The sequence below is a fragment of the Bombyx mandarina genome, chromosome 03 (assembly GCF_030267445.1).
Source record: "Bombyx mandarina strain Sakado chromosome 03, ASM3026744v2".
NCBI lineage: Eukaryota > Metazoa > Arthropoda > Insecta > Lepidoptera > Bombycidae > Bombyx > Bombyx mandarina.
In genome coordinates, this window is record NC_143210.1 from 13539500 (window position 1) to 13802148 (window position 262649).

At 39.7% G+C, this 262649-nt stretch overlaps 3 protein-coding genes and 1 long non-coding RNA gene across 5 annotated transcripts in view; 2 read left to right on the top strand and 2 right to left on the bottom strand.

Moving 5' to 3' along the window:
* Positions 1 to 3423, top strand: part of LOC114242313 (serine protease inhibitor swm-1) — a 7113-nt gene extending 3690 nt beyond the window's left edge. Inside the window, exons 2-4 of the mRNA XM_028173425.2 lie at positions 696 to 872; positions 1548 to 1733; positions 2115 to 3423. Coding sequence (XP_028029226.2) covers positions 696 to 872; positions 1548 to 1733; positions 2115 to 2356 — 605 coding nt within the window. The 3' untranslated portion in view covers positions 2357 to 3423. The remainder of the gene's footprint in view (positions 1 to 695; positions 873 to 1547; positions 1734 to 2114) is intronic.
* Positions 3352 to 7310, bottom strand: LOC114242298 (uncharacterized). Of its 2 annotated transcripts, none has more exons than XM_028173398.2 (4): positions 7149 to 7310; positions 5132 to 5220; positions 3909 to 4094; positions 3352 to 3480 (listed from the first exon to the last, which is right to left on the bottom strand). In XM_028173398.2, the coding sequence occupies exons 1-4, from the start codon at positions 7249 to 7251 to the stop codon at positions 3367 to 3369; spliced, it is 492 nt and encodes a 163-aa protein (XP_028029199.2). In that variant the 5' UTR covers positions 7252 to 7310; the 3' UTR covers positions 3352 to 3366. The 2 variants fall into 2 exon arrangements, with proteins under 2 accessions (XP_028029199.2, XP_089594407.1); XM_089738281.1 differs by having other exon boundaries at positions 3354 to 3480; positions 3882 to 4094; positions 7149 to 7309.
* A 13659-nt stretch (positions 7311 to 20969) lies between these two features.
* On the top strand, positions 20970 to 238287 carry LOC114247074 (potassium voltage-gated channel protein Shaw). Its single transcript, XM_089738287.1, has 10 exons — positions 20970 to 21164; positions 42345 to 42494; positions 80876 to 81008; positions 132194 to 132373; positions 144634 to 144876; positions 175778 to 176092; positions 183406 to 183615; positions 236073 to 236223; positions 236784 to 236882; positions 237121 to 238287. The coding sequence occupies exons 1-10, from the start codon at positions 21121 to 21123 to the stop codon at positions 237522 to 237524; spliced, it is 1929 nt and encodes a 642-aa protein (XP_089594413.1). The 5' UTR covers positions 20970 to 21120; the 3' UTR covers positions 237525 to 238287.
* Positions 63490 to 65936, bottom strand: LOC149503336 (uncharacterized). The gene is made up of 2 exons (XR_016325741.1): positions 65846 to 65936; positions 63490 to 65660 (listed from the first exon to the last, which is right to left on the bottom strand). It is a non-coding gene; the product is annotated as an uncharacterized LOC149503336 (long non-coding RNA).
* Positions 238288 to 262649: the final 24362 nt, after the last annotated feature.

The following is a 262649-nucleotide window of genomic DNA, read 5'->3' on the forward strand; positions in this document are numbered from 1 at the left end:
TGCTTTTCCGTGACAAACAAAAGTGTATAGTGTAGTGAATATCTTCTTATATATATATATATATTGTTACGCGCTGGGGTTCGGGATAAATAAAAAAATCTGCCGAAGTAAAACTGTATTAGTAGTACGTAGAACACTTAAAACACTTCACAAATACTTTAAAATTCTCGATTCGCTTCTTCCGCTTCTCTTCAGGTGATCCGTTCGCTGTTTCGCTTCGTGTAGTTCCGATTACTGACTGACTGCGTGCCATCTCTGCAAGGCTTTTATAGTCGGGACGAAATCCCTAGAAACGTCGATAATATTCCACAAAAGTCGAATATTGTGTGTTTCCGCTATCTGACAATAGAAACTTCTCGAGCGTTCTAGATGCTATTAGATCCTTCGATATTCATTCGGCTATTCGGCGATAGATGGCGTTACTCTTGCCGGCGTAACCATAAATTTTAATCATGAAATGTATTTTTTCTTTATTTTTAATTTGGGTACTGCCTAAGAATTTTTTTTTATTGTTTTTTTTTATTTTGAGTCCCCAATAGCTCTACTATGAGGTGTTTCAGGATTATCCACTCTTTCTGGGACACCCTGTATATACCAAACGTACACATAAGTGCCAATGTCCCTGCAAAGCTAAAAGAAAGCTATAAGCTGATTTTGAACGACTTTAATAATTTTTTTCTCTATATTTTTATTAGACGAATGTCCTCCAAACGAAGAGTATCTGCTGTGCGGCTCTGCGTGTCCTTTCAACTGTAGCTCTCCCTCAGGCCCAGTGGTCTGTTCCGATGACTGCATCGAGGGCTGCTTCTGCAAGTCAGGGTTCCTGAGGAACGAGAACGGCACCTGTGTGGGAGCCGATCAGTGTATTGGCGGTCAGTATTTTTTTTCAATTGATAAAAATGCCTTCTAAGGGTCTGCGTTTGGGACGGCGGGATGGATGTAATGTGCTCTGCGTCAACCCTGTCCCGCCGTCTCAATAGCCCCGACTGGGCTCCGGCCCGGTCCGGGGTAGGGCGCCGGCTGTGAGCGGCAGGAGTTTTTAGTGAGGTTCAACTCCCACATATCCCACCTGATATATATATTTTTTATCTTTTTTTTTTCTCGCCGCGCTGGTGGGATTCCGGCGATTTTCTCCTGATAAATTCGGCAGTCGTACTATAGAACTGAGACTTAGAACTAATATCTCAAGGGAGGCGACAACATTGAAATTGTGAATGATATATATATGTATGTAAACCGTGTGTGTGTTTGTATATGTATGTAATTTTGTTACCAATTTGGTTATTTTCGCAATAAGTAATGCACCTGCCACAACTACCACAAAACTCTACACCACCCTTGGTTAACCGGTAGAGAATGCCTCAGGCATCAAATTGTACCTTTGTGCATGAAGTTGAATAATAAATATATAATAGTACTAGTAGTAGTAGTAGTAAATAGTAAGTAGTAATCCGCAAATATATATTAATGTGCAAGAAGCATAATATATAAAAAAATAACAAAAATTGCTGTTGTTATAACTAGTATTCGATCATCAATGATTCTAGACACGAATCCAGTCTGCGGTAACAATGAAGAGTTCTTATCATGTGGTACAACCTGTCCGCTGACCTGCAAGCAACCCGAAGCCCTGGTCTGTGGGCTGGCGTGCAGCATGGGCTGCTTCTGCAAATCAGGATACGTGAGGGATGAATCGTCAAATAATTGCGTTACTCTGGACAAGTGTCCTGTGGGTTAGTAACTGTACAGTTTTTTTTTATTCTCATGCAACTAACAAGTTCATTAGTTTATTTATTTATTTATTGCTTAGGTGGGTGGACGAGCTCACAGCCCACCTGGTGTTAAGTGGTTACTGGAGCCCAGAATAGTTACAACGGCTGCCCCACCATTCAAACCGAAACGCATTACTACTTCACGTCAGAAATAGTCAGGGTAGTGGTACCTACCCGTGCGGACTCATAAGACGTCCTACCACCAGTAAAGTTAGCAGGGGATTTTGAGTTCGTGCCTCGAGCTAAAAGGTTAGGTTCGAAGATGGATTCGCGTTGAAGTTTGACGTTTCCTGACATTTGACATCAACAATCGTGGCCATAAACCAAGCCTTTCTATTTCAGAGCAATGTCTAAACGAGAATGAAGTCTACGACATTTGTAACGCATCCTGCGAGCCGACTTGTGCTGATCCCGAACCGATCTGTACCAAAATCTGCGCCGGAGGCTGTATCTGTGCCGACGGACTCCTCAGAAACGACGCCGGCGATTGCGTCAGCATCGACAAGTGTCCCGGAGGAAACTCAACCGATCCGGGCTTCCTGAATAAATATTTGGAAGTTATTAACAAAATTTTGCAAGTGTGAGTTTTCTTGTGAATTTGGATTCTCAGGCGGACAGCGCGGCTGGTGTTAGGTAGTTTACGTCAAAAATTGATTGCAGCCGCGTGTGCTTGTAAAGGGATGCTCCATAGGACTTCGATTGTGAGAGGCCGCCATTGTCCATGGTACTCCATCGCTCGACAAGACCCGAGGGAGAGTACAGTTTCTGCTCAGACTTAAAATTTTACGGTTCAAGATAAGTAGCAGCTTTTACGTTTTGGTACCTATAGACTTTACGTACCATTTAGATTGCAGTCCAGATTGGATCTAGGTACTACTTGTACGATTTAGCTAATATGTACTGTAATTATTGTAATTTGTTTTGTAAATATAAAAAACAAAGACTATAGCTAAACTCTAAACATCAAGTCAGTTGTGAACTCGTACAGCCAAAACAATCCTTGCTGCGTCTCTCTTAAAGCATTTGGAAAAACTGTAAACATTTGTAGAAAACATATTCACGTAAAAAAAATGTGGAAAATTTTTGGCATGCTTAATGCGTTCGCAAACCGCTTATCCGACTGTGACGAAGCTTGGTATAGTTGATGGTGCTTCAGGAAACATTTCTGCTATGGTACCACGTGGCTTGAGTGGAACTTCCATAAAGGTGTGCTTAGTGTGAGTTTTTTAACGTTCTCGATAGCGTAAAAGTTAACTCAAATTTGTATGGAGTTGGAACGTTTGCTTATGTTTGCCGCTAGGGGCGCTGTTCAAACTGCATACAAAGCACACAGAAGGTGGCCAAGTTTCATTAGCTTAAGGTCTGTGTAAGCGTAAATATTACGAAAGGAAATCTAGGAGGTCAACATTTAATTTACAACATTTAAGTTATGACAATAAAATTGTAATAATTATTAAGGGTTTGTTTGAAAAAAATGGTTTGTCGCTAACGCCATCTAGTGGCCGCGTAAGGAAACAAAGAAAATGTATGAAATCAAAGTAGGTAATATAAACTTAGTTTTAATTAACATAATAATATTATATAGTTATACAATTTATTTTAATATAACATTGAGTAAATAAGTAACAATAAACATTGAAATCGCGAGCCAGTTTGGGTTGAGTTTAATTCCGTTGTTTGTCATTGGAAGAGAAATAATATTTTTGATCTGAAACAAAAAAATGTATTAAAAATTCGTCATTCAAAGTGCGTAACATTTTTTTCAAGTTTTTCCCAGCTTTCTCTGAAAAATTTTAAAAATATCCTGTATGTAATAGTTGTACAATTTTGAACACTAGATAAAGCTACGCATTAGCAATATTAGATAAAAAATGACTAATATTTTATTTAATGTAGAACATAATATTTATGGTATTGTCAAGCTTAATAAAGATTTTAGTTAGAATAATTAAAAAAAGTTAATTCAATGCATTTATCGCCATCTGTGATAAACTATACTAACCAAAATTATTGAATCAAAATTGGAAGTTTATAAAAAACCTAATAGATGGCGCTGGCATAAAGTTTTCAATGGTTAATTTCTCCTAAGCTCGAATCCCATTCACTGACCTAAGCCCCACTAGACACTTGCGTCACCTTTCTATACTCCTCCTCCCTGATGCCATACGTCAAGTAGGAGTACGCCAAGAAGTCCGAATGATTCGAGACCAGCTGGAACGCCACAGACTTTGACCCGCTTTGTCCTCTGATGAGGTTGAAATCCACTTCACCTAAAGCGTCTACTGTCGCTGTAACTTCTAAATATGAGATCACGAAGCCTCTCTGAAAATATTAATGAAGTAAATACAAAACTAGTTTAAATAACATATCACAAGCTTCTCTTTCGCAATGTTCATAGTGTTATATACTAGACAGAGACCATCACTACATAGTATAAAACAAAGTCGCTTTCTCTGTCCCTATACCTGTCTGTCCCTATGTATGCTTAAATCTTTAAAACTACGCAAACGGATTTTGATGCGGTTTTTTTTTAATAGATAGAGTGATTGAAGAGGAAGGTTTATCTGTATAATAACATCCATTAAATAGTGGAGAAATCAATAATAAATTACAGTTTCCGAAGCGAAGCGAGGGCGGGTCGCTAGTTATAAATAAATAAGTTTAGAAGAATTAAGTTATTCCAAGATCCCCTTTACTACAACACATTTCGCTTTGAGATGTGAGGTCGATGGTTCAGTTTTAATGTACAACGGCTACTTAAAGTAGTGACGAAAAACACACGAATAGTGATATTAGATGGACTAATATTGAACTCAGTATAAGGGCGAACGGACATCTGCCATTGCAATTGAGGTTCCCCCTTCAATTCTCACTATACGAATGGACTGCCAAACTATTTTGGGCAAGGACCCCTTTTCCGAAGTGAATTGATGACTTAGATTTCCATTCGCATTTCACTTTACAAATCCTATCTAACTTTGGGCTTGGTAAGTCCATCGTGCGTATAAATTGAATATCCCCTTGGTACCGCTTGGGAACCTTTTTTTTATTGCTTAAATGGTTGGACGAGCTCACAGCCCACCTGGTATTAAGTGGTTACTGGAGCCCATAGACATCTACGACGTAAATGCGCTACCCACCTTGAGATATAAGTTCTAAGGTCTCAGTATGATTATAACGGCTGCCCCACCCTTCAAACCGAAACGCATTACTGCTTCACGGCAGAAATAGGCGGGGTGGTGGTACCTACCCATGCTGACTCACAAGAGGTCCTACCACCAGTAAATCTTTGAAGAAGTGAATCTTTGAAGAAGCTGACCTAAAATCTAGGTGAGTTAATATGACCACAAAATTCTTACCTTGACTGTCGCGTTGACTGTGACGTAGAAAGGATCATAGTTGTTCCTGTGTCTGAACCTGTCAGATCCACCCGTCATCGGTAGCGAATCTGTAATTAGTTAATCATTGTTTATAATTTCAAACAGTAGACGTAAAGAAACAGTATACGTATGTCGTATCACTCTTGTCAGAGCGGTCGTGGTCGTTTTTTTTTTATTGCTTGGATAGGTGGACGTGCTCACAGTCCACCTGGTGTTGAGTGGTTACTGAAGCCCATAGACATCCACAATGCGCCACACACCTTGAGATATAAGTTCTAAGGTCTCAAGTATAGTTAGTTACAACGGCTGCCCCACCCTTCAAACCGAAACGCATTACTGCTTCACGGCAGAAATAGGCAGGGTGGTGGTATCCACACGCGCGGACTCACAAGAGGTCCTAACATCAGTAAAAAATCATCGTCGTCATACAGCATCATTGCTATGGGCAGATGTTATGCGCCCCACGAGCAATCGCCACTCCTCCCGCTTTGTCGTGAGCCTGGTACACTCATGCAAACAGACACCAACTGCCGAAATGATTTGGTCGGTCCATCGCATGGGCAACCTTCCACGTGGTCTGGTGCCTTCTACTTTGCCCTGAACAGTAGATGTAGTTATTACTTGTCTACCTATTCGCTGGTAGCTTAAGAGCCTATTCTAGCTACGTGCGGACAGGTGGGTGAGCTCACGGGTTCAGCTTGAGAGAATTTGCTAACACTAGCTCTAGCAAGAGCAGTGCTTCGCAGGATCTACCATCGGATCGGAATCGCGACCCACTGAGAAGACTCGGCGAGAAACTCAGTGGGCTTAAGTTATCGTGTATGTAACGAAGATACAACAGCCGATTCACCCTTCGACAATACTCACTACTTTTTAGCCAGTGGATATGTTAGTATCATATTAACACTATACGCTCGTTTAAGCGAATGAATTTGATTAATTAAAAATTTAACGAAATAAAAGATTAGGACAATAATGCCACATCGCCTTGACTTTAATAGTCGTTGATTCCGCCGAGCTATTCCCATCGAATTACTTCTAAAAGTGTAGACGAGATTGTAACTTTTGATTGACTGTGAAAATTTTCTTTTTTCCTTTTTGTAACTAATCATAGGATTGCTCCGAGCTTTCTAAGCTTGTGCTTCGAGAATGATTTAATATTAATAAGTTTCTATATTACAACATTACAGGCAGTAATCCTGTCGCAATTAACTTGCGAAGATTACTTTATGTTTTAAGGGGCTGATAGTTTTTTTATTTATTTCATTGCATATATGGGTGAACGAGCTCACGGCCCACCTAGTGTTAAGTGGTTAACGGAGCTCCTAGACCTCAACGACGTAAATGCCGCCCATTCACCTTCAGACATGAGTTGTAAAGCCTTAGCCTTAGCCTATATTTATATAGCCTATTTTTATAGGACAACGGCTGCTTCACCCTTCGAGCCGATACGTATTACTGCTCCATGGCTGAAATAGGCAGGGCGGTGGTGGTACTTACCCGTACTGGCTCACAAGACGTCCTACCACCAGTAAAATTTTCATCGTTATCAAGCATCAAAATAAAACTGTTTTAAATTCAAATGTAGGTATAGAAACGACTTTACCACTGATTCAAAAGACAGTTTTAACTGTGAGATCGATCGACAGGAAACCCTGGATTCACATATTGACATTGCGAGGTACTGGTGTGTATCGGTGTCAATAATCAAGTGACACCAGATGGGCTGTGCGTTTTGACGCCCTCATTTGAAGACCCCGGGCTTGGAGTTACCAACCATGCCAGTTACATGCCAGACTCCGAATACTAATGACGCTTAGCAAAGAAGGTAACTGAATTGGAATTGAGTCAGTCCTAAGGCCAGCAAAGAATTTGCGGGTTTGAGAAATGGAACTGTCCTATTGCTTTACAGCTCTGGGTCGTGTATCAAGATGGGCGGCAGACACGTAACACCAGGTCGGATTTGGGTCTTGAACAAAAAAGAAACATTACTCACTGTCATACTCTATTCCGATCTTGAACTTCTTCGTCTCGAACAGCTGGGGGAAGCTGACCACCCCGACGATCACCGTCCCCAGCAGAAGACAGCTCGCGTACATTATACGTGCGTATATCTGACTACTTCGGTAGGAAGCTGCGTTGCGAATGCGTCTTATCTCAACAGTTTTCACGTTCGATAACTTCATCCCGAGATTGTGATTGAGTCATTGGTACTTACTGCTTTTGATAAATTTTACTGTGGATGCTTTTGATATTTGTGAAAAAAACACTTTTTTTTATTGCTTATATGGGTGGACGATCTCACAGCCCACCTGGTGTTAAGTGGTTACTGGAGCCCATATACATCTACAACGTAAATGCGCCACCCACCTTGAGATATAAGTTCTAAGGTCTCAAGTATAGCTACAACGGCTGCCCCACCATTCAAACTGGAACGCATTATTGCTTCACGGCAGAAATAGACAGGGTTGTGGTGCCTACCCGCGCGGATTTACAAGAGGTCCTACCAACAGTTAGTAGTATAATTCTTAGTATATCACACACTAGTAAAATTCTTCGCTGTTTATAGCTATATGAAAAATATTTGTAAAGTATGAAAAATATCGATTTCTTGAAACTACTGGCGCTCCTACCTATTATTGATGTTGCTATTTGGGAAATGATTCTTGAGGTGTAAACTGCCATTGTACCAAGCATCATGATCTGATGAAAGATTTAGGAACGCGTTGAGGATAAACAATCATTCATAGGAACATTGATTTTTATTGATAAAGAAATATCTGTAGGCTATGTTTTCACTGTCGCCGAAAACAAAGATAGGTATTTTGTTATTTCTGAAATAAATACATTTAGAAAAACACATTAGGCATGTTTTAATTTGCTCTAATGCTTGTGTCATTACTAATTATGTACGCTAATATTGTTCTTTTTCGGTTAATTAGAGAAATGTTAGAAGTTATTGAACCAAAATAAAGACACCGCGCTGAATTTCATATCCACAAAGCCAGTCTCATCATCACAAGTTTCCTGACCTCTAGATGGGGCAGTGAGCGTTCACGATTTTTTCTTGTTTTAGATCTGGAACTTTCTAATGGTCTTCGCCGAACTTTACAGTCAGGGTTACCGAGTTAATGTAAGTCAACAAAGCAGAACAGAGAGATCTCTTAAACTGTGTTTTTATTAAGGAATTTTATCAATATTTCAAGATAAAATCCTCTTATCAGATGTAGCATTGAAAATGAAACGAAATGATTTCGTCATTCGTTCGATAAAACTATTATTATCTTTGCAACTGTTATTGCATGGTTCTTTTTATATATTTCGATTGTATTGTGTTGGATATTTTTTTGCTAAATTTATAAATAGGCTGGAGATTCTTGGTGAATGGTAAGGTCTCAAGTATAGTAACGACGGCTGCCCCACCCTTCGAACCGAAACGCATTACTGCCTCACGGCAGAAATAAGCAAGGTAGTGGTACCCACCCGCGCGGACTCACAAGAGGTCCTACCACCAGTAATTACGCAAATTATAATTATGCGGGTTTCATTTTTATTACACGATGTTATTCCTTCACCGTGGAAGTCAATCGTGAACATTTGCCGAGTACGTATTTCATTTGAAAAATTGGTACCCGCCTGTGGGATTCGAACACCGGTGCATCGCTTCAACACGAATGCACCGGACGTCTTATCCGTTAGGCCATGACGACTACTAAAAACATGTTAATTATGAGAGGTTTTATTGTCACTTACGAACATTTTAGCGAAATTTCTCTCAATTTTAATGTACAACAATTGCCCTAATCCTCAAACTTGAAGACATGACAACATAACCAATTAAAACATTAAGTGTGAAATATGATACGCGCAAAATTTTCGCGCGCTTTTCGCGTCTACCACAGATTATATTTGTGTGGTAGTGAACGATGGCTGTACCTTATGTAGGTATTTGTCTAAACATCACTGAATTAGCTTTGTTATTTTAGTTGTTTATTTAAACATACAGCTTAATTCAAGGCAAACCGACTTAATGAATACATTGCGAATATTATAATTAACAAACGCACGGCGCTTACTGTGTGTAGACATTGACAAGGGTTCTATTTCGAACTAAAGCATTCTACGTACATATGATATGCAAATTGGAAGTTCAATTAGAGGTATATGTTTATTAATGTTCGTCGCCGTGGTTTAGTGGTTAATTGCCCAGATTATTGTTCAATGAGGTACAGGTTCGATAACCGATCAGTCACAGCCCATCAGATTTTAAGTGTTTACTGGAGCCCATAGAGATCTACAATGCGCCACCCACCTTGAGATACAAGTTCTAAGGTCTCATGTATAGTTACAACGGCTGCCCCACTCTTCAAGCCAAAACGCATTACTGCTTTACGGCAGAAATAGGCAGGGTGGTGATACCTACCCGTGCGGACTCACAAGAGGTCCTACCATCAGTAATTACGCAAATTATAATTTTACGGATTTGATTTTTATTACACGATGCTATTTCCGCACCGTGGAAGTCAATCGTGAATATTTGTTGAGTACGTATTTCATAAGAAAAATTGGTACCCGCCTGCGGGTTTCGAACATCGTTTGCATCTCTAGATACGAATGCACCGGACGTCTTATCCTTTAGGGCACGACGATTCTACTGACATCTAGTATTCAAATCTGCGTTTTCTGGAAAATACCCAATGTTTTCCGTTAAAGGATTTTTTTAATTGCTTATTTACTTTTAGATGTGATGTCGAAGTCACATTTGTAATATATAGCGATTGTTTCGTCTTTAAAATCAGATCATACCAGCTTCGCGACAGAATTAGGTGGGATGGGAAGGAATTAGAACAGATTTTTAAAAAAAAATTATTGCTTTGATGGGTGAACGAGCTCACAGCCCACCTGGTGTTAAGTAGTTAATGGAGCCTATAGACATCTACAAGGTAAATGCGCCACCCACCTTGAGATATAAGTTCTAAGGTCTCAAGTATAATTACAACGGCTGCCCCACCCTTCAAACCGAAACGCATTACTGCTTCACGGTAGAAATAGAACGGACCTTTGTGGACTTACAAAACTAACTTTTTTATTTTATTTTATTGCATTCATCACTGAATAAGTTTAAAGCCCTCGTGGTATTGTTTTTGCTGAAGTCCATTGCGTGATTACCGTCACCTACCACGAGAAGTGAGCTCAATTTGGCTCAACAATAACAGCGAATGTTAGCATTAAATTCATTTCTGTTTATGAATTTTTAATTAACTCTTCAGAAACGACGACTTCTGTTATGCCGTTGGGAGTTTATTTGAATCATACGCTTCCAGTCAATTCGGTTGGCAGCCCTCAGTAGGTTAAAATAAAATAGAAGAGGAGGACTTTGGTCTTCCTCTTCTCCCTCTTCTTCTCTGGAGGCACCGGAGTCCGACATAACCCGGTCTATTACCCCTCTCGACCGGGTATCGGTAAATGGATTCCCCAGTGTTAAAAAAAAAAAAAAAGGTTAAAATAAAATACCTATATTAAATTTAAATCTTCTATCTATACTATCTATAGTATAGATATACTATCTATACTATCTATCTTTTATATTATCTATCTTCTATATCTTCTTCTCTTCTATATTATAAAGAGGAAAGATTTGTTTGTTTGTTTGTATTGAATAGACTCCGAAACTACTGAACCGATTTGAAAAATTCTTTCACTGTTTGGAAGCTACACTATTCCCGAGTGGCATAGGCTATAATCTTTTTGGAAAAAAATTAGGGGTCCTTACTAAAACTCCAATAATGTAACCCAAGGTGTAAAAAAATTACCTAAAATATTCTTTACTTCGCGTGCCTTGCGAAAACTATTGAATGATGGAATAAAATAATGTATTACGACTTTGTAGAACACATTATTATTTACAAAATGTATCGAACAGCATATGTCTTACTATTATAATTATGCCGCAATAAATGTTCTTTTATTTAAAAAAATAAATCAACGTCAAATATCGTTGAAATTTTTGTTCAAGACCCGAGCTGAGCCGGAGCGGGCCGCTAGTAATCAATATATGAAGCTGAAGAGTTTGTTTGAACGCGCTAATCTCAGGAACTACTGGTCCGATTTGAAAAATTCTTTCAGTGTTAGATAGCCCATTTATTTTCGAAGGTTATATATACAATATCACAGTAAGACCAATAAAAGTGGAACACCAATAAAGAATGTTTCAAAATATTTTCACCCTCTACGCAAATTAAGTGGGGGGTAAAATTTAGCGTTATGCCAAAGTAACTATTTCACGCGGACGGAGTCGCGAGCAAAAGCTAGTGAAATATATTTAAAAATATCATTAGACCTTTGTCGGTAGTTATTATCGTTATAAATGCGAATGAATGTTAGAAATCGGTAATGATGTAGAAACAGTGAACAAATCACCTACCTACCAAAATACATAATACATACATTTTTATATAAAAAAAATTATTGCTTAGATTGGTAGACGAGCTCACGACCCACCTAGTGTTAAATGGTTACCGGAGCCCATAGACATCTACAACGTAAATACCGCCACCCATCTTGGAACATGAGTTTTTTTAACAGTACAACAATACATATACATACAGCATTGTCAGTGGTAAACCAGAGTGCTTGTTATAAATTAATGTACATCTTTGGGTTTCCAAGTGTGACACTAAACACCTCAGATCCAAGTACTTGACGATTCACGTAGCTCAAACACAAAACACTTTCTCGTATATTTTGTTTTGAAGGGTGGGTACAGACCCACCCTTGCCGGGTACGTATCACGCCCGAAGGGTTCTTCGGAATTTACGTTAACGGTACGTAATTTTTCATTAAAGTGACGTGAGGGTAATGTAGAGTTTTTGGGTTCGAATAAGTAGAGAAACATTGGCTTAACAAATACGCGGTTTGGTTGATTTTGTCACATTGCTCAATCAGAATTGCATCGAAATGCGTGGGTAGAAGAGCTCACGGCCCACCTGGTGTTAAGTGGTTACCGGAGCCCATAGACATATACAAAATTCAAAAAAATTCAAAATACAACTACAACAATACTACAACGTAAATGCCGCCACCCACTTTGAAATAAGAGTTCTAAGATCTCAGTATAGTTACAACGGCTGCCCCACCATTCAAACCGAAACGCATTACTGATTCACGGCAGTAATAGGCAGGGTGATGGTACCTACCCGCGCGGGCTCTCAAGAGTTCCTACCACCAGTAAAAAGTATCACCGGAGCGCAATCGTTGCTTCTTTGAAGAAATCAGTAGGATGGCACGCAAATGAGTATTATGCCATATGATTGGCGAAGGAAACGCAGCGTGGAAAAGTTTATTTAATACACACCGAAAATACTCACAGCTCGTTTCTAACCTTCAGCGTATTGACTCACGGATTGTATTTTAGAAGATCTCAATTTAAAAAAAAACACAGCTTATATTAATTGACGCTGTTTTTTTGTTGTTGATGAATTGCATCGATGTTGCCGCGGTATTTATTGGTTGGATGTGAAATTTTAAATGGAACTTGCAATTTAGAACAGGAATACGTAGGACATGACGTCTACTATTTCATAAGGGGATTTACTTGAATCGTGTGCTTAGTGCGAGTTTTTTAACGTTCTCGATCAGGTAAAAGTTAACCACGTTTGGTAAAAGCTTGCCACGTACCATCTGGATATGGAATGAGATCCCCTCCGCGGTGTTTCCCGAGCGCTATGAGATGTCCTTCAAACGAGGCTTGTGGAGAGTATTAAGCGGTAGGCAGCGGCTTGGCTCTACCCCTGGCATTGGTGAAGTCCATGGGCGACGGTAACCACTCACTATCAGGTGGGCCGTATGCTCGACTGCCTACAAGGGCAATAAAAAATAAATAAATAAAAAGTTGTTTTGTATGGCCAAAGGTTCATCTAGTAATTTATAGCAATAACAAAAAACACACGCCGTCTATTCATGTCCTTGATATTTAAAAAAAAAAGCGAAAACATGGGCTCTTCTAGTATTCCCGGCAATAAAACAGACAACATCACGACAAAAGAAAATAAACACAGATCCGAGACTAACCAAGATTTAAGAAGTATTGACTGAATAAAACGCGCGCCGACGTCTTCCTTGTTCTGTTATGTAAATGTATGTAATCTATATATTAATACGTGAAGCAAAAACTTTGTACCCCTTTTTACAAAAATTGCGCGGACTGAGGAGTATGAAATTTCTCACACCTATATAGAATATAGAGAAGGAGTGCACAATGCTAATATTTTTTTTAAATAATGCATAAAAGATACTTTAAATCAATACAGAAAACATTACACACACGACCATCAATTTGACACAACACATACATAAAAAAAAAATCTTTGTTTACTGTCAATTGGGAAACTTTTGTTATTGTTTAAAGTCTGTGGTCCAATTGAAAATATATTAATTTTGTTTGTCTTTAATATTATTGATCTAAACTTTTTTTTTTAAACTTTTTTTTAAAATAAATAAATATTTACTAACAATCACGCCACGTTAACTGGTCCCGCGATAAGTTCGTAAAGAACTTGTGTTACAGGTACCAGAAAACGGATATAAATGTAAGATTTTTATTATACACATACATATATTTAATATACATCCATAACCCTGGAAAAGACATTTATATTTATCATACAAATATCTTCCCTTGGCGGGATTCGAACCCGCGACCCCCTTGTGTAGTGACCATATCACTTACCACTACACCAGACGGCCGTATTTATAAGTATAGTGCAGTTTTGGCGAATACTGTGCTTATATTATGTGCTTATATTTTTACTGGTGGTAGGACCTCTTGTGAGTCCGTGCGGGTGGGTACCACCACCCTGCTTATTTCTGCCGTGAAGCAGTAATGCGTTTCTGTTTGAAGGGTGGGGCAGCCGTTGTAACTATACTTGAGACCTTAGAACTTGTATCTCAAGGTGGGTGGCGCATTTACGTTGTGGATGTCTATGGGCTCCAGTAACCACTTAACACCAGGTGGGCTGTGAGCTCGTCCACCCAACTAAGCTATAAAAAAAAAAAATTATCGAAATATCATAGTGTTTGGCAATAGAACCATAATAATGTTTAAACTTATAATTTCAATTAATTATAGTCGAATCTCGACTACTGCGGGGCCACTAGTGTATCTTAAAATGCTTCGATAAGATCGATATGTGATACGGAGCCAGTTCTTTTTACATATGCAGGACGGTACAAAATCCTATTGTACCTTTTTGTGGTCCTTTAAATATTTAGGCAGCTTGAAATTTTACTTGTTTCTTTGCCTACCTATCTGCCAACACCCTCGAGGGGCTATTCTGGCTTCAGTTTGGTTGATAGAGAAAGTCTCGGGGCTCTACCTGAAAGAATTTGCTAACATCAGCCCTAGCAAGAGCAGTGCTTCGCTCAGAATTCGGGGAGAAACTCAGTGGATGGATTTGTTTATTGCAAAGACTACTGTACGAACTAACTGTTTACTTGTTGCTAAGCGGAGTCCGTACACATCAAGACGTGAACGATCAATGCGTTTCTGCTCGAAGGATGCGGCAGTCGTGAAATAATACCATTCAGATTCCGTTTCACGTTTCTTTTTACTGGTGGTAGGACCTCTTGTGAGTTCGCGCGGGTAGGTAGCACAACCCTGCCTATTTCTGCCGTGAAGCAGGAATGCGTTTCGGTTTGAAGGGTGGGGCACCCGTTGTAACTATACTGAGACCTTAGAACTTATATCTCAAGGTGGGTGGCGCATTTACGTTGTAGATGTCTATGGGCTCCAGTAACCACTTAAAACCAGATGGGCTGTGAGCTCGTCCATCCATCTAGCAATAAAAAAAAAAGATGTCTATGGGCTCCAGTAACCACTTAGCACCAGGTGGGCTGTGAGCTCGTCCACCTATCTATGCAATAAAAAAAAGATGTCTATGGGCTCCAGTAACCACTTAGCATCAGGTGGGCTGTGAGCTCGTCCACCTATCTATGCAATAAAAAAGGTAGGTTGCAGTCCAAGTCGTGATACTTATGGATTGTGGTAACTACTTAATCTTAGCTAGGCTGTATCTCCACCAAATTAGTGCTACAATAAACATCTCAGTAATTGTCGTACCAAGTTTCAAGTAGCTCGACTTATTGTCCCTTGAACGTACAAAGTGCGAACGCATACGTATTTACAAACACTAGAGGTCCCGCAGTAGTCGAAATTCGACTATAATTAATTGTAATTGTAAGTTTGTACACTATTATGATTGTATTTTATACGTTTATAATCACAAATTTCGCCAAGACTACACTATAAAAAATATTAACAAAGACAAACAATAATGAATCTATTCTCAATTTGACAACAGACGTCAAGAACAAAAGTTTGACAATAAATACACTGAAGTAATGAATAAATAATATGCATGCGTGTGTGCGTCAAATACATGGTATGTAGTGTGTGTAAGGTTTTCTTTATTGATTTAATGTATCTTTTATGCATTATTTAAAAAAATATTAGCATTGTGCACTTCTTCTCTATATTCTCTATAAGTGTGGAAAATTTCATACTCCTCCGTTCGCGCAATTTTCGTAAAAAGGGATACAAAGTTTTTGCTTCACGTATTAATATATAGATGCTACTGGATCGAGAGTATGGTAAAAAAAGAGTCACAAGTACGTTTAAGCGCTGATATTTCGGTCGTGGGTGTGATCTTGACAACCATTTATTTTTATAATAATGATTAATAATAATTAAATTAACCGGTAAAACAAATTAAAGAGCGGATGGTTAGCCTGGCAAGGACATGACGTGATGCGTAGAGAGAAGATGCATGTAATTAGGAGATGTACGGAAATGGATTAGGTAGAGGGGGAAGAGGACGAACGATGAAGACATGGATGGAGTGTGTGAATGACGATATGAAAGAGAGAGGAGTGAGTGTTGAGATGACGGCTGATAGAAGAGAATGGAAGAGAAAAATTAGCTGTGCCGACCCCACCTATTAGGATAAGGTGTAAAAAAAGAAGAAGATAATAATTAAATTATATTTATAATAGTTAAATAACACAACCGGTTGGTTACTCCTAGCGTTTATTTGCTACTGAACTTAAAAAGTTAAAATCAACGGAGCTTGCGAGCGCAGCCGCGTGTTATGACTACGCACAATTTTGTTTTCGTAACAACCTGGGTCCCTACAATTTATAATAAATGACGAGAAGTACATCGTTAATAGTTAATTGAAAAAAAAACTTGCACATCCAGGATTTGTTTGTAAATCTATTGATATAAGAGAAACGTGTTGGCAGTTCGGTTGTCAATTCAAGAACACAAACCGCCTTGTCAAAACTAAGTTACTCGGATAAATTACAGAAGTTCCTGGCTAATCTGAAACTATAACTTGTCTTGCAAACGTTGTTCGGATCGCTTCGAGCCTCTGGGTTTTGCACCGTGCTTTCCATGGTAAGTGCTCTAAGGAATTATTTAAGACCAGTTTTTGCCCGCGACTTCATCCGCGTTGAATAGTTACTTTGGTATAACGCAAAATTTTACCCACCTCTTCATTTACGTAGAAGTAAATGCTACGGTAGGCAGCGGCTTGGCTCTGCCCCTGGCATTGCTGAAGTCTATGGGCGACGGTAACCACTCACCATCAGGTGGGCCGTATGCTCGTCTGCCTACAAGGGCAATAAAAAAGAAAAAAAAGGAAGTGTGTTTTTGAATAATAGAATGTTAAGGAGCTATTTAAGGTACCAAAATCATGCTTTTTAGACGACTTCAAAAGAGGTGGTTATCAGCTCCGCTCGTATTGGTCTTAGCGTGATGTTATATTATAGCCTATAGCCTTCTTCAATAAATGGGCTATCTGACACTGAAAGAATTTTTCAAATCGGACTAGTAGTTCCTGAGATTAGCGCGCTCAAACAAACAAACTCTTCAGCTTTATAATATTAGTATAGATAATCCTGTCATATCCGTTTTCTTATCTCACCGCCCGCCGAGAGAGTAAAGTTTTTTTTGAAAAGTTTTTTTTCTCCGTGCTTTTCTAGATATAATTTCTGTGACGTACCATCTGATTCTGGAAAGAATTCTCCTCCACGGTTAGATGATGTTAAAGTGCTATGACATATCTTTCTTCAAATAACGTTCAATGACAGTCTATTTCAACGGAAAGTTAGTAGAATCTATCATGGCTGTACAAACATCAACTGGTTGCCTCAGTTTGAATATACTATTATATAATCACATGTTAGTCTTTCATAGTGTAGATTGTTGTTCTGATTAAATTTCTGTCAATTATCTTTATGAGATTCGAGTCATTGATTCCGCAGACAAACCATCGGGAGCGTTTTTAAAAGCTATTAATTTTATAAATTTACTAGCTGACCCGGCAAACGTTGTTTTGCCATATATAAGATTCCTAGAGAATTTCTAGTGTAGAAAAAAAATACTAACTTATTGTAAGTGTGTAAGGGTGTGGTAAATGAGTGAAAGAGGCAAGTAGCGCTGAGAATGATGAGGGAATATAAAAATAATAAAACCTCATTGAACCACATAATGCCTGATTATAACAAAAAAAAGAAAGTCCAAGAAATAAAAAATAAATGTTAGAGGTGGACAACCCTTATCACTTTGGGGTGTGAAAAATAGATAGTAGCCGATTCTCATACCTACTGAACATGCATATAAAATTTCATAAAAATCTGTCAAACCGTTTCAGAGGAGTATGGTAACTAACATCGTGACACAAAAATTTTATATATAAGATTAAATATTTATATTTACTAGAGGTCCCGCAGTAGTCGAAATTCGACTATAATTAATTGGAATTGTAAGTTTGTACACTATTAAGATTGTATTTTATACTTCTATAATCACAATTTTCGCCAAGACTACACTATAAAAAAATATTAATAAAGACAAACAATATTAAATCTATTCTTAATTTGACCACAGACGTCAAGAACAAAAGTTTGACAATAAATAGTATGCATGCGTGTGTGCATCAAATACATGGTATGTAGTGTGTGTAATGTTTTCTTTATTGATTTAATGTATCTTTTATGCATTATTTTAAAAAAGTATTAGCATTGTGCACTTCTTCTCTATATTCTCTATAAGTGTGGAAAATTTTATACTCCTCCGTCCGCGCAATTTTCGTAAAAAGGGATACAAAGTTTTGGCTTCACGTATTAATATATAGATATTATACGGAACCGGCATGATGTCGAAGTTCATTTATACTACTCAAGTTACTACACGATTTCCACAATCGTTAACCGCCAAAACAATCTCTTAAAACGTTTGGGAGAGAGCACAATTTTGACAAGAATCAACTAAAAAAAACCTACTAGTAGAGACGAAAGCTCCCGTTTTTTGTGATACAATATTTTTCAAATTTTCTCTGCTCTTATTTCTTTCGCAAACGGCTTCACAATATCTCCATACCAAGTTATAGTTCAGTCTCATTCTTTGTACGAGCTTTTACAGTCTGCTGGAATTCAAGTAACCCTCATGTAGCCTTCATCTCGATTCGCTAATAAAAACCCAATTAAGATAATGCAGTCATTTATTCCCTCGTTACATTCATTTGAAAAAAAGTATTGCCTTTGTCTTTTGTTGGAATGAAACAAAGGCTAATACAGAGTAGCGATAGTATGGCAGTGAATGTCAATATTAGATTAGTACGTGACCATCTAAAGCTGTGGTTTGGATCGTCACACCACGACTTTATGAGAACAGTGACTGCTTTCGGCACCAAATAAAGTTTCAATTTCGGACATTTATTATTTCGTATCGAAATGAGCATATAGGACTTGCTTGGTATTTTTGAAACCACATTCAATGCTATAATTTAATTAAATTAATTAAATTTAATTTCGAACGTAATAGGGGTGGGATTTGCTAACAACTGGCCGAGCGCCTCCGAAGGAAACCTAACAGTTCTCGGGTAGCTTATTCGGGTATACATCTACTTCTTCTTATCAGCCCACAGACGTCCACTGCTGAACTTAGGCGTCCCCCAAGCCTCGCCACAAAGACCGGTCCTGCACTGCCTGCATCCAGCGGATCCTCGCGCACCTCAATAGATCGTTGGTTCATTTTGTGGGAGGCCTACCCACGCTACGTCTTACTACATTTACTACCAGGTCGGAATTGCGACTCGCTAAGAAGATCCAGCGAGAAACTCAGCGGACTGATGTTTAGGTTACGCTTCTTTGCCGAGCTCGACGAGTACGGCTGAAAGCGTCTAATACTAAAATTATCGGATCTGATGGACCCGTAAAGACGTGTCTAGGTCGTTAATTCATATGTAGAGTTTTCAAGAGTAAGGCAGATGATTGTTTTTATTTTTATATCTATAGATGTGTTTTTCTCTCGGTACGCTTGGCTGATATTACAACGTGAATAAGGGCACTACCTCTGAATAAAATCGAGACATGAGTTCAAAGTTTCAATTTAATTTATAAAAGTTCTTCCCCCACCAATCAAATCAGAAGGCACGACTGCTTTGCCGCAAAAATAGGCCAGATGGGAAACAAATGCCTTCCTACCAGTATATCTTCATTCTTTATTCAAGTTGTTGAGATAGCCCTTTAGACATAGATTCTGAAATGTAATCAAAACAGTAAAACATATTAACAGAGTTGGTATGAAAAAGATCCATGTGATTTTTAAGCTGAAATATTTTCGTCTTTCGTTGCTTTCCTCAAAGTGCATTTTCGCATGACAAAGCTGTTGATCTTAACTATTAATTTTCAGTTGACTAGTTACAGTTTGTTGGACAACATTTAATTACATTAACAATAATTTCTGGAAGTATTTCAAGTAATGTTTTTAAGGATTAGGATTATTTTAAACTTTTGTTACTTGACTAGATGTAATCGTTGATGGTTTTAAGACTGTAAATTTTTATTGTTATCGATTTAAAAGTTTTCTCTCGAGAAAAATCTCTCGTTGTCAAGGTCGGGAGCGAGATCGTAAAATCGATTTTCTTTATCGATTTCAGCATCCCGAATTAGTTTCGTTACTATTTTTGTATGTTTCCGCGAGTATGTTTACTTGTATGTGGAAGGTTATGGAGTGTATGAATTCGATTTTGAAATGGTTGCTTTGGACACAAATTATATTCGTATTTTAGTTGCGAGTGAGCGAATGGTAGCTGGTGAATGTATTAAAAAAAAACGCGCTTCGATAGTTCTATAAACTAAATATTAAAATACTGTCCCGATAAGCGTAAATCGAAATATTATAATAAAATGATTGTACAGTCTTCGATGATTTCATACGTGTGAAAATTAAAAGAATGTAAACACAAGAACAAAAAAAAAAACAATATTTTTGTTTGTCTGTTTGTTACGGCGAATCTCCGAAGCCGCTGAGACTGAGATTAGAGATATTAAGCTGTAAATTGCTTGTAATTAAAGCAAAGACCACCATGTTCAAATTAATCCGATGCTTGAACCATAACAACTCAAGATTACATTTCCTTACGTTAAATCAGAAAGAAAAAACAAAGTTTTTTATTCTATTTTCGCTTTTAAAACGCTCGGATTGACAATGCTCACATCCAACGCTTTCATCAGTTGAATTCTCTAAAACGAACATTCGAAATACAAAATTTCTAACGGCCAGCAATTCCAATATTGAAAATTAAAAGCGGAAATTCATTCAATTTTGAATTCGAAATAAACTTCAAATTTGGAGCACAAGCGGTCCATCATAGTTCTGGAATTGGTTGAAAGGCGCAGGGAGGTCAACTGCAGTGCAGGCCACAGGTGGGGATGCTGATGCCAACCCCTCAGTATCGGAGTTCCAGTCTTCGGGGTCGGACGTGTCGACCGGGCGTAACTTTGTTACACGCGCGCCAAAATACGATACGATTATTTTTTTCAATTATTATTTTGTTCATCTGTGATTGTGCCAGTGCTGTGATTTACTCAAATGATTGTGTCGTAGTGATCGTTCATGAGCCGGTATGGATGGTGAAAACCGTATCATCTTGAATGTTGGCGGTATAAGGTGAACCTTAGAAAATTTTTGATGTATTATTAAAAGTAGCTTCTTTAAAAGTATTATTAAAACTTGCTTTTAATACCATTTATCCCTCTTGTTTCCTTATCTTATTTATTGTCAATGGTTTTGTTATTAGAATTATACTTATTGATAATCAAGCACGTGTGAACTTAAATAATACTTATAGTGTAAGATATTTAGTGAGGTCTCCTGAAATATTTTTAACCATCCTGAGTAATATATTAAACTAATGTTAAGTTTACGCGCTTAAAGTGATAAGTTAGCAGAGCATTTACTGCCACAAAATGTGTTTATTTCGTAATCTTCCAAATCCTACTCTAGTTTTGTATTTCACGTAAAGCACACAAGGGTAGAGCTCGCTCTACATTTTTCTCTATCTAATAATTATGTCCGATTTTCTACTCGTGATATAAGATTATTTTAATAGCGCACTCTATAGTTGTAGACGTAATTAATATTTCGGCTTAATCTCGCTTTTTTCTACTCTTATTTCACCAATGTGAGGTGAAAAAAATAAACTTTCAATAAAAGATGTGGTGACTGCTTATTTAATATCCGGAATCCTCTTTTCGAGAAAATGACATATGAAGACACGTTCATCTCTATTATTAGTGTAATATCAATAAATACGTTTTTATGTTTCAAACCTTTTAAAACATCGGAAATTATATTTAAAGAAGTGAATAGATTGTGATCACAATTTCAAGATTCAACTGTTAAATTAATGGTGATGATATACTGATTCTATACCTATCTTCTTCTTCTATATATATATAAATGAATTGCTGTTCGTTAGTCTCGCTAAAACTCGAGAACGGCTGGACCGATTTAGCTAATTTTGGTCTTGAATTATTTGTGGAAGGCCAGAGTAGGTTTAAAAGGTAGATAAATATGAAAATGCTCGGAAATAAATAAAAATAACAATTTTGTTTTCCCTTTGATGTGTCCCCCGTCGGACGGATTCCTTTTGTTTGTTTTAAGTTTATTTTATACAAAATTTTAGAGGTCTTTTATTTATCGATAGAGGCACTACGAAGTCTGCCGGGTCAGCTAGTATTGTATATTTCTTTCTATCATTATGAGTTGTAATATCCGAGAAAAGTTTTAACAATAAGCTAGTAAAGAAAAGCTGGCGGTGGTTAACTAATCAGCATGGTAGCTTTCTTGTTGTTTACTTTCGCTAACAAACCAGTAAACAGCTTACACGCGACGGTCGATCGTGCTCTTGACAATGTTAATTGTTGGCAGGTCATCAACTATCAGTGAGTGTGAATGAATTGATAAATTTTCATATCAGTCAATTGTGGTAGGGCATTTTCTATCTACAAATTCGCATTCTTTCACGAAGCTATGCAGTTTGAAGCACAGGACAAACATATTACAATATTTGAGATTTCATTCCCATCAAACTCAAGTACACAATTATTCTGATCCTATTGATTTCAGTGGCCCCTTAAAACCATATACGTGGTCGTGCGTTTATCGATTTCACTAACAATCGTTTCCACTCTTGTATTTTTCAGCCAAACAAATATTCAAATTGATGCATATGTCGGCAGCGAAAATAGTTCGAATTCACAATATACGGGCCGGCAGTCAGAATGTCAAGTCTCAAACTAGGTCGGAGCTAGCTAGTATTTGGGTTTTTAGATTTATTAATTGCTTTTGGCTTAATTAAATATAAATAATAACAAAAAATAAAGGGGTTGGTATAATTTATTCCTTCTATAACTTAAGCAATGGCCTTATAAGTCCAATTTTAGTATACCTATATAATGGCATAAATTGTGAGATCATTGTCAGAGATGCAGAAAACTTTAAGGATTGTAAAATCTTTGGTTTTAATTCAGTCAGTAGACGTGATCTGCATTTTTTTTTTGCTTATATGGTTGGACGAGCTCACAGCCCACCTGGTGTTAAGTGGTTACTGGAGCCCATAGACATCTACAACGTAAATGCGCCACCCACCTTGTGATATAAGTTCTAAATTCTATAGTTACAACGGCTGCCCTACCCTACAAACCGAAACGCATTACTGCTTCACGGCAGAAATAGGCAAGGTGGTGGTACCTACCCGTGCAGACTCACAAGAGGTCTTACCACTGCTATCTTTGCGATAATGTTCAATAACGAAACTGGAAAGGAATTGTTTTACGTAAATGAATTGAAGACTTGTTGTATGGTAGAATTTCGATTATTGAATACTAGTACTTAAAAATCTAAAATATGTTCAGTGGCGTGCAATTAGAGAGACCTATGTTCAATAGCTATAGGCTGATGTGTTTAAAAATCTGTTGAGATTTTTGGCTTTTTAATTGTTTCTTGGTCTAATGCGCATTCGTGAACCTTTCGATTCGTGATTTTCGAATTGATCAAATGGTAAGACCTCGGAGCCTAGGTTCTTTTACTTTTATTTTTTATTACTTAAATGGGTAGACGAGCTCAAAGCCCACCTGGTGTTAAGTGGTTACTGGAGTCCATAGACTTCTACAACGTAAATATAAATTCTAAATTCTATAGTTACAACGGCTGCCCTACCCTACAAGCCGAAACGCATTACTGCTTCACGGCTGAAATAGGCGGGGTGGTGGTACCTACCCGTGCGCACTCACAAGTGGTCCTACCGCCAGTAAAATCACGTAGGTATTTCTGCGTGTCCAGTTACTAGTCTGAAACTTTTTATAACTGTTTTGAGAGACCTTGAACCCGGTCGACGTCAGAACTAATGTTCAGTTTTCCTAACTAGTATCCATACGTTTCAGACTTTTCTCGAACAATTATTCCAGATCTTCTCTCGATATTCTATCTCGATCTTTGTGTTGTATAAGTTATTAGTCATCTGGACCAATGTATTTTGTTATGAGGGTTGATTTCATAGAGATATTTACTTGGATTTGTGTGTCCTATAACGCGGAAGTTGTTTATAGGTATAGGCTGTAAATAGGTAAATGACGCTATGTAAAAAGATTAAGTCTGGAAACATATAGTCCTTCTTTATTCTTTATTATATACATAATTAATATAATACAGTAATTGCGAAAAGTAATAAAATGACGAGCTTAACTCAACAATTGAGTTATCTACCAGCTAACCGTTCTTAAAGAAGGAAAGCTTTACATGAGTGGGTAGAAGAGTAAAATCTAATCAATTAACTTATTGATACAATACACAATAACAATAATAAAAATAAAAAACACTAATACATAATATATAAGGCTATATACATACACAATTACACACATAAATAACATATACATACACGTACATATATAATGAAATATACACGTACCTATGTAACGAAATACATATATAATGGAATTTTTTACTGGTGGTAGGACCTCTTGTGAGTCCGCACGTGTAGGTACCATCACCCTGCCTATTTCTGTCGTGAAGCAGTAATGCGTTTCGGTTTGAAGGGTGGGGTAGCCGTTGTAACTATACTGAGACTTTAGAACTTGTATCTCAAGGTGGGTGGCGCATTTACGTTGTGGATGTCTATGGGCTCCAGAAACCATTTAACATTAGGGGGGCTGTGAGCCCGTCCACTCATCTAAGCAATAAAAAAATAAAAAAATAGATACATAAGTCGCGAAGTGCTTACAGGCAAATTAAAACTTTTCTCTACCTATTCGCTAGTTATCTAAGGGACTAAGCTTCCAGCTTTGTGTGGAAGGCTAAATGGGCTTACGGGCCAACCTGAGAGAATTTGCTAACAATAACCCTAGCTAGAGCAGTACTACGTAGGATCTTTTTTTTTATTACTGAGATTGGTGGACGAGCTCACAGCCTGGTGTGAAGTGGTTACTGGAGCCCATGGACATCTATCATGTAAGTGCGCCACCCACCATGAGGTATAAGTTCTAAGGTCTCAGTATAGTTACAACGGCTACCCCACCCTTCAAACCGAAACGCATTACTGCTTCACGGCAGAAATAGGCGGGGTGGTGGTACCTGCCCGTGCGAACTCAAAAGAGGACCTACCACCAGTAAATCTACCGCCGGATCGTAATAGTGACCCACTGAGAAGATCCGGCGAGAAATCTAATTGGCTGTGTTTATGGGTTGATCCCTCGTCCAACTCTTCGTCTTAATCGATGAGTTTGACGAGGTCGGTGACCGGTGTTTCAAGAGCCTAAAAGCACCGAGAGTGAATACGGGGGATTCGATAAGACATGTTTCTAAAGACGGTGGCTTTTCGTTGCCCCGTCCGTCACCTGGGTCAGACTGGGATGAACTTACGTTATGATGTGTATGGGCTCAGATAGTAACGGAATTTTTTACTTGTATAAAAAAAAACCTACCTTAAGACATGAGGTTAAAGACCCAATTGCGTTGCATAATGGTTGTCACGCCAATAAAACTAGAACGCATCATTTCTCATTATGTATATATCTTAAAATATATGGATATGTGCTGACATGATTCTTCGCCTAAAATGCTGCCCTTTGAGATTTGGACGATACTACATATGGCCATTATTGCCATGATATTTGTCCTTGAAATTTATTTACGAGTTCGTCTCTGTATACATATTTTGTTTCCAAAATAAGAAGTTTTCCGTCTGTCTGTCTACAAAAACGACTACCAAAAATTTTCAGATTTGTTTTTCTCCCTCAAAAATAATGGTGGGTATTATTTATCATCGTGTAATCCCAAAGGCTTACTCCCACGTGTCCAGCTCGCAGTAGTATGATCCAGCGATTAAAACACCCCGTAAAATAAAGTATGCTACAACCAAATGAATAAATAAAAACCTAATTGCCAAAAATGTATTTCTTGTTTTATATTTTATTTCTATGTTGCACAGTTAAGAGAAACTGTGTGAGTAGCTAACGTAAAACTGTGGTTTCCCTTGAGTGCAATAAACTGGACGATTTGAGGCTATAATCAAACGTTATTTAAAGATCCTGACCTTTTAGAAGACCTTTAACCCTTTCTGGTAGTTCTATTGTCGGGACATCAATTTTTGTTTGCTTACGCTTCCTAGTTTTTCAGAAGAATTTTATGTGCCTTAGAAAGTTTGTCGAGCGCGCCCGAGAAATCTCCCAAAATAGGAAAATTGATAAGTCAAGATGGGCTCATAGATAAGACGCCCGGTGCATTCGTATCGAGCGATGCTATTGTGCTAGTAAATTCCGCTGCTAATTACCATTTTTTTAATTGAATTTTCTTCAACCGACATTCGCGAATGACTTCCGCGGCGAAGGAATAACAGCGTGTAATAAAAATGAAGCCCGCAAAAAATGTAATTTGCGTAATAACTGGTGGTAGAGCGTTTTGTGAGCCCACGCGGGTAGATACTGCCAAAGCCGGGAGCAGCCTTTGTTGCAGAACTAGGACTTAGAACTCTAGTTCAAGTTGGGTGGCGATATTTAAGTTGTTAATGTCTATGATTTCCGGTGATCATTTAACACCGGGTAAACCATTAGCTAGTCCATTCGTCTAAGAAAAAAAAGCCCATCAGTTTTATCAGCATTGTCAATAACAGATTACGCATTACGAAATTCTGTCTCCTCGAAGGCATTTAAAATATTCAATGTATCCGAGCCGCTAAATGCGAGGCTATAAATTAATTTACGTAGTTCTTGCCTTAGAGCTCACGTGTCGACATTTTATTACGTCCCCCGGGAGGTCGCCGTTTCCCGAGGATATAAAAGGACCTTCCCAGTCGAGAGACACCGCGCGAATCTATTTTAAGATTTTATATAAAAGAAAAATTATACACAACCCTTTGACTTTCGTGATTATTTTTAGTTCTAATACGGAATCGGACCATTGATACGGAAGTCCGGAGACGCGGTTACATAATGGTGAGCTCTGATTACCGCTAAACAAAAATACGGACAAACAAACAACTGGTACTGCCCCGATACCATAACGATTAACGCTGGCGTTTCACAGGGTTCGATGCTCTCCCCCACGATTCCCATCCATGACAGCATGGAGGATCCGTGATACATTGGCCATCAGAAACTCTCTCGGAGCGTGGTTCACGAGAGACAATCAAAATTTTTGTCTGAAGTGGAAAGCTCTCTGGGGCCAGTCTCTGAGTTTTTTATTTATTGCTTAGATGGGTGGACGAGCTCACAGGCCACCTGGTGTTAAGTGGTAACTGGAGCCCATGGACATTTACAACGTAAATGTGCCACCCATCATGTGATATAAGTTCTAAGGTCTCAGTATGACTACAACGGCTACCCCACCCTTCAAACCGAAACGCATTACTGCTTCACGGTGAAATTAGTTCAATTCAATCCGTTGAAGACACAGGTTTGCGCGTTCACTACTAAACAGAAGCAGGTGAAAATGACGAAAATCCATCCAACTATTTTATTTTTATTAGCATAGTAGCCTGACAGCCCACCTAATGGTGAGTGGTTACCGTCGCCCATGCACTTCAGCAATGCCTGGAGCAGAACCGAGCCGCAGCCTCCCGTTAAGTATTCTCCACAAGCCTCGTTTGAAGAAGGACATGTCAATAGCGCTCGGGAAACACCGTGGAGGGGAGCTCATTGATATGGCTTTGATAAGCCGGATGATACGTGGCAAAAAATATCTCTGGAAATGCACGGTCGATGAACGCAGTGGCTCCAGGTAGAATGGATGAATACTACTCTGGTGGCGAGCGGTGCAATGGTACAAATGAGATCATGGGAGCAATCAATCAAATTAAGGTTGAATTTTCCAAAAATCCATCTTAAGCGAATGCTTATAACATTAAGGAGCTTTGTAAAAAGAAGACGAATGTCCCGTTAACAATGAATATAATATGGGCTCGCAATTTAAAATCAATTACGATTAAAATCAATCTATCCTTTAAAAATAATTAAAAAAAATATCGATTTTCGAAATCTTTCCAATGAAACTCCTGTTCATCAATTGAAACGATAATAAAAAATCGATAATTGAAGTTTGCGTCAATGAGATTTTATTAGCATCTCGTTTCTTGGTCAACGTGGGGTTAAGGAAATCGAATTGGTGATCTTTCGATGGAAAAACGAACTTTGCGCTATTACTAGATAGTTTATTGTGGCATAAATGTCAGGAGTTACGGAGGAAATGTCGTGTGGTCTAACTGCTGAGCGACCAGCGTATGTGTTTTCAGTATTTTGTGGTGCTATATGATGATGCTAATTTTTGAATTTGGTCGACTTATTCGATTGGTAATTTCTTTTTGTACAGCTAATCTTACAATGACAAAAACAAGTTAAATAGAATAGAGTAGATGAAGAATGCAAACTCATGATACTCTTTGAGTGTCTATAACCAGAGTGTTCTTTTGTCTTTTGGATGAATGGACTATCTCATGGAGCATTTAGTGTTGAGCGGTTACCAGAGAAGATATATGTACATCAAAATTGTCAATGCCATCACTCACCTTGAGACATGAGGTCTATGGTCTACGTTTTTATAGTACAAAGGCTGCCCATCAGTCAAACCGAAACGCATTACTGCATCTTGGCAGAAATAATTTGTTACTTGGTTTTAAATCACACTCTAATATTAGGCATCTATAAAATGATTTATTACCCAATTATAAAAACCTACACATGAATGACAGAGATTTTTAGAAAAAAGTAGACCCGAACTAATATTCACCCGGTACAAAATTGAATATAAAAACTTAAAAAATCGAGGTTAATCGTTTTCGCGAAAGCTCAAAGCTAAAGCCTTCAAGGCCATTGTGCCCAAAAAATCTTGCTCGTCTTTGACGTCACCAAAGATTGATTGAACGTCGTGACTTTTAACGGCCCGAATCCACTACCATTACTGGATATTAGCTTTTTATGAGCTTAAGCCCACGACAATTGTATATTATAAAACATGGATTTTTTTAACAAATCGTATGAATCTAAGGATGCGCTTTTTTAGATTCTACTCACAAAATATTTCACTATTTTGTATGTATTTAAAAAAAATACTGATTTTGTAGAACTTTGAGTTTACATGATCCCCGATAGTGAGTGGTTGCCATAGCTTATGGACCTAAACAATTCCAGGTGCACAGCCAAATCGAAAACTACTAATTATTTCACAGATTAAACAGTTTAAGACATTCTTTAGGCTACAAGTCACCCCAGCTGATTGTAGTTAATGAATACCGAGAGAATATAAACAGATTTCAAGTAACAAATGTGTCAAACAAGATAGTGTTACGCGCTGGGGTTCGGGATAAATAAAATTCTACCGAAATGCAAATCAAAAATTGTATTCTACACTTAAAACACTTTAAAAACACTTTAAAATTCTCAATTCGCTTCTTCCGCTTCGCTTCAGGTGATCCGTGCGCTGTTTCGCTTCGAGTAGTTCCGATTACTAGCTGACTGCGTGCCATCTCTGTAACGTTTATACAGTTGAGACGAAATCCCTAGAATCGTAGAGAATAATCCACAAATCTAGTATTGTGTGTTTCCGCTATCTGACAATAGATGGCGTAGTACTTCTCGAACGTTCTAAATGCTACTAGATCCATCGATATTCTTTCGACTATTCGGCGATAGATGGCGTTACTCTTACCGGCGTAACAATAGTAACAAATATGTCGGTCTGAACCTGTATGCTTAGAACATTTTTTTCCCAAACAAAGCTTTAGATCCTTAACCTTTGACTGGCTCGGTAGTGTAGTAATTAGCGTCATTGACAGTTACGCCGATAGTCGTGGGTTCGATTCCCACATTGCGCAAACAATGCGTGATGAACAAGTTTGTTTGCTATTTGTCTGGCTGTTTATTATCTATATACGTATGCATTTAAACGCGTATAAGTATGTATCTTACTCTCTAGTATATATACCACAGGTAAATAAATTAAGGGCCGGATAACCGTGTGTGATTTGTTATCAGTTATTCTTTTTTTTGCCTATTCCTTGGCATTGATAATTCTCATAAAGAACGTGTACACTCACTCCAAGATAAGTATACTGGTATGCATTTACATACATTACACAATTACATTACACAATAAAAATTAGGTTTCATTTACTATTATTTTAATTTCAACTCTCATTTCTATTCCTCTATGTTCGTAACGTAGTAATCATTCGATTTCGACTGTTCAATAAATTCGCGTAGTAAAAATCAAAATCGCACTATTACAATTAGCGTAATTACTAGTGGTAAAGTGTTTTTTGATCGCGTATTGATAAGTACCTCCAGTCCGCCTATATCTACTGCTAAGTTTTAATGCGTTTCGGTGTTTAGCTTGCAAAAAAAAAGTTTGTAGCTGGTGGTAAGACCTCTTGTGAGTTCGCGCGGGTAGGTAGCACCAACCTGCCTATTTCTGCCGTGAAGCAGTAATGCGTTTCGGTTTGAAGGGTGAGGCAGCCGTTGCAACTATACTTGAGACCTTAGAACTTACATCTCAAGGTGGTTGGCGCACTTACGTTGTAGATGTCTATGGGCTCCAGTAACCATTTAACACCAGGTAGGCTGTGAGCTAATCCACCCATCTAAGCAATAACAATAAAAATAAAAGATATGTGGTGTCCTGGGACACCAGATAGGAACGAAGTTCCCTATTATATTTTTTTTTAAGTTCTGTTCGAGGTATAAAGAAAATAGTTATTTGGGTACTATGCTTTATTTATTGATAAAATACAAAAAAAAAACTACTTTACAAAGTTATCAACTTTATTTTATTCACAATGATTTATAAAAAAAATATAATAATAATATACAAAGACACAGCTGTAATAACCGTCATCACGTAGACTATACGTTAGACAATGTATAGCCATCATACTAAGACTGTACATAAATAATAAAAATCTTACGTTACGGACGTTTTTTCCCGGTTAGGGTACCCCTCCGCATCGTCCCATAAGAAACTTCGTTCCAAAAACTTGCGTAGCCTTATTAAGACGTCTTTGAACTATTTTTATATTCTTAATGACGTATAGAAGCGCGGAGATCTTCGAACACATGGAATTAAACGTGATATCAATTTTAATTTCGCCACATTGCGGCTGTATCGCTTCGCATTAGGCCGTCATCGGGTACATCAAACACATTGTTTGTTCTATTCAAGTTTATTTAAAGATTTCCTCCACTGAATGCTAGAATGTAGAGCGTTTTCCGCTGATTGCTGACGAGAGCAGAGCGTACCTGGTGTCACGTGTGTAGAGCCTTTGAGAAGCTGACTTGATGACTCAGTTTTGGTGAAAATAGGTAAGATTTTGAATTAAATTGCGGCTTAAACGTTTATAAGGTCATTGTCAAATTTGGTTGAAACATTTATCTTTTACAATTTCCAGTATTTTAAGCTTTAAGTGGTGTGGTTTAACTCTCACGTGTGTGTACCACCCTGCCCTTTTCTTCCATGAGCCATTATTCTGTAAAAACGGAGACTTAAAAATCATGTCTTAAGATGGGCGACGACATTTATGTGGTTGATGTCTATGGGCTCCGGTGACCACTTAACACTAGATATGCCATGTGCTCGTCCACTCATCTTAGCAGTAAATAAAAAATAGTAATTTGTAAGTTTTTATGACGGTTAACAGCGTTTTTTTTTTAAATTATAGAGTATTCGTGAAATTTTATCGCTTACCTAGGCTATGTGCACAGGCCGATTCGCTGCCAATTTGTGTTCAACCTAGGAATAACACAACCGAGAGTGGGCGATAAAATCAACCAACTTGTAAAAGTTTTTCTTGTTAATTTTTAATCAATACAACATAAACTTAGACAATTTAAAATTTTACTGTTTTCAATTACGAATACAACGTAAACTAGACAATTTAAAATTTACCTGTTTTTTTTTATTGTTTTTTTTTATTTTATTGCTTAGATGGGCGGACGAGCTCACAGCCCACCTGGTGTTAAGTGGTTACTAGAACCGGTAGACATCTACAACGTAATTGCGCCACCCACCTTGAGATATAAGTTCTAAGGTCTCAGTATAGTTAGAACGGCTGCCCCACCCTTCAAACCGAAACGCATTACTGTTTCACGGCAGAAATAGGCAGGGCGGTGGTACCTACCCGTGTGACTCACAAGAGGTCCTACCACCAGTACAGTTTTCAATTAAGAGGGTAGAGTTGTCGTTGAATACATTTAATATTGTGTTTTTAAATTATCTCTATATACTAATGTAGAATTGGGATCGTGGAGTATAAAATAAGACTATATATACCACGGTTGCATTTATATTGTTCTTTTCCAAAATCTTCATTATTTATCATAATTAAAAATTAACTGCCACTTTTTACGTCTTGCTTATTAAATCGTCTTCGCCATCTTGCTTTTCTCTGTAATTCTCTTTCCCTTTCTTATAGTTCTCTCTCTCACTCACATCTTAACTTTCCGTTCCACATAATTTTTATACGTTCCGTTCTCACCAATCATACACTAATAAGCTATATACGACATACTAGGCGTTCCCATTTTCCCAGTTCGCAGGGTTTCGCAAGCCCGTGTTTTTTCAAATTTTTAATTCAAATAAAATTAAATATATTAGATTCCTCCCGAGCTCTTTCTGTAACTCTTTGGTTTAGAAATAAATGTACCCTTTGCCTAGGTGACGTCGCTTACTGTTTTTTTAACGTTTTTTTAAATAACGAATCTAAATAAGGATTTATTCTTGCAACACTAAAGCGACAATAGCATGTCATATCAATATCAATCACGAACGTACTGACGTCAACGGTGGTTCTAAAAAGTTAACTCTTTGGCGCCTGGATCTGATTTAGGGACTCTGAATAGGAAGTAGCAGGCTCTATTAATGGAAACTTATTGACAGGGCGTATTATTTTTATTGTTATATTAATTTTTAGCGTAATTATTTTTATTACACGATTTTTTTCCTTCACCGTGGAAGTCATTACTGAAAAATTTGTAAGCTACGTACGTTATGTATTTCATCAGAAAAATCGATATTTGCCTTCAGGGCTCGAACACCGAACGACTACTTCCTTATAAGGGAGAATGTGTACGGTTCACCTAATGGAGACTAATTGCAATAGCTCGCAGATATGTATTAGCAATACCGAAATCATTAAGAAGAAAATAAAAAAAAAAACTACTCCAATTATCCAAACGTGGTTCGAATTGGAACGTGTCAGTGGCAAACCAAACATGTGGTCAATCTTCATTATTAAGGCTTAACCGCAAACGTTTTTGCAATTTAGAATTTCCAATTTCGTGTTTTCAATCGTGCGCACGAACCCAGCCAATTTAATAAAAAACTTCTTCTTTTTCTCCAGCTTATCTCACTAGGTGGGGTCGGCACAGCTAATTTTTCTCTTCGAACCCACGACCCTCGGCGCAACAGTAAGGAGCGCTAGCTACTACACCACCAAGTCAGACATTTAAACGACTGCGGATAATAACATGTACTTTTAGGTTAGGAATATTGTGTTCTTTTTTTTTATAATAAATAAATTTATGTATTAAAACATAATTATATTTAAACGACTTAACTCGTCCTAAAATTTAAACTAGTCTTTCGATATTGCTCTATTGCGCTTTCATAAAATATTACAATATCGCGGTCTGTATAATGTCCATCCGCCGAACCCACTTTTATGGTGGCTGATGGAATTCACATTGCGATATCTATGGGTTACGCTAACCACTTATAAAAGCGCGGGAAATCCATAAATCAAACTCCCAAATATACATTTTTTTTGTGCAAATTTGTGTTTCCCGAACAATCTCACTAAAAATGTAACACTCATTACTTCTAATGGAAGCTCATATAATTTGTGGTGCGTTTTATTTTTACAGCTACTGAATGCTAATTGTGTTACGTCAGTAGCTGTCTGGTATTTAGACCTTACCGAGTAGTTATTCATATGAGGTGTCAATGGATCGCTGTTAGTGCCTTTACCATATGTTGTGAAGATCTTACTGTTTGCTTTGAGAGAACTATTCTTTTGATTGGTCTTTTACCTTCTGCATTGACAGATATATTAGCCTTTACCTACGAAGTTGCCGTTTACTATACAGAAATCTAAGTATTTTTTTCAAAATATAGATGTATACTACTTTTGTCAATAAAGGTATGCACCCATGGGATCGACGGATCTCTGCAATCGCAGTTATAGTTTCTCAATGCTCTTTTTGAAAGGCACGTTGTACTGAGCTGTAGAAGTTTTCCAAACTTCGGAAAAAAAGTAATTTGTCGGTACAAGGTCTGGCGAGTACTGCGGATGACGCAAAACTTCAGACCCTAGCTCTTGTAGCCAGAACCCATTTGTTGTTCCATATGAGATCGAGCGTTCTCGTGTAAGAGCAGCAGGGGCGATTGACCAAGGCTGACCGGAGATTCGCAAGCTTCTCCATCATTGCGTCCAGTTCCTCACAATGCACATCAGGAATAGCGCTACTGCCACTTGGCAAGAAACTGTGATGAATTATAGCGGTAGTAGACCATAAAACAGTGACTATGATATTTTAAGGGGCAGTTTTTCGTTTGGGGCCTTACCTGGGTCCTGTGACCCAGCGTTCAACTAACATAATGACCGGTTACGATTATCAAAAAGAATCTTTTCTTATTGCAAGTGACAAATCGGTTCAAAATCCCTGCGATTCTGTGTTTGTTAAGCAATCCGAGGATTTTTTAATAGCTGTTTCCAACTGCGATAGATTGAGTATCGTCGGCTTCCACTATCGTATGTCAATCTTTGTTGTTGACTTTAGTTTTTGGGCGACCACAGGGCCATTTTTTAGATCAAAAGTTCCATGTCGGAAGCTTTCATTCGTTTGCAATTTTTACTTCACCCACGTCATTAATGTGAGCCGTTTGTGCGGTATTACTACCGCGACTGAACAAGTATTCAATACTTACTAGTCTTTTTATCGTGTCCATATTAATATCCGTGTAAATTTTTATAATTTACTAGTTTTACTAATTTATACCATATTCTAAGTATGTACACACGTAATTAGCCTTCATTCCCGCAAAGAACCAAAGGGAAACGGGGGTGACTGAAAATCAGCGCTGTTCGATTTATCAACCTTGAACAGCAATAGCTGAACCACCTCCTTTTGCCTTTTTCTCTTTTTTTTCTTTTCTTTTATTTGTATTTTATTTTATTTTCTGTGATGTGAAAGGCAATAAATGGTTTTTATTATTAATTATTATTATTATTATTATATTGATAAAAAAGATACAAGTGTAGTGATAACCAAAACATTTATTTATTCGGTACTTGAACCATTGTACCATGGTTCACTTGTGGACTAAATAATAATAATTGTATTTTTAATATCTTTTTTAAAATATATTATGTAATTAATAAGATTTTAAATAAATATAAATGAATAATAATAATAATGGTTGGTTCGAAGTAAGTATCAGTTGAATGGAATATTTGAAATGTATTCAACTGATAATTACTTTTAATAAATGTATCTTTTTTATTTGATTGGTTTTGTTAATTTTAAGTATGTTTCAATGACTGCATTTTTTTTTTATTACCTAGATATGTGGACGAGCTCAGAGCCCACCTGGTGTTAAGTGCATACCGGAACCCATAGACATCTACAACGTAAATGCGCCACACACCTTGAGATATAAGTTCTAAGGTCTCAGTATAGTTACAACGGCTGCCCCACCCTTCAAACCGAAACGCATTACTGCTAATTATAATAATTACAATTTACACATGTGGACTTGTTGTTGTCTGTAATAAAATAATTCATTCATTCATTCATTCATTCATTAATAAACAAATGACTGAATTGGAAAATATAGCTCCATATTTTTCAAAATAAAATTAATTTGAATTTAAAATTTATTGCCAGCCATACATAAATTACGTTTCAAATAATTCCGGTCACGGCCAGTATTCTGAAATGGCAATTTCATAGTAGTGAAGTAATACCACAAAAGAGTTCAGATTGTATAAGGCTTTACATATATCTAACATCATCACATGAAGCTCGCCCCATACTTTGAATAGTAAATAATTCTAAAAGGCGTCAATTTGATTTCCTTCTACTTCGCTGCGCTCATGAAAATAAATCGCGTCTCATTACTGAGAAAAGCCGTGTTACTTTTTTAACACTACTACGAATGAAGAATACAAAAAAATAAACATTCGCTTTATTAATATTAAATAAACGGGAATTCACACGAGATATTTGACTTTAAAAGTTCTGAAGAAGTGATACAAAAATATAAAACGGAGACGGCCAGGCCAAGGTCTTGAAGTTAGGGCTGCCGATGCAATTAAAATCTCAATGTTTTAAAATTAAAATCTTTTACTGGTGGTAGGACCTCTTGTGAATTCGTACGGGTAGGTACCACCGCCCTGCCTATTTCTGCCGTGAAGCAGTAATGCGTTTCGGTTTGAAGGTTGGGCAGTAGTTGTAACTATGCTGAGACCTTAGAACTTATATCCCAACGTGGGTGACGCATTTACGCTGTAGATGTCTATGGGCTCCACTTAACATGAGGTGGGCTGTAAGTTCGTCCACCCACAAATAAGCAACAAGCAACAAAAAAAAATTAAAAAAAAATATTGCCGACGAAGGCAGACAAAAATGCGGATAATCTAATGAAACTTTCGGAACACTATGCTAAGGGCACAGCTAAACATTTGTCTACAGATTTTTCTGAAGAGCCCATCTTAGCGACTGGTAATCGTAAGGTGAGACGCCGGGTGTACTCAAAACAAACGAAGCGATTATTCTGGTGTATACGTCACTCAAGCAGCTAATATTCTTTCTTAATAAATACACACGTATGAAAAAGACTTTTGCGACGTAGAAGTAACATTATTAATTTGATCCACACAGTCTAAAAAACATTATAACAATTATTATATAGCTTATTATTGGCAAGAAGCAGTAGTGATTTTTATGGATGGTCCCATCTTGCTTTGTAGACATTGTTCACTGTCACTTTGATCTCATGATAATATCTTAACATTTCAAGATATTGGAGTCATTCACGTTTATGGGTTCCTGGTAAAAATTCATCACGAGATCGATGGAGACCACTTGCTTTCCATCAAGAGAAAAAATAAGAGGTTGAAATGCTATCACAGCTGGAGTCATAGTAATAAAGATTTCTCGAAAACCGAGTAAAATTGAATAATATTTTTTCTCGTCAGAACCAACCCTGCGTCCGAATGTAAAGCGAAATACTTTTTTTTTAGACGAGCGAACTATGAGGTAAACGTGAACAAGAACTGAAAAGGATGACTCTTTTCAAAATATCCGTCTGTATTAATTTCATTTTTGAATTTTAATTTTAACATTTCGGTCTTTAGTGTTTCTCGACGTGCTCATCATCTCACTGCGCTTTTCATTCGTGGTTACTTAAATAGCTTTAGTTCTTCTTATTATTTGTATTCTCTTCCATTTAATGTGCCATAGAGGCATTTAGGGTTGTGTCGGGAAGAATACAGAAGCATGTTTGTGAAAAATTGCATTTTTGAACAATCTACCATTAGTCAATGAATAAGTAATCAAGGTTAAAAGCTAAGTTTATAAGTCAGCTCTAGTAGTAAAGCTTTGTCATCCAACAATCATTTCGTAGATAGAATTTCTATCCAAAACAAAAACTGAAGTCAAAATATTCCAACGTAGGTAAAATAACACAACTATCATACCCCAGAGACCTGAATAAGGCAGACGCCCTTATGAATCAAATAATAATGTATTTGACTTTGTCTAAAATAAATTAAAACATGCATCTGGTTTTAAATCTAATTCTTTTGCACGGATTTTTTCCCTTTTTTTATATGACGCGAGTAGCGCAGGGCTGGTCATTATGACGAACTTTGGAGGAGGCTTATGTCTAGCAGGAGCTGATGATGAGTATATTTAAAACAAATTACTGGTGGTAGGACTACTTGTGAGTCCGCGCGGTTAGGTACCACCACCCTGCCTATTTCTGCCGTGAACCAGTAATGCATTTCGGTTTGAAGGGTGGGGCAGCCGCTGTAACTATACTTGAGACCTTAGAACTTATATCTCAGGGTAGGTGGCCCATTTACGTTGTAGATGTCTGTGGGTTCCAGTAACCACTTAACACCAGGTGGGCTGTGAGCTCGTCCACCCATCTAAGTAATAAAAAAAAAACTAGTCGTAAATCGCCCTTACACTCGTTCCTTTTGAATCCACGTGAAATATTTATTATTTATGACTTTCATATTAGTTTTACAAAAAAAAAAAGTCAAATGAATTTAACGCTCTCATAATATAAGAATATTGAACTGAGTTCCAGACAGTACTTAGGATTCAGCTCACGAACAGAACCTTCAGAGGATAAGAAATACTATAATTCCGATTGATTTGCCAACGGTACGTCCTCAGAGTATTGACTAATTCAGAAAGGACAACTAAATATTCAAATTTATATAATTAACTATTATTGATGGTCGATATATTAAAATAATAAGATGATAATCACTACATAGTATGAAACAAAGTCGCTTTCTTTGTCCCTGTATCTGTCTGTCCCTGTGTATGCTTAAATCTTTAAAACTACGCAACGGATTTTGTTGCGGTTTTTTTAATAGATAGAGTGATTGAAGAGGAAGGTTTATATGTATAATAATATCCATTAAATAGTGGAGAAATCAATAATAAATTACAGTTTCCGAAGCGAAGCGAGGGCGGGTCGCTAGTTTTAAATAATGATTTAGGTAACCTTGTACTTTTGGTTGCTAATGATAATATCGATTCAGTGTCAATTATTTTTCACAAAGTCTAGAAAGTCTAGAGAGACCACATTTTTTAGTCTACTAGAAAATTTACAAGAAAAATAACTGCGTCTATAGTAGATATTGTCCTCGATAAGTTATAAATTCAGGTTTAGTGGCATTAAAAGTACACATGGTTTTTGGCCGACATTTTTAATATTACTGTTAAGTGTTTAAGAATTCGCAACTTCTCAGGGCTTTAATTAGTACAATGGTGAGAGATTTTTTGGAAAATTTGATTTAAAGTGATTTTTAAATTTTGAATTTTTCATCAACATGTAGGTTATTTGCTTCAAGCATAAACAAGAACTCCACATGACCACGACTGCTCTGCCAAGAGTAGCCGACTATAATGATGATGATCCTCCCATATCTTAAAAGCTAGTCACTCAAAATTAAACGGGTTAGTGTCGATAGAATCACTGCTTCAAGGCAAATATTTACGTTAGCTCTCTTCCTACGACACTAGTTTGATTCATGTCTACGGGTGTGAAGTAACCTTAACAGGCAATACCCACGCTCTGATGATAGTCGTCCTGGCCTAAAGGTAAGACGTCCGGTGCTTTCGTGTTGAAGCGATGCACCGGTGTTCGAATCCCGCAGGCGGGTACCAATTTTTCTAATGAAATACGTAGTCAACAATTTTTTATTTATTTTTTTATTGCCTTTGTAGGCAGACGGGCATACGGCCCACCTGATGGTGAGTGGCTAACGTCGCCCATGGACTTCAGCAATGCCAGGGGCAGAGCCAAGCCGCTGCCTACCGCTTAATACTCTCCACAAGCCTCGTTTGAAGAAGGACATGTCATAGCGCTCATAAATGTTCTCGATTGACTTCCACCGTGAAGGAATAACATCGTGTAATAAAAATCGAACCCGTAACATTATAAATTGCGTAATTACCACCACCCCGCCTATTTCTACCGTGAAGCAGTAATGCGTTTCGGTTTGAAGGGCGGGGCAGCCGTTGTAACTATACTTGAGACCTTAGAACTTATATCTCAAGGTGGGTGGCGCATTTACGTTGTAGATGTCTATGGGTTTCGGTAACCATTTAACACCAGGTGGGCTGTGAGCTCGTCCACACACCTAGGCAATAAAATAAAAAAATAATTGAGCTGTGTGTATATGGTTTGCTAGTGCGGGTGCATTAGTACCTGGAAGGGTAGCTGGTAAAGGTCCTTTCGAAGTCAAAGGTCAGGTCGAAATCAGTCGTCAGGGTGTTTCAAGTTATGATGAGATGAACTGGCATCAAACACCGCTCAACGCTAAGAAAATGACTAATTCAAAAGATCACAAAGTCGAAACTGCTTTCATTTTTACTCCGTTTTCAGTTTAAATTATTAATATTATGGGCTGCGGTAGTCCTTAAGCCACTTACTTATCTGAATGAGTAATGATTAATAAATGAGTGTAAATAAGTATTGGCATAACATAAACTTGCCAATGTCCATGATTACATAACATTCTCAATAGTTTACCGAAGTTAAGGTTCGTTGTTTTCTCGATGCTCTGATTTCCCTCGAGTACACCTGGAGATTCATTTGGTGTTACCAGTGTGATTTTTATTATGCTTTTTCTTATATATCATATTATTTCTGTAGAGGCTTCTTGTTGTTTGATCTTCCTGATAGAATTTGGTTAAGTGGACTAATTATGCTGGAGTTTGATTTTAAATAGTCTTAGACTGCTATTTACGTCCACCCAAATATTGCTGAAGTATCACCGTCGCTCTAGGTAGTTCACATGAGTGCTAAGTTGAGGTTTGAGGTCACACTTTGAAGTTGCACGTTCGCCACGTTCACTGGAGGTACATAGAAGTAACGTAAATTTTACATATGAAACATAGCAGAACTTGAGATAGGAATAAGGGTAGTCCCACGGGATTTGTTGACCATCATTGATTAAACATCACTATTTTAGACAAGTTTATTGTCCTGTTTTTTTATTTATTAAGGAAGGATTACTGGTGGCTCAAAGGTCTTTCCAGTTTCACCAGGACAGGTGGGCGAACAGAAGCTCAGCTAGGACGATCTATTCTCCTCATGTCATTGTTGACTAAAAATAAGAAAAGTTAATTCTGGTCAAACGATTGACGAAGCCGTATATGCCTAAAATAAATTAGAATCTCTTATCATAATTCAATCTGAAGCGTTTCCTGTAAAAACCTTAAGAGTACATCTCATTATCGAATTTAAGGAGAGCTTCCAAGTCTGTCAGTCTGCTCCGTTTGAAGGTTCCCAATAAAGTGGCTGCTACAAATTGAGGTGTATTTTCAAAAGCACTTACCAAAAACCGTTTGTACTAAGCTGACTTGAATAGACCACGCTCAAGGAATTTCTATGAATTGGCTTTTTAATAATGAGGGATTATCGGAAAAATGGAGGTCTGTGCGAGGAGTAGATTGGCGTTTCTCAGTGCGGGAAGGATACTTCATTAACTTATCATGATAGAAATAAATGGAAGTGTTACTAATAGCTTTACTTATGAGTCCGCACAGGTAGGTTCCACCACCCGTCTTAATTCAGCCGTGAAGCAGTAATGCGTTTCGTTTTGAAGGGTGGGGCAGCCGTTGAAACTATACTGAGACCCTAAAACTTTTATCTCAAGGTGGGTGGGGAATTTACGTTGTAGATGTCCATGGGATCCGGTAACCAATTTACATCAGGTGGGCCGTGAGCTCGTCCACTCATATAAGCAATAAAAAAAAACTTAATCTTTCACAATACCATAAATATCTCAGATGAAATTGTGTATAGCGTTCACTAATCAAAACAGGCTTTGACTTTACTATGGACTTGCTCTTGAACATTTATGAACGAATTCATAATAGGTAATCATGAACAAATTGACTTGATATTCAAACAATAATTAATCATTATATACCTAATCATCATTTAACTCAAAGAATCGTCTGTGATCTCGAAAATTGTAAGGTATTCGAAAAGTCATAAACAATTTAATAACAAAAAAAACGCGTGATTAAACTGTAAATAAAAGCAGTTTTAATTTTAGCAAATTCGAGATACCAGGTTCATCCAGATTCAGCTTCGATTTTTCGAGCAACCTTTTTCGGAGTGCTTCGTCGAGATACTCCTACCACTTTTCCGAGGTCCACCTGAAGTAATGAAACTCTCGACTCGTTTTCAACCGAATTATTCCACTACTAGCTGACCTGGCAGACTTCGTAGTGCCTCAATCGATAAATAAAACAAACTTAAGGAATCCGTCCGACGGGGGACACATCAGAGGAAAAACAAAATTGTTATTTTTATTTAATTCCGAGTATTTTCATATTTATCTACCTTTTAAACCTTCTCTGGACTTCCACAAATAATTCAAGACCAAAATTAGCCAAACCGATCCAGCCGTTCTCAAGTTTTAGCGAGACTAACGAACAGCAAATATTTTTTATATAATATAATATAGATTATTTGGATCAAGTACATACTGGTCTAAGGGCTTTTTGCATAGTCATAAGTTGAGCTGAAAGTAGATTTTGTTTTTAGATACGAGACTTACAAGGCGACCTTGAAGAAGATCCCCGCGACGCGGCTGTCCCGGCTGACGGAGGCGCTCGCCAACTACGACCCGGTGCTCAACGAGTATTTCTTCGACCGGCACCCAGGGGTCTTCGCGCAAGTCCTCAACTACTACAGGTAACGGTAATTTATCTAAGGAAAACCAGTTGCTACATTCTTAAATCTACTTCTTATTGACTCTAGTAGATCTTTTGACGTAACAACGTCTTATAATTCGATGGATCCGACTGCACGCACGAAAAAACATGACTCATGCGGCGTTACCTCGCTATGAGGCGTTCCATTTAAGACTTGAGGTGCAAGCGAGAGCGCGCAACGAGCGACAAAGAGGCACAATCGGCCTTCACTTTCAGCAGCGTTCGACATCTGTCTCTCTCCAACTTGAGTGAGCGATGCATCCGCGTGGACAGCTGCTATACAATAATACATTTACATGTTTTCGTCAAGTATGAAGTTCAGTGAAAAGTGAATGTGGTGTCAATTGTTTATAGCAACGATAATTGCGATAATTGAAAAATGAAACCATTCCATCAGTATTTTCTTATGACGTTGTCACGTTCAACTATTGTTAGTAAACCTACATTTTTTTTTTTATTGCTTAGATGGTTGGACGAGCTTACAGACCACCTGGTGTTAAGTGGTTACTGGAACCCATAGACATCTACGACATAAATGCGCCACGCACCTTGAGACATAAGTTCTAAGGTCTCAGTATAGTTATAACGGCTACCCCACCCTTCAAACCGAAACGCATTACTGGTTCACGGCAGAAATAGGTAGGGTGGTGGTACCTACCCGCGCGGACTCACAAGTGGTCCTACCACCAGTAAAACGATGAATGTGTGTAGGGACCACAAATGCCCCCATAGCAACTAATAATTATATTATGTATGTGTTAGCGATAATTACATTGCAGTGATGCTACGTCAGTCTCGGGATTGTCGGGCTGTCGATAGCACGTTAGGTTGTAATCCCAATATACGTTAGTCACTTAACTGAACACGTGTCTTATTAATCCTTGCCCGATATAGAGACTCAACATGTGTATGAAATGAGATTGCCATGGCCTTTATGAACAGAATACTTAGGTACGATTGGTGAAAACTCGATCATGGTCACTCACACGCTAACCATTCCTTAGACATAATGCTGAACCTTTGAATGGTCTATAACGGCTGTCTTATCTTTTTTAACGGGAATGAATGCTTCGCGGTAGAAATATGCAGGATAGTGGTACCCATTCGTGCAGGAGTACAATGCGCCCCATCTATATATTTAAAAATGGATTGCTGTTCGTTAGTCCCGCTAAAACTCTTTTTTATTTTTATTGCTTAGATGAGTGGACGAGCTCACAGACCACCTGATGTTAAGTGGTTACTGGAACCCATAGACATCTACGACATAAATGCGCCACGCACCTTGAGATATAAGTTCTAAGGTCTCAGTAGAGTTACAACGGCTGCCCCATCCTTCAAACCGAAACGCATTACTGCTTTACGGCTGAAATAGGCAGGGAGGTAGTACCTACCCGTGCGGACTCACACGAGGTCCTACCACTAGTAATTCCACCAGTAATTCGAGAACGACTGGACCGATTTGGCTAATTTTGGTCTTGAATTATTTATCGAAGTCCAGGGAAGGTTTAAAAGGTAGATAAAAATGAAAATTCTCGGAATTAAATAAAGTTTAGGTCTTTTATTTATCGATTGAGGCACTACGAAGTCTGCCAGGTCAGCTAGTCACCAATAAATACACCTTGCCTATTTCTGCCGTCAAGCAGTAATGCATTTCGGTTTGAAGGGGGGAAAGAAGCCGTTGTACTGTAAAAACTGAGACCTTAGAACTCATGTCTCAAGGTGAGTGGCGGCACTTAAGTTGCAGATGTCTTTGGGTTTTTAACCACTTAAAATCAGGTGGGCCGTGAGCTCGTCCACCCATTTAAGCACAAAAAAATCGCTTCTGCTCATCCCCCGATGAATTCCTTGTCGCCTTTTACGACACCCGGGATAAGAGATGAGGTGATGATATTTTATAACTTGCATCACTAAGTGTGAATCGGAAATGTGTCAAGTGTGTTATGAAGCTACCAAAAATACACTAATTTAAACAGTATTCCGGACGATAGTATTCTAATAATACTTTTACATCAGTTTACTCACGGAACTAATGGAAAAATGTACGTTGTCTTGCTCAAGAGATGATCTAAACAAGCATTCGTTCGCCTGTCATCACGATACAACGTATTGTGAAATAAAAATAGTATATTTATTCTAGAGAGAGAGAGAGAGAGAGAGAGAGCGAGAGAGAGAACAAACTTTATTGCACACCAAAACACATAAAATCAGAAAACAGTCAACAAGCAGATACGTTTGTGGAATAGGCGGTCTTATCGCTAAAAGCGATCTCTTCCAGACAACCGTTTATTTTTTTTATTTTTTTATTCAAAAGAGGCTTATTGAGAGTATTAAGCGGTAGACAGCGGCTTGGCTCTGCCCTTGGTATTACTGAAGTCCATGGGCGACAGTAACCACTCACCATCAGATGGGTCGTATCCTCGTCTGCCTACAAGGGCAATTAAAAAAAACTCGAAATTCTGGACAGATAAAGGTACAGCAGGTATATTGCGGTGTACTATTAACAACACATTATTAAAGAAAATATATACATACAATAAATATATATATACCGTTCTAGCACATTGATGTGGCTTCAGATTTATCACGAACGTGGATGGGAACGTGATCCAGTAGCAACGAATATTGCGACAAAATTGCAATACGTGGAGCCCTAGACTTTGTTCTGTTAAAATATAATTATTTCCATTACTCACCGTGCAACTGTTATCAATATCGGCACATAAAACATTGTGTCGTCGTGGCCTAAAGGATTAGACGTCCGGTGCATTCGTGTTGAGCGATGCACCGGTGTTCGAATCCCGCAGGCGGGTACCAATTTTTCTAATGAAATACGTACTCAGCAAATGTTCACGATTGACTTCCACGGTGAAGGAATAACATCGTGTAATCAAAATCAAACCCGCAAAATTTTTAATTCGCGAAATTACTGGTGGTAGGACCTGAGTCCGCACGGCTAGATACCACCACCATGCCTATTTCTGCCGTGAATTAATAATGCGTTTCGGTCTGAAGGGCGGGGCAGCCGTTGTAACTATACTTGAGACCTTAGAACTTATATCTCAAGGTGGGTGGCGCATTTACGTTGTAGATATCTATGGGCTCCAGTAACCACTTAACACCAGGTGGGCTGTGAGCTCGTCCACCCATCTAAGCAATAAAAAATACAAAATTCGATGCTACGCTGGTGTTGAAATCATTCCTTCGGGCAAACGTCTGACATATGAACCTCGATTTGTTGGAAATAGCGAATGAATTGTTTCGGTAATCAGTGCGTAACTCAAAAACCGCGGCATCAATCAACGCTGTAGATATTATTAAGCTCTATGGATTTTATGAGATCGTTTTAGTTTCTGTTTGTATTTTGAGTGAGTATTGATCGGTTGACGACATTAGAAAAGTTGCTGGACCACACTGGATTTATGTGGCCAGAGACAAAACAAAATGGCAATCTTTGGAGGAGTCCCTTACCTGAGAGGGGTTCAGGCATATAACTTAATTATACTTTAAAAAAAAGGGTGCGTGTACTTACGTACGCGCGTAAGAAGTTATACTTTATTTATATTTTTTATTTCTTATTTTTAATTTAAATTTTAATCAATTTGAAAAAAATCGATTAAACAACATCCTCAAACACGCACATTGGACATCCCTTTCTTGACATCGTATAAATTCGGTAATTCTCGGTACGGTTCGGAAAGTTCACCTGCGGCTATATTTAGACTCGCCAAGTTACGTCGGTCGTATTGTAATGAGCGATTTAGTGGGCAACTTCATTCTGTTAATTTTGTGTCACGGTGCGCGCGCATCGTAAAATTTCACTCTCATCAATCTTTCATAACGCGCCTAAAGAAGTATAACTTCAAAAAAATGTAATTGCATGGAATAAAGAGCTTTTTTTATTATTGACAGGTTGAGGTAAAAAGTTGTTTGATGGAGAGCACAAAGAGTACCGAGAGATCCTCTGAAGTCGAAACCGGAGTTTTTGCTGACGTAGCGCGCTAGGAAAGAAATATTGGTTTACAAATCTAAGTGTAAATACTATTTATTTTAATAACTTCGAATCTCGTGTTTATTTACGATGGAATCGAAGGTAGTTGATACCTTCAGCGCGTTTCCTCGAGAGGTTCTTGACCCCGTCACTTCAACTTAAGCTTCAACTTAAACGGCCGTCTGGTGTAGTGGTAAGTGACATGGTCACTACACAAGGGGGTTGCGGGTTCGAATACCGCCAAGAGAAGATATTTGTATGATAAATATAAACGTCTTTTCCAGGGTATTCAGCACAATATTAGCTTATAATTTCATCTGTTTCACTTAGGTATTCTATTGTCTTATATCTTATATTGACAAAAAAGAACGCGAGATTATAATTGGGACCGAATCACGTCACGGACATCCGGCCTCAAATTAGGATTTCCTGTGTTATGTACTAGAGACTGACATACATACTTATATACGTTTAAATATATAGATATGTCGGAGACTGTCATTAATTTGGTAGCTAAACGAAACGCAGCACGATTCCCGAGAGATGGCAGCACGATTGCGGTATCGTCGGAGCTCGGCTAACTTCGTGCTACGACAGAGCCTAGCCGATGGAGGCGCGTAGACGCCATCACACTTACCAACCAGTCTTCTTGAAGAGCGGTGTCTCCGTCCTAAGAACTGTCATCCGTTTTCGTTAGCTAACGTCAAAAGAAGATTGCTAAATCGTTCTAAGACAACAAACCTGATTGGTGTACTCAATATTTCTCTTAGCTCGATCACCCTATTCGCCCATATGATATCTGACGATGGTGTTAATAACTGTGGCTTCTCCGACATATATCTATGAAAATGTTAAGACACTGGCAGCACTGAGTATATCAGATGAATATTAGAAATCACGCCGCTTGGTGATATTACATAACAATGTTTGGTAAACCAAGGAGGACTGATCTTACACCGGGCGGGTGAAATTGCTGGGTAGATCGACAGTCTGAACTTGTATATGTGCGAGCTTATCTTGAAAATTTCGTTACCGAGATTCAAGCATCTGTCAAATATCTTGTGTTGTATGATGGCTACCTCGATCACCCGATCGATGGTGTTAATAATTGTGGTTTCTCAGACATATAGATAATACACACCCACACAAAGAGAAAACAGACCCGTGTCGTCAAAGAATGCTTCCCTGATGTGGGAATCGAACCCACGACCCTCAGCGCAACATTCACGGCGCTATCTACTGCACCACTAATTCAGTCAAAAGAATAATTAAGAGATTAAACCTCAGAAGTGGGTTTAATTGTGTTTATGATTCGCTAAAACCGAAGAAAATTCCTATTAAGATCTTTAAGATTATTAACTACATATTAGTTACCTAATAACACACATAAGTAATGTTAACATTGTTACACAATTAACATTGTAAATCGAACACCAGTAACATTGTTACAGGTGGTAGGACCTCTTGTGAGTCCGGACGGGTAGGTACCACCGCCTTGCCTATTTCTGCCGTAACGCAGTAATGCGTTTCGGTTTGAAGGGTGGAGCAGCCGCTGTAACTATACTGAGACCTTAGAACTTATATCTCAAGGTGGGTAGCGCATTTACGTTGTAGATGTCTACGAGCTCCAGTAACCACTTAACATCAGGTGGGCTGTGAGCTCGTCCACCAATCTAAGCAATAAAAAAAAAAGAATTTAAATGATTGATTGAACTTGACTTGTACATCAGTCGGAATTACGTTCACAACTGAACCTTCTATTGAACTTCACATCCGATTGGCATAATTCAGTTATTGAAAATTCCTGTGGAGACCAATCGAAAGAATATTGAAGAACTCTACCGGACGAAAATCTAATATTCGACTCTAAACCAAACGCTATACGAACGAGAATCATTTAAATATTTTTTGCAGAATTGAACTCTGAATAAACTGAAGGGAAGTTGAGCTTTTGTACTGAAGACTAAGCTCTTTTGTGTTCTATAATGATTCGAGATCCCATTTCTACTGAATTATCTGGTCAGAAATATTCTTTAGTGGCTGCATCGTCTATTAAAGAAACTACATTATTTTCTAAAGTATGATTTTGTTTAACTCACAAACGCTAAAATTACCATATTATTACGTGAATTACTCGTAGTTTTCATTTTTGTTACGTGAAGCTATTGGTTTATCGCGGAAATTGCTCATTGTCACGTCTTAGGATATTGTCTATATATTAATACGTGAAGGAAAAACTTTGTATCCCTTTTTACGAAAATTGCGCGGACGCAGGAGTATGAAATTTCCCACACTTATGGAGAATATAGAGAAGGAGTGCCGAATGCTAATATTTTTTTTAATTGTGCCTAAAAAATACATTAAATCAATAAAAAAAAAATTATACACATTACCATGTATTTGACGCACACACGCATGCATAATATTTATTTATTGTCAAACTTATGTTCTTGACGTCTGTGGTCAAATTGAGAATAGATTAAATATTGTTTGTCTTTATTAATATTTTTCTATAGTGTAGCCTTGGCGAAATTTGTAATTATAGAAGTAAAATAGTCTTTGAAAATAGAATAATGATAGTGTACGAACTTATAATTTCAATTAATTATAGTCGAATTTCGATTACCGGGCGACCATAATATTTAAAAATCGTAGTACATAATGTTTCAGTTTAAAATTAACTTAGTCATTTATCGAGGTTTTTATGTTAAGCAATTAACGAACTCCAGAGACGCAGTTAGGTGATGAAATATTTTTGTCCAAAAAAATTCCTTAAAATTGTTATAAATTGCAAATACTTATTTACTGCACGGGCCATTATTTTGACATTGTTAATGTCGCGCCCTTTTATAAACGAGACGAGTGAAATAGGATTATATATTTTCTCCCTAGTAATGGTTCGCTGTCAACTAAACTCGTAAATGAGATAAGCTCACCTTTGTACGATGCGATATTCTTTTAAATATGCACATCGTAAAGTACGATAAAATATTCATCGCATTAGAACAAATATAAATGGGCATTTTTTTTTTCAAATTGTTATTAAATATCTTATATTAATTAATAAATATTAGTTTAAAAAACTAACAAAATACGCTTTTATAGCAAATCCAACTGAAAAATTGAAAATAAATTTTAATTAATTAATTTGATTAAAAAATAGTGTAAGAAAAAATGATTGTATTGTAAAAAAGTGTGGGGTGCTTTTCAGGATATTATCAAAATAAGCCTTCTACTCATTTTTGTTCATAAAATATTTACCATGCACCTCACGCTTTTTTACAATAAAATCATTTTTTCTTACACTATTATTAATTCAAATTTTTTAAAATTTATTTTCTATTTTTTAGTAGATTTTTTTATAAAAGCGTATTTTGTTCGTTTTTTTAAACTATTATTTATTTTTAATTTTTTAATTGAATTTCAATTTTTTCAATATATTTTTTTATATTGAATTGTCATCGGTCCTTAATAAGTGCACCAAATTTCGAGTTAATCCGACGTTTTAAAGGGGTTCAAAATCATGTTCAAAGATTCCGTTACATACTAACATACATACGTCTGAAGCGAATAAAAGCGTATTAAAATACGTTATATCGATGAATGTGCTTCTGCCCTGTCTGGACTTGAACGATTATCGGAATCCATGGTCTCAATCTTTGAATCCTATTGTGTAACTATCTATCTAACTAAGTATCAATGCTGCCTCTCACAGAAGATGTAGCAGCAGGAGTCCTAATCTGCCCAAGCGTCTACTAGAACTCGTTTCTTGAACTATCCAATTTCTTAATTTAGCGTACCTTCATCAGAAGAAAGAATCCACGATGCATTCGAAAATTCTGTTGAAAAGTTTGTTTATACATTACAAATTTATATTACAGACAAACAGACACGTAAACATATTTAACGGTAGCAAACATACCACGCCAAGCAGTACATGTAAATGAAACGCATACAAGTAAATAAAGCGGGTTGTTTCAGTAAACCTTTAATAGGTTTAACGCACGAATCATACGAACCTAAGGAAATGAAGACAATTTTTTTTTAAGCTGTGGCATTGATTTTATCGCGGGCTTTGAGCGCGGCGACCGAATCAAGAAATTCCGTAACGAAAATAAAACCTAACACTCCTACTGCACCTACCATGTGGCGTTCAACACATTGACACGTTGCGCTTGTGTAGTTTTAGTGAATAAGCGCGCGGCGTGACGTCACACTGCATGCGCATCATGAAAAGTCTGCCCATCTCTCTCTCGCGCGGTCTAGCTTATGAGTGTGAAGGGGACAGTTAATGTTTTGATAATGTTTATAAATATAGTGTGGTCTTATTTTATTATTGTTATATTATTAAATTATTATTGTCAAAATTATAATTGCATAAGTTGATAAAAAATGCTATGCAATAGCTTTACCACGGCAGTCCCCGAGTGCCATACGTTTTTTTTATACCTGTTTCATCGTGACGAATTTGTTTTACTTTTTTTTCCTATTTATGCTGATAGCCTTGAGAGGTTATATCAGCGTTACCCTGCGGTGTAGGTGAGCTCTCGGGGCTCAAACCGGAGGTGTTGCTAAAACTGGCCTTAGGAAGAGCAGTGCTTCGCAGAATCTACCACCGGATCGAAAACGCGACCCACTGGGAAGATCCGGCAAGAAACTCAGTGGGCTGTGTCTATGGGTTAATTTACTCGTCGAGTCCTTCCTCGCAAGCGACGGGTTCGGCGAGGAAGTTTTACTGATGATGGGGCGTATTGTGAGCGTCCATGGGTGGTTACAATCATTCTGTTTTTTCTGCAATCACGCGTTCCGGTTTAAGGAGTAGAATAATCATTATTCAATCTAATTAATCCTTGGACTCCATGTCCCAAAATGCATGACGGTAATAATACGTTTTGTTATCTATTCGGATCCGATGATAACATAATACCAGGTGCGCTGTGAGCTTGTCCACTCTAATAGATCAGCCAGCACAAAATAAGATAAGCAATGTTTCCACATTAAGACTTAACACTAGCTGAACCTCCTCCTCGCATCGTTTCCTCACTGCTGAGGGTCGTGACCATTATATGTCGACAGGCTTTTGCTCCTTGTAATGTCCCGCCAGCGCCTCCGATCATTGGCCGCATGAAGGGCGTCGTGGAATGGGATCTCTAGTGTGGTGTGGATTTGGTCGAACCACCTGGTCGGTATAGCTGAACCATGTTTCCCAAATAATGACCCAAAAATAGCCCAAGTTCACATTTTACGTACCACGAATTCTATGTAACAAGCTTTTTAATGTGTAGATTCGGTCACAAGACGTGTAAATATTATCGCCAATAAAACCGTATCGTCGGTTGGTTTTATGCTCTGTTTAATCTGTATCGTTTTTATTACGTCTACTGTTTACCTTCATTATTGGATTTAAGGTTAATTAGAAATACGCGAACGACTTGCCTTCGTCTTGTTAACTATAAAGCACTTTTGTTTTGTTTTTTTGCTACTTAAAAAAGGCAAGACAAAATCTTTTCTCGTTTGCTATATTCTACTAAATATAATATGGGCTATATTTTTATATTGTTCGATCCAGCTAGCTATGGAAGATGAACTAGGGGAAAGATTAGGTAGGTATATGGATTAAAAAAATACACAAATGATTTAGTTGGAGCATCAGTAAGGGTGGGTAGGTAAATGGATTAAAAATTCGATAAATGATTCAGTTGGAGGATCAGTAAGTTTCAGTAGATAAATGGATTAAAATTTTGATAAATGTTTTAGTTAGAGCATCAGTAAGGTTTAGTAGGTAAATGGATAAAAAATTAGACAAATGATTGAGTTGGAGCATCAGTAAGGCTAGGTACCGATTTTGAAACATTCTTTATTGGTGCTCTTATCTTAGCGCGACTTTATATATCCTATCCTGCCCCAATAAATGGGCTATCTAACACTGAAAATATTTCAGATCCGACCAGTAGTTCCTGAGATTAGCGCGTTCAAACAAACCAACTCTTCAGCTTTATAATATTAGTATAGATTGGTTTGAAGTTGATGGAAAGTGTTAAGTCGAGTTTGTCGGTGTTGAAGCTTTTGTTCTTATGCAACCGCATTATCAGAGCTTAGTTCGTCCGTAGCATCTAGAATCACGGGTATAGCTTACTTTCCTCCTCCTCGCGTCGTTTTCCTCATTACTGAGGGTCGTGATTCCCCCGCTGCATCAGTTTCTCCCGTACGATTTCCCTCCATCTGCTGCGATCCTTAGCTTCATAAAGGGCATTAGCTTAGCATAGCTTACTTTAAGAGATCGTTTATGCTCTGCACGATCAAGCTCTGAAATAAAATTAACTCCAAATCGGTGTGTTTGACATGTTGTTTTTTCCAACCAAATTCAAAGAGCGATTTCAGCAGTAGAGAGCTGCTTGGCTGTTCTTTTGGCATTACCAATGTCTATAAACGATAACGATCACTCAATTCCATCATCATGCACACCTTCATGCGTGATGAAAAAAAAAACAGATCTTGTATATACTTTATTTACCCTGAAACTATTTGTAACACGATTCAATAGGTTCATTTTTTTATTGCTTAGATGGGTGGACGAGCTCACAGCCCACCTGGTTGGTTACTGGAGCCCATAGACTTCTACGACGAAAATGCGCCACCCAGCTTGAGATATAAGTTCTAAGGTCTCAAGTATAGTTACAACGGCTGCCCCGCCCTTCAAACCGAAACGCATTACTGCTTCACGGCAGAAATAGGCAAGGTGTATTTATTGGTGACTAGCTGACCTGGCAGACTTCGTAGTGCCTCAATCGATAAATAAAAGACCTAAACTTTATTTAACTCCGAGAATTTTCATATTTATCTACCTTTTAAACCTTCCCTGGACTTCGATAAATAATTCAAGACCAAAATTAGCCAAATCGGTCCAGTCGTTCTCGAATTACTGGTGGAATTACTAGTGGTAGGACCTCTTATGAGTGAGTACCTAGCCGTGCGGACTCACAAGAGGTCCGACCACCAGTAATTACACAAATTATAATTTTGCAGGTTTGATTTTTATTACACAATGTTATTCCTTCACCGTGAAAATCAATCGTGAACATTTTTTGAGTACCTACGTATTTCATTAGAAAAGTTGGTACCCACCTGGGATTCGAACACCGGTGTATCGCTCAACACGAATGCACCGGACGTCTTATCCTTTAGGCCACGACAATTTCTTCGTACAGTTCAGATGCGGCTATGATCTCAGTCGTAATTTTCTGCGTTTATTTTGCAAATAAATTCTGTCTCGGATTAGTCGCCAGCTCACGTCATAGTTGTTCCTAAAGATGGCTGCCATTTAAATTGCGAATCCGCTTCACCGAGTATTTAATGTATAATTCATAAGGGGAACAAATGTTCGGACATAACACGGGTACGTTATGTCAAGAAGCAAATTTCTTTTGATGATCTTAAACGTAAATGCCATGCTATGTTTTAATTTAAAAAGAATAATATGGATATGGATGGATGGATAGTAAGACATTTTGTGTACTTGGATAGTGTAACGAGTATATAGAGGTAACGGCAGGCAGTGAAACTACAAAAAAAAATTTATGAAGACCTTTTTTTAATTATTTTATTGATTAGTGGACGAGATCACGACCTACCAGGTGTTAAGTTGTTACTGGAACCCATAGACATTGACAACGTAAATGCCGCTACCCATCTTGAGATATGAGTTCTATCCGACTTTGGAGCTGTCCTTTATTATAACATAACATATGAAGACGATAGATTCCGCATGTTAGTTTTATTATTTATATTTAATTTTACGTTGTGATATTTACGACTATATGTAAGGAAGAAGCAGTCAAAAACAGCTTTTGATAATGGAAATGGTTTTACGACGTCAACAATGATTAGATGGCGGGTTTTATTAATTATCTTCGAAGGTTTTTTTAAATGATTCTACAAATTTTTAAACTTCAAAATCTTAATATACCTTATATGAATACACCTTGGGCCTGATGATTTTAATCAAATCAACACAAGCTTGTATTAATGTAAAATAATTGGGACCGCGCCGAAATCACGTCCCAATGTATATTGTAAGCGAAATTTAAACGAGAAAAACACTTAAGTAAAATTTTACGCATATTTCATTCCGCAAGAACGTAAGTAAATTAGAGCTGTTTGTTGCTGACGCAAAAACTCAAGCTGAGCCTTCATTGTACAAAATACTGTATATTTTTCTTTCAATTCTGTAAATTTTATTCAGTGTTTCCCACAGACACAGCCCACTGAGTTACTCGCCGGATCTTCACAGTGGGTCGCGTTTCCGATCCGGTGGTAGATTCTGCGAAGCACTGCTCTTGCTAGGGCCAGTGTAAGCGTCACTCCGGTTTGAGCCCCGTGAGCTTACCTACTAGTTAAGGTTACGCTGAAATAGCCTCTCAAGAGTATCAGCTTAGGTAGGAAAAAAATATAAGTATTTATTTATTGTACTCTGTAGGGTGGGATTGGTTGGACATGTGTCACCTGTTGATCTAGCACCTGGTGGTATTAGGCAAGGTCCCACCCAGGTCGCGTGGCAGATCTCCCTAAAGGTAGACTAACCAAGCCACGGCTGCAATAGAATTGCCTACACGTAAGTACCAGACGTGTAACCAAAAGGGAGAAGTGGCACCGGGTTGTCAAACTCGTTACTGAACGGTGGTTTACTGGTGGTAGGACCTCTTGTGAGTCCGCACGGGTAGGTACCACCACCCTGCCTATTTCTGCCGTGAAGCAGTAATGCTTTTCGGTTTGAAGGGTGGGGCAGCCATTGTAACTATACTGAGACCTTTGAACTCTTATTTCAAGGTGGGAGGCGCATTTACGTTGTAGATGTCTATGGGCTCCAGTAACCACTTACCACCAGGTGGGCTGTGAGCTCGTCCACCCATCTAAGATATAAAAAAAATCTCTACAAGTTCTTTCTATACTTATTTTATTCAATAGAGGCAGGGATCAGAAGAATAATGTTAGATCGATAAAGATAGAGGTATAGAAATGAGAAAAAAACCTGAACACGTTTGGCGAGATAGAACGAGACATAAAAATATTTCATCATGAACTAGCCTTGTGATTTTTGCACATAAAATAACTTTACAGCCCCCGAAACCCACAGATTGAGGTCTGTGGCAGTAAAAGTTATAAATCAGACCGTCTCAACAATTCCCACGAGGGTTCATTCCTGCTAGGGTGACCATCAATCTAAGCTAATTTATAAAGAAACACGTTATCTCCTATTACCAAGAAATTCGATTGGTGGTAAAGTACTATAACTATATATTGGTGAAGATTTGTAGAAAGATCTATAAAAAATGTGTGACAAATATGTATTATAATTCATATAGCATCTCGTATTGGGTATGTAGCTCGCAAATATTTATTTCATTTTATCTTAAATAACATTAATTTCTTTTAAATAACTAATAATTACTTATGGAGAAAAAGTTATATAATATTTATCAAGCAATGGAATATTCAAGTTTTGTGAACTCGCAATTCAAATATTATCGGTGGTCGCCCATGCGACACGAGACTTCGCCGCCGCGTTTTGGTTAAATTTTAATTGTTACACTGCAGTGCATAAAGCATGTGTAATTTTGGATTGGTATTTTGATATGCTACCTTAGAAAATACTAGCTACTGGGTCGTTTTCAATTTTGCGGCCAAAAAAGTAACGATTTCATGATTTTAAACTTACTCTAATTTTCCATTTTTTGTTTTGTTTTTAGGCATGTTCTGAAAAAAAAATGCTTCATCACAGAGTATTAAGCGGTAGGTAGCAGCTTGGCTCTGCCCCTGGCATTGCTGAAGTCTATGGGCGACGGTAACCACTCAACATCAGGTGGGCCGTATGCTCGTCTGCCTACAAGGGCAATAAAAAAAAATCACAATGAAGTCAATCACTCATTTATTGATAATATTATTGATGTTCATTAATATTTTTCATTTTACACATTTGATAACGCCAACACGGATGACAACGGACAGACGGAATAGTCACTTTTTTAAAGTTTAGAAATCGTACTTCTTTTGTTTTTAATAATGTTCTAATATCCAGTTAGTTTTCCTTCATTATTGCATTATATACTAATTGGATTTGCCGAATTTCAAACCGCATTACTGGAAAAATAGCAAACAAGTTAGAATTTGAATTTCGAACCAGTGATACGAATGAGATTTGGGGTAGTTATTAATGTAGGTATAAGTCCAAATTTAGCAGTATTTACGAATATATAGTTATAGTTATAGGACCACGTGCCTGTTGTCATGACAACAAATTTACTGTACTTATACTAACGGTAACATTAAGGATATGAGAATTAAATTAAATAACTCACTTTTGGCCCCAAATTTTAAAACGACCCTACTAGAGAAGTGTCGTAACCGTCATACTAAGTGTAAAGGTATAAAGGTGTAAAGGTGGTGTAGTGGTAAGTGACATGGTCACTACATAAGGGGGTCGCGGGTTCGAATCCCGCCAAGGGAAGATATTTGTATGATAAATATAAATGTCTTTTCCAGGGTTATGGATGTATATTAAATATATGTATATATGTATGTGTATAATAAAAATATTACATTTATATCCGTTATCTGGTACCTGTAACACAAGTTCTTTACGAACTTATCACGGGACCAGTTAACGTGGCGTGATTGTTAGAAAAAAAAAAAAGTTTTGTATGTAAGGATATGTAAAAAAAATGTCTGTTTTATACGATTACATCCAAAATGAAGCTAAATGTTTTCAGTTTTTCTGTATGAATTTGAATTTCCTTCTCCACTTTAACTTTTACTAGACGGTGACCGAGCTTTGCTCGTTTTTTTTGTTTGATAACGCCATCTTGTTGTGTCTTTAAAGCAGTTAGTTGCTCTCAATTAAGAAAAATATTATTATTATTCGCCAATAGATGTCGAGAAGAGTCATAAAGTTCATTATCGATAAAGCGAACAAAACAACATTTTCTGAAAATAAATCGTATCTAGATCGATTTATCGCCCCCGAAATCCCCAGTATACTAAATTTTATGAAAATCGTTGGAGTCGTTTCCGAGATTCAGATTATATATATATATATATATACAAGAATTACTCGTTTAAAGGTATAAGATGAACACACAAACACGTCATGTTCGAACACAAACAGATTGGAGTTAATGAATAATTGTTACATTCCAAGTCTAATTATTGCAGAATCAGTTTTAAGTTAAATCTATTATAATTATTTAATCCTTCAATCTAATGTAGCTTTAAATTAGAATACCTTGAAGTTTTAATTAAAGTACTCATTAAAATTTTGAACTTTAAGTTTTGATCAGAACTTTAAAAGTTTGCCACTTCATAAATTCTCAATTTTAACTTTCTTATTAATCTTATAATAGTCTACGTGGAGTTTTTCTGTCGAATAATTCTTTGAATTTAAAAAAATGTATTAAGTTTCATAAAGTTTTTTGTAATAGCTTGCAACATTGGATTATTAATTGTTTTTTCATCGAATTTAAGATTTTTTACAGAATCTACATGGTGTTTGTATTACGTGGTTTGAATTCTGTGGTCCATGGTATTTCATTTATGATGTTTAGACATAGTACCCGAATTTTTTTGTCACAAAATAAAAAAAAACACAGTGTTGTTTATTTTTTGTTTCCTAGATAGGTGGACGAGCTCACGGTGCACCTGGTGTTAAGTGGTTACCACAGCCCATAGACATACACAACGTAAATGCCGTCACCCACCTTGAGATATAATGGCTGCCCCACCCTTCAAACCGAAACGCATTACTGCTTCACGGCAGAAATAGGCAGGGTCCTACCACCAGTAATTATGCAAATAATAATTTTGCGGGTTTGATTTTTATTAGATTATGTTATTCCTTCACAGTGGAAGTCAATTGTACCTATATATCTTTGTTAAGTCATTACAAAAATTGGTACCTTGCTTGCGGGATTCGAACACCGATGCATCGCTCGATACGAACGCACCGGACGTCTTATCCATTAGGCCACGACGACTTCAAATGCACATTAATGTCCGGTTTACTTCTATGTCGCCACGTAGACATTTTTTTTTATAAGCATCCCTAAGCTACTAGTCCGTGGACGTATTTATTTCTACACGTACGTCGGCACGAGAGCAATACCAATATTAAAAGAAGAAAATAATTCTAAGAGGGTCCACGAAAAACGTTGTTACACCACCAGACCCCGATACAGAAAATGGGCTCTGTCTAAATAAATTTAGAATTTACGTCACCCGAACAAGCCAGCTCCACTTAGGACCTTTTCGATTTACGACGCGAAACCGAAATTATGGCCGTTATGTTGGTACGAGGTTTTTGTTCTTTTTGTAAACGAATTGTGCAGTGTGCCAAATTTCGAAATTCGAAAATATAGGGAATGAGGCGTTCGCTCCTGGCTTTTTCACTTTTCATTATTATTAAAAAAAAATTAATTGTATTTTTGGAATGAAGTTCCTTACGGCAGGCTTGGAGGAGATAGGGATTTTGCTGCGCGATCGAACTGAAAAAAATGTGATAGTAAAAACCGTAAGAAAAAGTCCGTGGAATAAGGCCTTGTTTTCTGCACAGCGATATTTCAGAGCGCGATTTTTTTCTCGTAATTCTTTTTTTTTTTTATACATGGAACTTCGTTCCTATCCGGTGTCCCACGACACTACACATCTTTTTTTGACTTGTTTTTTCATTTATTGTAACTTTTTTTACTTATTTAAAAAAATATATTGTAAATATTTTTACTTATTTAAAAAAAAACAAATTGAGAAAAAACAATAAAAAAAGCCCGCTGAGTTTGTTTCGCCGGTTCTTCTCAGGACTGTAGCTTTTTTTGGAACCGGTGGCAGAGTTAACATTGTTATTTATATTTTGACATTCAACAAGTGCGTTATACTGACATCTAAGTTGAAATAAATGATTTTGAATTTGAATTTGAATTTGAATTTGAATATAATATGTCGGGTTAAGACTCAGACATCAGGAATGTAACCGAGATATAGCACATAGGAATTTATTACTAATAAATGAGGCTGTCAACGCTAAAACGGTCTAACCCACAATTTTTCATAATCATGCTTATATTATGTATATTGCAATTTATTTAAATTATAATAAATTTTGGTGCAAAACCGGCCTATCCATAGTTTCACCCATAGATGACGGATGACTTTGTAAAAATTAATTTTGCTTGCGCGTATTGCTTTTTTGCTACTCAATTTAAAATCATGAAAACTTAAACCTCATTGCTCCGTAATAACTATGGTAAGCTTAGGCCATTTTTGCGTTGACGGCCTCAAATGATCATTGATCTTAACCCAGTAATTTAAATTAACTACAAAAGTGGAGATTGATCTAATTAAATGACAATCGTGAGTGATCGTGAGTCTTACTTTGTTGGGTGGACGAGCTCACAGCCCACCTGGTTTTAAGTGGTTACTGGAGCCCATAGACATCTACAACGTAAATGCGCCACACGCCTTGAGATATAAGTTCTAAGATCTCAGTATAGTTACAACGGCTGCCCTACCCTTCAAACTCATTACTGCTTCACGGCAGAAATAGGCAGGGCGGTGGTACCTACCCGCGCGGACTCACAAGAGGTCCTACCACCAGTATAATTATAGTCCATAGTCAATTTCAGCTACATTGAGACCACTAGTTAGCATAAAAGCCTATCTTAAAATAAGTGAATATGACTTCAAAGCCATATTTATTCATACTACGGTTCATCGGCGGATCCAGGAGGGGTCATGGGGGTCATGACCCCCCCCCCCCTGAGCTAGTTCCAGGACTTGAACTAACTTGGACTAATTGAGGAACATCATGATTTATTTATTATCTATTGTTATCAAAATTAAATTATAAGTTCTTAACTTGCCCACGACTATGTGACCCCCTCCTGGCGCCAAAGCTGGATCCGCCCTTGCTACGGTTAAATACAACAATACTGTGAGGTTTCCAAAAATAACATTGGGATCTATTGAACGAATCTATAGATTATTTGTATTTGTACAAAGCCATTTGTGTACAATAGATAGAGAAGGTCAAGCGACAGGGAGATTACAAGTTCGAATCTAATATTAATATTATAAAAAAAAAAACTTCATTAAAACAAATTTTACGGTTTAATCTCGCATTTTTTAAATTGTCATTGTTTCCGACGTTTCGGATACTTTACATTTTTCATGATCACGGATGATTAAGGTGTTATAATATATGTCGACATATGAATATTGTACTAGCTGTCGTCTATAACAATAATTATATTAAAACAAATTTTCTTTTCATTTCATTCTTCTTCTTAGTCGAATACTTCATTACTGAGGGTCGTGGTCATGGCCTTGAAACAGTTTGTTTTTTATAATGCACCACCATCTGTTCCTATCTGCAGCTGAGTGCAGAGCATCGTGCACTGTGGTATCAAAGGCTGCACGAATCTGGTCCGTCCAACGGGTTAGGCTCCTGCCTCTTGGTCGCTTGCCCTCGACCTTTCCAGTGACCACCAATTTCTCCAAGTTAGAGAAATAGGCGGGGTGGTGGTACTTACCCGTGTGGACTCACAAGACGTCCTACCACCAGTAAAAGTATCGCGCAGGTTCATGCTTTCAAGTTCAAGCTTGGGTAGCATAAGGCAAAAATGAACTGTGGACCTGTGATGCGTTTATTACATACGTACATACATCAATATGTGTACTGTATTATACATAAATAAGCTTCTGGCATAGCCTAAAGTAATTATAGGCGTGAATAAGTCTTTTTTTTAGAAAACCTTAAAAACGTGTCTCGAACGCGCTACCCTCATTAACACAGTCAAAAAGTCACCGAGAGCTTTCAAAGCTCCAATAATTTAGTACAAATGAAACGAACCGGAACTTTGCGAGTCTCAAGAGTCGCGTGAAAGTACAAGAAAGAAAAGCTTTTTAATGTTGAACTTTAAGACTTTAATTCCGGTTACAAATGACAATGAGGCTTTGATGATTGTTGGAAAGTTTGCTGTCTTATTGATTGTTAAAAGCCTGTTAATATTGTTGACAATGCAACGAGCATGAGGGAAAGGTTGTTTTAGGATTGTACTGGTGATAGGCCGTCTTACACTACAAATTGCAATAGATGGAGATAGATCATAACGGCTGCAGTATCTATATATTAATACGTGACCGACGCAAGGAGGAAGAGGAGGAGGGCTGTGAGCTCACCCAATTATCCTGGCAGCTTCAAAATGGCTTGAGAGGTAGAATATCCCTTATATATCGAGGTTGCGACCTTTTGACTCACAGTGGGTGCTATCATTCAAGTTCTAATATCTTTGAGCTCCACTAACTACTTAATACCAAATGGGTTTTTTATTATTATTAAATTCTTTATTTCAGATTATCATCCATATAAATGTTAGTAACAGTGATTCCTTAAAAATAAGTTATTAAGGACACAGTTGAAGTCGTCGTGGCCTAAAGGATAAGACGTCCGGTGCATTCGTATATGCATTCGTATGCAACGGTGTTCGAATCCCGCAGGCGGGTACCAATTTTTCTAATGAAATACGTACTCAACAATTGTTCACGATTGACTTCCACGGTGAAGGAATAGCATCGTGTAATAAAAATCAAACCCGGAAAATTATAATTTGTGTAATTACTGGTGGTAGGACCTCTTGTGAGTCCGCACGGGTAGGTACCACCACCCCACCTATTTCTGCCGTGCAGCAGTAATGCGTTTCGGTTTGAAGGGTGGGGCAGCCGTTGTAACTATACTGAGACCTTAGAACTTATATCTCAAGGTGTGTGGCGCATTTACGTTGTAGGTGTCTATGGGTTCCAGTAACCACTTAACACCAGGTGGGCTGTGAGCTCGTCCACATAGCTAGGCAAAAAATAAAAATAAAAAACAGTAATAAAAGAAAACAACTACATACATACTAAGTACCATTGCAATAGCTTAGTTTTGACCTGGCATGCTCATCTACACAAATGAAAATTATAATTTGAAACAACCTAATTAAGAGCTCTCATAGTTTCTTTATAATAGCAAATTCTCCTCAAAACCATTTAATCAAACATGAATTCCTGTAAGCTGTCGTGTGGCCGTCTGGTGTAGTGGTAAGTGACATGGTCACTACACAAGGGGGTCGCGGGTTCGAATCCCGCCAAGGGAAGATATTTGTATGATAAATATAAATGTCTTTTCCAGGATTATGGATGTATATTAAATATATGTATGTGTAAAATAAAAATCTTACATTTATTTCCGTTATCTGGTACCTGTAGCACAAGTTCTTTACGAACTTATCACGGGACCAGTTAACGTGGCGTGATCGTTAGTAAATTATTATTATTATTATTATATGTAAGATTAACTTGAATTTTCTCAAATATAACTGAGCTACCAAATCGGAATCAGCTACGGATACCGAGAATTCAATTAGCAACCGTCAAAACTTTAGTAAAAGGCGATAAACGGTTTATCTCGCCCCCGGTCAAACTGACGAACGACTAACTTTAATTCAGAATGCCGACTCCATTGACAATAACAAGGCTTGACAACGTTAGAGAAATCAGCGTCTTGTGTTCCCGCACGGATAGGTACCACCACCCCGCCTGTTTCTACCGTGAAACAGTAAAATGTTTTGGTTTGAAAGTGGCACAGCTGTTGTACCTGTATTGTTGATGTACTATATTGTTGATCTATAATAATAATAAACATTTAATCTAAACATAACACAACCAATCATTATGTGAGCTTAGAATAACAACAATAACTGCAATAACAACAATAACAACAATGGAATACATATGACGGCGTTAACAATATTTCTAATAAACATCACGTGCAACAGGCGTGACTCACACAAGCCGGGTGCGCCGGCCGTGTCGTTCCACTCGTGCAACAGAAGTGACTCATAAGCCAGCTGCGCCGGCTAGTATAAAAAGGCGGTGCGTGCCTTGCGAGAAACCGATCCACTAACGGTGCTTTTAGGTAATTCAAGCACCGGTCACCGTTCTCGTCGAACCCGTCGCTTGCGACGAAGGGCTCGACGAGTAAATTAACTCCCAGACACAGCCCACTGAGTTTCTCGCCGGATCTTCTCAGTGGGTCGCGTTTCCGATCCGGTGGTAGATTCTGCGAAGCACGACTCTTGCTAGGGTTCGTGTTAGCAACATCGTCAGGTTTGAGCCCCGTGAGCTCACCTACTAAAGTTAGGGTTACGCTGATATAGCCTCTCAAGGCTCTCAGCTTAGGTAGGAAAAAAAAAAAAAAAAAAAAAAAAAAAAAAAAAAAAAATGCGAGAAACATTCGTTGGACTGCGTTTGCCTGGTGCACTTACTATATCCTTGTTATGTTGTGTGATTCAGTGACTGTTGTACGTACTGGTTAAAGTTGGACAAGTGTTAAAGTGAATTGTTAAGTTAACATATTGTTGATTAAATCAGGAATCAAAAAGTGACATCGTTTTACTTGGTATTCAACAAGATAATATCTACCCTCAAGCTTACATCAGAAGTGAGATCAGGACTCTACTCTCACTGGCGTGACGTGTTTGAACATGTTCGAAGTACAGCAAAAAAAACATGATGCAGATCAGAATACTAGTAGTGGTACGCCACAAGAGCGTGAATGCAGCATACGTAAGTCGTGTAATAACGTCTCTGTTACCTCGATGGAAAATCTGAGCCACGAAGAAATCGTCACACCTTACGTTCTGGCTCATGTTGCCCAGTTTGACTGTCGACTTCATCACATGGCATTTACTAACGGAAATACAACACGTAACAAGCTATTGCAAGAAATTAAGGCAAGTGCAAATCTCAAGTGAAACTTCGATCGCAATAATGGATCTGTCATGACGAGTGGGTAGTTCCGACACGAATCGTTTTTAAGCCAATGACTACTGCTAGAGTTACATGGCACTAGTACAGTAAACCAGGACATGAGACTGTGAATTGTCGCTGAAATTTTAGAATCTACTCGATTCAATACCAATAACACTACACGTTCGATGACTTCGGGCTCCAGCAAGCAAGCAAACAAAAAAGCAAGCAAGTTTCCGTGGGGAAGAAAAATTGACACATCTGAAGTCGTCGTGACCTGTAAGATAAGACGTCCGGTGTGTTCGTGTCTGGCGATGCGGCTGTGTTCGGGTTCCGCTGGCGGATGCAGGTTTTTCCGGTGAAGTGCGTGCTTGTGCGTGCTTGACAAGTGTTCGCGGTTGGCTTCCTCAGTGTGGGAGTAACATCGTGTAGCCGGAGGTGAGACTTCCGCGGTCGCGGCCCACCCAGTCCGCGAGAACCGGGCAGATCGCCTCGACGGTACGGAGGCCGGCTGACGGGTCCGCCAAACGACGAGACCACGCCTCCAGCACGGACTGCCGATATTGGAGCCCCCGCGCTCCGGCTGCACTTGCGCTAGGGCGCGCCGCCTCGTATGAGACTGTGAGGTATCATTGAATAACTGCGATCGCGCGCTGCCGGCGTCGCAGCGCGGCGACGTTCTCGTGGGTAAGGACGTGGCACCAGACGGGTGCTCCGTATAGTGCCATCGACCGCACGGGTACCATCACCCTGCCTATTTCTGCCGTGAAGCAGTGGTGTATTTTGGTTTGAAGGGTGGGGCAGCGGTTGTAACTATACTGAGACCTTAGAACTTCTATCTCAAGGTGTGTGGTGCGTTTACGCTGTGGATGTCTATGGGTTCCAGTAACCACTTAACACAAGGTGGGCTGTGAGCTCGTCCACACATTAATACGAAGAGCATAATCAAACGAAATTAGATACGAAGTTTAAAGGGCCGTTTAAAGTAGTTGAAGTATTGGATGGTGTCGATTTAATTTTGACTCTCACACATTCGCTTAAGGCTCGAGCTACTACTTGCCTCACAAAAATACAGCCTGCAAAACCTGAACAACCTCCTCATCCGTGGGCGCCCGGCTCTCGCCTGCAAGTCGGCTGTTACGTGTGCGGTGATGCGAGCCATGTAGCTTCTGGGTGTTCCATGCGCTACAAGAAGAAAAACGACACTGCTCCAGGTGCTGTGGCAGGTCCAACCAGAGACGTCAACGTGTGTTCCAGAGCTTCAGTGTGTTACAGATAAGTGGTTTTGGCTTCCCCTTTATGTTCCATTCAAGGTCAGAATGTAGTCTCAAAAAAAAAAAAAAAAAACATAGTAATTTATTCAATGGTAAGCGGTTTCATGAACAAGTCACTCTTTGATCTGAAAGTAACTCGGACCAATCATGGCAAGAGCAGTTAGGGGATATTCAACTCGCCCTTAATAGTACACGTTGTCGAGTAACAGGGTTTACTCCAATAGAATAGATGTTTACCGTTCAGGGTAGTTCACTTGAAATATCTAAGTTTCAACAGAGTGATAATCCCTCTAGATTAGATCTTGATTTAGCACGGTCGAAGGCCTGCGAAAACAAAAAAAAAAAAAACAAAAATGGGCACAAACAGAAGCTTGGTTTAGTCGAGGCAAAGCTAAAGTCAAACTCTTTTCCGCTGGGGGTTTTGTTTTCGTAAATTAGACCGAAAATATAAAGGTCCCTTCAACATTACTGCACCCCGAATCCTGATCACGCAGGAGCAAGTCACCGTCGTCGCCCTAGACACGTCCTTACGGATCCACCAGATCCAATAACTCTTGCATTAGATACCTTCAGCTCTAACACTAGGAGCAGGCTGAGGAACCCCGGTAACCGTACTCATCGAACTCTACAAAGAGGTCGACGTGCAACCTAACCCATGCATCAGCCCACTGAGTTTCTCGCCGGATCTTCTCAGTGGGTCACGATTCCGATCCGGTAGTAGATTCATTCGCGAAGCAATTGCTCTTGAGTTGTTAGGTCTCCTTTGGAGGCACTCGGGCAGTTGTTAGCAAATCCCACCCCTCTTGGCTGAGCCTTTGCTCGCCCACCCGTCCCGGTGAAGCGGGAAAGGCCTCCGGACCACCAGTAATCTTTCAATCATCTGCAGTTTTGGAAAACGATAGGTATAAGTTGAGACATGTAAATGGTTCTAGTGTACAAAGTTTCCCATGAAAACTTACGCGAAGTACCTCGAGGCCCGTCAGGCCTACTAGAAATTTCTGAAAATTATAGTGACGATGACGTGACGGCGTACACAGATGGGTTAAGTAATCTTGTTCATGAAACTGATCTTAATGATGACGACTCTATCACTGACAATAGAAGCGACATTTTTGTCCGCAAATAGCGATACAGCAAACATAGTCTGCGGGTAGTGATACAATGTCTGTAAGCTCAGGCACCTCAGGTGCAGGTGTTGGAAATGTAGAAAACGATGGTCGGGCTCGCACTATTTCTGAAGAAATTCCGTATAAATGTTCTGGTTTAAGAGATGTTTTAACAAACGCTACCGTACACGCAGATTAAAAAAAAAAAAAAAAAGAGAATTGTATGTGGCTAGAGAGATGTTAATCAGGACTAGCAAAAAAAAAAAAAAGAGAAAAAAAAAAAAAAAAGAAATTGTAAGTCATTGAAGGGTGTATCCGGTCCAATGACTTGGCTAAAGGGATGTTGATCCGGACTAGCAAAGAATAAAAAAAAAAAAAAAAAGAGAAAAAAAAAAAAAAAGAAAAAAAAAAGTGTGAAGTCATTGAAGGGTCTGTCCGGTCCAATGGCTTGGCTATAGGGATTTTCATCCGGACTAGCCACAACAATTAGCTACAGGGATTGCGATCCGGTCTAGCATTATCCGGTCCAGTTCGAAAAACTGAAGGGATAACAATTCCGATTTAAGTTAAAAGGGACATACTTACATACCTGAAGAGATTTAAATGAACTGGCCCAGGTATGTAAGCAGTCAGTATTTATAGCCAGTATAGGATTTTCTGAAGAATTATGCGAACCGAACCGTATTAGATTGTTAATATCATAGACCACGTTTTAAGTTGCATCCGTTAATGTCAGGATGAACGAATACGCTTATTGTCTACAGAACAACCATAAAAAGGCGCACGAGGACGAGCGCATGTCAGTATGGCCGTGACGGCGTTAACAATATTTCTAATAAACATCACGTGCAACAGGCGTGACTCACACAAGCCGGGTGCGCCGGCCGTGTCGTTCCACTCGTGCAACAGAAGTGACTCATAAGCCAGCTGCGCCGGCTAGTATAAAAAGGCGGTGCGTGCCTTGCGAGAAACATTCGTTGGACTGCGTTTGCCTGGTGCACTTACTATATCCTTGTTACGTTGTGTGATTCAGTGACTGTTGTACGTACTGGTTAAAGTTGGACAAGTGTTAAAGTGAATTGTTAAGTTAACATATTGTTGATTAAATCAGGAATCAAAAAGTGACATCGTTTTACTTGGTATTCAACAAGATAATATCTACCCTCAAGCTTACACATATATTAAATTATAAAAAAATACAATTGCAATGCACAATTACAACACGGAATAGTTCAAATTGATATTTTCGAAATTAATTTGCATATTCAGAAGATATACTTTTAAATTTTTATATTTGCTTTAAAATAACTTAGTGTTCTCTGGATAGGTGGTGGAATATATTTTTCCAAGATTTAGAAGCCAAATCTTGTATTATATTGTTGATGTCTAAGAGCTCCGGCCTAGTAGCCGGAGAGTTCTTTGGTCTATCTAAGCTATAAATTAAAAAAAAACATTATAATAGTTCACGAACAGGAAGATTAGAAACATATCTAACTTATAAATAATAGTAAGCGGTCATCGATGGCTTAGAAATGTCTGAGGCATACATAATTCGCTAAGACAGGACAGTTTTCAAAATTAGTTTAAAGATTTCACAGCACTTGAAGAATACTTTTTTTTTTTTTTTTTTTTATGATTGACGGTTTACTGGTGGCCCGGAGGCCTTTCCAGTTTCACCAGGACAGGTGGGCGAGCAAAGGCTCAGCCAGGAGGGGCGGGATTTGCTAACAGCTACCCGAGCGCCTCCGAAGGAGACCTAACAACTCAAGAGTAGCTGCTTCGCGAATGAATCTACTACCGGATCGGAATCGCGACCCGCTGAGAAGATCCGGCGAGAAACTCAGCGAGCTGATTCATGGGTTAGGTTGCACGGCGAACTCTTTGTCGAGTTCGACGAGTACGGTTACCGAGGTCCCTAAGCCTGCTCCTAGAGCTGAAGGCGTCTAGTGCAAACGTTATTGGATCTGAGGGATCCGTAAGGACGTGTCTAGGGCGTCGACGGTTCTGGACTGGCTCCTGCATGATCAGGATTCGGGGAGTAGTCAGCGGCGGCTACGATAAGGCGATTATCATGACGCATAGCCTTATCGAAGTACCGTTCCGACGCTGACTTCATGTATTTCTGGATAGATTCGAGGCCCAGGTCGTCGTGTAGGTCAACGTTCCTCACGAACCACGGAGCTCCGACGGCTAACCTGCAAAAGCGGGATTGTAGAGATTGAAGGGTGTCTATGTGTGTGCGGGCCGCGTGAGCGAACACCACACTCGCGTAAGTCATGACGGGCCTTATGCAAGTTTTGTAAAGTGTCACCTTGTTCCGAAGGGACATTTTACTCCGCTTACAGATCATGGGGTAGAGTCTACCGAGAATAAACGCGGCACGGTCACGGACTGATTTTATATGCGGGCGGAATGTCATCGATGCATCCAGGGTAACGCCCAGGTACTTGACCTTCCTGGCCCAGGGTATGGATTGACTAAAGAGAGTAATCGGGGGTGTGAGATTCCTCCTCCTAATACGGGAGGAAATCCGTGTGGAGCTTCCCCTCTGAAATAGCACCGCAGTACTTTTCGCTGGGTTGATGTCTATGCGCCATTTTCGGAACCACTGTCCTAGGGCTAGGGCTGCGCTCTGAAGCTTCTTCGCGATTAGGGACTTGTTTCTACTGGAATAGTAAACAGTCGTGTCGTCGGCGAATAAAGCTAAATGGGTCGGCGGCGACCGGGGAATATCGTTAACGAATAAGCTAAATAGGAGGGGTGAGAGGACAGAGCCTTGCGGGACTCCAGCTGTGAGAGGTCGTGGGGAGGAGCGGGTTCCCTCGACTCGATATCGAAAAGAGCGGTTCGACAAGAAGTCCCGTATGATGAGCACGAGACTATCCGGCACGCCCATGTTGAATAGTTTGAAAATCAAACCGTTGTGCCAGACTTTGTCGAACGCTTTTGCGACGTCGAAGAAGAGAGCTCCCGTGTATAACGGTTTTGGTCGATTAAGCCCCACAAGAATGTGCTCCGTGAGGCGGTGCACCTGTTGAACGCATGAGTGATTTGTACGGAATCCGAATTGTTCATCGATGAGAATGCCCTTGGATGAGACGAAGTCTCTGAGGCGTTTGTAGAGCAGACGTTCATACAGTTTGCCTAGAGACATGAGGAGGCTAATCGGGCGGTAGCTCGTCGGATGATTTTTTGGTTTACCGGGTTTATGTATGCCGATAACGTCCGCTTCTTTCCACACCGCGGGAAAGATACAGTTCGCCATAGCGGCATTGAAAATAGATGCCAACATCACGATGAGTTGGACGGGTAGAAGTTTAATAACGCGGTTGGATATACCGTCGGAACCGGGAGCCTTGCGAGGACGTAGGTCTTTGATCAAGTCTTTAACTTCCATCGGGGTGACGGGTGGTAACGCGTCCGAGGGTGGCAAGGAGACTCTGCGTTCTACCTCACTGTCTACTAATTCTACATGAACAGGGTCCACGGATTGAGTGCTGGGCGTGCACTGGGTTTGCAATGTATCGGCCAGCAGCTCTGCTTTTTCATCATCATCGAACGCCGCGATTCGGCCTGAGGGGCCTACGAGGGGGGGCATAGTTACTAACGTATCCGATTTGAGAGTACGAGCTAAGCGGTAGTAAGACCTTTGAGAGGGCGCGAGTCTTTCTAAGAAATCAGACCATCTGGCATCTCGGACTTCGGCGATGCGAGACTTTACGTCGCGTTGTAGGGCACGCATTCGAATTCGATTTTCCGCGGTAGGATACCTGTCGTAGGCGCGTATCGAGGCGTTCTTAGCTCTAAGGAGTTCCCTAATATCGTCGGACAATTTGAAGCGGTGAAGGAAGTCCTCCGCTACAACTTGTTTCGATGACCTATCTAATGTCGAGGTGATGTGTGACGTTAAGATGTCTATGGCTTCAGCGGTATCCTGAGGAGACGGGGTAGAGTCCGGGCTAAACGGGAGCGATGGTGGATCAGATTCAGCCAGGTTGATGCCCAGCGTGTGCCAATCCACCACAGTCCTCGTGACGGGAACGGAATCGGGAGCGCGACCGAGCTTCATAACGACGGGACGGTGGTCTGAATCTAACTCTGAAACTACTTCGATCGAGTGTAAGCGCAGAGTTACGTTTTTTAATAACGCTATGTCGAGTATATCCGGGCGATGCGCGATATTTAGCGGGTAGTGAGTCGGGGTTAGCGGAGCGACGATATCGAAGGCGAGATCATCGACTAACGCATCAAGCCACCTGCCATTCGGGGTTGTAGTGTGTGAGTTCCACCTGATGTGTTTACAATTTAGGTCGCCCGCCAGAATGACAGAGCTCCCCATGCCGAGCAGCGCCTCGATATCACTGCTTAGAACGATCTTATCCGGTGGAAGATAAACGGACGCGATAACGATCGGCGCGTTTCCCGTCAGTGAGATTCGGCACACTGATGCTTCGATATTAGCGAGCGCGGGAGGATCGAGCGGGACGCAATGCAGGGCTCTTCTATAGTAAATGACGGTACCACCACCACGAGCAGAGAGCCTGTCGTTCCTGACCATGTTATAGTTCGCGATTTTAGGGTCACGGCGCGCGGGCTTAAGTAGGGTCTCCTGCACTAAAAAGATATCAATTTGATGGTCACGCAAAAAGTCAGAAACCTGATCACGTTGATTTGCGAGACCGTAAGCGTTAAAAAATCCTATCGTTACGGATAGGGGCTTTATTCTACTTATATACGCCATTGATTACCGGCGGAGTGAGGGGAGGACGTACGTATTTAATGACGCGTATACGTCGGCGTATTCTTGCACAACGGCGATAAAGTGTTGTGCAGTGGAGGCAGCGCGAATGGCGTCGCCCAAAGCGTTAACGCGCTCAAAGTTGATCGACTGAAAGAAGTCGATCGCTAAAGCGAGATTGTCGGACGCGGTCGGAGGGCAAGTCGCGGGAGAGGGACGAGTCGCGGGGGCGGGACGAATCGCGGAGGAGGGAGTTGTAGCCGTGTTCGTGTACGGCAGCGGTTTCGCCCAGGCCGAGACACTGGGCACCGGCGCCGGAACGAACGCTGGCTTAGCCTGCGACACAGAGGGTGCCGAGGCTTTGATGTCTGGGCCGGAAGCTCGGAGGCGGTTTTGACGGGCGACGCGTCGATTTATTTTAGGGGCTCGGGGGCATCCGCGGTAATTTGCGGGGTGACCCTGTGTTCGACACAGGACGCAGCTAGGCGGTTCCGTCGCGGTTTTTTGATCGCGAGTGCATAGGGCCGTGGCGTGATCGCCTAAGCACTTGACGCATCGGGGGCGCGCGTGACAGTTACGGGAAGAATGCCCGTATAATTGGCAGTTATGGCACTGGCTAGGTGTGCCTTTCTTGTGTGGGGTTTCGACTGCGATTCCGGAAAGGCTACAGACCGTTCGGATGTTGAATATTTGCTTACCCTCGGGGGTAGGCTGCAGGGCGACGAGAACCATATTATATGGCTCCCTTCCGCGGCCTGTATGCATGCGGTGTACGGAGTTAACCGGTAGGCCTTGTTCGAGAAGGTCGGCCTTAACGAGCTCGGCATCCAACTCTTTAGGGATGCCACGTATAACGGCACGGAGTTCGCGCTCCTCCTGGAGCGTATACGTGTGGAAACTTATACGCTCCTTACGGAGGTAAGAAGAGAGGGCCCTATGGTCGTCGGGTGTTCGAACCTTAATTTGAATGCCGTTCGCGAGGTTACGGGCATTCGTGAAATTGATATTTTTGGCCTTAAGGGCCAGGGAAACTCGTTCCCAAGCTGCCTTCTCTTGAAGGATTACCGGGGGAGGGGTCTGGGTTTTATTTTGTGCCACCGGACGCGGCGACGGAGTGGCACGGGCTGGAGGCGCAACGGGAGTCTGAGGGCGGGGGCGCGACGCGTTCGCGGCTTTGCTAATTTTAGCGGCCGCGGGAGCTCGAGACTCCGCGGCACGCTTCTTACCCTTTTGCACCAGGGTGAATCCATCCGTCGATGAGGCGGGGGCGAGGTCGACCTCCATCTCCGAGTCAGAGTCGGAGGACGAGGAGGCGGGCGCAGGTGACCTACGAGTAGGTGTTTTGAAGGGCGCGACGGAGGCCGCGGATGATCGCGCTGCTGGAACGGTGACCACGGCGGACGACGCAGCAGTTTTACTCGCCAGTATAGGCGACGCGGGAACGGCAGGCACGACGGAGGCTGCGGTGCTCGATGCCGAAGCTTTGCACGCAGGTACAGGCGACGCAGGAGCAGCGAGCTCGGCGGAGTCCACGAGAGGGCTCGCGGTGTGATCGGCCTTGAAGGCCTGAAACTCGGAAGTGAGCTTTGGGTAGCGAAGCCGGAGAAATTCCGCAAATACAGCGTCCATGATGGCTACGTGCCCAGGTGGGGCTACCCTGGGTCTTAGAAAACACTCGCCTTACGGCGAGGCCCCAACTTCTCGGACCTGAGCGGTTCTATTGAACACAGGTGGCGATGCGGCACGATTACTACAGGACAAAGAAAAACACAACAAAACCGAAATAACAAAAAGAAACAAAACAATTAAACACTTCCAGGAAGACAGTTTGTCGGCAGATGTACCACGAACACAGAAATAACAAAAGGAAACAAAACAAATAAAAACTTCCAGGAAAAACACTTGGTCGGCAGATGTACCACGAACACAAGCCGCGCGAACAATGGCCGGGCTAACAAAAGCCGGGCGAACAAAGGCCGGGCAATCGAGCGGTCGATGAGCACGTCCGCACGTGACGGGTGCCTCTATCGGAATGATTGAAGAATACTGTGAAGGTGGGTTAATTGCAGACTTAGGTGGTCATCATCATCATGTCAGCCTGACCACTGTCCATTGTTGAACATGAGCCTATCCAAGTATGGAGGTATTTAGCCTACTGTACCACGCTGGTTAGACGGGTTGGTACAGGGTTTAATTTCGTGTTTTCCTTCTTTTGCACTGATGTCTTGTGCATATTCCCTTAGTCGGTTCTTACGACTCCCTGCGATAGTATAGGGGTGGTGACAGATTGTATTCTTACTCCGTTACCACACGGCCACGATTTAGGTGGTATGTCGGAAAAACTATAACTTCAAACCCAGTACTTCCAAATGATAGGGATGAATTCTGCTATCAAGATGGATTATGAGATTGTACACATAAAAGAAGATTATGGTACTACATATCCATCAATCCAACAAAACCATAATCAACAAACGCACTTTGTAAGTCTTAATGAAAAGGTTACGAATAAAAATAATAAACAGGAGATTCTTCATGAAGAGATCTCAATATTGAAAATACCGATATTTTAATTAATTGAGATTTGTTTTTATTTGTGAATATTGAAGAGAAATTCACAGAAAACTGTTCATATTATACATGAAAATCTAATCTGATTGCTTCGTCCCAATCATTTTATATCTTCCGGGTCAGCTAGTACTTTTTAGTACTAGCTGACCCGGCAGACTTCGTAGTGTAGTGATCAATAGATAAATAAAAAACCTAAACTTTTGTATAAAATAAACTTATAACAAACAAAAGGAAAGGAAAAACAAAATTGTTTTTTTTTGTTTAATTCCGAGCATTTTCATATTTATCTACCTTTTAAACCTTCTCTGGACTTCCACAAATAATTCAAGACCAAAATTAGCCAAATCGGTCCAGCCGTTCTCGAGTTTTAGTGAGACTAACGAACAGCAATTTATTTTTATATATTTAGATTGCATTGGAGTTTATTTAGTGTTTCAAGAGACACCGGAAGGAATGCCAATGCCAATTTTCATTACCACCAGTAAATGCTAATAGAGCATAAGATAATGTTGTCGAATGTGCGGAAAATCTATCGCCTCCCTTTGGCGACACCCACGGAAAATGATGGGGTGGTGTTATTCTAAGTCAAAACACATCGTTCTATTATTTTTGTCTTTATGGAACCTGAAATATAATAATAATTTCATTAACTTTTTATTATTTTATAAGCGAAGATTGAGTTGTATCAAACAAGAGACTACATCGTGAATTTCATAATCGAGGGATGACAAATCGTATTGTGAGTCAAATTTAACAAGATTATATTTATTTCACGAGTGGATAGAATTTCATTTATTTGAGTCACTTGTATTTTCTTAGTTCATTTGAATAAGTGAATGTATTCAATTTCAGATATAATCTAGAGAGATTAGCATTAAATAAACAATTTATGTAGAGACATAAATAGTTTATTTAATGCTGTGAAAGAACGGAAGAGCTCATTGCCACTTGGTGTTAAGTAGGTACCCGAGTCCAAAGACTAAATTGGAATTATGGCAGTCATTATTTAATATATTACAAATGAGACTCACATTGCAATATCTATGGCGGTGATAATCACGATAATGCTCGAAGGATCATCCATTATATCCACCTGAAACCCAACGGCTAATTTCAGGTAGTCAGTGTACCGAAACGTGGTATAAATATCAGTTGACATTCACAGCTGGATTGCGGAGATAGCAAAAAATCACAAAATTAAATTTATTGGGAGAGTCAATAAAAAGTTATTTACGTCGGTCGTTGTTAATTATTGAGGTTGGCTGCGGGATATGCAACTGATACAAAAGGGGACGTACTCAGGAGATATTGCTGCAGATGCTCATTCTGTACCTTGGTCTATCAGACGTCATATACGCCTAATACTGGTGGTAGGACCTCTTGTGTGTCCGCACGGGTAGGTACCACCACCCCGCCTATTTCTGCCGTGAAGCAGTAATGCGTTTTGGTTTGAAGGGTGGGGTAGCCGTTGTAACTATACTGAGACCTTAGAACTTATATCTCAAGACATTTACGTTGTAGATGTCTATGGGCTCCAGTAACCACTTAACACCAGGTGGGCTGTGTACTCGTCCACCCATCTAAGTAATAAAAAAAATATTTAAAAATGAGTTTGCCAGAAGAATCCTCTATTTTCTTTTGTAGCACATAGCTGCTTTACGCCAAACTAAATAGTTTACACTGAATACTCGGTAAATATTATCTATAAGTCTTATTTGGAGCTCAAGGAAATTTTAAACGTCAGGAATCTTTATGTTTTTCATGACAAAGTTATTCCAATTAAGCAACCTGGAATCCAACACTGCAATTTAAATAACTTTTATTCGACCAAGCGGAAAAGTTGGGTTCATAGCCAGATGAGAGGGGCGTTAGGGGTCACATCAGGTTCAGGGGATATTAATTCCTTAAAATGGGATTAAATATTGGAAATTTTAAAATGCAATATTTAAAAGAAAGCTAAGGAATTTATTCGGTGTATGAATGTATTGAATGAATTCTTCAAGTGTCCATTAAAAACTAAGACTTGGTCGAACTAGAACAATTAATTTTATTAAGATTGTACCAGAATACGCAAATTTATTAGTGAATAATTTGCGTTATACGTAGCGAAATTCTTGAAAAAAGGATTTCTCTGATGAATACTAGGTACTCGTATGATGCAATCAAGAGTGAAGACTTTCATTCACAAAATCATGAAACTAAGAAATGTAAGTAAGACATGAATCATTCAGAGAGAGCCAGTATATTTTTGGTACTGAATAAATTGATTTTGCGACAGACGATTCACGGACGGGGATATGCAAGAGATGATAAGTATATTAATTTTTTTTTATACAAATCATTGAGTTATTGATATAGATAGCTTATTATTAAGCTAGTCAGAGCTCGGATCCTGATTAGCCCGAAATTATTTTTTCAGTTTATTTTCGCATTTAAAAGCCAGATGTTTGATATTATTCACGTAATTTAATCGGTTCGATCGGTATTACAATGTATATTACTTCAGACTTTGCCTGTCTTTTGCATTTTTAAAATTGGAAGTTGTGTTTGTTTCATGACAAACATAGGTAGAACAGTGTTAAATATCCATTTAGCTAAATAGGCCTTATAAATACTAATTAAGTAGGTCTTAAAGAATATTTTTTATTCCTTCAGAATAAAAGTTTTTTTGTGTATACTTATTTCTTGGGAAACATTTGTTACTTGTTTGCTAGGTTTCAATTTCAGCATAGTTTTATTGAGCCGTGTGCTCTTTAAACCACGAATGTTTCAAATCCTTTACCATGAAATTAACGTTCATATAAAACTCTAGGCATGTTCACAGTGCTCACGATTGGAAGACTCTTGGTATAGGTAACACAATCTCATTTTACAGAGATAGATAGAATATAAGTTAAGCCAAATTTCCAGAAAACTCAACTACGTCATAAAGAACTGGTCAAGAAACTATATATACCCTTTTCTTGATTTACGTTGATTGAGCCACTCTTGCATACCCCTATCCATATTTCCTCGGCGACGAGCCTGATCGAATTTACGGAATACGAACTGATAGTTATGTTCACGACAAAAGCGAATATTGTTTATTTATTGAGCTTGTTACAAAATATTTGTCCTTGCTTTACCTATGCCCAAATCTTTGATAGGTCATGTTTTACTTGGTGCAAAGAGGATAATAATAATAATAAAGCGTTCTTTATTCCACACAAAAATACTTAAATACAAACAAATTGAAGATATCTTTTAGAAAAGATCTTTTAGAAAACACAAATACCACTATTAGATTCAGAACACTGTTAAAGTCATATAACCTCCCAAACTTATTTTTAGAGCCTACTAGGACAACGACCACATCGGCAACAGTTTAGATAACATATGTTTAGATAACATATTTACAAATGTAACACCGACTAACAAAAAAAATATTAATCAGTTAACATCAGACCATAGTGGACAATTTGTGTCTTTTGAATCTAATATGAATTCTAAAGATAAAAATACTCTTGTAATTGTTCCTATTAATAAAAAACGAATTGAGAAGTTTAGAAATAATATTAAGCAAGAACATTCAGAAATTATTTATAAAAAAAACCCAAATTTGTCATACCAGAATATGTTTGAGAGAATTAATTTGGTCTTTACTGATATATTTATACCTAAAACTGTAACATTAAAAAACAAAACAGTGTTCAGCGAGTGGGCCACCACCGGAGTGTACAGAAGTAGAAAAAAGTTATATGATCTGTACTCTGAAAAAGCTTATAATAATGATGAAACATTTCATCAATATGTCAGGAACTATTCAAAACTATTTAGAAAAGTTTGTTTAGCGGCAAAATCTTTACATTTAAGTGATTTAATAAAAAATTCCCCTGACAAGATAAAGATGACTTGGAACATCATTGGTAGAGAAAGTGGAAAAGTTAGAAATAGCCACCAAGAATTCTCATTAAAAATAGATGATAAATTGGTAACTAGTCATGAAGATGTGGCTAATGCTTTTGAAAAGTTTTTCTCTGACATTCCAGTTTCAACTACCACTTCTCTAAATTCATCCCCCACAGCAGCTGAAATATTATTGCATAAACATGTCAGCAAATGTAATGAAATTTTTAAATTTAAGGAAATTAATTCAAGCAGTATAATAAAAAGTTTTAATAGCCTTAATGTAAAAAATACAGCTGACTTGTGGGGAATATCAGTAAAGATTTTGAAGTCTGTAATAGACATTATTGCTCCTCATCTTGTTAGTATTTTTAATGATTGTATTAGGTGTGGTGTATTTCCTGACTTAATGAAACATAGTAAAGTGATTCCTCTTTTTAAATCTGGTAGTACTGATGACCCCTCTAACTATAGACCTATTTCAGTACTCCCTACGTTGAGTAAAATTTTTGAAAAAATTATTTTGACACAACTTTTAGAACACTTTAATTCAAATAACCTGCTTCATAATAAACAATTCGGGTTTACCAGGGGTCGCTCTACAACTGATGCAGGTGCTTATCTAGTCAAAAATATTTTTAAATCTTGGGAGGAATCGCATGATTGTCTTGGAATTTTCTGTGACTTATCCAAAGCATTTGACTGTGTTGAACATGAAACATTGGTGAGGAAACTACATCACTATGGTATTAGGGATGGTGCATTGGAACTTATTACTTCCTATTTATCAGGACGGATACAAACAGTAGATGTGAAAGGTAATAGATCTTCAGGCACCTTGTTGAAAATGGGTGTACGTCAGGGTTCCATTTTGGGTCCTTTTTTATTTCTAATATATATAAACGATTTACCTAGTTTTATTGAGTCCCGACACGAGGTCGTATTATTCGCAGATGATACATCTTTATTATTTAAAATTAAACGACAATTACAAGTCTATGACGAAGTGAATGATGCGATTTCGTGTGTGGTTCATTGGTTCCGTATCAATAACCTATTATTGAATAGTAAGAAAACTAAATGTATTAAATTTACTTTAAAATGTATTAAACCATCTTTAAATGTGAGACAAGTGGATAGTGATTTAATTGTTTCTGAGGAATCATTGGAGCTTGTTGAGTCAACCGTATTTCTTGGTATAACAGTGGACTCCAAACTGTAGTGGGGACCTCATATTCATAAATTGGCGAGTAAGCTCAGCTCTGCAGCATACGCAGTAAAAAAAATTAGAATGTTAACAAACGCGGACACGGCTCGTTTAGTTTACTTTAGTTACTTCCACAGTGTCATGTCCTATGGCATTTTGCTATGGGGCAATGCGGCCGATGTAGAAATGATATTTATTCTGCAGAAAAGAGCTATACGTGCTATTTATAACATGCACTCAAGGGAATCCCTGAGGGAGAAATTTAAAGAAATTAAAGTTCTCACTATGCCATCCCAGTACATTTTTGAAAATTTGATGTATGTTCGTAAACATATTGAGGAGTTTCCTAAACAGTCAGACATACATAATAGAAATACTAGGAACAAACACAAGCTTGTTGTGCCGATGAGTAGGTTACATAAGATACGAAATTCATTCGGGTGTTTGTCTGTGCGCCTGTACAACAAAATCCCACATGATGTTCAGAACCTACATATACATAGGTTTAAGAAAACTATTAAAGAACATCTGTGCAATAAAGCTTACTATAAAGTCAATGATTATCTAGAAGATTGCACAAAGTGGGAATGAGTTGCTCGCTCCGGGCATTTCAATATTGTAGTAATTGTTACGTTATAATACTCAGTGTAAAAAATTCATATTTAAAAAAAATCTAATATTAAAAAATAAATAAATAATAATTTTATATGTAAAAAAAAAAGACATGCCCGCTGAGTTTCTTGCCAATTCTTCTCAGGACGGAGGCTAGTTCTTGTGAATTGGCGGTAGCTCTTTTGACGTTCAACAAGTATGTACTTTCATTTATGTTGAATAAAAATTTTTTGATTTGATTTGATTTGATTTGATACATTAATGTTTTATTTTATTTTATGATTATTAATTTTAATATTATTTACATTATTTCTGTATGGACCCCCTTCAGGTAAAAGCCTCCTTTAAGGTACACCACTTCTTCTAGTCTAGTCTAGGCGGTGTTCAGCCAATCTTTACCAGCCACTGTTATAATTTCGTCTACCCACCGCCGTAAAGAGGATACCAGCTTATATGTGTACACTTAAGTGATCCTCCCATTATGAGACCGGAGGCCTCTGTGTATTGTTTGACGGTTGTTCAATTGTGTAAACTAAAATATTTGACCCGGTACTTACACTACACTGTGGTTGTATAATACGCTTCGATACGTCTATTGACGATTCGCTGTTTCTTTGTTTAGTAGTAGAACAAACACACAAACAGAGCTTCGCATTTTAGTATAATATATTGTTACGCACTGGGGTTCGGGATAAATAATTATTCCACCAAAGTTTTAAGTTGTAAAACTATATTTATCACTACGAACACATACAGAAGACTTTAAAATTCTTAATTCACTTCTTCCGCTTCGCTTCAGGTGGTTCGCTGTTTCGCTTTGAGAAGTTCCGATTAATAACTGACTCGTGCCATGTCTGCAACGCTTTTATAGTCGATACGACATCCCTAGAATTATCGAGAATATTCCAGACAAGTCGAGTATGGTGTGTTTCAGCTATCTGACAATAGATGGCGTTCTACTTCTCGATCTTTCTTGACCTTACGAGTTCCTTTGATATTCGTTTCGGCTATTCGGCAATAGATCGCGTTACTCTTGCCGGCGTAACAATATCAAAACTGAAATTTGTCGTGCCTTTCATAGACCCTACAAACGTTTCATTAGAGGTCATTCATGATAACCCTAAACCCAAGACTCTCTCTTGTTTCAGAACGGGAAAGCTACATTATCCCACGAATGTGTGTGGTCCACTCTTTGAAGAGGAGCTGGAGTTCTGGGGGCTGGACTCCAACCAGGTGGAGCCATGCTGCTGGTCTACTTACAGCATACACAGGGATACGCAGGTAAGTCCCCGTGTCGTTACTATACACAGGCAGACAGGATCACGTGTCTTTCTGCGTTGGTAGATTGCTTAATCCATACAAAGTCAGTTTAGGTTACGCTCAACAAAATATGATCTGTGAATTCGTTTGCTCATGGATGCTAAAAGCTAAATTTAAGCGTATTTATTTATTAAGTGAATTTGTTAATATATTCCTTTGAATTTGTATATGTATTTGTGTATATATGATGTATATATATATATTTATAGCTACGTATGTTATCTATCTATAGTACATATAAATAAAATTAGAGTATCTGTTTGTAACATTAAAATAACCGCTTTTTACTACATGCACATGAATTATATACGGTACACACACCAAAATAACATTTTTTACAATTTTTGTCTGTCTGTCTGTCTGTTTGTTCCGGCTAATCTCTGGAACGGCTGGACCGATTTTGATGAGACTTTCACTAATAGGTAGTTGATGATATAAGGAGTAACTTAGGCTACTTTTTTTAGACTAGCTTCACCCCGCGGTGTCACCCGCAGTTATTACCGTACCGTGCGCAACATGGCGGGACTCGCCTATCAATAATAAAATTTATTATTTCCGAAGCGAAGCGAGGGCGGGTCGCTAGTATTATATATATTTGTGTGTACGTACTTGTAATCTATACTAATATTATAAAGAGGAAAGATTTGTTTGTTTGTTTGTATTGAATAGGTTCCGAAACTACTGAACCGATTTGAAAAATTCTTTCACTGTTTGGAAGCTACACTATTCCCGAGTGACATAGACTATAATCTTTTTTGAAAAAATTAGGGATCCTTACTAAAACTCCAATAATATAACCCAAGGTGTAAAAAAATTACCTAAAATATTCTTTACATCGCGTGCCCTGCGAAAACTATTGATGATAGAATAAAAGAATGTACTACGACTTTGTAGAACACATTATTATTTACAAAAAGTGTCGGGACAGCATATTATGTCTAACTATTATAGTTATGCCGCAATAAGTGTTCGTTTATTTTAAAAAATAAAACAACGTCAAATATCGTTGAAATTTTTGTTAAAGACCCGAGCGGAGCCGGAGCGGGCCGCTAGTTTAATATAAATTTCAAATGAACGAATTTGAAATAAATTAAATACTTTTACTTATTTAAATACTTTTACTTTTTACTTGAAAGAGAGATCGCAAACTCAGTGATTATTAAGCATTATACATTTTCATAATATTTTATAAATATGTCGGAGACGGTCATTAGTTTGATAGCTAAACGAAACGCAGAACGATTCCCGAGAGATGGCAGCACGATTGCGGTATCGTCGGAACTCGCCTAACTTCGTGCTACGACAGAGCCTAGCCGATGGAGGCACGTAGACGCCATCACACTTACCAACCAGCCTTCTTGAAGAGCGGTGCCTCCGTCCTAAGAACTGTCATTCGTTTTCGTTTGCTAACGTCAAGAGAAGATTTCTAAATTGTTCTAAGACAACAAAAGTGTTGTTGTACTCAATTTTCTCTTAGCTCGATCACCTTATTCACCTCTACGATGTCTGACGATGGTGTTAATAATTGTGGCCTCTCCGACAAATATATTATCGTTTCCGCTTATTCTATAGCCCGTCTTCTGTATCAGCTGGAACAACCTCATGATCGTAATGTTGATATGCATAACTTCCATCTCAGCGATTCGACATTTACACTTATCTGCTGCGATGACGTCATAATCTACACAGGCGAGCTCTGTAGGATTTCGTTAATGACAGTAAGGCGCAGTCATTCCGTGACCGTGATCACCATATAACATCAGCTTCAAAGAAATTTTTTGAGTTCTCGTGTTTATTTTTACGTATTTTTTATTTTCATTTTATACTTATTTAGTATTCAAGTATTATATTTGTGCTTTTTTATTGGTTAGACAGGTGAACGAGCACTTGGTGTTGAGTGGTTATTGGAGTCCGTAGACATCAACAGCGTAAATCCGATCTAAATCAAACCGGAACGCGTAACTGCTGAGAAATAGACGGGGTGACACCCACCCGTGCCAATAAGCTTTTTTTTCTATCCTACCTATGCTGATAGCCTTGAGAAGCTATTTCAGCTTTGCTTTGACGTGTAGGTGAGCTTACGGGGCTCGAACCGGAAGTGTTGCTAAAACTGGCCCTAGCAAGAGCAGTGCTTCGCAGAATCTACCGCCGGATCGGAAACGCGACCCACTGAGAATATCCGGCGAGAAACTCAGTGGGCTGTGTCTGTTGGTTAATTTACTCGCCGAACCCTTCGCTTGCGAGGATGGTGACCAGTGCTTTAGGTACCTAAAAGCACCGTTAATGGATCGGGAGGATCCGTAATGACGTGTTTAGGGCGACGTCGACTGTTTACCATTCGGTCCACAGGATCGGGCAAAAGTTTTATATGTTTACGTGTTTGTATCGATTTTTTGAAATTTCTGTGACTTTAATTAAATAGATGTACCTATCATTTGTAAGCCTTTTACAAGAATTCATCACTTTCGATTTTATTCTGATATTCCTCTCACGAGTCTGCTGGAAGAGATTTCATGTATATAATAAATAAATCGGTTCTACACACATACATTTTTATTAAAATTTTACTTGAAAAAATTATCCATTAATGCATATTAGATATAATATGTATTTGGGCCACTTTAAGATCCTGTTGTCGAGACATATAACTAATATCTCATTTGATATTGGTTTAGAAATTTTATTTCATACTAGCTGACCGGGCAGACTTCGTAGTGCCTCAATCGGGAAATAAAATACCTAAATTTTTGCATAAAAAAAACTTAAAAAAAAAAACAAAAGGGAACCGTCCGACAGGGGACACATCAAAGAAAAAACAAAATTGTTTGTTTTTATATAATTCCGAGCATTTTCATATTTATTCACCTTTTAAACCTTCTCTGGACTTCCACGAATAATTCAAGACCAAAATTAGCCAAATCGGTCCAGCCGTTCTCGAGTTTTAACGAGACTAACAAACTAACAGACAGCAATTCATTTTTATATATAGAGATTAAATTTTTAATCTATAACGCATTTGTGCCGTCAAAGCTGATGTTCTTCTGAGTTGTAATTCTGTAATTTCGACGACACATATTAGATTTAACTGTGGCATTTATGTCTTATAATAAAATTACACATCATTACGTAATAAAATGTCTACTTGCAATATATATTTTTTATTGCCCTTGTAAGCAGACGAGCATACGGCCCACCCGATGGTGAGTGGTTACCGTTAATTGGTGGTTAATATAATATTATATCATATCTTCAATCCGTCTTCATGGTAAGATATTTGTAGCGATTGCGGCAAACGTTCATAATACGGTGTCACCATTTACCAGTTACCATTTACTGCTATATAGATAAACTAGTATGTAATAAAATAAAATAAAGTTGTCTGTAATGTCGATTTACGGAATATAGTTTTACGTGATAGCGTCAGTAGCAGAACTATTCGATTTGCTAACTCTGACGTCACGCAAGAAGAGAGATAAATGTGTCACAAGCCAACACTTGGGTCTATTGTGCCTTTCTATCGCTTGTTCCTCGCTCTCGCTTGCACGCTCAGGCTCAGGCGTAACGTGACACTTTTTCGTGCATATAGCCGGTATGCATCTATTTAAAAGACGTTATCATGTAAAAACAGGGACAATTTTCTTTATTTAAAATTGTCCAGGTAGCACAGCTAATGTTCTCGAAAGCTATTGATTGACTATAAATTAACATTATATAATGTATAATGGATAACATTATATATTATTATATATGGATGAAATGGCGGCAGGTCACGGGCACCTTATGTGACTCGCACATCGCTCTTCCCCTAAATGGGAAGATATATAAAACCTTAATAAGGCCTGCCGTCTTGTATGGATCAGCTTGTTGGACAACAAAAGTGGCGGATGAAAGGCGATTGCATGCAGCAGAGATGCGAATGTTGCGATGGATGTGTGGAGTAACGAGAATGGATAGAATACGGAATGAATATGTTAGAGGAAGTCTGAAAGTGGCAGAGAAGCTGAGGAGTGCGCGTTTGGGATGGTATGGACATGTGATGAGACGAAATGAAAATGAGGTTGTTAAGAGAGTGTTAACTATAAATGTGGAAGGATTTAGAGGAAGAGGTAGACCTAAGAAGAAATGGATGGATTGTGTGAAAGACGATATGGGTAGGAGGGGAGTGAGCGAAGAAATGGTATATGATAGAAGAGTATGGAAGGAGCAAACATGTTGCGCCGACCCCAGGTGACTGGGAGCAGGGCAGGATAATAATGATGAATGATGAATGGTGTGGTGAGTCTATAAATAAAAAGGGTGGTTGACGTGGTTACTTACACTAAAATTTCCAAAATAAGGGATTAAAAAAATACAAGTTTAAGCTACATAAACTTAGAAATTTACCCAATTCCAATTTCCCGCTATTTTAGGGGCCATACAACTAAAATAAACCATAATAGACAAATGCTTCCGTTGTAACCGCGCTCGTAACTCGCTCCGCTTGTGATGTTACGAGCTGTCGCGTTTTTATTGTCCTTTTATCTAGCTCGCTGTACTGTTTTATAGCGTTTAGCGTTCGTCACGCTTATGAAATTATTTTTTATAGACTGAACAGGTTGTGGTTACAACGAGGGCACGATAACATAAGTGAAGAGATAAAAAAAAAACAATTACCTTCAATATTTTTTATTAACTGTGTAAGTCTTTGGAGACTTTATAATTGCTTTACGATTTAATTTCACTGCCACTTTTTGGGGTAGACGAAGTTTGTATGAATATTGAGCCTCACAGAAAAATAAATTCAAAATCAGAGAAGATTAAAATGATATAACTTATATAACCTTCAAAGTACGAAAGGGGTACTTATAAATCGGTGTCACATATTCCCATACAAAATCTATATATCGAGAGGTCAAAAGCTATTTGTTTTAAGCGACATTTTTGCAACTTTACAGATTTATTAAAGTTTAAAATTTGGAAAAATATTTATAACAAAAAAAAATTCTTCAGCTATTTTAATGTGGTATTTTTTTTTTTATTTTGTTTATTGCCCTTGTAGGCAGACGAGCATACGGCCCACCTGATGGTGAGTGGTTACCGTCGCCCATGGATTTCAGCAATGCCAGGGGCAGAGCCAAGCCGCTGCCTACCGCAAATCTTAATTGCAGTTGATCTCTTGCCTTCCACCCGGCCTTGGACTACCGGTCTCTATTTATTGTTGTTACTTCGTCCTAATATCATGAGCAGAAAAAGCAGGATGATCAATAATCAATTATTAGTTCAGGTTGTAGATTCAGAGTTTTTATGTTTTTCTAATCTACTAGAGGTCCCGCAGTAGTCGAAATTCGACTATAATTTATTGGAATTGTAAGTTTGTACACTACTATGATTGTATTTTATACTTCTATAATTACAAATTTCGCCACGGCTACTCTATAAAAAAATATTGATAAAGAAAAACAATATTTAATCAAATTTCAATTTGACCACAGACGTCAAGAACAAAAGTTTGACAATAAATAGTATACATGCGTGTGTGCGTCAAATACATGGTATGTAGTGTGTGTAATGTTTTATTTATTGATTTAACGTATCTTTTAGGCATTATTTAAAAAAAATATAAGCATTGTGCACTTCTTCTCTATATTCTCTATAAGTGTGGAAAATTTCATACTCCTCCGTCCGCGCAATTTTCGTAAAAAGGGATACAAAGTTTTTGCTTCACGTATTAATATATCTAATCTGTAGTAACTTATTTTATTTGTTTTAATGACAAGCTCACGTATCATTTGATGTCAAACGGTAGCCGGAGTACGCGGAGGTCACTAATTGAAAAGTAAGATACAATCCCACTGATACAATACGCTGATACTTCCTAAGCACAGAGATTCTCTTTCCAGTCACGTCACAACGGAGCAACTCTTCATGTATTTTATCATGCAGTAAAAAACATGTCTACTTTATTAGAGTTAAATAATTAATCGGACGAATCCACGAGGTACGTCTAGTTAATTTTGAAATTGAGTGAGTATTTTTCGCCGCCAAAATATTTCAGTTTGTTTAGCTTAAAACCTGAACGGTATCCATAGTCACGAAATAATCTCAACCGTAAGGCTAGAGCATAAAGTTGAAATTAGATTGGCAAGACGATGAAAGCAATGTTTTTCATTATGTGCGATTTACATAATGCATTAGGGATTGTCACTCGATTATCAGCTCTAATGAATTTCAGATTAAGATTGCATTCGCTTGGTATTATGTTGATGGACTTACTGAATATTTATCACTATTTATTTAATCAGATGCTTTCTTAATACATTATACCTGGAAAAACGGAAAAATATTTGTCAAATTTGTCGAAAATATCTTCTGTGAGTGAGAAGTGTCATTAATGCTTGGGAGTAATTAGTTTCAGTTTTTTTTATGCCTTTCTCAAAGTGGGCGATGACGCCCCCCTGTGGGCGCTGCAGGCTTAAAAGGGGGCGGTAAGAGACCCAGAAAAAAAAGGGTGCGTTGTGTAGAGGCTTCGAAGGCGATTTGTAATTTCATTTAGGAGGACTCATAGACACCGACTGAGCTTTCGCTAGAGTGGGTTTTGAGTAGGTGAGAAAATTGGGGCGCTAAAAAATAATTTATTCTCAAAGTGGGCAGTAGACAAAATAAGTTTGGGAGCCCCTGCTCTATAGTATACAATTGGTAAAACGAGCTCACAGTCCACACACAGTACACACACCGTCCACACAGAGTCCACTTCGATATCGAAGCTTAAATTGGTAGTCCGCGTTTCTATCCTTCAAACTAGATCACATAAGTGCTCCATAGCAATAAGCTGGATACTGAAACCATCTTACTGGTGGTAGAACGTGTTGTGAGTCCGCACGGGTAGGTACCACCACCCTGCCTATTTCTGCCGTGAAGCGTTTCGGCTTGAAGGGTGGGGCAGTCGTTGTACTGTAAAAACGGAGACCTTAGAGCCCATATCTCAAGCTGGGTAGCGGCATTTGCATAATAGATGTCTATGGGTTCCGGTGACCACTTAACATCAAGTGGGCCGTGAACTTGTCTACCCACCTAAGCAATACAATAATAGTTTAAAAAAACTAAAAAACACGCTTTATATAAAATTCAACTAGAAAATAGGAAATAAATTTATATTGAAAATAGTGTAAAAAAAATGTATTTCATTGTAAAAAAAGCGTAGGGTGTTTTTAAGATATTATTGAAATAATAATTCTTCTACTCTTAATTTTCAGAAAAATATTTATAACTCATAACATCATGCACCCTCTCGAGTCTGTTAATATAATAATGGAACGTTTTTATGCAAATATAATAATGTGGAGTTTGCCAAATAAAAAACCTGATTCGATGGATCACGAGGTTGTGAATTTCAACGCGTTGAAATAACTGAAATACGTAGGTAGACCTGCGAAAGCTCTAAGATATTTGAGTTACTGCTACGATATCTTAGCAGAACAAAAAACGCTTAACCTACTCACCTACCCAAGGAAAATAATAGTACCATAACATATGTACTAATAATAAGTAGTAATATTAGTAGTACCTAATATCTATAATAAGTAGTAATAATAAGGTATCCGCGGTGTATTCGTTATCATCTCGCACGTGTTTTTTCTATATCCATAACACGAGAGAATAATCTGAACGTGTATTGGCCCAATATGGAAGGTTTTTTTCTTTATACATTTTAATATACTAGCTTTATTTCATTTTCCCCTCCGTGGATTACATTTTGTATCGCATGAGCGAAAATAACTTCTTGTTTTAATTAATTTATTTATTTGGAAGTTTTTATTTATTTTTTTGAGAGTTCGACACGCGAGGTTGCCCATGGCCACAACACACTGAGTTTCTCACCGGAATCTTCTCAGTGGGTCGCGATTCCGATACGGTGGTAGGTTCTGCGAAGCACTGCTCTTGCTGTGATTACTGTTAGTAAATTATCTTAGCGAATACGTTTAAAAGAAATAGAGCTACTTTCGTATTTCAAATAAGGACGATTATGGAACATCATTCCTTATACCGCCACACAGCTTGACACAGAAAATGAAAAACAATCAAGATATATACGGAATTACAATACGCTGAACCACAAGTCAAAATCGCCAAATGTATCGCCACACATCACTTAGTCGTAATATACAAACTTATTGATTAATTTGTCATCCTTTTATAAGATTACTAGCGACCCGCCCTCGCTTCACTTCGGAAACATTAAAACACACATGAAACCAAAAAAAAATAATAAAAAAAAGTAGCCTATGTTCATCAGGGACAATGTCGGCTTCTAATGGAAAAATAATTTTTCAAATCGGTCCAGTAGTTTCGGAGCCTATTCGAAACAAACAAACAAACAAATCTTTCCTCTTTATAATATTAGTATAGATATATGAAAATCATAATTCTTAATCATTGTTATTAGTCACTTAGTCAATTAGTCACTTACTCATGGACAATGGTCCATACGAACCATTAAAAAACAATAAGTCCATTCAGCGCCATGAAGCATTAAAACTGTACCCAACTATTCGGGCTAAGTATCCAAAAAGCACCGAACTTGAGTGTTATCGCCAAAGTTAAATTAATATGGCCTAAATCTTAAGTACTGGGTGAAGCTACGATCAAGGTTCATGGCTTAAATCCATTTAGGGAACCGATTTAAAGTGAAGGACTTAATAACCCTTAAAGTTTTTTTTTGCTTAAATGGGTAGATTAGTTCACGGCCAATCTAGTTCAAAGTCTCAGTACAGCTGTTGTACAGCTGCCTCTCCCTTCAAACCTAATCGCATTACTACTTCACGGCAGAAATAGGCAGGGTAGTGCTACCCACCCATGCGGACTCACCAGACGGCCACCACCAATAATTACGCAAATTATAATTTTGCGGGTTTGATTTTTATCACACGATGTTATTCCTTCATCGTAAAAGTCAATCGTGCACATTTGTTAAGTACGTATTTCATTGGAAAATTTGTTACCCGCCGGATTCGAACATTGGCGCATCGCAAGATAGAACGCACCGGACGTCTTATCCTTTAGGCCACGACGACTTCGAGTGGAAACGTCATATTTCTTGCTACCTGATGCTATGTTGCACGAAACATAAGATAAAAGACTCGTTTTTGTTGTATATTTGCATGTACCAACATTCCTATCTCGAAGTATGATTATCTCATAATACAATTTCAGAGAGAGCATTCAATCTCCATAAAAATATAGGGAAAGGCATTGTTAGATTTTCAATTAGCTGACACTGCTGAATTAATAAGCAACCTAATGGGAACACTAGCTAGATACAATAAACGCGTTCCCAAAATTAGCACTTGCAATCACGTCCATAACTAGAATCTGTACGGAATATAGAAAAATTGGAACTTGCTCCAAGACCAAACCACGAAATAGTCAAGTAAGAAGGCACGTATGATACTACCGGGCCACGAATATAAGCATTTCATTATCCTTTCTACATGAGAACTGAGAGGGTATAGGAAGCGCAATATTGCGACATGTATTTTAAAAAAAATCAAACACATTTCTATAATCAAATCCTATGATATGTAAACCGAATTTTCGTCTTGGCTTAATGGATAATAACTTATGTTCCATACGAATCAAGCGATGCTATTATCCCGGTATTTAAATCCCGCAAGCTGATACCGATCTTTATGATCGAATACGTACTTAGAAAATATTCACTAATGACTTTCACGATGAAGGAATGACATCGTGTAATTAAAATAATCCTGCAAAAATATAATTTGCGTAATAACGGATTCGGTGGTTTTATATATCATTGCCAATTTTTACCGTGAAGCAGTAACGCTTTCCGGTTTGTAGGGCCCTTGTAATGTAGAATTGAGACTTAGAATTAATGTTTCAAGGTGGGTAGCGGCATGTACGTTGTTGTTGTCTACGTCTTAACAGTAGGTAGGTCGTGGACTCTTTCAGTCGTTTAAGAAATAAAAAAATATTTCAAAATCAAACTTCAAACGAATTTATTTGGGAAACTATATAGAAGTATAGTATAAGAGGTCTCGACCAAATCGAATAATTTGCAGCACGAAATAATTTACCGAAACACGAACGAAGGATGTTTAATCATATCCTCAAATATTACGTTATGAGTGTAGCAATAAAACACCACTCAAATATGGAGGTAATAATACTCTTCGGCCTTTCGAAGGGAATTATGTTTTTCTGAAAGTACCCAGTTTTATTTACCAATAAGTACAGGGAGGTAACAGAGTAATTTCGCTATGGGATAAGAAAATGTTTGCTTTTAAAAGGTGTTTTTCCTTTAGAGACGAATAGTCGAGTTGCAAGCTGAGGATATCTAAAATAATAACAAACGTGTGGCACTCGGGAGCTGCCGCGGTAAAGCTATTGCATAGTATTTTTTATCAACTTATGCAATTATAATTAGACAATGATAATTTAATAATAAAACAAGACCACGCTATATTAAAAATTGATAAAAGCAAAACCTTAACTGTCCCCTTCACACTCGTAAGCTAGACCGCGCGAGAGAGAGATGGGCAGACTTTTCATGATGCGCATGCAGTGTGACGTCACGCCACGCGCTTATTCACAAACACTACACAAGCGCAACGTGTGAATGTGTTGAACGCGAGCTACATGGTAAGCGGAGTGAGGGGTGTAAGGTTTTTTTCGTTACGGAATTTCATGATTCGGTCGATTTATCGCGCTCAAGGCCCGCGATAAAAGCTATGCAATAGCTTAAAAATTTTGCTTTTAAAATCTGGTCTCATTGGTTTAGAGACGAATAGTCGAGTTGCAAGCTGAGGATATCTAAAATAATAATAGTTTTTTGTAAATCAGAAGATTCGGGTTATGCGATATTCAAAATCACGCAAGCGTGTGCCAAATTTTTATGAAATACATTTTTAATGCGTATTTTACGAACGAATTCTACGATGAAACAATAAGATTGTGTTATCAAAAGTAAACCACATTATATTCTGCGTCGCTTATTATATTTAAGCGTTACTAATAAGATTGCAATTAGCATGATTCGTAGCTCAGTTTTTTACCTTTAATTAAGATTTTTAAGAAGAATGATCTAGTAGGCTGTGAAACTGTTTTGAATTTATGATAATTTCATTCTATCCCAATGTCAGATTTGATTTCAAACGCACATCAGCACCGAAATAGATCAAAGCCAACACGAATGTATCAGAACTGAATACTCAGTTGTCGTGTTTATACTATTTTCCAGCTTTAGACACTGGACGGGTAAGTGACGGGCGTGCTTTCGCTTGAAAGATGCGTAATCTTTCTTGGGAATCCAAGGCAGAATAATAATATACAGATGTGAAATAAATGGAAACAAAGAAAAGTCGTTTATCGAAACCATAATATCGTGTTCCATGATGATGGTGATTTTTGAGTCATTCACTATCAAGGATCATCCGGGCTATCGTTTCCCCAGGATCATCCTTGAATTATGAGCTGGAAGGCTTTGAATGCCTACTTTAATAAAAGCTTTTTGATTTTGCAGACAAACTACAGTAGCTAGTTCTCAAGGTTATTATATTTATGAGCTTTGATGTGAACTCTCCTTCTTCTTGCTTCGGTTTCCTCAGTGCTGAGGGTCGTGACCACCTCCTCGCAACAAGAGCTTATTGTGGATCACTCTGTGTCACTTATTCCTATCGGCCGCCAAGTGTAAAGCATCGTGAACTGTGATGTCGAGAGTAGTGCGGATCTGGTCAGTCCAACGTGGTGGGTCTCTACTTCGAAGTGTTTTTCCGTCCATTTTAATCTATATATATAAAAATGAATTGCTGTTCGTTAGTCTTGCTAAAACTCGAGAACGGCTGAACTGATTTGGCTAATTTTGGTCTTGAATTATTTGTGGAAGTCCAGAGAAGGTTTAAAAGGTAGATAAATATGAAAACGTTCGGAATCAAATAAAAATAACAAATTCGTTTTTCCTTTAACGTGTCCCCCGTCGGACGGATTCCTTTTGTTTGTTTTAAGTTTAGTTTTATACAAAAGTTAAGGTCTTTTATTTATCGATTGAGGCACTACGAAGTCTGCCGGGTCAGCTAGTAAGATAATAATTATCAGTAAGCAATAATACAGCCGATATAACAGACACAAATATATAATCCACTAACAGACGAATAAATCAACGTTTATTTACGAACAATAAAGATTCTACACCCAACTTCTGGGCGTCTAAAAACAGTGTATAGTGTTTACAGACAAAATTTATAACAAACGTTCGATAAAGCAATTCTTAAACATTCAATTAATCAAATGAAATGCATCGTTCGTATTTATGATTGTTGAATATGGAGCATTAATCACGTCTATACTGCGCGCGGGGGAAATAAAATTCATGGATTCAGACATTTTTATATTTTCGTTGCAGTCAATTTAATATTAGGTAAATAGCTGTATTTTTGAATTTATGAATACACTTGAAGTTAGCAAAACGAAATGAGAACGTGCAGTAAATTCGAAGTTTCTATTCACATATGAATTGATCATCAATTTTAAAAGAGCATTGAATTTGAAAATATATTCTTTTAAAGCTTTAAAGATAAACAAAAGTAAGACAATAAATAAAATTATACAGCCCTTCAAGGCAACTTTGTTGCAGTTTTATTTTCGAGCTTAAAAATATGTGTAAAATTACTCCGAGTATAAGCTGGTATATTATTCATACATTGTGTTACCTTATGAATAAATAACTTACTGTAGCATTAGTCTCTGTTTCTAGGATTGATCATACAATTGAGTCTTCAACCTCAGCACCAATGTGAGTGGTGGTATTCTTAATACCTCCGTTTATTATAACAATTGAAAAGAGCTTTTAGTTCATTTCTAATGGAGCATGTTTAGAAAAACGACACCATCGCAGCGATATACAAAGTTTTATTTATTTATTCATATGTGGTCTAAGGTCTAATCTACTTGGTGGTATATTGTCACCGCTCAGAGACATCAGCATTGTCAGCCCAGCCAAACCGACACCTCACGCTGTAGCCTCTTCTCAAAAAATGTCCACTGGGAACGCACTTCTAATAACTTTTTTTTTTTTTTTTTATAACAACTAATAGGCAAACGAGCAAGACGGGTCACCTGATGGTAAGTGATTCACCGCCGCCCACGGTCACCAGCGTTTACGCCTGTGCGTTGCCTACCCTTCAGATAAGAATATGCTCTTTTCTTGAATAACCCAATGTCGCAGTTGTTGGGGAAGACCGCTGATGGCAACGAATTCCAGAGATTTACTGTGCGTGGCAGAAAACTGTTTTTAAAACGCATTGTAGTGGAACGCCAACCATCCAGATGGTGCGGATGATAGTTCCGGCGAGACGATCGGTTGCGAAAATCAGCGGCTTCTATTAAATTGAACAACTCCTCGGAACACTCCCCATTGTAAATTTTGTAAAGTATGTATAGGGAAGATAGATCCCTACGCAGTGCCAAAGGATCTAGCCGATCGGCAAGTACAGGATCGTCGACAATCCGAGATGCCCTACGTTGGATTCGGTCAAAGGGAGATAGCTGATAACCCGGAGCCCCGGCCCAAAGGTGGCAACAATACTCCATGTGAGGCCGCACCTGCGCCTTATACAGCTTAAGGCGGTGAGCCGGCTTGAAGTACTGTTTGGCCCTGTTGAGTACTCCGAGTTTTTTGGAGGCCATTTTAGCCTTGCTCTCCAAATGACCGCCAAACTGGACAACACTCGAAATGTCTACGCCCAGAATGCCCATGTTCGGCTTGGCACAAAGGTGAGTGTTTCCGAAGAGTGGCGATGCGACAAAGGGGGCTTTTTTAGCGGTGAACGCGCAAACTTGAGTCTTAGAAGGGTTAAACTGGACTAGATTTAGTCCCCCCCAATCGGAAATCTTCACAAGGGATGATTCGATTTCAGACACAAGTTTGTTCCGACACTCATCGACGTGATCCCGAGAGATATTGCTGCGGCCGAAATACAGTGCATCCACGGTACTGTCATCCGCATAGCAATGAATGCCACTGGTATGCAACAAATCATTGATATGCAGAATGAACAATGTCGGGGATAACACGCAGCCTTGGGGAACACCAGCATTTACGGTCCGGGGGTCCGAGCATGAGCCGTCTACGACGACTTTAACTCTCCGTTCCGCAAGGAAACTGCCGATCCACCTACAAAGTCTCTCAGGAAGCCCATAGGAAGGAAGCTTCGATAGTAAGGCTTTATGCCAAACCCGATCGAAGGCTTTCGCAATGTCCAAACTAACGCCTAGTGCCTCACCCCTACTCTCAACCGCCTGCGCCCAACGGTGAGTTAGTAAAGCCAAAAGATCACCAGCTGATCGGCCTTTGCGGAAGCCATATTGGCGGTCGCTGATCAGCTGGTGCTCTTCCAGGTAGCCCATGAGCTGGCGGTTGATTATGGATTCCATAATTTTGGAGAGTAAGGAGGTGATAGCGATAGGCCTGTAGTTGGACGGATCTGAGCGGTCGCCTTTTTTAGGGATCGGGTGTACTAGAGCCGTCTTCCATGAATGTGGGACAACGCCGAGGACATAAGAGTGTCTGAATAAGCGCGTTAAAACCGGTGCCAGCTCTGGAGCACACACCTTCAGCACAATAGGAGATATTCCATCGGGCCCACTCGACTTGTTGACATCCAGGGAAAATAGTGCTTTCCGCACAGCACACTGTGTGAAGCGGACGTCCGCCATTGTGGTTTCACACCTCGGGATGGTAGGAGGAGTGTTCCCCCAGTCGTCAAGAGTCGAGTTTTCCACAAAGATAGAGCCAAGAAGATCGGCTTTCTCCCTTGCGGAATAGGCCAATGAACCATCCTCCCCGCGCAAAGGTGGAAGCGTCGACCGAGAGAAATTACCCTGGACAGCCTTGGCGAGAGACCAGAACGCACGAGAGCCAGATGGCAGGCGCGCCAGTCTCTCGCCAATTCTCCCAACGTAATTTGATTTTGCCAATGCAATTTGCTTCTTAAAGAACCTGGAAGCAGAGTTGTACTTCTTCTTGAGTGAGTCAGAGTTTACATCCTTAGCGGCCTTTGCCCTAGCCCAAGCCTGGTAGCATTCCCGCTTGCGACGATGTGCGTCACGGCAGGACCCACCAAACCAGGGCCGAGACCTGCCACCGACAGGCACCGATGAGCTAGGAACAAACAATTCCATGCCCTGCAGCATGACGCCGGCAACCGAGTCGGCGCAGGTGCTAGGATCCTCTGACTTGAAGCAAATCTGCCCCCATGGGTAGGATGCAAAGAAAGAGCGCATCCCGTTCCAGTCTGCTAACCTGTAGTGCCAAACACGTCGTCTACCAGATGGAAGTGGTTGTGACGAGACGGTGAGAGGCACCACGCTCCGAACTAGGCAATGGTCCGATGACCCGAGAGGAGCATCGACCCATACCCGAATGGGTTCGGGGCGAGAGGTCAGCAGAAGGTCCAATAAGGAAGGCGAATGGTCTTCCACATCCGGCACACGTGTGGGAGAAGGTACCATCTGCGTCAGACCATTGGCAATGGCAAAATCGTGAGCAGACCTTCCCGCATGGTCAGTACGTGTTGACCCAAGCCAGTCAGAGTGGTGGGCATTAAAGTCGCCCAAAACCACAATTTCTGCGGTAGGAATCTGCTCAAGTATTCTGTCAGTGGACACCTGCAGGTGCTCGAAGAGCCGGTCAATTTCCGAATTTCCGCTATGAGACCTGTAAAGGCACGCGTAGATGCGAATGTGATCCTCACAATCGACGCGCACCCAAAGGGTCGACAGGTCTCTGCCTTCAAGACTGCTGAGCCTACGGTAACAAATTCCCTCCCTGATGTACACACACACGCCGGCGCGTGGCACAAAAATGTGCTCCAGGCTATAGGCCGGGTACTTTAGGTATGAAGTGTCAGTTGGGGAGGAAATCTGCGTCTCCGTCAGGAAAAGCAAATCTGGCCTTTCCGTCTCGAGATGGTGGTGGACGGCATTTAAGTTCGAGTGAAGTCCCCTGATGTTAGAAAAATCCACTGCTAAAGTGGAGGGGGACTTCCTCGTTATTGGGCTCAGTTTGCACCCAGCAGCTGTGATAAACGACGCTTGATGTGCCCCCCCAGAATACGATGGGCAGCCTGAGCCAGAGCGAGAGGATAGCATCTCTCGCTCTCGCTCAGAGAGGGATTCTCCAGTCTCGAAGAGACTGGTACCCTCCTGGGGTATTTTATTTGTATCACTCGTCGCCATCACAAAAATCAAAAATAGCATAAGGGGTGGGGAAGGAAAGGGAAGGAGAAGGGTCACAGAGGGTGAGGAATTGTGGGACAGGGAATAAAAAGACAGGAAGGGGCCAACTGATACTCATTCCCACACGCAACGCAACAGTCCCTAGAAAATCTGTTGCGATACGTGTAGTATAATGAAAGTGCCAGTTGCTATTTGGGCCCCGAGGTAGAGGGATAAGGGCGCCGGGACTCTCACTCACCAGTCGAAACGCGGTGGCCTCTAGGAGGCCCCCACTTCACGCTGATTTTCTGTGAGAGGGTAGTGTTTCACCGGCCGATCCTGCCCACCTACGTGCTACAGCGAACTGCAGACTTGGATCTACTACTGCTAAACTGCCATGGGTCCAGGTATTTTTTTGTTCCTACCTAAGCTGAGAGCCTTGAGAGGCTATATCAGCGTAGCCTTAACTAGTAGGTGAGCTCACGGGGCTCAAACCTGACGACGTTGCTAAGACGAACCCTAGCAAGACCCGTGCTTCGCAGAATCTACCACCCGATCGCATACGCGACCCACTGAGAAGATCTGGCGAGAAACTCAATAGGCTGTGTCTGAGGGTTAATTTACTCGTCGAGCGCAAGCGACGAGTTTGACGAGAACGATGACCGGACCAGGTAATAAGGAACAAGGTCTGTGATCGTGCGATATTAAAAGCAGATTCCAGAAACAGATTCCACGCGCCATTAAACTGAACAATGATGAGTGGCAGCACTTATATAATAATAATTATGTATGTTCTCTCGTTGTGTGGTGTACCTACGCGTACTGTGGTCGTTTACTTTGTTCAGCAAACAAAACAACTCGAACATTCAAACACAAACAAAGTTTTTCATCTAACATTTGGGACAGTAATTAAATTTGCATTTGTTATGAAATGGAAATTTTCACGTTTATTATTATTAAAGCAAATGGACTGACAAGTTCACGGTCTACACAGCTATAGCATACACCACCAGGGAATCGGACAGCCAAACATGATTGTCGTAAAAGACAAATAAATGGATATGGAGGAATCTGTCTCAAGCAATCCACAGTGCTTCTGATTTCTAAGCCGTAGATTTTAGGTAGATTTTTGTCACTGGCTCAACAGTTTTAAAAATACTTTTAACACAAAGTTAACAGGCATGCATTTATCTGTCTTGTTTAGTTAGTGACATTGGAACGAATTTGACACGACACTTCTTTTTTTTTTTTTTTTTCGGGTTGAGGGCCGAACCTCCTACGAGGTCCCCGCGCAAAAGGGGTCCGCGGGGTATGTGAGACTCAACGGTCTGCATGGTGTTGTGAGCAGACCGCGGGCCCAAGGATTTTAGAACCCACCCACTAAACGACTCCCCTGCACTCTTACACCCGACGTCCGATACCCTCCGAGGTCAGAACCCGGATGAGGTAGGGGGGCTACCGCGGTCAACACTACAACCAGACGGCGCATCTCACCCCAAGGACGCCCAGCCGACGGAGCCTTCGAGGCGAATCGAAGGCTCTGAAACGTCGGCCGTCTCGGTACGGCAGCCCGTCGGGCCGCCCAGACGGTGCCGCTGGTGTCACGGAATACCCCGCTGGACCAGAACCAGCCTGCCGGGTCGGACGCGATACACCGTCGACCGGTCGCTCTATTCACTCCACGGCAGCGCGCTAGAGTGCTGGTAGCGCGCCGCGTGGCCTTACCCCCTCAGGTCGCCCCTTGACCTTCACCGGGGGGAGGCCGCTACCTACAGGGACACGACACTCCTATTTCAGGATTTTTTTTGTCACAGGTATTGCTGTGAAATGAATTTCCATGTAGAAGTGTTCCCAGAATATCCTAAAATAGAATCTTCTACGGTAGTTAGTAATGAATCCGCATGGGAACGCGACTTGTCACCATCAGGGGAGATGTAGGGCCATCTGCTTTTGGAGAAATAAAAATTAATATAAGAGGTAGTTAGTGTTAACCGACAAAGTGTTCTAACCTTAACCGATATAATATGTACTTAATTAATTCTTGATACTCCAATAAACTCAATTATTGGGATTGGTATAGGCAATATCAGAATCATAGAAATAGTTAGGTATGTAGGTTAGTTACAGAATAAATAATGCGCCAATGGATAGTAATAATTTGGGTCATATCCGAGAATAATCTCGGCAGGTTAGGAGTCTGTTAGCTTGGCTGTCACCGTGTGAATTTTGAACAGGGCTAATGGATTCCTAAATTGAATAAGAGGTAGTTTCCATTTTAGATTTTAATTGAAATAGACTGATTTATTGCACGGCAGGCATAGACACAGCGCATGGCAAAGTATTTATTGGATATTTAGTTACTCGTTTTTGTTGAAAAGTTGCTTTGCTAAAGGTTTGCAGGTGCTTTTAAAGTTGCAATTGCTCATGAAGATTTTAAAAGTTGGTTAATTTTCATTGTTTAAAAGGAGCCGATGAGCTCTTGGCCAACCTGATGATAAACGGTTACTAAAAGTTGTCTTTGGACAATTTTTTTTTCCTAACTGAGCTGATGGTCTTTAGAGCCCATGTCAGCGTAACCGTAGGTGAGCTCACGGAATTCAAAGCTGACGATGTTGCTAACACCAAGAGCAATGGTTTGTAGAATCTACCACCGGATCGGAAACGCGACCCACTGAGAAGATCCGGCGAGAAACTCAGTGGGCTGTATCTGTGGGTGGACATTGTTATTGTTCTCTAAGCCATCGTACGAAAATGATTTGTGGAACAAATAGTAAATATTGCATCGGTCCGCTTAGTATAAATATTTGCTTGACCATGAGAAAAATTGTCCTTGTTGGGGGGTACATAATCTAAATGACAACTAACTATATTGAGACTTTAGCACTCATATGTCAAGGTGGGTGGCGGAATTTAGGTTGTAGGTGTCTATGGGCTCCGGCAAACACTTAACACCAGGTGAGCTGTGAGCTCGTCCACCTATCTATGCAATAAAAATAAATAATTGTAAATATACATGCTTTAGCAAAAAACGACTTTAAATAGAAAAAAAATTATCCAAAGCAAATTAATATACACTCATCGAAATCGGTTGGCGGGATATTCAGTTATTGAGTTATTCATTTATTTGTCGCGCACGTATTTAATGCAAATTTAAGACTTATATGGTTTTCTCAATGATACCATTATTAGAACTGGACTTAATTGATATGGGACCACACGGGAAGCGTCAGTTTTCTAATAAAAAAAAGAATCATCAAAATTAATTCACCCAGTCAAAAGCTATGAGGTAACAAACATAAAAAAAAACAGTCGAATTGAGAACCACCTCCTTTTTTGAAGTCGGTAAAAAAAAACTATCTGGCTATTAATCACAATACACGATAATATGCTTTATGTACTCAAACGCAGAACTTGGGGGTGCTTATTGTGTGTGCGAAATTCGCTGTGTATCTATTTGTTAACTATTCCCTTCGAGCCCGGAGCGATTTTGACCCTCTACACTTACATTGTTTCAGTTTGAAGATTGCCTAAATCAATATAAGCTTATTGTTTAGCTTGAATTGGTCTTGTCTGGGAATGAATATTGTGTGTAATAATTGAATTTATTAATATTGAATCACATATTATTTTATTAAGTTATTAATCGTATGTGTCTTCTGTTATAGTTTCTATTATAGAGATCAGAGGAATAGGTAGTATAAAATTCATTTAGTAGTAAAAAATGAACGATGTTTTAAAGTTCACAACAAGTATAACCGTTCTAACTAGTTATTCACGAGTCGTACGCGCTAGGGTTCGGGATAAATAAAATTCTACCGCATTACAAATTAACACTGTATTTATCACTTAGAAGTTTAGAACACACACAGAACACTTTAAAATTCTCAGTTCGCTTCTTCCGCTTCGCTTCAGTTGATCCGTTCGTTGTTTCGCTTCGAGTAGTTCCGATTACTAACTGACTGCGTGCCATCTCTGCAACGCTTTTATAGCCGAGACAAAATGCTTAGAGTCGTCGAGAATATTCCACACAAGTCGAGTATTGTGTTTTCGATATCTGACAATAGATGGCGTTGTACTTCCCGAGCGTTCTAGATGCTACTAGATCCTTCGATATACGTTCGGCTATTCGGCGATAGATGGTGTTACTGTTACCGGCGTAACAATATTATAAGAATGAAATGGCTTTAAAAAAATTGTGGTTTTAATGCAGTTTATGATTTCCACCGTTTCAAATATTCTCACACATGAACACACAGAAGCTTGCATTATGCGAACCATCGTTTAACTCTAAATATGTTTTAAGGCGTTTATTTTTCTTAACACAGAACTAATAGTGTCTTGAAGTCTGTATGTCTGACCCTCACTTGCGTCATGTCTGATGACAAGTTTTGATGTTTGAAATATCCTTCTTACTGGTGGTAGGATGCCTTGTGAATCCGCACGAGTAGTGACCATCGCCCTGCCTATTTCTGCCGTGAAGCAGTAATGCGTTTCGGTTTGAAAGGTAAGGCAGCCGTTGTACTGTTAAAAATGAGACTTTATAACTAATGTCTCACGTTGTAAATGTCTATGGGCTCCGTAACTACTTAACATCAGGTAAACCGTAAGCTCGTCCAACCATTTGTAATAAAAAAAAACAAAAAAAAACACTGTCTCTTCCTGCGCTTGTTGTAAAAGCTTATAAGGTATTCAGGGGGACATGAGCAGAAATCTTCTCTCTATTATATCTGTATACCGTATCACATTTAATTTTACTGGTAGGAAGGGCATGTAGATACGGCCGTCCTTTATTTCTACCGTGAGATATTCATGCGTTCCATAGTTAAGTGTGGTACAATCACAATAGAGCTTCAATTTATACCTCATGTCACGTTGTGATATTTATGAGCTCTGTGACCGTTGCCGAATTAAGCCAAAAGAAAAATCTCAAGCACATTGTATGCGGACACAATCGCTTCGAATCAGGCCGTCGTGGAGTCGAGATTTTGATTTGATATTGGGTGGAATATTAGATGGTATCAGGAAGGAAATGGATGCGGTTATCGTGTAAAAGAACAATTTGTTTTCAAAAATAATAGTTATAAAAAGTTTTTATGTAAAATAGAATTTTATGAATACTAGTGGTCCCGCAGTAGTCGGAATTCGACTATAATTAATTAAAATTATAATTTTAAACATTATTATGGTCCTATTGTTACAGATTTCACCAAGACTACACTATAGACAAATACTCGTAATATTGAAGATAAACAATACTAACATATTTTCAATTTGACTACTGGCTTTGAGCTAACTTTAAGCAATAACAAAAGTTTGATAATAAACAAAGAGTATATATATGTGTGTGTGTGTTAAATACATGGTAGTGTGTGTAATGTTTTCTTTATTGATGTAATGTATTTTTAATCCATAAGTTAAATTGTTTTTAGCATTCTGCACTTCTTCTCTATATTCTCTATAAGTGTGGAAAATTTCATACTCCTCCGTCCACCTATTAATATATAGATTGTTCCTTAAGACAAATGTAATGGACTGGGCGAATTGCAACCGAGGACTCTTTAATTGTCGTTATTAAGCATCACATCTGCGATGTTTAGCTCGCGAGTGTTCCCGGGCGTGTGAGAGGCAGCTCTCTCTCCACAAACTTGTCACCTTTGATCCAATCAGAAAAGAACCCGTCTACATTAAGTATTTCGAAGCCTTTAAGTATATCAGCTTGAGGACCGCCGAGGGTGGCACAGGAAAACTACGTATATGTTATTACGATGCGTATTTTTCCCGTCAAACCCCTCGACGAAGGGCTCGGCGAGTAAATTAACTCACAGACACAGCCCGCTGGTTTTCTCGCTGGATCTTCTCAGTGGGTCGCGTTCCGGTGGTAGATTCCTTCACCGTGGAAGTCAATCGTGAACATTTGTTGAGTACCTACTTAGTTCATTAGAAAAATTGGTACCCGCCTGGGATTCGAACACCGGTGCATCGCTCAACACGAATGCACCGGACGACTTATTCCTTAGGCCACGACGACTTCAATGATTAAAGGTATTTAAATTATATTTTAATTAACTTCGATCTCATGTTCATAGTGAAGAGTAATATTTATTTATTTTTTGCTTCTGATTAACTCCGTTAGGGCCGTTCGGATTGTCGATAATCCCATTCTCACGGATCGTTTGGAACCTCTGGGTCTGCGGAGGGACTTCGGTTCCCTCTGTAGTTTGTACCGCATGTTCCATGGGGAGTGCTCTGAGGAATTGTTCGAGATGATACCGGCCTTTTTTTTTTTTTTTCGGGCCGGGGGCCGAACCTCCTACGAGGTCCCCGCGCCTAGGGGGCGCGCGGGGTATGTGAGACTCAACGTTCTGCAGGTGTTGAGAGCAGATCGCGGGCCCAAGGATTTTAGGGCCCACCGACTAAACGACTCCCCTGCACTCTTACACCCGACGTCCGATCTCCGTCCGGGGTCAGAACCCGTTCAGAGTAGGGGGGTTCCCGCGGTCAACACTACAACCAGACACGCGGCGCCACCCCGAGGACGCCCGACCGACGGGTCGTCGAGGCGATAGTCGACGACCAACGACGTCGGTCTCCGCGGTACGGCGGCCCTACCAGGCCGCCCGGGCGGTGCCGCTGGTGTTCCGGGATACCCCGCTGGGCCAGAACCAGCCTGCCGGGTCGGAACGCGATACACCGCCGACCGGGTTGCTCTTCAACAGTATGTTCGGCGACGACAGCGACGACGAAAATGCGGACCGCATCGCAGTCCGCAGCCGCCGACGCGCCGTCCCGTCCTCCTGGTGCCAGCGCGCTAGAGTGACGGTAGCGTGCGGCGCAGCCTCAACCCCCTTAGGTCGCCCCGTGACCATCACCGGGAGGAGACTGCCTCCTCATAGGGGCTGGAGCTGGACAAACGCCCTCCTCCGAACCCCGGCTCGACGGCGGCGGCACGGCGCCGAGAGGGAAGAAGAACTCTCCCTCTCCCGTTCCGCCGCCTCCTTCTGCGAGATGGTGGACTCGCAGAAGTCGAGCATCGCCTGCCAGGACTCGTCGCTGCCAAGCATCGTAGCCACGACGGTCGGAAGCGACAAGTCCGGTCCTATTTTTGCAACGAGGACGCGGCGCTGCTCCGCGAAAGCGGTGCAGTACGCGAGCGTGTGCTCCGCCGTGTCCTCGTTGCAGCCACTGCAGTGGTGGCACTTCGGCGTCGGCTCCCTCCGGGCGACGAGGTGCAAGTAGCGATCGAAACAGCCGTGTCCCGTGAGCACCTGCGTCGCTCGGAAGGTGAGACGTCTTCGGTCGCGATTCACCCAGTCCGAGAGGACCGGGCGGATCGCCTCGACAGTCCGTCGCCCGTAGGCGGGGTCCGCCAGGCGGCGAGACCACGCCTCGAGCACGGCACGCCGAGATTGAAGTTTCCGCGCTCGAACTTCCGCCGCGCCGGGACGCGGCTCCCGCCTGGAGCGGAGATCGCATCGCCACGCGTAATCCGCAGCGAGCGCCTCCGCTTCTAGGTCCCAGGGAGGCGTCCCAGCTAGCACGCACGCCGCCTCAAACGAGACGGTGCGGTATCCACGAACCGCCCTGACCGTAAACGCGCGCTGCGGACGTCGCAACGCCGCAACGTTGTCACGGGTCAGGGCGTGGCACCACACGGGAGCCCCGTACAGTGCCATCGACCGCACCACCCCCGTGTAGAGGCGGCGCACTACCACGTCAGGCCTCCCGACGTTCGGCAACAGCCGACTCAGCGAGCCGGCAGCCGCCATCAGTCGGGGACCTAATCTTTCAAAGTGAGCGCGGAAGCTCCAACGACCGTCCAGTACGAGACCGAGGTACCGCAACCCGGTTGCCTCGATTTCGACGCGAACGCCTACGATCACGAGGTGGGCCCCCTGAGGCGGTGCTCTCCGGGCCCCGTGAAACAACAGGGCCTGGGATTTATCAAGCGCCACCTCCAGACCCAACCGTCGGATCCTGCCGATGACGAAGGCCACCCCCGCGCAGGAAAGACGGGCAGACTCTCGCAAGTCCCTCCCCCGGGCCACGACCAAAGTGTCGTCCGCGTAACAAACTATGCTTAGACCCGGGAGAGGAGCGCTAAGGGCGCTCCGCAGGACCCAATCATAGCCGATGTTCCACAAGAGAGGGCCAAGGACCGACCCCTGTGGAACACCGCGCTCAACGGGGAAGCGGAGCACCGTCCCACCGAGATGATACCGGCCATTTTTTTTTTTTTTTTTTTTTTTCTCGGGCCGGGGCCGAACCTCCTACGAGGTCCCCGCGCCTAGGGGGCGCGCGGGGTATGTGAGACTCAACGATCTGCAGGTGTTGAGAGCAGATCGCGGGCCCAAGGAGATTTTAGGGCCCACCCACTAAACGACTCCCCTGCACTCTTACACCCGACGTCCGATCTCCGTCCGGGGTCAGAACCCGTTCAGAGTAGGGGGGTTCCCGCGGTCAACACTACAACCAGACACGCGGCGCCACCCCGAGGACGCCCGACCGACGGGTCGTCGAGGCGATAGTCGACGACCAACGACGTCGGTCTCCGCGGTACGGCGGCCCTACCAGGCCGCCCGGGCGGTGCCGCTGGTGTTCCGGGATACCCCGCTGGGCCAGAACCAGCCTGCTGGGTCGGAACGCGATACACCGCCGACCGGGTTGCTCTTCAACAGTATGTTCGGCGACGACAGCGACGACGAAAATGCGGACCGCATCGCAGTCCGCAGCCGCCGACGCGCCGTCCCGTCCTCCTGGTGCCAGCGCGCTAGAGTGACGGTAGCGTGCGGCGCAGCCTCAACCCCCTTAGGTCGCCCCGTGACCATCACCGGGAGGAGACTGCCTCCTCATAGGGGCTGGAGCTGGACAAACGCCCTCCTCCGACCCCCGGCCCGATGGCGGCGGCACGGCGCCGAGAGGGAAGAAGAGCTCTCCCTCTCCCGTTCCGCCGCCTCCTTCTGCGAGATGGTGGACTCGCAGAAGTCGAGCATCGCCTGCCAGGACTCGTCGCTGCCGAGCATCGTAGCCACGACGGTCGGAAGCGACAAGTCCGGTCCTATTTTTGCAACGAGGACGCGGCGCTGCTCCGCGAAAGCGGGGCAGTACGCGAGCGTGTGCTCCGCCGTGTCCTCGTTGCAGCCACTGCAGTGGTGGCACTTCGGCGTCGGCTCCCTCCGGGCGACGAGGTGCAGGTAGCGACCGAAACAGCCGTGTCCCGTGAGCACCTGCGTCGCTCGGAAGGTGAGACGTCCTCGGTCGCGATTCACCCAGTCCGAGAGGACCGGGCGGATCGCCTCGACGGTCCGTCGCCCGTAGGCGGGGTCCGCCAGGCGGCGAGACCACGCCTCGAGCACGGCACGCCGAGATTGAAGCTTCCGCGCTCGAACTTCCACCGCGCCAGGACGCGGCTCCCCCCTGGAGTGGAGATCGCATCGCCACGCGTAATCCGCAGCGAGCGCCTCCGCTTCCAGGTCCCAGGGAGGCGTCCCAGCTAGCACGCACGCCGCCTCGAACGAGACGGTGCGGTATCCACGAACCGCCCTGACCGCAATCGCGCGCTGCGGACGTCGCAACGCCGCAACGTTGTCGCGGGTCAGGGCGTGGCACCACACGGGAGCCCCGTACAGTGCCATCGACCGCACCACCCCCGTGTAGAGGCGGCGCACCACCACGTCAGGCCCCCCGACGTTCGGCAACAGCCGACTCAGCGAGCCGGCGGCCGCCATCAATCGGGGACCTAATCTCTCAAAGTGAGTGCGGAAGCTCCAACGACCGTCCAGTACGAGACCGAGGTACCGTAATCCGGTCGCCTCGATCTCGACGCGAACGCCTCCGATCACAAGGTGGGCCCCCTGAGGCGGCGCTCTCCGGGCCCCGTGAAACAACAGGGCCTGGGATTTATCGAGCGCCACCTCCAGACCCAGCCTTCGGATCCTGCCGATGACGAAGGCCACCCCCGCGCAGGAAAGACGGGCAGACTCTCGCAAGTCCCTCCCCCGGGCCACGACCAAAGTGTCGTCCGCGTAACAAACTACGCTCAGACCCGGAAGAGGAGCACTTAGGGCGCTACGCAGGACCCAGTCGTAGCCGATGTTCCACAAGAGAGGGCCAAGGACCGACCCCTGTGGAACACCGCGCTGGACGGGGAAGCGGAGCACCGCCCCACCGTGCCCGGTGCACACGACCGACCTGTCCTCGAGGTAGGACCCGATCAGCCGACGGAGGTACGCAGGGACGCCGTGATACTACAGCGCCCCTGCGATCACCGACCAGGGCAAGGTGTTGAACGCGTTGGCGATGTCAAGGGACACCGCCAGTGCAACCCCGCCCCGGCCGACAGCCTCATCAGAGAGGGCACGCACGCGCATCACCGCGTCGATGGTCGAGCGGCCCTCCCTGAATCCGAACTGCTCCGCTGACAGATCGGGACCCACCCCCGTCAGATGCTGGACGATGCGGGCGGCCACCACCCGCTCGAGCAATTTTCCCGCCTCGTCCAGCAGCACGATGGGACGATATCCCGCAGGTGAGTCCGCGGGGCGTCCCTCCTTCCTTAGCAGAACAAGTCTTCCCGTCTTCCACTGCTTCGGAAAACGTCCCGACTCGAGGCAGGCTTCATAGAGCCGCACGAGTCGGTCCCCAAGGGCACCGAAGGCCAAATCCCAGACCCGGCCGTGAACACCGTCAGGGCCGGGGGCCGCGTCCTTCCTCCGCATCCTCGACACGGCCGCACGAATCTCCTCCTCCGAGATGCTCGGAGGGACCATCTCAGCAGGGGCATCACCGCTCACGCTACTGCGTGGTGGCGCGCCCATGGAAGGGGGCTCGAAGCCCCTCTCCATCCGCGGGAACAGCCCGGAGACAATCCCCCGCAGCTGCTGAGGCTGGAGACGTTCCGTCACCGGGAGCGTCCACGGCCGCATTTTCTTGCGGACCGTTTGGTACGGGCGCCCCCAAGGATCTTGGTCAAGCGTCTCCAGGAGCGTTTTCATGCTCTGAGACTTGGCCTCGCCGATGGCCCGCCGCAGTGCCTCCTGCTTCTGACGGCAGTCGGCATGCAGGCGGGTCGCCACCTCCGCGAAGTCCGCATCGCGAAGGCGGCGACGGCGGTGGCGGGCGCTTCGGCGGCGCGCCCGCGCGCACTCCTCTCGGAGGAGCGCGATCTCGGGCGTCCACCAATACGCACCGCCACGCGGAGCGCGACCGCTGACCCGGGGCATCGCAGCATCGCAGACGCGACGCATCGTACCCCGGAACCATTCGGCCTCCAACTCCACGTCCACTAGACGCGCGGGCATCGGCGCCCACGCGGCCACTGTGGCCGCCTCCACCGCAAGCACCTTGTTCAGGCGCTTCAGTGCCCATCGCGGGAATGATCGGAGAGCACTACGCGGGAGCTCCTCCTCACCGCGGGCGTCTTCGTCCGGCGCGTTCAACAAGGTGGAAACGGAGAGCTCAAATCGGACGAACCGATGGTCCGAGAGCGTCTCCGCCCCCTCGAGAACACGCCAGCCACGGACACGGCGTGCGGTGGACGGAGACGCGAACGACACGTCCACGTGTGATTCCCCGTTCCACCGCACGCAGGTCGCGACCGAACCTCTGTTCAGAAGATAGAGGCCGGTTGCGAAAGCCCACTCCGACAGGAACTCGCCGCGCGAGTCCGTGCGGGGAGAACCCCACGCCGTACATTTAGCGTTGAGGTCCCCCGCCAGTATCACCGGGCGAGACTCGAAGCGATGAACCAACGCCTCGAGCCCGCCCAGGAACCGCTCGAACTCAGCGAGACTCCTGTTCGGAGAGAAGTACACCCCGATCACGACGGTTTCGTTGACCCTAACGACGACGTACCCGGATCCCCTGGCCACCATTCCAAGGGGGGGTAACGCCGCAGACTGTCGCATCACGATCGCCACGGAGCCATCAACATCCCCGGCCCAGGAATCCTCCCGGTCGGGAGGTACGAAGTATGGCTCCGCAACGATCGCGATGTCGATGAACCACTCCGCCATGGTGTGGACGAGGAGATCTTGCGCCCTGGCGGAGTGGTTCACGTTCGCTTGAAGGAAGCGATGGACGTGATCCATTATTGAGGTGTCACGTCCATCGCTCCCTCGTCTTCCGTCCCGCCTTGCGGCCCGACGGCCGCGGCGGGAACTGACCGGCCGGCTGTATCACAGGCAGCCGGCCCTTCCTCTATATTTTTCTTCTTTTTTCCGCCACGCCTCCTCTTTGTGGAGGAGGGTGCGGAAAGACAGGACGGGCCCCCGGCCCGATGATCGGCCCGCCGCTTCGCCGCGTCGCATAGCACGCAGTGCGGTGCGGCGGCTGTGCAGGAGCCCGCCTTGTGACCGGGTTGGCCGCAGCGGAAACAAAGACCGCTGCGGTCCACAGCCGACGGGCACCTGGCGAGGCCGTGCCCGGTGCCGAAACACCGGAGGCATCGCCAGGGGCGGGCCTTCTGTAGCTGCACGTGGGCTATCACCCAGCCTACGCGTAGCCTCCCTGGTGAGTCGGCGGGCCGACCTTGTGGTGGCGTAGCCAGGAGTGTGGCTGCCTGCATAGGGCAACGCGCCCACACAGTGAAGGCTCCAGAGTAAGAGCTTCGCAGCTCTCCTACCTTCACCTGCGTAAGGGCGCAATTGCCCTGCGATGCAATGGCGGCGGCCACTTCCTCCTTAGTGGCGCATTCATCCAGGCCCGTCACTTTGACTTCCGCCATCTTGACGGGCCTGTCAATACGCACCACTTCTGGGTCCGGCAGGATTTTGCGGAGCCGGGCTGCTAGCTTGTCAGCGACCGCGCTGGTATTGGCAGCAGGACACTCCAGCAGCCGGGCTCCGTTGGCGGTGTGCCGGACTCGGAGGCCACCCTCCACGCCTATGGCATCCACGTCGACGTTAGCGCGCGCCCGGGCCATCACCTCCCCATAGGTGAGGCCCTTTTCTTTGGCAGCCGGCAGCAGCTCCAATACGACAGCTGCCGACCGCGGTGCGCGCGGTTTTCTTGCCTTGCCCTTTCTCTTTCCCTCAGTCGCTGCTCGACCCACCACCTGGGGAGCGTTGACCGTCGGGACGGGACGGGGGCTAGGCACGTCCTGCGCCTTCTTTCGACCTCGCTTCACTACCGTCGTCCATGCTGCGTCCATGTTGGATGAGGCAGGAGGTAGTGGACGGGCCTGTGGGCGTTGTGTCGGCTGGGCGGCATTCACACACCCCTTTGGATTTTTGCGGCTTCTACCAGGCCCAGCCTTCGCAGGCTGGGGCGGGGCAGAAGCAGCAGCCTGGGGCCTCGTGGGCTGAACCGGCATTCGCCGTCCAAAGGGCTTGTTCGACGCGGCCATTTTGGTCGACGCGCGTGCCGAAGGTGCCACACCCACCCTGGTACTTGCAGCCCTTGTGGGTGCCAGTGCAGCTAAGGCATCGCACGGTGACGGCGCAGACGCCTGGCGCTCGTGCGCCAACGGAGGCCTCGCGCGTTCAACCTTGGAAGCGCGGGCCTCGAGGATCGCAATTCGTTTCTTCAGATCCTCTATTTCTTTGTCCTTCTCGCTTTCCCCACAATCAGTTCTTTTGTTTGATGGGGACGGGGGCGGCGGAGAGGCCAATCTACCCTGCTGTCCCAAGAAGCCGTCAAGGGCTGCACGCAGTTCGGCCATCTCCTCCCGCATCCGCACGCCCTCCGCTCGAAGCTCTGAATTTTCTGTCAGCAGTCGTTCCAATTGCGACCGCAGACAGGTAACTTCCTCCGTGCTAGTGCGCTGTAGAAATCCGTCCAATAGCTTCTCCACGGCGGCGGCCACGCACTTCAGTGCCCGCACGTATGTGCCCTTCAAGGAGCCTGATTTGGCCGCCACCATGGAAACAATTTCCAACGAAATTTCGAATGCCTTCCGCGGGTCCGTTGAATCCACTTCTGTGAGGGAGCGGGTCAGTCGCTCAACCTCACCTTCCCTCACTAGACCAGCTGCTTTACGGCAGAAGGCCCCGGTCCGCACCGAGGTGGTGACGGCCGGTTCTCCGTAGGTCACCGTAAGGTCTTCTCGATCGCGTTCTTTGGCAGATGACGCTGTAGCGTCCGCTGAACCATCCTCAACTGCCAAAAATTTAGCAGGCGCGGGCTCAATCTCCGAGGAGTCGGAAGGAGCGGGAGCCGCTGGTCGTTTGACCGTCTTCCGCTTCCTCCGAGTCCTCGGATCAGCCTGATTCCGGCTCACAAATCGTCCGGTACTGTCCCGAGCAAACACTGGTGACTCTCGACCACTCGAAACGCAGCCCCTTGCAGAGTTTCGCGCTGAGCGCAGTGAGAGCGCACTGTCGCAGCGTTCGGGGTGCACGAATGGGACCCTCTCCCTTTCGCGGCTCGTGCTACCGCCCTCTTCTTCGTGGCAGTTGTTGCCCCCCCCAGAATACGAGGGGCAGCGTGCCTCTGATTGCTCAGAGGCACGGAGGGATTCTCCTCCCGCCAAGCGGGAGGTACCCTCCTGGGGTACTATCTCTTGACAACTGTCCATTTCATATTTTTCCTTTATTATTTAACCAGGGGTGAGGTCCCCTGGGATCGGGTGATGCCCTTGGGACTGGACTCCCTCCAGCCATTCATCCCCTCACCGGGCATCAGAGCTTGGGATTGGGGTATTTTTTATAGAGGTTTGCGTCCTCGCGGCCCCGTGCCTTGGGGCAGCGGCCACCGTCCCCCACATAGTGGGGATTACGGGTTGGCCGGCAGTCTACCGAGTGCACAGGGCAACTCAGCAGACAGCCGCCCGACGCTCGATACGAGCTACCACGGAGCCACGCCGGTGAACCGGTACCCCCCATATCTGAGGGGCGCTCCCCTGTAGCCGAAGCCGGGGACATGGCAACCAGCGGCCAGCAGTCGCAGAAATGCAACGCCGGCTCACTTCCACGACAACGGGGCACAGGGTGCCACCGCTCACGGCATGCCGGCAAACCGGTGCCATCGGAAGCTGCACTCTCCAGAAGGAGCACTCTTCACTTAGTGAAGAGTGTGGAGGGCGCCGATCTTCCGCTCCTCCTAGTGCTGATTTGGTCCGCGTCATCCGATCTCTTTCGTTGCAAAGCCTAACTAAACTATCCTAATCCTAAACCTTAACCTAATCCTAAACCTAGGACCTTAACCTACATCTTAAACATAATCCTAAGCCTAGGACCTAAACCTAAGAATCCTTGCAACGAAAAAGATCGGACGATACCTCTGGGAATATCGCCCAGAGGATCCCGTGATCCGCCACCTACGGACGCGCCCGGTGGAAGTCCAGCATCTCCCTCGCAGACGAGACCCGCAGCACGCAATGATTGCGTGCTGCGGGTCCCGTCCAGATCCCGGGGAGATGATACCGGCCTACCTTAACCTTTTATGTTGGCTCTCTCTTGTTCAAAACTATCCTTGTTTATATTAGGAAGAATAAATACGGTTTTCGCTCGATTCGATTTGATTATAAATCACGTGTCTTGATTTCGTTTATTGTTTAACGGATGTTGAAGTTGTCGAAGGTCTGTTCTAAAATAAATCACGGCTATGAGAAGAATTAGGGGAACTAGTTTACATACAGCGGAACCCGGGCCCAGGGATGGTATTTAGGGACCTACCCACTAAACGATTCCCTTGCACTTTCACCCAAGAGTCCGATCCTTCGAGGTCAGAACCCGGCGAAGGTAAGTTGCTTACCGTGGTTAACACTGCAATCCGACGCACGGCACACCCTAAGGATGCCCGGCCGATGGAGCCTTCATTTCATCTCGAATCTTGGTACGGTGAATCGTCAGGCCACCCAACCTGTGCTGCTGGTATCTCGGAATACCCCTCTGGTCAGAAACGAGCCTGCCAGGCGATACATGGCTAACCAGTTGCTCTTAATCCTTGGCGGCGCCCTTGAGTACAGGTAGCGCGCCGCGTGGTCTCGCCCCCCTCAGACCGACCAGAGGATTTTTTTTTAATGCTTAGGTAGGTGGACGAGCTCACAGCCCACCTGGTGTTAAGTGGTTACTGGAGCCCATAGACATCCACAACGTAAATGCGCCACCCACCTTGAGATATAAGTTCTAAGGTCTCAAGTATAGTTACAACGGCTGCCCCACCCTTTCAAACCGAAACGCATTACTGCTTCACGGCAGAAATAGGCAGAGTAGTGGTACCCAGGATCGATTATATCATCGACAAATAAACTGAAAAAAAACCACGATATGAATATGTATAAGATTATCTAACGAAACTGTAGTGGGTAGCTATCATAGAACATAAGATATTTGACATACACATAAAATATACTTGAATCTCGCTAAAGATATTTTAACGATAATTTCCGAACAACAGAATTAAAACCGTCGCGGCGTCGGTTTCCCGAGCAATTTTAATTGCTCCGTGGAAGATCTTTCCTTTGTCAGTAACCCCAAAACACCATACACTTTACTGTGTTTCGCACATAATTTTTTGTCATCTCTCAGATATATGTAGGATTGGTAAGAACGGAACGTATGAAAAGAGTATGGAACGGAGTGTCAAGATATGAGTGAGAGAAAACGGTAAGAAAGGGAAAAGAGAATGACAGTTGGAATGTCAGAGAAAAAAGGATGGCGAATATGGTTGAATCATCGAACTATATAGTTATAGTTAGGTTTCATACTTCAGTGGGTTGAACAAACAAGGCGTAAAAGGTGTTAGTTGATTTTTAACTATTATGATAAAGAAGATTTTAGAAAAGAAGAATAAAAGTGTGGTCAGCAGTGGAATAATTTTGTTTTATGTGCTAAGATCCCAATTCTACACATTATATGTATGAAGTGTCAGCCCTAGCTATTTTATCTTTGTTCTGGTGTCATATTGTGTAGAAGATTAAAAATGGCATCTGCCCTGAATTCGATTGGTCTAAAATTCGATATTCTCCGAGCACAATGACCGAGAAAATTAATGAAATTTTAAGGATTCCACTTAATGTCATTTGGATGCGTAAGAGAAAAAAAACCATTTCGAGTTTCTTACGCCTATTCATTTCTTGACAGCGGCTTTTTTAGGAACTAATGATAGAACGTAGAATGAACGTAATGACTCATTCCTTTTTTATTTATTACTTAGATGGGTGGACGAGCTCACAGCCCACCTGGTGTTAAGTGGTTACTGGAACCCATAGACATCTACAACGTAGACGCGCCACCCACCTTGATATACAAGTTCTAAAGTCTCAGTATAGTTACAACGACTGCCCCACCCTTCAAACCGAAACGCATTACTGCTTCACGGCAGAAACAGGCAGGGCGGTGGTACCTATCCGTGCGGACTCATAAGTGGTCCTACCACCAGTACTTTGCCAGTTATAAAATGTTTCTTCTTCTTCTTCTTCCAGTGCCTCTTCAATCCTGAAGGTTGGCCGTTAGCTTTCTATATTCATTTTTATCAGCAGCCAGCCGGAACAGCTGTTCGACGGAGGCAATACCGGTCCACTCCCGGAAAAATACTATTAAATTTTTTTTTTTTATTAGTTTAATAATTCGTATTCGTATGTCGTATCACTCTTGTCAGAGCGGTCGTGGTCGTCATCCAGCATCATTGCTGTGGGCAGATGTTATGCGCCTCACGAGCAATCGCCACTCCTCCCGGTTTTTGGTGAGCCTGGTACACTCATGCAAACAGCCACCAACAGCCGACTTGATCTGATCGGTCCATCTCATGGGCGACCTACCACGCGGTCTGGTGCCTTCTACTTTGCCCTGAACGACAAGACGCTCTATGGAGTTATTTATTATTTAAGAATACATTAATGATTACTTCATCGGCGTTGTTACCGTCCAACGTTGACAGTGACCAAGTTCAGAACCAAACACCATACAGCTAAGGTATTGTGTCCAAATTGTTTAAAAAGTGGCGTCTCAAAGCAATGGTTTATGTAAAGAAAGGGAGGTTTATTGTAGAGAACTTATCAATTGAAATTGTTAATTGTATTTAAAGACGGATTTCGAAGTAATCAAAATTGGGTGTTACGTTACGCGCTTCTTAATTAGTGACCCGATCGTTTTTCTTACGTAAAGATACCAGGGGCTTTGTATAAATTGGTTTCCATGTTAATTAACACCGCTTATGATGGTAAAACCTGTGAACTTTGTTCGAATGTTACTTAATATTTTGATTGCATAATTTGGACGGACGAACTGATGGTTGGACCTCTTGAGAGTCCACACGGGTAGGTACCAGCACCTCGCCTATTTCTGCCGTGAAGCAATAATGCCTTTCGGTTTGAAGGGTGAGGCAGCCGTTGTAACTATACTGAGGCCTTAGAACTTATTTCTCAAGGTGGGTGGCGCATTTACGTTGTAGATGCATATGGGCTCTAGTAACCACTTAACACCAGGTGGGCTGTGAGCTCGTCCACTCTACAAAACAATAAAAAAAAGCCTCTTGTCCTTAGAGAGAAAAAAGTTAAACTATTGGTCAATAAGCTTACTGAGTGTATCCGAGTCCAATTATGAATCAAAAATCTCTTCGCACACTAACAAACGAAACAAAACCACATTCCTCTTCTTAAGCATGCGCTAACGAACAATAAAAGGGACCAGAATCGAACCGAACGCCATCTGCTAATGGAAGACGTTGATTTACAAACGGAACGAGCCCTTCGGACCTTTGTTCACGGTCAGCTGAATTTGACCCTCCGACACGGAAAACCTTAAGGCCCATACACATAGAAATATTTTCTTGAAGCCACGCCTATATTGGAAAGTAACGATCGAAAGAACTCAAGCGATCATCGTGAAAGCGTACAGAAAAAAAGACATAGGCTACCATTCAAAAATACTATATACTTACTTATACTTTTCATTCCATAAAAACACGAGCGAAGCCTTGTGTAAAGGCTCATATACCTAGTTATAATAACTGGGAGAAAATATTGATAAATGATAATCTTAGAAGCTGTTATTGGTTTTATGTGCTATTCCAGCTACTGGTGGACGGATAGGTGAACTCACGGGCTCAACCTGAGATAATTTACTAACACTAGCCCTAGCAAGAGCAGTGATTCGCAGAGTCTACCAGCGGATCGGAATCGTGACCCACCGAGAAGATTTGGCGAGAAACTCAGTGGATTAATATAGAGACACAGATGCAACAGATGATAAGAGAACAGTCTTCAAACGAGACGCTATCTTCAGAGATGAAAATGACGACTTGGAAGAATAAGAAGAATAGTGCAACGTTAACGTCGGAGTCTTAGTTCTGTTGTGTGATGGCTTTCTAGTCTTTCAAACCACAATACGTGGTTTATTTGTGGCAAATAACGTGTAGAACAGTGGTACTTACCTATACTACATCATTTACTACTAGTAAATCGCTATATGGTGGTATAATATAATAAATACCTGAAGTCGTCGTGGCCTAAAGGATAAGACGTCCGGTGCATTCGTGTGTAGCGATGCACCGGTGTTCGAATCCCGCAGGCGGGTACCAATTTTTCTAATGGAATACGTACTCAACAAATGTTCACGATTGACTTCCACGGTGAAGGAATAACATCGTGTAATAAAAATCAAACCCGCAAAATTATAATTTGCGTAATCACTGGTGGTAGGACCTCTTGGGAGTCCGCACGGGTAGGTATCACCACCCCGCCTATTTCCGCCGTGAAGCAGCAATGCGTTTCGGTTCGAAGGGTGGGGTAGCCGTTGTAACTATACTTGAGACCTTAGAACTTGTATCTCGAGGTGGGTGGCGCATTTACGTTGTAGATATCTATGGGCTCCAGTAACCACTTAACACCAGGTGGGCTGTGAGCTCGTCCACCCATATAAGCAATAAAAAAAAAAACTTTTCTTTCCACAAAAACACGAGCGAAGCCATGTGTAAAGGCTCGTATATAATAACTGGGAGCAAATATTGATAAATGATAATCTTAAAAGCTGTTATTGTGTTTATGTGATACTCTACCTACTGGTGGACGGATAGGTGAGCTCACGGGCTAAGCCTGAGATAATTTACTAACACTAATATAATTTACTAGCAAGAACAGTGTTTCGCAAAATCTACCACCGGATCGGAATCGTGACCCACTGAGAAGATCCGGCGAGAAACTCAGTGGATTAATATAGAGACACGTAGAATTGTGCAACAGATGATAAGAGAAAAGTCTTCAAATGAGACGCGATCTTCAGAAATGAAGATGACGACTTGGAAGAATAAGAAGAATAGTGCAACGTTAACGTCAGAGTCTTAGTTCTGGTGTGTGATGGCTTTCTTGTCTTTCAAACCACAATACGTGGTTTATTTGTGGCAAATAACGTGTAGAACAGTGATACTTACCTATACTACATCATTTTCTACTAGTAAATCACTATATGGTAGTATAATATAATAAATACCTGAAGAACGTAGTTGGCTGGTCATTTACGAAACCGACACGAAAAGATAAGCCTTAAAGTGTAAAATAACATTACATGCTACGCAACTGGAAAGCCAATTATCGTATCTTGATATCTCTTGACTCATCCGAGGCTAAAGGTAATAATCTGATTTGAGTGCTCGTGTACCAAATCCCAGCCAGTATTTTTGGCCGCATCGTTTTAGGGCCTGGTTGTGTAAGCCTGCCTTTATATTTGAGAAAAATATTAGTCAGGTGCCCCCAGTCAGGGATACAATACAAGATTTAGGTCCTCGGAGAGCATTTTTATGGGTTTTCTTGGGAAAGACGAAAACAAAGCCGTTTTTACATTAAGATATGCCATTAGAATAAGCTTATAAAATATGAGCGACTAGCCGACTCATCAAATTATAAGTTTTTGTTGTTTGTTTGCATTGAAAAGCATGACCGGATTCTAAAAGGATTTTATATTTACCTAAACTTACAAAAGCTTAAAAACTGCCGTTACGTTTCAGAAGTTGTTGACTAAGCGCAGCGTGATTGCAGTAGTGTGTTGAAATCCATGCCATGAACATTAACACTGCACAGAAATACTGTTTACCACCACAGCATATGCCGTCTTCTGCTGCCATGGGCACTCTGATATCGCTAAAAGTAACGCACTTTCAACCCATTTGAGTGGATAGATATTAATAATTATTCACTTATGTAATTATCGGTAGTGCGTATTATGACCTAGAGAATGGTACCAGTATTCCGTCTTTTTCTATAACATGGAAATACAGTAGTGATGACGGCATCTAGGTTGATATTGACCCATGTATGCCATATGGCAATAAAGAAACCTTGTCAGAACGCTTATTACGCAGTACATTGAAGCGAACAGAAAACGATTTTCCATTCGATTAGGCCTAACAAAATATTACCATAAATCATCAAAGCAGGCCTTTACTATTTCAATAATTTGAAAGTCAACCAACCTTTTAGATTACAAACGAACGGAACCACGCTTTTGCAACCCGGTCCTTTGCTAATTGGGCGATTTTTGAACGAACATAATAATTTTTGCCGTCGACAATCAAAGTGACAAGTACACCAATGTGAAATGCCTCAGAAATACCCCAAAGAAGCAGCCGTCTTAGCTAATTGTTTTAGGGTTTCTCAAAATTCAAAATTTTTAGACTGGTTTTAATTCGGTAGGCAGTGGCTTGGCTCTGCCCCTGGTATTGCTAAAGCCCATGGGCGACAGTAACCACTCACCATCAGGTGGGCCGCATTCTCGTCTGCCTACAAGGACAATAAAAAAAATTTTTTTTTGCTTTTAACGCTCTGATGATATTAAATAATCGCACGTTTTTTACTACTTTCGTATTAAATGATATTGTTTCTGCAATATGGTAGAAAATGCGACCTTGATTATTAATAGCATGTTTTGATTTAACTTAAAGGGTTTTTCTAGCATAGCGCTAGATATTACTAAAAGAGATTCATCCGTTTTTTGATCCTATTTATAATGGTTTTCGGGATATGTCACTTGTTTTGGTAATTACCGGTATTGCTATGGCATAGGCGTTTGGGGAACAAGCAAAGTCTGTTATTAATACTGGTCCATCCATTTATGGAGACTTTACGATGACTAGTCGAGGTATCACTGTAATGTTGTTTGGTCATTACTTTGTTCTCTGGTTAAATGTACCTTGTGTTGTTTCTTCATCTACTCCGGTTGGTAAGGCTCCTGGAAAACTAGAGTTTGTGGACTAACTGTGTTCAGTTGCGCTACCATTTAGTCTCAAAAACTTGAATTTAGGACAATGTCTAGCAGTGGTTGTGTATGGGCTGAAATATAGATAAAACTTGTCTATATAATTATAAAGTCAGTCGCATTTATTACCATTATTACATGTCAGATCACATTTAAAAAGTCTATTATTGATATTAACTGCGACAGCGTTTGTCTTCATTAAATCAATACCTATCACAGTCCTCGTTGACATTTTAGAAAATGAGACATTTCAAATGACTAGAGTTATGTCATTTAATTTTATATTGTCATTTTAATAATTTGTATGTTTTGTAATACTAGTGGTCCCCCGGTAATCGAAATTCGTCTATAATTAATTGAAATTATAAGTTTGTACACTATTATGATTTTGTTGTGGAAGCCTATCTATACTAATATTATAAAGAGGAAAGATTTGTTTGTTTGTTTGTTTGTTTCGAATAGGCTCCGAAACTACTGGACCGATTTGAAAAATTCTTTTTCCATTAGAAGCCGACATTGTCCCTGATGAACATAGGCTACTTTTTTTTTTTTTTTATTTTTTTTTTTGTTTCATGTGTGTTTTAATGTTTCCGAAGCGAAGCGAGGGCGGGTCGCTAGTTATACTACTATAATCGTTAATCACAGATTTCGCCAACACTACACTTTATACAAACATTAATAAAGACAAACAATATTTAATCTATTTTCAATTTGATCACAGACTATAAGCATTAAGAAAAGTTTGACGATAAATAAATAGTATGCACGCGTGTATGTGTGTGAAATACGTGGTAGTGTGTGTAATGTTTTATTTATTGATTTAATGTATTTGTTATTCATAATTTTTAAAAATATTAACATTCTCCACTACTTCTCTATATTCTCCATATTAAGTGTGGTTAATTTAATACTTCTTCGTTCGCGTAATTATCGTTAAAAGGGGTTTTTTGTTTTTTTCGGTCAGTAGGAAAACGCCGGACTTCCGCCCTCCACTGGGGATGGAGGGCGGGGCATATCAGAGTCGAACTGACTAAAACCTCCTGTCGCTCAACAACCAACGTCCAAACCTCGCATGAGATAGAACTCATGAAGAGGCAGAGGGGGGAAAGTGAAGCGTTTAGTGCGGAGCACATCTCTCCCATCACCCTCCCCCATCGTTAAAAGGGGTACAAAGTTTTTGCTTCACTTATTAATATATACAATATATATACATAGATAGTTATTGTTGGCATTAAAATGTTCGACAAGTAGCACACCAGTCATTTCAACAAATTAGTTTTCGTAAAAGTGAATTTCATTCCATGGCATGTCATGATTCTACAAGTATCCAATAAAAGCATTCCACTATAGCTTTATACTCTCAACTATAAAACCCATAATATCCTTTAACGCAGGGCAAAACATTTTATTTCCTGCAATAAAAAAACTATAATGGTATCGCATGAAATATCCATCAAAGCTGCTCCACCAAAGAATAGGACAAGTAGTTTTTAAGAAAAATCCTCACATGGCTTAGCATTCCATTGTAGGGTTGGTACTTGATAACTTTGTTAGAAATTTTGCAAGTTGTTGTGGCCTAAAAGATAAGACGTCCGGTACATTCGTGTTGAGCGATGCACCGGTGTTCGAATCCCAGGCGGGTACCAATTTTTCTAATGAAATACATACTCAGCAAATGTTCACGATTGACTTCCACGGTGAAGGAATAATCACCACCACCCTGCCTATTTCTGCCGTGAAGCGTTTTCACCCAATCAAGCGATAAAAAAAAATAGATTTAAAAAAACAGTACCAGATATTTTTTTATTGGCTTTCTGGCAGATGAATAACTTAAAGACAAACGTCGCTGTATTAGTATTTTAATATATTGGCATCAAACAGGGTTAACAACTATGATGAAAGAGTCAAAGATCACGTTGGAGCCCTAACTTTGTTTTCCCGAATCTTCTAAGAAGCTTGTCCTTAATTTCCATGAATTCGTCTACCTTAGCGCGAAACCTTAAGTGTCTTCTTCTCGTCTTTATTTACACCGGAGCTTTCGAGGTTTGCTTTTATGCTGATAGCGTCGATAGTTTTTGAAGAAATTTTATTCAGTTGGGTATCTAGTGGATAGCCTCATTTGTTGTTATTATATGGGCCTGACTACTAAACAACAGTTTTTGACCTTAATTCCCAGTGAGAAGGAACAATTTGTGTTAAAAATGGCGTCTGTTTTTTTTGGTAAGGGCTTTACCGATAGCATATAAATAAATAAAATCCTGGTTTGAGGTTACTGAACGTGGCACGATCGTAGACCTCATGTCTGAAGGCAGTTGGCGCTTCTAATATCTATGAGCTCCGGTAATTAATTAACATCAGATTGACGGCATGCTTGACTGCAACTCTAAGCCTTAGAAAATGTATTTAAGACGTCACCAACAATACTTAGTTATATCTCGGAATACGGTCTCAACAAAATAAAATTCACATCAAAATGAACGATATATTAATACGTGAAGCAAAAACTTTGTATCCCTTTTTACGAAAATTGCGCGGACGGAGGAGTATGAAATTTTCCACACTTATAGAGAATATAGAGAAGAAGTGCACAATGCTAATATTTTTTTTTAATAATGCATAAAAGATACATTAAATCAATAAAGAAAACAACACACACACCACATACCATGTATTTGACGCACACTCGCATGCTTAATATTTATTGTCAAACTTTTGTTCTTGACGTCTGTGGTCAAATTGAGAATAGATTAAATATTGTTTGTCTTTATTAATATTTTTTATAGTGTACCTTGGCGAAATTTGTGATTATAGAAGTATAAAATACAATCATAATAGTGTACAAACTTACAATTGCAATTAATTATAGTCGAATTTCGACTACTGCGGGCTCTCTAGTTTATACGAATTACGCTTATTAAAAATAGAAATGAAAAACGCTATAAAATAGAAACAAAATGTAGAGGACTTGGACGTCAAATTTAATGTGTGAACAAAGAATTTTTTGAATAAAACATCAGCACCCAAAATAATATTTGTCCCGAATCATATGTATAATAATGTAAGGATTTCGCGTAAACCGCCCAAACGCCATCCCCAATAATGTTGGAGCAAGCTTCGAATATCACCCTAGCGGTCGAACTTATGTTCTGATATATGAAACCCGAATATGTTACGAATTCAAATGAGTTTCAAAATCTCTGTGTTTATTGTGACGTCCTATTCAAATGAGATGAAAATTCAAGAATATTTATTTGTAGCTAAAATCGCAATAAAGACAAAAACAGGCTAAATAATCGAGGCAAACTTTCTCCGTTTTAATTGTAAATGTACCTTCCATATGTTGCTTTTTGTTTCATAAAACATTTGGTAAATAAATCGGAATTCATGAAGAACAAAACGATCTGGACCAAATAGGTAAACATACATTTTGGTGTATAACTGCGAACATATTATTCATAGATAGATTTGTTTAAGTCTATGTCGTCTGTACACTCTTAATAAATCCAAGTAGAAATTGAAGGGTGTGGCAGCCGTTGTAACTGTACTGAGACCTTAGAACTTATATATCTCAAGGTGGGTGGCGCATTTACGTTGTAGATGTCTATGGGCTCCAGTAATCAGTTAACACCAGGTGGGCTGTGAGCTCGTCCACTCACCTAAGCAATAGAAAAAAATATTTGCTGTAATCTTAATGTTTAGACACATTCATATTTTTTCTTACCTAAATGTTGGTAGACAAAGGGGCTATTTTAACTACGCATGAACCGTTAGCTCACGGGTTCAATCTGAGACAATTGCTAACACTTACCCCAGCAAAAGCAGCGATTCGTTGAATCTACCACCAAATCGCAACGCATTCAAAGCTCCTCACAAAGATTTATTTATTCCGTATTTTATGCATCCACAGGAAATCCAAGAATAGATAATTATTATGAATTTGTTACTGGTACTTACTTATATTACGTTAGTTTAAAACTATGGGGAATCCATTGATATCTTGACAACATTATGAACATTACATTTTCAACTTAGTTACAATTTAAGTTTTTGGCAGCCATTTTGTAACCGATTTAAACAAAAATCCACAAGAGAAATGAGGCTCATCTGCCAGCCAGCAATTGACACTTAATACCACGGCTGACTGTGCATTTCAATGGACACATCAACTTGATTTATTTTTTGCTTAATTATCTGCCAGCCCCTTCGAGAGGCTATTCTGGCTTAAGGAGTTATTATGGACTAAGAAGTTTGTTAACATGCTGCCCTAGCAATAAAACTGGTGGTAGGACCTCTTGTGAGTCCGCACGGGTTGGTATCACCGCCCTGCCTATTTCTGCCGTGAAGCAGTAATGTGTTTCGGTTTAAAGGGTGGGGCAGCCGTTGTAACTATACTGAGACCTTAGAACTTATATCTCAAGGTGAGTGGCGCATTTACGTTGTAGTTGTCTATGGGCTCCTGTAACCACTTAGCACTAGGTGGGCTGTGAGCTCGACCGCCCATCCAAGCAATAAATAAAAAAGCAGTGCTCCGCTGAATCTACCCCCAGATCGGAGTCGTGACCCACTGAGAACATCCAGATGGATACTCACTGGGTTAATTACCTAATGTTAAATAATTACCTGAGTTCACACACAACGAATCATTTTCCAAAAAAAGAACAGATTTTCTCACATTCGCAACGAAAAGCGTTATTATACAATTGTGAACAAAAAATAATTCGAAACGAAGGATCTTTGTCACAATCCCTTTGTCATGTAGGCTAGAATGGAAATAATGTCACAGGATAAAAATATAATAGACGTTTAATTTTTTTTTACTATATTATTTGATAATTTTTTTTTTTAGAAAACTTAAAAATACCATATCTATTTACACAGATAAATTAAATTCTATTGAGAACATACAAGAAGTCGTAACTTAATAGTCGGCATCACTGGGCTAATGAGGCTGTAAAGTAATTATTTTAGTCTCCTTTCACTCCACCTTATCCCACTTAGTGGGGTCGGCACAGCGAATTTTTCTATTCAATTCTTCTCTATCAGCCGTCATCTCAACACTCACTCCTGTTTCTCTCATATCTTCATTCACACACTCCATCCATGTCTTGTTCGGTCGACCTCTTCCCCCTCTACCTTGCACTACCATTTCCATACATCTCCTAGTCACATGCATCTCCTCTCTGTGAATCACATGTCTGTACCACGCTAAAATTTATTGAGAAATAAACGTTTTAAGAATTTATTTATGAAGAACTTACTTGTAATACCTTCGTGGATTAGTTTTAGTCACGCTAAACGACTGAGTATTATATGTCGAGAAAGAGAATAGTACGGTATTGTCTTGGGGGACATGTGATCACGTAAATAGCTCAGAGGGTTGACCTCCTCCGTCGGCTGCTATTCTTGGATACGACCTAAATGAACCTGACTCGGTATTGCAAATTTTTATCAACACCTAAATATTACGTACGCTATAATGATACCAACAATAAACTGCGTCATTCTGTGCGTGTCATAATCCGTGTCCTTGGCAATTCATTGTTAGCTATTTGATTAGTATAGTTAGAAATTCATTTAATGAGCAACCGTTGCCAATACTCAGGCGTATGTAGGAGAAAAACGTGTAAAGAGAACTTTCAAGAGAACCTTCAAGCGTGTAACAAAAGTTCATGAAGCTTGGTTCAATGACCAATAGCGATAAGGAAACTGAAGTCTTGCGTTGTTTTTTGGCTACATTATCAGCGATGTGTCCGATCGGTAGCTCTTGAAATGAATATGGACCAAGTAAGGGTAAGAATGAACAGAAATGAGTGGCACCAAAACAATATCACAACGATATCATAGTCTTAGAGATGCTTAGAAACTCCATTGTTCAAAATCTTTACATTTCGATCAAATGGTTATAAATATTTAGTTATAAAAGGTCAAATGAAATCAATGTTAAAATAGATGCGATAAAAATGAAATATAATAAATAACTAAAAAAAAAAAATTGCCAGTAAACATTACGACTTATATATCCATTAATAAAAGCGAGCAACTACAAAATCAATTAATTAATTAACAAAATACAATTTTCCTCAAACAACACCCCCATGCGACTGGTGTTACTATTACTGGTGGTAGGACCTCTAATGAGTCCGCACGGTTAGGTTAGGTGCCACCACCCTGCCTATGTTTGCCGTAATGCGTTTCGATTTGAAGGGTGAGGCAGCCGTTGTAAATATACTGAGACCTTAGAACTCGTATCTCAAGGTAGGTGGCAGCATTTACGTTGTAGATGTCTATGGAATCCGGTAACCATTTAACACCAGGTGGGCAATGAGCTCGTCCGCCCATCTATGAAAAAAAAATACGAATATCTGTCCGAACCTCTATCTCTTCTATATTTAGAACCATAGCAATTTAAATTGGAGCATACCGTATGAAAACATAAGACATCGTAACCGCTTGCTTAGTTCGTCAACCGCTCACCTAACTCATAACCTAAACAGCTAGAAATCACTTCGGGAGAGATCCACTTAAAATAGCTACAGTCGCGACACTAACCTACCCGTTATTCCTCGATGTATTGATGACTTGACATTTCGATAGAGTTAATTCAATCACAACCGTGTTCGGCTAATGGTTTTGTGTCTGTTTTAGTAAAAGACTGAATTGCTTGTTTAATACTTAACGTCGCTTATCAGACTGCATACTACGGAGGAATATTTTTTAGAGGATTTTTATATCTCTCCCCCCGTCCAAGTGCTATCTGAATCTATTGACATTATTGAATCCCATTTGAATTGGATGACATCATATTGTGAATACCACTTTGAAACGATTTTTAATCTATAAAACAGCTAATCCACCCTTCAAACCAAAATTAATTACGTGTTCGCAGACTAGTGGTAGGACCTCTTGTACTGGTTGTAGGACCTCTTGTGAGTCCGCACGGGTAGGTATCACCACCCTGCCTATTTCTGCCGTGAAGCAGTAATGCGTTTCGGCTTGAGGGGGGGGGGGGGGGCAGCCGTTGTAACTATACTTGAGACCTTAGAACTTATATCTCAAGGTAGGTGGCGCATTTAAGTCGTAGATGCCTATGGGCTCCAGTAACCACTTAACCAGTACAGTACACGTGTGGGCTCTACTACAGCACGTAACTTATTTTCTCTTCATTCCTACATCATCGGAAAACATTAATGAACACGTTTACAAAATTTACACACTAGCGAACCACAAATTAGCGAATCACAAGTCACCCTCACAAATTAATTAGCTCATAAAAGTAGATGTAACTAAACAAACAAGTTTGAAATTTATATTTCAAGCTTAGCGTTTTCAGTGAGTAGACCTATAAGTAACGTTTGACAGCAATTCTTTTTGTAAGAAAATATCTAGTTGACCTACTGACTCTTTTTTCGACTGTCATTTTGGACCTTAAACATGTGCTTGAGTTTTGCGATAAGATACTACAGGCTCGTCGATATCGTTTAAAAAGGCTGTTTTATCTCTAATTTATCGATGGCTTTGAGATGTATCACTGCAATTTAGCGTAAAGTAATATGAATGTGTAGGGCTACTTATCGTCAAGGGATGGTATCGAAATGACTGAATTCTGAGATGAAATATGATTGGGAAGAAGCTATTAAGATTTGGTTGAAGTTTTTTTTATTTTTTATTTCCCTTGTAAGCAGACGAGCACACGGCCCACCTGATGGTGAGTGGTTACCGTCGCCCATGGACTTCAGCAATGCCAGGGGCAGAGCCGAGCCGCTGCCTACCGCATAATACTCTCCCCAAGCCTCGTATGAAGAAGGACATGTCATAGCACTCGGGAAACACCGTGGAAATGTTTGGAGTCATGTTTGGCGAAATGTTTGCAGTAGATCTGTAAAAGGGGTCGAGTGAATTTAGTTCATGAGGTCCAAGGACGAGCTCGCACTCGAACTCCGTAAAGAGGCTTGTTGGGCAGGATATGGTGTAAGGGAGCTATTTAGTCGAGAGAGTCTACTGTTCATACGATTCCTAAAAACACAATAAATGACAAAAAATAATTCCGACCTCGAAGACACAGAATTTTGGGCATTAGTTGTGATGCTACCTACGTACTGTGCAGGCCGATAAAAATAGTTCTACCAAGGTATCAATTGAGCCCTGATCCCGAAAATCAGCCTGGAAAAAATAGCCATTTAGATTTAAAAAAAAGCCCAATGGCTATTATTTTAACCCCGTCATAATAACATTCATATCGATTCCTTTATGACTAGGTATGACGTCAAAACTTACCCCATTTTATTCTCACCACAGTTATTTTATTTATGTTTAAAGAAATCTACTGAAAATTCTTGTCTTTTTTTACGTTTCAGGCGGAAATTTGATTAGCAGAAGCTTACTCTCGAAAAATTATAAGGCTCTTTATTAGAATTTTTTTTCTTTTAATTCAACTTCAATGTGAATTTATGAATCAAATAAACTGACGCTTAATGTAATAAAGTTCTCAAAGCCCCGGAAGCGCTCACTGTCAAACGTAATTTAATCATAAAATTATTTTTCTACTTTGCATATTTTTATCAGTACATTTTATTTTGATGACTAACTTTTTATAAATTATCTTCCGTATTATTATTTATAATCTAATATAATATCATACTGCCGTCATTCTTTTGTTCCCTTGTAATTACAGCTGTTGTATCGTTTCAAATTAACCTGGAACTAGGAGTCAAATTATTATTAATTAGCAGAAATAAATTTGCAGACTGTGTGGCTAATATTCTGACTGTACAAGACCTATTTGTTAGATATAATATACTACTTCTCCATCTTTCGTGTATAATAATAGTCATATTTTTGTTGCTGATTCTAGTTAATGATATCTTTTTGTTGAGTTTATTTGGTGTGTTTAAGTGTATAAAAATAACTTAAGAGAAAATCCAAACTTAAGGACGTTGAATGTTGATATAATTGTATCTCATTTAAAGCTATCGAATATTGCTAGTAAGATATCCTAGTCCCAATAAAAAAATTGGGTTCTATTCCAGAAGAATGTAAAACACTGGAACGCGTGTAGTTTCAAGAAATCTATGGATTTGATACATTTAGGGACAGCGGTGCATGACCGGATCATAGTAGACTCACGTCCTTGCGGATCCATCAGATCCAATAACCTTTGCATTAGACGCCTTTTTTTTTTTTTTTTTATTGCTTAGCTGTGTGGACGAGCTCACAGCCCATCTGATGTTAAGTGGTTACTGGAGCCCATAGACATCTACAACGTAAATGCGCCACACACCTCGAGATATAGTTCTAAGGTCTCAGTATAGTCACAACGGCTGCCCCACCCTTCAAACCGAAACGCATTACTGCTTCACGGCAGAAATAGGCGGGGCGGTGGTACCTACCCGTGCGGACTCACAAGAGGTCCTACCACCAGTAATTACGCAAATTATAATTTTGCGGGTTTCATTTTTATTACACGATGTTATTCCTTCACCGTGGAAGTCAATCGTGAACATTTGTTGAGTACGTATTTCATTAGAAAAATTGGTACCCGCCTGCGGGATTCGAACACCGGTGCATCGCTTCAACACGAATACACCGGACGTCTTATCCTTTAGGCCACGACGACCACAAAAGCTTCTTCAGCTCTAGCACTAGGAGCAGGCTTAGAGACCCCGGAAACCGTACTCGTCGAACTCGTCAGCCCGATGAGTTTCTCGCCGGATCTTCTCAGCGGGTCACGATTCCAATCCGGTAGTAGATTCATTCGCGAAACAGCTACTCTTGAGTCGTTAGGTCTCCTTTGGAGACACTCGGGGAGCTGTTAGCACCCCTCCTGGCTGAGCCTTTGCTCGCCCACGTACCCTGGTAAAACTAGAAATGCCTCCGGGCCACGAGTAACTTCTCAAACACAAAAAAAAATCTAGTAGACTGGATTCTAGACTAGTATCACATTAACCTTATTAGAACTTGGTGTTTAGAGGCAATCTTGTAACGATATCCATTAAAATAATCAAGCTTTTAGAAGGCAGAGTTTTTTTGCCAATATACTCGAAAAGCCAGCCCTTAAAATAAAATAGCAAAATATAAATATACACAAAGAGAAACGCGGGAGGTTAACCAAAAGTGGTCAAGATTTTAAGGTATCTTCCTGAGGGAACGAAGTAGACAAGTTGGAATGAAACACGAGTACTTTCGTCAACTTTTTTTTTTTGTTCAAACAAAACATATTTAATAAGTCCACTGCACGTTTTTGTTTACGAAAGTTTTATTTTACGGGTACATTGGGAAGGTATTTAAGGAAAATTCCTTATTAAAATACTTTTGTAGATTCAACTGCTTAATCGATTAGTGATTTGCGGAATTTTCAGTTTAGTAAGGCAGGAGTTGTAAAGCCTCAAGAGTCGGTTCCCTAGGGCACCAAGAGCCAAGGCCCAAACCCGGCCATGGACGCCGTCCGGGCCGGGTGCAGTGTCCTTCGCGCACATTTTGCGCACGGCCACACGGAGCTCTACCCCCGTTATATGGGGCACCTCAGCAGGGGCTTCGCCGTCGTATTCCGGTGGCGCGTCCATAGCGGGAGCGACAAACCCCTCCCGCTCCTGCGGGAACAGCGCCGAGACGATGTCCCGCAGCTGCTGAGTGTGGAGACGCTCCGTGATCCGGGGTGCCCATAAGCGCATTTTATTGCGCCCCATATGATAGGGTCGCCCCCACGGATCCTCATCCAACGTCTCCAAGAGATCCTCCATGTCTTGGTTCTTGGCTCTTCTGATGGCCAGCTACAATGCTCTCTGCACGACGCGAAATGCGCCGTGCAGCCGGGTCTCTGCCGCCGCGAGCGCTACCGGATCGTTGCGCCGCGGCAGGCAGCGGCGGCGATGCCTGACGCACTCGCGCCTCGCCCGAACGCACTCCACGCAGAGTTGCGCAATTTCGGGCGATCAGCAGTACGCCTGGCGATTAGGAAGTCGAGAGCCGATTCCGGGCATCGACACATCACAGATGCGACGCATCGTGTCCCGGAACCACCCTGCCTCGCCCTCGACCTCGACTGGGTGTGGACGCATGGGCGCCCACGCCGCCACCGTAGAGGCTTCCATCAGGAGCTCCTTATTCAGGCGCTTCAGTGCCCACTTGGGGAATGACCGGGGCGCACCACGTGGGTGGTCCCCGTGGACATCCGCGACTGATCCATACTATCTAGAATCACTGCGTTCATCCAAAGTGCGTTTCCTGATATACTTTTTGCCACGTACCATATATAGTTTTGACATGAGCTCCCCTCTACTACGTTTCCCGAGCGCTATGACATGCCCTTCTTCAAACGAGGTTTGTGGAGAGTACTTAGCGGTAGGCAGCGGCTTAGCTCTGCCCTGTTATTACTAACGTCCATGAGCAACGGTAGCCACTCACCATTAGATGAGCCGTATGGTCGTCTGCCTACAAGGGCAATCAAAAAAATACAATATTTCTTGTAGCGTTCTAAACAAATTTTGAATACCCAAAGTTAACAGATACAAGAATTATGTAAAGCTTATGAAAATTTGTAACTCTGGCGTTACGATTAATTATTAACAATTTCAACTTCAAGTTGAGTTACGTTGAGAACTCGGTTGATTAGGAACGGAGATACCAATCATAATTATCACTTGAAATTACAGAATATTCATTAAGCTTATTGTGGAAAAACGAAATGGCTTTTTCCCGGAAACCTTTTTTTTTAGATTAAAGGATAATGATCATAGCACATCCAAGACGTGAGGCCCTGGCTTCGGTTATTGCATCCCGCCATCTTTTTGTAATATCTTACTCCATAGGATCCAAATTCCGGGTGGTAAAAATACAGGCACGTCGAAAACCCTCACGGGTGATTAGCACCCTCCTTCTTATACCCCCGCCATGCAGTCATGCGTTCTAGTGTGAAGGGTAGGCCAGACAAAGGAAATTACAAATTGAGAATTTATTTATGTATCAAACAGGAGATAAACGTCTATGTTTCTTATTGGTAGGTGGTAAGGTTGCGTACCCACACTGGTAAGGTCTGTCGTGAAGCAATAACGCATTTCGGTCTGAACTCATATCTGACAATTAGAGCTCATGTCTCAAGGAGGGTGGCGGCGTTTAGGTTGTTGATGTCTAAAGGCTCTGGTAACCATCTAAAATCAGGTGGGACGTGAGCTTATCCACCTATAGCAATGAAACAAAAAACTTTTTGTGTCTAACAATCATACCAAAACAGTAATTAGTTAATCATTTTTTTTAGTGAAGAGTTACTAATAGCACTATTGGTAGCTTGATTGTTAATATACATAGGTCGTCTACTATATTAAGCGAAAATAATCTACTTCAAGTTGAATGAATATGGAAGAACATTACAGAACAAAAGCTGATCTAACCTTTAATTAGATCTATTCGGGTAAATAGGTCTGATTTTTTTCCAAGCTGAACAGAAACTCTCAAGTACAGAGACAGAGAATGTTAAATCGACAAAAAATTCTGTTCATTAAATACAATGAAAAACAAATGTAAATAAAAATTCAAACAAAAAAACACAAATCGCTTCATGCTGTAACTTTTTCGACGAAGTAGAAAAGCTCGATATACATTTCCCGCTTTGGCTCGTTAAAACTTGTGGGGAACCTTTTGTTCAGCCTTCGTACTCAACTTATTTTGAACTGAAGATTTGTTTTAAGATACAGGTTCCACTTGAAGGACAAACGTTGTCAAAGCTTTGACGTTAGGCCTTATAATTGTAAGGTGGAGAAGAGCACGTGACCCGGATTGTCTTTTAATTGAAAATTAAGAGGTATCTCTTGTCTGCAGAATACCCTGGCCATTTTGGACAAGCTGGACATCGACAGCGAGAAGCCTTCAGAAGAAGAAATCGCCAGGCTTTTTGGCTACGAAGAGGCTTACTTTTCTGGAGAACTTGGATTCTGGCAACGACTCAAGCCAAAAGTCTGGGCGTTGTTTGATGAACCTTCAAGTTCACCAGCTGCAAAGGTAAACTTACGGAAAATTCATGTATCTCTCGATTTGGCATCATTCATGGCACTTTAATTTTTTTTATTGCTTAGATGGGTAGACGAGCTCACAACCCACCTGGTTTTAAGTGGTTACTAGAGCCCATAGACATCTACAACGTAAATGCGCCACCCACCTTGAGATATAAGTCTTAAGATCTCAGTATAGTTACAACGGCTGCGCTACCCTTCAGACCGAAACGCATTACGGCAGAAATAGGCAGGGCGGTCATACATAATCACAATTGATTATACATATGCTTCATTTGATATTTTATTTTTATATTTTTATTTGGGCCGACGACCTATTAAGGTTCGCGGGGATCCGCTGGATGCAGGCAGCGCAGGACCGGTCTTTGTGGCGAGGCTTGGGGGAGGCCTATGTCCAGCAGTGGACGTCCATGGGCTGATAGATAGATAGATAGATAGATTTGATATTTAATTAAATAATTGCAGTATACTGAAATAACTAGTAAATCTCTCACCAATGGTTAAATGTATCCAAAAATTCTATAGTATGGGGCATCAATGAATCTATAATTATGCACAAATGAAAAAACCTAGTTAAACGAGTTAAATTCTATAGCAATTATCTTTCCTTTTAATATTCTAGTGAAACAAAGAAAACACTTAAATTTAATAGCAAAATAGTGAGAATATTTACTATTTATTCATCACAAATTCATTCAATTTATTTTTATAATTTCCAATAGGTACATTGCTGGAATGTGTGAATAAATTTTCTTTGTGATTCGCTATATTTATGTACAATACAAAACACAAAAACAGACTCCCTAATAAATACCAGAGAGTATGTTTTTATTATCTTAACGGAGCATACAATAATCAACCGTCTCATTAATGTGGAAAAATGAAATGGCCGTATTAAATGTAAATACAGCGACTTATAAACAAATTTCTGTTTCATTTTAAAATGAATAGTTTACGAGATGGTATAAGATCATTAAATATATGCATTTTAATGTAGATTCCTTTCCCAGACTAATGATGTAAGATTTTTTTTCAAAGGGGTTGGTGCTATTTTAATAGCTGAATTTTCGACATTACAGGCGCATATTGCGTTTCAGTAGTTTAAACTTTTCAAAATGGGTAGTTTTTACCAGAACAACTAATATAGTAAGCGGATAACCATATTCTTGTTAATTAGGTCTTAAGGTCGAGATATAGTTTGGGCAACTTAGGTATTTCTATGCTGCAAATTTCTGGGAAGAAAATGGAGTAGCCGCTAAACCATCCCATTGATAGGAGATCAGGATTTTTATCTCATGTCTCAAGTCGTCGTGGCCTAAAGGATAAGACGTCCGGTGCACTCGTATCTAGCGATGCACCGGCGTTCGAATCCCGCAGGCGGGTACCAATTTTTATAATGAAATATGTACTTAACAAAAGTTCACGATTGACTTCCACGGTGAAGGAATAACATCGTGTAATAAAAATCAAACCCGCAAAATTATAATTTGCGTAATTACTGTTGGTAGGACCTCTTGTGAGTCCGCACGGGTAGGTACCACAGCCCCGTCTATTTCTGCCGTGAAGCAGTAATGCGTTTCGGTTTGAAGGGTAGGGCAGCCATTGTAGCTATACTGAGACCTTACAACTTATATCTCAAGGTGGGTGGCGCATTTACGTTGTAGATTTCTATGGGCTCCAGTAACCACTTAACACCAGGTGGGCTGTGAGCTCGTCCAGCCAACTAAGCAACAAAAAAAAAAAAAAAAGGTCGGGATTTCGATCTCATGTCTCAAGATTATTTTCAATGGGCCGCTTCTAATTATTTAAAGAAAGAAATGCTGTAAGCTCGGCTGCTTAGAGCATTCTAAACTTACAATAATAAGAAAACCTAAACTTATTACTAAAAGCAATTAAATTAAAATGCACGAACCGAACTTTCGCAAAATACATTTCAGCGAAACTACCCTGCAGAATCTCATAGTAATTCAAATTTACCTGAAAGCTGAATCCTAATTGTGAAATATGAGACGTCTGAGCTAATTGAATAACGATTCTGCAGTGAATCATTAAAATTATGAAATTAAGAGAGGACAGACATTAGAAAGACGTGTATATTTAATTTGTTATTTAGTTTTATGGAAATTAATTGGCTCACATAAAACAGTATCCTGTTAGTGCAGACTATAAAGAGAAATTAATGCATATATTTGGAGATGCTTAACGACAAAGGGAAGATCTTCCACCGAGCGATATTTGCTCGGTAGATCGACGGTCCGAATGTTTTTTTTTTTTTTTTCCCTACCTAAGCTGATAGCCTTGAGAGGCTATGTCAGCGTAACCCTAACTTTAGTAGGTGAGCTCACGGGGCTCAACCTGACGATGTTGCTAACACGAACCCTAGCAAGAGCCGTGCTTCGCAGAATCTACCACCGGATCGGAAACGCGACCCACTGAGAAGATCCGGCGAGAAACTCAGTGGGCTGTGTCTGAGAGTTAATTTACTCGTCGAGCCCTTCGTCGCAAGCGACGGGTTCGACGAGAACGGTAACCGGTGCTTGAAGTACCTAAAAGCACCGTTAGTGGATCGGGAGAATCCGAGATGACGTGTTTTGGGCGACGTCGACTGCTTTCCATTCTGTCCGCAGGATCGGGAATGTAGTTACCGGCGGCCACGATGAGAGGGTTCTCGTGTCGTGCCGCTTTATCGAAGTGGCGCATGGACGCCGACTGTAGATACTTACTGATGGACTCTAAGTCCAGGTCGTCATGGAGGTCGACGTTCCTGACGAACCACGGGGCTCCAACGGCTATCCTGCAAAAACGGGATTGAATGATTTGGAAGGATTTTAAGTGTATGCGGGCCGCGTGAGCGAACACTACACTTGCATAGGTCATGACGGGGCGTATGCAAGTTTTGTAGAGTGTCACCTTATTTCTAAGGGACATTTTACTTCGCCTACATATCATCGGGTAGAGACGTCCTAGAATGAAGGCGGCACGGTCGCGTACCGTCTTAATGTGGGGGCGGAATGTCATCCTACTGTCGAGGGTGACGCCTAAGTATTTGACCTTCGGGGCCCACGGTATGGGCTGGTCGAACATCGTGATCGGGCGAACGGCGGGGGCGGGGGTATTGACGCGCCTAGTCGGGAGGGGGATGCTCAGCGTGGTGTTCGGAGGGCGACCCCTTTTGAAGAGCACCGCTGTGCTTTTCGTGGGGTTGATGTCGATGCGCCACTTCCGGAACCACTGTCCCATGGTGGTAGCTGCGGTCTGAAGTCGTCGATGAAGCAACGCCTTCTTCCTACACGAGTAGTAGATGGCGGTGTCATCGGCGAAGAGCGCCAGATGGGTCTCCGGAGACCGGGGTATATCATTGATATACAAACTAAATAGTAACGGGGAGAGTGCGGAGCCTTGCGGGACTCCGGCTGTGACGTGACGGGGCCGGGAACGCGTTCCCTCGACTCGATATCGGAACGAACGGTTCGACAAGTAGTCTCGTATGATGAGCACGAGTCTGTCTGGCACTCCCATGTTATACAGTTTGTATATCAAACCGTTGTGCCAGACTTTGTCGAACGCCTTCGCTATATCGAAGAAGAGGGCTCCTGTCGGAATGGGGTCCGAATGTTGTTGCTTGGAACTTGTATATATGCGAGCTTATCTTGAAAATGTCGTAAGCGAGATTCAGGCATCTGTCAAATATCTTGCGTTGTATGATGGCTACCGCCACATATACATACCATAACCGATATAACGCATTCTTTACTGCGATTGCCGATTCCAAAAAAAAAAAAAATTACACTTGAGATTGAGGACTGTCAAATCCTTTAATCGTGCAGTATGTGCTTGATTACCTTTTAAATAAAACGTAGTAGGTATATAGTTTTTATAAAAAGGTGCCTATGGTATAATTTGAATCACTACATCATAGAACGTCTTACAGATTATGCCCAAAAAAATGGGCGCTTTCTGAAAATACTTAATGACACACAACTTTTTTATTAATTTATTGATTAGACGGTTGGACGAGCTCACCTGGTGAGTGGTTACCGTAAATGTCGCCAGCCCCATTGAAACATGAGTTGTAAGGTCTCATTTTTAGCAGTACGACGGTTGCCCCACCCTTCAAATCGAAACGCATTACTGCTCTACGGCAGAAATAGGCAGGGTGGTGGTACCTACCCGTGCGGACTCACAAGACGTCCTACCACAAGTAAAATTTTGTCCACTCGTCTACTTAACGTATAATTGATACGTATTCCCAGTTTAGCGGTGGAATACACATATAAGCAACATCTTATTGTTTCTAACATCTCTAATTTGTTTTGCGAAAAGTTAAAACTACATAGGTTTTTTTTTATTCTGTTAACTGAAAATTTGTAACTGTTTTTTTATGTAGTGTTTTCGTGTGCAATTAAGTATATTCTCTCTTTCTCTCTCTCTCTCTCGTTCTCTCTCTCTCTCTCTCTCTCTCTCTCGTTCTCTCTCTCTCTCTCTCTCTCTGAATGTTTTTTTTATTTTATTATTTTAGTAATTCTTTACAGTAAGCTGTCGTCAGACATTCAACCGTAGTTCTGAGAAAAACAATTTCTTAGGCGGTGCATGCACAATGTTAATTGACATGTCCATATCAATTAATCTACAGTAGATCTAGTAGATATTGAGGCACTTTTCTTCTGAGTCTTCTTGTAGTCATTTGGTTGTCCATTAAATGCTTAGCAAGGTAATTATAATAATATAATATATAAAATAATTGTCTCTGAAAATTTGTAACTAATATTAACATTAGTAGATGATGACCGAGCTTTGTTCGTTTTTTTTTGATAACGCCATCTTGTTGTGCCTTTAAAGCGGTTAGTTGCCCTCAATTAAGAAAAATAGTATTATTATTTGCCAATATATGTCGAGGAGAGTTGATTATTGAAAACACGAATAAAACAACATTTTCTGAAAATAAATAGTAGCTAGATCGATTTATCGAGCCCGAAATCCCCTGTATACTAAATATTATGAAAATCGTTGGAGCCGTTTTCGAGATCCAGATTATATACATATATATTAATATACAAGAATTGCTCGTTTAAAGGTATAAGAATCCTGTCATGGCCGACAGCTGTACCGTTCAAGTCATCAATTCTACGTTTACAACTGTGAAATTCTACATTCCATTCCATTTTTGTCAACGTTAGTAATAATCTCATAAAAAATCGTTAATCATTTACACCCTACGATTCTACGGCATTATGAAATTTTTTAATGAAAAAAATCCCCCCTCTAATGGTCCTTCGTCGCCAAGCGGTTTTGTTCTGAGGCTGATATATTGCGGTTCTGGAGACTTTCAGAATGTGTGAAGCTAAAATGGCGCTTAGTGAATTGTTGGGGTTGGTAATGTCGTAAAAGATTTTTTTTTTCCTTAATTAAATATGAGTTCCGAGTCTCAGTTTTATAGTTCAACGGTTATAAGGCCCCTTCAAAATGAAACGCATTACTGCTTCACAGTAGATGTAACTAGGGTAGTTGTTCTTACCCGCGCGGGATCACAATACAACATTATTTTTCATTAATTTACTGGTGGTAGGACCTCTTGTGAGTCCGCACGGGTAGGTACCACTACCCTACCTATTTCTGCCGTGAAGCAGTAATGCGTTTCTGTTTGAAGGGTGGGGCAGCCGTTGTAACTATACTGAGACCTTAGAACTCATATCTCAAGTTAGGTGGCGGCAATTACGTTGTAGATATCAGTGGGCTCCGGTAACCATTTAACACCAGGTAAGCTGTGAGCTCGTCTACACATCTATGAAATAAAAAAAAATTAAAAAAACAACATATCACCACTAAAGTCAAATTTTAATTAGAAATGTTTATTTGGATGTACCTGCGCTAAATTAAAGACGCAAATCTTGATATGCCACGAACTGACATAAAAGAAATATCTTAAAACAATTAGAAGCAATACAAGCAAATACATTAGAAATAATTTTAGACTGAACTGAAATCGATCTCCAGTAGATATTACTATCTTTTAGTCATATTAAATGGACAAAAAACACCGAAAGAAGGTTGTTTTCATTTTATGTTTTTATGACAATATAAATTTAGTGTTAGGATTATTAATTATTTTAAATTTTATACTTATATTTAAGTTTATATTACCTGTATTATATGTAATTTAGTCAATAAATTATCTTTTACAATAGTGGAATAACGGAAAATAAATTATAAAAAAACTATGTAAAAAACGAATTTAAAAGTAAGCAGCATTTTAGCGGTCTCAACCTGGCGTGAGGGAGTAACTTGATTAATCTTTCTCACATTTGCTCGCCCGGTCACACGTTTAGGGGATTAAAATTATTTGAACGTACGTAACGTGTTAAGACACATCAGGAAATTACTTTTATAAGAAATAACGTTTCCATTAGAGATAAATAAAATGAAATAAAATACGAATTGAAATAAGAAGACTTTAAGAAAAAGAAGAAGAAGAATAAGAAGATATATTATGTTAGAGGAACTCTGAAAGTGGCACCTGTGACAGAGACATTGAGAAGTGCGCGTTTGGGATGGTATGGACATGTGATGAGACGAAATGAAAATAAGGTGGGTAAGAGAGTGTTAACTATGAATGTGAAAGGATATAGAGGAAATGGTAGACTTAGGAAGAAAGGCAAAAATTGCGTGAAAGACGATTTGTGTAAAAGGAGCGTTAGCGAAGAAACGCTATATGATAGAGAAGTATGGAAGGAGAAAACATGTTGCGCTGGCCCCAGGTGATTGAGAAAAGGGCAGGGGAATGATGATGAAATAAGAAGATTTTTGATTCTAAAATATTAGAAAAAAGAACGATAAATTAATAAATTTATCGTTCTTTTTTGTATGCGTAATAATAAATTGAAACGGAAACGTGGACGGCTCTATATATTTTTTTATTAATCAAAAAAGAGACGTTGAATTTGGATATCATTATATGATTATTTGATCTCATAATTACGTTCTAGGACCCGATAAAACTTAGGCAATGATGGTGGTAAGCCCAGGTAAAAATCAGTTTTTTTTTTATTTATTTTTTATTGCTTAGATGGTTGGACGAGCTCACAGCCCACCTGGTGTTAAGTGGTTACTGGAGCCCATAGACATCCACAACGTAAATGCGCCACCCACCTTGAGATATAAGTTCTAAGGGTCTCAGTATAGTTACAACGGCTGCCCCACCCTTCAAACCGAAACGCATTACTGCTTCACGGCAGAAATAGGCAGGGCGGTGGTACCTACCCGCGCGGACTCACAAGAAGTCCTACCATCAGTAATTACGCAAATTATAATTTTGCGGGTTTGATTTTTATTACACGATGTTATTCCTTCACCGTGGAAGTCAATCGTGAACATTTGTTAAGTACGTATTTCATTTGAAAAATTGGTACCCGCCCGCGGGATTCGAACACCGTTGCATCGCTATATACGAATGCACCGGACGTCTTATCCTTTAGGCCACGACGACTTCCTTAGTTGCCATACGTATTTGCACACTGATTTTTAATTCCTGATATTTTGGCTTTAATGGGCCTGAAAAAAAAACAGGTTGTAAGGTATGGGATAAATCAGTCTATAACTCAAAACTTCTGTAGCCATTTATTTGCTATTCGAAGCTACATATTTGTGAGCGGTTGCGGTTTCCGTGAATTTATCACCGGAGTCACTGTCCCCGACTCGCAATCGCAAACTTAGTTTGCGCTGATGAACCAAAATTTGGGAAACATAGATTTGAATTGAATTTTTTTTCCCCTAAAACTTTGTCTTGCGTTTTAACTGCGAAAACATCAGATACATACATTTTTTCTTTTACAAATGTTAGAAGCTTGTTTATCTACTATTATTAGTTACTATTATTATAAAAAAAAAATTTGATTTTGATTTTGATTTTTTTGATTAATCATAATATACTCGTACATAAACGATTTGAACTATTTTGACGTTGCCTTTACATTAGATAATGTATTGGCTACATAACATTGCTTTAGAAATAAAACTCGCCATCTGACATATTCGAAGGATTTCAGCACAAAACCCTTATATCAATTTCAAAAATATATCCAAAACAGTCATCGCATTTACAGTTTAACCCAAATATTACGTCCCAATGGAAGCTGTGAGTATAAAAATGCAAATCACTGACAGTAACGAGCGAGATACTTTTACAAGTACGCCATAAGAAGCAAGATGAGTAATGTTTTTGTTTATGTTGATGACATTATTATAGCGGTAATTTTTATAATGGATATTTATACTTTTACGAAAATAACTTACACTAAAATAATTTTTAAAAGTAACGACACTACTTTCCAACACCAAACATCAAGATTGTACTGGGTATAGAGTATAGAGAGAGTAGGGTAGAGACGTGTAGAGTATATGCATTACGCATTGAAAAATATAAACATTTTCGTTTTCTTTTTACGCAATTTTTTTTAGCTGAGCTCATTGCATATCCTGTTTTCTGATAGACAAATAAAATAAACAAATTAATTTAATCATAATATGTATAAAGTGAAAATTTATACTTGAGTAACACGAGTTAAAGTTAAGCTCTAAAATTCATTTATTCTGACACAAGAATAATCCAGAAAGTCTTATTTGAAACATCATGACTTTCTTACAAATCGAAACGTATTCATGTTAGTGCAAACAGATGAAGAGTTTACTGAAGGTAGTCGACTGCCAACGATGGTCGTTTGAACAGCCATTGAACAATTGTTTGCTGACACACACTCGAGATCCGCTTAGAATACGGAGAAAAGTGTGCTCCGAGAGAATTGTGCTCGGAAACCAATGGAGAGGGAATGTAGCTGTGTGTTTATTGAGTCTCGAAATGAAATTAATTAGCTCATTGTGTGTGATGTGCACTACTAAAGATGTTTGTCTCCAAGGTATTCAGTAGTCAATCAATCTTACTAAGAAAGTTTAAAAAGAAGCATATAGAAAATAATTAATTAAATTAAAAAACGACCACACAGCACTTTTTGCGTCCAACGAAGAAGGAATGTGCATCCTGCTGGGCAAATTGGAACAAACCAGCAGAGAAATTGGGCTTTTCATAAACAGAGCAAAGACCAAAGTTAATATGGTAGTCCATCGCAGCCATTCGTTCACTATGATCAATAAGCTAAACCTGGAAGTTCGTAGAGAATTTCATTTATATGGGCTCCGTCATAGCTAGTAATGGATCCTCCGAAAAAGACATCAGAAGGCGGATCAGTATGATAAAGAAAGCTATGTCCCAATTGGACCGTGTATGGGCGGACAGAAACATTTTGAGGAATACCAAGAAGCAGCTCATCACCTCCTTCATCTTCTCCATTTTTCTCTACAACGCGTGTAGGATGTAGTGCTGGAGGAAAATGCTGGACTCTGCTGAACATTAGACAGAACACAGAACCAACGAATCCATTTTTAGCGAGCTCAAGATTCCGATGCGTCTCAGTACTATATGCGCGCAGAGGAGTTTCGAGTTCTTTGGAAACATCGCCAGAAAGAGAGGTGACAATTTGGAAAAGCTGCTGGTAACAGGCAAGGTATGCGAAAGAAGGCCGAGAAGAAGAAGGCCTAAGCGTTGGTCGGACCAGATACGCTCCACTCTCAATACTTCAGTCCACGTTGCTATCTACACAGCCGAGGATATGCAGGAATGGCGCAGGATAATACAGGAGAAAGTGGTTAGAGGAGGCCACGACCCTCAGCATTGAGGATTATCGATGCAAGGAGGAGGAAATTAAGAAAATTTGTAATCCGAATAGTGCAAGCAGCTTTTCATAATCTTCAAAATATTGAGGAATCTAGTTCGGTGAGTTGAGATATTGATTTACATTTAGAAAATGTAGGAAAATTTCCACTAATCTGTGAAATGAGTTCGTCGATATTTGACTAATGTGATATTCAGAGCAATTTTAATTATGTTTGTTTTTGATTTAAAACAGTGAGAAGATGATAATAAATATCAGAGAACTGCAAAAACCAGCTTCAATAGCCACGTCAGCTAGCTATAATAGACCTCTGATAATGTTTACACATCGCAGTTCGGTGACAAATTATTCCTATGAAAGCTGTCCTAATTCACAAGAAACAGCGTACAATAAACCCTTCAACCGACATGTAAATGAAATCAACGAAACTCTATTAATTAAATAATAAGCAGTATCTCTCAGCGACTGGGAAATATTGCGAACACCTAAACCGGACCATTGGTTCCAAGTAGTATCACTGAGACCTTCAGTGTACCGGGATTTTTTTGGCTTACCTAAGTACCAATAGTCTCGAAGGTCTATCATGGTTTCACTTTGATTATTAAGCGAGCTCACGACGCTCAGCCGAGAGAATTTTGCTAATATCGACACTAGCAAGGGCAGTGTGTCGCAAAGACTACCACCGGATCGGAATCGCGACCAGCTGATGACATGCGAGGAGAATCTCAGTGGGTTAAGTACCGTGTAATAATCCGCTCGGTAAAAGAGCATCAAAAAACTGGTTAAAGATATAGCTGGTTTTAATATAGTTAGTCGGTGATTTCTTCTCATATCTTTCTATTCTTTTTTTTTCAAAGTAAAATATAAAATTTTCGCATGATAAGCATTTTACGGTTTTTTTTCAGTCATCACATCACATCACCAAACATCTCTGATTCCTAAATTCCAACCTCTGATCACGAAGTAAGTTTTTATTACCTGTATTGGAGTCATGCTATCCTAACAATCGGGATGGATTTGACTTCATTGTGGGAAAATGTAGGACGGTTATAAGAATATATTATATTTAGGTAATAGGATTTAGGACAAAAGCTTTTAAAATAGGTAGATAAACAACGTGACGATGCTATGGCATCCATGCTATGCTATATATCGGATCAAATCTTAGCAAAAATAGTTTTGTTAAGAGCAAAAAATTTTTGTGAATTTTTACGGTGCAGATTTCGATCTTTAAGGTGACTTTTGAATTAATTATTTAAAAAAGCTTGATCTAAAATTATGTATGACCACAATATGCTTAAGGAAATTAATTATAAAAAGGTAAACTAGAAAAATTGTTTAGAATGATAATTCGGCCTTTTGGCTAAGACACACTTAGCTGGTCTGTATGTAACTTTCGTTCGTGTTAAATTTCCATTTCTAGATTAGTGTAATACTTGTCATCATTTCGGAAAAAAAATGCTTAAGTATGTCATTACCTGAGTTATAATAATACTTGGTAATAATTCATGTCGCTTCATAGTTTCGTTATGGCAAAAAATGTAGGTCGCACACAAAAGTACATTTTCTTATTGTAACATTGGTATATTTCGAGGTTGCCTAAATTTTGAGCTAGCTAATACAGTTCAGTTTCCAAATGTGACAGGATAAACATGGGAATAAATCTTAGATACAATAAAACCACTATTCTGCTATCATCTCACAACTTACTGGCCTGACCGGTAACTGTCAAATCTCAATATAACATCATGATGGATGGCACTGCGTAACTTTTTGCACGGAAAACCTGGATTTTGACGCCAAAACTGCTATGAAAGAAATGGATTTCCTTTGTCGGGTAAATGATGAGCGTTTTTTTGTTTAAGTGATGAAAGATAATATAGTGGAAGTGAAAAATGAATGTTTACAAATTTACGGTATAACGTAGTAGATATTTTTCTTTTTGTGTACATTTTTGCCCGGAATAAATCATAAATTTGTTATTAATTACACTCCTATTTTCACACAGATTGTAAAAACAAATTCGATATTTAAGCCTATTTTGCGGACTTTTTTTTGTTATTTTTTTGGTTGCCAAACCCCACGGATATTACAACATAAAAATATTTTCGGCCATCTGAAAACAACTTTTCAATGGCAATAGGCAGTATTATTCTACATCCCATGCAGACTAACATTCATTTAACTTTCACGGTTTTATCATTTAATTTTCATCTCTAAGATTATTTCTTTTTAATGGAAGTCATTCACAAAGAACATACCATTCACTTATTTTAACTTTATTTATTTATTGCTTAGGTGGGTGGACGAGACCTTAGAACTTATATCTCAAGGTGGGTGTCGCATTTACGTCGTAGATGTCTATGGGCTCCAGTAACCACTTAACACCAGGTGGGCTGTGAGCTCGTCCCCAAATAAGCAATAAAAGTTTCTACGTTGGGTACTGAGTAAATCGAAAGGTGTCTCTTATGGGGTGTATATAATAATGGATGTGGGAAGTTAATTTCATTGGTTTCTATTGTTTCAGGTGATATCTGTCATATCGGTCTTCTTCATCTGCATATCAGTGCTCTGCTTCTGCTTGAAGACCCATCCTGATCTTCGAGTGACGATGCCTACGATAGCGCCACCAGAAAGTAAACCCTTAGACAATTCTACAATACTAGAGACTCTCCTTTGGCTCGATAACGGAAAGCCACATATAGCTTTCTTCTACATCGAGTTAGTCTGCAACGTGTGGTTCACAATCGAACTACTCATCAGATCTGTGGTGAGTTGTATTGTGCATTATTGTCTAGAGAATAGAGATTATTATTAGAAATATTTAGAATACCTTTCAAATATAGAATTTATTTAGTTTTATTTGATATTAAGTTTTCACTAACCTAATGGTAATAAATTATTGTTTTTTATTATAGTGATACTAATACACACTAGATATCATTTTGTGCGTTGGAAAACAAAAAACTTTTATATATTACTATCTGGCCCGGCAAACGTTGTTTTGCCATATAAAATATTTCTAGGAAAGATAAATAACCTAGATACCGTCTGCAGCGCCATCTGCCGGGCTAAATTGTAAATCTAAACAATTCTCGAATCCACCTGAAGGTACACAGAAAATTTCATTAAAATCGGTCCAGCCGCTTAGGAGGAGTTCAGTGACAAACACACGCACAGAAGAAATATATATATAAAGATATTTATATTGATATTAAAATCGTAGTGAAGATATTTGTTTATTAAATCCACGCTGTCCTTGCCGCAACAGTAAAGAATAACTAACCTATGGCTTCCTTAACCACTTAATACAAGGTTACTCGTCTCTATAAAACAAAGAATAAACCTAAAATAAAGATAATTAAAGTCCTGTATCGCTACTGGCACGCGTTAGTTACTTTCCCGAAATTATGTCCTTTATATTGCACTACACCAAGGTAGTGAAATCAAATTTTCATTCAATTTTTATACCGTGAGAAGGTGCAGTGTATTAAGAAGATATTTTGCCGCGAAGATACTCCCTCTAGATGCATCAACTGGTTTTTATTAGTGTTTAAATTCAAATAATATTATTATTCTATGTTTAAAAATTAATGCCATCTGTATGACAGGGCATCACTTGAAAATGACTCGATTGATTTTTTTCTGGTATTCATGATTAGCAGGACAAGTTGTAAGGAATATGCAAGGTTTTTTGGGAAAATTCACTGAAATATATTCCCAAAGCGGATCGTGTCCAAAATATACTAGTAAAATATATATTTTAAAATTCAGCACTTGTACAAAACTAGCATCCATTTTGTCTCTCGAAAAGGGTATCATCTTCACCATGTGAATATTATACGTCACGTTTCATTTACTTCTGAGACTTTTAAGAGACGAAATTGAGAAAATATTTTCAGCAAAACCATATCAGAAAAGAGCTTTTAGCTTGAATATTACGAAAACAATGTCAATGTTTCAGAAGACGAATTTAATGGAGCTCTGGAGTTAAAAACGTGCTGCAGCAAGCTGTCATAAAATTGAAGCGGAACAAATTGAATTAGAAGTTATTGGTGAAAGGTTTTGATATACTCGTGGGGTTTCTACACGGTTTTTGCCCACTGAGTTTCTCGCCGGATCTTCTCAGTGGGTCGCGTTTCCGATCCGGTGGTAGATTTTGAGAAGCACTGCTTTTGCTAGGGCTAGTGTTAGCAACGTCCTCAGGTTAGAGCTCCGTGAGCTCACCTACTCATTCGGTTACGCTGGCATAACCTAAAAAGGCTAAAAGCATAGGCAGGAAAAAATATATGTAAAAAAAGCTTTGCGAGTGTGTGTTTCGTGTGCGTTAGAATTAATGTGTGTTAGAGTCAACTAAATCATGTTATATGTAAAAAATACCAAATTAATTTTATCACACAATAAGCCATAAAATATGACTACATTTATGTGTACAAGGAAAGTGCACGCCCTAGTGAACGCTTCCATTAGCCGCTAATATACAATCCTATCCACTTATACCGTGTACATTGCACATAACAATGTAATGGACCATAAATTTTCTTGTAACGAGACTAGTTATAATATTGCAGCGCTGAAAGCATACGTCGGAAAATGTTGGCCTTTAACTTAATATTAAGATGAAGAGTTATTAAGAAGAATTGATTTGCAGCTGAAACTGTCAGGTCGGTGAATGCTATCCAGGCGTACTAAAAATTCTCCAAACACCGCAGCATTTCTATACATATAAATAAAATTGGAGTGTTTGTTTGTAATATTGAAATAACCGCTTTTTACTACATGCATATGAATATATATACGGTACATACACCAAAATAACATTTTTTACAATTTTTGTCTGTCTGTCTGTCTGTCTGCCTGTTTTGTTCCGGCTAATCTCTGGAACGGCTGTACCAATTTTGACGAGACTTTCACTGATAGGTAGCTGATGATATAACGAGTAACTTAGGCTACTTTTTTTAAGACTAGCTTCGCCCCGCTGCGTCACCCGCGGTACGACAATAACCGCGGGTAACATCGCGGGACTCAGCTATCATAATAAAATTTAATGTTTCTGAAGCGAAGCGAGGGCGGGTCGCTAGTATTTGTCGTCGTCGTGGCCTTAAGGATAAGACGTCCGGTGCATTCGTTGTTGCGATGCACCGCTGTTCGGATCCCGCAGGCGGGTACCAATTTTTCTAATGAAATACGTACTTAACAAATGTTCACGATTGACTTCCACGGTGAAGGAATAACATCGTGTAATAAAAGTCAAACCCGCAAAATTATAATTTGCGTAATAACTGGTGGTAGGACCTCTTGTGAATCCGCACGGGTAGGTACCACCGCCCTGCCTATTTCTGCCGTGAAGCAGTAATGCGTTTCGGTTTGAAAGGTGGGGTAGCCGTTGTAACTATACTGAGACCTTAGAACTTATATCTCAAGATGGGTGGCGCATTTACGTTGTAGATGTCTATGGGCTCCAGTAACCACTTAACACCAGGTGGGCTGTGAGCTCGTCCACACATCTAGGCAATAAAAAAAAGAATTCACTAAAATCAGAAGACAAGATTCTGATTTCGCGCAACCACAATCCCCAGATAGGTCAGCATTGGTGCTCGCAGTGAATCGAGTCGAAGCGAACGATTTATTCGTTCATAATTAATTTTAATTGCTTCGTCGCCATCAATAGCTAACCCTCTATTGTGTAAAAGATGAATGGTTGGTTTCCGACGACACGAACAGAGTCGGTTCGATTATTGTACTGTATGATGTTTTGTAACAAATATTTGATGATCAGTGAGAGAACTTTAGTTATTTGGTAAAAGTAAATAATTTTTTTTTATTGTTAATAATTATCATTTCCAAAAAAAGAACTATGGCAGTTATGTTTTTATTTATATACCTCTGATGGGTAAGAAAAGCTTGCGACCCACTTGGTATTAAGTGATATCTTACGTAGATATGTTAAATATACCCCATAGACATCAAAATGCGATTACCGTGAACTGGGTAAGATTGAGGAATTGGTTGTTATTACATTCTTATTGCTTATGAATGAGCTCACGGCCCACCGGCAGTTAAATTTTTACCGGAGTCCGTAGACGTCGAAATTGTAAAGGCCGCCACCTACCTTGAGACATGAGTCACATAGTTCAATAGTAGTGGTGTTAGGACCACTTGTGAGTCCGCGCGGGTAGGTACCAGCACCCTGTCTATTTCTGCCGTGAAGCAGTAATGCGTTTCGGTTTGAAGGGTGGGGCAGCCGTTGTAACTATACTGAGACCTTAGAACTTATATCTCAAGGTGGGTGGCGCATTTGCGTTGTAGATGTCCATGGGCTCCAGTAACCACTTAACACCAAGTGGGCTGTGAGCTCGTCCACCCCTCTAAACAATAAAAAAAGACATGAGTGACACAGTTCAATAGTAGAATGACTGCCCTTCAAAAATGTTACCTGCTTGCGGGATTCGAACATCGGTTCAATCGCATCCTTCGATACGGACCGAGCGTCTTATCTTTTAGGCCACGATGACTTCAAAATAGCTGTGCCACATAACAGCTATGTCGCCGTTCCAATAGGAAACTGCTTAACAATAGAAATAGACTGGATGACTACCTATAAATACCATCAATTACCCTACCACTGAATTTACACAGCCTTCCAATTCCTGTGTTCCATTTGAGAACACACTTTGTATGTATAATTAAAACTGCTTTTTTTATTACTATCATTGTAATATTTAATCATCAGTGACCACGAAAACTGTAGTTTTTCAAACGTCGGAAATAATATATTGGTAAACACAAGGTTAAACGGTAAAAGTAATTTTAATTAGGTTTCCTATTTGCGATAACCTAATAATACTAGACTTTTTATGACTACAAATCGACATTTTTGGGTTGGGAATAAAGATTTTTTTACTCTAAGACACTCGGTTTTCTGATAATTATACTACACGAACAAATGTTTTTTGGTCTTAATTATGAGAAAAAACTTCTGAAAATAAATTCCGTGTAGTTAAATAATAAAGAGAAAGTAAATTTACAAGGAAGACCTCTCAGTGTAAACAAATACCCATAATTTGAAATGGTATTTTTTTTTCGTTTCTACAAAGGGCTTGAGCCTCGGGTGTAGTTTTAATATTACATCAAAATGTATTTAGGTTACTTTAAGAAAATGATTTCTTTCATTCTGTCTAAAAACGAAGTATCATTATTGAAAAAAATACTACATAATGAGAATTTGTAGTTTTTATTTTATTTAGAACGCGATTGATACATAGGTTTTTCATCGATTAATTAAGACTATTTGAAATGTTTATTTTTTAATGTACAGATGTTCAAGTAGCCGATTCTAGCCTATTTTATGTCTACTAGATGATGACCGGTTTTTTTTTTATAACGCCATCTTGTTTCTTTAAAGCGGTTAGTTGCCCTCAATTAAGAAAAATAGTATTATTATTCGCCAATTGATGTCGGTAAGAGTTGATTATTGAAAACACGAATAAAACAACATTTTCTGAAAATAAATCGTAGCTAAATAAATAAATAAAATAAATCGTAGCTAAAATAAATCGATTTATCGCCCCCGAAATCCCCTGTATACTAAATTTTATGAAAATCGTTGGAGCCGTTTCCCAGATTCAGATTATATATATACAAGAATTGCTCGTTTAAAGGTATAAGATAAATGCGAACTAAGCTGCTGATTCGAGTCGTTGGAGTCAATGTCAAAAACAATGGTAACAAAGACAGGCGCTCAATTTGTTCCGATAGAATTTATAAGCACAACACTAGTTCCTAGTAGAGGGGGAAGAGGTCGACCGACGAAGACATGGATGGAGTGTGTGAAAGACGATATGAGAGAGAGAGAGGGAGTGAGTGTTTAGATGACGGCTGATGCAAAAGAATGGAAGAGAAAAATTAGCTGTGCCGACCCCACCTAGTGGGATAAGGTGGAGAAAAAGAAGAACACTAGTTCCTTCAGGAAGTTATTTATAGTTAGCTGCCTTGAGCTGCTAGGAATTTCAAGCAACCCCGGTGATCCCAGGTGTGAAGCCCGATCGTTGACTAATTTTGTACACTGCAGCAGCACACGACTGTCTGTCTCCTCACCATCCATACATAGCTTGCAAAGAAAAAAAATCGACATTATAGGCAAGGGTTAAACAGCGATTTAAACTTCTGAATTTCCATTTTTACTTTTGGTAGGTCGTATTTGTGAGCCCACACGGGTAGGTAACATCGTCTCACGTATTTCTGCCATTAAGTGCAAGATATGACTATCCTTAAAGAGTTTCATTCAAACAAACAGACAGAATTGAAAAGATTGATATAATCAAGAAGGCTGCTTCGTATATTCAACGAACAAACGTCTCAGTGCTTTCATAATTTTATTATAGTTATAAAACAGAAAAGAATAGATAGATTATGAATCATACTCGGAAATTCTGTAACAAGACATGCATAATAGAAAAACGAATAAAGGTCACGTTTGACAAATTGTAAGGAAATCGTCATGTGACAGGGGAGATTCGGGTGAAAAGGGTACGCTTGTCCGTACAAAACTCTTTTTTTATCCCGTTAATATTTACTGCAAAGAACTCCAAGGCGATTTTTATGTATACCCCTCGATTTTTCAACAAAACGTTTGAGATCTACCGGCTTTTTGCGCACGCGAGAGCTCTCTTTGATTTGGCGTCGTCAAAACTATGATAACGTCATTCAAATTTTGATAATTTCTTTATCTACTGAGCTGGAAACTGATGCGCTTGAATTAAACTCATTGGACCATCTGTTAGAAAACGTAAAAAAAATGTACACATAAAAGTAATAATTAGACCTTATTTAAAAATGATTAACTTGTCAAAATGATTCATTCATTAGCTCGTTTGAACAGCGGAACGGAAAAAAAAGATACTTCCCTCGGTAAATAAGAAATATTAAACAAAGCGAAAATCCCTTTGCTACGGAAATTAAAAATGAGTAAAATTAATTTAAAAAGAGAGAAAGAACTCAGTTGTTTTACGAGCGCCTCATTAATATCCTGTGGCGAATAGGAAACTCAACGTGTGTTGATGTGTACAGGAAATTTCCTGTGAAATTTCCCAAAATTTGACTATTGTCAATTGACCATAGTCACTTTTGGGAAAACAATGACGCTTAGTCTCTCGAGGCTGTCGATGATAACTAAATGAAAAATAAATAATTGGGAAACAATCCGGTCCTAAATTAGGATTCCCTGTGTTATGTTTAACAGAGACTGACATAATATATATATTTACGTTCAAATATATATGTACATTTGTAGATAATAAACACCCAGCCATAGAGAAAAAAAAACCAGTTCATGATAATAATATGAATGTTTGCCCGATGTGAGAATCGAATCCACAACCCTTGGTGCAACAGTCAGGGCTGCTAACTACCACACCACCGAGTCTGATGATAGAAGACACGGTTCATATTTATGATTTTACTAGTAGAAAAATCATCGGTATCTGCTTCATTTAAAAATGAGCATAAATATTAGTAGATAATAATAATAGAAAATTCTAGTAGTAATATTGTATTGCTGTACATTGGCAGATGAGTTCACGGTCTACCTCCTGGTCATTTGTACCCATAAACCACGTAACCCAAATGCTGCTAGTGACAGCCTTTGTCCTATCTTGGCCATCAGGTCGAGCTCCTGTTTTATAAACAGACTTCCTACCTTTCAAACTGAAAAGTATGACTACTCCACGAGTGGCCGCATTCTCGATTTTTTTTATTTATTGCTCAAATGGATGGATGGACGAGTTCACAGCCCACTTGGTGCTAAGTGGTTACTGGAGCCCTTAGACATCTACAACGCAAATGACGTCACCCACCTTGAGATAAGAGTTCTAAGGACTCAGTATAGTGTGAAGATCCCTTAAACTACTAGCTTAGCGCCGCTGTAGCAATGGGAAAAACTCCATATTATACACACCAGCCCAACGATCCTGCAGGATTCATTACTAAGACGGAAGGATCCGCCCCAAAAAAAAATTATGGGCTATACCCAGGACAGATATAGTGGTTTCGTAGTTATTGGCAATGTAAATAGCGTGGACAACGAAACATAATTATATTATGTGTCTTTATTTTACACATATTCTTTAATTTCACAAATTCAGGACAACTAATTTTCTTTGATAAAAAAGCCAAAAAATATCGAATGAATAATTACCAAAAAAATCATCTAATGAAAATTTGTTAATCTACTTTCTAATCTATTGAGGGAGGCGCTAATTAACGAGCCCTCTCCAAATTGAGGCACTTAATCTTTGAGCTCCCTTCCTCTGGGTGCTCTAAGTCCTGTTACAACTTTTAAGTTCTGTCTCGTTATCTTGACTAAAGTTTTTGGAGATAGTTATTTTTTTGGGGATAGTTTAGATTAAGAAAAATGTTGTTTTTTATTTCTTTTCTTTCAACGCGTTAACGATTTGACTGCCCGCCTGACGTTAAATGGTCACCGGAGTCCATAGACATCAACAACGTAAATATAGCAATGTACCTTGAGACAAAAGTTCTAAGTCCTCAGTTCATTAGTACAACGGTTGCCTCACCCGTTTTTTGTTTGAGCAATATAAAATTCACAAAAAAATATATTATGATCATCACATTTAAAAAATGATTTATTAATTCATATCATATAACAACAACGTTTATAATTTTTTACTTTAATTTTTAATTCAACCACTTCATTGTCGAGATGTTCGCGTTATCAAACCTTTTCAAGTTAGGCTTACTATCTTATATGACGTCAGAAGCTAGAAAATTTCTTCACAAAGGAAGCGGTTTAGTCAATGATATTTGATATGTAAAAAGAAGCAGATATGTTTCAAGCGCACGTCAAGTGAAGACTCGAAAACAGGCCGATTGGGACGTTTCGTCTTTAGTCGCATCTAAACAAATGCAATAATAATATAACAAGTGGAATCGTTCCAATTATTGCTATCTTTTTTACTCGCGCGCTTATCCCATCTTTTGCACTTTTCATTAATGCTACTTGTCAACATGTGTGTGTGTACTATATCGGTAGGTATGTAGATATATATGGCGCGATCAGATTTGAAGAGTCAGTTACTATGAAGATAACATATCTGTTGTATAAAAAATCGTTGGGTTTAGTGGTCTTGTTAGTCGTTTAAATTTTACAATCATTCTTATTGTATTATGTGTTTAATTAAAATTAATTATTACAAATTGTCATATTAAAAATCACAACCTGATCTACAGCGAGCGATAATAAATGTTTTTCCATATAATGGTCTAATTCCTATGACCATATTACTTAATTAATTATTAGTTGATATATTAATCGAATAAAACAAGACTGGCTTACGTTCATCAGTAATGCGAGAATTCGTAATGTAAAGCCACTACTTAAAGCCGAGGACTGTTCAAACTTAAATAGATCAAGGGAATGTTTTAGCACCGTGTGAGACCGTGAAAGAGTTTATTTAAGTGTTAGTTCTCAAGAGTAGGTCAGCCTTATGTCACAGTGTTGGGCACGGTATTGAAGTTAAGGTCTGGTAACATTATATTATCGAGAGCTATAAATGTAACTCTAAAATTCTCTGGCCTAAGCCTAAGCTTGCCGGAAGGGATAGTTACAAATCGTTGGTTGTTTTATGCGTATAATATGCATAAAATACGTATGCATACGCGTAATAATCATAATGCGTGTATCGGCGTGACTTTAATTATTTCGATCTTGGGTCTGGGAGCTCAAAATTAAACGGCAGCGTGTTAATGAACAGTGTTGTAATAATGAAAAACAATTAAATCCTAATATAATAAAAACTAAAATGTTGCCACTTTATGAACAATGAGTGAATGATTGTTAAATAAGGCCGGTGCTAGACACGACAATGCGTACAATACCAAGTTGACTTTTTGGCGGGAACGCGAGGAGTGAAGTTGTGTGATTGGTTTCATTTTGTCTATTTAGTGTTTCATCAGGTTTAAATGTGTGTTGTAAAAAAAAAAAAAAAAAGGTTTAAATGTGTAATAACGGTGGTTTATTAACTGTTTAATATCTGTGAAAGTGCACAAATGTGGGAAAATGAAACAAAGCCGCTGGACGCAACTTCTCGGGATCCTCCAAAAAGGCCACTGAAAAAATCTTAGTAAATGACCACCATTTTACTGAGATTATATTTCATTCCATATCATCTCATTTCATTTAATTTCATCCCAGTTGATTAATGTCTCAAATTAATCATTTTCATTTCATTTCACTCCATATTATCATTTTTCATAAATATAAGAATATAAATTAAAATAAGACACGACTTAAAGGTCTTAGTTACCAGGTCATAAAATCACTTAAAAAAACAATACCAAGTTTGATTCCCATACATTGTTAAGTTATAGTGTATTTGTCTTATCCGACCGGGACGGGGCAACGTAAGGCCACTGTCACCCGAAACATGCCTTGTCGGATCCCCTGGATTCACTCTCGGTGCTTTTAGGCCTCTCAAGCCCGAACGACGTTTTCGACGAATGTTCGATGAGCGAACTAAACCATAGACACAGCCCACTGAGTTCCTCGCCGGATCTTCTCAGTCGATTTCGATCCGGTGGTAGACTCTGCGAAGCACTGCTCTTGCTAGGGCTAGTGTTAGCAAATTCTCTCAGGTTGAGCCCGTGAGCTCACCTACTCGTCCGGGCGTAGCTGGAATAGCCCCTTAAACTAACAGCCAATAGGTAGGGGAAAAAGTATATTTGTTCGTCATGTCTTGTTTCTGTTTTGTATGTTCGTATAGGAAAATGTATATATGTTTGGGAGGCTTACGACGAAAGGGAAGGTCTTCCACCGAGCGGGTGATATTGCTCGGTAGACCGACGGTCCTTAATGCGCTGATGATGAATCAGAAGGTTGCGATTGTTCCGTCGCAGGTCACCAGTTGTAGGAGGCTTAAACGACGGAGGGAAGATCTTCCACCGAGCGGGTGATATTGCTCGGTAGACCGACGGTCCGAATGTTGTTGTTCGGAACTTGTATATATGCAAGCTTGTCCCGAAAATGTCGTAAGCGAGATTCAGGCATCTGTCAATTATCTTGCGTTGTATGATGGTTACCCGCCACATATGTAAATTTTATTGCCTAAATACGAGAAAGGGGGAAGCCCGTTCTCGTATTACTCGTGATTGTGATTGTGAAAATGATTACGGGAGCCCGTAGACATCAGCATGCAGCTACCTAACTTGTAGCGTGTGGTCGAAGTATCAATTGTATTTAATTACGGCTGTTTCGCGGTAGGGATAGGTAGTATGGTAGTACCTGCTTAGACTGACAGCAGTGAATGTCGATTGATGAGCGCATATTCTTGTATCGTAGAGAACCTTACCCCTCTTATTTTGTCACCCACGGGAAAAGACAGGGTGTATAAACAAACACAGCCAAACCCATACACCGCATAGCTATAGTTTTATTAATGACAAGCGGCCCGGTCCGGCTCCGCTCGGGTCTTTAACACAAATTTCAACGATATTTGACGTTGTTTTATTTTTTTAAATAAAATAACACTTATTGCGGCATAACTATAATAGTTAGACATATGCTGACGCGACACTTATTGTAAATTATAATGTGTTCTACAAAGTCGTAGTACATTATTTTATTTTATTCTATCATCAATAGTTTTCGCAGGGCACGCGATGTAAAGAATATTTTTGGTAGTTTTTTTACACCTTGGGTTACATTATTGAAGTTTTAGTAAGGAACTCTAATTTTTTTCAAAAAGATAATTATAACTTATGTCACTCGGAAATAATGTAGATTCCAAACAGTGAAAGAATTTTTCAAATCGGTTCAGTAGTTTCGGAGCCTATTCAATACAAACAAACAAACAAATCTTTCCTCTTTATAATATTAAATATTAGTTTAGATTAGTATTACTATAGAAAACATTTAGTATAATATTTATTATTTAAACAAAGCTCTCCTGTTAAAGCTGTAATCAATGATTACGAACGGCAAGTAAGGTTGAAGCGTATCTCATAATAAATTTCGTAATATCGTATTAGGTATATGTATAATATATTTATGAGATTTCTGAAGAGATTATGTTTTATACGTTGCTCATGTTTATTCATTCGTGTTATTACGAAAGTAATAATGTATATTATATTATCCAACGTAATCGCGCTCACCATTTAGTAAAATACGATGTGCGTAAATTAATTGTGATTATTTTAATTAAGCTTCTCATAAAAGCTTTGATCGTATAGTTTTACAACTCTACAGAAAGTGGGCAAACATAAGCTAGCCACACGCTACTAACGGTAGGCAGCGGCTTGGCCCTGCGCCTGGTATTGCTGACGTCCATGGGCGACGGTAACCACTCACCATCAGGTGGGCTGTATGCTCGTCTGCTTTCTTCTTCTTCTGAGTCGGTCTCTTCATTGCTGAAGGTCGTGTCAAGCTTGAAGCGTCACTAGATGCCCCATTGTTCGCCCACGTCTCACTGTCTATGTTTCTTATTTGCAATCGTATGATGAGCCTAAAAAGAAAACGCTAGGTAATTGGTATCACTCACATTGAGATATGTGCTAGAAATCTGGAATACTGCGGCAAACTGGTCGTTTCACCCCTAAGCCGAAACAGATTACTAATTTGCGGCATAAATGGGAGGTCGGGGGTATCTACAATGGCCTCACCATTAGTAAAAGCATCTGCTGCGAAACAATGGTGTGTTCCAGTTAGTAGTGAAAAAGCTCCTTTTTTCTACCTATTCTGGTAACATCGAGGGGTTATACCAGATTCACAGATTAAGTAGGTGAGCTCACGGGGCTCTAACCTGACAACGCTGCTAATACTAGCCCTACTAAGAGCAGTGCTTCGCAGAATCCACCACCGGATGGGAAACTCGACCCACTGAGAAGATCTCGCGAGAAATTCAGTGGGGTGAAAAATCTTCATGAGACCATCTCATGACCATAATTTATTCACAGATCCCGCTAACCACTTAACGCGATGTAATTAAAAAAAGAGAATGAACCAATTTAACTTTCGAATAACTAATTTTACGTTTTGGGAGCCCAGCTGAAAACCTCCGATACAAGTGTCCTTACAATTTTGCACTTAACACGAAATTCATAAACTTTCAGAGTGCTCAGTGTATATTTAAGGAGATCTCATGAAACTGTAAATATGTTGTGAAAATTTCCAAGTCTTCTTCGCGCCTTCCGTTTCCTTAAGCCGGAAACGAGTGGTCCAAGTGAGGAGCTTTAAATATGACACTTAAAGGAAGCAACAGGAAGGCCTTTGTGATATTGTATATACGACTAACACTCAACCTAGTCTTTTGATGTTAAGATTACTTTATCACGTTCTTAATTAACAGAAATTCTGGAAAAGATAAATTTACAGCAGGTATGTTGCGCTGTATTATTAATAACACATTATTAAAGAAAATACATACATACAATAAAGGGATCATCATTCTCCTGCCTTCTCCCAGTCGCCTAGGGTCGGCGCAATATGTTTTCTCCTTCCTCTATCATATACTACTTATTCGCTCACTCCCTTCTTTTTTTTTTATTGCCCTTGTAGGCATACGAGCATACGGCCCACCTGATGGTGAGTGGTTACCGTCGCCCATGGACTTCAGTAATGCCAGGGGCAGAGCCAAGCCGCTGCCTACCGTTACATATCGTCTTTCACGTCATCCATCCATTTCTTCTTAGGTCTACCTCTTCCTCTATATCCTTCCACATTCATAGTTAACACTCTCTTACCAACCTCATTTTCATTTCGTCTCATCATATTATTATGTCCACATCATCCTAAACGCGCACTTCTCAACTTCTCTGTCACAGGTGCCACTCAGACTTCCTCTAATAATATAAAATAAATAGATATATACCGTTAAATATAATATGAAATCACTATTTGATTTATATTCCAATATACTTACAGACACATAAGAGATCAACAGTATGGATAAAGCATAAACAAGCAAACAACAATAGCCGGATAAGTAATGTTCCTTAACCGTTCTTTTAAAGCAGTTTAAGCAGTTTTCATATATCTTAGATTAATATTCTTTAGTTACAACTTGTGTAAAATTTATATTAGATTAATGTTTTTTTGATATTTCTATTATGTAACTCCAATTCGATTACCAAAAACTAATTATTTTGTGGGCAAAATTCAGGCTTTGTTAATTAATAGATTAATTATTATAATATTTTAAATATATTATAATTATTAGCCTTAGATAGCTTAAGATTAAAACTACTAATAAATGCCGCTACCGTCCTTGTATCAAGAGTTTGAAGACTTCGTTGTAATTACTACTATTCTCCCTTTCATACGAACGCGCACTTCGCGGCATAATTAGCCGAAGCGGTGTTACATCCTCCTACCAAGGGAATTAATAATTATAAAAAAAAGTTGTGCGTTTAATTTTCTTACAAGTCCTTGTTCCTTTAACGCATATTTAAGGATCGCGATGGATGGGAATTACGCATGACGACAAGCCTTTAGTTATGTTACGCTCTGGGGTTCGGGATAAATAAAATTCCACCGAAGTATAAATTAAAACTGTATTCAACACTTAGAGCACTTAAAACACTTCACAACTTTAAAATTGGTCGTCGTGGCCTAACGGATAAGACGTCCGGTGCATTCGTGTTGAAGCGATGCACCGGTGTTCGAATCCCGCAGGCGGGTACCAATTTTTCTAATGAAATACGTACTCAACAAATGTTCACGATTGACTTCCACGGTGAAGGAATAACATCGTGTAATAAAAATGAAACCCGCAAAATTATAATTTGCGTAATTACTGGTGATAGGACCTCTTGTGAGTCCGCACGGGTAGGTACCACCGCCCCGCCTATTTCTGCCGTGAAGCAGTAATGCGTTTCGGTTTGAAGGGTGGGGCAGCCGTTGTGACTATACTGAGACCTTAGAACTATATCTCAAGGTGTGTGGCGCATTTACGTTGTAGATGTCTATGGGCTCCAGTAACCACTTAACATCAGGTGGGCTGTGAGCTCGTCCACACAGCTAAGCAATAAAAAAAAAAAAAAAAAAAAAAAAAAAAAAAAAAAAAAAAAAAAAAAAAAAAAAAAAAAAAAAAAAAAAAAAAAAAAAAAAAAAAAATTTGTCAATTCACTTCTTCACTGACTGCGTGCCAGCTCTGCAACACTTTATAGCCATATCTCTAAAATTATCGAGAATGTTCCACACATCTCTAGCATTGTGTTTCCGATATCTGACAATAGATGGCGTTGTACTTCTCGAGTGCTCTACGTGCTACTAGATCCTTCGATATTCGTTCGACTATTCGGCGATAGATGGCGTTACCCTTAACGGCGTAACAGTTACTTGTAAACAAGATTACAGCCCACCTGATAGCAATTCGTTAAGGTCGTTCATGGACAATAGTAATGCCTCTCAAATCTCATGTTAAGAGGGGCATTCCGAAGCCCTGTATTTACCGATTGCAACTGCATCGATCACAACTTTTAACCCAAGCCTCGGAACACTAGTGACGTGACCACGAATCGATTCTTATACATGTACCAAACGCGAACCCGGAACCGCCCGCTAATATAATTATTAGCTCTGGTAGCGCCAATGTTCCAACATATGAAAATTCTAAAGCTCGCTCCAAAGAAACTTAATCTTTAATTTCTCTTCTGAATTTGTATTACGTTTATCTTGAATAGCATATTGCAGAGGAAATTGTGCCACGGAATTCCCATCTCTATTTTGATGAAATGATTTTTTTTACTGTTATTTAAATTCGATAAAATCATAATAACTATACAAATTATTTCAAAGATTTCTTAGTGGCGTATCTGATCGCCACCGCATCGATGCCTTCGAGATGTGGTGCTGTAGGATGATGCTACGAATCCTGTGGACAGTACATCGGACTAACACATCCATATTAAGACAGCTCAATATCAAAACCAGGCTATCTACCATCTGTCTCAAGAGGACATTTGAGTTCTTCGGTCACATTGCCAGAAAGAGCGGTGACAATCATGAAAAGTTGATAGTAACTGGCAAGATTGCAGGCAAAAGATCTCGAGGCCGCAATTCAATGCGCTGGTCCAACCAAATCCGCACAACTCTGGATACCAGTCTACGATGCCATACAAACCGCCGAAAATAGAGGAAGATGGCGAAACATCATCCAGAAAAGGATAATGGGAGGAGATGGTCACGACCCTCAGACATGAGGAATGTGACTCAGGGAGAAGGAGGAAGCTGACGTATTTTTTTTTCTAAAACATGTACTTTGTAGTCTACTGAGTTGTTACTACTACTGAGTTGTTAACATATCGTGGTCACATCGTGTCAGGAATACGGAGGTTTTAAGAGGAGCCGGTATTGGCGGTATAGAGGCTTATTTAATGCGGCGTCAGTTGCGCTGGTGCGGCCATGTGATGAGGATGTCCGGCGAGAGGATAACAAAGCGCATCTTCTACTCTGAACTCCAGACTGGAAAGCGAAAAAGTGGCGGTCAATTCTTAAGGTATAAGGATGTTCAGAAGAGGCATATGAAGAAATGTAACATTGACCCCTCTCTTTGGGAGGCCCAAGCACAGAATCGTTTGGAGTGGAGACGCTTGGTACAGCGGGGCGTGCATGTCTTTGAAAACGACAGGAGGCGGGAACTGGACGACAGACGAAATAAATTGAAAAATAGACCGCCTTCCACCATTTTTTACAACTTCGTGGGTGGTGTTCTTACGTGTAGCTTCTGTTTGCGCACGTTTAAGAACAAGATAGGCTACCATAGCCATATTAGAGCGCATGAGAGGCGCGGACATTAGCTTTTAAGTTATTGAACTGAAAATTTTGGTCGCCGTTGCCGAAACCGGCTTGGAACCATGATGATGACTAAGTAAATACAGGTTTTCCAAAACGTATATATAAACAATTGTTTTGACATTAACTGAGAATGAAGGTCAATTCCCAATAGGTCAATGATCGCTTATACTGTTTCAAAACTTTTAGACATATAGACCTTCATCGAATACGCTCTAGTTAGTAAAAACGTTCTTCCCGGAGTTATTTAGTTCGTCTGCATCCTGATGAAACTGTGAAGGCCTTTGGGACCTAACACATAGAAATCCCTTCAAACCGGATTGCAATTTTTATTATTATTTATATTTTATATGGTTTATTCTGTTATATTAGAAATGCAATTTTATAATAAAACTAGCTTTTGCCCGCGACTCCGTCCGCGTGATATAGTTACTTTGGCATAATACTAAATTTTACCCCCACTTCATTTACGTAGAAAGTGAAAATATTTACGAATTATAGAATGTTAAGGAGCTATTTAAACACCTATTTTGAAACATTCTTTATTGGTGCTCCACTTGCTTACACTGTAGATGTCTATGGGCTCCAGTAACTACTTTACACCAGGTGCACTGTGAGCTCGTTCACTAATCTAAGAATAAAAAAAAATAAAAAAAAACCTATGTGTGCTGGCCCACAAGACGACTTAGCACTAGATCGGCCACCATTTCCGAAAATTTCAGTTATAGAATCTAGTACTGCACAGCATAGGCAATTTTCATAACTAAAATACAACCAACTTAATGCAGATTATCCTGAAAGCTATAAAGCTTTGAGCATTGCTCGGAGTGTATGTACTATATCCTTCAAGGTAAATCGTATTTCCTCTACACAAGCCGGTTAAGTGTGAGTCTTGAACGAATTTAGTCGGAATATTACAGTACATATATATTAGACTATATATTAGACTGTAAACTGTAGCTCCAATTTTTATCCTAATTTTTTATTTATCTCATTTCAAACGCCCTGTTGCGACGTATTTCAAAGCCTTCAAACCTCCATCTCTATACTTAGGTAGAGTTTTACAATTATTTTCTCGTACGAATATTCACGCTCTGTGGTCCAAAAGGATTCAGTTACACGAAAAGGGTGTCCTAATTGCCAGGTTTGTTTACTTCGTTACACAATGTTAGGCCACGAAACGAGCGAGGAGGAAATTGAAAGGAGAGATTAAGAAAGAAATAAGGCATTTAATGATAGTGGCTAAAATCGGTGGTCTACCAGCCTTCTATTTTAATAAGCTGCAGTAACCATTTGTGATTAAACAGGGGTTGGGCAAGACCGTCATTGATCGAAAGTTAAAATAAAGCGATTGGGAAAAAAATGCATATTTAGTACACAAAAATAATTTTGCGTATTTAATGGTGGTAGGACGTCTTGTGAGTCCGCACGGGTAGGTACCACCACCCTGCCTACTTCTGCCGTGAATCAGTAATGCGTTTCGGTTTGAAGAGGCAGCTGTTATACTATACTGAGACCTTAGAACTCATATCTTTTTTTTTTATGGCTTAGGTGGGTGGACGAGCTCATAGCCCACCTGGTGTTAAGTGGTTACTGGAGCTCATGGACATCTACAACGTAAATGCGCCACCCACCTTGAGATATAAGTTCTAAGATCTCAATATAGTTACAACGGCTGTCCCACCCTTCAAACCGAAACGCATTACTGCTTCACGGCAGAAATAGGCAGGGCGGTGGTACCTACCCGCGCGGACACACAAGAGGTCCTACCACCAATATCTCACAGAAGATGGCAGCATTTTCGTTGTAGATGTCAACGGGCTCCGGTAACTATTTAATATCATGTAGGCCGTGAGCTCGTCCACCGATCTAAGGAATAAAAAAAATAACAATATTTCTCTCAGAATTGCTCATTATACTTTTTCATGAGAACTTCTAAACTTCTTAATGCTGTTTCAGCACTTTTAACCACAAGCGACATTCCAATTGTTGACTTTAATTTATTAAAAAATTATATTCAAGAATAATATAAATAAATTTCGTGGCCAAACACTAATCGCTTTACGCCTTAAAGCTGACAGTACTGAAAAGCAAAATTTCGTGTTAGCCTACATTAGTTATTGATCCATAAGAATAATAATTAGCATTCGTGAATTTACTGGTGGTAGGACCTTCTGTGAGTCCGCGCGGGTGGGTATCACCGCCCTGTCTATTTCCGCCGTGAAGCAGTATTGCGTTTCGGTTCGAAGGGTGGGGTAGCCGTTGTAACTATACTGAGACCTTAGAACTTATATCTCGAGGTGGGTGGCGCATTTACGTTGTAGATGTCTATGGGCTCCAGTAACCACTTAACACCAGGTGGGCTGTGAGCTCGTCCATCCATCTATGCAATAAAAAAAATATTTGTCTAAGCCGAGATTTTGACGGTCGCCGATCCGACGTAAACTCCAGCTTCACTCGTTTCCTACGACTGTAATTGTTCATTGTCTGCTATATTCTAGATCTTCTATTATTATTTATGTACATTAATTTGTGAAAATGTCGACGGTGTAAATAAATTTGTCAAATCGTCATATTATTAAACAGGGGTGAGAAATCTTTTTAATAAATGAGCCAATTTAAATTTAAATTTTTTTTGGCGGGCCGCGCGTATTTTATCTCTTAATTTAATCATTTACGAAACTTTATTTATATTAAATATGAGAATAAAAAAAAAATATACATAACTAAAAAAAAAGTTAAGATTTCATATACACATTTTAATGTAAGATACAAACAAGAAAAGAACAGAAACGAGAAAGTCGATAAAATAAATTCAATATTAGAAATGCTTGGCTTAAAGGATGCGATACCCAAAATACTATTAAGCGATGAGACTATGCCGGGGTTCAAATTCCGCAGCCTCCAACCTAATAACAACAAAATTTAATAACAACAAAAATTCAGTTTTGATTCAAGCTAGGTGACGGTATCCCGTTTTGAAGTCTATGGGTTGTAATTACTTAACACTAGGTAAGCCATGAGCAATAGAAAAAGAGAGTAAAACACTTCAACTCCTGTAAAATAGTGCAACTAAAAACGCATGTCACGAAAATACAAAATTATGAATAAGCTTAAAAAGCTTCATTCGAAACCGGAACCGGAATTCGATAAAATTACTATGCACTATGTTCAGAGCTTATGCAATAGTTCCCGAATTTGGGGATTAGCCAAACAGAGGCTTTCTTCTTTCTTCCGAATACAATAGGAGAGCTTAAGGTAGAGTGACTATGATAATTAAAAGTAAATAATTTTAAGGTTTTTTTTATTGCTTAGATGAGTGGACGAGCTCTCAGCCCACCTGGTGTTAAGTGCTTACTGGAGCCCATTGACATCTACAACGTAAATGCGCCATCCAGCTTGAGATATAAGTTCTAAGGTCTCAGTATAGTTACAAAGGCTGCCCCACCATTCAAACCGAAACGCATTACTGCTTCTCGGCAGAAATAGGCAGGGTGGTGATACCTACCCGTGCGGACTCACAAGCGGTTCAATTACCACCAGTAAAAGTTTTAAAGAAAAGAAATTAAATTAAATAAGACTTGGGGTTGGAAGCGATATGTAACATGGGGCTTGTTAAAATACAGCCTTAGTTCGTAAACAGGAATTACGTGTGTAAATTTAATGTAATTTTTGAATTAGCATAAAATGTCGAAGTATTTTATTCATATTTTCCCTTTTTCGATACACCAACATTGAGACTACCCAAAGGTTGAAAATTAAAATCACATTGTGATTTTATGGGTCCTAGGAACCGCTTAACCCCAGCTAAACTGTGAGCTCGGCTAACCGCCAAGAGTGATACAAAAACAGAAAAACGATGTCCATATTTAATATAACGGGGTGACACACTATTGTTGGCTCAGAGCTCCCTGGCTTTAACATTTTAATCTTTCAGCTAAGTGTTGCATGCCATTTGTGTTGAGCGATTGTAATTGTGTAACAGTTTGAATGTTTCTTGAATATTGAAATAGAATAGATCTGTCATTTAACGAAATGTATACAATAGTTATTTTAGTAATGATGTGCACTGCATATTATGGCCTGTCGCCGCAAGATATAATATGTTTACTAGAAGCGAATAAATTAGTGTTCATACTAAGATAAATACTGTAATAGGGCTATTATGGGAAATTATTTACCATTGTTTTTCTCAGTCGTTACATTCTTGCCAAAGAGAGAGAGAGAGAGAGAGAGAGAGAGAGAGAGAGAGAGAGAGAGAGAGAGAGAGAGAGAGAGAGAGAGAGAGAGAGGGCATTCTTTATTGTACACAAAATGAATAAGCAATGCGAAACATTAAATACAAAAACAGAGTGCAATTGGCGGTAAGAGCGATCTCTCCCAGACAACCAGACCAGATATAGTGATCGTCATCCTTACTGATGGTTGTAGATTTGATGCCTCTCTTCTCTGTTCGAGGCTAGCCACTACATTCATGGGACGCCCCACTATAGACTTCCTGTTGGTCTCCCGTAAGGGTGACCTTCTGCTTGGTCTTGTACCGTCCACCATTTTGTGAACGGAACGGGGTCGTACTAAGGACTGGTTATCTCATCGTAAAATGTGGCCAAATACCTCCCAAGATTGTTTAAAACGCAGACGCTGCTTGATGTCAAGTCCTGTTGATGTCAAGTTTTACTGGTGGGAGGACCTCTTGTGAGTCCGCGCGGGCAGGTACCACCCTGCCTATTTTCTGCCGTGAAGCAGTAATGTAAAAGGGTAAGGCAGCCGTTGTAACTATACTGAGACCTTAGAACTTATATCTCAAGGTGGGTGGTGCATTTACGTTGTAGATATCTATGGCTCCAGTAACCACTTAACACCAGGTGGGCTGTGAGCTCGTCCACACATCTAAACAATAAAATAAAATAAATGTGTCGGAAGACAGTGACCACCCAAGATTGTGTAAAACGCAGACGCTGCTTGATATCAAGTCCTTTAATTAATATTTCACTATTTTGAATAACAAAAATATCGTAATCGATTGACAGTGAGACTATAGAGACGTTCACAAATGTTAAGGACGTGTGTAAATTTTACTATCTGAAATTAGTGAATCCGAGAAATAAGAGTCTAGTTTTAATTGCGACTTCAGTGCATATTATGATTCTCTTTTCAAACCCTCATCAAAGTCTATGCCCATGCATCGCCATGCATTCCCTTTGTGCAGACTCGCGAGTTATTACTGCACCCGAGTACTTTCACAGGGACGCATTAAGAAGTGTTTAAAAGGGAATAAATTAATAATTTTAGTTTCTTTTCAAATGGCAATAATGCTTTTTACATAACAAATATTTATACTTGTTTTTTTTTTTTTTTTTTTTTTTTCTCTTATGTTTTAATGTCTCGTAGCAATCTGTTTTTCTCTAGTTAACAATGAGCTATTCCTCTGGCTGAATTTATTCTTAATAGATATATAAACAGAATCAGATGTCCAGTAACACCTTCATCTTTTATTGTTAGATTTAATTTCTGTTCTGTAAGGTAGGTATACTGTGCCTCCTTAATCTAGTAAACTGCACTGCTCCTGTGCCTCCTAGGTCCGACGCCAATTTATTGACGTGTGTCGATAACCTGGCTTGGTATTTTTTGCTGTAAGCTACTATTTCCTCTTTTACTGTGGGAATATTTAGATCCATTTGTATGATCTTGTTGCTTATGTAATGCGGTATTCTTAGCATTGTTCTGAAAGTTTTATTTTGAAACCTTTCCAGGATCTCGACGTTGCTATTGCTGGCAGTTCCCCAAAGCTGTATGCCATATGTCCATATTGGCTTTAAGATGGTTTTGTAAATTAAAATTTTACTTGTTGGCGAAAGCTGGGATTTCCCTCCAGTCAACCAGTACATATTTCTTAGCCTTATGTCTAATTGTTTTCGCTTAGACCAGATGTGCTTTTGCCATGTCAGTCTTCGATCCAGATGTATGCCAAGATATTTTGCATCTTCTGCTTGCGGTATGTTTTCGTTATGTAAACTTACAGGAGGACAGGTTTGTTTCCTGAGGCTGAATGTAACGTGGGATGATTTGCTTTGGTTTACTTTAACGCGCCACATATTAAACCATTTCTGAAGGTCATCTAGATGTGATTGTAAGTTTTCAGAAGCTGTTGTAGGGTCGTCATGAACAGACATTATAGCTGTATCATCTGCGTATGTTGCAATGATAGTGTTTCTGTTGGTTGGTAAGTCTGCTGTATAGATGAGGTACAGGACAGGGCCGAGTATGCTGCCTTGTGGCACACCAGAAGTAATCTCATGCATCTGTGATGATTCTTGGTTATGTTTAATCTCAAAGCATCGTCTATTAAGATATGACTTAATAATAGCGTAATAGCTGTGTGGCAACATTTTTTTCAATTTGAATAACAGTCCATCGTGCCACACCTTGTCAAATGCCTGCCCGATATCGAGAAAGGCAGCTGAGCAGTACTGTTTATTTTCAAGTGTTCCACTTATGACATCCACAAGGCGATGAATCTGTTCAATTGTTCCGTGCTTTTCACGAAAGCCAAATTGATGTGCGGGAAGGACACTCGGCAGATGTTTCTTCATCCTGTTAAGAATGACCCTTTCGAAAATTTTACCAATGACTGGAAGGAGGCTTATTGGCCTATAAGAACCTGCATCGTGAGGTGGTTTTCCAGGCTTTGGCACCATCACCACTTGGGCTATTTTCCATTGACTAGGAAAGCACTCCAGTCTAATGCATGCATTAAAGATGATAGTCATGAATGTTATGCCTTTTTTGGGAAGATGTTTAAGCATAGTTGCATCGACTTCATCATAACCTGGCGATTTTCCTTCTTTCAGGTTCTTAATTTCATTAGTTACTTCCGTCGGACTTGTGTACATTAGCGGTAGGCACATCTGCAGTGGAGAATTCAGATAGTTCAAAACTTCATCGTCGTGCGTTAAGTTTAATCCCGGGAAAGGCTTAAATACTAATTTGAGGTGCTCTGCGAAAGTTGAGGCCTTCTCAAAATCAGATCTGGCCCAGCTTCCAGTAGGAACTCTAATAGGTGGTACATGCATTTTCGGTCTTTTCATTTTCCTAGTAGCCTTCCATAGAGAATAGTTGGTGTCTGGACTTGGCTTTAAATTTCTTAAGAACGATTGTAGCTCGTCTTCTTTCATTGCTTTAGTTAGGTATTTTAATTCCTCAGAAGCTTTATTAAAAGCTCTCTTATCAGCAGGATAGCCAGTGTTATGCCATATTTTGCGCAGATTCCGCCTCCCAGATACCATATCCTTGATATGTTTGGGGTAATGGTGCAAAACTACAGATGGGAATTTTCTTAGCGGCGTAGATCTGCCTAGTGCCTCGTGAATAAGTTGATTTAGATTTTCTACAGCATTCTCAACATCTCCAGTGGATTTCAAAGGGATGTTTAAATTCAGATTATTGTTGATGTACTTTTGGTAGGTTTCCCAATTGGTATTCTTGTTATATGGTTTAGGTGGATAATCATTTAACAAGATAGTAGAGTTTATGTTAAGAATCACTGGAGTGTGATCGGAGGATAGATCAGTACAAGATTTGACGCTTAGCTGCGTTTGGGGCACGTTCTTGGTGATAAAGAAGTCAAGTAAATCCGGCGTTTTCTTTCGATCAGTCGGCCAGTAGGTTGGCTCACCTTGAGATAAGCAATATAAAGAAAGTTCTACAGTCGTCTGGAATAGCTGCCTGCCTCGTGGTAGAGTCAACCTTGAGCCCCAGTAGGTGTGTTTAGCGTTCCAATCGCCGCCACAGACAAATCTACTCCCCAGACTTAAGAAGTAATCCTTGAAGTCATCAGCATTAATATTGTGTCTTGGAGGACAGTATATAGCAGATAGAGTTGTTTCAGTATTTTTGCCTTGTATTCTGATAGATGTAGCCTGTATTTTTTCAGTACTGTATTCTTCTAGCGGGTGGTGTTTAATGCTTTTTTTAATTATAACTGCTGTTCCACCGTGGGAGTTGCCAGAGGGGTGATTTGTAGAATGAACAACATAATCTTTTATTCTAATGTGAGTTCTATGAGTAAATCTCGTTTCAGAAATAAGTGCTACATCTATTTTTTCTGTCCTTAGGAAGATTTCTAATTCTAGGCATCTGTCTGACAACCCATTGGCATTCCAAGTAACTACACGTAAATTATTGATCATTTGGGCACTAGGCGGGATATTAATTGAATCATCCGATTCATCATGCTGTCTATCATGTTAGTCATGATGGTTTGAAATTTGTTAAACATGCTGTCTATGAGCTTATTCAATTCCCTGCTGTCAATCAAGTGGGATTCAGTCTGTTGTTTATTATTATTGGAGTTCACTGCATCTGCATAAGTTTTAAATATGTTTTTGGTATATTCTGCTTTGCTGGGATTTTTCTTATTTGGTTGCGAGGCTGGGGTATCTTTGATTACATTTTTGGGATTAATTTTAAAAATTTGTTGTTTATATTGTTTGTATTTGATACAGCCTTTGTAACTTGCAGGATGTTTCTCTTGGCAGTTAACGCATGTTGCTTCAGTATCTGGTGTCTTTTTACAGCTTACAGTGGGATGATCTTCTCCACACTTAACACATCTATGTGGTCTATAACATTGATTTTTGCTATGACCAAACCTCTGACATCTCTTACACTGTAGAATCTCTGTTGTTTTGTAAGGAGCTTCAAAAGATACTTTCATATTGTTTAATCTGTTTACCTTAAATACCTCTTTGTTATTATGTTTAGGTTCAAGGTCAATATAGAACAACGGCAAGTCTTGTTTAGTAGTTTTATGTCGTACATTAACAATATTTCTGACTTCATGGCCTAGATCTCTTAATTCAGATTTGATAGCTTCCATGTCCTCAGTTGAGTGAAGCCCACGGAGAACGACTCTGTAAGCCCTTTCGCTTTTGAGCTTATAAAATATGTATAATGACTGATGTTGTTTGTAATAAAATTGTCTCTGATCTTCTTGTACATTTCTATATCTCTTGGTAAGATTTTTACTACATGTCCTGACCTCAAAGTGGTCATAGTATATGTCATTGGGTCGTCATTCGTAATTTTGTTCAGTATGTCCTTGAGGGTTTTTATGTATGCCACACCCGTAACAAATATAGGTTCGGGCTTAGGTATTTTTGGTTTAGGATCGCTTCCGTCTTCATCGAGTATCTCTAATGTTTCAAATTGATTATGGGTAGGTATCGGGTATGTGGTTTTCTGTAACTTATTACTGTTTCCTTTTAAATCTGAGTGCGATTCAGTTCTCTTCCTTTTTATTAGAGGAACCTGGTCACTCTGCCATGTACTATGTTCAAGGTCTTTAGTTGTGGTTAGGAATAGCGTAGGTTCTTGTTCTTTATTTATGGCACTTAGTGAGTTACTTCGTGTTCTTTCAAACATGCTGCGGTGAAAAGTTTGTTGTACCATATTAGGTAATTTTGTTTTATTCATAGGGTTGATTCCATATCCATCAGATCGCAAAGTTGTGCCCCCCCAGAATACGAGGGGCTGCCTGAGTTAGACTCAGGGAGGGATTCTCCGGTATTACCGGTACCCTCCTGGGGTAGTTTGTTTTTCAAATTTGCATTCATTTGGTTTCTTTTTTCTTCCTACTACTCTAGACGTTTTAGAGATTATGTAGATCCCCAGGCTTGCTATAGCCTCTTCCAACCAATTGCTTGGCAGGTTGTATGGTTATACCGCCATTGCTCGGTCGCCATTGCCTCGTTTGTTATCTAGCAGGGAGTACCACGGAAACCGATTGGTTTCCGCCGCCATCCGGCGCGCGCAGGTGAGGTTGACTGTAGGGTCGGTGGAGGTGTTGTTACCGTTCTCCCCTAACTCCCCCTTTATACTTGTTAAAAATATTTTCATTTTTTTATGTAACTAGCTGACCCGGCAGACTTCGTAGTGCCTTAATCGAGAAATAAAAGACCTAAACTTTTGTATAAAATAAACTTAAAACAAACAAAAGGAATCCGTCCGACGGGGGACACATCAAAGTAAAAACAAACTTGTTATTTTTATTTAATTCCGAGCTTTTTCATATTTATCTACCTTTTAAACCTTCTCTGGACCTCCACAAATAATTCAAGACCAAAATTAGTCAAATCGGTCCAGCCGTTCTCGAGTTCTAGCGAGACTAACAAACAGCAATTAATTTTTATATATATACAAGTATAATAAAAGCGTATTAAAAAAAAAGCCCCAACGTCAAGCCTCCGTCTTAGTTTAAATTTTCTAATCATTGTAGGTTATAGTCAAAGAGTTTGCACTCCATGACGTAAAGTTAAATGAAACTCGTTATATTCACTGGTGTTTTTTTTTTAATTCAAACTCGTGAAATTATTCGTATCAAACTTAACAATAACTTTAGCGCTGCTGACGTCACAAAGTTTCAAAACAACCTAACCCATCTGCCGGAAAATACTTAACTCCATCTCTGAAGGTTCGCATGTCGACTCCGTTAATATCGCGCAGAGAGCAGGTGTAAACAGAGAATATGTAATGAATCGTCGAGAACAACTCTATTGTGCTTTTGTGGGGCTACGCTACTGAGCTTTTGGTAGAGCCAAAGTGCACTGTTTAAGTTCTCGTCGTGGAATTTTAAAGTGAAATTCTCGTAGTATGAAAAAGTACAATTGGAGCTAAATTATTAATACTAGAGGTCCCGCAGTAGTCGAAATTCGACTATAATTGGAATTGTAAGTTTGTACACTATTATGATTGTATTTTATACTTCTATAATCACAAATTTCGCCAAGACTACACTATAAAAAAATATTAATAAAGACAAACAATATTTAATCTATTCTCAATTTGACCACAGACGTCAAGAACAAAAGTTTGACAATAAATAGTATGCATGCGTGTGTGCGTCAAATACATGGTATGTAGTGTGTGTAATGTTTTATTTATTGATTTAATGTATCTTTTATGCATTATTTAAAAAAAATATTAGCATTGTGCACTTCTTCTCTATATTCTCTATAAGTGTGGAAAATTTCATACTCCTCCGTCCGCGCAATTTTCGTAAAAAGGGATACAAAGTTTTTGCTTCACGTATTAATATATAGATGTAGAAACAGAAAAACGTCAAAATGGTTTCCGGAGTGTTTCTTTTGTACTTTTTATGACTAGCGAGTGACACGCCAAGCCACGCAGTCATGAAAATTCGGTTCGTCAAATTCTGATCTGAAGACTTAAATGAGCATGATGCCAGAACTTGTTGAACATTGAACATCTTACCGTTTTGTTTCATTTCCTACAGACAAAGGTACCAACATTTTCTTTTGTAAATAAATTATTTTTGTTACTGGAATCAGCAAAAATACATACCTCATATGTGGTTATGTATATCGGACGTCCATTGTTTTTGATCACAGTTTTAAATTTTTATATTTTACTAGTGGACCCGGCGAACTTTGTTCCGCCACACGGCTTGTTTCAAACACATCAATCGGTCAACTTCAAAATTCTACTATAAATTAACCATAGAATATATTACGTTTAGCTGTCAGTTGCGTTTTGTTATTCCATATCAGTTGCGTTTTGTTATACCACGTTTTATGTCACGTCCCACGGGAACGTGATAAAAAGTATCCTATGTCCTTCTCCTGATTCTAAGCTACCACCTCACGCATTTTCAGCCAAATCAGTTCAGCCGTTCTTGAGTTATAAATAGTGGAACTAACCTTTTTTTTTTCCTACCTATGCCGATAGCCTTGAGAAAACACGACTTTCTTTTATATATATAGATTTTCTTAGCCTTTCCGCGTATTTAATATTTATTTTCTACTCGAAGTACTGAAAACTGTAACTGTATTACTAAAAACCTTATTAATTCATTTGAAAGCGGATATTAATATATTATATTCCGAAATAACGTAATGTTCGCCGAAAATTAATGAGGCGTGTTTCGTATTTCGAACGCAATTGAAGATGTAAATTAATTAATACCAATTAATTTATCTTCGCGGACGTGTTTGTCGAATGATTTGCGCGGTATTGAGAAAGTTTTGTTTGCTTTGTCCTTAATAAAAACAAGCGGTTTTCTGCTGGACGTATGCTAAAAACTTATATCGTTTCTCATACTTAGCGATTGCGTTTGTTTAGCTGTAAATATCACTCCGAAAGACTACAGATATAAACGACGCTTGAAAGGCAAACGTGACTAAGCGACAATAACTTCTTTGTACATAAATGATAAGTCGTTGTGGCCTAAAGGATAAGACGTCCGGTGCATTCGTATCGAGCGATGCACCGGTGTTCGAATCTCGCTGGCGGGTACCAATTTTTCTAATGAAATACGTACTCAACAAATGTTCACGATTGACTTCCACGGTGTAGGAATAACATCGTGCAGTAAAAATCAAACCCGCAAAATTATAATTTGCGTAATTACTGGTGGTAGGACCTCTTGTGAGTCCGCACGGGTAGGTACCACCGCCCCGCCTATTTCGGCCGTGAAGCAGTAATGCGTTTCGGTTTGAAGGGTGGGGCAGCCGTTGTGACTATACTGAGACCTTAGAACTATATCTCAAGGTGTGTGGCGCATTTACGTTGTAGATGTATATGGGCTCCAGTAACCACTTAACACCAGGTGGGCTGTGAGCTCGTCCACACATCTAAGCAATAAAAAAAAAAAAAAAGGCAATAACCATATTCGATACGCAAAAAAATATATTTCTAGGTCTATTAAAATCATTTCAATTCCTTCAGCTACTAGCTAGATTCTACTGCAGCTAGATTCGTTAAAATAAATTTTGTTTTCAGGTATTTCAACTTTAAATTAGTCTACTGTAAAGTTCACGCATTGTCGCTTAGTCACCTTTGCCTTTCAAGCTTCGAATTATTATTCCGATGCATTCGGGTCTAATTGTATATCAAGATTGGTGGCGGTGGTTAATAATGGTTACAAATCAGCTTAAGTTTCTTTATGAGCCATGGATTCGGTTTTTTTTTTAGGGTGGGGTGGGCGTAGGTGGGTAGGGTGGACGAGCTCACAGCCCACCTGGTGTTAAGTAGTTATGGGACTCATGCTCATGGTCGCGTAAATGCGCCACCCACCTTGAGATATAAGTTCTAAGGTCTCAAGTATAGTTACAGCGGCTGGCCCCATCCTTCAAACCGAAACGCATTACTACTTCACGACAGAAATAGGCAGGGTGGTGGTACCTACCCGCGCGGACTCACAAGAGGTCCTACCACCAGTAAAAAATATTAATAATTAATAAATAAACTATCATACGACATCACACTCATGGAAACGCAACGAAACAAGGTGTTTTTTATATTGCTATTGGTTTTTTTTATTTTTTTTATTGTTTAGATGGGTGGACGAGCTCACAGCCCACCTGGTGTTAAGTGGTTACTGGAGCCCATAGACATCCACAACGTAAATGCGCCACCCACCTTGAGATACAAGTTCTAAGGTCTCAAGTATAGTTACAACGGCTGCCCCACCCTTCAAACCGAAACGCATTACTACTTCACGGCAGAAATAGGCAGGGTGGTGGTACCCACCCGCGCGGACTCACAAGAGGTCCTACCACCAGTAATTACGCAAATTATAATTTTGCGGGTTTCATTTTTATTACACGATGTTATTCCTTCACCGTGGAAGTCAATCGTGAACATTTGTTGAGTACGTATTTCATTAGAAAAATTGGTACCCGCCTGCGGGATTCGAACACCGGTGCATCGCTTCAACACGAATGCACCGGACGTCTTATCCGTTAGGCCACGACGACTGCAAAACTGGTTTAAATAGATATATAGCTTTCTACACCTTAAATAACAAAATTGTTGATGGTAACTACATGTTTTGTTTTAGAAACACAACCGTATCTACTATCACTACTCATAGATTGGAATTATTGAAGCCTATACACCTAAACTTCAATGCACCACTTACCCTAACAGTTTTTTTTTTTTTATTGCTTAGATGGGTGGACGAGCTCACAGCCCACCTGGTGTTAAGTGGTTACTGGATCCCATAGACATCTACAACGTAGACGCGCCACCCACCTTGAGATACAAGTTCTAAAGTCTCAGTACAACGGCTGCCCCACCCTTCAAACCGAAACGCATTACTGCTTCACGGCAGAAATAGGTAGGGCGGTGGTACCTATCCGCGCGGACTCACAAGAGGTCCTACCACCAGTAACAATATTATTTATTTATTTATTTATTTAATGGATCACCAACAAATGAAACACTGGCTTAAACATAGGGTACAAAAATATCAAAACATGACATGTGCTCACTTAATTATAGATAATCACGGCTAACATCTAGTTCTAGTACCAAATGATTATAAAATTAATTAAATCTGAAAGAAAAAACAAAAAATAAAAGGAACAAAAAGAAATCAGATAAAAAAATTTAAAAAGAAAAAATCCATCAGTAAACTACATGAGAACAATTAACATATTATTATTAATTAATAAATAAACTATCATACGACATCACAGTCATAGAAACGCAACGATAGGTAAATAAGGTGATTTTTATGTTGCTAAGGTTTAAATAGATATAGCTTTCTTCACCTTAAATAACAAAAAAAATGTTTGTGGTATTGTTGATGGTAACTACATGTTTTGTTTTAGAAACATAGACGAATCTCACTACTGGATTGGAATTATTGGAGCCTCATATTGGAGCCTATATACCTAAATTTCAATGCACCACTTACCCTAACAGTTATGATTTGAGATCGAAGTGCCTATTGCCTTGTAAAACGTCAAACCCCCTTCAAACTGAAACGCTTGACTCACAACACGCCCTCCCATCAGTCAAGTATAACTTCAAGCTTTAAACTATCTTTCTATTGTTACAGGTAGCACCGAACATAATAGAATTCGTGAAGTCTCCAGTAAATATCATAGATTTTATAGCGACGTTGAGTTTTTACATGGATGTCGTGGTAGAGCTAACAATAGTTAGACAGTACGTTGATAAAGCAGAGATTTTGGAGTTTATCTCTATCATCAAGATCCTGAGGCTGTTCAAGCTGACCAGACACAGTCCAGGGCTGAAGATCTTGGTGCACACCTTCAAGGCGTCAGCAAAGGAACTGACGCTGTTAGTGTTTTTTCTGGTCCTCGGAATCGTGATCTTCGCGAGCTTGGTGTACTACGCTGAGAAATCGCAGGTAATAAACATAATTAACTTAGTAGTGGAATAAGTATTTGAAATTTTAAATTAAAGAACTAGTTTGTTTTTCTAATTAGACTTTGTATTTAAATACTTGTCTGAACATTACATTCATAAAACTAAAGACGATATTTTTTAAATTGTTTGATTTAGCATAATTCAATGAATATCGTGAGATAGGCTTCGCATGTAGATAAAAAAACCGACGGTAGGTCGAGAATCATTCTTGAAACATGGCGGAAAGCTCAGCGTGAGATGTAATCCCGTCAAATGAACAAGCAGGGTCCATATTAGTATACTAAGAGTAATTACCGTTAATACACACATACATATTATATATAAATTATTTATTTGTTATTTTATGATATATGTTTTAATAAAGCTATACACTTATCTCCGGATTTGGAATGAACTACCCTCCGTGCTATTTTCAGACTATGACATCTCTTTCTTCAAACGAGGTTTTTGGAGATTACTTAGCGGTAGGCAGCAGCTTAGCTGTGATCCTGGAATTGCTTATGTCGTGTTAGCAACGTCGTCAGGTTTGAGCCCCGTGAGCTCAGATGCTCCCCGGTCAACCTAGTACGAAACCTCGAGGTCCCTAAAATAGAAAAAAAAAACACCTTGATTAGTCTCTATTAATTTATCGATGAGAGATAGGCAAGATAGTAGTATACACATTGAGGAGCTTGGAAATATACAACTACTTTAACTCGCGGATACTGAAACTACAATTAATGAATTTAGATCCTCTTGTAAAGCCTGGTACAAATTTATTTATTTTGTAAAATGACGCCACACAAATAGAAAATTGAGTAAAATATGTATGTCACGTCACTAAAGCATCAAAAATATAATTGTGATATTGAAATTACAATCCGACATTTTATTTGAAATGTGACCATAAAATTTAAAGGAGATCTTATTCTATATCTCTGCGAATGATTTCCATTTACATCGAACGCGCTTCCATGTGACGCTGTAAAGTACCCTATACGAATTCATTTGGGTGGTAGTTGATATACAAGCAGAGGTATAGTTTTGCTTTGATTTATAATATGGGTATATAGTTATAGTAAAATATGTACCTTACAGTAAGCATGTAAAGAATAATCTTTATTATTTTTTTGTTTTTGTTTTTAAAAAGGATTTTTCTTTAATGTCATTCAGTGAAGTCTGTCATTCTGAAACAAGAAAGTTCAGATTTGTTTATTACATCAATACTGATTAAAATATTAATTTTAAAAGAGATTAAGGGCTTTAAGTGTTGTTTTCTTATTATACATATTTTATAACAGAAAACGCAATTAAGTATTTTATTGTTAATTCATTTTGAAGTATTCCCGGTAATTATAAATATAGATTTTAATTTGTTTGTTACAGCTAGAGCATGTATTGATAAACTTGAAATATCTTTAAAAATAACGTCAACCCGGTTCCATGTTAACTAAAATTGATTTTTTTTGAAATAACATTAAAAACAGATTTTATGTTTAGTTAATTTAATACCAAGCCAATACACGAAACCTTAAAACCACAGTAATAATATAATAATAATGATAATTTATTTATTTACTACATAAACTCTTAACTAATGACCTAGAATACTATTTACATATTTAAAAAATTGAGAGATTAAGCAGATTATCAACAATATAATATTAACCAATGATCCTCACACTAGGCTATGTATCGTGAGGACCAAAATGCGATTTACTATGTATATAATCGACCTCAAAACGATTTCACTATTATTAATAATTATTACGCTCAAAAACATTTGATATATACAGTCAAAACCGTTTACTGCGACATCGTTTAGAACAACATGCCGGTTATAATAACCTAGAACAAAGGTCCCGGCTGAATGCTATATGAGCGCCTTATTAAAAATATTGCTTTCTACGACATTGCTTATAACGACATACCTCATAAAACGACCACATTTAACTAATATTTCGGAGAACTAGATCTGTTAGAACGACCGGCTAAGCTGTATTGTAAACAATTTGAATAGGTATCCACATTTGTCTTCAATGGCTATTAAAATTAGGAAAGAAAACAATAGGATTTAGTTTAGTGTAGGGTCTTTTCTAATTCTTAGAAACAAAACGCGTGCATGCGGTAGAGTCAAAGCCCGCTTCTTCATATCTCTTCAGTTTGTTTGTTACTTATCTATACACAAGACGCACCAAAACTTTGTGGAGTTATTCGTGAACCTTTCAAAATGTCGCAAAGAAAAAGAAAACAAATTAATATTGAAGAAAAATCGCGTATAATGTAAATATATTTTTCCAATAATTCCCTATCGATTTGTTTGTACTTGCACGATACACATTAAACATCACCGGTTGTTACGACTATCGGTTTTTACGACTGAATATGAGCAGTCCCTTCGATGTCGTTATAACAGATTTTGACTGTAGTATAATAAAAAAAATGAGTAATATAAATAGCACATCAAATAATTACACATATGTATGTGCGTACGTATTATGAGCATTTTTGTTTTTAATTTTTTTTATTGCCCTTGTAGGCAGACGAGCATACGGCCCACCTGATGGTGAGTGGTTACCGTCGCCCATTTACTTCAGCAATGCCAGGGGCAGAGCCAAGCCGCTGCCTAAGCGTAGACATAAACAAATATAAAATAAATTAATATGAAAAAAAAAGAACAGTAAATAAAAAACAGGGAATTTCTCTCCGGACGTTCGCTCTTTGAAATAATAAAAAGCGCGTCTCAATGGTCTCAACGAAATGTCAGCCAATTAAACCCTGATCGGTTGACTTATTGAACTCACCCGACTGGCTAACGAAGTCGGATATTCATAACACGGCTGTAATGAAACTCGCTTGGTTAGTTACTCGTTTGAAGCCGTTCACTGTTTTGTTTGGTAGATCCATACGTTAAAATAGGTCTGTGGATTAGGGAGATTTTTGGCTAACGTAAATTTCGTGAAGTCTTATAGGCGTCAACTTTCAGATGTAAAGTTAGTCCGACCCTAAGAAGTTATATTATTTTATTTGCTAGATAAATAAGTAGGACAGTAGTATTGTTTATATCTGTGTAAAACACATTCTATTTTGTGAAATTCGGTTTCTATAGTCGACCGCTTTTACACAGTCGTCGTGGCCTAAAGGATAAGACGTCCGGTGCATTCGTGTTGAGCGATGCACCGGTGTTCGAATCCAGCAGGCGGGTGCCAATTTTTCTAATGAAATACGTTACTTAACAATTGTTCACGATTGACTTCCACGGTGAAGGAATAACATCGTGTAATAAAAATCAAACCCGCAAAATGATAATTTGCGTAATTACTGGTGGTAGGACCTCTTGTGAGTCCGCGCGGGTGGGTACCACCACCCTGCCTATTTCTGCCGTGAAGCAGTAATGCGTTTCGGTTTGAAGGGTGGGGCAGCCGTTGTAACTATACTGAGACCTTAGAACTTATATCTCAAGGTGTGTGGCGCATTTACGTTGTAGATGTCTATGGGTTCCAGTAACCACTTAACACCAGGTGGGCTGTGAGCTCGTCCACCCATCTAGGCAATAAAAAAAAATCGCAAAATAATTTGTAAATATATTAAAAATAATGCAAAAAAAGCTTCTAACGTTTGGAGCTGTCAAAATATATACATATACTTATATCAATGCGTTTACCAAGCGTTAATTTAAGGCGACGCAAAACGTATTGAACCTGTGTTTACTTTTGCACGCAAGTGTAAATACACTGCGTGACATTGTGAAGGGAACTGCGGCGCGGCTTGCGCAGCTGACGCTCTTGTGAAAACTTTGACTATAGAAACGAAATGTTACCATGTTTTGTGAATTGAAGAAATTGTAAATATTTTATTATTTGAGTTTTTTTTTATGGCTCAGGTGTGTGGACGAGCTCACAGCCCACCTGGTGTTAAGTGGTTACTGGAGCCCATGGACATCTACAACGTAAATGCGCCACCCACCTTGAGATATAAGTTCTAAGATCTCAGTATAGTTACAACGGCTGCCCCACCCTTCAAACCGAAACGCATTACTGCTTCACGGCAGAAATAGGCAGGGCGGTAGTACCTACCCGCGCGGACTCAGAGGTCCTACCACCAGTAAGCAAGCATCTTTGTTTTATTGTTGGCATTGATTATTTTTATCTGATAAATCGTTATTGGAGCCCATAGATCCTAAAGCGTTATTGCGGGACGTCATCTTAATAAGACATGATATTCAATAGTAGAAATTTAAATTTTGGTTGCAACAACGGCTATCGCTATCCGTACTATGTTTATGCTTCATGACAACAATATATTATGATAAGTCTGTAGTCAGCTTGAAAAATGTTCTAGGCAGAAATAGGTAGGGTAGTGGTACCTACCCGCGCGGACTCACAAGAGGTCCTATCACCAGTAATTACGCAAATTATAATTTTGCGGGTTTGATTTTTATTACACGATGTTATTCCTTCACCGCGGAAGTCAATCGTGAACATTTGTTGAGTACGTATTTCATTAGAAAAATTGGTACCCGCCTGAGATTCGAACACCGGTGCATCGCTCAACACGAATGCACCGGACGTCTTATCCCTTAGGCCACAACGACTTCATATGTTCATGGTACTATTAGATACATTGTTTTTTGCGCAACCATTGTAATTTTGTAATTTCAAAACATCAAAAGAACTATCTCTGTGTGCTATGCATCTGTCTTTATGTCGCATCCAATCTTTTATTAAAAATAGATCGCATTTTTATCGGTCGACCATTTTTGAATTTAAAATATAAGCTAAAACCCAAACTCCGTACAAAATTTCACTAAAACCAGTCTCACGAAAATTCTGTAACATCATTAACTAAACTCGATAAATTTATTAATGCTGGCCACATTTTCGTTATGGCACATAAATTATAACCGTTTTTGTATTAACAGTACTTTGAGAAATATTTTTAGCTGAGTTTAGAAAAGAAAAAAAAAATCATGAAGTAAGCTCATTCCGGTATAGAGATTTCTACTTCGGGCCGAAATTAATCTTGGAAATGAACTTGGAATACTATGACGTTGTAAACAATTACTAAGACTAGAGGTCTCGCAGTAGTCGAAATTCGACTATAATTAATTGTAATTGTAAGTTTGTACGCTATTATGATTGTATTTTATACTTCTATAATCACAAATTTCGCCATAGCTACACTATAAAAAAATATCAATAAAAACAAACAATATTTAATCTATTCTCAATTTGACAACAGACGTCAAGAACAAAAGTTTGACAATAAATAGTATGCATGCGTGTGTGCGTCAAACACATGGTATGTAGTGTGTGTAATGTTTTCTTTATTGATTTAATGTATCTTTTATGCATTATTTAAAAAAAATATGAGCATTGTGCACTTCTTCTCTATATCTATACTAATATTATAAAGAGGAAAGATTTGTTTGTTTGTTTGTTTCGAATAGGCTCCGAAACTACTGGACCGATTTGAAAAATTCTTTTTCCATTAGAAGCCGACATTGTCCCTGATGAACATAGGCTACTTTTTTTTTATTTTTTTATTATTTTATTTTTTTGGTTTCATGTGTGTTTTAATGTTTCCGAAGCGAAGCGAGGGCGGGTCGCTAGTTCTCTATAAGTGTGGAAAATTTCATATTCCTCCGTCCTCAAAATTTTCGTAAAAAGGGATACAAAGTTTTTGCTTCACGTATTAATACATATATATAGATTATATTGCAATTTCTACAGTAAAAAAAAAACAAATTACACGACTCTTTAAGGAAACCAATGAAAATGCTATTCTGTCAAGTATTACGGCTTGGAAACAGAATACAATAATCAGCTGGTCAGAATGATTTTCATTTTGTTATTTATGGTAGGTTTTTTTAATAGCAAGCTCTGAGCATTTATATATATTATGTATGTTTGTTGTATATTCCGTTATAAAAACAATAATATACAATATATTCCTATTTAAGACGGTTTTTTAAATTGATCTTATATAGTTAATAGTCGTCGTGGCCTAAAGGATAAGACGTCCGGTGCATTCATATATAGCGATGCACCGGTGTTCGAATCCCGCAGGCAGGTACCAATTTTTCTAATGAAATACGTACTTAACAATTGTTCACGATTGACTTCCACGGTGAAGGAATAGCATCGTGTAATAAAAATCAAACCCGCAAAATTATAACTTGCGTAATTACTGGTGGTAGGATCTCTTGTGAGTCCGCACGGGTAGGTACCACCGCCCCGCCTATTTCTGCCGTGAAGCAGTAATGCGTTTCGGTTAGAAGGGTGGGGCAGCCGTTGTAACTATACTGAGACCTTAGAACTTATATCTCAAGTTGTGTGGCGCATTTACGTCGTAGATATCTATGGGTTCCAGTAACCACTTAACACCAGGTGGGCTGTGAGCTCGTCCACACATCTAGGCAATAAGCCACGACTAAACAAGACAATATGCTGAATTTGTACACAACGTTTCTTACAACTATACGACAAAACAAGATGATAAAGAAAACTAATCTAACATATAATGTAAGGAAATAATTTTATACACAACTAGCTGACCCGGCAGACTTCGTAGTGACTCAATCGATAAATAAAAGACCTAAAGTTTTATATAAAATAGCGACCCGCCCTCGCTTCGCTTCGGAAACATTAAAACACAAATGAAACCAAAAAAAAAAATAAAAAAAGTAGCCTATGTTCATCAGGGACAATGTCGGCATCTAATGGAAAAATAATTTTTCAAATCGGTCCAGTAGTTTAGGAGCCTATTCGAAACAAACAAACAAACAAATCTTTCCTCTTTATAATATTAGTATAGATATAGATAAACTTAAAACAAACAAAAGGAATCCATCCGACGGGAGACATCAAAGGAAAAACAAAATTGTTATTTTTATTACCTTTTTTAAACCTTTTCTGGACTTCCACAAATAAATCAAGACCAAAATTAGCCAAATCGGTCCAGTCGTTCTCGAGTTTTAGCGAGACTAACGAACAGCAATACATTTTTTAAGTATATAGATATACATTAAGCAATTACACTACTTAATTTACTTACTGGTGGTAGGACCTCTTGTGAGTCCGCGCGGGTGGGTACCACCGCCCTGCCTATTTCTGCCGTGAAGCAGTAATGCGTTTCGGTTTGAAGGGTGGGGCAGCCGTTATAACTATACTTGAGACCTTAGAACTTATATCTCATAGGTGGGTGGCGGCATTTACGTTGTAGATTTCTATGGGCTCCAGTAACCACTTAACACCAGGTGGGCCGTGAGCTCGTCCACCTATCTAACCAATAAAAAATAATTTTATTTCGCAGGATAACCCAGAGAACCAGTTTAAATCTATACCCCTCGGTCTTTGGTGGGCGATCGTCACGATGACAACTGTCGGGTATGGAGATATGGCGCCCAAGACTTACCTCGGGATGTTTGTGGGCGCTCTTTGCGCCTTGGCTGGAGTGCTCACTATCGCGCTGCCCGTTCCCGTGATAGTCTCCAACTTCTCCATGTTCTACTCCCATACTCAGGCAAGTGGATAGAGAGTAGAAACTTTATTTTGTTATTGATTAGCTTTTACAGTTACAGGAATGTTCGACTCTGAGCAAATTGAACAGAGTTTTATAGTACCCATTTTTTGTAAGGAATTGTACGTATTTAACAGATGTTCACGATTGACTTCCACGGTTTTTTTTTGTTGCTTAGGGGGGTGGACAAGCTCGCAGCCCACCTGGTGTTAAGTGGTTACTGGAGTCACATAGACATTTACAACGTAAATGCGCTTCCCATCTTGAGATATAAGTTCTAAAGTCTCAAGTATAGTTACAACGGCTGCCCCACCCTTGAAGCCGAAACGCATTACTGCTTCACGGCAGAAATAAGCAGGTGAGGGAATGACATCGTGTAATAAAAGTCAAATCGGCAAAAAAACCTAATATGCGTAATTACTGGTCGTACACGGTATTATGAGTCCGCACGGGTGGTAGCCTGTCTATTTCTGCCGTGAAGCAGTAACGCGTTTCAGTTCGAAGGGCATGGCAGCCGTTGTATTATTAAAATTGAGATATTAGAACTCATGTCTCAAGGTGGGTGACATTTACGTTGTAGATGTCCATGAGCTCCGGTAACCATTTAACATCAAGTGGGCTGTGAGCTTATCCACCCATAAAATACAAAAAAAAAGTTTGGTGTAAGGTACACTGATATTACCATCTCAATCTTACCTTGAGATAAAGATTGAATTGCATTTAATAATGGCGGTATCAGCCTTCAAACTAGAACTGGTGACTACTATACGGCAGAAATAGGCAGGATAGGAAACACTACACGTGCGAATTTACACATAAGTGGCCGTAAATGGTACGACTGTAGGTAGACCTTAATCAATCCCATCATTCTCATGAATAACAATAACAGAAGCAATTCAAAAGTATCAAATTCGCGTAACTTTGAAATACCAAAAAGCCTTGAGTTTTGGTTCAATGTTTTTTTTTTATTGCCTAGATGGGTGGACAATCTCACAGCCTTTACAACGTAAATGCGCCACCCACCTTGAGATATAAGTTCTAAGATCTCAGTATAGTTACAACGGCTGTCCTACCCTTCAAACCGAAACGCATTGCTGCTTCACGGCAGAAATAGGCAGGGCGGTGGTACCTACCCTGGCGGACTCACAAGAGGTCCTATCACCAGTAAAAAATGTGTGTCAAAAATGTTTGTTTTTTTTTAAAACAGTTTATAAACCATTTCAATCGAAACCGTAAATTTTTAAATGAAAAGTTCCGTGTAATATTTTCATGTCGAAATACGTGGTTCAGAAGTTTAAATGGAGCGTGAAAAGTTATCTAGTGTCGGATGTAGAACGTAGTTTGGAGAATGTAATGTGTGGGAAAATTTAGTTTCTGACATGCTAAATGGCATTAAAATACATTTGTTTGTTTGGGGAAATTGAATTTTAGTTAGACGGCTTTGTTTCTGTTTTACTGTGTGCCAATTTATGTGTCTTGTCAAGAAAAGTTTTGGAAGGTTTTTTTATTAGGAATTTAGGTCACTGTATAGCGCGGCTCAAAGGTAGTAGTCATTAATGTTGCCAGCATTCTGAATTCTCTCTCACTAAGACGACCAATCCATATTTACTGGTGGTAGGACCTCTTGTGAGTCTGCGCGGGTAGGTACCACCATACCGCCTATTTCTGCCGTGAAGCAGTAATGCGTTTCGGTTTGAAGGGTGGGGCAGCCGTTGTAACTAAACTGAAACCTTAGAACTTATCTCAAGGTGGGTGACGCATTTACTTTCTAGATGTCTATGAGCTCCAGTTACCACTTAACGCCAGGTGGGCTGTGAGCTCGTCCACCCATCTAAGCAATATGTATAATATATATTATGCTAGCATTGCTAGCTGCTTTAATGGATATTTTAGCTACTGCAAATTAACTGGAAAATTAATTTTAACGTAATCCACTAGGATATATCGGATGGTCCTAGATTAGCAAACGCTCAGAAATCTAAACGAATTGTTATTCATTAAGAATAAAATTCTAGATAAATAGAAATCTTTATTGCGCAAACCAATTACACGGTGTAGATAAAGAAAGAACCGAATAGCCATAAACTACAGCCAATGCATGCTAATTAGATCATTAACTGAAGAAAGTACTGGATGTGGCATCTCTTTAATTAGATTCGAGATTACAAAGTCTTTAGTCTCAAAGATTTACTGTAAACATGTGATCGCAAATGTATGTAGCTAGTTACAAGAAACATAAAGGAATATTGTGTCGTACAGTTTTTTTTTATGTATTAATAAAGTGGCTTTAATTAGTTAACGAATTAGAAAAAGGAGTATTATTTCCTGCTTTTTTATTGCTTTGACGGATGGACTAGCTTACACACAGCTCACTTTGTGTTAAGTGATTAAGAGCCCATAGACATCTACAACGTAAACGCTACCAACCTTGAGATATAAGTTCTAACGTCTCAGTATAGTTACAACGGCTACCCTACCCTTCAAACCGAAACGCATTACTGCTTCACGGCAGAAATAGGCCAGGTGGTGGTACCTACCCGTGCGGACTCAAGAGCTCCTACCACCAGTAATTACGCAAATTATAAGTTTGCAGGTTTAATTTTTATTACACGATGTTATTCCTTCACCGTGGAAGTCAATCGTGAACATTTGTTAAGTACGTATTTCATTTGAAAAGTTGATACCCGCCTGGAATTCGAACACCGGTGCATCGCTACATACGAATGCACCGGACGTCTTATCCTTTAGGCCATGACGACTTTCTTTGCTTCTCGATATTTCTCCATAGAACTATTATAAGAACGAAATTATAACATTCGAATTGTTAAAGATTTAGGTATTTATTTATTTATAACTTTATATACTAGACAGTATAAAGGCGGACTTAATGCCATAGGCATTCTCTGATAGTCTACCTTAGGGGAGTGCAGAGATGAACCTTAGTAGGTGTGGTGTGATAGTGATATTACTTAAACATATGTGTATTTATAACATACATAATATTTATATATATACAAATACTCGTACTTTTTTATTTTTTTATTGCTTAGATGGTTGGACGAGCTCACAGCCCACCTGGTGTTAGGTGGTTACTGGAGCCTATAGACATCTACAACGGCTGCCCCGCCCTTCAAACCGAAACGCATTACTGCTTCACGGCAGAAATAGGTAGGGCGGTGGTACCTACCCGCGCGGACTCACTAGAGGTCCTACCACCAGTAATTACGCAAATTATAATTTTGCGGGTTTCACTTAGTAGTAGTAGCGAAAGTACGTATTTCATTAGAATAATTGGTACCCGCCTGCGGGATTCGAACACCGGCGCATCGCTCGATACGAATGCACCGGACGTCTTATCTTTTAGGCCACGACGACTTGAAAACTGAAATAAATACATATACATAAATATATACATATAAAATACATATAAATAATTATTATCAATTAGATGACTCTGCTAACTCTCTGAGAAACAGTTCCCGAACCGTCGTCTTAAACGCTTCACGGGTAGCGGCCGAGATCTAGATTTCAAGATTCTTGCGCTTTAAAAAGTATACTTGAATATAGCCAATTATTTGAAAGCCAAAACTGCTCAAAAGGATTCTCAGAGGTCGTTAGCCGCGTAACTAGCTACAGAGCTACAGAGAAAGCAGGCTGCACGCTGCCATCCGTGGCTGGCTAATGAACCGGAAAATTCATTCAGTCAGCCTTTTGTAGCAACTATCTCATAAATAATAATAATATAACTCTTTATTTAACACCAAATATACAGAGTAAGCATATAAAACAAATAATAGACGGTGACATAAATTGGCGGTCTTATCGCCGAAAGCGATCTCTTCCAGGCAACCTTGCAGGGAGAGGAATAAGCAAACTAGCATGACATGGACATGGAAAAATATATTCTTATATAAACATGTAAAAAAAAATACAATATAAGATAGACTTACATACGATTAAATATAAATAAATACTAAAAAAATGCAAGTAAATACAAAATAAGTAACAACTTATACAATTATATCGTAGGAGCCCTATTATTGTGCAAGGTAGTGCGATTTTAATCTGAACTTGAAAATTTCCGAAAATTATAATACTTAATGGACCACCAATACTACAACACCAAATACTAATATTATAAAGAGGAAAGATTTGCTTGTTTGTTTGTATTGAATTGGCTCCAAAACTACCGAACCGATTTAAAATATTTCACTGTTGGCAAGCTGCACTATCCCCGGGTGACATAGGCTATACGTATTATATTTTTAAAAAAAATTAGGGATCCTTACTGAAACTCCAATAATGTAACCCAATGTGTAAAAAAATTACCTAAAATTCTTTACATCGCGTGCGCTAATACCCAAGCGAAGCCAGGGCGGGCCGCTAATTTATAATAATCCTCGAAAGAATGCTTTTTATTTTATTTTTTATAAAACTTTAACTGCGCTGTCGGTCGCCACTTTTACCTGTTTTTCATTTCACAAAAAAATGCAAATACAGAAGATTTTATATTACAGCTGGTCCGATCTAATGCGAGCACTATGACATCACTTTCTTCACATAAGAAACAAGCTCTGAGCTCATAGTCCAGCTGCTATGTCTCTGGATTTCCTAATAAGCAAGAGCGTTAATAGCTCTAATAAATAATCTTTAACAATGCAAAAGAACGAGAATCAACAAAAAAAAGAAGTACATTTGTCACAACATTTAACTTCGAATCAGCAATTCGCAAACCGCGCTCCCAGTCAATTAGAGACTCGTAAACTTTTGCGACACGATTAATGGGCCCAAAGAGCCCGACAAACGATCCAAATTGAAAGATATAACGCCGACAAAAGATTTATTGCATTTGCTTATTTACTTTGTCGTTCGTTTATTCAAACAACATAACGTATTTATATTGAATTTGTTTTGAATTACACGAAAGAAATTATCATTTATTATAATAATCTGGCTACTGAATCACTAAAAACTAAAAACACTAAATAGGTGTTCGAATCGTCGAGAATATTCGACAAAAGTCGACTATTGTGTGTTTCCGTTATCTGACAATAGATGGCGTTGTACTTCTCGAGCGTTCTAGATGCTGCTAGATCTTTCGATATTCGTTCGACTATTTAGCGATAAATGGCGTTACTCTTACCGGCGTAACAGTACGTATACTGATTTAAAATCATAGGAATGGAATTATAACACTATAAAAATATGCATCGCTTTTACTAATTATTTATTTTATTCATTAGGGGATGATTACGTGAAAACTGTATTAGCAGATTTCATAGTTCGCCATGACTTATGTAGATCTGGTACCCTACAATCCTCGCACAATAGTCTACCCTTGATTACGGCTTTATCCAACAGCACTGTATTCAATTTTGGCTTCCCCTTTTCTGCAACATAAATCATGTAATACATCCGAGGTTAGAAGCAAAGGCGATGCGGTAAAAGCGTTCAAATTTGTATTTATCAACTATGGCGTGGGGTCAACGTCCTACCGACAAGGATGGCGTCCGTTATTTGAATTTCAAAAACTATGAAAATAAGGCAAAAAGGGCATTGCCTATTCTGTATGCATGAACGTTCTTTTTTGGAAATTTTTTTTTGTTCGTCACTGAATTGACAATGTTGAATTTTTGTTTTTATGCCAATATTGTATACATTTTGTTATTCAAATTTATTATGAATATTTGTTGAGTACTCAGCTGTATTAGCTCATACCCAGCTAGTATGGATGGATTATGATAAGCAGAATTTATATGAAGCCTAAGGTTTACGGTTTAAATAACTTGTATTACTCGTTTTTGAAGTCGCCATTTTAAATACAAAATTGTTTAACAATAGAAAACTGTTTTCACATAATATTCACCTTAAGGTTCAATTTACATTATTTTCCATTTATATTAAGATAAATTGTACCATTTTAACTTTTTGAATGTTTTTTTTTTAAATCTAATTATAGTCTCATTTTTCTATATAATTTTGACGGACCCGATAGCTTAGTAATTAGACCCTGGCTGTTGGGCCGGAGGGTCTAGTTACCTGGGTTCGATTCTCAATTATGGCCAACATTCGTGAGATAGAAAGGTTTCGCATATAGATATTTGGAATAATATATTTAAACTTATATAAATATATATATCAGTTTGGTTTCCATAGTACAATGAATCCTAGCATGTTACCAGGTGTGTAGCAGTGATTTGATCCAGATTAATACTGTTATAATATTAGGTAGTAATTATTACGACATATGTCAGAAATGTACTTACTGGTGGTAGGTCCTCTTGTGAGTCCGCGCGGGTAAGTACCACCACCCTGCCTATTTCTGCCGTGAAGCAATAATGCGTTTCGGTTTGAAGGGCGCGGCAGCCGTTGTAACTATACTGAGACTTTAGAACTTATATCTAAAGGCGGGTGGCGCATTTACGTTGTAGACGTCTATGAGCTCCAGTAACCACTTAACACCAGGTGGGCTGTGAGCTCGTCCACTCATTGCATTAAACAAAAAATCTCCTTAAATACATCAATGGGAGAATTAACATTTGCAGAACATGACATGCGTATAGATAAATGTAGACTCATTAGAGACAGGGATGTCTACAATATTTCTATAATCACGGCCCGTCACTAATTACCATGTGCATCCTTCCAGAGAGCACCATCATTAGAAGGCATTCAACATGATCTACGGCTTTCATCGGTACGCGAAATTTCCATTTGAGTTTTGCTCAAAAATAGAACAGAGATGAAAAAGCAAAAATCTAACACGAGGCTAAAGGACTGAAGAGCCATTATTTTCAATGCTACAGCAATTTTGACCTTAATATCTATATATTAATACGTGAAGCAAAAACTTTGTATCCCTTTTTACGAAAACTGCGCGGACGGAGGAGTATGCATTTTTCCACACTTATAGAGAATATAGAGAAGAAGTGCACAATGCTAATATTTTTTTAAAATAATGCATAAAAGTACATTAAATCGATTAAGAAAACATTACATACACTACATACCATGTATTTGACGTACACACGCATGCATACTATTTATTATCAAACTTGTTCTTGACGTCTGTTGTCAAATTGAGAATAGATTAAATATTATTTGTCTACTATGTGATTTTATGACCTGGTAACTAAGACCTTTAGGTCATGTCTTATTTTAATATTGTTCGTCTTTGTTAATATTTTTTATAGTGTAGTCTTCGCGAAATTTGTGATTATAGAAGTATAAAATACAATCATAGTAGTGTACATACAATTTCAATTAATTATAGTCGAATTTCGACTACTGCGGGACCACTAGTCCAAGATAAATTGTAGTTGGAGGTTAATAAGTGAACATATTTCAACTAAGTATCAAAACTAAGCTTCCGTGGGGATTAACTGTATGGATGTATACACACACACAGACAGTATGTGTACGTGAATAGGGAAGCTACTCTAATCTTTAGTTAGATTTATTATACAATTCTGTCTTAAGTGGGTTTATTAATATAAAAGTAGATCTGTCTGTCTGTTACGTTGTAACTTGAGCCGCTGAACCGATTTTGATGAAAACCAGCACGGAAATTATTTGAAACTTGATCAAGAAAATGAGACAGTTTCTATTATTGGGCACGGATCTCGGACCACGTTAAACAAAGATTAGTAAATTTTATTGATTTTGTTTGGGCCCCGAATGATTTAGATTTAAATTTGGATACGGTATGTGGCCTTGCAATCATTTTTTTTTGGCATGTTAACGTCTTTAAAAGCCTCTAGTTTTACATTATAGATTGTAATTAAAGCTTGTCAATTTATTACTGAACCGGTTTTGTTAAATAGCGTTTACAAATGAAATCTCTAGAGTTTACTTGAGCTTTTTTCTGCGGACTTAATGAGAGCTAAATAGGTCAATCATCCAAGGGTGTTCGCTTTGAAATACTCGCTGGAAACCTTAGGTCGCTGTGGCTGGAGAAAAAAAAGTAGGTACGAAATAAATTTTCACCCGAACTCTCTGTTCAACGCAGCATGTTAAAATTCTGACTGTTTAATTAAAAATTTCTCCTCGCCTATTTATTTTATCTTGCGTGCTAAAAACTGTTACAACATCATTTTTGGTATTTCAGTAATCGATTTTTTTTATTGCTTACTTGGGTGGAAGAGTAGGAAGGCGCATTTACGTTGTAGATGTCCATGGGCTCCAGTAACCACTTAACACCAGGTGGGCTGTGAGATCATCCACCAATATAAGCAATAAAAAAAAGAGTTCATAGAGCCCATAGACATCTACAACGTAAATGCCGCCACCCACCTTGAGATATGAGTTCTAAAGTCTCAGTATAGTTACAACGGCTGCCCCACTCATTAAATCTAAATGCATTACTGCTTCACGTTAGAAATAGGCAGGGTCCTACCACCATGAATTTTAAATTTACTTTAAAACACAGATATCAACTAGTATTTGGGATGTGGGGCCAAAATTTGCGCAATCTAGCCTCAGTAGCGTTTGCGTTTACCGAGTCCTATTTTGGGTATGAACCTCACTTTGGCTTGGAAAAGTTTGGAGCGCTTAGTCCATCTAGATCTATATCCTCAAAACCTTGTCTTGATGGTACAGCCTCTTCAACTTCAGGACCGGAAACAAAATGTCTTGGAGAACACATTCCTAATTTTTGGAATATTTAGTTTGTCAGGGATTAATTAAGAAACCAGTTGGTAACGATCTGTATTTAGATTTTCCAATCTGAAGTAAATTTTATGTCAAGTGAATTTGATGTGCCATCACGACTAACCTGAGTTCTCTTAGCTGTGTTCTACTAACAAACCCCTTTTCCTTAACGCTGGGGAATTCATTTACGGATACCTGGTCGAGGGGGTAACGGACAGGGTTATGTCAGACTCCGGCGCCTCTTGAGAGGAAGAAGGGGAGAAGAGAAGGGCCGAGGTCCTCCGTCTCAGCAATTTCTCACAGGAGACTTCGTCTTGAAAAAGATGCGCGAGGCACTTGCTCCGCAGAAGTCGTCGTGACCTAAAGGATAAGACGTCCGGTGCATTTGTATCTAGCGCTGCACCGGTGTTCGAATCCCGCAGGCGGGTACCAATTTTTCTAATGGAATACGTACTCAACAAATGTTCACGATTGACTTCCACGGTGAAGGAATAACATCGTGTAGTAAAAATCAAACCCGCAAAATTATAATTTGCGTAATCACTGGTGGTAGGACCTCTTGGGAGTCCGCACGGGTAGGTACCACCACCCCGCCTATTTCCGCCGTGAAGCAGTAATGCGTTTCGGTTCGAAGGGTGGGGTAGCCGTTGTAACTATAGTGAGACCTTAGAACTTATATCTCATGGTGGGTGGCGCATTTACGTTGTAGATATCTATGGGCTCCAGTAACCACTTAACACCAGGTGGGCTGTGAGCTCGCCCACCCATCTAAGCAATAAAAAAATAAAAAGAAAAAAACCGACTACCGACTAAGCCCCATCAAGCTCCACCACACCGACTACACGAAACTTACGGTACCGCAGTGCGCGCCGAAAATCCCGTTTATTAACCGTTCCATACCTGTACCAAGACATGCCCTAAGCTTGAATAGATACTACCACACTACATATCTCAGCTATCCGCTATAGCTGTTTTCAAAGGAAAAGCAAGAAAATTATTCTAGAGAAATATACATGCGTCTATAATCCCTTGAAATTAAAAAAAAACACACACAGACACAAACTGTCTAGTCATTTACTAGTCTTCACGAAAAGCACAGTAATAAAAAACGAGTCACAAACCAATAAACACGTACGTAAATCATAAACAAACCAAACTACTGTTACAAATGGCAATAAATTTTCATTACACAATAAAAGATCCACAATCCACGGTGACAGAACGTTATCGGAATTTCTCTGTATTTGTTTCCATCTCTCATCGCTTGACGGATGTCGTAAATAATCCTGTGGGATGTATTTCAACCTTATTTGCTTTCTTTGCTAAGTAATATTTACCTTTTTTTCATGATTTAATAAGGTCAAAGAAAACAAGTTTAGATATTTCAAGAAATAAAAGAAATATTACATTTTATTCATATTTGAAGCCATCAGCGCAAAAGTGGCCTAACCACAAGTTTTTGGTTGGAAAAAACGTCCGTAACGTAAGATTTTTATTAGTAACGCACACAGTGTACGACTTAACTTTGTAATAACGTACAAAAAATAACATATTATTTTGCTATCATTCATTGACCACGATCTCGGAGAGTTCGTTTGCGCAATACACTAATTCTTATGCAAACAACCGTGAATGAAGTGTACCGCAATAAGTTCGCACGTTACCGAATGACCGTGGGTTGTTGCGAAACCTCCAGTTTTATTTTCTTTACACCTCGAATAGAACTTAAAATTAATATGTTTATATTATGGAACTTCGGTTCCTATCCGGTGTCCCACGACACCACACATTTTTTTTTGGATTCGAATTTGTTTAAAATATTATAAATTTTGATGCAAAACCCATAGTTTCACCCATAAATAACAGATAGCTTTGTAAACATTATTTTTGCGCGTATTGCTTACTCAAATTCGAATTCATGAAAATTCAAACCTAATTGCCTCCATGCTAACTATGGTAAGCTTAGGCCACTATTGCGCTGACGGCCTCATTTGCGATAAGCTCTGGTATGCATGATTTCATAACGCACTGAGTAATAATATTTCTAAAGTATAGATGATGCTATTAAATGCGGTTCCTAACTCGCCGCTGATATTTCACAGAAACAGATTATCCAGCAGATGTTTATTGGCTACTTTAAAAATTCATAAAGCAAAATTGAACATAAATTAATTATGTAAATTAAAAGCTGAATGTATGCTTGAAAAACATAAGGCGATCCTGTTTATAGCAAATTCAACGTGGCTGTTCGAGACACGAATTAATGAACATCTCTAGCGTATCAAAAACGTTTTATGTACTTGCTGTCTTAAACGTTCGATTAGACTTTATTACCTTAAGAAGAAAGTTTGAATTCATTTGTTAATTTTGCATTGTTGTTTTGTTTTAAAGTACCGAGGCCTGCAAGAAATTACGTCAATAAACAGGCAACGCTTAGATGTAAAATGTGGCATAAAAACAGTTTTGTTAACAATTCTACTAAAGCTATTGCAACAAAGAGAAACATTAATTGAATGAGCGAGCTAATTTAGGATAAAGCGATATTATTTTGATAAAATGTTTTAAATGGTTTGTAACAGTTACGTAGCAGCTACGATGCTACGTAATTGTCGTAGTATAGCGCTACGCCGTAGACTTTGCGACCAGTGTGCTTAGTGCGAGTTTTTTTACGTTCTCGATAGCGTCAAAGTTAACTCAAATTTGTATGCAGTTGGAACAGCGCCCCTAGCGGCAAACGCAGGCAAACGTTCCAACTCCATGCAAATTTTAGTTAACTTTTACGCTATAAGCACAGAGACTACTGCAGCAGACCTGATTTTGTGTAAAAGCATCAATATTCGCTTTTATTTATAGCCATATCATTCGGAATTGATATTTGTAGTTCAAATAATAGGTACACGTATAACCTTTTAACCAAGATTAAAATGGAAATGAGGCCACTGCAGCCGCTCTATTTAGGTCTTGACTGAGAAAAAAAGAATCTAGAGTAGTGTTTTCGGAATAATCCAGTCGATATTCTTCATTTGCTGAAAATTAGCGGGGAAACGGGGGCAGGTAATAGATAAATAAGGACTAAAATGTAGAGAGCCTCCAGTACTGATAATTAAGGGAATGTGGTAAATGTAGTTAGATATATCCGATTTTCGTGATGATGATAGGTTGTCGCGGTAGATTCTTATGACCAGAAACTAGGTATATGTTTGTTATGCGCTGGGGTTCGGAATAAATAAAAATTCTACCAAATTACAAGTTAACACTTAGAACACTTAAAACACTTCACAAACACTTAAAAATTCTCAATTCGCTTCTTCTGCTTCGCTTCAGGCGATCCGTTCGCTGTTTCGCTTCGAGTAGTTCTGATTACTAACTGGCTGCGTGCCATCTCTACAACGCTTTTGTAGCCACATCCCTAGAATTATCGAGAATATTCCACACATTTCGGGTATTCTGTTTCCAATAACTAACAATAGATGGCGTTGTACTTCTCGAGCGTTCTAGGTGCTAATAGATCCTTTGATATTCGTTCGACTATTCGGCGATAGATGGCGTTATTCTTACCAGTGTCACATGTTTTTTAGGCTTATAAGAGTAACAAGTTGTTTTGTGTTTAACGAGCTATGAAGGTCACAGTCAACGTGAAGTTGGCGATAGGAATTAAACATACACTCAGCATGACTATTAAGAACATTTGTATAGGCAATGGATGTTCAAACCAAGATATCTCTTGTCCCAAGTGTCAAAAGGTCTTTTATCCTAAAACAATAGTACAGAATCCATGCGACTTGTATTTGATGGCGAAGAGTAGAGAACAGAGACATGACACAACAAATCCCAGGAATCGGAGTATCAAGCGATTTCTTATCCAACCTCTAATAGCTTTTAATAAGAAAATGAATAACAGCAATACAAATTCTCAACCAAAAAAAGTATCAAACAAAAATCGATATAAAACAATTTTGATACATTACGATTTTGTTGAACACTTAAACTTTCCCTGTCAAGAAAAAGAAATATGAAAGTGTGTGCGGAAACACTAATCCACGCAGTTCACTGTTCAATGGTGCGTGAAACTTATTTCACAAAACGCGCACATTTTCACGAAAAGCGAAGAAAATCGACTACGTAACGGCAGTTTCCGTCTCACAGTTCGGAAGTTCCTTCCTAATTTTGATACTTTCATCACTATTGTTTTTACGCAAATTTATTTTGAACAAAAACAAAATATTGACTTTGGTCTTCTAATATTTAGAAACAATAAGGTAGTCTATTTTTTTTCTACAATATGGGTGGACGAGCTCATAGCACACTTGGTGTTAAGTGGTTACTGGAGCCCATAGACATCTACGACATAAATGCGCCACCCACCTTGAGATATAAGCTCTAAGGTCTCAAGTATAGTTACAAACGGCTGCCTCACCCTTCAAACCGAAACGCATTATTGCTTTTACATTTTTGTGTTTGAGAAAGCTTAAAGTTTCTTACCTCTCAGTGGTGAAACCGCACATTGAATCGGTGCTAGCCGTGACTATTTTGAAACTCTGATAAAGGTACTAATTAAAGTAGTATAGTAAAACCTTTTTATTATTTTGACTCTTTAAACTCCCTCTCGTAAATAAAGATTACTGCAATATGTGGTAGTTTTCCAATGACAGCACAAGAGCGCATTATGCGGCATAATGCTCAACGTTGAATGTTCCAACTACAGCAGCGCTTCGCACAATCGAGCACTCTCAATAGTACTGCTCTCGCGTGATACTCGCAATCGATACCGACTCAGTGACAAAAAATTGACAAGTGTTTTTTCTTAAAGTTGGCATTGATCGAAATTTTGTTTATATTATCGTTAGTAATATTATTTAATGTTGAAAAAAATTGTAAGGGTTTCGTTTCATCGTAGTTTCTTAGAAATAATCAATGTTAATTAAAACTGTGCTAACTTAGCGCACTCTGCTGATGCATTTGAAAACTAATTCACGTTCCAATTAAGCTTCAGCATAATTCGGCATTGTGCGTCACTGAGTCGCATTATGCTCTGTAATTGGAAAACTACCTATGCTTTTAGGTTATTTTGAAAGGTAGATTCAAGAACTTTGTGTACCTATCTCTACATTTCATTAAGTAAGCGCATATGCTTTAATTTGTGATCCGAACAACAACCGTAACAGATGTCTTGACTAATGCTCGGTAACGCATATCTGTTTCTTTTAGTTCAAATCATCTTTATTCTATCTACAAATACTATAATTTAACAATTGAAAATATTGTGTGATGTACATTTATTAAAAAAAAACTTGGACATTATTGCCGAGTCATTTCAGTCTCATTTTTTTATTGCTTAGATGTGTGGATCAACTCACAGCCCACCTGGTGTTAAGTGGGTCATGGGGCCCATAAAGATCCATAACGTACATCTCTGTCTCTCTCTTCCTCTCTCTCTCTCTCCCCCTCTTACTCTCTCCTTGGTTTGCTGAAAGATACTCATGTACAAGTTGAAAAGAATAATTGATACAAAATAATATTTAAGATAAGCATACCAGTGTGGTTCATCTGGGTAAATGCGGTCGGCGAAGAACACAGACACCATTATCGTAAAACTAACAATTTTTTTATGTAGCAATTTGCAACGTAATGTAATTAATAATAACAAACAATAATTTTCTCACAGTAAAGATCTTAATTAAACGTATATAAAATAAAACTAAAGCCTGTGTAGAAACTAATCTCTAGACGTAAAATTTAAGAACATAATTAAACAGTAACTGTGTACACATTCCTTTCTCGCACATAAAAAAATATGTCTGCGAATAAATAAAAAATTGGATCAAACAGAAAACACGTTGTGTGTCTTATGTAAAAAGCCAACACATGATTCGCTTAAAAATCTGAATAAAAACCACCTTTTCAGTATTCCACTTGGTTTTGTTGGAATCTCCGCTTCATCCTCGCAAATCTTTGGATGCAAATACAAAGAGACTGGAAGAGGCCGGGTTTTCGTGGAAAATTTAATTGTTTTGAGAGTAAGCTGCTGTGCGTGATGCTGAACTATTGATCTGATTTTGATGGAACTGAAATTTGATTTAATGTATAATTCCTGGTAATAAATAGGCAGTACTGGTAAATACCATCAGCAGGTCTACTTGCGCTGAGAAGTAGTGATGAGTTCCAGTCGTGGTCCATTTCGAGAAAGCGCCACGACACGAGAACCCTCTTATCGTGGCCACCGGTAATTACATTTCCCTTCCTCCGAACCGAACGGTAAACAGTCGATGTCGTCCAAAACACGCCATTTCGGATCTTCTCGATCCACTAACGGTTCTTTTAGGGACCCCAAGCACCGGTCATCGTTCTCGTCGAACCCCTCGCTTGCGACGAAGAGCTTGGCGAGCAAATTGATCCAGACACAGCCTATTGAGTTTCTCGCCGGATCTTCTCAGTAGGTCGCGTTTCCGATCCGGTGGTAGATTCTGCGAAGCACTGCTCATGCTAGGATTAGTGTAAGCAACGACGTCAAGTTTGAGCCCCGTGAGCTCAACTACTAGTTAAGGCTACGCTGAAATAGTCTCTTAAGACCATACCTAAGCTAGGTAGGAAAAAAATATACTAGAGACTAGACCTCATCTCTCAAAGTATTGGCCTTCGAATTGTGATTTCTAAGGGCTCCGGTAACACTAAACTCTAGGCTTGTAAGTTTTCTGTAACGTCTATGCAGTAAAGTTTAAAAAAACTTAGTAAGTCAATTAATACTATCATATTATTATAATATTAGATCTTTACTACGCAATCACCGTTTAGTTTACAGTAAGTTAATTTTTATTTTTTGTTTCTAACAATAAAGTTAAAGATGATCTATAAGATGACTATAGCATGGATGCATATCTTACACTAGAACTACACTAGAACAAATAGAAATTATTGCCAGACATAAGTTTAAAATGTCCGGTATAGTAAAATAGCAACTTCACAGGTAAGATCCATTATTTTTTACGTGTAAGATGGCGCGTGAGTATTTTGATGACTTTATAAGGAAATTTTTACATAGTAAAATCTACAGCTCTCCTTTGGCCTTACAAGAGTTGAGTGATGGTTTGATCGTTCATGTTTTAGAAGTCTATTGACTTCATCTATCTATCTTATATATATACTTATATAAATTAATTGCTGTTCGTTAGTCTCGCTAAAACTCGAGAACGGCTGGACTGATTTAGCTAATTTTGGTCTTGAATTATTTGTGGAAGTCCAGAGAAGGTTTAAAATGGAGATAAATATAAAAAGTCTCGGTATTAAATAGAAATAATAATTTTGTTTTCCCTTTGGAGTTGCCCCCGTCGGACGGATTCCTTTTGTTTGTTTTAAATTTATTTTGTACAAAAGTTTAGGTCTTTTATTTATCGATTGAGTCACTACGAAGTCTGTCGGGTCAGCTAGTAAGTGATAAAAAATAAGTGCTTTAAATACCATGAAAAACATCTAGTATAAAAATTTAAATCCACAATCAGCACTCGCCTAAGCCAATATAAAATTTACGTTTCATTCCGTCGTTGCCGGGAGAAACGGATCTCCTATAAAGCACAGTCTTTTAATTGAAACCGAAACACCGGATTTTGAACTTTAACGTCGTTGCATAGAGAGCTTTTTTCCGTTGTCAGATTCACGAAGTGCTCAAAATCCCGCCACGAATTGACGACAACAGCTAAACGTCATTTTATTTGAACGCTAGGAAATGTGGCGGAAAATCTTATTTGTGACATTATCCAACAAATTGGAAGAATTTAATGTAACTAGAATTCATTATTGTTTTGGCTCTAGTAGGTGTGATCATAATATGTCTCGCAGTAGTATGCTCGCGTTATTCCTGTTCATCACAGCGGAAATTTCCTTCGATTTTCTTTATTTATTTCTTCCTCGTTAGATCTTACTTCTAACTTATTCTAATTTCTTATATTAATACACGTTAAAGGCTTCGTCAAACAGAGCGCCAGCGCTATAAGCGCTGTAGCGCTGGCGCTCTGTTTGACGGTATGTTACCATAGTATTACAACACAATACATCTCGGCGTCATAGCGCGCCGTCAGGTGAGCGCTCTGACGCGCGCTAATTACGCGTTCTGTTTGACGAAGCCTTAAGATTCTATTAATTATTTAATTAATATATTAAACAGCTGTCATCTATGCAGGGTATATTTTGGATATACTCAGTGCGTGATATAATGAAAGTATTAATTTGAAGTAGATATTTTATTAAACTAAGCTCTAGGTGTAGTATGACAATTGAATAGAATACAATTTGATGTTTACGTGTTATATGATAAAGTTTATTTTTGTATTTTAAGTGTAAATGTAGAACAAGGATTATTTGGGCACGTTCGATTTCCTGATTTGAGAATCTCCTGAAGGAGAAATTGTAAAGTTCGACTTCTATTGATGCATTCGGGATAAACATGAGGTCATGGAACTAAGTTCCACGCGTCGATGTAACAAATAATTGACGCTTAGGCACGTTTGGAAGAACAGCTTAGAATGTATTTTAAAGTTTGACAAACTGTGTCTTATAGAGATTGGTATCAAGAATTGAAACTGTATTACTTATAGTAATAATTTTTTTTTGTTAATGTTGAGCTGACAAACAATTCAATTGAGATAAAAAATGAATAACATCAAAATGTGCACACACACGATTTATAAACTAATTTGATTAAATAAATTTTTACTAGAGGTCCCGCAGTAGTCGAAATTCGACTCTAATTAATTGAAATTGTAAGTTTGTACACTATTATGATTATATTTTCAAAGCCTTCTATAATGACAAATTTCGCCAAGACTACACTATAGACAAATGATATTAAAGATAAACAATATTAACCTATTTTCAATTTGACCACAGTTCTTGACAAACTAAATTTTGACAATAAACAAAGAGTTTGTATACATATGGGTGTGTGTCAAATACATGGCAGTGTGTGTAATGTTTTCTTTATAAATTTAATGTATAATTTACGCATTATTTAAAAAAAAAAAATTTGCATAGTGCACTCCTTCTCTATATTCTCTATAAGTGTGGGAAATTTCATACTCCTCCGTCCGCGCAATTTTCGTAAAATGGGGTACAAAGTTTTTGCTTCACGTATTAATATATAGATTTCGACAGTAATGTTTATCCGTGTTCTATTCGTTCGAACACAGAGTAAAAATACCTCTTTCTAAGGAAGTCGGTGAAAACTGACACGAAACGTAACAAAAGTCCCTTGTGCATTAATGAGTAATGTTACAGCGAAGATATAGGCACAGTCACTTCAAGATTTTAAATTTTACAACGTGTCTACTTGGTATTCTCACACTGGTAGGAACTCTGATCCATAAAAATGTCTACAAACCTTAGAATACGTGACGTACATTTTTAAACACTCTTATCTTATATACGTATGTATCATTTCATCGAATTCAGAATGTCTGATTAACTTGAACATTTACCAAGCATCAAGCACCAATTACAGTACAAAATTTTACCTCTAACAATATCCTCACTAGTCAATAATTAGGCTAAAAAAAAGATCAAAACTAACCGTTAGTTCTGCTTAATAGTGAAGCGTTCTTTTTGACGTGAACGTCTTATAAATCGATGAGAACCGGCTGCGTGCACGAAAAAGTGTCACGTTCCATCGTAGAACAAGCGATAGAGAGGCACGATCAGCCCAAGCGTTGTTGGCTTGTGACACATTTATCGCTCTTTTGTGTGTGTGACGTCAGAGTGATATTTTTATTGCTTATATGGGTGGACGAGCTCAAAGCCCGCCTGGTGTTAAGTGGTAACTGGAGCCCATAGACATCTACAAAGTAAATGCGTCACCCACCTTGAGATATAAGTTCTAATGTCTCAATATCGCTACAACGGCTGCCCACTCTTCAAACCGAAACGCATTACTGCTTCACGGCAGAAATAGGCAGGGCGGTGGTACCTACCCGTGCGGACTCACAAGAGGTCCTACCACCAGTAACAAAGGTTCAAATTGGTCTGCGATTGACGTCATCACGTAACACTATCGTCCGTAAACGTACCTTACAGGCAACTAATATTTTTTTGTTGCTTTTAAGTTACTTTTATTTTCGTATACACCTCATACACCCGAAGTACTAAACTTGTCAAACAACTCTCATACTTTATGGCACACTTAGTAATTTCACTAAGTCTTGTTCACACTTAATAAATGATTCAGAATGAACCGCGTCGACGGAAAAAGAGCTGGTAATATAGAATTCGTGTAGGATAGAAAGAGACAGAGTGGCGTGCGTCCAACAATGCGAACCCTTCAGTTTTTAGGCTTTCTAGAGCACTCCGGAGAGCCTTTGTCTTGTCTAGTTTGTGAGCTACACTTTTTATTTAGCTTTTTATTTTTTGTGCTTTTTCTAGGACCCTCTGGATTTTTTCTTTTATTTGAATCCTGAATATGATGATGAACTGAAAAAGGGTACAATAATACACATTATCCTCGAGTCCACGAAAGCTGAGCAATTGTAGCAGCTATAATTATTAAATGTTCCCTACGGTGTATCCCGAGCGCTATGACATGTCCTTCTTCAAACGAGACTTGCGGAGAGTACTAAACGGTAGGCAGCGGCTTGTCTCTACCCTTGAAATTGCTGACATCCTTGGGCCATGGCGACCATTCACCATCAGGTGAGCCGAATGCTCGTTCGTCTGCCTAGAAAGGTAATAAAAAAACTTATGATAAAATTGGTTCTGAAGCTTATTGCTTATAAAGTTATACGAACTTACTTCCTGATCAGTCTTGATCTTCATGATTATACCTTTGGTAGAGAGTAATGGCCATCGTGATTTGAGTGACACACCTATCTTTTATCCGCGCGTCTGTTGCGTACCTGCAGGAGGCAATTCTTTGCAGCTATGACTTAGTCTGTCCATCTTACGGGAGATCTGCCGCGTGATCTGATAGCCTCAGCTTTTCCCTTTACTACCAGGCATTCGATGGCGATTTCAAATCGTGCGACGAAGACACGGTACCATAAAATTTACATAAAATAAATGTTCTGTATCTTAAGTTTTATATCTTTCAATATTGCAATAATTGTTATATTATAATACTCATTGTAAAAATTAATATTAAAAAAAATAATCTAATATTAAAAAGAAAGGCATGCCCGCTGAGTTTCTTGCACTTCTTCTCAGGACGGAGGCTAGTTTTTGTGAATTAGCGGTAGTTATTTTTATGTACGTTATATACGTACGTATATATATGAACGTATATATATATACGTTCAATAAGTATGTACTTACATTTATGTTGAATAATTTTTTTTTTGATTTGGTTTGATAAGCTGCCCCTCAATTTATAGTGCTCGACAAAACACCTAACTTACCCAATTTCAATACAGCCTTCATCCCCTCTCGTAAATAAAATAAAGTATTAAACCAGTGTCAGCATCCAGGGTAACGCCCAGGTACTTGACCTTCCTGGCCCAGGGTATGGGTTGTCTAAAGAGAGTAATCGGGGGTGTGAGATTCCTCCTCCTAATCCGGGAGGAAATCCGTGTGGAGCTTCCCCTCTGAAATAGCACCGCAGTACTTTTCGCTGGGTTGATGTCTATGCGCCATTTTCGGAACCACTGTCCTAGGGCTAGGGCTGCGCTCTGAAGCTTCTTCGCGATTAGGGACTTATTTCTACTAGAATAGTAAACAGTCGTGTCGTCGGCGAATAAAGCTAAATGGGTCGGCGGCGACCGGGGAATATCGTTGACGAATAAGCTAAATAGGAGGGGTGAGAGGACAGAGCCTTGCGGGACTCCAGCTGTGAGAGGTCGTGGGGAGGAGCGGGTTCCCTCGACTCGATATCGAAAAGAGCGGTTCGACAAGAAGTCCCGTATGATGAGCACGAGACTATCCGGCACGCCCATGTTGAATAGTTTGAAAATCAAACCATTGTGCCAGACTTTGTCGAACGCTTTTGCGACGTCGAAGAAGAGAGCTCCTGTGTATAACGGTTTTGGTCGATTAAGCCCCACAAGAATGTGCTCCGTGAGGCGGTGCACCTGTTGAACGCATGAGTGATTTGTACGGAATCCGAATTGTTCATCGATGAGAATGCCCTTGGATGAGACGAAATCTCTGAGGCGCTTGTAGAGCAGACGCTCATACAGTTTGCCTAGAGACATGAGGAGGCTAATCGGGCGGTAGCTCGTCGGATGATTTTTTGGTTTACCGGGTTTATGTATGCCGATAACGTCCGCTTCTTTCCACACCGCGGGAAAGATACAGTTCGCCATAGCGGCATTGAAAATAGATGCCAACATCACGATGAGTTGGACGGGTAGAAGTTTAATAACGCGGTTAGATATACCGTCGGAACCGGGAGCCTTGCGAGGACGTAGGTCTTTGATCAAGTCTTTAACTTCCATCGGGGTGACGGGTGGTAACGCATCCGAGGGTGGCAAGGAGGCTCTGCGTTCTACCTCACTGTCTACTAATTCTACATGAACAGGGTCCACGGATTGAGTGCTGGGCGTGCACTGGGTTTGCAATGTATCGGCCAGCAGCTCTGCTTTTTCATCATCATCAAAGGCCGCGAGTCGGCCTGAGGGGCCTACGAGGGGGGGCATAGTTACTACCGTATCCGATTTGAGAGTACGAGCTAAGCGGTAGTAAGACCTTTGGGAGGGCGCGAGTCCTTCTAAGAAATCAGACCATCTGGCATCTCGGACTTCGGCGATGCGAGACTTTACGTCGCGTTGTAGGGCACGCATTCGAATACGATTTTCCGCGGTAGGATACCTGTCGTAGGCGCGTATCGAGGCGTTCTTAGCTCTAAGGAGTTCCCTAATATCGTCGGACAATTTGAAGCGGTGAAGGAAGTCCTCCGCTACAACTTGTTTCGATGACCTATCTAATGTCGAGGTGATGTGTGATGTTAAGATGTCTATGGCTTCAGCGGTATCCTGAGGAGACGGGGTAGAGTCCGGGTTAAACGGGAGCGATGGTGGATCAGATTCAGCCAGGCTGATGCCCAGCGTGTGCCAATCCACCACAGTCCTCGTGACGGGAACGGAATCGGGAGCGCGACCGAGCTTCATGACGACGGGACGGTGGTCTGAATCTAACTCTGAAACTACTTCGATCGAGTGTAAGCGCAGAGTTACGTTTTTTAATAACGCTATGTCGAGTATATCCGGGCGATACGCGATATTTAGCGGGTAGTGAGTCGGGGTTAACGGAGCGACGATATCGAAGGCGAGATCATCGACTAACGCGTCAAGCCGCCTGCCATTCGGGGTTGTGGTGTGTGAGTTCCACCTGATGTGTTTACAATTTAGGTCGCCCGCCAGAATGACAGAGCTCCCCATACCGAGCAGCGCCTCAATATCACTGCTTAGAACGATCTTATCCGGTGGAAGATAAACGGACGCGATAACGATCGGCGCGTGTCCCGTCAGTGAGATTCGGCACACTGATGCCTCGATATTAGCGAGCGCGGGAGGATCGAGCGGGACGCAATGCAGGGCTCTTCTATAGTAAATGACGGTACCACCACCACGAGCAGAGAGCCTGTCGTTCCTGACCATGTTATAGTTCGCGATTTTAGGGTCACGGCGCGCGGGCTTAAGTAGGGTCTCCTGCACTAAGAAAATGTCAATTTGATGGTCACGCAAAAAATCACAAACCTGATCACGTTGATTTGCGAGACCGTAAGCGTTAAAAAATCCTATTGTTACGGATAAGGGTTTTATTCTACTAATGTACGCCATTGATTACCGGCGGAGTGAGGGGAGGACGTACGTATTTAACGACGCGTATACGTCAGCGTATTCTTGCACAACGGCGATAAAATGTTGTGCAGTGGAGGCGGCGCGAATGGCGTCACCCAAAGCGTTAACACGCTCAAAGTTGATCGACTGAAAAAAGTCGATCGCTAGAGCGAGATTTTCGGACGCGGTCGGAGGGCAGGTCGCGGGGGAGGGACGTATCGCGGGGGTGGGACGAGTCGCGGGGGAGAGAGTTGTAGCCGTGTTCGTGTACGGCAACGGTTTAGCCCAAGCCGAGACGCTGGGCACCGACGCCGGCACGAAAGCAGGCTTAGCCTTCGGCACAGAGGGTGCCGTGGCTTTGATGTCTGGGCCGGAAGCTCGGAGGCGGTTTTGACGGGCGACGCGGCGATTTATTTTTGGAGCTCGGGGGCATCCACGGTAGTTCGCGGGGTGACCTTGTGTTCGGCACAGGACACAGCTAGGCGGTTCCGTCGCGGTTTTTTGGTCGCGAGCGCAGAGGGCCGTGGCGTGATCGCCCAAACACTTAACACATCGGGGGCGCGCGTGACAGTTACGGGAAGAGTGCCCGTACAGTTGGCAGTTATGGCACTGACTAGGAGTGCCTTTTTTATGGGGGACTTCGACGGCAATACCGGAGAGCCTACAGACGGTTCGAATGTTAAAAATTTGCTTACCCTCGGGGGTAGGCTGGAGGGCGACTAAAACCATATTGTATGGCTCCCTACCGCGGCCGGTGTGCATGCGGTGCACGGAATTTACTGGTAGGCCTTGTTCTATCAGATCTGCCTTGACGAGATCGGCATCTAGCTCCTTCGGGATTCCACGTATGACAACGCGGAGTTCGCGCTCCTCCTGGAGCGTATAAGTGTGGAAACTTATACGCTCCTTTCGGAGGTAACTTGAGAGGGCCCTATGGTCGTCGGGTGTCGTTACTTTTATTTGAATCCCGTTGGCGAGATTACGGGCGCTGGCAAAATTAATATTTTTGGCCTTAAGGGCCAGGGAAACTCGGTCCCAAGCTGCCTTCTCTTGAAGGATAACCGGGGGAGGGGTCTGAGTTTTAGATTGCGCCACCGGTCGCGGCGACGGAGTGGCACGGGCTGGAGGCGCAACGGGAGTCTGAGGGCGGGGGCGCGACGCGTTCGCGGCTTTGCTAATTTTAGCGGCCGCGAGAGCTCGAGACTCCGCGGCACGCTTCTTACCCTTTTGTACCAGGGTGAATCCATCCGTCGATGAGGCGGGGGCGAGGTCGACCTCCATCTCCGAGTCAGAGTCGGAGGACGAGGAGGCGGGCGCAGGTGACCTACAAGCAGGAGTTTTGGAGGGCGCGACGGAGGCCGCGGATGATCGCGCTGCTGGAACGGTGGCCACGGCGGACGACGCAGTAGTTTTACTCGCCAGTATAGGCGACGCGGGAACGGCAGGCACGACGGAGGCTGCGGTGCTCGATGTAGACGCTTTGCACGCAGGTACAGGCGACGCAGGAGCAGCGAGCACGGCGGAGTCTTCGAGAGAGCTCGCAGTGTGATTGGCCTTGAAAGCCAGAAACTCTGAGGCGAGCTGTGGGTGACGAAGTCGGAGGAATTCCACGAATACAGCGTCCATGATCGCTGAGTACCCAGGTGGATCGGCCCCGGGTCTTGAAAACACTCGCCTTGCGGCGAGGCCCCAACTTCTCGGACCTGAGCGGTTCTATTGAACACAGGTGGCAATGCGGCGCGATTACTACAGGACAAAGAAAAAGCACAACAAAACAGAAATTACAAAAAGAAGCAAAACAAATAAATACTTGTAGGAAAACACTTTGTCGGCAAATGTTCCACGAACACAAAAATAACTAAAACAAAACAAATAAAAGCTTCCAGGAAACACACTTGGTCGGCAGATGTATCACAAACACAGGCCGCGCGAACAATGGCCGGGCTAACAAAAGCCGGGCGAACAAAGACCGGGCGATCGAGTGGACGATGAGCACGTCCGCACGTGACGGGTGCCTCTATCGGAATGAGTTCGAATAGTTCTGCTACTGACGTTATCACGTAAAATTATCGTCCGTAAACCGACTTTACAAACAGCCAATTATTTTTTCCGTAAAAATGTTTCCACAAAACAGCATTGCGATTAGGGCATTATGATGTTTTTGCGGTGGATTGCGTCACAACAATTTTTTATCGTTTTTCATGTTGTCCCGCTGTGGATTTTTTTGCAGACGATTTTTGAGACTATCAAAATCTTATAGATTAAAATTTCGATATTGGCTTATCGTGACAAACGTGGTGTTATGAGTATTCAGCGAAATAACTAAACTTGGCGTTCAAAATTAATATAGTTATTATTACTTTTTCTGTACTATAAAGTGATAAATATGATACTTTTATATATATCACAGCAGATCGGTGGGTAATATCAGATAAAATAAGGCAGCTACTTCTTGGTCTATAAATGAACTGTAATTTGCTAGTTAGGTTAACATTTATTAGCAATTTGGAGTAACATAACAAAACGTATAAAATAAACGATGCCCGAATATTGAAAATTAACACGCTGCTATCGATACCTATGACCACGAATCATATATAAGATATTAAATATTACTTAAATAAATCGTAGGTTGTAAAATTTCGTCGCAACGGAAAGAATTCCGAGTTTCTAATTATGCGTCAAAAACTTTGCTAATAAGTGTGACGCAAAACGGCGGATACTTTCGAGACAAGTATTTCGCAATACGCATACTTTCGGATAAACTCTAAAGAGCTTAGGTATTGAAGTATCCTTATTGTGTAGAATATCCGCTTTTGTGTTTCGTAGCTAATCATTATATTCTTTCCAGTAAGACGTTCTCAAAATTAGCATATTTATTGTGCTAGTTCAAGCAGCCGTAATATTTTCAAAACTTGGCGTGTTATTTTTTTTTTTGCGTGTGAAATGTTTTTTGTGAAGAAGAAGAAGAAGAAGAAAATCTTTATTCGCCAGAAATATAGTTTACAAGACATTGTGGATATAGGACATAGTTTCATATATTTCGCCTGTTTAGGTATGCGAATATTTAACTTATTTTTATATTAATTCTAACACAAAATTTACTAAATCTATCTATTTTTACATTCTATCACTTCTTATTCTAATATTTTATTATGTACAACATTTATCATCTAAAAATTCTTGCACACTATAATAAGCCTTATCTTATTAGCCATAAATATAATTTTCTTTTAAATTGAGTTAGTGGAAGATCTCTTATGCTGTTGGGTATCTTATTAAATATTCTTATAGTCATAGGATAACAGTTTGTATGGTAGTAGCAAGTATTTATATTTGGTAACATGAGTTTAGTAGGGTATCTTGTATTAAATTGACAGTACTCGCCATACGATTTATATAATTGTGGGTGCTTTTTAACAAACAAACAATACTCTTGTATTATATGGATGGTGCAGTCAAAATATTATGTTTTTGGATGAATGGTTTACAAGAAGTCAGAGGATGAATATTGCACATGGCACGAACACATTGCTTTTGTGCAATGAACACTCTATTTATGTGACTAGAATTTCCCCAGAGGGGTATACAGTATCTGATATTTGAGGCGACATATCCATGATAGGCCTGTAATGCAGTTTTTAGATTACATATTTTTGTAAGTCGCCAAAGTGCATATGAGAATCGATTAATTTTACTACAAGTAATATATATGTGAAGATTCCAGCTACATTGATTATCCACATTTAATCCAAAAAAATGTATGCTATTACATTCATTTAGTGTGTTATTATTTCAAGTTATATTTAAGTTATTAATAAACTTGTGTCAATTATAGAGTTGCATATATCTTGCATATATCTATCTGTTTTGTCTAAATTAGCTTTTAAGTGTGGCATATTGACTTTTTTTAAATCCCATTTTTTTATTTCACTCATGGTATTTACATGATATCATCAAGAGAAAATTGTGGAAGATAATAAAAAGCAAACTAAACCTCGACTTGGTATATTAGAAGTTAATACTCGAAGTTTGTACAGATAAAGCAATACATAGTCATTCTATGTTTTCGGTCAAAACTATTTGTTGGGCAAACACACTTCAGTTGCTAATACTACATTCACCTGAGTTAGGGTTGTCAAATTATAATTTTTTATTACACGAATTCACAGGTTATCTGGTGTTAAACGGTCGAAGCCTATCAGCTATCATCAGCCATCAGAATCAGGTACTGGTAATGGTACTACCGCCCTGCTAATTTCTGCCATGAAGTAGTAATGCGTTTTAATTTGAAGGGTGGGGCAGCCGTTTTACTGTAATAACTGAGTCTTTTGACTCATGTCCCAAGGTAGGTGGCGATATCTACGTTTTTTTTTATCGCTTATGTATGTGGACGAGCTCACAGCCCACCTGATGTTAAGTGGTTACTGGAGCCCATAGACATCTACAACGTAAATGCGCCACACACCTTGAGATATAAGTTCTAAGGTTTCACTCAGAATAGTCACAACGGCTGCCCCACCCTTCAAACCGAAACGCATTACTGCTTCACGGCAGAAATAGGCAGGGTGATGGTAATTTTGCGGGTTGTTGATGACTATGGGCTCCTATAACCACTTAACATGTGAGATTGTCCGCCTACCTAAACAAGAAAATGTCAACTGTGAGTGCAACCGCTATTCTACCCTTACCCATGTTTGCCTCATCTACTAAAAAAACAAATGAGAAAGAATCATAATGGCGGTTGAAATAAAAATAAAGTCTTAAGACAGACGAAGCCACGATCCTTTACCAGTTAACTTCACGACACACTTATAAATCGTCACTAATAAACCTGATTTAAAAACATTTAGCTCAATTTAGCACTAGAGAAATGTGCGATCATTTCAGTCAGCTTATTATGCGTGAAAAACAAATGAGAAATTACGCCACGTGGTAACCCTAATTCCAACTTTCTTTTTGTTGTTTCTCGCGTTGTTTTTTCACGGGTAAATAGAAACGGGGTGCTTCGTTTGGTTTGCGGTCCACTGATCGCTAGGATGTTACTGTTTATTGGTTAAAGAGAGGGCGGTATTTATTCAAAGTCGATATAATAGGTTGGGCAAAAAGTCTTTTCTCATTATAGTATGTATGAACTTGTAATAAAATCTCTTTGGCTATACTATTTGTATCTGGCTGGTTTTGGTATCATTAAAAGTTTAAATTTTAAAGAAGATAATTCCATATTCAAATTAGGAAAATGTGTGATTTTTATTTATTTTTCGTATTGTCAAGATCAGTGAATCTAATGAAGAAATTCGATATATTTTAAAATTTCACTACAAATAGGTAATAATGCAACGCAAGCCGCAAAAAAAATTAGCAATGTTTATGGACCTAGTGCAGTGTCTGTGAGAGTAGCATAAATTTGGTTTAAGCGTTTTCAATCGGGAAAGTTTGATATCAAAGATGCACGTCGCTCTGGTCGCCCTATTACGGATAAAATGGATGCCATTTTTGAAAAAGTGGAGCAAGATCGGCATATCAGTAGTTACGACGTAGCTGATGAACTGGGAATTGACCTCAAAACAGTTGTGGCGCATTTGAAAAAAAACTGGGTACACAAAAAAGCTCGATATTTGGGTACCTCACGAGCTCACTGAAAGAAACCCAATGAACCGTGTAATCATTTGTGATTCTTTATTACGACGTAATGAAACCGAACGATTTTTATACCATATTAAATCGTATATATTATTATGTATTTAGCGTCACATCGAAAACTATTAGTAGGACGTGTCCAAATATTTATAAATTCAAATAGTCAGTCGATCTCACAATCTATGTGGAATTACTAATCATGAGCTAAACGAAGTTGTCATGAGGGCTCATGGATATCACGACATCACACGTCGTGACATTATCTCGAAGGTGGTATTCGCATCGTGTATCTATGGACATCTGTAACGATATACGCCGCCGAGCCGTGCAAGAAAAAAAATCTACACAAAACATAGACATTTGAATTTTTCTATCATTTATTTGCCGCTTTTTATTACATCAAGACGGTAAATTTGTTACAATTGTGTTTGAGACAGTTTTATTGCCACGAGCGAATCTTGTTGTGCTCTGATTAATGATGGTTCTGGTTGTCTCATCGTTAGAGTAATTAATGTAGTCGTTGCGTGGATAATTATGAAGACATTTTAATTTAGCGGTTATGTGGTCTTTGGTGGTAGGAGCTGAAGATTGTTGGGGGAATGGATTGAGGGAGACTTATCTTCAGTGCAGTGGATGCCTGTGGACCGATGATGATGATGATATTGCTATGGGTAGACGAGCTCACCGCGCACTTGAAGTTAAGTAGTTACCCAATACCACGAGCTCACTCACTATCCCACAAGTCTACTCACTCTAACCGGCGTCGGATAGCCTGCCGACCGAGGGGGCTGGTGGTCGTGGCGCCGAAGACCGCCGGTCCGGCGCCCCGAGGGGGAGGGTGATGGGAGAGATGTGCTCCGCACTAAATGCTTCACTTTCCCTCCTTTGCCTTTTCATGAGTTCTGTCTCATGCGAGGCTCGGACGTGGGTTGTTGAGCGACAGGAGGTTTAAGTCGGTTCGACCCCGACATGCTCCGCCCGCCATCCCCAGAAGAGGGCGAAAGTCCAGCGATTTCCTCCTGACAAAAAAAAACCACACGTCTAAACCGAGATAACACATTGATTCAATTCAATTCAAAGCTATTTTTCTTCTCTCACGAATTATTTATTTTATCCAGTACGAAGCTCGAGGCATTTCAGAGATTCTTAATATTATATTTCATTATTATATTTTCAGAATTTCAAAAGAATCATAGTACGTATTTTCATTACAAAGCTTTTTCGAACGTCGGCCAAAATGAGGATAGTGGCTTGCTTTATTTAAAAAAGTTTGATAAAGCTACGAATTCTACGGAGTACAAAGTGCGTTCATCTATACATATAAATAAAATTGGAGTGTCGGTTTGTAATCTTGAAATAACCACTTTTTACTACATGCATATGAATATATATTATATACGGTAAATACACCAAAATAACATTTTTTACAATTTTTGTCCGTCTGTCTGTCTGTTTGTTCCGGCTAATCTCTGGAACGGCTGGACCGATTTTGACGGGACTTTCACTGATAGGTAGCTGATGTTATAAGAAGTAACTTAAGCTACTTTTTTTAGACTAGCTTCGCCCCGCGGCGTCACTTGCGGTACGACAATAACCGCGGGTAAGATCGCGGTACTCACCTACTTATGAATAAATATAGGCTGTAAAATTTTCGATTGTGTCGCCGTGATTTTTCAAGTGTGGACCAACTTACTGCCCACTATTGGGTCTCTCGTCACTCATCATCGGTTGGCTGTCCCACTGGTAGTAGAATAAACTCTAACTACTAAGAACTAAATGGAATATCATACATTATTGATGTCCAAAGGCTCCAATAATCACTCAACAGAACCATCATATAAACATTAGTTCGGTTTGCTATTAGAGCTTATATTTTTAGTTTTTGAACGACATTAAAACAATATTACATTTTGTTTATTTTTTTTGTCTTACTAGGAATCTATCTTTATATGTTATTTATTCAACTGTAAAAATCTTTGCCAACCCTACTTTGTGTATTTATCCATTTAACTGAACAAAGTTTTAACAACCCTAGTGGAATACTCGATAATATTCCCGCGAAAGACATTAAAACTATACGCAGAACAACTACCGTATCTATCCTACACAAGTTTTAATCCATTGGGATAGTTTGTGTAGTATAATAATTTGAATAGTCCGAAATACGCACGTGCTTGTGTTAGTTGACTTAAAAGTATAATTTCCACTAAATATTGCCCTTTCGAACTAAGTTTGATGAGGATTTTTTATTTGTAGCAGCAACAATGACCGGTCTCAATTGAGCCATATGCGCATTTATTATTTTATTTCTTAGATAGGTGGACGAGCTCACGGCCCACCTGATGTTAAGTGGTTACTGGAGCCCATAGACATCTACAACGTAAATGCGCCACCCATCTTGAGATATAAGTTCTAAGGTCTCAGTATAGTTATAACGGCTGCCCCACCCTTAAAACTGAAACGCATTACTGCTTCACGCCAGAAATAGGCGGGGTGGTGGTACCTACCTACCCGTGCGGACTCACATGAGGTCCTACCACTGAATCTACTTACTGAATCTTACTTGAAATTTCTCTACCATTCAAAAAAGACCTCAAAGATAACGGAAAACCGTGCTTAGTCAAACAAACAAGGGATTAACGGATGACGCATGCGTATATTAGCCCAACCATTCATCATTTACACAATCTCATCTGGTCATTTATTTTAGTTGACACTCATTCTTGAACAAAACTTCTTGGTCACATTAACACACACGAGAATCGTGATAGTCGAATAGATACTTTTTTAAATACAATCACTTGTTAATTCTCTCTCTCTCTCTCTCTCTCTCTCTCCCTTTCTCTCTCTCTCTCTCTCTCTCGCCCTTTCTCTCTCTCTCTCTCTCTCTCCCTCTCTCTCTCTCTCTCTCTCCCTTTCTCTCTCTCTCTCTCTCCCCCTTTCTCTCTCTCTCTCTCTCTCCCTTTCTCTCTCTCTCTCTCTCTCTCTCTCTCCCTTTCTCTCTCTCCCTCGTTCTAGCTATTCACCCCACATGGTGGTGGGGTCCATTTCGCTCTGTCTTCGACATCCTCATCTGTAGCATTGCATTCCGAATCATATCATTGTAGATACATAAATACTGTAAAAATCCTTTTACTTTAGACCAAAAAAGTTACTATCAAGTTTTGTTAATCTTGATTCTTTTTCTTCTACCTTAGAATTACATTTTCCGAAATTCCTCCAAATAAACTCGTTAAGCGCCCCGCGGGTGAAGTTTCGGTTCGAGTCGCGCCTGGTTATCCGGTAATGCGACACGAGTAAACCGGATAGCCCTGTAATCCGGGCGGCCGTGTAGTTGTAGCCAGCGAATTGTACGGATAATAACCGTCTAGAAACCGGTTTTAAGATCCTTAATACGTTTAATCCTTGAATTAAATCTATGGCAACGCTGTAATGGGTAATTTTAGAAAGGCAGATTGGAATTAATTTTATTTCGTAGAATTTAAGTTAAAGTTTTCTTTGTGTGTTTCATAACAAATGCATGTAGCACCACTTTCGACTCCTTGCTTTTTTTAATTCATGTTCTGGTAATCATTTCCCTATCGACTTTATCACGCTTCTAAGAAACCTGCATCTCAGAACGAATTCCCATTCTGCGGAACTTTTTAAGTATTTTTCAGCTTCATTTTGCTGTTTTATTGTTGTGAGCAGCTGTATACTTTTCCGAGCGAGCACGAAAGATCGTAAATACGGCTACCTCCTTTGGGACTTTAGTTCAAAGCTTCCATTGTATAACGGCTGTGCCACTCTTAAAACAGGAATGCATGACTACTTTGCTGCACATACAGAGTAATCTACCAATACGAACTCACGATATTGCAGATGGGGGCTCGGCTACATACCTGCCATTACTGAGGTCAGATGAGCAGCACATTCATCTGGTCGTACTGGTGGTACCTCTTGTAAGTCCGCGCGGGTAGATACCACCACCCTGCCTATTTCTGCCGTGAAGCAGTAATGCATTTTGGTTTGCAGCCGTTGTAACTACTTAAATTGAGACCTTAGAACTTATATCTCAAGGTGAGTGGCGCATTTACGTTGTAGATGTCTATGGGCTCCAGTAACTACTTAACACCAGTTGGGCTGTGAGCTCGGCCACCCATCGAAGCAATAAAAAAAAAAGTTGAAAAAATGTTGTATGGCTAATTTACATACATAAATTTCACCTTCATCATAGATATTATATTTCTTTTGAAAAAAATATCTGTACCATAGCATTCTTCGATAGAAATGTACCGAATGGCATACCTATCAGCCCATGGACGTCCACTGCTGGACATAGGCCTCCCCCAAGCCTCGCCACAAAGACCGGTCCTGCGCTGCCTGCATCCAGCGGATCCCCGCGAACCTCAATAGATCGTCGGCTCACCTTGTGGGAGGCCTACCCACGATACGTCTTCCAGTACGCGGTCGCCACTCAAGAACTTAGATTGGCATACATTAGGCTATAACTATTTAACTTCCAATTAACCTTAATTTAATTTCAATTACATTTATATTAAGAATGCCATTATTTTTCCTTCTAGATATATTACTAGCGACCCGCCCTCGCTTCGCTTCGGAAACATTAAATTTTATTATTGATAGCCGCGACGTAACCCACGGTTATTGACGTACCGCGGGTGACGCCGCGAGACAAAGCTAGTCTAAAAAAAGTAGCCTAAGTTACTTCTTATAATAATATCATCAGCTATATATATATATATATACTCTCACTGATATATATATATATCAGTGAGAGTCAGTCCCGTCAAAATCGGTCCAGCCGTTCCAGAGATTAGCCAGAACAAACAGACAGACACAGACAAAAATTGTAAAAAATGTCATTTTGGTGTATGTACCGTATATATATTCATATGCACGTTGAACGTCCGTCTGGTGTAGTGGTAAGTGACATGGTCACTACACAAGGGGGTCGCGGGTTCGAATCCCGCCAAGGGAGGATATTTGTATGATAAATATAAATGTCTTTTCCAGGGTTATGGATGTATATTAAATATATGTATGTGTATAATAAAAATCTTACATTTATTTCCGTTATCTGGTACCTGTAACACAAGTTCTTTACGAACTTATCACGGGACCAGTTAACGCGGCGTGATTGTTAGTAAATATTTATTTATTTATATTTATGCACGTAGTAAAAAGCGGCTATTTCAATATTACAAACAGACACACCAAATTTATTTATATGTATAGATTAAGAAAAAAACATCGCACTATTCGAATCTGAGCACTTATTTAAAATGAATCGGCAAACGACATAATTCGTGGTGAAGCCATCGCATCAAGCCCTCCGGGTGTCATAAATAAGAGTAATTGCGTGGAGTACTCTCGCGTATAGGAGGAGTAACGATTTCCTTGACGGTTACACGGTCTTTCGAAGCACATAAAATGTTTCTAAATTATAAGAGACAGCGGGTTTTGTTTGTATTAATGACAGCCGAGCATTTGGTGGGCAGCGGCTTGGCTCTGCCCCTGGCATTGCTGATGTCCATGGGCGACGGTAACCGCTTACCATCAGGTAGACCGTATGTTCGTCTGCCTGCAAAGGCAATAAAAAAATCATCATACATCTCAATGAGTCACTTCTTGTATTTTTATTGACCGATATAGTCTTTCCAGGTCTATGTGGTTCCATTCTTGTCTACTGATATTAGATCGAAGTTTAATGGTTGGCGGCTATTGAGGTATTTGTACCAAATCGGATATTTGCCCAAAAGGATAAGACGCCCGATGCACTCCTGTCGTAAGCGATGCAGCTATGCCAGTACTCAAATCTCGCAGGCACAGTTTTCCCAATGAAGCACGTGCATGACACGAACTGCCGATGGCTTCCACGATTAAGGAATAACATCGCGTTAGCAAACACGTAAAAATTATAACTTAGCTGTATATTCCAAGTTGAGGATGCCTTGCAATCAAAGCGGGTTTTGGAGAGTTACCAAAATAAAGTTATGTTAGATAATCCTATTTTTGGAGTTTACTCCTTTAGAATCGATTTACATATATAGGCCCGGGGTATGAAAATTATGGGGACCAAAATCGTACTAGCATGTCACACGAAATGCGTTATGCGCCTGATTGGCTCCTGATTGCGTGATGCGTGCGCGCGCCAATCAAAATCGTACTAGCATGTCACACGAAATGCGTTATGCGCCTGATTGGCTCCTGATTGCGTGATGCGTGCGCGCGCCAATCAGGAGCCAACGCGCGGCCGCGTTATTGCAGGTGACGCCGGGCTGCTGCGCCGGCAGTCCGCCACAAAGCCTCGTACTGATCGCGCGTTTCTCTCATTATTGTATTTTCATATATTTGTTAGTCGTTTGTTTTGTGTCTCGTTAATTTGTTAATAATCTGTAGTGTATCGTGTTGTCGTAATATAGAACTATTTCTCGTATTGTTTCGTTTAATTTTTTATATCCAGTAAACTCCAGTCGTGCGTCGGAGCGGACACACACACTTTTTTTTTATTGGCTAGATGGGTGAACCTGCTACAGCCCACCTGGTGTTAAGTGATTACTGGAGCCCATAGACATCTACGACGTAAATGCGCCACCCACCTTGAGGTACAAGCTCTAAGGTCTCAAGTATAGTTACAACGGCTGCCCAACTCTTCAAACCGAAATGCATTACTGCTTCACGGCAGAAATAGGCAGGGTGGTGCTACCTGCCCGCGCGGATTCACAATCACCTACCACCAGTAATTACGCAAATTATAATTTTGCGGGTTTCATTTTTATTACACGATGTTATTCCTCCACCGTGGAAGTCATCGTGAACATTTGTTGAGTACGTATTTCATTAGAAAAATTGGTACCCGCCTGGGATTCGAACACCGGTGCATCGCTCAATACGAATGCACCGTGTTATCCTTTAGGCCACGACGTCTCCACAATTTTTTAATATTTAATATTTTTTTAAACATCAACACATTTCCAAATTCAAAATACCAAAAGGCCCTCTTTCTCACTCTCAATGAATGCAAAGTAAATCTATTCTATGTTGGGGAATAATTGAAGGATTTAACTTGAAATCGCCTGAAGCTCATGATTTGTACAATTGGATCGCTTTTTCTCTCTAGCGCATTCGCGGGGCCCAATGTATGTGAATCGAAGGCGATCCCATAAAATTTCATAAGACTGTTGCGGAAACAACGAGTTACTTATCTACTAATACCAACGTATTCAGACATTTTCTTTTCATAAATTTATCAAAATACAAGCTGACCCGACACTTTTCGTAGTGCCTCAATCTATAAGTAAAAGACCTAAGCTTTTGTATAAAATAAACTTAGAACAAACAAAAGAAATCCGTCCGACGGGGGACACATCAAAGGACAAACAAACTTGTTATGTTTATTTAATTCCGAGCATTTTCATATTTATCTACCTTTTAAAACTTTTCTGGACTTCTAGAAATAATTCAAGACCAAAATTAGCGAAATCGGTCCACCCGTTGTCGAGTTTTAGCGAGACTGACGAACATCAATTCATTTTTATATATATAGATATATATTCTTTTCAATAAATATGTGTATTTGTCACGATTATTATCTATACTTAATATTATAAAGAGGAAAGATTTGTTTGTTTGTTTGTTTCGAATAGGCTCCGAAACTACTGGACCGATTTGAAAAATTATTTTTCCATTAGAAGCCGACATTGTCCCTGATGAACATAGGCTACTTTTTTTTATTTTTTTTGGTTTCATGTGTGTTTTAATGTTTCCGAAGCGAAGCGAGGGCGGGTCGCTAGTATATTAATAAAATGAAAACTGTCAAAGTTTAATATATAACTAAGTAGCTATTACTAATTTCCGAGAAATTTTGAATATATATTTTTCTGTGAAAGTAACACGATTAAAGATAGGTATGTGTATTCGTAACAATTATAAGCATATTTATTTTTAAAAAAATATCAGAGTTTGTCCAACCTCCAAATGGAGTTTTGCCAAAAGACTAAATTTTAATTTTAACCTGTTTCACCTTTATGAAGTATTCGTCCAATGTGTTTTAACTAGCCAAGATTGAGTAGGATAGTATATTTTTAAGTTGCTTCTACGCAATCTAATCGTCTTTTATGGTGGAAGTTTCACAACTAAGGATTTATCATAAGACTGATTGTCCGCTTATTAACCAGAAAATGGACGAAACTAGTCCCCTTTAGTTGTTGCCAGTTTTATTTATTAGCTATAGTAAGATAATCATTTTAGTTACTTACTACTCCATTCTAATTTCACATGAAGAAGGATTAGCATATTTTTTTTTTTAAATCACGGTTATTGTGTTAGCAAGTCTTTTGAGTACGGACGGGTAGGTACCATCACCCTGCCTATTTCTGCCGTGAAACATTAATGCGTTTCGGTTTGAAGGGTGGGGCAGCCGTTGTAACTATACTCCTTAGAACTCATATCTCAACGTGGTTGGCGGCATGTACGTGGTCTCCGGTAACCGGTATTAAGTGGTAGGCAGCGGCTTGGCTCTGCCCCTGGCATTGCTGAAGTCCATGGGCGACGGTAACCACTCACCATCAGGTGGACCGTATGCTCGTCTGCCTACAAAGGGAATAAAAAAAAAAAAAAAAAAACATCGGGTAGGCCATGAGCTCGTCTACCCATAATGCAATAAAATCTCATATTATTCAACATAAAGCAAATACGTTTCATTGTCCTTAAAGAAAAAAATTAATGAGACTGAAGAAACCAAGTAACAGCTGCAGGTAATGAATGAAAAGTCTGAAAACTAAGATTGTCTGGAGTTACCACTCAGGAACCACGGCCAAAGAATGATTGACCTGTCTCTTTCTCGCATACCAAAAAAACGTATTGCTGCCTCTGTTCCGAGGGTCTTGAAGCACGTGTAGTTGGAGAGAGCACTGCTCGTTAGTCAATCCAATTAGAGGGGCGCCAATTACTTTTTAATTAAGAACTTTTAGAAGCCTTAATTTAAAACGGCTATCTAGAATTTAATTTTAATTAGCACATTTATAAATTATTTCTGATCGATCCTGATTTAAAACACTACATCGGATCTAAAGTCCGCTTTTGCTATTTATTCATTTGCTACTTCTTTCTACCTCATGTTTCAACGTGGAGTCGTGCGTGCTAAAGAGATCCACTTTTTTTTTATTACTTAGATGGGTGGACGAGCTCACAGCCCACCTGATGTTAAGTGGTTACTGGAGCTCATAGACACCCACAACGTAAATGCGCCACCCACCTTGAGATATAACTTCTAAGGTCTCAGTATAGTTACAGCCCCGCACTTCAAACCGAAATGCATTACTGCTTCACGGCAGAAATAGGCAAGGTAGTGGTACCCACCCTCGCGGACTCACAAGAGATCCTACCACCAGTATCAGACTAACTGTATTTTTGCGACACCGGGCCTGCCTCAAAGCTGGCATAGGTTCCAGTGGGAAGAATAACCGCGTCACGGTATGAACAGGGCATAGATCTCATGGGTCAAGCTGGCTGTCGATTCTCACATTTTTATAACCATATTCCGGTATCTACTTACAACCAGGTAGTACGTGAGTGTAAGGACCACAAATCTCCCCATAGCAACTAATAATAATATGTATGTGTTAGCGATAATTACATCGCAGTGATGCTACGTCAGTCTCAGGATTGTACGGCTGTCGATAGCACGTTAGGTTATAATCCCAATATACGTTAGTCAGTTAACTAAACACGTGTCTTATTAATCCTTGCCTGATATAGAGACTCAACATGAGCTTCTTCTACAGCAGAAGCAATCAGAAGTGCCTTACATACTTTTGAATTTCATCTTGAGTTTATGACATTAGGGGAACACAAGCTTGGGTGGTAATTGGTTATCGTGGCTCACTGAATCGCAATGTTATTATCACCACCCACAACGCATGAAGTTGAAATCTTAATAATTTAGGGTAACTGTTATCTTATTCTTCAAACAGAAACGCTTTATCTTTTGGAATTAAGTAGAATTGTGGTATACTATTTTAACACTACTGCCAGTTTGCCTGTAAACATCTAACTCCCCTTTCACAATAGCAGAAAACATAGGGTGGTGCTATTTTATACCACTAAACAGCCATCTAGAAGGATCTAAAATAGACACAATATTCTTTATAACAATACAAGACAGTATCTGCGTACGTCGTATCTTAAAAGGCCGGTTTGGTGAATAGTTTTCTATAGGATAATATAAACAATGTTAGGACTGTAGCACTGGCAGTCTGGATAAGTTGTGTCATAATACATTGTGATTTAATTAACCGATTATGTAATACTCGTAATAAATTTCGATGACACATGACGTATAAATTTCATCTGTAGTAAAATACTTTTTGTAATAAAATAAATTACTATACAAATATTGCAAAATGTTTTTGCGAATAATCTTTTTCTTACTGTAAAGCAAGAACCTTCTCGTTTAGATGTCATGATTTCGATTAAGAATTAATTCTGAAGTCATGTCTGTATCACCTTTTATCTCTCAAGGTATTTTTTTGAAGAGATATCTTGACTTTTCTCATCCTTTTTTCATCCTAGGAAGTTTGTGGTACTTGTAAAAGTACCACCTGTAGTTGTCTGAGGGTATGAAAGATTATTACAATTGCATTAGTTCAACAATAGTCCTACGCTCTAGACATGAGTTCGGCACCAAGATATGCAGTACCAAAAACAGTAAATAGGTATAATAGGGGAAGAAGTAAGGTAGAAAAGAATAAGGTCGTCTGTCTCACAGATTTTTTTTATTGCTTAGCTGGCTGGATGAGCTTACAGCCCACCTGGTGTTAAGTGGTTACTGGAGCCCACAGACATCTACAACGTAAATGCACCACCCACCTTGAGATATAAGTTCTAAGGTCTCAAGTAGAGTTACAACGGCTGCCCCACCCTTCAAACCGAAATGCATTACTGCTTCACGACAGAAATAGGCATCCGACCGCGTCCGAAAATCTCGCTTTAGCGATCGACTTCTTTCAGTCGATCAACTTTGAGCGCGTTAACGCTTTGGGCGACGCCATTCGCGCTGCCTCCACTGCACAACACTTTATCGCCGTTGTGCAGGAATACGCCGACGTATACGCGTCATTAAATACGTACGTCCTCCCCTCACTCCGCCGGTAATCAATGGCGTATATAAGTAGAATAAAGCCCCTATCCGTGACGATAGGATTTTTTAACGCTTACGGTCTAGCAAATCAACGTGATCAGGTTTCTGACTTTTTGCGTGACCATCAAATTGATATCTTTTTAGTGCAGGAGACCCTACTTAAGCCCGCGCGCCGTGACCCTAAAATCGCGAACTATAACATGGTCAGGAACGACAGGCTCTCTGCCCGTGGTGGTGGTACCGTCATTTACTATAGAAGAGCCCTGCATTGCGTCCCGCTCGATCCTCCCGCGCTCGCTAATATCGAAGCATCAGTGTGCCGAATCTCACTGACGGGACACGCGCCGATCGTTATCGCGTCCGTTTATCTTCCACCGGATAAGATCGTTCTAAGCAGTGATATCGAGGTGCGGCTCGGTATGGGGAGCTCTGTCATTCTGGCGGGCGACCTAAATTGTAAACACATCAGGTGGAACTCACACACCACAACCCCGAATGGCAGGCGGCTTGACGCGTTAGTCGATGATTTCGCCTTCGATATCGTCGCTCCGTTAACCCCGACTCACTACCCGCTAAATATCGCGCATCGCCCGGATATACTCGACATAGCGTTATTAAAAAACGTAACTCTGCGCTTACACTCGATCGAAGTAGTTTCAGAGTTAGATTCAGACCACCGTCCCGTCGTTATGAAGCTCGGTCGCGCTCCCGATTCCGTTCCCGTCACGAGGACTGTGGTGGATTGGCACACGCTGGGCATCAGCCTGGCTGAATCTGATCCACCATCGCTCCCGTTTAACCCGGACTCTACCCCGTCTCCTCAGGATACCGCTGAAGCCATAGACATCGTAACATCACACATCACCTCGACATTAGATAGGTCATCGAAACAAGTTGTAGCGGAGGACTTCCTTTACCGCTTCAAATTGTCCGACGATATTAGGGAACTCCTTAGAGCTAAGAACGCCTCGATACGCGCCTACGACAGGTATCCTACCGCGGAAAATCGTATTCGAATGCGTGCCCTACAACGCGACGTAAAGTCTCGCATCGCCGAAGTCCGAGATGCCAGATGGTCTGATTTCTTAGAAGGACTCGCGCCCTCCCAAAGGTCTTACTACCGCTTAGCTCGTATTCTCAAATCGGATACGGTAGTAACTATGCCCCCCCTCGTAGGCCCCTCAGGCCGACTCGCGGCCTTTGATGATGACGAAAAAGCAGAGCTGCTGGCCGATACATTGCAAACCCAGTGCACGCCCAGCACTCAATCCGTGGACCCTGTTCATGTAGAATTAGTAGACAGTGTGGTAGAACGCAGAGCCTCCTTGCCACCCTCGGATGCGTTACCACCCGTCACCCCGATGGAAGTTAAAGACTTGATCAAAGACCTACGTCCTCGCAAGGCTCCCGGTTCCGACGGTATATCTAACCGCGTTATTAAACTTCTACCCGTCCAACTCATCGTGATGTTGGCATCTATTTTCAATGCCGCTATGGCGAACTGTATCTTTCCCGCGGTGTGGAAAGAAGCGGACGTTATCGGCATACATAAACCCGGTAAACCAAAAAATCATCCGACGAGCTACCGCCCGATTAGCCTCCTCATGTCTCTAGGCAAGCTGTATGAGCGTCTGCTCTACAAGCGCCTCAGAGATTTCGTCTCATCCAAGGGCATTCTCATCGATGAACAATTCGGATTCCGTACAAATCACTCATGCGTTCAACAGGTGCACCGCCTCACGGAGCACATTCTTGTGGGGCTTAATCGACCAAAACCGTTATACACGGGAGCTCTCTTCTTCGACGTCGCAAAAGCGTTCGACAAAGTCTGGCACAATGGTTTGATTTTCAAACTATTCAACATGGGCGTGCCGGATAGTCTCGTGCTCATCATACGGGACTTCTTGTCGAACCGCTCTTTTCGATATCGAGTCGAGGGAACCCGCTCCTCCCCACGACCTCTCACAGCTGGAGTCCCGCAAGGCTCTGTCCTCTCACCCCTCCTATTTAGCTTATTCGTCAACGATATTCCCCGGTCGCCGCCGACCCATTTAGCTTTATTCGCCGACGACACGACTGTTTACTATTCTAGTAGAAATAAGTCCCTAATCGCGAAGAAGCTTCAGAGCGCAGCCCTAGCCCTAGGACAGTGGTTCCGAAAATGGCGCATAGACATCAACCCAGCGAAAAGTACTGCGGTGCTATTTCAGAGGGGAAGCTCCACACGGATTTCCTCCCGGATTAGGAGGAGGAATCTCACACCCCCGATTACTCTCTTTAGACAACCCATACCCTGGGCCAGGAAGGTCAAGTACCTGGGCGTTACCCTGGATGCATCGATGACATTCCGCCCGCATATAAAATCAGTCCGTGACCGTGCCGCGTTTATTCTCGGTAGACTCTACCCCATGATCTGTAAGCGGAGTAAAATGTCCCTTCGGAACAAGGTGACACTTTACAAAACTTGCATAAGGCCCGTCATGACTTACGCGAGTGTGGTGTTCGCTCACGCGGCCCGCACACACATAGACACCCTCCAATCTTTACAATCCCGCTTTTGCAGGTTAGCTGTCGGGGCTCCGTGGTTCGTGAGGAACGTTGACCTACACGACGACCTGGGCCTCGAATCAATTCGGAAATACATGAAGTCAGCGTCGGAACGATACTTCGATAAGGCTATGCGTCATGATAATCGCCTTATCGTTGCCGCCGCTGACTACTCCCCGAATCCTGATCATGCAGGAGCCAGTCACCGTCGACGCCCTAGACACGTCCTTACGGATCCATCAGATCCAATAACCTTTGCATTAGATGCCTTCAGCTCTAATACTAGGGGCAGGCTTAGGGACTCCGGTAACCGTACTCGTCGAACTCGACAAAGAGGTCGACGTGCAACCTAACCCATGCATCAGCCCGCTGAGTTTCTCGCCGGATCTTCTCAGCGGGTCGCGATTCCGATCCGGTAGTAGATTCATTCGCGAAACAATTGCTCTTGAGTTGTTAGGTCTCCTTCGGAGGCGCTCGGGCAGTTGTTAGCAAATCCCACCCCTCTTGGCTGAGCCTTTGCTCGCCCACCTGTCCTGGTGAAACTGGAAAGGCCTTCGGGCCACCAGTAAACTTTCAATCATAAAAAAAAAAAAAAAAAAAAAAAAGAAATAGGCAGGGTGGTAGTACGTACCCGCGCGGACTCATAAGATGTCGTAGCCATATTATAATATATAATATCCATCTCATATTATGAAACTCTTTCATCACAAATGAGGCAAAGATCGAGGAAGAAGACAAGAAGAATAAAATTACATTTCACGCCATTTAGTCAAAGCAGTAAACCTTGTTTTTTTAATCAATTTTTTTTTCCAATTCATAACCACATTTATATTTTTTTAAGTTCACGTGAATATAAATTGATTTACCATTCAGTCGTATTCCTTTCCAGCCTGAAAGAAATATTTCTTTAAGAAAATTGGCTTATTTTCTGAAGTGGGAATATAAGCGAAGGACTCTTTAAAAAACACTTTGTCACAAACGCTTGTGATGTTTCCTGACGAAATTATGGAGAAAAGGCTTGACGAAGATTGGGATTTTACGAATTGCAATGACGGGATTTGTTTACCTATATTCCACTTTGTACGTTATTACTTCCCTTTGAACATTTTTTTGGAGCTATTCGTATTTTATACGTGATGTAACAAAATAAAATACCAGTGTAGTCGTTTCATAGTATAAAAAAAGAAAGACCTTTACCATGGTCTAAGGTCATAGTGGCGCAAGGTGGCTCCTGTGCGCTGCCCAGGGTGTCTCACGAGACGATGTCCTTCGGAATCTCCCCGGGCATAAAACCCCGTCCTATCATCAGGACGGGTACTGGCGAAGGCGGACTTTCGGCGCGCACTATACGGTGCCTTGGGTTTTGCCAAGTCGGAGTGGTGGAGATCGATGGGGTTAGTCGATAGTTAGTTTTGGGGGGTCGGATCTTGCTTGGCTTACGCCGTGCGGCTCCTTGGACACCCTTTTCAAGGCGCAGTCTCCTGGGAGGAACCAAAAGAAGAAAACGACTTCCCTCTTCTTCTCTAAAGGCGTCGGAGACCGATATGGTCCTGGACTCCCCAGACTTAAACAAAAGGCTTCATGTTATAGGAAGTTTTCAAGATCTACCCTATAATTTTGCATAAGGTCTTGGGGAATTATAACAGTTTAGTGGCCATACAACATGATTATCGTCTTATCTATTTTTCGAGACACTGGATAACCTATTATTGGTGATAAAAAAAGAAACTACTACATATAAATCCGTGTAGGCCGACCACACCTACAGTGGTAAATATTAGAAATCTCTTGAAATTAGTCCATCAATAACTTTGGCAGGCTTGCGAGAGAAGATTCATTGCAAACGAAGATTTTAAATGTGGCAATAAACAACCGACCAGTTGTGGTCGTACATGCAGATACCAACAAAACTGAAGCAATTCAGGAAAACAAAAGCTCTTGATTAACTTCCGAAATTTGCTATGCAAAAAGACTCTTATAAATACAGAAATTTAATTATCCCTTCAATTCTTTATGCTATTACCATGAAAGTCCTGAATAGCTATTGAAGTAATACCGTATCTAATCCATTAATCTCGTGCCTACGGATGATTATAACGTTGTATCTCGGATTTCCATTAGCCAAGAAATGAAAAAAGATATTACATAAAAGCTTATTGAAATACCGAAAGTAATCACATTTCAAACCTTTACGTACTATGTCTTGCAGACTGTAATATCCCTTTGACCTTCATTAAACATACTTTAAAATAAAAGTTTTAGAAAAAAATGTTGGTCTCATCGGAATTTTTACCTTCAGACGCTTGGTCAATAATTCCATAGCATAAAAACAAAAAACAGATAACAGCTACTTTGTAACGGAAAGTCATGATGACCTCGTGACAAAAACATACAAGGCTATAGCATATTGCTGCATGGATGCGAAATATGGAAGGTGACCAAAAAAACAGGCAGCCGATTTAGCTTTTACCAAGCGCTGCTTGCGGCAAATACATTGGCATTTTCTGACCTGAGAAGAAATCCAACGAACGCACGTTGAAGGCGTATCGGAAAAAGTCAATTGACAAGCAGATCGCGCGTTGCTAATGGGCATGAGTGGACCACTCTCTTAGATCCTACACACATCCTGAGACAAGCCCTGGTGGCCTAGGGCAAGCAGAAATTAGGTCGACACAAACATACCTGCACTATGGCTGATGAAGACAATCGGAATAACCTGGGCCAAATTAAAGCACATAGCCCAAGAACGATCGCGGTGGCGAAATAATGTGAAAGCCCTCTGCCCCAGCTGGGAGCCTTAAAACTAAACAAACATAGCATCTACCCATTCTAACTTACAATACGCTCTAATTTTAGTCAAAACTATAACTAAGATGTGGGTTTATAAGGTCTACTATGATAAACAACTGACTAATTATTTTGCCATCTAAAGCAAATAGCTCTGAATATTTTCGCAACAAAATAAGCCGACTTGTTCGGTAACAAAATATCCACAGGCATTTGATTTGTTACTCTGTGTCCACAGTAAGGTTCTTTTATATCCAATCTCCATTAGCCTCACCAGGGGCTGGTTATTGTACGCAATCATTGGAACACATTTGCGTTCAAAGTTCCTCTGACGGATGACCTGCGGTGTTACTGTCGGCGTTTTGTGAAACAGCTTTGATTGAAAAACGATTTTTCGGTTTAATTGTGGCATCATTTTATTCACATTTGTCTAACCGAGTCTGTTTGTCTGTCTGTCACATCTACCGAAGAATTTTCGAATGAATTTAATTTCTTTTTGATTTAGTGGAAGAGGCAATTTTATTGCGGAGTCAGCGTTCTATTCTCAGTATATAGATTTGTTAAATACATTTGTTAATACATATCTAAATGTACTGGTCTTATCTCGTACGCATATATATTTTGAGTTTCCTCTAAAGGACAAAAGGCTTGCGATGATTATATTAAAGCTTTAGTGTCGCATGGGCCACTGAAAAAATATACTATAAAATGTCCCTAGCATTCGTTGATAATCACTCTAACCGGCACCATCTAAGTGTGCTTCGGATAGCCTACTAACCGAGAGGACTGGTGGTCGTGGCGCCGACGACTGCCGGTACGGCGTCTCGAGGGGGAGGATGATGGGAGAGATATACTCCGCACTAAGCACTTTACTTTCTCCCTTTGCCTTTTCATGAGTTCTGACTCATGCGAGGTTCGGACGTGGATTGTTGAGCGACAGGAGGTTTTCGTCAATCAAAAATGTGAAACTCTCAGGCTCACCGACTATTATTATTTATGCCTGTATAGACATATTTATATAAATCGCTAACACTATAAACTCAACCCGAAATATCCAGTTACATAGCGTGACACGATAAGAGGGATAAAATCCCGTATTTTTCACCTATCACATTGTTTCCACTCTACTCTGTCTTTGGAAACATACGTGTTCTTGCAATAACAAGTTCTAAATCTTCTAACTCTCAACTTAGATTTATAAAGCCTTGAACGATCAAAACTTGTGGTATTAAAAAACTTACTTCACTTATGCTTTATAGTATTTATAGTAATAAGGTGATTTTTTTTTGTATATTTATAAATTAAGATAGTTATTGTATTAATAAATTCGCGGATTATTCTATTTCTATTACATGAAATTGTCAAGATAACAAATTATTTATGGTCGTTGTAAATGACAACAATTCCAAAACTTGCTTGTTAAATTAAAAACCCGTATTTTCCGAGAAAGGCACGTATGCTGTTCCTAAGTGGAAAACAAGATAAGAACTGAATTCTCCTACTTTATTTCATTACTTGCTCGAGCGGTGTCACTGAATAATATCGTGAAATCTCCAACATGCAAATCTGGGTAAGAACGTATTAAGATTGGAGGATTCGTTTCTTTTTGAAAAAGCAACAAAAAATTCTGGTAATGCGACAGACATAAACATTGATTTAAGTTTATTATTATCGAATTGTCGCGTTTTATGACGTCCCATCGACTCATTAGATAATCACCTAAGTCGGAATATGATGTGATATGTGGATTTTAAATGGACCAAAAGTCTCCGGTATCCCTTTTCCACTTCATTCAAGTTCTACCGCAATGAAAACAACGTCAACGAATGTCGCTACCCACGTGAATAAGAATAAGTGACTGCTCCTATTAGGTAAAGTAATTGTGTAAATCAGGGGCGAGCAACCTTTTTAATCAATGGGCCAACTTTAATATTTTTTGGCGGGCCGCACATAGTTTAACTGTTATTAATAATTTCCGAAACATTATTTGTAATATATTAGATTAAAAAAATATAAAACTACAAAAAGAAGAATTAAATAATACAAATTTTAATGCAAGATAAAAACAAACAAGAAAAGAACAGAAAAACAAATTGATGGGAGAAAGTCGATAAAATAAATTCAATTTTAGAAATGCTTGGAGTCCCGCATGTTGCTCATCCTTTATTTAAATTAAAAATTAAAACTCATGTTCAATTACAGAACTAGCATATAACCACTTCTGTTCTCCTAATAATACAGATTTATACTTTCAACAAAACACCAACAAACATAAAAGGTAGAAAATGAAATGTGAGTTATTAAAAATTCAATTCAATCCAAGTAAATTGGTTCGCTCGCCACATCATTACACTGAAACCCAAAAAATTGTATCAAGAGCAAATTTCGAGGCAGCCTACGTTTGACCGGCTCCGTGTGCAACGAATAATATTTCAGCACATATTATGTACCTATGTATGTTTATTTGAGTTGGCAATTTTTTAAAATAATGCCGGAATTAATTAGTTTCAATTTCATTTTCTTGTTACTCTTGTTTGATTAAAAGAAAACTTTTTGCTCAATGTTTTATTGAATTGTCAGAGTTTTCTATTGCCTTCTCCTAATCCTTATCCTTATCCTCAACGCCGAGGATCGTGGATCGATCAATGCTAATAACTTTCTCCTGGATTATCCTGCGTCATTCCTGCCTATCCCTGGATAAGTATTATATAACATAGAACATTTGTAGCGTTACGAATTGTGGGCATTAAAATTAGTTAGTAAAAATAAATTAAATCATAAAATTCCGATGTCTTATCATAAATTTTTTATTGCATATATTGGTGGACGAGCTCACAGTATATCTGGTGTTAAGTGGTTACATACATACGGTACATTAAGTGGTTACGTAGATACGGAGCCCATTGCCATCTATAACGTAAATGCCGCCGCCCAGTTTGAGATGAGTTCTCAGGTATTCAGTATAGTTACAACGGCTGCCCCACCCCTCAAACCGAAAAACATTACTGTTTCACGGCTGAAATAGGCAGGGTGGTGGTACCTACCCGTGCGGATTCACAAGAGGTCCTACCACCAGTAAAGTTAAAGGCAAAGCTACAGTCGTACCTATTTCGGCAGCGAAGCAGTCATGATTTGCGAACAACTAAGCTACGCAAATAAAGTTAAAAATGAAACGACAAACCGTTCTAAATCAGGTTTACGATTTGTAAACACACCAAGGTAGTGCCCGTTTTTTTTTTGCTGTGACGGGAAAACAATCTCAGTGCATTGATGCAGTGGTCACTGAAACCAGTAGGCATGATAGAGTGACAACCACCATCAACCCTGAGATGCTCAAACATGTCTTGTGCGAATAAAATAACATATCATTATCAAATCAAAATAGACTGAAAGTGGCACCTGTGACAGAGAAGCTGAGAAGTGCGCGTTTGGGATGGTATGGACACGTGATGAGACAAAATGAAAATGAGGTTGGTAAGAGAATGTTAACTATGAATGTGGAAGGACATAGAGGAAGAGGTAGACCTAAGAAGAAATGGATGGATTGCGTGAAAGACGATATGTGTAAGAGGGGAGTGAGCGAAGAAATGGTATATGATAGAGGAGTATGGAAGGAGAAAACATGTTGCGCCGACCCCAGGTGACTGGGAGAAGGGCAGGATAATGATGAATAGACTATTGAAACCGTAATAATTCTTTAATATTTATTTGAGCTAATTCCAAATTTTAATTGATTTCACTCGATATCTTGTCTGATATTTAACGCTGAATAAGGATTTAAACACTAATTAATTAATCAAACGAGATTTGCAGGTTTGACGGCACTTGGAATTGGTTTATAATTGAGTGATCCATGCTTATTCGACAGGGACGTACTCAGGACGAAATGGTCGGGTTGAGAGCATGTAAAATTTAACAGAACTAGAGTAATGATTCATGCTACGGTTTTCTGATGCTTTCAAACGAATTATTAGAAGAATTCGCTTAATTTGGAACAAGAAGTAGACTTCCTGTAGTGGAAATTATAATTTTTTTTATTGTCCTAATCAGGCGAGCATACGGCACATCTGATGGTAAGTGGTTACCGTCACTAGTAGACGTCAGAAATACCAGGAACACAGCCAAGCCCCTGCCTACCGTAGATTTCATTTATAACTTCAAAATCACCACCGACAATAGTTTTTGAAGTTACTTAAACAGTTAAAAAGCCGTTACCTTTATTATAAAAAAGGTTAATAAAAAAAAGGAGAATAAATAACCACTGGAAGTACAGCCATCAATATTAATATCTAAAGATTTTTTATTACATCTTATCTGACGTCACGACCCTTAGCGTAGTAAATGGAATCCAGTAGGCTTAATCAAAATTTTTAACCTCTTGATTTGAATTTGTATATATATTTTCGGGGCGACTCATCGATGTACAATTGCGAGATCCAAAGAACGGCGCAGAAAGCAGGTATGCAGACTTGTCAGCGTCTAACATTCTATCCTCAGTCCTTGGTCTGTGTCATGATGAGGAGCTTCATGGTGGTCGCTACAAAGAATATAATAATAGCGCGATAAGTTAGACAGAGAGAAAGCCCACTGAGTTTCTCTCCGGATCTTCTCAGTGGGTCGCGTTTCTGATTCGGTGGTAGATTCTGCGAAGCACTGCTCTTGCTAGGGCCAGTGTTAGCAACACTCCGGTTTGAGCCCCGTGAGCTCACCTACACGTCAAGAGAAGCTGAAATAGCCTCTCAATACCAGCATAGATAGAAAAAAAATAGAAAGAGAGATTTCCATGGATTTTTTCCCATTACTTTCCTATCTTCTTTCATAGAGCACTTCTTAAACTTCACTAAGACATTCTTATTGAGCAAACTCAAATATAATCAAAGCCTTCGGTTCGCGCGGACTAATTAAACAATAAAATGCTTTTCATTAAATTTTTGCGTTAAATTTAACTTTACGAAGTAACTCAAAAGGAAAATCGGATCAAAGGCTAACAATTGAATTACAAATGCTGAACCCCCTTTAACCAATTTTAATAAGTGTTCTGAATTAATCAATGTCGGAAATGGCGGACGGATAAAAATGGAATGGATTTGATGCCACTTTGACCACTTACTCAGTTGGTAAGGGTGGTTTTGCATTGGCGCAAAATGAAGTTACAGTCCGATGATTGTGAATGGTGCTTCTTCATCATGTGGCATTCAGAATACCAATCAATTATTTAAGCCAGCGCTTATTCAAGACAGGTCTGAGCAGTTATTCGACGGGATTGCAAGTCCACTCACCGATTAATCAAAGTTAAGATTAATCGATGACACCTTGCTTCTTCCCAGGTGTCTGGTTGATCAAGATTATTTTGAACAATGTGTCATGTGATCAACAAACGCTTCGCAAGAAAGATAGGCTTTTATACCAATACGGATGCCCACAAAACGGCTGCCTATTCATATATATTTGCCGCAGACGGTCATTAGTTTGGTAGCTAAACGAAACGCAGCACGATTCCCAAAAGATGGCAGCACGATTGCGGTATCATCGGAACTCGGCTAACATCGCGCTACGACAGCTCACACTTACCAACCAGCCTTCTTGAAGAGCGGTGCCTCCGTCCTAAGAACTGTTATTCGTTTTCGTTTGCTAACGTCCAGAGAAGATTTCCAAATTGTTTTAAGACAGCAAACGTGATTGTTGTACTCAATATTTCTCTTAGCTCGATCACCCTATTCGTACCTACAATGTCTGACGATGGTGATAATAATTGTGGCTTCTCAGGCATATAAAAATTCACCCAAATGCATTCCAAGTGCGTACCTGGATTGTACACGTGCCGCGAAGACAACTCGGTTAAATCGGTGTATACCATTAATTACACGTGTCAACTCGAATGTGTGCTTAATAGAGAATTCATGAATTTACGTCTTTAAAGAGATATCTTTGTCACTGTCTAATTTAATTCAGAGGATTAAAGTTTGACGTTGGACTATAGTTTTTTTTTATCGCTACATACTTTGCGCTGCTTAATTTTGTTTTGCTATTTAATATCCCTTCCAGGATTTATATATGCATATACGATGTAATAAAATTTATTAGATTACAATCCAAAGTTTAAAGTGCAACCCAAAGCTTGAAAAGGATTAATGTTGAAATGTTTTCAACTTAATGTATGCAAAGCCGAGCTTGAGCAGTCATCGTTTGAGGTTAATCACGGAATTAGTTTTATGGGAATCTGCAAACCCTCTTACTTGATGATAGATTTATTCACAATTTGCACCGTTCGGATGGACGGATTAACACTTAACATGTTTATCTACACAAAACACACTTAATATATTTACATAGAACTCGTATGTATGAATATAAAGCTTCCCGTTTGTTATTAAGAGATGATTTATGCGATTTTGCTGACTCTGATTAGTAGGCAGCGGCTTGGCTCTGCCCCTGGCATTGCTGAAGTCCATGGGCGACGGTAACCACTCACCATCAGGTGGGCCGTATGCTCGTCTGCCTACAAGGGCAATTAAAAAAGAAAAAGTTGTTAAAAAAGAAACGTAATTTCGTTGCGAATTTCCCATCAATTCTACTTCTAATTTTTTTTAATTTTTTATTGCGCATATCGGCGAACGAGCTCACAGCCCACCTGGTATTAAGTGGCTACCGGAGCCCATAGACATCTACAACGTAAATGCCACCACTCACCTTGAGATATGAGTTCTAAGGTCTCAGTATATTTACAACGGCTGCCCCACCCTTCAAACCGAAACGCATTACTGCTTCACGGCAGAAATAGGCTGAGTGGTGGTACCTACCCGTGCGGACTCACAAGACATCCTACCAACAGTAAAAAAGCATTTTGTCTGTATAACAATTATCTAAGATTCCCATTCTTGTCTTTTCGAAAGGCATCGTGAACACAGAATATATGATACATATGTCCAACCTATTACTTAGTCTGGCCATAAATACTGTTACAATTAAAACCGTTTCAGTATCTTCTACGATTATTAAATACAATACACGAAAGGCGACTCAATCCCTTATGACTGTGTCAAACGAAAATCGAGGCCCGACAGAGGAGATCTCGCACAATACAAGTTAATACCCAGAGCCTTATTTTGGGTCAGATTACTCTCAGCCTCCGACCGAATGGGTATTAGCAGCTTATACAGACGCGTATTATACATCCAGACATTAGAACAGATAACCCGCTTTTTTAAGAATGAGAATCGAACCCACGACACTCAGCTCAGCAGTAAGCTACTACGCTGTTCGCTTAACCTTGATAGAGAGTACCACACAACCATCTAGGGTAGGCTGCGGGTTAGCGGAGCCTCCGGCATTTCTGACGTCGTATGCTCGTCTGCCTACAAGGGCTTTTACTAGTGGTAGGACCTCTTGTGAGTCCGCGCGGGTAGGTACCACCGCCCTGCCTATTTCTACCGTGACGCAGTAATGCGTTTCGGTTTGAAGGGTGGGGCAGCCGTTGTAACTATACTTGAGACCTTAGAACTTATATCTCAAGGCGGGTGGCGCATTTACGTCGTAGATGTCTATGGGCTCCAGTAACCACTTAACATCAGGTGGGCTGTGAGCTCGTCCAACCATCAAAGCAATAAAAAAAGGGCAATAAAAAATATACGCAATTAATAAACTATAATCTTTTAGCAAATTGTGAGCCCGTAGGTATGCCCGTATGTACCACCGTCCTGGAGACTTGTTCCAAAGCAAGATTCATTCAGCAGCGATATAAAAAGTTGGTCATGAATTCGACTCTATCTGTTATTTCAGTGGGCTCACGTGAACATGAAACCACAGATGGGTCGTGAGCCTTCCTACCTAAACAGTACAATAAAATAATATGGAAGACAGAAAAGAAAAATATTTTCATTAAACGAGAAAATGGTATAAAACTTCAATAACATTATTATACAACTAGAGCCATCTATCCTCAGGCGCGGTCAAAGCTTCCTAAGAAACGGAGGCGAGTGCTTCCAGTTGAACAGCCTCGAAGGAAACGCGACGCCAGCGCCTCCAATCGACGCGTCAATGCTGTAAAACACCCGGTCGTAATCAAGGAGTTTTCGCCGGGAGCTAATAAATTTGGTAAGTCTTCACGAAAATGTCCATAGATGGCGCTGTTCGCAAAATCTCGGTTTCGAAATACTTCGAGAAAATATTCATAGATGGCATGCAAGTTCGATTCAATGTTTGAGTTTGAGAGGTTTCATGTGTTTATCATTAACTTATACAAAGTAATTTTAGTAAAAAAGTCATGCTTGAATAGCAGTATTATTTACATAATTATAATATTCATTACAAAGCATTAAACAAATACTTATTTTTTAGTAAATTTATGTAATTCATAAGACCTCATTCATGGTAATAGTGACATTACATCCGTTTAAGAAGATGTCATTCATTTCATATAATGTCAAATCATCGCTATGATTTAAGTCCATAGGTTTATGTAATATACACTCACGTACGCTCATAAATTCTATCAAAAGATGCTGAGTTTGTTAGTGGTAAAGATGATGACAGCGCTTTCGCCAGATGCTCATTCGTCTACTCATAATTTATACATTTATTATTTATTAAAACACGTTTATAATTTTCTTAAAAGGAAATGTGGAATTAATATATTTCCCTCTTGCCATTTCCAGGTGTGAATGGAATGAACATGATCAGTCTGGCTCTGCAGGGTCCACCAAACCTCCTGCGGCCACCTTCGACCCAGCCACTCCAAGCTAGGGCTCCTATTGGTAAAGCACAACTTTTTATGACACCAAATATGTACAAGGAGCTTTGAGCTATACTTAAGGGACACTAGGCTTTGTACAAACAAAGGCTTTGTAAAACTCTATTCGTATTTACTACAAAACTTTTCCACCCTTTTAATAATATTCTGAGCCACTCATTAAAAACCAATCAAAGAGTACTAACATTAATCCCATAATCCGATTTTAATGCACGATAAGACAATTCTCCTCTGTTTTCCAGTTGAAAGTCCTATCATTCACACACAATCGGGGGCGATATCGTTGGCGTCTCTGCAACCGCCTCTCCTGACCGCACCGCCCCTGCAACCACGCCCTGCAACCACCGGCTCCTTAGACCTCATGCTGCCGCTACAACCGAAACTACTTCCAGGCTACAACCTGCAGTCTTCGTATCTCTCGAACACACTCTCGACAGTTCGACCGCCAGATTTCGATAAAGAAAAAGAGTTCAAACCGAAAGTAGAGATAATAGTTGAAAAAGTAGAGTCGATCGATAGTGACAGTAGAGACAGTGAAAATAATTGTGTCGATAGTGTTTGTAAGGACGAAGTCAATAATGTTATTGATAGTAGAACGACGAATAATTACAGAGATAACGAGCATAGTCCTAATAATAATTCCTAATGGTTGCGTTGTGTTGTGAAAATCGGAGCCAGTAATAATATTTGCGCTGTAATCAAAACAGACGGTTATAGAACATGACGAAGAATGGCGATAATTAATTTAATATTTGAAACGATTCAAATCCCGATGAATGTAAATAAACTGAAGATAATGCGCGTAATAGAGCACTTGGTGTTTAGAGCAATTCTAAACATAAAGTTTTTATTACTATTTTTTGAATTCTGAAATAGAATAATAATTTTGACAACACAGTCATTGTAAATCAATCAACAATTCAGGTCGTACGTGCACGTGTTGTATGTAACTAATTAAAATAAAATAAAAATAATCTCTCTGAATATATCTAATTATTGAAGCGACCAGCACAAAATACAGTCCACGCTCTACACACTTGGTACTCAAACACTCTATATATTTACATATAAGTTCAAGTCGTCACTCATGAATACAGAAATGTTAGAGGCAAGCCAGGGTGCCGCTTTTAGCTAAGATGTCTTTATTCTCCTGCTACATTGGGTAGAATTGTGAAGTAGTTCGTTTGAACGCCAAGCAGCTAGTGGATAATAAATTTTAAATGCACTGGCAATTCTCATTGTAGTCCCAAAATAGACTGGTCTGGTAAAATATGTTAGTAAAAAAAAGATCGGACTCCACATAATTGTTCACCTAAATTTTCCCTATAATGTATTCGTTGTAGATGAACGAAATACGAGGATCTGTAATTCTATAAGTAACATCGCAACGATATATATATGAAAATCAAGCTAAATAATAACATTATATAGTTAGTAAACGCTTAAGCGGCGTAAATAAGTAGGCAGCGTCTTGGCTCTGACCCTAACATCGCTGACGTCCATGAGCGACGGTGACCACTTACTATCAGGTGGGCCGTATGCTCGTCTGCCTACAAAGGCAAGAAAATCCGATTCCTCTTTTCCACTAATATCGCGTCGTAGTCACTTGTGAAGCAGGCGCGGTATAAGACTCAGTTGGATTCAAATAGAAGTTAAACTACTATTTAATTCGATAATCCATAAATTTGTGGCCGCGGCAAAATAGTGATCTCCCCTCGCCCTCAGGGTACCTTAATACTTTCTAGGACTGATGAACAATATGAATCACCTACTTATTTAAATCTTTCAAAAATATTTACTGGCTCACATTTTTACATAAATTGATACATACAAAGATTAACAAATATAAAGTATATACCTATAAAACCCCATACTATTCGAATACTAATTAAGTTACTTGAAATATGAGAAAATTTAGTTTTATAAAAATTGTAAGATTAATCGAATTAATTGTAGAATATCTAGTCATAGAAAAATGTGTCAAATTTTAATATTTACTGTAATGAAGGTTACGTTGTTTTTTGTTTGTATTGTTGAAAGGAAAATAAACCTACTGTTTCATATTTTAAATGCGAATTTCGAATTAGAAGAAGATGGCCGATTAAGTACCTAATTAATAAGCAATCAAAAAAAGATGTGTGGTGTCGTGGGACACCGGATAAGAACGAAGCTCCTTATTATAAAAATATTAATTTTAAGTTCTATTCGAGGCATAAAGAAAATAAAACTGGAGGTTTCGCAACAACCCTTATTGTGGTACACTTCATTCACGATCGTTTGCATAAGAGTTAGTGTATTGCGCAAACGAACGCTCTGAGATCGTGGTCAATGAATGATAAAAAATATTATGTTATTTTTTGTACGTTATTACAAAGTCAAGTCGTACACTGTGTGCATTACTAATTTGTACGTTATTACAAAGTTAAGTCGTACACCGTGTGCATCACTAATAATAATCTTACGTTACGGACGTTTTTTCCCGGTTAGGGTACCCCTCCGCATCGTCCCATAAGGAACTTCGTTCCGAAAAGCATTCAAATCAAGATATATGTGGTAAGCTGTCTGTTTTCAATACGTCACTACACTTTTTTGTCCTTGCCTAATTGCAATGAACAAACACTTTAACGAACTAAAATAAATAGTAGTTTAAAAAAACTAACAGAAATACGCTTTTTATAGAAAATGTAACTAAAAAATAGAAAATAAATTTTAATAAATTTGAATTAAAAATAGTGTAAGAAAAAATTATTTTATTGTAAAAAAGCGTGGCGGTGCTTTTCAGGAAATATCCTGAAAAGGTTATTTTGATAATAATCAACCCTTCTACTCATATATGTTCATCAAATATTTATAACTACTGATACCATGCACCCCACGCTTTTTTTTAAAATTAATTTTCTATTTTTAGTTGGGTTTTCTATAAAAGCGTATTTCGTTATAATAGTTTTTTTAAAATACTATTTATTTTTAATTTTTTAGTTGAATTTCAATTTTTTCAATTTTTTTTTTAAATATTCTATTGTCATCGATTCTTAATAAGTATACCAAATTTCGAGTTAATCCGCCGTTTTGAAGGGGGTCAAAATCATGTTCAAAGATTCCGTTACAAACATACATACGTCTGAAGCTAATAAAAGCGCATTAATTACACTTACTCTTAAGGCATATGTTATGAGAAATACCCAATCTTAGTGTATTAAAGATGTGATATTGCCGCAAATTAGTTATGAGTGAAACAGCGGTGCAGGTAAAATCAATATTGTTAATTTTAGCGTAGAATATTTAAAATGTCTCTTGTTCACCACTGCCCTACCTTTAAAATGGTGTCGCATTACCAATAATCTACCTAAATCTAATTTCATATTTCAATGAAATTTAATTGAAATTCGTGCCAAATTATAAAAACAAGCTTTTGTGAATCTCAAGTGATATTTAATTAAGTAAAAAAAACAACTTTTTAATCCCCGCAATGTGCCAAAATGTAGATAGAACTTAAAATAGTTTTGTGAAATCTAGTCTCTAGTGAAAGCGGTTGTTTGAAATTAGTAATTTACTGTTAGTGATTCTATTATATTTGCGTTGAAGCACTTATTATTACTGAGTCGTCTATTATCAAAGGTGGCAATCTGTGCATTTGGACAAAAAAATGTTATTGATATGTCAGTACAGATTGATTTGAATATAATCGTCTCCTTCAAAGAATACGGTTCAAAACCTGCATTAAATAAAGTATTAACTTTACCTGTTATTTATCTAAGATGTCGTTCAGAAGAGTTTTGTGACTACCAATGGAATGAATACAAAGTCAATAATTCGTTTTTCTGATTTACCAATAATTGTCCAAAAGTCACATTGCCGGCTTTTATAATAGTCGACTCTACTAAAACATGATTGCGATCTAATTTAAGAATCTAAGTACACACATACATATAAAGTTCGTATAATCTAAAAGTACATATAAGACACGCTGAAGTACTCAAGTCATTCAAATAAATTAGCGTACATTATTTATCGGATTAATTGTCAAGTTGTTGATTTTGTTACAGTGTTTTTTTATATAAAATGTAAAATAGTAAAGTTTTACGTGTCTACATAATTTAAGAACAGATATTACATTAATCATTAGTAATTATTAAATGTTAAACGCTATCTTTGTGTATATAGCTATATGTTTTTTTTATTGTCCTTGTAGGCAGACGAGCATACGGCCCACCTGATGATGAGTGGTTACCGTAGCCCATGGTCTTCAGCAATGCCAGGGGCAGAGCCAAGCCGCTGCCTACCGATGTATGTATGATGTATATATATTGTTAACTTATTCTATGATATTTTGATATTCAAACTCAATGCAACTTCAACACATAATACGATTGATTTCCTTAGATTATTCTTGTCTATGATAGCTATCTGTTTTAAACAATAGGTAAATAGAAATTCCAATGTAGAAGAATAAAGCCAATTTACAGAAAAAAGTAAGAGCCAAACACGAATCCGCATAAGATTCTTTTTAGTATTATCGTTCATCTACAATGGGTATTACGAATGACACAGTAGAGATATAACTCAAAAATACAAAATGCGTTTTTAATTTTTGGCTTTAATATTTGTCCATTTAGCGCTACCACAGTCCATGGCGACTATAACGTGATCACCACCAGCGATACGAAGTTATATATAAACCTCGATAATCATTTTTTTTATTGCCCTTTTAGGCAGATGAGCATACAGCCCACCTGATGGTGAGTGGTTACCGTCGCCCATGGACTTCAGCAATGGCAGGGGCAGAGCCAAGCCGCTGCCTACCGCTTAATACTCTCCACAAGCCTCTTTTGAAGAAGGTCATTACCACTTGGACCACCAGGGCTGTGAGCTCGCTGGCTGCCCAGAACAAAAACACTAAAACTTTAATGCTGGAGGATACGTTAGTCTATGGATTGGTACTACCAACCTTCTTATTAATCAAGCATGCAGTACATTTTTGGGGAACAGAATAGCTGCTATTTCCGATAAACCTTCATGAATCGAGAGCTTTTCTGCCCATCTATCCTCAAGCATTCACATTCAGTCACGCCCGAATTCTCTCCTTGGTATACCTATATGTATATAAAATGTTTGTATATAAAATAATCATAGCTATATAAACACTTCTATTAGATTTAGAATATTTTTCTAATGTCACTGAATTATAATTTCATTTATGTTGAACTTGTACGTGTTTCCTGTAAGTCTTTGTTCGAAAATGAAAATAAATTGGGAAGTTTTTAATGTTTGTTTCAATTTAAAAAAAGATCTTTGTGTTAATCTGAAACACTAGTGAATTACTGGTGGTAGGACCTCTTGTGAGTCCGCACGGGTAGGTACCACCCTGCCTATTTCTACCGCTGAAGGGTGGGGCAGCCGTTGTAACTATACTGAGACCTTAGAACTTATATCTCAATGTGGGTGGCGCATTTACGCAGTGGATGTCTATGGGCTCCAGTAACCACTTAACACCAGGTGGACTGTGAGCTCGTCCACCCATCTGAGCAATAAAAAAAGCATTCGTGTGTGTCTACTGGGTGGAACGGCTGTGTGAATTTCGCTTCTTGTTTCCAAGGTCTATGACGTCATTCATGTTGTGATTAATGTCTATGGGTCCCGGTTCGTGGACTTACAACAGGTTGTTCGTGACGGGGCCATGGCTGTACCTCAAGATTCCATTTTGGGTCCTTTTTTATTTCTAATATATATAAACGATTTACCTAGTTTTATTGAGTCCCGACACGAGGTCGTATTATTCGCAGATGATACATCTTTATTATTTAAAATTAAACGACAATTACAAGTCTATGACGAAGTGAATGATGCGATTTCGTGTGTGGTTCATTGGTTCCGTATCAATAACCTATTATTGAATAGTAAGAAAACTAATAATGTATTAAATTTACTTTAAAATGTATTAAACCATCTTTAAATGTGAGACAAGTGGATGTAATTGTTTCTGAGGAATCATTGGAGCTTGTTGAGTCAACCGTATTTCTTGGTATAACAGTGGACTCCAAACTGCAGTGGGGACCTCATATTCATAAATTGGCGAGTAAGCTCAGCTCTGCAGCATACGCAGTAAAAAAAATTAGAATGTTAACAAACGCGGACACGGCTCGTTTAGTTTACTTTAGTTACTTCCACAGTGTCATGTCCTATGGCATTTTGCTATGGGGCAATGCGGCCGATGTAGAAATGATATTTATTCTGCAGAAAAGAGCTATACGTGCTATTTATAACATGCACTCAAGGGAATCCCTGAGGGAGAAATTTAAAGAAATTAAAGTTCTCACTATGCCTTCCCAGTACATTTTTGAAAATTTGATGTATGTTCGTAAACATATTGAGGAGTTTCCTAAAAAGTCGGACATACATAATAGAAATACTAGGAACAAACACAAGCTTGTTGTGCTGATGAGTAGGTTACATAAGATACGAAATTCATTCGGGTGTTTGTCTGTGCGCCTGTACAACAAAATCCCACATGATGTTCAGAACCTACATATACATAGGTTTAAGAAAACTATTAAAGAACATCTGTGCAATAAAGCTTACTATAAAGTCAATGATTATCTAGAAGATTGCACAAAGTGGGAATGAGTTGCTCGCTCCGGGCATTTCAATATTGTAGTAATTGTTACGTTATAATACTCATTGTAAAAAATTCATATTAAAAAAAATAATCTAATATTAAAAAATTAATAAATAATAATTTCTTATTAAAAAAAAAAAGACATGCCCGCTGAGTTTCTTGCCAATTCTTCTCAGGACGGAGGCTAGTTCTTGTGAATTGGCGGTAGTTCTTTTGACGTTCAACAAGTATGTACTTTCATTTATGTTGAATAAAATTTTTTTGATTTGATTTGATTTGATTTGAAACTGCCATTGTTTAAGACAAATATTTTTTTTGTATGAAACTAGCGACATCTTGTAGCGGATGCCTCTAAACTTAAATGTTGTTAAAATTAAGGTACTTAATTATGGTATAACTAAGCACCGAAAATAAAAAAAAGTCTTTATTTGTTACAGACAAATTGATGAAATTATATCCTTTTGTAGTTTCTGAAAATTTACAAAGTCCTTCATTAAAAATAAAATATAGGATAGGTGATGTGCTACTGCCATCTACAGGAGCAATGAGAAACTAATCGAAGCGAAGCCATCTAGTGGCCGACGCCCGTAAACATTTTTGTTGAGTGCTTGAGTTGCTTAATTATAACTAATTTATGTGTATTATCTATGGTTCGTGATCTCGTACGCACAACTTGTAAAAATAAAAGGAACATAGACGGCTGAACTTTTAATTAAATAAAAATAACATTGACCTTAAGCCAGATAAATTCAACAGCAACTTTTGGTTGATTATTCAAAGAAGCCTTTGCACGAAGTTGGTGTCCATATAAACCTTTAACTAAGCCCCAAATCGGAGCTCTGTTGATCCTAAAATAGCTGTATAGACCGGCTATGTTTGTTCACGTATTGATTGAACGCTATCCCAAAGCAATTTAATTATAACGTACCTGTCAGCGTTACGCCAGGGTTTTCACACATAAAATCTATTACAATGAAAATACAATACAATTATATAGCACTAGCCGTACTCGCCCGCTTCGCTGGGCATTTAAAATTAACATTATTATTTATTGTCATTATTATTAGGGAGTCCAACACTCATATAAATATTAGCCTATCTATTAAGTTTTATTTTTTATTGCTAAGATGGGTGGACGAGCTCACAACCCACCTGGTGTTAAGTGGTTACTGGAGCCCATAAACATCTACAACGTAAATGTGCCACCCACCTTGAGATATAAGTTCTAAGGGTCTCAGTATAGTTACAACGGCTGCCTCACCCTTCAAACCGAAACGCATTACTGCTTCACGGCAGAAATAGGCAGGGTGGTGGTACCTACCCGCGCGGACTCACAAGAGGTCCTACCGCCAGTAATTACGCAAGTTATAATTTTGCGGGTTTGATTTTTATTACACGATGTTATTTCTTCACCGTGGAAATCAATCGTGAACATTTGTTGAGTACGTATTTCATTAGAAAAATTGGTACCCACCTGCGGGATTCGAACACCGGTGCATCGCTCAACACCAATGCACCGGACGTCTTATCCGTTAGGCCACGACGACTTCGATATATTATATATATAGACGACTTAATATAATTAGTATGTTTACTTAATATTATATAGTTATGGTTACTTAATAATATAATATTATGTAGTTATTTAATCTACCGGAACCCCAGATTGGGTCAAGGCCTCCTCCAGTGATGCCCATTTGTTTCTGTCTTCAGCTACTTTTTTCCAGTTTGGACCAGCTATTGCTTTAATGTCGTCTTCCCATCTTGATAAAGGTCTACCTCTTGTTCTTTTGCCTAGGGGACCGTTCCAGAATGTAACTTTTTTGGTCCATCTATGATCAGTTAGTCGTGCAACATGTCCCGCCCACTTCCATTTCAATTTTTGAGCGTAACTCAGAACGTTTGTTGCTTTAGTTATTTTTCTTATTTTAGTGTGTCGTATTTTATCCAGTTTCCTCATCTTTAGCATGCTTCGTTCGAGTCCTTTCTGACAGACGCTTATCTTTTTTCTTGTTTCAGCAGTGAATTTCCACGTTTGACAACCATATGTCAAACATGGCAAGAGGCTCGAGTTCATGACTTTTGTTTTAATGGCTTGTGGTAGATTACTTTTAAAAATATCCTTGAGACCCCAGTACTTGTTCCATGTTGATTTTATTCTATTCTCTATTTCTATGTTTTTATTTTTCCTGTCGAAGCTTATAGTTTTTCCTAGGTAGACATATTTTTCCACATATTCCAATGGTCTGCTATTGACTGTTATTGGTATTTTCAAGCTATTAGTCATTGTCTTAGTCTTTGTAATATTCATCTCTAATCCCACCTTTACACTAGCTAGGTGTAGGGTTTCTACCATATTCTGTAGTTGGGAGGATGACTCGAACAGCGGTACTAGGTCATCCGCGAATCTCAGGTGGCTTAGGTAGGTGCCATTTATGTATATTCCTCGTTTGCTCCATATATTATTATATTAGTATAGACATATAATTTACAATGAAATTAATTAATTACAATGAAAATACAATACAATTTTTGCGTATATAATTGCGCAAATACAATACACGTGATGCTAAGGCTGCCTGGTACTTTGAACAGAGAGTGAGTCTGGTTGTCCAACGTGGTAACGTAGCCAGTATCTTGGGAACTGTATCTCCTTTAAGTGCATTGGAATATAAGTTAACACATTGAGTGCTTACCACTCGTATCCGAGTGGGGAGGGGCCCTATTAGCGGTGCCGCCCACTCGGATACGAGTGAGCAGCAAGTGAATTTTGTAGTTGTCAGAAGCCGCCGGCGATTGTGGTGAGTGTACGTTGGTTTGCGTGGCCACTCTGCCAATACATTCGACTTACGAAAACGCGTATTGGTTTTATATTGACAGTTTAATAGTGACTGGTACACACGATCATATCAAAGGTATTGTTCGATCAAAATGGATAGTAGGGCTGGGCCATCTAGAAGTAAAAATAGATCGAAAACATCAACACCTAGTAGTAGAAAAATACGTTGGTTGAGTGATGACTCGGAAGGTTCTGAAGGATTTAGTGATGAAGAAGTGTGTTCGCAACGAGCTCAGGAGGAGTAGTTGTCTTCAAGTTCAGAGGAATCTAGTTGCGGCAGTGATGACAGTATCTTTGATACAAGACTGAAACTGAAAACGCTCAGCCGTGGACCACCAGCTCAGTCTTCAAGGTCATCTGCCGCAAAGACGACGAAAAATGTTGTTTTAACTTTTCTGTGAAGAAATCACCTTCAGTGTTTTAATTAAACTTATAATTATGATTTTTATACGTTTGATTGTATTGATAATTATGATTATATCATTGCTTCTCTTAGATTTAAGACATTTATGCCTTCTTAAATAAATAACCATTAAGTGCGTGTTATATTTTAAACTTAAGCTTATAATTATGATTATATCGTTACCTACTTTGCTCAGATTTAAGATATTTATACCTTCTTAAATAAATAACCATTCAAGTGCGTGTTATATTTTAAACTTAAACTTATAATTATGATGTTTTTGATACTTTTGATTGTACTCCGATCCGAGAAAACACCTTTTTCGGATCCGAGTGTCCGGCATTTGGCGTGCTATGTGCCGACCACTCGGATCCGAAAAAGGTGTTTTTTATTAAAATAATAATATTATCAACATACTTTCATCCATATTTTTAAACATACATATATACTTAATCAATATACGCTATAAAAATAATTGGTTTCTGGCTAATAATTTTATATCATTTCGTCGGCAGCGAATGTGTTAAAGTAAATATTAAGTTTAAATTAAATTGATTTCTTCTACTGTATGAATTGATTTATGTCAAATTATTGTGATTTGTTAAAAAAAATTGTACATTGTAATTATTTTTTAACACATTGGCTGCGCCGCCACTAAAAACGATTTTGCCCACTGTGCGTTACGAGTCACATGCTTCCCGTATCGAGATTGCCAGCTTTGCGTTACGGCTATTGTTTTCCCGTACCAGGTCCTGACTTTGAAGGTCCCTGGAGACGTGGAAACTCATAGTATGATTTCAAAATTTAACTCACCTTCAGATCATATTATTGTTTATATAAAACTTTATTTAAAAAGCTATGAGCATTTTAAAAAAGCAGTGATTTTACGGGAAAATACTTCCCCTGGCGCATAGAAATTAGGTACTGCTAGGGATGGGGTGTAGTTATAAAACCATTTCGTATTTTTTCCATCGTATATTTTATACTATGCATAATTAACATTTCAAAACTTAACAAAACTTATCTGAAATAATAGGAACTCAAACACTTTAACTTACTTAGTTGAAAAAAATATAAATTCAAAACTTAATAAATTTAAAAATAATAGGAACTTCAAAAAATACTTATTCAAAGAGTATTGCTTAGCTCTGTTTATCTTAAATAATAGGAACACGGACACGTTTTAACGTACTTATTGGAAAAATATATAATTCAAAAACTTTATGATTTCAAATAATAGAAATTAAAAAAAAAAGTATTGAAAGAATATGGCTCAGCTCTGTTTATCTAAAATAATAGAAACTCGGACACGTTTTAACTTACTTATTGGAAGAATATAAAATTCAGAAACTTAATGAATTTAATAATAATAGGAACTTAAACAAACATTTTCTTGCCATCTGACTGAGAAATTCGGCTTATCCGCCTTCTAGCTGCTACACCTTCAGTTTTAATTGCACTGTTTAAATCGAGTTTTTTACGCGATCGTTTCATTTTTATAGTTTTCGTATACGTTATTTCGTATATCAATAAGTATTGTTGATCGAAGTATACGTGGTCGATAAAAACGTCGCGACAGTCGAGGAGTGAGCTGTGCGCGTCACTACAGCAAAATGACGACATGCGCGCGCGCTGCTCAGTGCGCATTGCATTAGAAGCAAGGATGTTAGAAATATAGTTGTCTCTGTTTTACTCCCACGGGTACATAGAAAACCTGGTGCCGCACCGGGCGCAAAACAAGGAAAACAATAGCCGCAAACTGCGAAAGTCAAATACGGCCAAATACTGGTCGTAACGCGCTGAATGTGTTAAATTTTCAGCAATCGACCTTTTTTGAAGTTCTTTAGGCGCGTTATGAAAAATTGATGAGAGTGAAATTTTACGACGCGCGCGCACCATGACACAAAATTAACAGAATGAAGTTGCCCACTAAATCGCTCATTACAACACGACCGACGTAACTTGGTGAGTCTGAATATAGCCGCAGGTGAACTTTCGCGCATGTACACTCGTAAAAAAAGTGTTATTAGCATCCATTTTTTAGTAATATAAATGACAAAATTATTATTTAATATAATTCATACTAAATATTATTAAATTATTAACGTTAAATATTTATTATTAATTATAAAATATAAAAAAAAAATAATAATAATAAAAATAAAGTATAAATTCTTACGCGCGTACACGCACCATTTTTTTTGAGTTCATTGTTGATTCTTGTTTCATACATCTTGTCGACATAATTACTTCAGCGCGCCGCGTAGGACGCCGGTGACCTACACCCCAGTTAAATGATTAAACGATAAATAAGCCGTAAATTTCATAGTTGTAATGCTACCGTGAACCATTAAGTCATGATCTAATAATATCAATTGTACTAAAGGCGCGACAATAGTCACTTCCTTGTGATATCGCGATATAGCGACATATCGTATCAGCTAAGATTGACCTTTTTAAATGTCACGTAGATAAGTGATCGAGTGATCTAACTAATCTTATGTGGTCACAGGACATAGACATGACAGTGTGAATGCCACCCACAATTTTAAGATATAAAGACGAAATCACAATGCAGTCCCACCCGTCAGAAAGAATCACATGACAGTTTCATGGTGGAAATAGTCTTCCTGATGGTACTTATTGAAGACTGGTGGAGGCTTATTAAATGCTCCATCACTAACAAACCGAGATATGAAAAGAGGGAGAGGTGAATCTTCTTGACGCATACACGAAGCATTGGGTCAGTATTTAAATATTTTTGTTAAATATAAGTATAGACAAGGATAAGTAATAGTCTTTTAGTATTGGTTTATATCAGAAAGGAATTAAAAAGCTTAAATAATAACACATCAGAGATATATATCCGTTAATTGTCAGCTTTCTATAGCACATGACAAATAAACTATTTAATTAATCAAAGCGTGTCTCTCGTTTGGAATCCGTTTCGGTATTCAGCACTCACACCTTACCCGGATTAAATTAGATCCTATGTTATTATCCGGATGGCTGTTGTCTTTGAGTTGGGGAACTAGTGGTTAACGGGGATTACAAGTTGATAGTATGCCGGTTAAATTATTAAAGGCGGGCGGGTAATTAAGTACACGACTTTCGTGATTGTTTCTCTTCGGGGGAAATTAATTTGAAGTTTTTGCATTACAGGAAAAACGGTGTACCTACTGGCTAATCGCTTGACGTTTTCTGATAAGTGTTATTTTTATTTTGTTTCATCGATGAAAAGACGAGTTTGCCTGAAGTTGTTACTGGAGCCCATGCAAGCAATTACCAGAGAGGTCGGCATTGCATTGGAATATAGGAATCGATTAGAGCTTCATAGACAGATAAGATGGCGGATCAAAGATGGCATGAAAGATAAACCAGTCGTAGAACGATTCCCTTGAAACGTTAACCTCAAGATTTGAGATAGGCAGTGGGTTTTACGTTGTGATAGTGATCAAATATTGGGTGAGCCACGAGGAGACAGGAACACCTAATATTGAATGGTCACTGCCACTCAAGGATGTCAAATCCCAAAGGAACCCCCAAGTACCGTCAGTACTCTTCGTAAGCCTCGTTTAAAAAGACATGCGATAGCGTGTCATAGACATTGGCCATGTCCGGTAAAAGAAAAACACTGTTCCACTAAAGACATGTTAAGTACAGGATTAAGTTATCGATCTATTCTCGAATGCTGCAGTCTAGTGCAGTGCATGTACAATATTGAATTAGCTTGGAGCTCGTTTATGTACACTAGCCCTCGTAACTGAATTACGTTCAGGTATAGAGCGATTAGTTGACAAATACTCGTGTAGCATGGTGAAGAAAATGCTATCAAGATTTTTGTTTAAGAAAATTATCGGTTGGTCTTTTAGCAGGGTTGGGATATTTTGTAGCCTGACTCCTGAAAAGCCGAGATTCACAACTGGACCACACGAGAATGCCCTGAACAGTGAATGGTTAGGCCAATAAGAAATGATAATTTGTTTGGAACTCTAAAACGAATTTAATCAGAAGACTATACGTACATAAGTTGTAAGAATTTCGAATCCTATTTTCTTCCCCGTAAATTGGAAGATATTGATAATAATTGGCATGTTAACTGGCCAATAAACATCCATAGCACGAATATCACCGGCTTGAAGTATTATATCAGTCTCATATAAAATATAATATCGGATTACATGATCTGCTGTGGAAATCGTGTAATCCGTATATATGCATGTCCGTATGTGTATAAGACCATTCAACAAGGCCAGAAAAGCCGTGTAGATTTTTCTTAAAGTCCATCAAAGGTGACTCTTTTTTTTTATTGCTTAGATGGGTGGACGAGCTCACAGCCCACCTGGTGTTAAGTGGTTACTGGAGCCCATGGACATCTACAACGTAAATGCGCCACCCACCTTGAATACTAATAATTAACCTTTTTAATTGACTCTTTGTACACTTACTAATAAGCTCTGGTATTGAACCGTGCGGACTCACAAAAGCTACCCTTTCCAGTACCCAGTATCCAGTCAGCGTTTCTTGGAAAAATGAAACTCGAAGAAAATAAAACGGACAAAATACCTATAGCGGTTGTTAAAAGCAAAGCTGAGTCGGTGCTGTATAATTGGCGCTCTTGCGGCTTTCATTAGCAGTTCCACCCACTACTCTGAATTAGGCCACGTTCATACCATATGAAAATAATTTGTGATTATTTAGAACTTAGCTAAGAACTTCTTGTAAGACTCAATGAATTTCAATAAAGCTATATTAACTCAGCTGACCAGAATTTTTCTACCATTCATACCATAATTCACTGATGTTGTTTTTTTACTTGTTACTTTTGTGTATCTTTTTAGTTTGGGATGTGTAATAAAAAATAAATAAAAATATATTATGATGAAAATAAATAAAAATATGTTATTGAGAATTTGTAAGCCACAGCTTTAGTTACGTTAATATTTCGAAGATATTTCTCAGTACTAAATAATCTAGGCGGACTACTATTAAGCTTATTATTTCCTTTATAAGTTTCGGTTGGAATCTCAATTGTGTGTCCTAGAACTAAAGTATTTATTTTCCTCATATTAAATTTAACTTGTTACTTAATCTCTTCCATTTAACTTAGTTTAATCCATATTAAACTCAATCCATACTAAAATTATAAACGGGAACGTGTGTATATTTGTTTATCATTCTTTCATGTTGAAACGAACCAACGGATTAAAATAATTTTGACAAAAGTGTCATAGGCTACCTATTATCACAAAAAAATATCCCATTATTATGGGATCGGAGCAGTATGGCTTCCGAGAGGGCCGCTCAACAGTAGACGCGATCCTTCGCGTGCGGGCCCTCTCGGAGGAGGCCGTCTCCAGGGGTGGGGTGGCTTTGGCGGTGTCGCTCGACATCGCCAATGCGTTTAACACCCTGCCCTGGTCCGTGATAGGGGGGGCGCTGGAACGACATGGAGTGCCTCCCTACCTCCGCCGGCTGGTGGGTTCCTACTTGGAGGACAGATCGGTCACGTGTACCGGACACGGTGGGATCCTGCACCGGTTCCCGGTCGTGCGCGGTGTTCCACAGGGGTCGGTGCTCGGCCCTCTTTTGTGGAATATCGGGTATGACTGGGTGCTAAGGGGTGCCCTCCTCCCGGGCCTGAGCGTAATCTGTTACGCAGACGACACGTTAGTCGTGGCCCGGGGGGGGAGTTTTGCTGAGTCTGCCCGTCTTGCTACCGCTGGGGTGGCGCATGTCGTCGGCAAAATCAGGAGATTGGGCCTCGACGTGGCGCTCAGTAAATCCGAAGCCATGTGGTTCCACAGGCCCCGGAGAGTGCCACCTGTCGATGCCCATATCGTGGTTGGAGGCGTCCGTATCGGGGTCGGGGTGCAGTTGAAGTACCTCGGCCTCATCCTGGACAGTCGTTGGACCTTCCGTGCTCACTTTCAGAACCTGGTCCCTCGTTTGTTGGGGGTGGCCGGCGCGTTAAGCCGGCTTCTGCCCAACGTCGGGGGGCCTGACCAGGTGACGCGCCGTCTCTATACGGGGGTGGTGCGATCAATGGCCCTATACGGGGCACCTGTGTGGGGCCAGTCCCTGGCCGCGGGGGTGGCGAAGCTGCTGCAACGACCGCAACGTACCATCGCGGTCAGGGTCGTCCGTGGTTATCGCACCATCTCCTTTGAGGCGGCGTGTGTACTGGCTGGGACGCCGCCTTGGATTCTGGAAGCGGAGGCGCTCGCTGCTGACTATCAGTGGCGGGCTGACCTTCGTGCCTGGGGCGTGGCGCGTCCCAGCCCTAGTGTGGTCAGAGCGCGGAGGTCCCAATCTCGGCGGTCCGTGCTGGAGTCATGATCCAGACGGCTGGCTGATCCTTCGGCCGGTCGTAGGACCGTCGAGGCGATTCGCCCGGTCCTTGTGGATTGGGTGAATCGTGACAGAGGATGCCTCACTTTCCGGCTCACGCAGGTGCTCACTGGGCATGGTTGCTTCGGTGAGTTCCTGCACCGGATCGGAGCCGAGCCGACGGCAGAGTGCCACCATTGTGGTTGCGACTTGGACACGGCGGAGCACACGCTCGTTGCCTGCCCCGCATGGGAGGGGTGGCGCCGTGTCCTCGTCGCAAAAACAGGAAACGACTTGTCGTTGCCGAGTGTTGTGGCATCGATGCTCGGCGACGACGAGTCGTGGAAGGCGATGCTCGACTTCTGCGAGTACACTATCTCGCAGAAGGAGGCGGCGGGGCGCGTGAGAGACGCACAATCCCGCCGCCGTCGAGCGGGGGCCAGGGAGGCGGATCTCGCCCAAGCCCTGGCCCTCTAAGTGTTTCGGGTCCCCCTCACATGTCGGTCTGGGGACCGGCGAAGGGGGCCTAAGAAGACGACGTGCAAGCTGCTCTGCACGCGTTTTACGCAAGAGCATCCGGGTGATGGAAGGCCGGCTATCCTCGACTCACGCTGGTTCTGGTCCAGCGGGGTATTCCGTAGGATAGCTCACTCTAACCAGCGCCATCTAGGCGGGCTTCGGATAGCCTGCCGACCGAGAGGGCTGGTGGTCGTGGCGCCGACGACCGCCGGTCCGGCGTCCCGAGGGGGAGGGTGATGGGAGAGATGTGCTCCGCACTAAACGCTTCACTTTCCCCCCTCTGCCTCTTCATGAGTTCTGTCTCATGCGAGGTTTGGTTCAAACTCTGCTCGAAATGTCATCTTCATTTATTATCCGAATGAGATTTGTCTTTCTTTTCTTTTAGAAAAAAAAACTCGTGAATTGTTTTGGCTTTGATACATACTGAACATTTTTTGAGCATTAATAGACTCATATTAAAAGGGAAATATTTGTATGTCTGTCAGACCACGGCTTAATGCGGGACACATCTTCAATATGCATCGCGTAGCCGCTACGAAATGCTAGTGCACTCATAGAACCACCGAATGTAACCATTAACATAAGTTTTGTGGTGAAACACTATGTTGTCTTGTAGACGATCTTAATGTCTGTTTCCTTGTTTAAGTTTATAAAAGTGTTTGAATGAGGATGTAAGTTTCACAACAAATATCGTTGGAGCTGTTTGAAGGGTGGGGCAGCCGTTGTAACTTACTTGAGACCTTAGAACTATATATCTCAAGGTGGGTGGCGCATTTACGTTGTGGATGTCTATGGGCTCCAGTAACCACTTAACATCAGGTGGGCTGTGAGCTCGTCCACCCATCTAAGCATTAAAAAAAAAAACGCCGGGAACTACATAGTTGATCCTGCGGACCAAATGGTAAACAGTCGAAGTCGCCCAAAACACGTCATTTCGGATCCTCCCGATCCACTAACGGTGCTTTTAGGTACCTCAAGCACCAGTCATCGTTCTCGTCAAACCCGTCACTTACAACGAAGGGCTCGGCGATTAAAACCCACAGACACAGCCCACTGAGTTTCTCACCGGATCTTCTCAGTGGGTCGCGTTTCCGATCCAGTGATAGATTCTGCGAAGCACGGCTCTTGTTAGGGTTCGTGTTAGCAACGTCGCCAGGTTTGAGCCCCGTGAGCTCACCTACTTTTTCGATGAATCTTGAATAACCCCTCGAGGTTACTAGAAACGGTAGAAAAAAAAAAGCTACGTCAGACAGACGAGCTCAAGACTAAGTGGTTACAAAATCCAAGCCTAAATGGTATTATGGCCGGCCTAGCCTTCACACCGATTCCTAAATAAGTAGGGCGTTAGTATCTACCTCATATTTTTGTACTTGTACTCATAATGCTGTACCATTTCTATAGAACTCATGTCTCAAGGTAGGTGGCGGCATTTAGATTATTAACCCCTATGGACTCCAGTAACCCCTTAAATACCAGGTTGGCCATGCCCTCGTTCAACTGCCTAAGCAATAAAATAAGAATAGTAATATCTCGTATTACTAGAATGTACACAAGAAGGGCCGCGGTACGCGAGGAATGGCTACGTCTGGTAAAGCGCACCACCACCCGAAGTGACGACCACAACCACTCTGCCAAGAGCGCATACGACTGAGAAGAAGAATTACTGGGATAACTGATGCGATATCGAATGTAATCACCTTAATTAACGTTCTACGACCTTTAGTGGAACAAGAGTGAAATTAATTCAAAAGTTTTTCAATTAAAAAACTTTCATGAATTAATTGTCCGGTTTGTTAATGATATATGAAAAAAGTTTCGATTATTCCTTTAAATTTGAATTCTTTGACAATGAAACCATAATCATGGGGAATTTTTTTGGAACGAAGTTCCTTATGGGACGATGCGGAGGGGTACCCTAACCGGGAAAAAACGTCCATAACGTAAGATTTTTATTATTTATGTATAGTCTTAGTTTGATGGCTATACAGTGTCTAATGTATAGTCTACGTGATGACGGTTATTTGTATTATTCATATAAATAGCTGTTTCTTTGTATATTATTATTATTATATATTTTTTATAAATCATTGTGAATAAAATAAAGTTGATAACTTTGTAAAGTAGTTTTTTTTTGTCAATAAATCATAATAAAAAATGTATACCCGAATAATTATTTTCTTTATACTTCGAATAGAACTTAAAATGAATATTTTTATAACAAGGAACTTCGTTCCTATCCGGTGTCCACCGACACCACCGACACCACACATCTTTTTTTTTATTGCCCTCGTAGGCAGGCGACCTCGTAGCAGCCTACCGCTTAATACTCTCCACAAGCCTCGTTTGAAGAAGGACACGTCATAGCGCTCGGGAAACACCGTGGAGGAGAGCTCATTCCATAGCCGGATGGTACGTGGCAAAAAAGTCCTTTGGAAACGCACTGTCGAATTTGTAATTCGATTTAAAAGTTACCCTTAGGGAACCTTTCAACTGATTAAACAGTACCTCTTTCATTTTAAAATTTGACGAGGCCTTGCTGTTTAAGATTAAAGCCCTTAATGTACTGAAACTAAACTTTTCCAAAAAGGCGTAACAGGGTCCCTATTTTTGACGCTTATTAATTACGCTAGGGTTTAAAAGACTGCTTGTACAAACGGAGCTTGTGGGTTTATGTCAGGATTCTCGTTCTCTCGGTCCTTTTTTTAAAAAAAAAACATGAATAGCGCTCTGAAGAATTATTTCGAGAAATCGTGTCTTAGTTTTTTACTTGATTTAAGCTGTATTCCAATATTTTATTGCGACTCGATAAACTTAAAAATGAGCCATATTTTCTGCGCTCCGCAACCTATGTCCTAATACACCATTTGCTCTCATAATTGGACTATTTACACGCCCCACCATATATATTAATTATTAATTAAACAAATTTAAGTACAGGTAATTACTTCCTTAGGCAGCGCCTCTGCCCCTATTTGACGTCCATGGGAAATGGTAACCAAACCAAAACACCAAAAAGTGGATTATAACAGCTCCCGTTAGAGGCAATAAAAATAAATTAAAATAACAACATTAAACTCCACTTCAACGATTGAAATGACGGCATCAAATCCTGAAGAAAATATTCAATTATTGAACGATTTTCCAATTGCAGTCTGAACATTTCTTAAGGGGGAAAACGGAAATTCTTGGAAATTCAAAGACTTCACTGGTGATTGCTAATTAGGAACTACGTAATCTGCTATGTTTGTGTCAAGTGGAATTCATTTAAATTGGTTTATTATTAATTAACTAAAGCAATGTTAATTGAAAATGTGTGTACAATGAACAATAAATATATTTTTTTTAAACGTTCACACCACGTTAACTGTTCCAGTGCTAAGTTCGTAAAGAACTTCTGTTACAGGTACCAGATAACGGAAATAAATGTAAGATTTTTATTATACACATACATATATTTAATAGACATCCATAACCCTGGAAAAGACATTTTATATTCACTGGTGGTAGGATCTCTTGGGAGTCCGCACGGGTAGGCACCACCACCCCGCCTATTTCCGCCGTGAAGCAGTAATGCGTTTCGGTTCGAAGGGTGGGGTAGCCGTTGTAACTATACTGAGATCTTAGAACTTATATCTCGAGGTGGGTGGCGCATCTACGTTGTAGATGTCTATGGGCTCCAGTAACCACTTAACACCAGGTGGCCTGTGAGCTCGTCCATCCATCTAAGCAATAAAAAAAAATAAAAAAATATTTATCTTACAAATATATTTCCTTGGCGGGATTCGAACTCGCGACCCCCTTGTGTAGTGACCATGTCACTTACCACTACACCAGACGGCCGAAAATTACAAAAATACTTTATTTGTTTTATAGTTTAATTACTTCGGTGAAAATTGGCTTGGCGTCGTTTCACGCAGCACTCAACAAGCAGAAATGATAATCATCATCATTATCAGCCTATAGTCGTCCAGTGCTGGTCACAGGCAAGAAATGGCTGAAGAGAGTTGAAAATCGGGCTCAGTGGTGTGGATTGGGAGAGGCCAAGAATAAGATCCATGATGATGATTGATATTTTTAATGAACCATAATTAAGAACACTCAAACATAAATGCCTAATACAACCCTGCTTTTTTCTGCTTTGACAAGCACTAGTCTAATCTTGCGTGGAGTACTGCTCTCATCTCTGGACCGAGGTTCCCAAATTTCGATCACTTTTATTTTTATTTCAATTCTGTACATCTCTCGAGTTATAAGAGAAGAATAATTTATATTCTCTGAGAAATCCAATTCGAAGGACCAGTTTCTCATTTTAGTCCCGGAAATAGAGTGATTTGTTGATGTTCGTCACATTTATCAAATGTATTTGTAACAAATTATTCAATACGTTACGTTACGGAGCTCATAATATGTCTATGAGCGTCAAAGCCACCGTCAATCTTCAGACATGAGTTTTTAGTCTCAAAGGAATTATACAAAGGCCATTTCACACTTCGAAAAAGAACTTATCACACTGCTTTACACAAGAGATAAGCGACCCGTGCGGACTCACAATTATCACAGGAACATTCATATGTGCATGTGCATCATACAACCTACAAGATCTACGGACAAAAGAGTTAGAAGCATATTTATTCTCTAATGCTGACATCTTTTGCTTGTCACTTGTAGCATATAGAAAAGCTAATTTAAAACTTTTTTAAGGTGATTTAGCCCGATAAGTAGTATAGTTGATGTATAAAATAATATGTGCGTATTGTGTTGCTTTTGTTTTTTTGTAATTTAAATTTCTAAATTTCTCTTCTTGTTCACTGTCTATTTATATGTGATTTTGATTATGGAAACATTTTTGGTTATTGTTTTAGCTATATTTTTTTTAAATATTATGTGTTTGTATTGTACTGTTTGTTTCCCAAATAAATAAATGTGCATGTCTGATTTTTATCACACCGTGCTATTCCTTCATAATAGAAGTCATCGTTTATACATATAAGTTAAGTAGGTTTCATTGAAACCATGCCAGCAGGATTTGAATACCAGCATAGTTGAATCGCTCCATAGGATTTCACAAAGCGTCTTTAGGTCACGGCTACAAGCTCTGGTCGCTCTCAATACTCCTAACCAAGCACATACTGAGTATTTACATGCCAACTCACGACTCACGTGCTGTTAATTGGATACCAACATGATTGCTGTCGACTCCCTTCGAAGAAAAGATTGTAGTCATAATAATTACACAGTAATAGTGGGTTTAATCAACCGGAACGCGCGATTGCTTCACGGCAGAAATAAGCAGAATAGTGGTATACATAATTATAGAGAATTCCATTAACAAATAAATAAAAAATACATAAATAATACATATCCATTCCCTTTAATCCTCGTGTAGTTTTAAATCTACGACATGACGTCACCGGATTACGGGTGCGACACTATCCTCTAGAAAATTCTAAAATGAACTTCAATTTTTTCCACAACTTGCCATACGATTTTCCGCTTTAGAACAAAACAGAAAAAGCCAAACGAGCTTCTAAAATACTAACATGAAAATTCGTTATCATTCAACAGTTAATTTTTTTATCAGCTAAATCCGTCGATGAATAAGTGACCTTCACCATTTGGAATCTAGAATCATTTTCGTTTACAAACAATATTGATGATTCCCCGAAACACTGCTGTAATCACCGCGGGATATGACACGGAATATAGTATCTATATATTAATACGTGAAGCAAAAATTTAGTATCCCTTTTTAAGAAAATTGCGCGGACGGAGGAGTATGAAATTTTCCACACTTATAGAGAATATAGAGAAGAAGTGTACAATGCTAATTTTTTTTTTTAATAATGCATAAAAGATACATTAAGTCAACAAAGAAAACATTACACACACTACATACCATGTATTTGACGCACACACGCATGCATACTATTTATTGTCAAACTTTTGTTCTTGACGTATGTTGTCAAATTGAGAATAGATTAAATATTGTCTGGCTTTGTTAAGATTTTTTATAGTGTAGTCTTAGCGAAATTTGTGATTATAGAAGTATAAAATACAATCATGATAGTGTACAAACTTACAATTCTTCTTCTTTTTTTCTCCACCTTATCCCACTATGTGGGGTCGGCACAGCTAATTATAAAATTAATTAATAATTAATTACAAACTTACAATTCCAATTGATTATAGTCGAATTTCGACTACCGCGGGACCTCTAGTTTTATTAAAATCACACCCTTGTCGGGCAATGCTTTGTTCACTTCTACCGCGAAACAATCACTGATTAAGGGGTTTAAAACGCTTCCCTTCGCAACCCTTCGTCATTTAACTTCTGATTTTGACCTCATATCTCAAGCTGATCGGTGGAATTCATGTTGTTAAATCTATGGGCCTCAGTAACAATTTAATACTAGATGGATCGTGGCTTCGATGAGACCATGAGCAATACAAAAAAAATATGCCCTGGGCTTCACGTATGAGTCCGGGTCGTAGTTAGTATATTAACACTTCGGAATCTTGGCGTACCAGTTGTTATTTCCGATGTGTTTCTGGTATAAATAATACTGGAGAAAACTTCAGATTGGGTTCGTAAAGCAAATGCGTTTGTTTGTCGTGTACTTAGTGCTGTCCTTATTTGTTTTTTTTCTTTTATTAATAAACACTGTTACTTCACTAAAATCTTATTTGAATTGTCACTCACAGAAATAGCTTTGATGTATCGGTAGGTAGTCGATTGTGAGCTCATACGAGTAGGTACCAATACCCTGCCTATTCCTGCCGTGAAGCAGTAATGCGTTTCGGTCTGAAAGGTGGGGCAGCCGTTGTAACTATACTGAGACCTTAGAACTCACATCTCAAGTTGAGTGGCGGCATTTACGTTGTAGATGTCTATGGGCTCCCGTAACTACTTAAGACCGGGTGGGTTGTGAGCTCGTACACACATCTATGCAATAAAAAAAAAACTTACACTACTTACAACGGTAGGCAGCGGCTTGGCTCTGCCCCTGGCATTGCTGAAGTCCGTGGGCGACGGTAACCACTCAACATCTGGTGGGCCGTATGCTCGTCTGCCTACACGGGCAATAAATAAATAAAAAGTTAAAATATTTAAAACAACTTTTAAGGTTTTAAATTCGCAATCATTATTTGCAAGGTTCCGGATGCTTTACAGTTTCTGTGGTCGCGGTCACTCGGACTAAACCGTAAAAATTGTTTTATTTTTGATTACGACTCGCCAAAACAAAAAACAAAAAAACGATCAAAAATGTAATTAGAATGACCACTATTTAATTCCAGCTTAGAACTCATTACGTCGACACTTCAAAAAGTCATATTCCAACGTATTTACAACTGTATCAAAGCGCTGGGCTTATTTTTAATTTATTATAAAGCTTTTGGCGTTCGTGAACACAGACGGAGCTTTCAAAAGGCTTCTGTACAAAACTTCAAAGTTCGTAGACCGCCCACGGTAACAACGAAACATGTTGGAAATGAATGTAATATGCTGTAATATAATGCTATCATATATTTTGTAAGTTTGATCTGAGTGTGTGTGTGTGTGTGTGTAACTCAGTCAAATGTATTTACAAACTGAAATGGCCTGAATGTGGGTAAATTATTAAATACAGAAACCCATTTCATTACTTTGTTATTACTACCTACTCTTACAACGTAAGTTGGGACCGGCGGAGCACTGGATCAGTACGTATCTAAAGCTTAATGGCGGCACTCGTATTTTGATGTCCATGGGCTCCGATGACTTTTTTCAGTATATTTAAAAGAAACCTTAAATATTTTCAGCTTTTGTTCTTTTTTTTTTGTTTTCTTTTCCGGAAACTAAAAATTATACTTCAAAATACCACAAAGTGAGTTAACATAAAAAAAAAATACAAAAAACATCCAACTGCAAAAGGACCCTCACGGTTTCCTCTTAAATTTCAAAGGAAAAATTACCTTATACAGCTTTCTTTAAGAATAAAGATACATTAGCAAATTCTACAAATGAAAAAATGTTTTTTTTCCCTATAGCCGTGTAAGTACCGTATTAACTCGAACCCGGCACGGTTTAAAAGGGAAAAATTAAATTGGCCTCTTCAGAAATTAATAGGAAAATATTTTATTGAGGTTATTGAGCAGGGAATAATATGTGAAATACATTAATTTATTTAATTTTATGTAATTACTAATAATCCGCGTATACTCGCAGCAGACGGGTTAATAGTGTTAAATGGTAATTTGGCTCAAAAAAAAATTTACACCGTCATTGATATTTAGAATAATCGCAGTTTTCAATCGTGGCCTACAGGATAAGACGTCCGGTGCATTCGTATCTAGTGATGCACCGGTGTTCGAATCCCGCAGGCGAGTACCAATTTTTGTAATGAAATACGTACTTAACAAATGCTCACGATTGACTTCCATGCTGAAGGAATAGCGTCGTGTACTAAAAATTAAACCCGCAAAATTTTAATTTGCGTAATTACTGGTGGTAGGATCACTTGTGAGTCCGCACGGGTAGGCACCACCCACCTGCCTACTTCTGCCGTGAAGCAGCAACGCGTTTCGGTTTGAAGGGTAGGGCAGCCGTTGTAACTATACTGAGACCTTAGAACTCATGTCTCAAGGTAGATGGCGGTATTTACGTTGTAGATGTCTATGGGTTCCGGTAACCACTTAACACCAGGAGGGCTGTGAGCTCGTCTACCCAACTATGCAATAAAAAAGACAACATTCTCGCTACATCATGTCTCTATGTAACTGTATTATAATTAAAATCTATGACAAAACTGTGACATTCCGATAGTACCTAAGCGGCACTGAAAATTTCGGAAGTGACAACATTACTATTTAAAAATGTATTTATTGCTTTTCGAAGTATTCTCCGCGAAATTTGACACATTTTTCCATACGATGGAACCAATCATTGAAGCAACCATTCCATTCGGAAGTTGGGGTCTCCAAAATGGCCGTTTTGTAGGCGTCCACAGCTTCTTCAGGTGATGAAAATCTCTGTCCACGCAATTTATTCTTTATTTTAGGGAAAGTATAGAAATCATTAGGTCGG

Excerpts from the sequence above, each read along its gene's own strand:
- LOC114242298 (XM_028173398.2), bottom strand. The coding sequence starts at position 7,251 with ATGTACGCGAGCTGTCTTCTGCTGGGGACGGTGATCGTCGGGGTGGTC. Across the intron at positions 4,095-5,131 it reads CAGTCAACGCGACAGTCAAG|AGAGGCTTCGTGATCTCATA; the intron begins GTAAGAATTTTG and ends TAATATTTTCAG. Across the intron at positions 3,481-3,908 it reads GGGAGGAGGAGTATAGAAAG|ATCAAAAATATTATTTCTCT; the intron begins GTGACGCAAGTG and ends TTTTTGTTTCAG.
- LOC114247074 (XM_089738287.1), top strand. The coding sequence starts at position 21,121 with ATGGATGGTGAAAACCGTATCATCTTGAATGTTGGCGGTATAAG. Across the intron at positions 42,495-80,875 it reads CAAGTCCTCAACTACTACAG|AACGGGAAAGCTACATTATC; the intron begins GTAACGGTAATT and ends CTCTTGTTTCAG. Across the intron at positions 183,616-236,072 it reads TGTTCTACTCCCATACTCAG|GCGCGGTCAAAGCTTCCTAA; the intron begins GCAAGTGGATAG and ends ATCTATCCTCAG.